This window comes from Malaclemys terrapin, chromosome 2, assembly GCF_027887155.1.
Source record: "Malaclemys terrapin pileata isolate rMalTer1 chromosome 2, rMalTer1.hap1, whole genome shotgun sequence".
Lineage (NCBI taxonomy): Eukaryota > Metazoa > Chordata > Testudines > Emydidae > Malaclemys > Malaclemys terrapin.
In genome coordinates, this window is record NC_071506.1 from 276,424,868 (window position 1) to 276,706,824 (window position 281,957).

The 281,957-nt window shown below is 43.9% G+C and overlaps 1 protein-coding gene and 2 long non-coding RNA genes across 4 annotated transcripts; 1 reads left to right on the top strand and 2 right to left on the bottom strand.

Annotated features, from left to right (window-relative positions):
• Positions 1 to 701: 701 nt before the first annotated feature.
• On the bottom strand, positions 702 to 49,667 carry LOC128830819 (uncharacterized). The gene is made up of 4 exons (XR_008443694.1): positions 49,431 to 49,667; positions 40,284 to 40,402; positions 39,770 to 39,865; positions 702 to 778 (listed from the first exon to the last, which is right to left on the bottom strand). It is a non-coding gene; the product is annotated as an uncharacterized LOC128830819 (long non-coding RNA).
• Positions 49,668 to 112,176: 62,509 nt separating this feature from the next.
• MINDY4 (MINDY lysine 48 deubiquitinase 4) lies at positions 112,177 to 211,813 on the top strand. Of its 2 annotated transcripts, none has more exons than XM_054016610.1 (18): positions 112,177 to 112,361; positions 115,330 to 115,449; positions 117,362 to 117,582; positions 125,114 to 125,372; positions 126,534 to 126,994; positions 146,724 to 146,782; positions 147,279 to 147,388; positions 149,424 to 149,540; positions 151,245 to 151,333; positions 160,034 to 160,135; positions 160,792 to 160,855; positions 162,135 to 162,200; positions 162,475 to 162,542; positions 177,516 to 177,579; positions 180,284 to 180,445; positions 198,155 to 198,335; positions 202,312 to 202,384; positions 209,752 to 211,813. In XM_054016610.1, exons 1-18 carry the CDS (start codon positions 112,284 to 112,286, stop codon positions 209,798 to 209,800), a joined length of 2,343 nt encoding a protein of 780 aa, XP_053872585.1. In that variant the 5' UTR covers positions 112,177 to 112,283; the 3' UTR covers positions 209,801 to 211,813. The 2 variants fall into 2 exon arrangements, with proteins under 2 accessions (XP_053872585.1, XP_053872587.1); XM_054016612.1 differs by having other exon boundaries at positions 115,342 to 115,449.
• Positions 211,814 to 231,261: 19,448 nt separating this feature from the next.
• Positions 231,262 to 267,186, bottom strand: LOC128830822 (uncharacterized). Its single transcript, XR_008443695.1, has 4 exons — positions 267,062 to 267,186; positions 247,822 to 247,939; positions 245,310 to 245,461; positions 231,262 to 231,525 (listed from the first exon to the last, which is right to left on the bottom strand). It is a non-coding gene; the product is annotated as an uncharacterized LOC128830822 (long non-coding RNA).
• Positions 267,187 to 281,957: the final 14,771 nt, after the last annotated feature.

The window sequence follows — 281,957 nt, forward strand, 5'->3', positions numbered from 1 at the left end:
CCTGCCTCTCGATTCTAACCAGTACTACCTCTGATCTCCGACCTCAGCCTGACTCTGACCCTGACCCTTGTTTATGGATCCTGGCCTTGTGATTCCTCCAACTCTGGCCCCGTCCTTGGTGAGCAGAACTCAGCCTGGCTGCAACCACTAGGCAAGACCACCTACGCCCTGGTCCCTTACAGTTCTGGACAGTTACTTTCATAAGAATGCCATGGAATCTTGCAGGGGCCAGTTGATCTTCACTTGTCACATTCTCTGTTCATGTTGTTATTGAAAAAAAGGAATGCAGTCCACATTTTAACTGAATACCAACTTTTGTCCCAAGATACAATGTTTACATCAAGTATTTTTGATACAAAAAATCTGTGCTGTGCTATCACATGCCAGTGATCTAAGTAAAACAAAAAGTAATAATCCTATTCAACCCAAGCTAGATACCAAATGAAGACACAATTTTCTGCTCCATTTACTGACACTTCACAGGTAATTGTTTGCAAATGGGTGAAAAAGAAGGGAAACAAACATTTATTCATGCTTTTTTTTTTTACATGGAAAAATGCAAATGCTCTTTTTCAGCAGCTTTCAGAAAGCACATACCACAAACACTCACTTATCTCGTGGACTGAATTTAGTACGATTCTAGGAAAAGGAAAACAATAGATTGCTTCAAAAACGTCAACAACCAGATTGACAGAAGCTCAGGAGAATAGGAGTCACATGAAGGTTCTTCTTTGAGCAACAAGGACATCAAGGGCTTGCTTTCCACGACATGACGACTCTGAAGGATCAGAAAACAAAGGAAACTTTGCTGAGTTCCTTGAATCTTTATCAGAGACAGATGCAAGTCTATGCTCAAAAATGTAGCATTGGTACAGTCCTTACTTATCTCATGAATATCAGAATGATCTGATTTGGGCTTTTGCTAAATGGATAGGAAAAAAACACCATTTTTTTGCTGTTTTAGTTCATGACACTGAAGACATTTCTAAGGAGCAGCTTGCTGTTAAAGCAAGACCTATTGTACTTACCACATGCAAAAACTTGATGCTGATTCCTTGGCAAACTTCACCTATGACAAAGTATGCAGCATGAGACTCAATTGGCAGTTTTGTGTGGGATTCTATGATGGTGCAAGTATCATGAGTGGGTGGGTAAAAAAAGGCACCTCATGTGGCGTACAAAAAAAAGGCACCTCACTGCCATGCCCACAAGCTAAGCCTCGTTCTTCTTTGAGTAATGGTCCCTATGTGTATTCCACACGTGGGTGTGCATGCACACCATGAGCCTCAATCCAGAAGTTTTCTCCATGCAGTGTCCATTGACCCACACATGTGCAATATGTCTCCTCATGCTCCCAACTGAAGGTATAAGGGGCAGTGCAGGTCGACATCACTCCAGTTCCCTCTTTCTGCCGCATGGCCTTAGTCAGAACCTCTATTCCTCCTTCGCTCTTATCCAGATAAGAGAGTTGCCTTTCTCTATTATACCCCCCCCACACACACACACACATTGATTCTTCAGCAGGAAACTGACACCCTGTGCTGCAAGGGTGTGATAGAGGGTGTCGTGCCACAATACCATGGGAGAGGATTCTATTCACCATATTTCTCATCCTGAAAAAAGGCAGCGGGCAGAGACCCATCCTGGACTGTGGTCATCTAAATACATTAATCAGGAAGCTGAAATTCCACATGCTCACACTGGCATCAATAATCTCCTCCCTCCAGGAGAGAGCATGGTTTCCATCTCTCAACATGAAAGACACATACTTCCATATAGACATACATCCATCACACAGGAAATTCCTTCATTTCAAGGTGGGACATCAGTTTTGCTTCCTTCCCTTCGGTGTAGTGACTGCACCACAGGGCTTTATGAAGGTATTTACATTCATGGCGGCTCAGATGAGACACCAGGGTCACACAGTTACTCCCTTATCTGGATGATCGGCTCCTAATGGGACAATTGCGACAACAAGTTGTCACCACGATCCAATCTCTTCAAAGACTCTTGGCCTCCCTAGGAATCTGCATGAACGAAGACAGGTCCATTTTGTCACCTACGCAGACGATAAATTTGATGGGGTGAGACTGGACTCGGTCATTGCATGGGTCTTCCTCCCGGCAGACTGCTTTGTCACAGTGAGCACCCTAATGGCCCCACAACTGCTGCAAAACTGGCACAACAGTCCATTGATGCCTCTTTCTCCTGGGGCACATGGCAGCCTGTACCTAGGAAAGTGAGTCAGGACAGAGCCACCGTCATTCACATATCACCCTACCGGCCCTGACCATTCTGGTTCACAGACCTCCTGAATCTCTCCACATGTCCACCAATCAGGCTCTGGTTATCCTCAGATCTTCTCACGCAGGATCAGGGCAGGCTTGAATATCCCAACCTGGACACCCTTCACCTCACAGCCTGGTGTTTGGTTGGGCATCTGACATAGACCATGCATATTCTGCACCAGTCCAGCAGATCCTCAACCAGAACAGAAAAGAATCCACCAGAACATGCTATCGGACATACCCCAGACACGGTGTCCATTCCGATCATCCTAGATTACCTCCCTGCCCTGAAAACATTGGGCTTTGTTCTTATCTCTATCTGTCTGCTCCTGGTGGCACTTAGTGCCTTCCTTCCCCCAGTAGATGGACGCTCCATCTCAACCAGTCCATCCACTTACCTGCTTTCTGCCCAATGCTGCATGCCTCCCCCACAGACAAGAGACTACACTCCCTCAACGTCAGGCAGGCCCTGGTGTTCTACCTACAAGAACTAAAACCTTTCAAAAGTCTACAAGACTCTTCGTAGCCATGATGGAGAGATCAAGGGGCCAAGCCATATCCTCACAGTGGATATCAGACTGCATACTGAATGCTACAAAATATCAAATCTCCCCCATCCTGGGGGTGTTACAGCTCACTCTACATGGGCACCAGCCACTTCCTCAGCTTTGTTAGCTGACATTCTGTGGCAAGACATCTGCAAAACCGCAACATGGCATTCTGTACTCATGTTTACTACACATTATGTCCTGCATCACATGGCAGCCCTGGACACAGTGTGGGATCAGCTGTATTTTACAAACAGCGCTATCATCAGCCTACTCATACCCACTGCCACACTGATCACTCCTCGCAAATCACCCACGTGTGGAATACACATAGGGACCATCGCTCGAAAAAGAGGAGGTTACGTACTGTAACTGAAGGTTCTTCAAAATGTGTGGTCCCTATCTGTATTCCACTACCCACCTCCTTCCCCTCTTCTTTGGACTTGACCACACTGTAGTAAGAGGAAGAACTGGAGTGGCATCAACCCACACTGCCCCTTATGCCGTCGGTCGGGGGCATGAGGAGACATACCACATATGTGCGGGCCAATAAACACTGCTTGGAGAAAACCTCCAGACTCAGGCACATGGCACGCATGCATACCCACATGTGGAATACAAATAGGAACCACACATCTTGAAGAACCTCCAGTTACAATTAGTAACCACCTCTTTTAGTTGACACTATGTCAGGTACATCCACAGAATTCAGAATTTCAGTATTTTTACCACTGTACAAGCTTTGTATAACTTCATGGCCAAAAGCAATGCCAAGCACTAGTTATTTGTTCAAACTCACAAATGGCTCCAGCAGAAAGCTATTCAGCTAGAGTAAATTACAATGGCCAGGTGGCTTTATTGGTACCAAGCAGCAAATAAAATAAAACGGTGCTATGAGGCAATTCTTATTGGACTAGAAGCATTCATTACAGATCATTTGGAAATTTTGGCCAGGGCAAATGGATTGAAAGCTAAGCCGTAGTCTGCTTTATTCTTACTGTAGGTGCTTATCTTGGAAAAAATACCCGACATGACTAATGCATTATCAGAGCAACTTCAAGAAAGTGGACTTCTTTTTGCTAAATGCTACACATGTGCTCAAAGGAATGTGAAAAGAACTAGAACAAGCAAGATCTGATATTGAGTGGAAAAAAATAATGGAAAATTCATAAGAGTTTGCTGTTGGTATTGGTAATGAATTGGATTTTGGGACATTTGAATCAGCTAAATGCCATGCACGAATTCAGAAGGTTTCAAAGTTTCTTGTTGACTATCTGTTGAACAGAACTTCTGGAAAAAGGAATATCAATGAGGTGAGTCTCAATTATAGATTTTGAAGGACATATTTAGCTATTCTTGACCATTTCATTTCTGAGTTTGACGTGCTTTTAATGGACAATCAACAGTTGTTGGAATCTATGGAGGCATTTGATGAGGATTCCTCGAACTACATGGATTTTAAGAAATTGGAAGATTTTTCGCAATTTTACGATTCACACATCAATGAAGTACTTTTGAGATTGCAAGTCTCTGCAGCAAAATCATTCGTGGCACCAGCTGAGAAGGAGAAAAAGAGTAGATATATTTTTTATCTCTACAGCAAACTATACTGCCAGTTGCATATTTAGAAGTGTTGAAACAGCTGCAGATTGTCTTCACATTGCCAGTCACTACAGCTTTAAAATGAGCATTTTTTCTCTATACTGAAAAGTCAAAACGTACATCTGATCAATGTGTGGAGATGAGAGGCTGAGCCATTTGATGCTTATGGATGTATGATAATCAATGGTAAAATCATTCACTCTTCACTCAGTGGATGGTTTTGCTGTACTGTGTGATCATCGCTATCCTCCATTTGATTGAACTATATATTGTATGTAAGCTAGCTATTTTCAATTACAATGTAGAAATAAATCAAAAATTGTCCATGAAGTTGGTTTTTATTGTCTATTTAAGTTCACCTCTGAAAAATTTGCCCACCCAGAAATATACAAGTTGGTGCCACTGCTTCCCAGGGCCTTTGCACCCAGATGATTCTATAAAAACATTGGTGCATAGTGAAGTTTCTCTTGGTTTAACAATTTTTAGATAATATTGATCAGAACAACATATGGAGCTACGGACAGAGAGAGCTCTGAAACAATTCTGCACTGCATGATTTTTGTAAATTTATACTGGCATAAATGTATTGAATTTTTTAAACAACCTTAAGGTTTTTTAGAACCTTTAAGATCCAGTAGCCAATATAACCCCTCCCCCACTCCCCCCCCCAAGGATGAGCCATATGCACAGGGACTGCCATATTTATAGGTACCATTTGTCAGGGAACCTGGGACATTCAGCACTTAAAGCACAAGATTTTTTTTACTCATTAAGCTATGCGTAAGCAGATGCCTTAATTAAGAAAGGTGACGTCTACATGCTGGAGTTAAAATGGGAGGATATATTTCCCTCCCTCCATATCTGATGAAAGCATACGAAGTTATTCAAACATCATAGAATCATAGAATCATAGAATATCAGGGTTGGAAGGGACCTCAAGAGGTCATCTAGTCCAACCCCCTGCTCAAAGCAGGACCAATTCCCAACTAAATCATCCCAGCCAGGGCTTTGTCAAGCCGGGCCTTAAAAACCTCCAAGGAAGGACATGTATTCTGAGTTTGATCTTCTAAATCACTACATTTACACGGCCCTGGGACCTTTTCCTGATATAAGTAAATCTAGAAGTAAAAGGGAATTGTAAAACTTTGACCCTATTTCTCAGCTTGTGGTAGCAGCACAATGTTCCTAAGATGAAACAAAAAGGCACCTGCAGTTGCTTGCTTTAAAAGGGTATAGACTCTTATGCAAAATATTGTAGACGGTACAACCATACAGAAGAAGGAGGCCCTAGTGATTTCAATACAATGTGGCTCCTTTGTAAAGGAGCTTGAATAAAACAGATGTTTCATGATACTGATACAGTTTCTTCCTGTATTCTTGCTTTCTGGGGTCCCTTTCTCTTATTCTATTTGCGTGTGTGTGTGTGTGAGAGAGAGAGAGAGAGATTGATTACATTTTTGATATAATTATGCTGTAATGCCTCTCCTACTTTCTGTGATTCACCGTTTTTAATTCTCTCATTTCTGAAATGAATAACATTTTTATGTCTTCAAAACAGTAAAATGTAAACATTAGCACCAATGAAATGCACCATGGAAATCAATTCATTCCCTCCCAAGACTGCTTCCACAAAGCCACTGATGCTAACCAATTATCAATTCATGTCATCCCTCAGCCCTACATTAAATAACTATGAAATGGTTAAAAAAGGAACCCCAGTAAGGTTTCTTCTATAGATTTCCCAGTAAGGCTAAAAGATAAGACTGAGCATCTTAGAGCACAGACTGTTCTGATATTTCCCATATACAATGCCAAGCAGACTGGCAGTGCTCAAACAATATGGTGCATCTTAAATGGAACACACTGAATTGGAACTCAAAGCTCCAAACTCAAGTTTCAGCAGCCAGGGGATTTGCAAATATGTTAACAAACAATCTAATCACCACAATAGCAACAAAGCTGGTTGCCATGGCAGTAAATGCTCACAGGTACTTGCATGCCTGAACAACCTTTGCAGCAAACAAAGGATGTTTATTAAAAGAGGAGCAATGTGTTTGGATGAACGTAGTTATGGAAAATACACTGTGGTGAAGTGAGGCCAGCTGATATAAATAAAACACCTTGGACAATGAAGTGCATCTTCATGGCTTTTGTGCTCTCTCTGTCTCTGCCTTGTATATTATACGGAAATAGTATTGATCAGCATAGATCTCAGCCCACATTAGGACAATTGTCCAAGTATGAGCATACAAATTGGAAAGGACAGAAAATAATTTTTAAAAGGGTTAACAACAACTGAAAGTGTTGCAGGAAGAATGAACACAATCAAAATTCTGAAAAGCAGGATGCACTCTCCAACCTGATCCCTGGCATATTTAAATTGTATCACTCGTTGTTATCTGCTCGAATGCTAGATAACTCAAGCACTCTTCAATTTCCAAATACTTTAGAAATGCTGGGGGCTAGATTATGGTCCCCTTGCTCAGGTTGTGTAGTACCTTACTCTGGGAATACTCCCAAAGATTTCAATCTGGTCCTAAGAAATTAGCCCTCACAAAAATTTAAAATACACTGTTCATAAGAACATGGCAGATTTAAGCAGGCAGTATGAAATTAGATTTCAAACTGAATGCTACCACCCATGACAACCATAAAATCCTATACAGCCTTCCTAAACCACAACATACAAAATAAATACAATCTTAGGCCTGGATATGCAAAGGGACTCAAGCACTACAAAGCCTAAGTAAATGCCTTGGAAAAATAATGGAATCCTCAGACCTGAAGTACAGGAAAAGAGCCTCTGTGCCCTGGGACAGACATAGACTGAACCCTCCCTCCCACTGCAGAATAGGACCACACCTCTCCATGATGGCCAGACACAGGAGGGTTAAGTGGGGACTAACAGGTCCACGTGGAGGAATTTGCAGCCAGAAATCCTGGGGCGCCACAGAAAGCAGTCCTTTGAATCAACATTTCTGGGTATTTCCAACTCCCCTGCCTTTTCCCCTCTGGGACACTGCACGATCCAAGGCCTAGGAAGGCTGCTAGTCGCTGTTTGCTATGTAATAATGCAATAAGATGGGACCTTACATCAGAGTTAGCTTGCTGGGAGTGCCACAACTACAGAGGTACCTATGTGCGAGTGTGATCCACAGGCCCAAAGAGGGGGCTGGAATTAGGCACCTACTCAGTAGCGCTGACCTGAGCAGAGATTGCTTGCTAGATTGGCATCAGTTTTCTAGGATGAGGGTGTTAAATGGCAATGCCTAACTCTACCTTATTACATTTTCACTGGACTGTTCTACTTCATCTCAGTCCAGCTAATTTAAATCAGTGCTGCAAACTACTGGCCAAAACAACTTCCATCATGCACTGAAATACTGGCCTCACTAGAAAGAGTTTTGGAAATGAAGATATTTTTGTGCCAAGTAACCGATTCAAACCAGAAGAATGAATAAGTCTGGTTTGTAAGCACTTTCTGGTATGTTTTATTTCCAGTATTACAAACGAGTTCTCTCTTTACACATGATATTATATTACAAGTGCTGTTGAATGGCTTGTTGCCAATTTGTCCAGTTAGTCAAGTGCTGTTTAGCTGACTTTCCACGAAGCATTTTTGCACAAACAGGACTGACAAATCATTTTCTCTCAAAGACAAATGGTCTAATCCTGCATTTCTTGGACATCCAAAACTCCCCGCCAATTTATGTAGGATCTGGGGTTATGAAAGGCATGAAGGATAGAGCCAAAAAGCTTGTTAATTCAAACACTATATATGTAGTTGATCTCATTCACTTACATGCTCGTTCAGCATGATCTATTTTGCATTTATAATCATGGAGGAAGTACAGTTGGCAGACTCAGTTTGAAGTACAAAGTCCTTAACACAACGTCTAATCCACTAATTATTGGGTTGCTTCAAACTGGGGCTTCATCCATCTGTCTTGTCCTTTACTGGAATTGTTTCTTTTAATTAAGACTTCAGTTTAATGAAGGGTTCAGCTTTCTCAAACAGAAGCAGTAAGATCATTTGGAAAGTATTATAGAGTATGTGACGTTGCACTCTATACGATTTTATGAAAGTATGCTGATGAGTGTGAATATAATGGAACTAAAATATGCTTCATGCAAAAGGTCTCTTGTAAGGTGTCATTACAAAGCTTATAATCTACTGAGTGTGGTCATCCTATTTGTATAAATGTATCACTCTTCTATCTGAAACTAAAATATGAAATATAACTCTGAGGGCCTATTGTGATTATGCAAAATGTGGGCCATTAATGGTGGTTTGGAATCTTGATGGCTCCCATTAACCAGGACAATTGACTGTAGATGGCTCTGTTTTAATTGTAAGTCTTCCTGTATACATGTGTGCTGGCAAGTGGGTAATGAAGTCTTACAGTGACATGTGACCATGTCACCTGCGCTGGAATCCATCTTTAACCTGGTGCTTTTCCACTGAGAAAGAGGGGTGGGATCCCAGAGATGGACAAAGATATATAAGTGGGTGGAACAAAACAAAGGGGGCTGCAGTTATGAGAAATCTCCTAGCTACCACCTGAGCTGGAACAAGGGCTGTACCAGGGGAAAGGATTGTGCCCAGACTAGGAAGGTGTCCAGTCTGTGAAAGAAACTTAATGAAACATCGCTGAGGGTGAGATTTTATCTGTATTCAGTTTTATTACTGTATTAGGTTTAGACTTGTGTGTTTTATTTTATTTTACTTGGTAATTCACTTGGTTTCATCTGTGACTACTTGGAACCACTTAAATCCTACTTTCTGTATTTAATAAAATCACTTTTTACTTATTAATTAACCCAGAGTATGTATTAATACGGGGGGGGGGGGAGCAAACAGCTGTGCATATCTCTCGATCAGTGTTATAGAGGGCGAACAATTTATGAGTTTAACCTGTATAAGCTTTATACAGGGTAAAACGGATTTATTTGGGGTTTGAACCCCAATGGGAGTTGGGCATCTGAGTGTTAAAGACAGGAACACTTCTTAAACTGCTTTCAATTAAGCCTACAGCTGTTAGGGGATGTGGTTCAGACCTGGGTCTGGGTTTGCAGCAGGCTAGCGGGTCTGGCTCAAACCAGGCAGGGCACTAAGTCCCAACCTGCCAGGGCAGGAAAGCAGGGGCAGGAGTAGTCTTGGCACATCAGTTGGCAGTTCCCAAGGGGGTTTCTGTGATCCACCCCATCACAGAGTATACCAATGAAAGCTCACTAAAAGTACCATTCCACCACTGAGTTTTGCAATTAAAGCAAGTCCCATGGATGTAGGCAGACATGCAATTTTTAATTGCAATGTGGCAATGTTTCATATGGCAATTAACAGGTGCTTTGTTCTTCATCAGGCTATTGATTAACAACCCGCTGGATATCTTGAAGTGTGCCTGCTCTGATAGGATCAATGTGTGTATGTAAAGGTATATAGGGGGAGGGATAGCTCAGTGGTTTGAGCATTGGCCTGCTAAACCCAGGGTTGTGAGTTCAATCCTTGAGGGGGCCACTTAGGGATCTGGGGTAAAATCAGTATTTGGTCCTGCTAGTGAAGGCAGGGGGCTGGACTCGACTCAATGACCTTTCAAGGTCCCTTCCAGTTCTAGGAGATAGGATATCTCCATTAATTTAAATGTGTACTGGGGGAGATTATGATGATATTGCATAGATGTGTCAAGGCAGGGTATATAGTTCAGATGCTTAGTTGTAACCTTGGTGAAAATAAGGCCCAGATACACAAATGGTCTTAGGTGTTCAAGTCCCAGATTTAGCACACGCCCCCCCCCCCCTTCCCCCCCCCCGTGATACACACCAAAAAACCCACAGTCAGCTACCATCTTACCATATCTAGTGAGTTTAGGTGCCTCAGTTTCTGCCACTGGGCATGCGTACAAGGCGAGGGGTGATCCACACCCAGAAGACAGGTGCCTACATAAGAATGGCCATACTGGGTCAGACCAAAGGTCCATCTGGCCCAGTATCCTGTCTTCTGACAGTGGCCAGTGCCAGGTGCCTCAGAGGGAATGAACAGAACAGGGAATCATCAAGTGATCCATTCCCAGCTTCCGGCCTAATTCATGTCTAAGCACCAGAGTGATCTGCAATCCTAGCACTCCCCCATGTATCCCATCTGCACAGCTCAATCTGGTAGGTGTGCTTAGAGCATACCCCACACCTGCCACCCACCAACCCCCTGCAGCACAGGAAGGGGGCAGGGGGCAGGGCACCGATAGGTACAGGGCTGCACAGCCCATGCCTAAAAGGAACATAGGGGTCTGTCACAGGGTCCACTCACCAGAAGGGGCACCTCCTCCTCGCCGCTCTGGAGATTAGCTCCTTCCAGGCCTAGGGCCCCCTTCTGCTGCCCGCTACATGCCCTACTTCCACTCTCTCTCTCAGTCTCTGCAACTCCGGGTGCTCCCTCTTCAGGACTTGGCCTTCTGGCCTGGTCACAATACATGTTTCCCCCTTCCAGGGTATCAAAGTCTCCTCACTAGCAATCTCAGGCAGTCTTCCCATTCACTGCCCCATGGTGCCATTCCCTCAGTGGCTGGCAGGGAACCCAGGCCCAGCTCAGGCACCCGCTAGTCAGCAGCCAAGGTCTGTTCCCTCCTGGACCTTACTGCCTTTTCCCTACCTTCTGGCTCTCCAGCCCCGCTTGGGGTTTGCCAGCCTCACAACTCTCTCTGCCCAGGGAGTAACTGTAGGCTACTTGCCCCTGTAGCCCCAGACACACCTCCCTTGCCTTGTCCCATGGAGTGACTGTACCCTACTTCTCTCTGCTTCAGCTTCCTGCCTTTATAATCTCAGCCCAGCTCCTTCCCCCTCAGCTAGGCTTCCTCATTAGTCAGTCAGGGGATTACTTAGCCACTGGATTCCCCTCAACTGTGGCCTGTCTGATAAATTGGCTCCCTTTTTAGCCTACATTAACCCTTTCAGGGAAAGTGTGGGGTGAACACCCCATCACAGGGCCACAGGAAAGTGTAGGTAAGTGTGAACAAGAAAGACCATAGTTGCTGGATCTAGGGGTGCTGCTGCACCCCCTGGTTTGAATTGGTTTCCATCATACACAGTGTTTATAGTTTGAGTCAATGGCTCTCAGCACCCCACTATACAATTTGTTCCAGCACCCGTGAAGGAGACAGGCCTTTTCAGGGTGACAGACTAGGTAGAGGTACATATAGGTGGCAGGGTAGTTGGTCAGGGACAAGGAATGGGTTAGTGGAGCAGTAGGCTAGCTAGTGGGGCTCCTAGAGGGGTCCAAATATCAGGTCAGGAAACAGCTGGGGTAGCCAGATAGGATGGGGAAGAGGAACTACTGGTAGGCAGAGCAGGGAGGGCATCCTGGGGAGGAAGAAAGGGGTGGGGGATTGCCAGAGGCAGAGAACTATAACCATACCCATAAGGAGACTCTGTTGGTGACAGAGCCTTTGGCATCCTAAAGATGTGGTGAAGGTGTCCCCACCCATCCGGTAGAACACTCAGTATAGATTGAGGAAGGTGTGTAAAATATTCCTCACTTGCTGCATTCCGCATAATCTCTGAGCAGCTACACACAGAAGAAAGGGAGGAAGGGGAGGAGTGAGAAGAAAAGGCAGTGGTGGAGAATGCTGAGGATGATTGACACAGGTGTCCCCCACCGGCATATGGTCCCATGCGAGTGTCTGTTGTCGCCAGAGGATAGCGCATCAGGGATTGACTTTGGCAAGTACTGTTCCAGAGTACTGGTTTTCAAACTGTAGGGCATGCCACCTTGAGGGGCATAATGTGGTTATCGGGTGAGGTGTGCGGGCCTGTCTGGTGACGCTTTTTTTCTTGTTTCTTCAAAATATCAGAAATAAAATTAGAATCTCCCTTCAGAAAGATCCCGTTGTAGCCATTCCATGTGGGGTTTTCCCCTCAAATCCAGAGAATACCAGTGCATTGTAACAAAGCTTCACTGACCAATGTGTTCATGTTACAATAGTGCCCACACACTGTATAAAAAACGTGAGTGTGACATTTCATTCCTATGTCCTTTCCATTTGGTAGAGACCAGATGCTTTGGTGTTTGATAACTGTGAATGAATGGTGCATTTTTTGAAGAGTAAAGTGGAGGATACTGATCATGGGGAAGGAGCAAGTAGAGAAGAGCAAAAGAACAACAGGAAATATGATCCTTCCTACTTGGACTTGAGATTCACATTTACTGGTTCTGACAGAAATCAGGTTCTAACTGGTGAAAACTGATTCTAACAGTGAAATCTTTGGTGAGCTTAAACACAAAAAGGAAGTTTACAAGAAGTGGAAACTTGGACAGATGACTAGGGAGGAGTATCAAAATATTGCTAGAGTATGCAGGGGTGTAACCAGGAAGGCCAAAACACAACTGGAGTTGCAGCTAGCAAGGGATGTGAAGGGTAACAAGAAGGGTTTCTACAGGTATGTTAGCAACAACAAAAAGGTCAGGGAAAGTGTGGGACCCTTACTGAATGTGGGATGCAACCTAGTGACAGATGATGTGAAAAAGTTGAAGTACTCAATGCTTTTTTTTTGCCTCGGTCTTCACAGACAAGATCAGCTCCCACACTGCTGTCCTGGGCAACACAGTATGGGAAGGAGGTGAGCAGCCCTCAGTGGTGAAAGAACAGGTTAAGGACTATTTAGAAAAGCTGGACATGCACAAGTCCATGAGTCCAGAACTAATGCATCTGAGGGTGCTGAGGGAGTTGGCTGATGTGACTGCAGAGCCTTTGGCCATTATCTTTGAAAACCCGTGACGATCGGGGGAGGTCCTGGATGATTGGAAAAAGGCAAATATAGTGCCCATCTTTAAAAAAGGGAAGAAGGAGAATCTGGGGAACTACAGACTGGTTAGCCTCACCTCAGTCCCTGGAAAAATTATGGAGCAGATCCTCAATGAAACCATTTTGAAGCACTTGAAGGAGAGGAAGGTGATCAGGAACAGTCAACATGGATTCACCAAGGGCAAGTCATGCCTGACCAACCTGATTGCCTTCTATGATGAGATAACTGACTCTGTGGATATGGGGAAAGCAGTGGATGTGATATATCTTGACTTTAGCAAAGCTTTTGATAGTCTCCCACAGCATTCTTGCCAGCAAGTTAAAGAAGTATGGCTTGGATGAATGTACTGTAAGGTGGATAGAAAACTGGCTAGATTGTCAGGCTCAATGGGTAGTGATCAACGGCTCCATGTCTAGCTGGCAGCGGGTATCAAGTGGAGTGCCCCAGGGGTCGGTCCTGGGCCGGTTTTGTTCAACATCTTCATTAATGATCTGGACAAAAATAATTGACTACCCTGATAGATACTAGCTTGTCAAACTTCACAATGTATCTTGTTACATTTACATGTTACCTGATCTTATTGGGTACGGCAAGCCTCAAAAAGAATGATGCTAGAAAGTATCTTTGTAAAGAATACTTTTGTTTCTCTTATTTGCATTAATCAACTATTACAACATTAAATTTCTATTTTTATGTTAACTGACAATTTTAATAGATAGATTAATAAAGTTCCCACTGGGTTCCTGTAGGAGATCTTGAAATTCAAATCCAAAAATTATTGCAAATTTCATACGCCTAACATGCACAAGATTACACAATTAAAGAGGAATATGTTTTTTTTTTAAATGAGTTCTCATGGAAAAGTACCAGACAGGACCACATTCACACCTGGTATAAGCCTGTGCAACTCCAAAAATTCAGTGGCAACCTGTGCATTGCTTTTAATTTGTCAAAATACAGAACTATGTAATTCATGTTCATCTCAAGTAAATATAATTAACTTCATGCTGTGATCTGCTATTAATTATGTAAGTAGGACCCAGAATCCATAAATTGGGAAATAAACTCTGCTAAATTAAATGCATCATTACTGTTGTCAGCCATGCAAAACATTACAATCACTTTGACATCAACACAGTGGAAAAGAAAGCTGGTGAAGGCTATTTGTGTTTAGATACATGAGTCATGTTTAACAGAGGAGAGTGAATGGTGAATGGCTAATTGGGGAAAGTTTACAGATGAAACAGCGACAGGTGGAACAAGGGATTAATTGACTAGCCTTGCACCACTTGGCACCTGGGTTTACGTATGTTTAAGCTCAGAAGCAAGAATACAGATGCGTTGCTTCAGACAGTTGGTGATGAGCTAGCATCATAGGTTCTATTGGAAGAAGAGACAAATAAGATGCTTATCCAAGTCCTTAATTCCACTAAGGGTACTTCATCTCTCCCCTCTGAACACAAGCCTAACTCTACGACATACCCATGGCCCCTTAGGTAAGGATCCTTCATTAGCTCGCTACCCTTTGACATAAGCCTTCAGTTCCCTTCCTCTGCTCCATAGCTCCCACAACTGTGGTCTACGTTAACATGAACGAGGTACCTTTTCCGGTGCACCAGCAGGGTCTACACGGTGCAGTTATACCAGCCCCCCCTATCGTGCTTGGCAATGACACCATGTCGACTACAGCTTCTTCCACCACTGGTGGCATGTAGGATTTGTGAGGCTACTAATTGGTGCAGTGAAAAGCCTGTTGTGTCCACATGTGTAGTTACACGTGTCAGTGAAAGGCTCTGGCAGGGGGGAGACAGTGGGAAAAAGATTCAACAGCTCCTCCCTGCCAGAGCCTTTCCCTGTGGAGCGGACAGGCTCCTGCATTGGGAAGCTGGTGGAGCCTTTCCCCCCTGTTGCAGTCGTTCCCCGCAGCAGGGAAAGGGTCCTCAGTGGGGAGTTGCTCAAACCTTTCCCCACTGCTTCCCCCCATCCAGAGCCTTTCCCCACTCAGCAGTCTTTTCCTGCAGGGAAATACTAAATGCTAAACACGGTAGTGTAGACAGGAATGCAAAGCTTGGGCAAGTAGGAAGTTTAGGTAATCACATACATACCCGCACCTTTCAGGCAGGTCTTTACTTGCCTAAGCCATGCCTCCCCAGATACACTGCTATTTATACTTCTGCTAGGGGGCTATGAATGAATGTATTCTACACACCGCTGAAAGAAGTGCGCACTGTAGATGTACCATACATTTCAAAGAAAATTGCTAGCAAGGCTAAGTTCTTTTTGTCATCCCTTTTTGCCATTCTATTTGTAGTTAATATATTAGTCCCAGTCATTTGTGTATTCTAAGTAAATCTAGACATACAATAATTCCCCCCCCCCAAAAAATCATTAAATATGGAATCATCTTCATCAAGAATAATGGTTTGGACATTATTAATGAAATTTGTTTTCAGATCCCAATTAGGCATGCTAAATTTGGCACGACTAGTAAACCTGGTAACAGTTTTTGCTGGACTTATAAATAATTCTAGATTTCAAAGCAGCTTTTATCGAGAGATGGAGCCGGACTTCCAAAAGCAGAAGATCTCAATATGAAATTACTAAGGGTATGTCTACACTGGCCACACTGTGAAATGGGCAGTGTAGTCACGCTTTATCGGCGCGGGAGAGCTCGCCCGGCGAGAAGAAAAGACCACCCTGAATGAGCGGTGGTAGCTTTATCGCTGGGAGCCCGGCTCCTGGCAATAAAACACTGTCTATACTGGTGCTTTTCAGCACTAAAACTTTTGTCGCTCAGGGATGTGTTTTTTCACCCTTCTGAATGACTAAAGTTTTAGTGCTGAAAGTGACATTGTAGACACAGCCGAAATTCAGCAGTAGGAGCTGCTTCCAGATCCAGCTGTTCAGTGTAGCACTGCTGCCAAGTATAGTTGCCGCATATGGCAGCTGTTGTCATATGTGGTAGTAATGCCAAATACTGAAGTACAGGTGTAGTTTCCTTAATGTTGTTAATTTTTTGACAGTTCATTATCCTTGACAATGGGGAAATATGCCAAATACACCACTACCCCGATATAACACGACCCGATATAACACGAATTCGGATATAATGTGGTAAAGCAGCGCTCCGGGGGGGAGGAGGGAGGCTGCGTGGTCCGGTGGATCAAAGCAAGTTCGATATAAAGTGGTTTCACCTATAACATAGTAAGATTTTTTGGCTCCTAAGGACAGCATTATATCGGGGTAGCGGTGTACAAGAGGTAGCATAGAGTTGAATGGGAAAAGATGAATTAAATGAGAGGATTCATGAAGCAAAGTCAAACTAATGAGGATTCAGCATGCTGTATTGCATGCAGAACAGACCTGTGACCCAAGCTAAATGACCTAAATATAACCCTTCTGCCGGGAGAAGTCAGCAGCAACAAGGACTGGGTTCAATATCCAGGGGTCCCTCTCAACAATAGAACACAGAACCAGCTCAAGTCCCCCAGGGAGGTGATCCATGCTGCAGCTGGCATTTCTTGCCCCCTTTGTGAAGACTTAGCCTGCCCAAGTCTTTTATACCCACCACCCTTGCTCTCTACTGTGACCTCTGCAAGTCGGTCTCTTGAGGTTCCACCCAGCTCTCAGTGGGGAAACCTCGCTGCTAATGCAGGCTGGGCCGTCTCTTCCACAGAAACACTGTCCAGCAGCAGGTCTAAGCCCTTTCAGCTGATTATCAGTGATTTCAGTTCTAGTGGTCATTTAACAAAAGACACTCAGTTGAATTGAATGAGCTCTATCTTTAAACAGGGGAGAGGGGCAGGTCAAATGGTGCCTATAACTGTGAGGCAGAGCAGCACACCTCCAGGCAGAAACATTGTCCCCACCCGCTCTCTCTTTCAATGGGATTTGGCATCTGAACCCTCTGCTTACTGAGTGAAGTTAAGTTTAGGGTGACCCACTCAGTCAAGACAGGCTAAATACAGTTCTGCTGCCCTTTACTTGTGCAATAAGGATAACAACATTTAATTACCCCTGCATTCAATACTAAAGTGCTTTGTAACCCAACGCCAGTCAAAATAGATCACTTTGGTAACACAGCTCTGTCGGCTGGATACCTAGGCAGAGTAGGTGTGGTCATGTAAATACAGTCTGTTCCTGAAGCCTTTCCCCCCCCAGCTCATTGGGAGAGCTCATTCAGACCTTACTTACATAAGAAAGCAATCTGTTAGTTCAAAGCACAAAAGACCTACGGTCCACACTACACCAGGGCCATCACAGCCAAGACTGGATGATTCAAAATTTGTAGTTGAGAAGGAAAGCAGCTGAACTAGTAATTTCTTCCCATATTCCATGTCATTCTTCTATTACGACAGTTGACCATATGGTTGATGTGTTGAAGACAAAAATGCCTGGAGAAATTACATCTGATATGCAGATACCCAAGTCTAAATGCACTAAACTCATCAAAAGTGTGATCGGTCCTTGTGTTGTTGATGAACTGTCTGAGGATACAGGAAATTCCAACTTTTCTTGTAGATGAATCTACTGATATTGCAGTTCCAAAGTGTGTGTGTGTGTGTACACATTCATTCCTTATAGAAGATCATCCCATCAAGTTTGGTTCCAGTCATCTCAATAATACCAGTGTCTCATCTCTATTCTTGACAGTCATTTGAAGCATATGAACATAAGCATTGAAAACTATACTTGAACTGGTGCAGTTGTTTGCTAATAATGTGTGGATCCAATCAGTCACTTCACCACACTGAAGGAAAAGTGTCCAAATCTGGTATTGTTCAAGTGTGTTTGTCACTCAATTCACCTCTGTGCTTGCAAAGCAACTGAAGAAATTCCCTCTTGTATTGACTTTTGGCGAGGAAAACATATTTTTGGTTTCAAAGTGAGCACAACTGGTCATGAAGCATTTCAACAAATATACACTGTTATCAGTGATGGCAAAATTCCTGCAGCATTTGTTCATCCTTCTCAGACAAGATGGCTATTTTGTTCTGAAGCCCCAGATAGCCAGAATCCTTGATTCTTAAACTGAGAACAAGATATATTTCCAGATGGCAAGTTCTCATAAGCATTGCTACATGGCTCAAACACTCAGTGACATGCATGGTGGCAAGAGGAACAGGTTGTGTCTTCTGTTTCTGAAGCCAGTCTTACACTGCTCTACAGCCAAAATGCTTCTGAAATAAATGGAGTCAAACTTTACTAATTCTGGGTCACTGAGAACGAAAATGATGCTTAAAATTGTTGATTGGCTCTAGTTTTCAAGATATGCTATTGGGTCAGTATATACGACCCTTGACTTGGGAATGGCGGAGGATAAGTGAGTTATAAAGGGAAGGGATCTCAATTTAAACCAGAAATGACTAAAATACATCTTTGACTGGATCTATGAATAAATCTATGACTGGGTTTGGACAGTACTTGCTTTTTAGGCAAAACAAGGAATGATGCAATCTGAAGCTGGTATTGCGTCATACATGATAGGAATTGCATCATGCAAAATGTCATGGATGATGCAATCATAACGAAGCTTACATCACTCTGCTGAACAAATTGCCCTATATCAGCTCTAGAAATCATACAGTGTCGTGCTCTCTTATTTGTCAGTGTTTGATTTTGCAAAGCGACACATTTCTGTTTAGCCAAAGTGAGCAGAGATGCCTCGTATTTGTGTGAACAGTGCAGGTAACTTCTGCTATGCTTGTGGTGAAGTGACTTTTGCACCACAAAAGCGCAGTATAACCACTATGGTTAAGAAAGCCTATAACCTTTATTTTGGCTGCAAAATTGGAGATCAGGACGAGAGGTGGGCCCCACACATATGCTGCAACACTTGTGCAACAAATCTTCGCCAGTGGTTGAACAGGAAAAGGAAATCAATGCCTTTTGCAGTGCCAATGATTTGGAGAGAGCCAACAGATCATACCAGCAATTGTTACTTCTTCATGGTGCCTCCAGTTGGGAAAGGTGTGTCAAAGAAGAAAAAGTATCAGAGGGTTAGCCGTGTTAGTCTGAATCTGTAAAAAGCAACAGAGGGTCCTGTGGCACCTTTAAGACTAACAGAAGTATTGGGTGCATAAGCTTTCGTGGGTAAGAACCTCACTTCTTCAGATGCAAGTCTTGCATCTGAAGAAGTGAGGTTCTTACCCACGAAAGCTTATGCTCCCAATACTTCTGTTAGTCTTAAAGGTGCCACAGGACCCTCTGTTGCTTTTTAAAGAAGAAAAAGTGGACTGTGCATTCTCCAAACATTCCATCAGCTATACGCCCAGTACCCCAGGGAGAAGGATTGCCGGTTCCTGATGCACCAGAATCATTCTCACTTGAGTCAGACGAGGAAGAGGATGAAACTTCTGGTCCTGAACCATCAATGTCACAGGACCCACATTTTCTCCCATCCTCCTCCTCTGAACCACACCTCATAACACAAGGTGAACTGAATGACCTTGTCAGGGATTTGGAACTACCCAAGAGTAAGGCAGAGCTGTTGGGCTCCGGACTACAGCAGTGGAATCTCCTGGCAGGTGATGTTAGGGTTTCCATGTTCCGTGACCGTCAAAAGGATCTTGTCCCATTCTTCTTCATGGAAGGGGATCTCGTAGCCTGCAACAACATCGATGGTGTGATGGCAGCCCTCAACATCGTTCACGATCCAGATGAGTAGAGACTGCTCATTGATTCATCGAAGATGAGTCTGAAAGCTGTTTTACTGCATAATGGCAATGTTTTGCCATCAATTCCAGTTGGTCATGCAGTCCATATGAAGGAAACCTATGACAACATGAAACAACTTTTGAGGTGCATAAACTATGACCAACATCAGTGGCAGCTTTGTGGTGATTTGAAGGTTGTTGCTCTCTTGCTTGGTCTGCAGACTGGATACACAAAGTACTGCTGTTTTCTCTGCGAATGGGATAGTCGTGCAAGAGATTCCCACTACATCAAGAAAGATTGGCCACTCCGACAGTCATTGGAGCCTGGGAGGAAAAGTGTTCAGCATCCACCTCTTGTTGAATCAAGGGAGATTTTGTTACCACCCTTACACATCAAGCTGGGTCTGATAAAGAACTTTGTCAAGGCCATTGACAAAACACAAGCAGCTTTCAAGTACCTCCGTGGAAAATTTCCAAGGTTAAGTGAAGCTAAGATAAAGGAAGGTGTCTTTGTTGGTCCTCAGATTCGTGAACTTCTTCGAGATGATGCATTTGACCATGCACTGCGTGGCAAGGAAAAGATGGCATGGAAAGCCTTCCAGTTAGTGGCAATAAATTTTCTCAGAAACAACAAGGCAAACAACTATAGGTTGTTGGTGGAAAATCTCCTCAAGGCATACAAAAGCCTTGGTTGCAACATGTCACTAAAAATACATTTTTTGCACTCTCATCTAGATTTTTTTCCACCGAACTGCGGAGCAGTGAGCGGCGAGCGATTTCACCAGGACATTGCAACAATGGAGAAATGCTATCAGGGCAAATGGAGCCCATCAATGCTTGCAGACTATTGCTGGACAGTGACAAGAGATGCTCCATTTAATGAATACAAGAGACAAGCCAAGAAGTGCTGAGTAGACACTGAATAGGACTAAACTATGTACATAATAGTTTTTTGCCTTTTGATTCATAATAAATTTTATTAATATAACCCTTTTGCTGATTTTTAAAGTGTTACATAAACAGGACAGGTGAAATATTATCATGTAAAGCAACCATAAACACATGAAAAGACCTAGGTTTACAATTTATGATTAAAACTCTACTATCTACGCAATATACAGAGACATAAAATGTAAAAACTTAAATATCTTAGAAACAGTAGCCAATCAGTTGTTTTAATTGTCATATTTGAATTCAGCACATCAAAATACATAATAAATAGCACATTTTATCTCTGAAGCAGACGACTTCTCAAAAATTGTAGACCAGTGTTATTGGAGGTCCAGTGCATGAAATTGCTTTTCCAGCAAACAGAAACAGATCGTTTCTCTTTACTGAAAGAGCACGAAGCATTTGCCTTTTCCAGGTTGAAGCAAACCCTTCACCTGTCACATGTCAGGCTGCGTGTCAATACAGATTTTGTTTTCATTTAGCTCCCTCTTGACAAGATTAACTTTAGTTCATAGGGAATTGCAAGCAGCCAGCCTCGGTTTTGATTCCAGGACTACTTTGAAAGAAAGGTTTCTCAATTTTCTGGAACTGGCTGTGGCAGAAGTAATGAAGAAACTTTCTTTAGCATTGACTGTACTTTACAAAATCAAACACCTTTCTCTGGCTCCTTGTTTGAACCAAATCTGTCAAGTGATTTTCCCAAGATTTGTCATTACAGCAATGCTTTGCCCAATGTGACCTGTCTAACCTGTAGAAGCAGTGGTGTGCAATTTAGCGTTAATAGATTGGACTGCAATAACTGGACCAATCCCAACTGATGTTGCCACTTTCTGGTGCAAAGTATCTGACGACAAGGATCTGCTTGGCAGACCTCCATGTAGTGAAATTTCACAGGATGCATGCCTGCCAATAAGTAATACTGTGGCTGAAAGAATCTTTTCTATCGCGAATTTAGTAAAATGCAAGATTCAAAATAAGAGTTTGGCCATTTACTAAATGCTATCTTATACGATCAGAGTTTCCCCTCAACAACCATAGACTATACTGCAAATCATTTACTCCAACAAGAGATGATTGTCCAGTTTGAAACAGACATGAATGATTTTAAGCAATAACAACAATAGCAATGGCTGTAGCACAAGTAATTTTACTCCAGCAGAGGACAAATTGGACAATTCTGAGAAGATATTATGTGTGCTTGAACAGGGGAATGCAATCCGCTGTTCGTTTTACTTCTTTTCTAAACAGCACTAGTTTTGTACTTTTTTTTTGCAGGGCGGTTGGTAGCTTTTGTATCTACTTTCAAATAAACTAAGTACTTGGTGGAAGTAGACATATTCTTTTGAAATGGCAAAAAATCAGGATTTTTCAACCAAACTGTTCGGCAATTTTTAGGATACGCTTCTCACGTGATTGGCAATAGTGGCCCTGAGGACTCACCTGCTGATAGAGGCAGGGCCAAGAATTGTTTCTGCTGTGAGAGCGGGTCCCCAAACCTGTACCATTTTGGATATAGGTGAGTGCTCTTCCAGCTTTATTTGCTACAGAAGCCCTACAATAGGGTAAAGTTTGGTCCACTGTGGTGTGTTTTATGAACCTATTTCTTACCCCGAGAGACTACAGAGCCTATGGAACTTACGTTTAGCTATCAGCTAACTGCTTTAAACTGGGATTCTGTCGCAGTTAAAGGGAGAATGGCGAAGCACTTAGTGAGGCGTACCAATGCTTTCACCACTTTGGATACAGGTGTACCAAGCCTGACCCCTGGGGTATTGAGACAGAGTCTGCAGGAAGTCCTCCAGCTTGTATGTAGACAGCCCAGAGCGGACACAGGGAGTGGCTGACTCTATGGCAGTCAGAGTGGGAGGAGTTTCCCCCTCCAGAGGCCTTGGCCCTGACTGAAGGGTTTTTGAATTGCTGGTTCCCCGGGGGCGGGGGTGGGGGCTAGGGTAACTGGGAAAAATAGGCCTCAGATTACCAGAGGCTCTTAGGTAGGTTGATTGCAGTTTGGTGGAGTCAGATGGCAGTTGTAACTGTGGGTGAGCAGCCCCTTTTCTTGTGTTTGGTACCAGACAGCTGTACACAATAAAATGTTCTGCACCGTGTAAGTGAAGGGTATGCTTGTGTTCATTTTAAACAAACTGTGATTTACAAGGTACTTATGCATAAAGAAGCATGCTGTGGCTCACCACCCTAGGAACATTCTAGAAAAGGCCAAGGGGAGGAGGGTGAGCTCAACATGCGGAGTGGAGAAGTATAAGCATGTGATGAACAAATCCATATATAGAAAGGTTACATACGATTGGTTAGAGGTTTGTGTTATGTAACTTGTTATGTACCTGCCATGGGCTATAAAATAGCAAGGGGAGGGGCTCCTTGCTGGAGGGACTGATTTTTGTACCAGGGGCTCTCCCTTTGTGCACACTGAATAAAGCCTTGTTGAATTGAATTGAATTGAATTGAATCAAGTCGAATCGAAGACCCTTGAGTCTGCCTGGCATCTGACTCATTTGGGAACCACAAAATCCCAACATAAGCCATCTCCTTGCGCCCAATTTCTCCAACTCTGGTTCCAGTCATCAAACCCAGAACTTCTCTTGGTCAGCATCCACCCTGGCACCCGAGATCCCTAACCTTACCACACAGGGAAGAGGGGAGAAACAGAGGTGAGTGCTGTTCAAACTTAAGTTACTAGGGAAGCCCTCCGTTAAGATAATGTTTGCTCCACCACAGTGTTTTAGGTAAGGAACACTAGTAGATTTACTGTCTAATAGCAGTTGTTTAAAAGTTATTCACAGTGTTCCAAACACAATTTACGAGCATCCCTCACCATCTAGTTACACAGAGTTTCTATGTACATAAGAACATAAGAAAGGCTGTACCGGGTCAGACCAAAGGTCCATCTAGCCCAGTATCCTGTCTACCGACAGTGGCCAATGCCAGGTGCCCCAGAGGGAGTGAACCTAATAGGCAATGATCAAGTGATCTCTCTCCTGCCATCCATCTCCATCCTCTGACAGACAAAGGCTAGGGACACCATGCCTTACCCGTCCTGGCTAATAGCCATTAATGGACTTAACCACCATGAATTTATCCAGTTCTCTTTTAAACTCTGTTATAGTCCTAGCCTTCACAACCTTCTCAGGTAAGGAGTTCCACAAGTTGACTGTGCGCTGTGTGAAGAAGAACTTCCTTTTATTTGTTTTAAACCTGCTGCCCATTAATTTCATTTGGTGGCTCCTAGTTCTTATAATATGGGAACAAGTAAATAACTTTTCCTTATGCACTTTCCCCACACCACTCATGATTTTATATACCTCTATCATATCCCCCCTTAGTCTCCTCTTTTTCAAGCTGAAAAATAAAAGATAAGGCACTTTTCTACCAGCATACATAATGCTGATTATGGTTAATGACTGTTCTATTGTCCATTTCTGTTTGTTTACATCTCAGAAATATTTCAGGGCTTGAGACAATTCTATTTTGCAATGTTAAGAGAAAGCCCTAGACACTGAACCCAGCCCCTATTGCTTCTGACACCACCTAGCAAAAAGGTTACAAGAGGAAAGAGTAAAACTCCCATGATGGACAATTATGCAATGTCAAGGAAGTCTTTTCCTAAACCCAACCAATACGTTGTTGGCTTATATTTATTTATCCAGCACAAAATATCAGAGAAAGGCTAATGTGATGATGTCTAGATTTGGATCCTGATTATGCTTAGGCTGGGGCTCGGGGTGAAGTCCACACCAAGGCTAAGGCCAAATTCCATATGTGTCATACTCATGATATTTCAGCTCCAAATGGCATAAAGCTCAAGAGATTGTGCTGGTGTTGCAAGACTCCCATTGTCTTATGAGATAGGGAATTGATTCTCACCATTGTGAGCTCTCTCTGACTCAGATCCAGAAAACAGGAATCTTTTGGATTGGGCTCTGACCGGGAATCAAAGCACCATCCAAGTTCTCCAACAGTCTTGGTGGTGAAGATTGATGCAAAGAACGCATTTAGCTTCCCAGCAGTGTCCTTATCTTAGGGTAGGTCTACACTTACCTCCGGGTCCGGCAGTAAGCAATTGATCTTCTGGGATCGATTTAGCGCGTCTTGTCTAGAAGCAATAAATCGATCCCGGAAGTACTCGCCGTCGACGCCGGTACTCCAGCTCGGCGAGAGGAGTACGCGGCATCGACAGGGGAGCCTGCCTGCCGCGTCGGGACCTGCAGTAAGTTCGAACTAAGGTACTTTGAATTCAGCTACGTTATTAACGTAGCTGAATTTGCGTACCTTAGTTCAAAGTGGGGGGTTAGTGTGGACCACTGCGGGTTGAGGAGACCACTGATTCTTTCCCAGGCTTCCTGTTTCTGCTGTAGTTAGAGAGTATTTTTGTTTGGATTTACACTTTTAGCTATTTTCTCTTCAAAATCCATTTTGGCCCTTTCTAATTTTCCTTCTTGTAGCCTGCTCGAGCTTTATTGGCTTCACTAGGTCAGATTTACCACATTTTGAAGGATTTCTGGTTTTTGGCTTAAATAGCCTCTAAGTGCTTCATCTGCTGCTATGTACCCACAACTTTCAGTTCCTCTTAACAAGGGGTTTTCTGTGGGAATACATCTCCAGTGATCTGTATAGTGCTTGCTCTCAAGAACTAACACTGGACCAGACCCTTAGCAAGTGTAAACTGGAGTAGCTCCAGGGATTTCAACACACCTCGTTTTAATTAGAGAAAGGCTGTTTTGTAAATTGAAGTCATCTGGATAACACTTGTATAGATCTTTATAGTTGAAATCCAGAATTTTATACACAGCAGTTCCAATGAGATGTTTTTCCTCTGTCTTTTCAGTTCAGCCTCCTAGGGAGAATCCTGTATGAAAAATGTGGTAACCCATGCGAGTCTTTATGGCTTTGAACATAATTGGCTTTAGCCTCATTAGCCTCCTGTCAATATCAGTGTGATCTAGGTATCTGAGTTTTTACCTTCAAATTAATTTGTGAATGAGGCTCACAAATACCTTTGATTGCCTGATAAATGTTTCCTCTCTCTTGAGACATAATGTATGAATCTGCTGTTAGTGAGTAACAGTTTCTATAGCAGTGAGATCCACACTAATCACGCTCATCAGCAATACACTAATGAGTCCATGAATTCAAGACAATATCAAGCTGGGAGGGGTTGCAAGTGCTTTGGAGGATAGGATTATAATTCAAAATGATCTGGACAAACTGGAAAAACGGTCTGAAGTAAATAGGATGAAATTCAATAAGGACAAATGCAAAGTACTCCGTTTAGGAAGGAACAATCAGTTGCACACATGCAAAATGGGAAATGACTGCCTAGGAAGGAGTACTGCGGAAAGGGATTTGGGGATCATAGTGGATCACAAGCTAAATATGAGTCAACAGTGTAGCACTGTTTCAAGAAAAGCTAACATCATTCTGGTATGTATTAGCAGGAGTGTTGTAAACAAGACATGGAAAGTAATTCTTCTGCTCTACTCTGCACTGATTAGGCCTCAACTGGAGTATTGTGTCCAGTTCTGGGCACCACATTTAAGGAAAGATGTGGATAAATTGGAGAAAGTCCAGAGAAGAGCAACAAAAGTGATTAAAGGTCTAGAAAACATGACCTATGAGGGAAGGTTGAAAAAATTGAGTTTGTTTAGTCTGGAAAAGAGAACACTAAGACAGGACATGATAACAGTTTTCAAGTACATAAAAGGTTGTTACAAGGAGGAGGGAGAATAATTGTTCTTCTTAACCTCTGAGGATAGGACAAGAAGACATGGGCTTAAATTGCAGCAAGGGTGGTTTAGGTTGGACATTAGGAAAAACTTCCTAACTGTCATGATGGTTAAGCACTGGAATAAATTGCCTACGTAGGTTGTGGAGTCTCCATCATTGGAGATTTTTAAGAGCACCTGTCAGGGATGGTCTAGATAATACTTAGTCCTGCCATGAGTGCAGGGGACTTGACTAGATGACCTCTTGAGGTCCCTTCCCGTCCTATGATTCTAAGTTATAAGGTCATGATATTTCTTGACTCATACTTCATGGGGATGAACTCACACATCTGGGTCTGCTTGAGACTGCAGTTTTATATTGAAATGAACAGCTGCAAGAGAATATGGAACTAAACTGGGCGATTTTAGATGAAGACTCATTCCAGATGCAGGTTTCAGAGTAGCAGCTGTGTTAGTCTGTATCCGCAAAAAAAACAGGAGTACGTGTGGCATCTTAGAGACTAACAAATTTATTTGAGCATAAGCTTTCATGGGCTACAGCCCACTTCATTGGATGCATGTAGTTACTTAAGTCATCACTGTCTTAGGCTACAATATCTCAGACACTACAGTGATGGGCATAATATAGGCAGGCAAATAGGCAGTTGGCTATTTAGCTCTATGGTAAAATTTTCCAAGATCCCATTTTCAAAAATATCTTAGGGCCAGATTTGTAAAGGTATTTAGGCAGCTAACGATGCGGATAGCCACCTAATGAGATTTACAGAAACGTCTAGTTGACTAACTCCCATTGATTTCATTGTGTTTCAATGGAGCTCTGCTGGTTTCCACCAGCTGAAGATCTGGCCTCTAGTCCACAGGTGTAACCCCTAGATATTGCAGACCCGGGGTTTCCCTAACAGAAGCCTCACTACAGATGTGCTGCTTCTAAATGGAAAGTGTGACCTTATCTTCCATGCAAGTGGAGGGAGCATTTCAGACTATATTTCCCTTGATTTATCTGTGCAAAGGGATTCTTTTTATAGCCCCGGCTGACCTTCTTCTCAGCAGTGACAATCTCAGTGCCATTACTCCTGTCCTACCGCTCGGAGGCAAGACCTTCCTGTTAGCTACTCTTAAAGCGGATGCCATTTGAGATACTGATTTGACTTAGGAATAAGGCTAAGATTTTGTCCCAGATATTTTTAACAAATTCATGGACAGGTCACGGGCAAAAAAGAAAAAATCACGGAAGCCGTGACCTGTGTGTGACTTTTACTAAAAATATCCATGACAAAATGGGGATCTGCAGGTCCGCACAGTGCTGAAGCGGGGCAGCTGCGCAGGGTCTCGGATCCCCCTGCAGCAGCTGGGGGCTGCCGGGTACACATGCCGCCTGAATTATTTTTGTATTATTTGTTATTTTATATATAACAACACCAGCAGCTACCTAGGTGGGCGTGTAGTTTGCCTGACCAGTGTAAACAAGGCCATAATCATTTCTTTTATTCCTCGGATTATAAAATGGTTATTCCTGGTCTATGCTGGGCAGTTCTAACATCATTCTGTTGAGATGGTTTTACCTCCAGTTGATCTGAAGCCTTTGGAGGGTGAAGAAAATCTGGAAGGACTGAGCAAGAACAAGAAGAACAGTTTTGGAAAGAAATAGATGAGACAATTTAAGAAAAGAAGAGTAGGATGCCGTAAAAAGAGGAGACAGGAAGAGGTGTATTATAGGAGGAAGAAAATTTGCCTCTTTTGTTTGCAGGCGGAAATCTTCAAATATCCCCGGCACTCCAAAATCATTCCTTCAGCAGAAAGCACTCGTGGGTCCAATTCTACGATCCTTACACTCAATTGCCAACCTCTGACATTAAACAATCGTCTGTCAGGCCCTCCAAAATCATAAGATTGCCTTAAAAATCATAAAGTGTATTTTCTTTTAAAATGAACAAACCAACGTTGGGGTTCTTTTTCATTGTCATCTGCTCTTGGACTCTTTAGGGGTCACATTTTCAAGCTTGTTTCAGCAACCAAGAGGGTGAGAAACTCCCTTTTTTGTTGTTTTTAAATGAAAGCTGAGATTCTCCCATCATGCCATGAAGTCAGGACTTGGGGCTTTAAAAAAAGCAACACGTTTTTAAATATATCATGAGAGTTTGCCACACTGCAATAGTACTTTACTCACCAAGTAGCTCCATTGAAATCTGTGGGCGTATCCACATAGTAAGGTAATAACATGAGTATGGGTAGCAGAATATGGTCCCTTATTAACAATAGCGTTATTAATATTCAGCGGTGATGGGTTTTGAGTGCTCAACTTGAGATACTTTATGGAGTCTGATTTTTAGCAGGGTGGGTGCGCCACCTTTCTGAAACTCAGATTCCCTTATGGTGTCTCAAGTTGGGCATCCAAACGCCCCAGTCACTTCTGAAAACCTTGGCCATCATTATTTGTACTGGGCTCTGTAAAAGACACATAGAAAAGCCTCTAAAAGCTTTCCAACGAATGTTAAATCGGATGCAATGAGTTGTGGGCACTAGGGAGGAGAGAACGGGTAAGACAGGGAGTACATGCAGCAGCAAGAGAAACTTTAATGATAAATTAACGGCACTGCCATATAATTGTATTCATTCGAGTGGTTGTTTTTAATTTTAACCCAAAACGACAGGATTTTAAATTAATCCCCTGAAGTGCTGGGAGGCTGCTGAGAATGCAGTAAATTTATACCCTCCAGATATGACCTTAATACTAAAGCTGTGAGAACACAGCCCGTGGGCACTTAAAGCAGACTTGGTTTAGAGTTTCCTTTCAAGCCAGGTTTGTCAAAGGAGTTATTAAGCTTTGTGAACTTTTCTAGCAAATCTGGGTACAGTTTCAAGCCAACCCGGACCATTTTGCAGTTTGGTGCTAAAAAACAGGCAGAGTTGTGACACCAAAAGCAGGTGAACCACGACTTGTTTTTGCTTTACCTTTTTTGGTTCATTGTGATTTGGAACTTTATTTTATTATTTGCCCCCAATGAGTTTAGAGCTAAATAGACCGGATGGACAAAAGAAGACTTGCTAATGCAATGGGGGAGGGATAGCTCAGTGGTTTGAGCATTGGCTTACTAAATCCAGGGTTGTGAGTTTAATCCTTTAGGGGGCCACTTAGGGTTCTGGGGCAAAATCAGTACTCAGTCCTGCTAGTGAAGGCAGTGGGCTGGACTTAATGACCTTTTGGGGTCCCTTTCCGTTCTATGAGATAGGTATATCTCCATATATATTATTATTAACTCTCCTTTAGAGACGGGGAAACTGATTCACTGAGAGATGAAGGGACATGCCTAAGGTGACACAGAAAATCGGTGGTAGAGGTGGGAATTGATCTGTTGAGCACCAGTATCTTAAATGCAAGACCATCTCTGTTTTCAACACAAACACCAGAGGACGGTCCCTGTGAAGCACAGATATGTGCCAAGATATTAGCCATATTCAGGTGCCACTTCTGTGATAGTTAAGGTAATTACTGACACTTTGTCTGTGCTTGTCAGTGGACACTGTAACTAAAAACAGATGATGCCATCAGAATATATGAGGCACTAGAGCACTTCAAGGAATACTGGTGTGGGATTTCTTTTAAATTGCTTTTGCACTGCAGTCTTGAACAGTGAGTCATGTGTAGCCTCCTGCCAGGTGGCGTAGGCAGCACTCTTTTCGCCCAGGGTGCTTGAGTGATGCTCATCGGTGTCTCCGCAGTCTCCGTCGCCGTTTGTCTCTGTCTCTGCCGCTGCGTGTTGCTGTGACTTGCTATCAGTGTCCCTGCTACTGCTTGTCACTGCCACTGCTCACAGCTGCCACCCCCACAGCCGCCTCTCGTGGCAATACTGTACTCTGAGATTCCACCACTTAGCCCAGTTCTCAGTGATTTCCCTGGGGAGTGGGGAACCTCTCTGCTGCTGCCTTTTCCATGGGCTAGTGAGTGCTGAGAAAGAACCAGGACGCTCTCAGGAATCTAGTCAGCCCCATCTTTGTACACTGGTGGAGGATCAAGTGGCTTGCAGGACTTTTTAAACAGATCCACATCACCAGCTACAACAATCTGTCTCCCCTTCTCCTGACTCTTTCTTAAATTCGGTATCACTGTCCCTTGCTTAGTGAGTAAGACTAACCCAAGGTGACCCCCTCCATCAGCTAACACTATGTACAGTCCGGCTGCCCTTTTCTCATACAGTCAGGATCCCAACCTTCCATTACCCCTGCATTCAACACGAAAGTAAAGTGTAACTCAAAACAGCCAAAATCGATCCCTTTGGCAATCAGGGGCATGGACAAGGGGGGATGGGCAAGAAGGGGCACAGCCCCCCCAATATACATCTAAAAATATGTATTTCTGCTCCAGCCCTGGGTGCTGACTGCCATTCCCTGCCCCAGTCCTGGCCACGCACTGCTCCAGACCCAGGCCTGGCTGCTGCTCCGGCCCCGGCCACTGACCCGGGCCGCTGCTCCAGCCCCAGTGGCTGGCTGCCAGCCGCTTTCTCAGCCCCGGGCCACTGCTCTAACCTACCCCTCCAAAAGCAGTCAAATTTAAATTCCTGCACATGCCCCTGTTGGCAATGCAAATCTGTCTGCTGATCCTCTAGGCAGAGAAGGAGTGTCTATATGCAAACACAATCTGCTCCAGAGGTCTTTGCCAGCAGTTCATCACTAGATGTCAGGGGAGAGCTCATTCAGACCCTGCTTACACATGTAACATTGGCAGCACTTGCTGAGAGGTTCGTAAACAGCTCTTACACTGAGAGGGCCGTGTTACTATTTTATTCAATTATCAGTCATTCATGTAAGTGGGCTGCGTCTTAGCAGAAGCAATGCAAGTGGCCACTGGAAGCTCCATTCTTCTCAGTGCCCCAGGTACCTGTGATGTACGTAAGTGCTCCATCTCTGGCAGCGAGACTATTACACATCATAACGCTGCAGGACTTGAGCTAATTTCTACACCCTCTAATAACAACAATACCCTTGTTGCCCTCCCAGCGAATCTATTAAGAAGTGCAGCCGGAGGCTGTATCCGCTTTTCTGCTGAGACCCGTCCACTCTTTATTTTGATTTTAATAATAAAAGCGATGTCTCTATGAAGGGCCCAGGCGCACTCGCTCTAAATGAATATTACAGCACAACTCCAGCAGCGTTAAACCAATCAGACAGGAACGCCACCAGACACCTATGCTGAAGTTCTTTTCTAGTCCTTCATGGTTCTGGTCAGCATGCTGTCAGCTACTCCAGAAAGAAACTTATCACACAAATTATCGCTTTTGCTGCGTGCCTACAAGGTCGCCAAATCTGGGGCTATTTCAGACCAAGTTGGGGAACAAGTTCCAGATTCCTGGAGCCATCACAGAGAACAAACACCCTGCCAGCTACCCCCTCTCTTTCATAATGATCCAGCTCCAGTGTCTCTGCGGCTCATAGCTGCGGTGGTACGGCATGAGGAGAGAGGCCCTTATGCTGCTCCCTTTGCATTGCTTCAGGATTCAGAGGTTCTGGGGGCTGAGTCCCGGGCCCATTCTGCAGGGGAAGGGTATCAGATTTCACTCCCACTCCAACCGAATAAGCTGGGTAGACCCTGGAAAGGAACAGCCTCCCCACAATAAGTTGCTCTGCAGTAGGGAGCAACGTGCCCAGAGGTCCTAAGTGTGCTGAGGAAGAATGGTCTTGTAGGTGAGACACTGGGCTGGGACTCTGCAGGTCTGGCTTCAATCCCCAGCCACTTAATCTCTCTGTGCGTCAACTCCCAAGCTGTAAAATGTGCGTAGTAACGCTTCCTTAGTCAGTTTTCGCTATTTGGACTGTAAATTCTTGGGTGCAGGGATTGCCTCTTAGTATGTGCGCACCCAGTGCCTTGATAATGGAGCCCTGAGCTGAGCTGAGTGCCTCTGGGCATGACCGTAATACCCACAGTAATTAGAATAGTGTTATCTCATATGGAATGTGTATGGAGAGGGATATGAAAAAAAACAGATAAGTAGAATTGGGGAGAATCATATTATATCCAAATAAGAACATAAGAACGGCCATACTGGGTTAGACCAAAAGTCCATCCAGCCCAGTATCCTTTTTACTGACAGTGGCCAATGCCAGGTGCCCCAGAGGGAGTGAACCTAACAGATAATGATCAAGTGATCTCTCTCCTGCCGTCCATCATCACCCTCTGACAGAGGCTAGGGACACCATTCCTTATCCATCCTGGCTAATAGCCATTAATGGACTTAACCTCCATGAATTTATCTAGTTCTCTTTTAAACCCTGTTATAGTCCTAGCCTTCACAACCTCCTCAGGCAAGGAGTTCCACAGGTTGACTGTGCACTGTGTGAAGAAGAACTTCCTTTTATTTGTTTTAAACCTGCTGCCCATTAATTTCATTTGGTGGCTCCTAGTTCTTATAATATGGGAACAAGTAAATAACTTTTCCTTATGCACTTTCTCCACACCACTCATGATTTTATAGACCTCTATCATATCCCCCCTTAGTCTCCTCTTTTCCAAGCTGAAGAGTCCTAGCCTCTTTAATCTCTCCTCATATGGGACCCGTTCCAAACCCTTAATCATTTTAGTTGCCCTTTGCTGAACCTTTTCTAGTGCCAGTATAAAGGTGAACTTCATCTACAGTGAGTTGCCTTTATTAAAGTAGTTTGAAAAATAAAAGATGTTCAAATATTCCCTGAAAGAAGTGAGCAAGAAAAGAGAAATGGGGGTAAGGGGAACTTAACTCACTCAAGTTTTCATTGGGAAAAATATGCCTATTTGGAAATTCTCCTGACTGAAAACTGCCAGTCATTAAGAACAAACATAGGAGTTTGTGTTGTTTAAATCTAGCAAGAAAAGTAAAAAGTTAATAATGTACAATAGCAGAAACCATTAATACAACCTACTTTGTGACAGCATTGAATGAAAAATGTTGTTTCATTCTGTGCAAGGCAACGTTATATTTATTTTTGAGTGGCTAAAGTGAAGTAGTATAAAATGAAAACTTCTAATGCACTCCTTTTTCTATGATTGTATATTGCATTTTCGATATAACTTTTTATATAGAAAATCCTATAAACTAGCTATGTTACATAAAACAATATTTAGCGTTATTGCTACAGAATTCACTGATGCAAGATGATATGGGCACCAAGACTTTAGAAAGATTGAAGGAAATGATCAGGTATACTAGATATGATTTTTTGAAGGGATATATAAGTTCTCCTGCATCAGGGCACAAGCTATCAACTGATGGGGTTTGGAACTCGGGAAGTAACATTCCCTAAAGCAGGGGTGGGCAAACTTTTTGGACTGAGGGCTGTGGTTTCTGAAATTGTATGGAGGGCCAGTCAGGAGAAGCTGTGCCTTCCCAAAAAGCCAGGATGTGGCACGGCTCCTGCCCCCATCCAACCCCCCCGCCGCTTCTCGCCCCCTGACAGACTCCCCCAGGATTCCAGCCCCATCCAACCCCCGCTCTCTGTCCCTTGACTGCCCCCGGACCCTCCACCCCAACTGCCCCCCGTCGCCCCATCCAACCCCTCTCCTTCCTGACTGTCCCCCCGGGACCCCTGCCCCATGCAACCACCCCTTCTCCCTGTCCTGTGACGGCCCCCGGAACCCCCACCTGACTACCCCCTGCTGCCCCCTCCCACCTCCCTTCTCCTTCCTGACTGCCCCCCGGGACCCCTGCCGCATCCACCCCCCCACCCCCGCACCCTGACCATCCCCGGAACCCCTGCCCCTGACTGCCCCCCGCTGCCCCATTCAACCCCCCCTCTCCTTCCTGATTGCTCCCCTGGGACTTCTTCCCCCATTCAACCCCCCTGTTCCCCGCCCTCTGACCGCCCCGACCCCTATCCACACTCCCGGCCCCTGACCACCCCCCGAACGCCCCTGTCCTCTATCTAACCCCCCCCTGCTCCCTGCCCCCTTACCGCACTGCCTGGAGCACCGGTGGCTGGCGGTGCGGCTGCACCAGGACAGGCAGCCGTGCTGCTCGGCTCGAGCCAGCCATGCACTGCGCAGGACAGAGCACTGGGTCAGGCCAGGCTCTGCAGCTGCGCTGCCCCAGGAGCTCGCAGCCCTGCTGCCCAGAGCATTGTGCCAGCAGCGCAGTGAGCTGAGGCTGCGGGGGCAGGGGACAGCAAGGGAGGGGCCGGGGGCTAGCCTCCCGGGCCAGGACCTCAGGGGCCGGGCAGGAGGGTCCCGCGGGCCGGAGTTTGCCCACCTTTGCCCTAAAGGCTGGTTATAAGGGTCTACTGTGGGATTTCTTGTACCTTCTTCTGAACTACTGGACATTGGTCACTAAGTCAGGATACTGGACTAGATGCAGGAACTGGTCTGTTCAGTTAACTACCCCAGCAGCCTTCCTGCCATCTGGAGCACACAACCCAACATCAGTCCCTTTCCTTTCTCACACAGCTCAACGTCGCTCTGGTAACCTGCTTTCCGAGGCTGCAGCCCTCCTTCCAGTCGCTCTCCAGGGACCCAAATCCTGAGATGTTCCAGGCACCTCAGCTCCTAGTCATTTTTCTTGTAACATGGGCCGTCTGTGCAACCAAATGTGATCGAATTGAAAATATGAGAATGGCCTTTGGAGAAAGAGCTGCATGAAGGCTAACTGCACTTTATATGAATAATACGAAGCAGCTGTCACATTGCTCTAGAGTGGGGCATATGCTGCATTAGTCCTCACCTAGCGGTACTTTTACAGAGGTGGAATGACACGTGCCTTCCCATTTTATCTCCACGCCTCCACTCCATTCACCCCCACTTGCTATTTGCATAATACCTCTGTTGCTGGTGAATTGAGCGGTCTGAGTGCCCAGGTTAATGGAACTGTTGTTTGAAGTAGGCAGGCATTCTCTGATGTCAAGGGAGCAATGAGAGGTACAAAGTGGCCTACAGTAACTGCTTATCCCACTGCTCACCTCTGAAAACACTGGGAATTACAGAAGTGACGACTGGGTGTTGTAGCACAGCAAACTGAGACAATGCAAGAGGGAGCTGCTTCCACTGGCATCTGATGAGCTGCCTGCCTCCTACTCGTTTGATCCTTTCAATGGAGTATAAAATACTCCAGCAGAAGACAATGCATTTCTATCTCTTTCTATTACATTGTCCACAACCACCTACAATGGCTTGGAAGCCAACATATCAAATTATATCTATTTAGCCAACAACTGAGCAATGTGGGCTGCAGGCAGATAAAAGACTATCAAGGTAATGGATCATAGCCTAATACATATGCAAGGCATGTATTGTTTGGGTATTCTCCTTTATATATATGTAATTGCTTCCCATGACCTCCAAAACCATCTATGTTCCAATGGAATCATGAAACGGTTGACTAGGAGCGGGGGGCAGGGGAGTACTTATGGAGTGTGGGAGAGAGGTTTCAGAGAAGTTGGACCTAGACTATGGGTGACCTTGTTAATTTCAGAACTAAATGCAAACTTCATCTTCTACTGAGTTTTCCTTTAGAAAACCTCTCCCATACATGCATGTACACCCCCACACTAATCAAGCTACAGGCTGGGTAGGAAGAAAATATGTTCAGACAAGCAGTGTGGCCCAGTGAACAGGCTCCAGGCCTTGGAGACCTGGGGTCCATTCCCAACTCTGCCACAGACCTGCTATGTCATTTCACCTCTCTGTAGGCCTCTGTTTCCCCTACCATTCTTTGTCTCACCTATCTACATTTTAAGCTCTTTAGAATAGGGGTGGCCTCTTCTTACATGTTTACATAATACCGATTACAATGGGGCTCTGATCTCACTTGGGACCACTAGACACTACCATAATTCAAACAGTACATATTCCTATTTTCAAATTCTTGGATGGCATTCAGGAACTGCAGTGATTGGGGCCATATATATCCAGATACAGGGAAAGTGTCCTTTTACTATGAATTAAATTCCCATCACACCTAGGTGTCATGTTTGATAGGCACAAAAATGCTTGATCTAAATATTGCAGTGAAGAACAAAGATTCTGAACTGCCATCTGGCAGCGGCTTCTCCTTCCCCTCACCAACAGAAGGGAGTATTTACTTTTGCGCTGATACGTCTTTCCTGTGTTGCTCTGATGTGCTGTATTTAAGAAAGCTGATTAATTGAGATTTAGAACAAACTCTCTCCAGACTAAAAGCTTGATGTCTTAACTGCTTGTTTGTATGCAAATAGGGTACATGTTGGCTCTTTGGCCTTTTTGAAAAATAAGATGTTTTAAACCATCGTACTACTTTTGTTTGCTTAAATATCAATTGTGACATATTTTAGTCACAGTCAACCAGTTTTTCAGTGTATCATGCTTATGAGTCCAGATTTTTGTTTTCTTTTTTTTTTTTTAATGTCCCATTTTTGCCTATAATTTGCAAACACATTGCAGGCAAAATTTAGATAATTTATATGTATGTCTACATTTACATTTGCAAGGAAAAAGCTAGAAGCTGGATCCACATGGATCCTACCAATTATTCCCTCTAAGCCGCCGAATTCCACTGCCTTAATAAAGAACACATCCAGTTGCAAATAGCATGCCAAAAAGGTGGCTCTGGAATACAGATCATGCTGATTTTTGTGCCCACTCCTCCAAATTCCACTCTCTAAATAAAGAACCCATCCAACTGTTACTTATGTGCCAAAGTATTCTGGAGTACTGCCTATCTTGGGGCTGCGACACACTAGACGCAGGACGTGTATCCTGCCAATTTTTGTGGCCAAATTCCCCAAACTGTTTACAGTTTAGTCAGCATTTTTTTCTAAAAAACAAACTGGTAACTCCAATATGAGAGTATCATTTAAATGAAGTCTTAGTGGAAATGATACATTAACATCTCAACAACCATGTGTCAGACCACAAATTAGATTTCACACACACACACACACACACACACACACACACACACACACACACACAATATCGTTCTCTGTGTCTTTTAATAAGTAATATTTAATATTTCTTATTGTACAGCACCTAGAGTGTGCTGGACAAATTACAGATCACAGGAAGGGCATGGTACATTCCCTGCAGAGTTACAGTCTCAGTATAGACATAACCTTCTGACTTCAGGTTGTAGTTCTGCTGGCTGGATGTAGAACTGGGGGTTAAGCCAGTGCCCAATAAAAGATGGCAGGTTCATTACAAAATAATTAAGATCTACTCTGAGGGCATGCTTATTTCTGGGAGGCTTTTAACACAGTGCCTGGTGGCATGTGTGCGATTGGTTTAATCTCCTGAACATGCACAGATCCATTCAGTACTGTCTTCAGGGGGAAATGAGTATAGATATGGCCCCATCCACTTCTGGGTATGAGGCAGACATTCAATCCCCCCAGGTTGTTGTGAAGCAGGAAGAGCAAGGTGTTCTGGGTTTGTTTTTTTAATAAAAAAGAAAAACTGGTCAGTGCTGGGGACTCGGGTTGGGGAGACGAGACAAGGAGGCACTGCCGCCCAGCACTACTACCCTGGCAACAGGCCTACAGAAATGTGTTGGCTTCCCTGGATCTACAGAATGGTTTTGTACTGCAAGCAAATTGTTCCTTCTACAGTAGAAGAGGCTTATGAGATTCTGTCATGTCCCAATCAGAAATTTAATACTGACCCCCTGCAAACACATTCCTATACTGATGTGTTCCTATGCCCTTTTAGAGGTTGGCCCTGTAAGGGGAATGAAGGATGTGATCACCAATATCTTTGGCCAAAATAAATGTCTAAACTCTGGACATTTCAAAACCACAGAATCAAAACTCAGTCAGGTACAGGAAGTTTTCATAGACATGGTTACAGGCTGATTGATTTGGAATCCAAAATGGCCCTTTAACACTATATAGAAGCGTGATGGGGTGTACTAGGCGTTTGCTGCCTCCTGCTGGAGGCCTCACTGCATTGATGCACCTGGTCCGAAGGTTCCAGGGTAGAAGGAAAGATCAGAAAGTTCAGACCTCCAGGAGTTGCCTAGAGAGGCTTCTCGTGATCAGTGGCAGGCAGAACTAATCAGAGTTGATCCTCCAGCACCTAGACAAACTAGCAGCAGACAGAGGCCAATCAAGGCCCAGTATGACAGATAAACAGGGCTAGCTGCATTTCTAGTAGGGACCAATTCTGCATGAAGCCAAGCCACAGAAAAAAGGTGTTCCCTACCCGAACCCATGTAACCTGGGCCAGCAGCTTAGAGCATAACCCTGATAATATTTGTCTTGGATCTCTGTTATGGACTTCAATGCCCAGGGACCTACTTTGAGTTCAGCATAAACTTGCTTTCCTATAAACCTGAGGTGAGCCTACTCCACAGGTGTCAGGCTCAGACAAGCCCTTGACAAGCAGATAAAAAAGGATTTCACCACAGCGTCAGAGAAACAGGTAGTAGAAACAGGCTGAGGGAACTGGGATTGTTTAGTCTCCAGAAGAGAAGAATGAGGGGGGATCTGATAGCAGCCTTCAACTACCTGAAGGGGGGTTCCAAAGAGGATGGAGCTCGGCTGTTCTCAGTGGTGGCAGATGATAGAACAAGGAGCAATGGTCTCAAGTTGCAGTGGGGGAGGTCTAGATTGGATATTAGGAAACACTAGGAGGGTGGTGAAGCACAGGAATGGGTTACCTAGGGAGGTGGTGGAGTCTCCTTCCTTGGAGGTTTTTAAGGCCCGGCTTGACAAAGCCCTGGCTGGGAGGATTTAGTTGGGAATTGGTCCTGCTTTGAGCAGGGGGTTGGACTAGATGACCTCTTGAGGTCTCTTCCAACCCTGATATTCTATGATTCTATGAATCTATGATTCTATGATTCTAGTATTTAGGACTCATGCATGCACAAACCACACCTTCAATACTTTGAAAATGATTGAGGAAACTGGAAAGCCTGCTAACATGTATCACGGCTTTGTAACAAACTAGTACCAAGTGCAAATCATAGACTTGTTAGCACAATCAAGAGACTTGGGTTCAGGTCAAAGTCATACTCATAGCTCTAGTGGGGGCCCACCAACACTGGCTCTCCACTTTCCGGGAACTATCAATAAAGCCTTCTATTTCGCTTCCATTGGATTCAGATCTAATTTCCCTAGACTGTGGTTGACAGCTCCATCTGAACATACAAGCTCTTCATTTAAATGTATGAATGCTCCATGATTAGATGACAGAGTCTTGTTCAAAAGTTGTGCAGGATGTCCTGCTAAACAATAGAAAGCCATCTACTAGGGCTACTTACCTTTCTAAATGGAGGTGTTTTTTCATCTGGTCATGCCATTTTGGTGTTTTGCTGTCCTGTTCCTTGATCCTGCACAGTCTAGAATACTTACTGTACCTGAAATGCCAAGCATTGACCATTAGTTCATTCAAGGTGCACCTAGTGGCTCTTTCTGCATTCCACCCTAATGCAGATAATTGGTCTGTTTTTTCTAACATGTCAATGAGGTTTCTCAAAGGCCAGGACAAATTGTATCATCAGGTGCACGACCCTGTCCCCCCATGGGACCTGAACTTATCATGGTTTATGGGTCCTCCATCTAAGCCTTTAGCTACATGCTCTCTACTACATCAATCAATGTAGGTAGCATTTTTGGTAGCCATCACCTCTGCAAGAATGGTAGGAAAGCTGCATGTGCTGATGTCTGGGCATCCCTATACAATCTTCTCTAAGGACACGGTTTACCTTTGCCCTCATCTGAGATTTGTCCCAAAAATGGTATCTACATTCCATGTCAACCAGCCAATTTACTTACCTTCATTCTTTCCAAAGCCACACTCGAACAGAGAAGGGGGACATTTGCACACCCTGGATGCCAGAAGGTTGCTGGCATTCCACCTCGATAGAGCTAAGCAGTTCCGTAGATCTTCTCAACTGTTTGTGGAGATAGCGAACAGAATGAAATGACAACCAATCTGTACTCAAAGAATTTCTTCTTTGATAGCCTTATGTATCCACATGTGCTATGATCTGGCTAATATCACCCCACCGAAAAGGATCACAGATCAATCAAGATTGCAAGTGGCCTCAACCGCTTTTCTGGCACATGTTCTGATTCTGGACATTTGTAAAGCAGCTACCTGGTCCTCAGCTATAGCTAACTTATCTAAAGGTAGGGTAATAACTGGTATGTTTTTATCTAAATTTCTCTCATTTTTCTCTCAATAAGGGAAGAGGTTCAGCACTGCTCTGAGTTCTGTCTTCAGCCAAGGACGGTTGAGAAGGAACTGAGGGGGTCAGGACGTGCGTGTGCCAAAGAGACTCCAATGATGCCACAAGACAGCAACTACTCATGCGCGTCTTGACCAGGCACTGCTACCGAAGATCTCTGATCAACAGCGCTGGGACGCACCATCACCTGGAGTGGAGCGCCTACAGGGACAGCACTCAAATAAGAACTGTTTATTTTCAGCCATGTATCGGAGGTAACATCCTTTTCAGTGATGCTGTGTTTTAGCTATTACCACAGCTGCAACACAAAGCCCGATCACTTCAGCAAAAGCTCCAACCTCAGCAAAGGATGTAATAGTTGTCTGTGGTTGGTAAAGCCGGTAGCTGGTTCAAACACCTGGTCAGTTTATAGGATAATTCCTAACCTTAACCAGTTGTTTGTGTAGTTACCAGGGCCCAGATTTTTAAAGCTATTAAGGTGCCTAACTCATTGAAATCACTCGGAGGTAGGTGCCTAAATACATTCAAAAATCTGGGTCCAGGTAACTTGTGAAGTGTCATTTATCATTAACCATCTAACTAGCATACCTACCCTACTCAGGATTTTTATGCTGAGCTGTAGATTAAAACTGTTCCTTTCAGAAGAAAACAACCAGTTACAAACATGTATTTTCTTTAAGAAACAATTATTTTTTCTTACAAAAGCATGGTAATGTTATAAAATTAATCGTGAATAGGTCTTAATTCTTTATATCAACATGCAATTACATACTAATACAATCAAGTTTAAGTGCTCCAATTCCATCAAACAAATAGGAAGTATTTACCCCTTTAGTTTCTCCATAGGTTTAATGCATCTGGTACACAAGATATATTTTAAATTGGTTCCAGGGCTTCAGTTTTCAAAATCAGTAAATTGTCCCATCACTAGATTTAACTGAATTAGTTATTTCTGAAAAGGTAACTGCATTTCTCGCGTATTGATGTTACTCGTCCAATTATAACATGAGATTTTTTTTTGGCCAAAATGTTTTTAAGTGCTATTTATAATTCAAAATCATAACCACACGATTATCCAAGGAACAGGAAAATAAAGCAATAAGACATGCTTTCAAGTCAATACAGAGAAAAACCACATAAAACAGCAGTCCATTAAACCATCACTGTTTGGAACTGAATTTAAGGAATCAGTTAAGAAGGAAAACTGAGTGGGAAGAAATAATTACCACTAATTGTCTCAGAAAGTGTTAAATGAATCATCTGTTAGAATAAAAGATAGTAGACATTTCCCACTTAATAGAGATGATAGGAACAAAAGAAATACATCATCTTAAAAGGAGTCTGCTTTTTACAATGGCCAAGCATAATTTAAACAGATGCAATGGTAAACTACATTACATTGGTTAAATTGTGTCCTTTGCTGTCCCTGTCAGGTCACTCATGGGTATTACATTTTTGCATCTGCTTCTGGAGATGAAAGATGATTATTTTTCAACATTTATATTGTAGTACATGGGAGGACAAATTACGGCCCGCGGCTGGATCTAGCCCGTCAGGGCTTTCAGTCCGGCCTGCGGGATTGCCAGCCCTGTGGCACAGAGGGGCTAAGGCAGACTCCCTGCCTGCCCTGGCCCTGCGCCGCTCCCGGAAGCAGCCGGCACCACGTCCCTGCAGCCCCTGGAGGAGGGGCGGGACAGAGGGCTCCCTGCACTGCCCTCGCCTGCAGGCAATGCCCCCCTCAGCTCCCATTGGCCAGGAACGGGGAACCCACAGGTGAGGGTAACGCATGGCAGAGCCACCTGCCCCACCTCATCCCCAGGAATCACTGGCGGACATGCTGGCCACTTCCGGGAGCGGTGTGGGGCCAGAACAAACAGATATAGAATCATAGATATCAGGGATGGAAAGGACCTCAGGAGGTCATCTAGTCCAACCCCCTGCTCAAAGCAGGACCAATCCCCAACTAAATCATCCCAGCCAGGGCTTCGTCAAGCCTGACCTTAAAAACCTCTAAGGACGGAGATTCCACCACCTCCCTAGGTAACCCATTCCAGTGCTTCACCACCCTCCTAGTGAAAAAAGTTTTCCCTAATATCCAGCCTAAACCTCCCGCACCGCAACTTGAGACTGTTACTCCTTGTTCTGACTCAAGCCTGAGGCCAGTTTATTGCACTACATACCAACGCGTTGGGGTAGCAGTCTGAAAACTACCACAACTAGCACAGCACGCAGGCTGCTTTTATTCCTTCAAACCGCAAGCATAGTACAAATAATACATCATTTGCGAGTAATCAGAGTTGGGGTCTGTCCCCTTTCTCGGTACCTTCCTCATTATTTTTCCGAGAATTGGGTGCCTATTGGGTGGGGAATCTCTTGGTGGTTTCCACCATGGGTAGTACTTGGCACCAGTTGGAATGCTTTTCTTGTCAAGGTACATATTATTTTCCTGGGGTTTTATGGTTAAGGGCAGAGGGGTTTATCACAGGACATCCAAAGAAGATATATGATTGGCTAGTTTGGCAGTTAGCTGGAACTACAGGAGAAGTTGGCCTTTACTAGAAGCGATTTCTTCATAAAAGCGGTTATTATATTTCATAAGCAAGTGGTTATTATGTTAAACAAGCGATTATTATGTTTCTGAGGCTTTCCGAATTGCTCCCTCCCCCTCCCTCCTCTGGTCATAACCCTTGACCGAATTTGGCAGGGAATTGTACAGCTTAGTCTTGTTCAGGCCCTGGCCTGTACTGCCTTTTGTAAGGGCAGTCAGTATATCGAGCCTCTGTCAGAGGGCCTGAATTTGGGCCTTCGGTGTTACTTTGGCTGTCATAAAGAAGGCCACCCAGTTCTTTTTCTCCACACCCCCTTTCAGGTAGTTGAAAGCAGCTATCAAATCCCCCCTCATTCTTCTCTTCTGCAGACTAAACAATCCAGTTCCCTCAGCCTCTCCTCATAAATCATGTGCTCCAGCTCCCTAATCATTTTTGTTGCCCTCTGCTGGACTCTTTCCAATTTTTCCACATCCTTCTTGTAGTGTGGGGCCCAAAATTGGACACAGTACTCCAGATGAGGCCTCACCAATAAAGGGAAATGTTCACGTCCCTCGATCTGCTGGCAATGCTCCTACTTATACAGCCCAAAATGCCGTTAGCCTTCTTGGCAACAAGGACACACTATTGACTCATCTATTAGCTTCTCATCCACCATAACCCCTAAGTCCTTTTCTGCAGAACTGCTGTCTAGCCACTCGGTCCCTAGTCTGTAGGAGTGCATGGGATTCTTCCATCCTAAGTGCAGGACTCTGCACTTGTCCTTGTTGAACCTCATCAGATTTCTTCTGGCCCAATCCTCTAATTTGTCTAGGTCCCTCTGTATCCTATCCCTATGCTCCAGTGTATGTACCACTCCTCCCAGTTTAGTGTCATCTGCAAACTTGTTGACGGTGCAGTCCATGCCATCCTCCAGATCATTAATGAAGATATTGAACAAAACCGGCCCCAGGACCGACCCTTGGGGCACTCCGCTTGATATCAGCTGCCAACTAGACACAGAGCCATTGAATACTACCCATTGAGCCCGACAATCTAGCCAGCTTTCTATCACATTAGAGTCCATTCATCCAGCCCGTACTTCTTTAACTTGCCAGCAAGAATACTGGGGGGGACCGTATCAAAAGCTTTGCTAAAGTCAAGGAATAACACGTCCATTGCTTTCCCCTCATCCACAGAGCCAGTTATCTCATCATACCCTGCCTTAGCCCTGCTGTGTGCTGCTGCCACTCCAGAGCCGCTCAAGGTAAGGGGCGCCAAGCCGGAGCCCGCACCCCGAACCCCTCCCGCACTCCACACCCCCTGCCTTGAGCCCCCAGCTGCACTCCATACCCCTCCTGCACCCACCCCCTGCCCTGAGCCCCCTAACCCCATGACTTGAACCCCCTCCTGCACCCCAACCCCCTGCCCTGAACCCCCTAACCCCTTGCCTTGAATCCCCTCCTGCACCTCAGCCCCCTACCCTGAGCCCCATGCCACACCACGCACCCCTCCTGCACTCCAATCCCCTACCCTGAGTCCCTTCCTGCGTCCCAACCCCTTACCCTGAGCCCCTTCCGGCACACCGCACCCCCACCCCACCCTCCCTCCCTCATCCCAGCCCCCTGCCCCAGCCCTGTATTCATGGCCCTACATACAATTTCCCCACTCAGATGTGGCTCTCAGGCCCACCCCTGTTGTAGTAGTATCAAAAAGCCACAGCCACATTAGCCCCCATTGTGCTGGTCATGGTAAAAATAAACAACAATCCCTGCCCCAAAGATCTGAAAACAACCACACACGTAATGTGGGTGTGTGCAGTAATTGTGTCAAAAGTAGGTAGGTCCTTGGCAAATAAAAAATACATTGCAAGCCTACACTGCCTTTCCACATCCTTCAGCCAGCGAATGTGTGAGAAAACATGGTGGGGGAGGGGAAATTCTTCAAAATGCAGACACTAATATCTTTGAACTTATTGAAGTAAAATGTCGCCTATTTGTGTGAAATATTTATATAATAGCATATTTTAGTGAAACTTTTTTTCCTAAAATTTCATCTCCTGCTTTTAATTCTCTTTTCTCTCTCTCTACGCAAAATCTTATCTACTTTCCCTTAAACTTGACTTTCTGCGAGTTACATGCATTCTGATCGTTGACAGGACTTTTACATTGCTTTACAATCCCAACTGATCCTCAACACATCTGTGAGGTAGTCAGTGACGTTAGCCACCCTCGGAGAGAGCGTGGCTGTCAGAATTACAATCCAGGAGTCCTTTGACTCAGTCCCCATGCTAAGGAACTTGAAGAACGCCTGGAACAGACAAATTGAAATAAGATGGAAAAATTTTTTTGCCGTGTAATAAGTTTTTCAAAAAGCAGGCTGCTTTCTGGAAGAGTAATATGGAAGTTAACAGTTCAAGATACCTTCTGCTCTGATAAACCTATGAAAATTAAAGATCTTCTTTCTGGAAGTGGGGAGAGGATTTTTTCTGATCAGCTGGAGTTTTTCCTCTTCTTGAAGAAGATACTGGCTGTTCACCAAGTCAGCCTAAGGACAACAGCTTCACTCAAGCAGAATCCTCCTAGAATTAGTCCTGCCCCTTGGCGCCTTAAAAATTGATCATCCGAGAAAGATTGTTTATTTCACTTTCACATAAATAATTCACAGAAGTTTGTGCTTTATTTCAGCTTTGTTTGCTCCTGTCCTTGACAAGATTTGCTCAATATTAAGGATCCGAGACTGCCAATGGAACACACATCTACAGTATGAAAGGCATAGGCAGGAAAATATGTTGAAACACACATCTTTTCTGTGCTCTCTGTTAGTTCTTCATTTGTTTCCACTGCAAAAATGAAAAAAAGAAACTTTGGTCTAAATGAAATCTTTAAGATCCTAAACAGGCTGATCCGATCTACATCAAAAACCATCTCTCCATTCATGACCAATCAAGACAGCAGTATTCCTCAGGGACAACACAACTAACAGAATCCGGCTTGACTCTCACAAGGGCTTGGACATAAGCTGTACTCCTCCTAGGGTGCTCAACTGCGGAATGGACTGATGGAGGAGATAAAACTTAGCACAATCCTAACTGTTTTCAGAGGCTGCTGAGACGAACCACTTTTGCCTTTCTCCAATCAACACGAAAGGAACTGCAACACAGTATGTACAAGCTGCCACTGTGGAAATTTGTTGGACACCTTTTGGACTACTCTAAGGACCTGATCTTGCTTCCACTAGTCAATGAAAGTGTTGCTGTTGATGTCAGCAGGAGCAGAAATCAAAAGGTGGGAATCCAGAAGTTCTCAACGGTGCCTACACTACGCCCATTGACTTCATCAGGAACAGAGTTCTTGGTAGTCCATCGATCCAATGATGACAAATCTGTGCAGATCATTAGATGTTGGTCTTATGGTGTGCCCTCTGATGGCTATACAAGCCAATTCTAGAGGTGCACATTTTGCTGCAGATGGTGCATGGAAAGTTCGCGATCAGTGGATTGTGCGCTGCTGATGCTCTGTGACGTCGTTCGTGTGCCTCTTGTAGACGCCGGCAGCGGTCTTCCTCAAAGGCGATGCAGGTATTTCTGACTGTTGCACGCCACTGTGTTCTATCGCTGGCGGCGTCCTCAAGGTCCCTAGGTTTGATACTGCTGTACTGCAGATTGGCTTTGATGGTGTCCTTGTAACGTTTCCGTGGACGACCTATATGCCGGATGCCCTGGGAGAGCTCACCATACAGAAGCTGGTGGGGGATTCTGTTGGCATCCATGCGGCTGACATGACCGGTCCAACATAGTTGTGACTTCATGATCATCATTTCGATGCTTGTCATCTGGGCTCTCTCGAGGACTTCAAGATTGGGCACTTTGTCTTGCCAGCGGATCTTCATGATGTTACGGAGGCAGCGCATGTGAAAGGCTTCGAACTGCTTGATGTGATGCCTATATAGTGTCCATGTTTCGCACCTGTACAAAAGAGATGAAAGAACAACAGCTCTGTACATAAGCAGTTTTGTTGACATCCGGATGTTATGGTGATTTAAAACTTTGACACGCAGACAGCCAAGTGCCTGGCTTGCTTTGGATATTCGTGCATTGATCTCATTATCCAGTGATCCATCACTGGATATGACACTACCCAGATATTTAAAGTTCTCCACTACTTTCAGCTAAGTGCCATCGATGGAGATACTCGGGACAGAAGCATTTGATCCAGGTGCAGGTTGATGGAGAACTTCTGTCTTTCCGAGGCTGATAGTTAGTCCGAAAAGTTGCGAGGCCTCAGCAAACTTGTTGACAATGTGCTGAAGATCATTTTCAGTGTGAGCCATGTGTGAGGCACAATCGTCAGCAAAGAGTGCCTCAAGAAGGAGTTTCTGCACTGTCTTAGTCTTTGCATTCAGGCGACGGAGGTCAAAAAGTGAACCATCATGCTGATATTTCAAGTATATATCTCGGTCCAGATCTTTCACTGCATGGTTAAGGACACATGTGTGGAAGCAGAGAAAGAACTGACAGGAAGGGGATGCAATGCATGACAGTTCGTTAGCAAGAGTTAGGCTAACTGTAACCCTAATAACGCGAGATTTGTAGAAGCGAGGAATGTGTGAGGCAAGTGGGAAAGAACTGTGTGAGAAGTTGCTGCGACCTTGTGTAGATAATATGGAATGTAGACTAAGAGTCTACATTAGTGAGCAAAACAAGATATCAGAATGACCTATGTATAAACAAAATGCAACTGTTGCTCATTATTGTCTGTAACAAAAGGTATAAATGCTTGCTGTAATTGTTTACCTGTTGAGAGACCTGTTTGCTCTCCCTCTGCACATGTGAGAGTTAATAAAGTGTCTGACTTGCTGTACCAAAACAAATAGTGAGAACTCAGTTTTTCTCCGACAATTTGGGGGCTCGTCCGGGATGGCAACGCCCGCAGAGGCACCGGCAGCTGCTACGGATCGTTCCCCTTTGAACCCCATGGCGCCACAATAGAGGTAGGAGACCTTTTGAAATCTCTATTGGGGTGTCGGAGGAGGACTGTCCGTGGGGCCGTCTGTCCCTGTTGGGCTCACGCCATCCGAACTTATTGACTGTGCAGCAAGGTCAGATGCTGAGCGGCGTAATAGGGGAATTGTTTGCCGCCCCCTGTATGCATATGCTAGGTGCATAGGGTTTGCACCTGTGTTGAGGGGTTGTTACCGCCTCAGGAGGGGTTTTTACCGCCTCAAGTGATGCATCGAGGTACTTGAATAGTACCTGGAGGTACTTGGGAATAGTACCTGGAATAAGGCCTTGGTGTGTGTGTGTGTGTGTGTGTGTGTGTGTGTGTGTGTGTACACCAGTGTGAATTGAGTGTTACCGGAAGACGCCCAGAGTACTCTGCGAAGTCTTTTGGCTCGTGACCAGAACTACTCTAACGCAAGCCCGGTAACTAGAGGATCTTTTAGGAGATCCGACCCATGTAGGTTGACTCGGCCTGGCATCGTCCGGCGAGGAGGCTACCTGGGTCTAGGAGTGTGTGAACCCATCTTCCCTCCCCCTTTTCCTCTCTGTGTGAGCCAGTGACAGTCTGATCATCTCACTGGATGTAACAGAGTAAGCGGCGCCGTCTCTCTGAGACTAGCCGACGCTCTTTGCTGAAGGGAGGTGTAGGAGGGTCGTGGCCATCCTTGTTAGTCTCTCCTGTGTGAATACCCTGTAGGGAGAGATCCTTAGTTTATGTGCCGCTAGCGCGGACAGGGCATCCTCCTCCCTGTGTGTGTGATTGGAAAATGGGTGGGGGACAGTCTAAGGATTCCCTCTCACCCACTAAGGGTACCCCAGCTTATTTCATGTACGTACATTATGGTACTAAAACCTGCAGGTATTTAGAGAATTGAAATCATTACACGCGTGAAAAATTCATCTAAACAATGCCCACTAGAAGGTACCTTCAATCTAGATAAGATCATACATCTCAGAGGAGCTTTTAATCACCAAAAAGCCTCTGACACACAATGGGAGCAATTTGTCTATTGAGGAAAGGAACGGGTTAATTTGAAATTCAGCTTGGTCCAGAGATAAAGAGAAAGTTAATCTGCGTTCAAGGTCAAGAATCAATGCAGACCAGGCTAAGTACAAAGAAAAACTGCTTTCGGCCCCAGCTGACTGTGAAAAAATATAGACATAGTCAAACCAAAGGCAATACAAGTTACAGTGCTGAGATTACATTTGCAAAGCTTAACTGTCCAGTGAGATCCAACAGTCTGCCTTTGCGACCCTGGAGCCGGCGTGGTTTGGGGACGCTGAAGAAGCCACAGGCAGCCGGCCTGGACTGGAATCACTGAAAAGACGCCCCAGGAGACCTCAGGGTGTAAAAGAACTGCCCTCCCAAGAGAGGAAGCAAGTTGGAGATTGCACAGCACCTTCTCTGAACGTTATACACAGACGTGGCCAGTCTGGACGTACATGTGTGAGTATGAAAGTGTGCCTACTCTCAGCCGCAGTAAGTCTGAGAACTGGAGAGGGATTTAGCATTCCTCTTTCCACCCCGGCTGACCGGGAAGGGTGTCAGGTGGATCTACCCCAGTCGTAGCAGGACTGGGCAATAGAGAAGTTGGAGAAAAGGGAAGAGTTGTTTACTTGATAACTAGAATTGAGCAATTAAGAGCATAGATCATTAACCAGGCAGCAACTCAAACTTACGCCCAGGGCATGTTGCAAGCCTTGAGACAGGACTTCCAGGCAGAAAAGGAAGCACTGGCTAAGCAAGTACCGGTCCTTCAGGGACTTGTCAGAATTTAACCATTTGTGTTTGCATATGCTGTAAGAGCAGTGTGTTTGCCACAAGAGAAAATTGAATAGTTAAATGCCAATGGGTCATGCGTTTTGCCCAAGTGGCAAGCCTCACGAGGGAGGACTCGGGTAGCCTTGTGAGTAAGAATGTTTAAGAGAAGAGACCAGGAAGGGTGGGGGCTAGTTGAGAAGCCCACCCTCCTATCTAAATTGGTAGTGAAAAAGCTGGTGCCCATGGAAGGGACGGTTCAGTGAGAAAAGCAGGATCGGGCCCAAGCGGGCAGGCAATAGATAGAGAGATTGGAGAACAGGTTGGAAACTTTGAGGGCATAGTGGAAGGAAAGGAGTAAGTAATTATAAGCATGGGGATTTCAAATTCCCAGGATAATAATTGAAATGGTAAAATGTGTGTAAGACAGAGTCTTTGTACCAAGGTGCAAGGCTCTCCTTTCTTCTGCTGAATAAAGCAACTCTTCCTTATCCCTGTCTGGCTGTTATTGGCTCTCAGCTAGGTGGACCTGATATTTTGGTGACAGTTACTGGCAACTCCGGTTAATGAATTTCTGTCTTATACATTTAGGTGTTAGGTGTGTGGACGGAACTGAGCCTCTCATTTGTAATTCCTCAGAGTGGAAGCCATCGCGTGCAATGAAGCTCTGAGGTTGAATTGGGATCCTTCTGTCCCGTCCCCTGTAGCGGTCAGTATTAGTAGAAATTCCTGTAATAGGATCCTATTAGGCCATAATTCCCTCTGTTCTGTGTAATTCTCTGTTAGAGTATCAGCAGGCAGATGGGTGGGTCTCTGGTAAAACCCTCTAAGGATAGCCCTTTGAATTATATGTTAAGTAAATGGCTTTTACCCAGTGTTCAGGAAAGAATAAAGATTTGAATTTGTTTTGGGGTAACAAAATAGCAGATAAAAGATCTGGTAAAAAGGAGAGAGAAGGACAGTGCCCCTGGCTCTGTGTGGTCGAGCTGTCACTTTACTAGGGGTGCATGGAGATTTTGTAAGCACAAAAGAAACAGTTATACCTTGTGTAGAAATTGATGTGGCTAGTGTTGTGGAAATTGAATTGTGGAGAGGATGTGCATTTTCCCCAGAACATGTGCAGTGTATATTGTAGCAGAGGTAAAAGAAATGCAAACCTACCAATATAGGTTGTGTTGTCTCTTTTCAGATCACTGGGTGTTTGAAAGCAGGAGTTAGAAGTAAAAGGCAATCAAAAGTCTGGGAAAGTTAATTGTGACCCTTTTTACATAAGAATCTTTAAGCTGTGGATAGCTTTGGATCTGGAAGCAAGCCAGAAAGCATCTGTATTAATGCAATTTTCTAACTAATAAGGTAGAAGCCACTGAAACCTGGGCTGCCTATGAAACAAATACAAGGAAATATGGGGTAATTCCTCTGTTTTGCCTAAAATCAACAAGAGTATGTGTGTATATAAAGGAAATATTTTAAGCAATGACTGAGTGCCCAGAAGGGGTAGACCTCTGTTCTTTTGTCTTTCAGATCATCAGAGAAAACGGATGCCAGCTGAACAGCATTCAATGTACCATGCATTTACTGGTACAATAGGAATTATTTTTGTGTTCTTTGTCCTGTCTTGTGGTGTTTGTCTTGTGGCCAGAATTGTTGGGTTTAATATTTTCATAAGACAGTCTAGTTCAAAATTAAATAGAAGGGTTAAATCAAAAAGCAGATACGTGTTTTTATTCAACTTGGAAAATGTGATATACTAAAGTCTAATACAGTTGCTTAAGTAAGAAAAAGAAACTTCATTGGCCAGATTTTTTAATTGAAAAAAATTGTTGTTAAAATTTGCATACCAACAGTCTTTGGAAGCAAGGACCTGGAAGGTTAACCCACTCCCCATATTGCCCATGGGATCTTTCTGGCTACCTCAGATTTCTAGCCAGAGGGCTGGGGAGGGAGGAAAGCTATTGGACACCTGAGGTTGTACCGAGTGGACTCCTCAAAAGTGGGTGTGCTTGTCCTGGTTTGTTGGTCCAAAGCTCTGTAATAAAGTTATTTTACTGGAAGGGTGTACATGGCATACATTGAATAATAAGACTAATGTACTGTATAATGGCAATGTGTATGTGTTCATTGTTGAGAAAAGGTGTATGAGTGAAGAGTGGAAGTTTCCTTTGTAGGTTAAAAGAAGCCAAGAAGGGGAGAAGGAAAAAGAACAGAACGAGTTAACTGAGGAAAAATAGCTAGCAAGCTCAGTCCAAAGATAAGATGCTGGCACCATCCAAGGACACTGCCCACAGCTAAGACTTGGCTGATAGCCAAGAAAAGGGGGGCCTGAATGTGCCCAAGCAACTATGAGATCTGCAAAACACTGCCAGGCATTAATGAAATGTGTTAGGTTTCTTTTCTCACAGATAAAAGAAGTGCTACCCAAAGACCCTAGCAGCCCTGCCATTCATTGAAACAAGGAGACTGAGTCTACGTAAAGTCCATCAACGAAAGACTGCTTTGGCTCCACACTGGAAAGGCCCTTTCCAAGTCCTGTTAACCACCACCACTATGAAGTGCCAAGGACTACCTGCCTGGACCCATGCTTCTCACTGTAAAAAGACCCCTCCACCTCGGGAGGACTCTCCGACTGATAAGCCTATTTCTCCTTCTAGCTCTGCTGTGTCTTCTGGACAGCAGGAAAAAGAAAGAAAGAAAAAAAAAAAGACAAGGTGAAGTGCTAGTAACCTCTCCCTTGTCCACTGACAGACCTACTGTGCCTCTGGATTTTTCTAGAAGAAGCAAAACCATTACAGGGTGATGTGCTAGTAACCTCTCCCCTGTATGATGCTAAACCACACTGTTTCAGGAAAAGAGAAGAAGGAACACTTACTTCATTGAAACCACAAAGTCCAGGGATTCCTGACTACAAGAGACATTAAGAACTGACCCTGGTGAAGAAACAAAGAATTATACACTGGCAGGAAGAAACTTGTGGGACCCATGCTTGGGAACGTGGTATTGATTGGATTTTGGGGTTTATTCTACAGGCTGCGCCCTGTGTTTTGGATAAGTCCTTCAGCATGTATTGCCCTCCCTAATTGGATTTTAAATGATAAGTACCAAAGGCACCTTGTTGCCATTGCCCCTGCCATCTCCTCCATTACACTATTACCCCTGTAACACATCCAAATACAGACAATGCCATATATTTGATAAAACCAATGACTAAGGCCTTCACACTTTAGTGATTTATTTAAATATTGTTTGAAAAAATATATTTTTAAGGTTCAGGATATCCCATATAAGCGAACAATTGAATGGATCAGTGGAGATAAAAGTATATGATATCACTACCAGTGAACCCCAAGAATTTATAATTGTTCACAGGGGGCTGCCATTAGATTAGCACAACAGAGGGCTTGGGTTATTTCCTCTAGAAAGAAGAGAGACTTGACCGGATCCCTTTGGGATGGGGCCAATAATGCAGCAGCAGTTTGGAATATTTTTAAGAACCAAGAACATGATGAGAAATTGGGGCAACTAGAGAAGGCCATTGGCCTTGTTTCTGGAGCACAACTAACCCAGGTACAGGCTGGAGTTGGTGTGTTACATGTTATTTCCGCCCTTAGTTCAATGACCCAGAAGTTGCTGACAGAGATGGTATTGAATATCACTGAGGCTGGGAAGGCATTGCAGTGGGATCTAGCATGCTCAGAAATTCAGGATTTCCTGAATGACCAGCTAATGGCCATTCGGAATGATCTAGAGCATCAGGCTTGGCCCACTGCCCTTACAGACACATCAGGAGTACCATCTGATCTGTGGCCATGGAGACACACTTGGAAACTTTCTGGGTGGAAGTGTGGACGTTCTCAGTGCTCCTTCCAAGCATATGGACCGGTTCAGGGGGTGTGGGCTCCCACATACCGAATCCTGCCGGGTCCATGGGGGAGGATGCATGTGGGATTGGGTAATTCACCGAGACATCTGGGAAATTAGACCTCCTGGTATGCCCAATCGATTTTTAGTCAGTGCTCCTGGGATTACATCTGACATTTGGATGGGGTTAGGGAGTCAATGGACATTTTGGCCGTTACAACCCCCACAGCTTCAGTGTATCCGTAAACTGAAGCCAGGAGAAGTTGTTACTCTTCATGACTACGTTTGCTAGGAGGGTAGGGGACAAGGAACTACCCTGACAGGACACTTATTTTTTTAAGCTAATGATAGCTGTGTGTATGTTAAAGCCACCATATTGCAAGACATACATTTTAATCTCATTACCACTGCAGGCAATCATATTATTTACTGGCCTGCAGATAGAATTTTGCAAGTAGTCCTTAGGTTCCAGATACCCTTTAATTGGACTAGTTTAGTACCTGATAGATTTCAAAATTTGCTTTCACTGTTACCAGAGGTTCAGAAAATCTCTGAAGTACAAGGGCAAATTCACATGCTTCAAAATATGTATCAAGTTAAAAAGTATGCCTTTCAGACAGCTTATAGAGTATCCACCTTATGTACTAAGTATGATGTATTGTGTTATATGACTAAGATTGTACAACAACCCCATCATATTATTGCTATGGGAATCTTATTGCTTGTGTTGTGCAGGAGTATGTTATTGTTGTTGTAAAGGACGTAATAATAGTAATACCTTTCATGTCCATGCTCATCATGCATTGTCATTACATCCAATCAAAACCCCTAAGGTTGAAGCATCTGATGTAGAATCTGAATTCCGAGATTTAATGCAAATAGAGATTTGAAAATGTTTGTTGTACTAGTAGTACAAAAGGGGGGGTTGTGGAAGCAGAGAAAGAACTGACAGGAAGGGGATGCAATGCATGACAGTTCGTTAGCAAGAGTTAGGCTAACTGTAACCCTAATAACGCGAGATTTGTAGAAGCGAGGAATGTGTGAGGCAAGTGGGAAAGAACTGTGTGAGAAGTTGCTGCGACCTTGTGTAGATAATATGGAATGTAGACTAAGAGTCTACATTAGTGAGCAAAACAAGATATCAGAATGACCTATGTATAAACAAAATGCAACTGTTGCTCATTATTGTCTGTAACAAAAGGTATAAATGCTTGCTGTAATTGTTTACCTGTTGAGAGACCTGTTTGCTCTCCCTCTGCACATGTGAGAGTTAATAAAGTGTCTGACTTGCTGTACCAAAACAAATAGTGAGAACTCAGTTTTTCTCCGACACATGCAAAGAACAGGTTAAATAGGACAGGAGCGAGAACACATCCTTGTTTCACGCCGTTGGTGATGTTAAAGGGGGCTGATGTGGCTCCATCAGACAATACTTTGCCTGTCATGCTGTCATGAAAAAGGCGTATAATCTGGACAAATTTTCTTGGGCAGCCAAGTTGTGTTAGAATGGTCCAAAGGGCTTCCCTGTTGACGGTATCAAACGCCTTTGTCAGATCTATGAAGACAGCATACAGGTGCATGTTCTGTTCAATGCACTTCTCTTGTATTTGTCTGACAGCAAACACCATGTCGACTGTGCTCCGGCCAGGTCGAAAACCACATTGACTTTCAGGTAGATTTGCCTCGGAAATACTGGCTATTAGGCGGTTCAAGATGATGCGGGCGATGATCTTCCCTCCAACAGAGAGGAGGGATATGCCTCTATAGTTTCCACATTCTGTTTTGCTGCCTTTGTTCTTGAAGAGAGAGACAATAGTAGCATCGTGAAGGTCCTGTGGTATGTTTTCATCCTCCCAGATGTTGATGATCACGCTGTGGAACGCTGCTAGTGCTGCTGGACCTGCTGCTTTATATCTCTGCTGGTATCCCATCTTTTCCAGGAGCTTTCCCTGAACTCATCTGGCTAACAGCTTTCTTAATCTCATCTATAGTGGGTGGAAAGTCAAGATTAGGAACAGAGTTAGGCCAATGCTAAACACTTAGGAAAATTCCACCCTAAGATGTTGAAAGCAAGTGTGGAAAAGAATGTGATTGTGTATTGAATGCCTGTTCTAAAATACTGTTCTAGCAATGTGGCAGAATTAAGGCTGAACAAGCAACTTCAACTTTCTTGAGCTTTAATTGTTCCTCTTTGGTGCCTTAACATTCCTTTAATGTCGTTCTTGTACAGAATTTTCAGTGTTGTTTTTAAATATGAAAACGGTGAAGGAAACAAACTGCAGCATGCCAAACTATTTACTAACCATCAGTAGACTGCATCACTGAGTGCACTTCTTGTGCAAGAGAGAGCTAAGATCCTGTGAAGCCCTGCCTCATTCACTGCTCAAAACTGCACACTCAGTGAGGCAAGGCAGAGCACATCAAATGACTGTTGTTATGATTATGTATTATTTGTATTACCATGGTGCTTAGAATCTCAAGTCATAGACCAGGACCCCAATGTGCATGGCTCTGTGCAAACACAAAACACAAGAACAAAAAGATGAGACCCCAGAGAGCTTACAATCTAAGTTTAAGACAAGAGACAACAGATGGATAAGGACAGATGGGAGAGTATAAGGAAACAATTAAACAATATTGGTCACTGGGATAGTCAGTGGCTTTAATACACCAGAAGCCTAAACATCATTGTACTTGTTGCCATGCGTTTATACTAGAAGTGTTCTTGTGGTGATTTTGAAAAGCTCTTTATTATTCACACAGTAGATTAGAACACATTACCGATGTTCGTAAAGAATTCACAGTTATAACAAGGACACCCTCATAGGTCATTTAATCAGGGAACAGGAACAATACTCCGACTTGGATGACAACAGCAAATACTCATAGCAACCATTTCATGAACAATCCTAAGGCTAAATTTGTTCACGTGTGCACGCACACACATACACACACACACGCACACACACTTCAGAACAACTGGGACTAGTTAACAAATTAACAAAAAAAAAACCACCACCTCATCATAGTTAATTCATAAATGTAAAAAAACAGACACATTCACACACTAAATTGCCTGTTGCGCATAGCTCATCAGCTGTGCTATGAAGCACTTGTTTAAATGTCAGCCTGATCTGAAAACTATATTTAAAGAGCATTTAGTTTAATATGAACTAATTGCTTTGTATAGCTCAAAGCAAAATTTAAAAGAAACCAAGCTATTTATCCTCAGACTGCTACATAGGAAATTATATTGCTTAATGCTTTCCACTGCGCACACAAAATAGATATTTACACCAGAGTCCATTGCTCCCATCTATCAAGTAAATAACATGCTCTTTAAAACTTTCGGAATTCATATTTACTTGCAAACCTCCCCCTCAACAACAGCTTTCCAGCTATCATTCAGAACTGTCAAAACTCTTACAACCATGCACTTCAAAAAGGAAATATTTTCCTTTTCAGTTTAAAGTGTCTAAAACTGACTGTACAAAAACAGTGAGCCTGATGCTTTTCATTTAGAATTGTTTGGAAGCATGAGCAGGCCCAGGGTTGGTTGCTTAGATTGACGATAGCTGGTAAATTACTGGCTCTCACTACAGTAAAACCTCAGAGTTACAAATACCAGAGTTACGAACTGACCGGTCAACCACACACCTCCTCTGGGACCGGAAGTATACAATCAGGCAGCAGCAGTGACCAAAAAAAATAAAAGCAACTGCAGAACAGTACTGTGTTAAACAAACTACTAAAAAAAGGGGAAAGTTAAAAAAAAAAGATTTGACAAGGTAAGGAAATTGTTTCTGTGCTTGTTTCATTTAAATTAAGATGGTTAAAAGCAGCATTTTTCTTCTGTGTTGTAAAGTTTCAAAAATGTATTAAGTCAACGTACATTTGTAAACTTTTGAAAGAACAACCATAATGTTTTGTTCAGAGTTACGAGCATTTCAGAGGTGTTCGTAAGTCTGAGGTTCTACTGTACTTTCTATATGTACACATCTATGGTTTCATTCTAGTAATGTTGTGCTGCTTCCCACCGCCACCACCATGTTCTGGGCTGCTTTTTATCAAGCCTCCAACTAGTACTGGAGTCAACTGTGGAAAGTTTGACCTGAAGCTATAAAACTAGCCCAAAAGAAAAGACGAGTTCAGAATCTGCTGTGACCTGTGCTGCCTGGAGTCCTAAATGCCTACAGTTTGCAATTTGATGTTTCCAGGATTATTTTCATCTAGACAACTATTTGGCTTTACGTACTTATATGGTACTTATATTATTTTCATCTAGACAACTTATTTGGCTTTAAGTACTTATATCGCGGCAGTATCTCAGCACTTGAAAAACTGAGAACTTTCTATGCAAGCACCACAAATTAAACATGTTTTTTTTAAATAAACCTCTTCCAAAGCTTGGATGCCACTGCCCTCTTCTCAGTATCTAATGAAATCTTTATTCATCTGTTCATCACACTTCTTACTCACTGCAACCATCTTCTCTATGATCCTTCCTGAATCCTAGCTTTCTACATCCCAGCAAGTGTAGACTTCTGCTGCCTCTTTCTCACATGTATTACACATCATAGCCTTATCATCCCCATCTTCAGACAACTCCATTAGCTCCCTATTGATTTCAGGGTTAAGCTCAAGATCATCTCTCTCTGGGCTTTCCCCTCCTGCCTACCTCAGTCTGTTTTTCATCTGTTTGGTAATGACTGCTAGCATTTTCCTTCCTCCTGGAGTTTTCTTAGGAGCTCGGATAGGTTTCTTGCAGTTCACTTGTGTACAAGCAACGCCATCACTTTATTAAATAGAAATCAGGGTGCTTTGGGCGGGTTTCTCGTGTACAAATTGATTTTTGAAGAGTATTAACATTCAGGCATGAGTACAAATCCGCTAGAATGCAACACTTTGCACACTTCAGAAGCTCTTTTATGATTAGGATTTGCCTGTCTTCTTTCTATCATGACTGCTTCACACGTCACTGGGGGTTTGTCCCCTTTTTTTCTTGCTGGTTCTAAGGCATGTAGTGCAAGGTGTGGATTTGTCCCCTCCCATGGCTTTCTCTCTCTGGTATGACATCATCCTCAGTCCAAGGCTCTAAATTAATTGACCACTAGCTCTTCTCTGTGGGTTTTCTCATGCTCTTCCAGGCATAGCCTAAAGCAGTGGTTCTCAAAGCCAGTCCGCCGCTTGTTCAGGGAAAGCCCCCGGCGGGCCGGGCCGGTTTGTTTACCTGCCGCGTCCGCAGATTTGGCTGATCGCGGCTCCCACTGGCTGCAGTTCGCCACTCCAGGCCAATGAGGGCTGCAGGAAGCGGCGCAGGCTGAGGGATGTGCTAGCCGCCCTTCCTGCAGCCCCCATTGGCCTGGAGCGGCGAACCGCAGCCAGTGGGAGCCGCGATCAGCCGAACCTGCAGACGCGGCAGGTAAACAAACTGGCCCGGCCAGCCAGGGGCTTTCCCTGAACAAGCGGCGGACCGGCTTTGAGAACCACTGGCCTAAAGCGATGTAAATTGAAATTACGATGAGAACCTTGGCTTGTTATGCTACTGGGGAGGAAACAGGGGAAATCTGTATGAAACAAAATGGGTTTCATTAAAACAAGGCTCCACTGGAATTTTTTTTTTCAGCATACAGTACCTCTAGTCTCTCCCTTTACATGCTTAAGTCTATAACTACAGGACAATTTTTAGACGTTACTGAGTACAGTAAACAGTTGAATGTGCTGAAGCAAGATGATACTAACAAACCAGTATCCCGAATTACTCGCAGATACTGACAGCCTCACATATTTTGCCTTTTCTGATAAAAGCAAAGATTTCCTTATTTTTTTCAGGAATGAAGAGACCTTTGAAAAGTGAGGCAACAGCACTGACTGGATGCTGAATATCTGTGGTATCAAATGGCTTATTAGGTCCAGCCACAAGACTTTTACCACCTAAAAATGAATTATTAATCTGAATTGGGTTTTTGATGGTAGTTGCAGTGCTTACTTTTCTATGAGAATTTGGGCTTCTGGATTTTTAAATCTGCCTTTACTTTGAAAAATGCTTCACAACTGGCCTTAAATAGAACACTTTCAAATGGAAAATCGTGGTTTATTTTTAAGGACAGCAGTTTCTCATCACTCCTTGGCACAATGTCTGACCTGGACAGGGGAAGGGGGTAATGTGCCATTACTGACACTACAGTTTCAGTATTTAGACCACTGTCCAACACCTCTATTATAATATTTGGCTGTTGTGCAAAGCTAAGGAATTTACAAGTTGTACATAAGTCATTTTACCCATTTTAAGAGAACATTTTCCAGGTTTTACAAGCTTATTTGTTTCTTTTTACTGATTTTAATCTAAATTATGGACCACCTGATTACAGGAAAACACTAATTATGTTGTGACAGGAGGTTGCTGAGCGGGGGAAGGGGTGGCTTGACCGACATGCACATGAGAAAGGGGTACCACGGTTGTCTGGGCCACGCTGGGGCTATGAGAATGATGTTGGCTCTGTCTGTTCTTATCTTCTGAATTACTCTGTTCAATAGAGGCATTGGTGGGAACGCATACATGAGAGTTTCGGTCCATGAGAGCATAAAGGCGTCTCCCCGTGAGTGTTTCCCCAGGCCTGCTCTGGAGCAGAATGTCGGGCATTTCTTCAAGTGATTGCTCATGTGTATTCCACAATAGGAATGCATGCTCGCCACGTGCACTGGTGCCAGAAGTTTTCCCCCTAGCAGTACCTGTAGGGGAGCGCCCCTAGCGACTCCTGGAGTGGTGCCTCCATGGCGCGGTATAAGGGGCGCTGCGCTCTCTCCCCACCCTCAGTTCCTTCTTGCCACCAGTGGAGGTGCGTCAGAACTGCTCTGCTCCAGCTTTGCTGTAGCTCGTCCCCAGAACTGCTTGTTCGTTCAGTGTTGGTACCTGTAGTTAGTTAGTTGTTTAGTTTAGCTAGAGCGCCTGGGCCGGGGCATGCCCTGTGCCCTGGGTTTTAAGTTGTGCGACACTGGTAGGCGACTGATGCCAGTGAGTGATCCGCATGCAGTCTGTTTACGCTGTTTGGGGGAAACCCATCTCAGCGATCGCTGCAAGATTTGCAAGTCATTTAAGCCTCAGACCAAGAGAGAAAGGGACATCAGGCTCCTGGCTATTCTGATGAGGTCGGCGCTGACCCCGGCTCCGGTGCGCCACTCCGAGTAGGCCTCGGGCACCGTGGCATCGGTGTGCGGTGACCCTTCGGTGCCATGGACTAGTCAGCACCGCTCCCTGTCCACGGGGCACGCCAAGGCTAGGAATAGGCCTTCTTTGCCGCGGCACCGGAGTAAACCTCGGACAGAGACTAGACCCATGTTGGGCAGTCCTCGATCCCCACCGGCCTCTAGGCCTCCGACTCAAGTCGAGCAGAGTAGCCCAGCCCATTTGGAGCAGGCCTTCCTGGATGTCCGGATGCCCTCCACACCAGAGGCCCTGCAGGCGGCCCGGGATGTTATGTCCATGCAGGTACCAGGAGCACCACTGATGTCGGCCCCGCGCTCCACAGGCAAGCCGCTGTTGGGAACTCCACAATCGCCCCTGGCTCAGTATTGGTCTCGATTGAGGGAATGTTCCTGACGCCATTCACCGCCCAGCGACCATTCAGGGCAAAGTCCACGTGGATCACCCTCAATGATTGTATTTCAAAATCAAAATCTTAGAGAGCTAAACTCCACCGAAGAAGTTTTTTTGTTATTTTCCTTGATGATATAAAGCCACTTCAGTGCAGCATGGTCAGTTTGCAGGTGGAAACGCCGTCCTCAAACATATGGGAGTAGCTTTTCCAGAGCGTACACAATGGCGTAACATTTCTTTTCGGTGATTAGCAGTATATGGCTCAATAGTATTCATCACCATGCAATCTTGACAGATCTGTATGCCCCATTTAGGGCTTATGTCCCGCCTTCCCACCCTGTTTCCGTTGGTGCCAAAGTTTGGCGCTGTCGGCCATTTTGAAAAAATTGTGTGTGTGTGTGTGTGTATTTGACTAGGGCGTGTGTTGTGTGTGTTTGTGCTTGGGTACATGGAGAGAAAAAGGTTGAAAGAAGAGTGCAAGAGAGTTTAAAGATGAAAAAAGAAATTTGAGTAAGGTTTAGAGAAAAAAAGGAAAGAAAGGTTCTTTGGGGAGGTTGAGTCAGGAGAGAGGATGGTAAAGACAGGTTATTCAGAAATAGAAAGAGAGGAAAAAATAAAGCAGTAAGAGAGTCTGTGTTACTGAACACATGCAGAGTGAAACATCCTACCCCAGCGACTGTTGATAGTGAAATGATAGCTGTTCTGGGTGACGAGCCTAGGGAGCTAGCCTCACCTTTTGGTGAACCAATCAGAGGTTGTTTTACAGCTAGGTGACAGAATGCACTGTTAAAACCAATCCTGTAGTCCCAAGATTTTAATCAAGAACCTTTTAGAAATGAACTATTGCGTGGTGGGTTATTTGAAAAACTCTAACCAATAAGCATTTGGCCCTGTGTATAAAAACACGTATTTTTGCAAGTGGGGCTTTAAAACTGGGAGCCTAGACACAAAGACATGTCAATGTACAAGACGCCTACAGAAGCCAAGAAGCCGGAATTGCCCCTGGGTGCACCAGTACACGTTTAGAAGAGAAGGCCTCTTTACTCTTATTTTGCTAACGAGGCAGGACCGTTGCAGAACCCCGTGTTTCATCCTGAAATTGAACCGAAGAAAGAGGAAGACTTTATGGAGCCACAGCCAGTTGTAAAAGAGAAAAAGGATAAAGTGCGAAAAAAATTGTTGTAGGATTTGGAGAAAGCTGACTCAAAGGCAGAGGTAAGACCCTTTTTATAACAAATTAATGAAAAATTACAAATGTTTTATAAATACCGATGGTTAAATATTTTTGTTTTTTATAGATAGGAATGGAAGAAGAGCCTGTATACGAGGACATGGCAACTGAGGGACCGTCGGAGGATAGCGATGTTGAGAACCACCCAATAGACCCCGAGTCATGGAAAGACAGCGACGTTGTTACGATAAAAGCATGTGAAAGCTTTACCAGTTGTGAAAAAATTATTACATTTATGAAGCAGCTGCATATGAAAGCAAGGTTATTAGACCCCCCCGATTTTGAACAACCCTGCACATCCAAATCCCTTATTACACAGAGCCAGCCGGCCTTAAAAAGGGCCAAAAAATCTACCTCTGAGACAGCTGCAGTTGGAAGCAAGGGTATCAGACCCCCCGCTTTTGAACCATCCTGCACCTTTAGAGCTAAGAAATCTACCTCTACAGCTTCTAGGGACATTGGTAAGCGAGGTAAAGGGGTCAAAGCCCCTAGTTTTCAACAACCCTATGCCTTCCCAGCCCAAAAGGAAACAGCTTTAAAAAAGGTAAAGGCAAACAATTCTGGAGCAGCAACTGTGCCTAGGGGTGAATTTGAGCAGGGTGTCAGCCCCCCTGATTCTGGGCCCCACAGAACCCTTGCTATAAATAACAATCTCCCCATAGGGCTTGCTGCATCAGTTGTTGTTTGTAATGAGCTGTTTAGTGTTTGTACATCTCTTAAGCATTTAATAGATAAAAAGTTTTCAAAGCTAATTCTTGAGGTGTTTCAAAAGCAAAATTTTCCAGAAGAAAGGGTGGTTTTAGACCAAAAAATAACAGATACCTGGGGGACTAAAGATAATGAGTTCATAAATTCCGACGTGACATATAGTTTTTGAGTTTAATTTAAGTTCCACAGTGAACCACATTAAATTGTGTTTGGTACAGTATTTCACGGCTCAGATAGATTCGGGCACCATGTAGTGGTACTACATATTATGCACCTAAGTACAGCTCATGAAATAAACCACAGCATGTAAATACTTTTATTTTCAAGACTCTGACTTTTCTCTAGTTGTTGCTTTTTTCTGTCTTCTCATCCCCCAGTATTAACCCTGATGTCTACCAAGAAAACTGTGAAGGTATTTTTGCACTGGTTTTCATCCAGTTAATTTTGGGACAAACACTGATAAATTCCCAGCAAATTTTAACCAAATAAAAACTGAAACTGAAGAGCCCTAGTTATACAACATACAGTAACATCTTGCAGCAGGTCCGTTGATAACAGATGCAAACTAAACCAGGAGCTAGTGGCAGAAGACTTGTAATAAGCAAATCCCGAGGAGATGAAGGGTATACATAATGTATGTAATGTCCCCTTCTTTATATCGAGGTTATGGAGTAATTGGATTGAATACAAAACAACCTGGGCATTCAGCATTAAAGAGGGAATTAGTACATTTGTCATTTGCACAAAAGCCACAAGTGGAGAGAAATGGGAATATTGTTGTAGAGTGACACATTAAAAGTCATGCCATTTCTCTGGTAATGATGCTAGTATATTTTCCATGATATAGAAACCGTATTACAGCTGTAAATTATTTCTGCTTCAATAGGTGAGGGGGAGAATGGGAAGAGGAAAAGGAAAATATTTCATAATCACACAGGAGCTTCCCTTACTGAATCTGCAATAGAAGCTTTAAACACATACAATATATAGCCTGTTACCAACTATCAAGGTTGGAACTTGGTGAAAGCACGTTTATTTCTCATCTAAAATATGAAAGCAGCAAGGTATGTTTTAATGCTACCCAATGAATCAGTCACATTTGTTAGAAGACGAGAATCATGATTTACCACAGTTACATCCTGTTTATTGCTAAATTGAATTTACACTCAATTGGGAGGAAGTCAGATTTCTAGCTATATGTTGGCTGCACTAATTAACCTGCTTGGAAATCTCAGACCAACATAATTGAAACACTATAGGCATTTTTGTATTAACCGTGTTCTTAGCAAGAGCAGTACTTGCGTTGAGTCTGATCCATCCCCACCAATACCGTACCCTAACAGCTCTCACCTAACAGTAAGTTTTGTTGAATCAAGAAAAAAGTTGCTATAAAAGCAGTTATAATCCGCTGGTTGTGGAGGGAGGAGAGAAGGTGAAATTATTAATACTTGTTTGTAAAACACTTTCTTTTTCAAGTGATGGTCCCTATTGTAGACTGCTGAGGGTTACGCATGCACACCAGGCGCCCGGAGTCAGAGAATTTTGAACATAGTGTCCATTGGTCCGTGCATACGCCCTGACTTGCCTCATGCTTCTGAGTTGATAACAGGTGGGGTGGAAGAATGGCGTCGCCAGTTCCTTTTCACCACTGCATGGACTGGTTTGGAACTTTCAGTGAACTTGTCTCTGATGAACTTCAAAAAAGATCAAAGTTGTAGTTAGTTTTACCACTTTTTATCTGTAGTTTTACTAGTTTACATTTTTCCTAGCTTTAGTAGTGTTAATGTTAGTGTAGAATAGCGTCAGGGCTTTATCGCCTATCTCCCCATCCAAAAGGTTCTGGACTATGCCCAGGACTCCAGGCTTCAAACTCTGTGCCTCCTGCCTATGATCTTTCTCGGTCAGCGATGACCCTCGACACTACCTGTACTCCGTGAGAGAAGCTCAAACCACAACTAGGTGCAGTATTTGCCAATCCTTTCCCAGCCGAACCCGAGAAGGCAGAGCTCTTTGTCTCCGCAAGTATCTCTTGGAGATTGCCATAAGACTGCACTCAGACCCATGCCAGGGATCATCTTTCCCCCCCAAGAGATACATACATTGGCCTGATTCAGCGAGGAGTGCATCTCCCACTACAACGTCGGATGCCGGTGCCAATGGGACTACCCCAACTGAACCGATGGCAGGACCTAGTCGGGAGGTTTGAAAGCACCCCACAGACATGGGGTTAAGTCTTCCGCTAAGTCCAAGAAAATGGACATTCCCTCCTCTAGCTTGGCCAAAGGGAACAGAGCAAATTCAAAGTCCAACAGACACAAGAAGACGACCCAGAAACAATGGGATCCAATGGTCTTGGGTGTTGAAGTGCCAGTACCGCCATCACCAGCACCCCACAAGGCACAAGACCTGCCTATACCAGGGAAGTCCTCAGTGCCGGTACCAATAACTGGGGGGGGGGAGAGTGCACCTCACACCAGGAAGATCTGGATCTGTGGCAGACCCCAAGAGGTCTTCAGCTGACAGGATCCAGAGTCCCCTCCTCCGTCAGGCCCCTCCACATCCAGGGAGATCATATCCCCTCCCTGGGATGTGCCTAGGATACGGGGTCTCTCGCTCTCCTCGCAGATTTAAAAATTTTATTAAGATGATGTTAAAAAAAATAGTGAACAGAGTTTGAGCATAGAGGTTTCTGGTTATCAGGGAATAACATACAGATTATTGAGGGTGCAAAGTTTGGTTTAAGATAAGGTGGCATGAGGAATACATAATCTGCAATATCCCCGATTGGGGGTAAAAGGTTGATGGGTCAAAGTACAGACATTGAGATATGAGGGTATGAAGTTCATAAAGTGGCTATGTTCGGGTGTGGATTATAATGAGTGGATATGATGATGAGGATGGATTGACCCTCATTTGGTGAGATTTAATGTTCAGGGAGTTTATGGTTCCAGTTCATATAATCCAACGGAGAAAGTCACTTGGTTCCTTTCTCGTAGTGGGAGAACGATGTCACTCTGGCTCACGCCTCCTGGTACTGTTGGTGGCCGTTGATGTGCTCGATGTAGATGTCCCTGGACCATCGGATGGCATCTGAGACCATGAGGCGCCGCATGAGACGTGCGTAGCGTCAACGGATCCCACAGGTCCGGAGCACACGCTCGTCGCAGGGGTCCCAGGTGCCCAGGGCTCCGACAATCAGGGCGTCCATCTGCATCTCATAGCCCTTCGCTCTCAGGGTGTCATCCAGGGGGGCGTACTTTTCCAGCTTCCGAGCTCGGGCTTCGCGAAATGCTGGGGTCCTGTTCTCAAAGGAGACCGTGACGTCGACGAGGATGATCTTTTTCTGGGCCTCGTCGGTGACGACCACGTCAGGTCGTAGCTGGCTGTCATTACCGGCGATGGTGCAGTTCACGGAGTTCTCCCCCAGGCGTGGCGCGGTGGCTTTCACCAGGCGGTTCTGGATGGCACTGTAGTGCAGCTGCCAGGCTCTGGAGTGGGGTTTGCAGCTGCACAGGTCGTGGGGCAGGGTCTCGTTGGGGTAGCCGCGCTTCCTGCAACGCTTGTCTTGGTTCCCGTGGCGGACGGCTCCGTTGAGCGGGACGCAGTTGAGCCGGGCACGGTGGATGAACTGCCAGTCGGCGAAACGGGTGAAGTGGTTGCTGGCGTCCCACTTGCTGGTCAACTGAAAGGCTTTACCCTGGTCCGGTTTACGCTTCAGGGTTTCCACGTACAGCGAGCGGATGGCGGCCTTCAGAGTCCTCTCCAGCAAGCCCCTGGGCACGGTCATGGACTTTTTCCAGGAGTGGGGAACGCGATGGAACTGCTTGCATTTGTTGAAGATGGCAGCGAGCACCAAGCAGCTGGGGTCTCGCTTCTTCAGCAGGGGGTAGCGGATGCCATCTTTTCCAGGGGCGGTGTTTTTGGTCCTCGACAGCTTCGCCTGCACCTCCTGTGGAAAAATCTCACTCCAAGTCCTCCGTGAGGTCGATCTGGGGTAGTGGGGAAAGGCACTCTGGGCGTCGCAAGTTGGTCTGGGCCTCGTGATCAAACACATCCTTGAAGTAGGAGTAGAGCCTCTCGGGCTGGATGGCACAATAAGAGGAGGTCCCATCGAGGATCTCCCTCATGGCTTTCGTCCGGTTCATCCTGTATAGTTTCTGAATACGGGATGCAGCCGCCAGATCGTAGCGGCGGCCGACGTCCCCTCTCCTGCCTTCTCTAGCAGTGTTGTTACGGCTCGGCGCAGGGAATCTGCGAGTGGCCCGTGCGGCTTCCTGGGGTTCCCTCCTTCTGGTTGTAATTTCCACAGACAGGGCGGCATGAGGTTACCTGTGGGGGAGCTCTGCAGTGTCTCGTGTCCGTGTTGTGCCGGATGGTTTTTATGAGGTCGCTGAGGCGTCTGGTGAGGTTGTTGACCTGAGAGATGGCGGTGGTCCCCCTCACAGCAGGGTCCAGCGTGGGGATTCTGGAGATGGGACTGGTCCTTTTGGTGGCATCATCAGTCCTCGAGGCGGGGGTTACGCTTCCCTCAGTTGGTGGTTGGTCCCCCCTTATCTGCTGTGACTCTGGGGATGCTCGCTGGGGTGCTGAAGCCAGATCATCAGTGGGGGTCAGGGTTGGAAACTGGAGGATGTCAGTGGGATTCACTTTCGCAGTCGTGGGGGGTCCCCTGCACGTGGCTTGATGAAACTTACATTTCTTTTGGGTCTCGAAGGGGAGATCGCAGCGGCTACACCGGAAAGCAATCCGTTTGTTGTAGGTCTTACGAACGTATTTGCTGAGGGCCGCGAGGGTCTGGACTCCATGGACGGGGAGACAGAAGGGGCAGAGGAGGAGACCTGTAGGGAGTGGGTACTGGAGGTAGATGCGGTCTTCTTCCCCTGCCTCACCCTCCATGGGGCGGATCTCTGTTGCGCCTGCAGACTCGCCAGGTGATTCCTCTGGGTCTGGTAGAGAAGCTTGGGGAGGCGAAGTTGCTCTTGGGGGGGTGCTGGACTCACTGGCCACGTTGTCTCTTTGCCCGGAAGGACAGCGTGCGGTAATTGCATCATTTCACTCCTCACCAGATTACTTCAGATAGTTCCAGGAGCTTCTAAAGAGAGTTGTGACAGAACTTCAGATCCCATTGGAGGAGATTCAAGACTCACAGCATAAGCTCTGGGATATCCCACACATCTCGACACTGGCAAGAAGAGCACTCCCAATTAACGATGCCATATTGGAGCCTGCAAGAGTTGTATGGCATATCCCTGTCACATGTCCCACCACTCCCAAAGGATAGGACAAACAATACTATGTCCCTACCAAGGGAAGAGAATTCCTTTTCTCCCACCCTACTCTGAACTTGTTGGTGGTTCAGGCTGCTGCAGAAAGGACCAAGCAGCAACACCCTGGGTCCCTCCTGGGGACAAGGAAGGGAAGCGTCTTAATGTTCTGTGGAGGAAAGTCTTCTCTTCCTCCAGATTACAATTCAAGATAGTCAATTATCAAGCACTATTGGCTAAGTACGACTTCCTGAATTACACTAAGTTTGAGGAATTCACTGATGTCCTATCACAACAAGATCGTGCCCGCTTCCAGTTTTGAACAATGGCAAAATAAACTGTTTCAAAAATGTCATTTTGAATCCACATTCAAAACGTTCCATTCAACACCCAAATGAGCTTTCGGAGAGGTTCGTTTCATTGAGAGAAAACAAAAAAATCAGTTTTGATTCTAAACGAAATGATTCTCTCTTTTAGGTTTGGCCTATGAATCACAAAATCAATTATTCGCTCATCACCGCTGCAATCACATCACTCAGCTGAGTTGGAGCTAGATCAGGTGTCCTATACAGAGGTCTTCTCTTCAGCAGCAAACTGTGTAACCCGTTACAGGATGATGGGAGGAACCCGCGCAGATCAGAGCCAGATGGTGAAGACAGAGGTTTTAGAAGCAGCAGCAGTGATTAGGAGTAATACAATCTATACAGGAGGCACAGGTGGAATTATTAGTCTCAAGGAATGGTAGAGGAGAGCTCACTTTGGAAATACCAGGGGAGCAGCAGTCTGGGATACATATTTAAAATGCCCAAGCTAAAGGTGTGCAGTCTTTGCAGATTGCATTTGGTCCTGTTGGTAATGCTCCTTCAATGAGGAGTCAGACAGAGTTCTTTTTTGGGGACACCAGTAGGGCAGTAAGTGGCAAATGGAGTCCGTTTGTAAGTGTCTAGAGCGGTGTTTGGTCATCCTCATGTATGGAGTTCATGAAGGGGAATAGAGAAAAATTAAATGTTAAGGCAATTGTTAACAAGAAATTTGCATTAGGTGGAAGGGAGGTGGAAAGGTAGCAGGAGGCAGAAGAGAAGGTTTGGGAAGAAAGCAGTAGGAATAGTCTTTTTTCCATTATTAAGGGGGAAAGAATTTCGGGAAGGGTATGGAGTATGGAACCCCAGAGAACTTTTCATACATCCTCTGCAAAACAGCCACTGCAGAGGACCCCCTGAATTCCATGTACTAGGACAGCTTTGAGAAACTGAGGGATTGAAATTCTGCACGATGCATATGGTGAACCTCACAGCCACATGCTTTCGATCTCTTTTCCTTATCCCACATCCAGTCACTCCTACCTAATTCACATCCCCACATGTTCCTAAGAGAGTTCCCTGTGACATATCATAGAATATCAGGGTTGGAAGGGACTTCAGGAGGTCATCTAGTCCAATCCCCTGCTCAAAGCAGGACCAGTCCCCAACTAAATCATCCCAGCCAGGGCTTTGTCAAGCCTCACTTTAAAAACATCTAACTTATCACAACTTATCACTTATGTAATCCTCTAACTTATCACAACTTATGGAAGAATACTAAGAGCACACCAACATTTATATCAAGGCATATGGCACGCAAATAACCAACATTAGGAACATTAAAATTTCCAACATACAGTGCACACATCTTAAGCTTCCCTTTCGCACTTCATCCTAGTAATTAAAAGTGAATGGCTGAGTTCCTGTGGAACTGAAGTTTATAACGCTGCTGAAATTTAATTGTTCATTGTATGATTATGCTAGGACTCCTATAAAAGATGAGAAGCAAGCATTTAACTATGTTCATGTGTGAACTAGTTACAATGCTGTCAATGAACATGTACAAAAAGTGCCATATTGCAACAATACTGTTACATGATGAGAACTGCACTTACTAACTATTCATAATCAAAATAAAAACCATACTTATTTTAGCAAAGATTGCAATGTTCCTTTAGCTCCAACTTTCCCCAGTAGTCTCTGTTAAGAATTGTCTCTACAGTCTAGTAGTCCTTGAACATTTTGTTCAAGATTCCCAACAGTTGCTGATTCTTAATGAGTTTCAAAAAAATTGCTAAATACCGCTTCCTCTGAAAAAATAACCTCTTCCTGAATCGCAGGAGACAATGATTCTTTTATTGCATTATGTAGTATCTTTGTGTCAATATTTCTATTTGTGGCAGATTAGCTTTAATGTGTCATGATTACTATTGATGTACAGTAGAATTAATTTAAGAATTAAAAAGAATTGTACAAGCCCTCTACTTTTAAAGCAGAATGAGCCAGCTTCAACTTGACACTTCCAGCCGAATCAAGATACCAAAGCAAGGTATATTGCTGGTTAGGCCAGCACAATTAGCAAATGTTAAAAGGGGCAGTGTTTATTTGGGTGCAAAGATAGACAAAGACAGTTACTGTGTGAACACAGCACCTTTATAAACACCTGAATTTGGAGAAGTACCTGGTACATCCACATCACCAAGGCAGTGGCTGCATCACAGCATTTCCTGTACATCAGCCCAGTCAGGTGCATTAAATGCACAAAGGAAATTTTATTAAAGTGAATGTTTAAAATGAAATATACACGAGTTAAGAGGCAAGGTACTGTACATCTGGGGTCAGGCTTGGGTTATGGGGGGTTACAGGTATCGTTTGCAAGGATGTAAAGATACAAACATATCGCATAACCGGCATAGACCCAGATTGGGGTGCAAGAATTTTTAAAGTGTCAGTGGATAAGTGGGCTCGGGTACGCCACCCATGGAATGAATAAGGAGTCCAAGTCAGTATTGGTGTAGCAGATAAGTACATGGGTGGGGTACCCTTGGTCTGTCAGGGAAGGAAGTGGGTTATTTCCCTGGTCGTCAGTCTCGGTTATTCAGTGTGGTATTGACTGTGTCCTGTGATGTGTTCCGTATAAATGTCTCTGGACCACCAGATGGTGTCAGACACCATGAGCTGTCTCATGAGCCGGGCGTAGCGTCGACCAACTCCGCACGCTTTTAGAACCGGCTCGTTGTGGGGGTCCCAGAAGCCCAGGGCTCCCACGATCAGGGCGTGTCTCTGGACCTCGTAGCCCTGGGCTCTCAGGGTCTCAGCCAGCGGGGTGTACTTTGACGTCTTCCGTGCTCGGGCCTCGTGGAGGGCTGGTGACTGGTTTTCAAAAGGCACCGTGATGTCTACGATGAGGACCTTCTTTTCTGCGTCCGTCATGACGATGTCGGGTTGCAGTCTGCTGTCTGTCCCGGGGATGGCGGCGTCGAGGGTGATCTTCCCCAGGGACGGCAGGATGGCTTTCACCAGCTGGTTTTGGATGGTGTTGTGGCGGTGCCGCCAGGCTTCGGAGTGCTGTTTGCATCCACACAGGACGTGGGGCAGGGTTTCGTTTGCATAGCCGCACTTCCTGCAGCGCTTGTCCCAGTTGCCATGGCGGACTGCTCCGTTGAGGGGAACGCAGTTGAGTCGTGCCCTATAGACGAACCGCCAGTCGGCGAACCTGGTGAAGCTGCCCCCGGGGAGGAAGTGGTTGCTGGCGTCCCACTTGCTGGACACCTCGAACACCTTGCCCTGGTCCGGCTTCCGCTTAAAGTTGTCGGCGTAGTGGCAGCGGATGGTGTCCTTCAGGGTCCTTTCCAGCATAGCTCTGGCAGTTGGGGTGATGATGGTGTGGTCTGGGGTCTTTAAGCGTGGCACCAGTATTCCCAGCTCCCGGCGCTCCTCGCACCACTTCCAGCAGCAGCTGATCCTCTTACCCAGGCGTCTCGAGGCGTTGCGGGCGCGGGACCAGAGAGAGGACAGGTCTCCCCCCTCTCTTCCAAACTCAGCCTCCAGGGAGCCGCTGAGGTAGGTGACGATGTCCTGCTCGGAGGGGGCCCTTGCGATGCGTTTCTTGACCACGGCCCGTACAGCTTCCTGCGCAATGCTCCTCACCGTCGGGTCTGGGCACGTCAGGAGGCGGAAGGCGTGGGTCATCACCGCCACATCGCACAGGTCACCCATCCGAGGTTCGTTGGCGCTCCCTGCCTGTGGGAAATGTAGATGATGTCCGTGCTGGCCCTCTGGGGGAACATAGAGCCACTTTTTCACCAGCTGCCTGATGGTGCTGTCAGCCTTGTTCAGGGGCACCTTGGCTACGGCCGATCCCCTGAGGACAAAGGAGATGCGGGGGATCAGGAAGGTATTGAGGGCGTTGATCTTTTGCCAGGGGGTGAGCAGGGAGGAGTCGATTTGGGCCGCGTGTCGCAGGATCTCCGCGATGGTGTCTTCGGGGGTCTCCTGTGGGTGTGCCGAGGTGTTGGTATATCTGTCCCTCTTCGAGGGAGGCCAGGAGCTCGCCCTGGACCAGGAATCATGATGGCCGGACCAGTGCCATGTCGCTACCCAGCTAGGGCAACTGTTTGAGCTCCATAAAGAGACAGCTTCCTCCATCTTTTGAAGAAGAGTGAGACATGCACAGAATTCACCCAAACCATGTGACACCTTTCCTGGGAAAATTTTCCTTGCAATGCTGTAAAGAATGACCCCTTGGTAGAAGTTTCTCCTGTGGATGGGAAGTCACCAAGGTATTCAGGTGTGTTACTGGACTGAACCTGGAAACCACAGCCACCCCTAAGTACCATTCATTACCATAAAGGAGTCCAAGGGAGACAACTGATTTCATATAAATAAATTTAATCAATATACTAGGCAAATACAACTTAGATGGGGCTACTATACGGTGGGTGCATGACTGGCTGGATAACCGTACTGAGAAAGTAGTTATTAATACACCTCTACCCCGATATAACAATGTCCTCGGGAGCCAAAAAAATCTTACTGCGTTATAGGTGAAACCGCGTTATATCGAACTTACTTTGATCCGCCAGAGTGCGCAGCCCCGCACCCCAGAGCGCTGCTTTTCCACGTTATATCGGAATTCCTATTATATCGGGTCGCGTTATATTGGGGTAGAGGTGTAGTTCCCAATCCTGCTAGAAAGGCATAACAAGTGGGGTTCCACAGGGGTCTGTTTTGGGACCAGCTCTGTTCAATATCTTCATTAACGACTTAGATATTGGCATAGAAAGTACGCTTATTAAGTTTGCAGATGATACCAAACTGGGATGGATTGCAACTGCTTTGGAGGATAGGGTCATAATTCAAAATGATCTGGACAAATTGGAGAAATGGTCTGAGTTAAACAGGATGAAGTTTAACAAAGACAAATGCAAAGTGCTCCACTTGGGAAGGAAAAATCAGTTTCACACATACGGAATGGGAAGAGACTGTCTAGGAAGGAGTACGGCAGAAAGGGATCTAGGGGTTACAGTGGACCACAAGCTAAATATGAGTCAACAGTGTGATGCTGTTGCAAAAAAAAAATCAAACATGATTCTGGGATGTATTAACAGGTGTGTTGTGAGCAAGACACGAGAAGTCATTCTTCCGCTCTACTCTGCACTGGTTAGGCCTCAACTGGAATATTGTGTCTAGTTCTGGGCACCGCATTTCAAGAAAGATGTGGCGAAATTGGAGAGGGTCCAGAGAAGAGCATCAAGAATGATTAAAGGTCTTGAGAACATGACCCATGAAGGAAGGCTGAAAGAATTGGGTTTGTTTAGTTGGGAAAAGAGAAAACTGAGAGGGGACATGATAGCAGTTTTCAGGTATCATAAGGAGGAGGGAGAAAACTTGTTCACCTTAGCCTCCAAGGATAGAACAAGAAGCAATGGGCTTAAACTGCAGCAAGGGAGCTCTAGGTTGGACATTAGGAAAAAGTTCCTAACTGTCAGGGTGGTTAAACACTGGAATAAATTGCCTAGGGAGGTTGTGGAATCTCCATCTCTGGAGATATTTAAGAGTAGGTTAGATAAATGTCTATTAGGGATGGTCTAGACAGTATTTGGTCCTGCCATGCGGGCAGGGGACTGGACTCGATGACCTCTCGAGGTCCCTTCCAGTCCTAGAATCTATGAATAAAGGTCAGACCTGTCAATCAGAATTTTGAGGTAATGGTCAAGACTGAGCATGTGCAAGTGAGGTAACTAGCTAAGACTAGGAAGCTGTATAAAGACTGAGCTACAATGTAGGATAAAAGGCCAGCTGCCAGCAATATTTTCGAAGTCTAGAAGCAGCAGCTAAGAAGAGGGCTGTGCAGAAAGAGCTGGGAAGAGAAAGAGCAAGAGAAGCCAAAGACAAACTGCTGCAGAGAGATAAAAGAAAGCTAGAGCTTGATATAAGAGGCTTTTTAGCTGCTCTGATCCTGTATAAGCAAGGAAACACCCGGGACAGAGACATGCACACAGCTGTAAACAGCCAGGGAGAAAACATTGTGAAAATTCACCTCTCCCTATTAACATAGCAAAGGTGGTGACAGAATCATAATGCTTTAACTTGCTAGTTTTAGAATTAAGGCAGTAGATAAGATAGTTTAGAGTTAAAAATCCAAAATGGTGGCTGCAATGATTCTCTATGAGAGTCATCAAAAATGGAGGACTCAGATCAAATTGACCAATAGCAGATATGAAGTAGGGATGAAATAAAGTTCAGCAGGTATGACTCAGCTCACTCCTAAATACATTAAAAGAGGGGTTAGGAGGAGGTTCGGCTTCAGTGACAGGCAAAGCTGATTGGCTGAGCATTTGCCATCCTAAGAGGAGGATCCATGCTAATTACTGGAATTGGAGAAGCAACCAATCAGAGAAGGCCAGAAATTGAATATAAGGCTGACAGCAGGTTTGTGTGTGGGTGTGAGGGAGTGGAGAAGGGGTGTGTGTGTATATATATATATATATATATATATATATATATGCAGAGAAGAGCGGAGATAGAAATGCAGCAGCAGCAAAAGGACATCAGAGAGCAGCAGACAGATCAGAAAGACCTAGATGGTTCAGAGGGATTTGAGAAGACAGAAAGTAAGTATGATTTCTGTTTAATATATTAAGGGAGTGCATGAGTATGCTTGTAAATAAAGCTGGATGCCTGCGTCTGAGTGGATTTCACCCCAGCCATTCTGTGATTGTTTGGCCAGTGCTCACAGAATGTCGGTGTTAAATAGTAAATGATTCACTGATGTGTAATGTTATAGTGTTCTCTTAATACATATGTATGGAAGTTTTACATGTTACATTGTAAGAGGTTTAGTATGGCATTGTATTACAGCTTTAAACATATGTATGAAGGGTCTCTACATACCTTAAGTATTACATTGTAATTGCAATATAGTCTGTGTATTCTGTGCATTTTATTCTGTTTGCACTGCTTGAGTGTATAATGCAATTGTGTTTCCTTGTCTTATGTACTATTGTGTATCCTTTTTGCTTTGAGTGCATTGTAACTGATTATTTCTTCTAAATAAAATGATACTTTGAAGAATTACTGCTTGAATGTCAATCCTTTGAGAGGAGTGCTATATCCATGTCCTCCCACGGGTTTGCAGAACTGGTCTGCTCTGGGGAGTCCTCTGTGGGTCAGAGACAAGCCCCCTGGTAAATCCCAGCAATTCCTCTAGGACGAGCCACTTCTTATTACCCATTTGGGCAGAACAAATTGAATTATGGTCATAGGCAAGACCACACTGGGGTGCCTTGGGTCCAAATGTTGGGGTAACAGAGCGGAGCAGAACTGCCTGACCAGGAGCTGAACAACAGGGAATTCAAGAAGAGTTCCTCAGAAGGCCAAAAAGCAATTCCACAATTGAGATAGAGCAGGAGTTCCTAATCTTTTCCCACTGAGGCCTACCTGTGCATTAGGCACTGCAGCCCACTATTAACATATGTCTGTCAGTGAGAGGGGCATTGCGGAGTGTGCACGGCCCCTTGCCTCAGGAGGAACCAGGGCAGCGAGAGCACAAAGGAGCCAGGCAGGTGCCAGAGACAGCCCCCCAGAGACCTTCCCACCCAGCACCCTGGCACACCTCACTGGCACCCCCGGCCGGACAACAAGGGAAGGGGTTGGCGGCCACCAGTACTGGGCAGAGGCAGGTGCTCAGGCTGAGCCTGGCTCTTACCTATGACAGTCCCAATCACGGCATTGTTCATGTGGAAACAAAGCAGCACCGCCAAGCCCCAGCCCCTTGGGGGGCAATACTCCAGGGGCCTGACAGACCGGGATCACTGGGTACAGTGGCTCAGAGCAGGAATGGCCGCAAACCTTCCAGCCTCCTCCAAATGTCCTTGAAGCTACCACTCAGCCAGCCCCTTCTCCTCACTCTGCCCAGTAGCTCCCCTTTCCTTTGCTTGGGGCATTAGGCTCCTCTGGCCTTGGGTGGGGGCCATCACTGCTCACTATTCCACCAACATATACAGTTTTGGGGGGCAACATCCCCCCCCCCGCTCTGCCCATGGCAGACCACCTGGTATGGTGTCACAGCTGAACTTTGGGGTGTGGCCCAGTTTGGGAACACCTGAGCTAGAGGACAGCTTTGGGTAAAAACCCATCCTGGTTAGAAGTGAAGCAGCAATTGGAAATAAAAAAGGCAATCAAGCAGAAGTAGAAAAAAAATCAAAACAAAGTAGACATTATGAAGTACAAAAAACTAATAAGGGAAGCTAAAGACATCTGGCCAAAAACCCTTGGCCTGCAGGGCTAAGGACAATAGGAGTTTTGCTCTCTGCCACAGAGGACTGGAGACTCCTTTTTTGTTTCTCACAACCAGAGAGACCTGACTGCCGGCAGCAGCCAGCAGGCCTTCTCTCTACCAGAGACTCTGCAGCCTAAAGCGAGAACTGTCGGCTTCCCAGCTAAGGACATCAGACCTTCACATCAGCCTCCAGCTCTACCACAATTGACAAGACCTGCGAGGAGATTCGGGGTGGGGTGGGGGGATTTCTTTTTATTTTGTTTGTGGGTACCTTGTATTCACAGTTGTAGGACTGCTTGGGTCCTCTTATTTGGTATCCTTGATTCCTCTGCCCGTTCCTTTCCCTGTTTAATTTATGTCTCTCCTTTACAGAAAAGTTGCTTCTCTTTATCTGTGATCCTCAATTCCCTATTATAAATTGTAATATCCTAGAGGCAGAAGGGGTTAGTTCATGCACCTGGTCACTAGGTGTAGGCATCAAGTGCTAAGAACCCAGGGCCCACTGGTCCTAAGTGGAGGAGGGTCACCAAACCCCTGAAGAGGGAGAACTAAGGGGTTCTATCACCCTTGGTAATTAGAAGTGCCCCGGGAAGGGGTTCCATAAATCAAATAAAATATACAGTATCTACACACAAATCTGAGTCTTTGCTCAGCCATTGGGATGGCAGCTTTAGGAAACTGCCCTCAGGAGAAGGAATGAAATGGGTCACATGTGCAGGAAGCACTTCAAGGGCTGCACATTAGGGCTTGCACACTAACCAGCCACATATTGACCCATCTCTCCTCCCTTCTCTGCTAAATGCAGACGTAGTGTTCTCCCTTCCCTCCCCTTCATATGGTCTTTGGAGGTGAGGGAGAAACACTGCCACCTCCTCTTCCTGGGGCTAGCTGTAGCTCTGACATGGAGGAAAACTTTTTACACAGAATCTTGTGGGGGGAAAATAGCTAAGCAGTTAACTGGTGACTTAATTATTAGAAATGAACTTAAGTAACCTTAACTAAATCCTCAGATTTTCGGGTAGGCATTTGACTGCCAACTCGCTCCTTTACAAAAATGGTGAGTTTCTCAGCTTGCCCAAGCAGCATTGTTCCCTACAGTGTATTTGCTAGTACTTTGATACAGAAGCCAAACAATTTATACTGGACACAGTTCACCAGTGTCCTAGAGCCCCTTTTTGAACGAGGGAACGGTTTAACAGATCTCAATTTCTGCATAGTGTAAAGTGGAATATAATTCAGCACATGTATATCCACTGTTGAAACTACTTATGAAAAATACAACCAATGAAAGAAGTTCAAGCTAAGTGCATCCTAAGTAGCGCAAAAATATCCCCTAAATCAAGCGTTCAGTTGCTCTCACCTTGAAAAAAATAAACAGCTGTTTCAAAGAACATTTGCAAATGATTTAATGGCAGAGTTGTGCTCTGAAAGGATTCCTGATGAAGGCTCACATTAAAGGTTAATAATAACGTTTAAGAGGCAGCATTTCAAATACTGCTATGTGAAGACATTTGGCCCAGGAAATAAAAGTGAAAAGGAAACAACAGCAAGCAATTATTCCTCTGAATCAGACACAAAAAATAATAGCCAAGTCTATAGATCTAATGCCGTATCAGACTATTAGAACCAAACGAACATTAGGTAATATAAAAAGAGGGAAAACAATTAGCTGTTGTATACCTAAGAGTATATTGCAAAATTCTTTTATTAAAAACCACCTCATGTAAGGCCATTTGTGTAAAGAAAGGGGAATATGGCTGAACGAAGTGTTGAGGAAAATTGTATGTATTCTTTTTCTGGTAGTGCACACTATGAACTAAGTTTTGTAGAAACAAAAAGAAAGGCATGGTCTCCTCCCCCACCCTCTCCTCCCAAAGAGTCTACTTCTAAAGAGAGCAACTTTTTGCGTGAATATAAAACGACTGAGCAGCTGAAGCAGAACTAGTGTACAGAATAGATAAAATAAGGCACACTACTGTAATAACTGGGTAGAAAAAAATTGCGGAAGTACTAATTTATATAGTGCCATTTAGGTGTTTATGTTACTTTACAAAAAAAAATCCTGCCTTACTCATCATGCTGATATGCCAATTGTAACGGCCACAAAAGTAAGAGTGTATGTTGCTTTGGTTCATTAAGGAACCATATATTTAGAAGGTTTTGTGAATAGTTGTATGCCATTCCATCTCACAGGGCAAATGAGCACAGTACAAGGAGATGGCTGCTATTACTCATTCCCTGAGAAGTGGCAGGTGAGATTGGTTGAACCTGAGACTGAATGACACAATGTCATTTTTATTCTACATATGGAATAGAAAGGGGAAACCTTAGCATTATCTATCAACACTGATTGATAAGGATATAATCTGCACTACTGTATGTCTGTCAAATTTCAGGTAGACCAGCACAGCCTGGAGTAGGGTGACCAGACATCCCGATATTATCGGGACAGTCCCGATTTTAGGGGACTTGTCCCATGTTCCGACCTTACATCAGTCGGGACGCCCTTTGTCCCGATATCGGGGGCCATCCGGACTGCAGCCATGGCACCTCCGCTCACTGCTTCCTGGGGCAGATCCTGGTGCCCGCCCGCCGGCAGGAGTGCTGCATGCTGCAGGGGCAGGCCTTGGGAGTGGGCAGCGAGCCCTCCGCCCCCACCCAACTCATGACCCTAGGAGCCAGAGGGACCAGCCTGTCGGATGCTTCCCGGGACAGGAGCCGCCCCAGGTAAGCACCACCGGGACTCCCCACCTCGCCCCCCGGCAGATCCCTCTGGCTCTTAGGGTGGGGGGCTCTGCATGCTGCTGGTGCCTGCCAGCCCTGCTCCGCGGCTCCGTCAGCTCCCATTGGCGCTTTCCCCAGCCAATGGGAGCCACAGAGCTCGCACTTGTGGTGGGCGCAGCATGTGGAGAGTCTGGAGACTCCCCTCACTGCTCTCACCCTAGGAGCTAGCGAGGGGGAGGGATAGCTCAGTGGTTTGAGCATTGGCCTGCTAAACCCAGGGTTGAGAGTTCAATCCTTGAGGGGGCCACTTAGGGATCTGGGGCAACAATCAGTACTTGATTCTGCTAGTGAAGGCAGGGGGCTGGACTCGATGACCTTTCGGGGTCCCTTCCAGTTCTATGAGATATACCTACCTCCCCACAGGGCTGGTGAGTGTGACCAGGGCAGGGTGTGTGTGTGGGATGCTGGGCTGTGAGGGTGTGGAGGTGCTGGGCAGTGGGAGAGGTTTGTGTGTGTCAGGGCACCGGGCAGTGCAGGTCTGTGTGGGGCATTGTATAGTTGTGGTGGTGGGGCTGTGGGGAAGGGCACTGGGAGGGAGGGGAAATCTGTGTGTATTGGGAAGCTAGCAAGTGGGGGGGTTCTGTGTGGGGTGCTGGGCGGCTGTGGGCAGGGTGTGTATGCACAGCACTGTGCATTTGTGGTGGAAAGGTTGTAGGGGGGCTCTGGGCATAGTGGAGCTGGGCAAGGGAGCTGTGTGGCGCAGCACGGGCCCACCCCCCAACAGGAAGGGGCACGCTGGTAGCACAGGGCCAGGCGGACCAGTGTGCCTCTGGTTCCGGACAGGGCTGTGCACCTGTTTCTGTCTCTCCCTCCCCGCTCACCCAATGTGTCCTGATATTTCTCTCTTGCGATCTGGTCACCCTAACCTGGAGACAGGTGTGGCCAGCAGACCTCAACCACCAGGAACCATCATCTATCAGTTCTTTCCAAGCTGTTGGTAACATTTTACACTCCATTAGGAAGACCAGCTACTGTAAAGAATAGCCTGCTGTTGTCTGCCATCTGTAGGGCTCATCTGAAATAACATTCCTCTGAAATCTAAAAATAAAGGGGGTGGGCAAGCACCATGCAAATACTGAACGGAGTCCTGACTCAGAATGGAGCACTCTTTCCCCTCGACTTTGTAAAACAGTTTGCTTGCCATTAAGCTGGAAAAAGCCACACTGGAATACTTGCTAGCCAGTGCTGTTTGGAAGCACTTGGTTACACAAAACTGCCTGACGGGCGGATGTATAAGGGGCCCACTCCAGAGAAGAAAGTGTTAAGCAGTCAGGCTGTTCATGTCCCAGAACAGCTGGTTTTCTAACCAAGTGCAGTATTATCAATCCTGTAAATAGCAGCAGCTTTACACAGACCAGGAAGTGGGCAACTTCATCTATCCCCATTGGCAGAGGGCAGAGAGAAAGAGAAATGCTATAATGCAGATGTCTTGTACCCTGACTTGAGTGCTACATAAAAATAAGTTTGCTTTATACTGCCACTTTGAGTGCCTCCTGAACCACAAGCAGCACTACTTACAGAACCTGGTAATTCCAGTGGAAGGACCAATCCCAAATCTGCTTAGTCTGTGAAATCTGACAGGAACACAGAACAAATGTGTATGATTACACACAGAACACTGACTTAAATGTTTTCTCCATACTCCAGTTTCTCTCCAGTGGTCTATTTTAAAGAGATGTTTGAATTTAGCATGACAGTTACTTTATATGTTTTATAATAATTTTATTTTAGCCCTCCACCTCACATCCATAAACAGTCAAATCTAATTAACTAAATCCTGCCAAGAATAATGTCTCCTCAAAAACCTTTTTATTGCTGCACATGAAAATCCTGTATAATGCACTGGAGGATAAAAAACCTGATTGGAAATGCAACCTAGCATGACCATACTATCAAACACCATGTCGTCAAGCGTCACCCGTGTGGTGTTCTGCTCTAGCCAATGTTGATAACTGTCGGCTGCGTGCGTGTGTTCCCTCTGCGTGCTGCCCCGGCTCTGCGCAGATCACTGGCACAGCAGACCCCGAGAGAAACCCCAATGACCACAGACTCCGATAAGGTACGAAGGCACCCGGCCAGGTTCATTGCCAAACGAAACACAGTCTCTAGCGCCCCGAATCAGATGTCTACAGTTCTGCTAGTACATACAGAGCCGGTGAGTTATATACACTCGTGGTGCCCAGGCTCCAGCGATATTCAGGGCCCGGGGACCCGGCTCCATCAATGTTTGGGGCTGGGTCTCTCCCCTGGCCCCGCCTGCCACCCCCACACGCCTCCCCCAGCAGCCCTCAATTGCTGCCCCCGCTCACCTCCCCCGGACCCAGAGCCTGCAGCTCACTCCGACTCTGCACTGCCAGCTCCCAGAATCAACTGCTGCCGCAGGGTCCTAGTGCCCGCCATCCGCTAATGGCAGGGCAGGGTGCCCTTACCCTGCCCTTCTGCCCTAGCCCTGAGCCTCTCCAACGCCCCAAACCCCTCATCCCAGCCCTCATCCCCCCGCACCCTAATCCGCTGCCCCAGCCCTGAGCCCCCCCTGCATCATGAACCCCTCATCCTCATCCCCACATCCCTCACCTCTGCACCCCCTCCTATCCCCAAACTTCCTCCCAGAGCGTGCACCCCCTCCCCATACACCCTATCCTGCCCCCAAACTCCCGCCCAGAGCCTGCATCCCCTCCCTCTGCACCCCCTCCCACCCCCAAACTCCCTCCCAGAGCCTGCACCCCTCACCCCCTCCTACGCCCCCACCCCCATCCCAGAGCCTGCACTGAAACTCCATCCCAGAGCCTGGAACCTGCACCTCTCCTGCACCCTAATCTTCAGCCCAGGGCCTGCACCCCAGACCTCCTCCCCTCACTCAAACTCCCTCCCAGAGCCTTAGGCAGGTGGGGGGCGGAGTTTGGGGGGGCGGGTTCTGGGCACCACCAAAATTTCTACAAACCTGCCACCCATGAGTACATATGTGCTTCCTGACAATGGACTGGCTCAGTCAGTGGCGGGATTTACCAGTGTCTCCTAGGCCAGACAAAGACAACCCCTCAGGGGTGCATTCTTATACACAGGTACAAACAAGTTACACCTCACTCCTGGCATATTGAGGTACAACCCCTCTACGTAGTAAGGTGCCGCCTATCACCTTGTACACGTTAATTGAATCAAAACAACCCCATCCATCATATTACTCTTTTGCCCCTGTCTTTAGGATGGGTTGGCATGTTCCTGTTATCTCTGTGGAATGTGCTAGTATCGGAGTGTTCTGGTACCATCCTGGCATATGTTTATATCTCGTGTCCAGTATCTTTTAGGTATGTGTGGTTTTGCAACATCAGCCCTCTCCTTGCAGACTTTGAGCAAGGCCTGTCTCTTGCTCACAGCTTAACTTTGCTTGATGTTAACAAAGTCTTGAACATTACTTTAGTTCAGGCCTTAGGCCTCATACCGGGCCTCTGATACAAGGGTTTATGTTTCAGGGCTTCATCTAACTACACACCATACATGCCATTAGAAATAAACCAAAAATTAGCACGCACAGTCATAGTTATATTATTTAACTCTTAGATTACTGACTGGTGAAGAGGTGCAAAAAAATGTTAACTAGATGGTCAATGGGATTTGTTTGCATCTTTTTCACTCTTTAGCTATCCATGCATATTCTAACAAATGAGTTTACTGTTGGAAACATTTAATACAACAGTTGAGCCAATACTGAAAAGTATTTTCAGAAAGCTATTTTCTTATTCATATTAGCACATAGTTCTTGGGATCAAATTGTATGTTCATATGAAAAGGGCTTTGAAGCATACTGTATAAGCAGTCAAAATACCTCAAATACTGAATCTTTTACAAGTGAGTTAGACCAAAGATTGGCAAATTATTCATTAGTCAGAACTAACTATGATAATCAATTGGGGACTACTTGTGACTGTTGCCGGCACAGGGGTCCGAGGACAGCAACAGTGAGGTTCGTTGCCCGGAGTGCTTCGCGCCAATAAACATACCGGGGTGGAGAAACAATCAAAGTTTATTTGAGATCTCAAAGTGGTGCAAGGAGACAGGCAAGTCTCAAATCGAGCACACCAGCAAAAACAGTTTCTCTCTTCTTTATACATTTTACAACTAAGCCCCCCTCTCTCCCCCTCTCTCGCACCCCCCCTACTCCCCCTCTCTACCAAAGGCATGTTTATACATTCCAATTCCTGTCCTTGGTTGTTAAGGTCGATCAGAGTTAAACATGGAAGAACAGAGTTTAAACATGGAAGAACTCTGGCTCAGGCAGGCATAGTAACCCCAACATGACCATGAAGAAAAGAAGCTACAGTACATGTTATTTATCCATTTCTGACGTGTATGTTCTTCCTCTGAACTGCACTGAAGAACCAAAAGGAAACATGGCTTATTTTCAGTGCCTCATTCCTTCCCCGACTCCCATTCCCATAACCTTATCACCGACCCTCCTGACAGAATGGTCGCCTCCCTTTCTGCTAACCTTTATAGAGCCCCAAGCTGTCCTGTTCCCCTTCTTCCACTCACTTTCTTGTTCTCCCTCTTCACATCCCCATTCTGCACTCCCAGCCAACCCACTCTTTCCTATGATTGGGATGAGAGATGAAACAGGGCAGACACATAAAGAGGACAAAACAGCAATGAAGGAGACTGGGGTACAGACATTGAACAAATCCCATCCAAATTCCCATTGCAAATAATTCTCCATATATACTACCTGCTGCTCTCCTCTAAAACTTTAGAAACGCCTATTTCCAGAGCTGAGAGCTAGCCTCCTAAGCACCAAGTGTACTGTTTTATGAAGTAAAACTTATGAATAAAAGGCAGATCTTGCACTTCATTTCCTGCTTCCAAAATTCTTCATGAGTCTCTGGCTTTTCCGTTAGTATTTAATGGAAGATTTTCATTTCCACAACAAAGACCACAACATTATCAAGACGTATGGATCATTGAAAAAAAATCAGCATTTGAACATTAAAAGAATTAAGTAAAATGCAATTATATTCTCTACTGCACACAGTACAAAAGAATAAAAATGACAATTTAGGAGGTCAGTGCACTGTAGAACATAAAAGAAAAGTAATGGAAAGCTTACATAACTTGCTTTAGTTACTTCTCATTGATACAAGATTCTATTGTATTTCTATTATTCCTTCCATCAGAAGTGCCCAGCTAGTTTGAGTTGGACTATAATTGAAAGCCAAATATCTTTTCATTGTATAGTAAGGGTGTTAACTTTTAAAGAAAAGTATTAATGTTCAAATGCCCTAATAATAAGTCTTTCAGACCTTACACTCACCAGACTAGGGATTCTTACACTTTGGAGGGTCAACAATGGGCTTCAGGGAGGATGCAACCACACTCCTTTTCTTATCCCTCCATTAAAAACTGTGTCCGATCTGTACTGTTATGAAGGACTTCAAAAAGCGTGAACCAAGTTTAAACCAACATGGTGATGGTTGCCCAAATTTGCAGGCAGCCTGAAGCAATGACTCTAAAAGAGGTGAACTGGCCCATTCTCAATCAAACCCATGTGGAATCTGCAGACATTCACACTTTTCCAGTACAGCCCAGGATTTAGCATTTCCCTCCCTCCCCCCTCCCCCACAGAATTTGCTGTTTTGCTGAAGTTGCCTCATACTCTCCAGAATTTCCTATGAGCGGAAGTTAACTGAATCTGTATTACACCATGTTCTCACCATGTGATACAAAGCCAGGTCTGTCTCTTACTCTTACTGTCTTACTCTTTCTTCCTCTCTATGGATCAGTTGTTTGCAGCTTGACTTTCTTCTGTGGTAGACACAGCCTAAAACACACTAGAATGCTTGTTAGCTACCAACCAGTAGCTGGCAGAGGATTTGGGGGCATGCATACAACCATTAAAAAGGAGGGTATACAGAGCCATTTGGAGACCAAGCATCCATTGTTACAAACAAAACCCATGAAACTAAAGTTCATAGGCTTAGAAAAACCCAAAGACTGCTTTGTTAAATGACAATACTGTAGACATGTAACCCCTCCATGCACCATACTTTACATCACTGCAAACAGCATGCCAAGCCTAATAATGGGGGAATATTGAACGCTGGTTGAAACATTTCCAAGGGAACAGTTTTGCCACTATAAAATGCTGTTTGTCATCTAAATCAAAATGTTTCTCAATGTGTTGATTTCAAGATTTTTTGTTTACATTGACAAAAGAGTTTGTAAGGATGGCAATTTGAAATAGAACCTAAGTATTTTTTCAACTCTCACTTTGTATCGACTAGATGTGGATAAATTATGTACTGATTAGTCAGTCTTGTCACATTGCCCTGCGTTTTTATTGGATGGGACCACAATGTTTCAGATTGGTTCAGTTTACCCATGTGATATCACAGCTGCTATTAGTGGCAGGGCTATCTTTGGAATTGAGGAGTAGGTTTGATAACCAACATCTCTGATGAAAGGGAGCAGTTAGATTGCCAGCTACTGTGGCTCTGACCTTTCAGACCCAGGTACTGCTATGAAGTAGCACATTGATTCTTCTTCGAGTGATTGCTCATGTGTATTCCACTGTAGGTGTGCGTGCTCGCCACGTGCACTGGTGCCGGAAGTTTTTCCCTTAGCAGTATCCGTAGTGGGGGAGCACCACTGCGACTTCTGGAGTGGCGCCGATATATCGCACTATAAAGGGGGCTGTGTGCTCCCCCCACCCTCAGTTCCTTCTTGCCGCCAGTGAAGGTAGTCGGAACTTTCTCCAGCCTTGGCTGCAGCGTTTATAGCCTTAGTGGTATCCAGTTTTCACTGAACTTTCCTTGCTGAACTTTTCTTCCGTTAGTGCCTGGCTCGGGGCATGCCCCGTGGCCCAGGTTTTAAGTCGTGCGACTCTTTTCGCAACTCTGTGCCCAGAAGCGATCCACCCACTCAGTGTCTTCTCTGTCTGGGCAAGGCTCACGTTAGTAAGCGTTGTAGGATTTGCCACTCCTTCAAGCCTCAGACTAAGCGGGAGCGTGAGATCCAACTCCACGCTTTGCTAATGGAGTCGGCATTGGCCCCGGCACCGGCGCGTCGACCCAGCACCGCGTCTTCGGTGCGCAGCGAGGCACCGTCACCGACTCGGCACCGCTCTCCCAGTAAGAAGCAAGGGAAGACTCAGCAGCGACGAGAGAAGGAGAGGGGTGAGGCCAGACCCGAGTTGGGCAGCCCATGATCCCAGTCGGGACAGAGACCTCCGACTCGTGCTGAGTGGAGTAGTCCGGTCCTGTCCGCGCGATTCTCGCCTGAAGTGCGCATGCCTTCGACGCCAGAGGCAGCTCAGGCCGCGCCTGATATCCTAGCCCTTCCGGTGCCGGGAGCGCCACCTCAGTCGGGCCCCCGGACCCGTGGAAAGCCGCCTTTGCACGCCCATCAGCCCTCCCTGGAGGTATCAGAGGTCGAGGTACTTTTCAGGGTCAAGGTGCCGAGCAGAGGCCCGTGCAGAGGTGAAAGTAAGCCGGTACGGAGGACCGGTAAGAAAAAGAGACAGGCTGAGGGAGGGAGAAGCCTTCCCCCTGTATAAGAAAGGTTTAAACTCAGCTGTTCCCTGCGCCCCCGGGGTTAGGAGCCGTTTCTGGCATGCTTGTTCATTTCACTCACAGTTGCTGGGGGGAGGAGAGGGGAACGGTGTGTGTGACCATGGCAGGGGCAATTATTTTCTGTCCCCGGGAAGAGGGAATCTCCTGTACACAAAAAATTCAATCAAAATGAGGAACCATTTCCAAGTTCAAATCTATCCCATTCCCTCCCCAGCAGAGGATCATGGTTTTGATGTCCAAACTGCTTGCAGATCCTCTTTGAAATGTTACTGTTTAAAAAAAAAAACACAAAAAACATGGAGGGAAGATGATCAGGGTTTATTTTGGGCAAAGCAATTTTGCTAAAGCAACTAAAGATTCACAGGGAAAGCAAATAGCCCCCATAGACAAAACCACAAAGGGATTGGAGGGGAAAACTGGATATTCAGGGAAATTATTGTGCCTCCTTTGAAAGAAATAGTAGTTTTCATTCCACCCCCTTTATATATTGATTTAAACACCTGAAATGTCCTTAGGACATAGGGCACAATCTCAGATCTCTTTTTGTTTTGTCCTGCCTGCAGAGTGCAGGGGCTGCAATTGACAAAACTTTCTCTAAATATCTTGTATATTTCATGAAGGCTATTCCAGTTGTTCTTCATTCACCCCGCCTTCCCCTACTACTAGCCACCCATTGGTGTGCCCCCTGCACTCTTCTATGTGTCTGGGAGATTAAAAAATCCTTGATATCTGACTTGCTAGGAAATAGGGAGGATCTAGGGAAAGCGGGGCACTGCTGGGCATGGTGCAACGCAGTCCCTTGCCCCCCTGGCTCCCTCCCTCCCTGGCTATGTTTTTTGCCTTGGTTACTTACTCCTTGGCAGACCCAGCCCAATGGCATCTGCTGGCTCTCTGCAGGCAGCAGCAGCCCACAGGGGCAGGTTGCTGGGGTCACTGTGGGTCGGCGGCAGGGTGCAGCTGCATTGTTTGTGACACATTCATACACATACATACTGTATGTATTACTATCCTGTAGGGAGGGCGCTGGTGCCCTTTTGAGGGGTGGGGGGACAGGGGAGACAGTATTTCTGCTGCTCACACTCAGGAACGTCTGTAAGAGGCAAGGTCTGGCTGGGCACTGCCAGCGCATCTGTGGGCACCCAGCTTTTGGGTTGCTGCTTCATGGTGTCCCCAGGAAAACTTCCAGCCTCAGCAACTGCTGTTCTCTCTTCCAGGCTGTGGGAGGGAGTCGCCCGGGAGACAGGGGAGGAGACGGAGGTCTGGGGGGCATGCGGCAGCAACAACACAAGCAATAGGGGGTGGCAGGTGGGGGCTGCAGCTCCAAGGGGAACCACGACCCACAGCAAAGCCGCCCCAGCCCCTGGCTCAGTCCTCGCATGTGGAAGGTGTGAGTGGGCCAGCCCAGCGGGGGCAAGAAAGGGGCATCCATGGGAAGGACTGGATGGAGCAAAGCATCCTTACAGCAACTCCCACATTGGGCCATACAGCTGCTCTCGCTGCTCTCCCTGTTGTTGTGCCATGCCTCGAGATGGGGGAAAGCACGGCCTAGCGTCGGCAGCCTGGCTGGAGGAGGAGGGAAGACATGGAGAAAAATGTGACCGTGAGTTTTCACTTTTTCAGGCTTATTCCAATATTAAAGTTTTATTACAGACAGTATTTTTAGTAGTAGTAGCAGCTTTATTTTCTATATCTATGTCATGCAATGGGAGGGAACCATGAAGTACGTAGGAGACGTGGGTTGCTTGCTTGCGATTGGACCATATGGGTAAGAAATGTAAATTACTTTCACCCCTGCTCAAACCCCAGGGCTCCCAGCTGCCCCTGCAACTGGTAGCTCCGGGGGTGATTTAAAGGGCCTGGGGCTCCTAGCTTCAGCCGGATCCCCGAGCCCCTTAAATCCTGATTTAAAAGCCCTGGGATTTAAAGGCCCCACCTCTTCCGGTAGAGACCACGCCTCTTCCAGTTGAGGCCCCACCCCCTCCGCAGGACTCTGGAGTACCGGTAAGTCCTTTAAGTTACTTTCACCCCTGGGCTCGCGTCATACGTCAACTCCACGTGCCGGCTCTTCTGCGAGCGAGTCCTGCTCCTCCGGTCCCGAGCGCCATAGAGGAGGGGACAAGAGACGACGCCATTCCTCCTCGAGTCAGTCCAAGAGGAACAGGTCATGACGCCGTCGGCACTGGCGCTCCTATTCTAGCGCCCGCCGTCACAGAGGTCATCCTCTGAGTCCATCCCGAGAGTCCCCAGCACCGAGGCGCCGTGGCCACAGGTGCCGAAGGAAGTCCAGAGACAGCTCCTCAGACATCTACCTGTCTACGTTGTCCAGGTCGAAGTCTCAGGGCAGGAGCCGTCAAGACAGAGACCGCTCCAGTCGTTCCTACGGCCCCGTGCACTCCTCCAGGACTTCGGCATCGGCGTGCAGCTGTCTCTCCCCGGGCTGCACCGCATCGCAGGAGCAGCCAGCTCTGCCTGCGCCCCAGGCATCCCAGTTCCAGGCCGTACCCTGGCAAGGACAGTGGTGCCAGTGGGCACCGTGGCCTCAGGCACCCTCACAGCCGGGACTGCACTCCGTGGCGGGAGCCTCTCAGGGCTGCCCCACGTCGCCTCCCCGGGACCGGGAGGGGGCCGCGGGTGCCAAACAACTGGCACCAACCCCGGGACACGACCTGAATGTCGAGCCTACGATGCAGCAGGGATTGGGGGCTCGACCCAGAATTCCAGTGGGCAGCAGGGACTGCGGGAACTGTGGGATAGCTACCCACAGTGCACCGCTTCCAATGTCGACGCTTGCCCCGTTAGTGTGGACTCACAAAGTCGAATTACTGTCCTTAGTGTGGATACACACGTTCAACTTTGTACTATCAGTTCCACAAATTCGCTTTAAGTAAAATCGAACTACTCTCATAGTGTAGACATATCCTCAGGTGATAAGATCCCCTGGGGATGGAGCTGGGTGCTATTTTGTCAAGTTATGTGGGGAGTGTCTATCCTGACATTCCTGATGGTACTGGTGCTTTACCGGCGACTCCGCAGTAGGCTGAGTACATTAAAATTGGTATATTTGACCTGGTGGGTTAGGGAACCCTAGGGTCAAGAGGAGGGACTGAAGGGTTAAAATCCATGTGCATTTTATATAACAATCTGGTATATGGATTGTGCCAGCTCTTTTGCAGACCCAAAGTCCAGAGTATGATCAAGAGACCAGAGGCCTAGCAAATAGTGATTAGCTAAGAGAAAAGCAGAATAAACAAGATAACATTGCCTTTGCTAGGATATGCTTGGTCAGTAGAAATGCCAGATGTTGAAGCAATAACTGATTATGTTTCAAATTGAACAAAGGATCCCTGTTCCTATTGTGTTAGTCTCTTCTGTAGGCAAACGTTCTTCCCACAGATCCAACCTTGAGTTTATGAAAAGTTTGCACGTCAGTATAAAATACGGCATCCTTCCACCTCCCTTCCCAGGGCAATGCTTGACCTCTACACGATGTGGATTTATGTCCTTCAACGACCCTATGATTAACCCTTACACGCAGATAAGATTTATTAAAAAGGCCACGGGGCAATGTAATTGGATGCTGGATGATCAAAGTTTTAAGGGTTGTTCTAACAGTATACAAGATTGGGATGGTTCAAAATGTATTTATGCCAGTATTAAATATAATGATAGCGTGACTCTAGGTCCATTCAATATATCCATCACAATGGGTATTACCCCCATTAATATATCTTCTATAAATATAAAGGTCCTCCTCCCTAGTCATCAAATGTATTATATTGAACTAAAATGTCTTGCTTGTTGTAATAAGGCTCCCGAGGAGGTTGTAAAAATCAAAATTTTGCAAAATGGAATTACATCCCAAAAATTTTGGAGCAATATGTCTCATTTTGTTAAAATTAAATGTTTTTGTAAATGATACTAGGAACTGAGAATTGAAAGGTCCTTTTGGGTTAAAAAGGACATTTAGAATTTTTGTAGCCCATGCCATACATTAGTTTTGTGGGACTGTGACAGGGTTGGGACTCACCACCGCAGCGTCTCCTACTGGTCGTCTCGGGGAATCGGGTCGATCCAGTATAGCGCCTCCTTCTGGTGGTGTCCCATCTGTCATCCTGCCAGGGGTTGGCGTGTGGACCCGCTGTGCTCTCAACACACAGAGTCCTCTTTCTGGAACACTGCCCTCCAACAGTGTCCTTCTGTCTATTCGCGCCCCCTTCCAGGGGGGGGGTGTGTGTGTGTGTGATCAACAGTCCCACACCTTTAAATCCGATCCCTACAGTCCAGGATCTGGCGTGGTTCCGGCTGGCTGCTCCCTGCGGCCTATGGCTGAGTGTATGGCCAAAGGGAACAAAAAGAGGAGAAAGGGGGGGGGTCAGGCCCACCCACTACTCTGAGTCCCGGTCCAGAGACCCTCTAGCGACAGCCTTGCTGTCCTCCTTCTCCTTCCTCCTCTGGACCGCTTCCCCAACGGCCCTTCTCCCCGCTAGGCCTTTTCCTTCCCAGCCTGCCGCCTGGCAGGCTACGGAGTAGGACCTTCTCCTGCTCTCTAAGGCTGGTCTGCACTGTGCTGTCCATGGTGCTGGCCTCCCAGTTCTGGAGACAGACCTTCCCCTCTGAAGGCCTGAGACAGACTGACTGCTCTTGCCCTGAGCAGTCTTTTATATGGCTGAGCTGGGCCCTGATTGGCTGGCCCCAATCTGTTCTCTGATTGGCTCCCAGTAAGCCCTTCTCTGAGTGGCTGTGTGTCTACGCAGGCACCCGGGCCTGCCGCAGCCCGCCCTCTCCGGGCGTGGGGCAGCCGCCCCACCACAGGGACCATTCATAGTAAAAAGAGATGTATCTCGCAGTTTGATGATAAACCCTCACTTCGTATTGAAAAAATTGGTTCTAAAAGTTCAAGTTTCTGTAATCCCTATGCATGCAGAATGTGCCCGGTATGTAACCCCTTTATTAATGGGATGGATGCCATGGGTACAAGGTAACATCTTGCAACAACCATCTCCCCACAGAGGTAAGAGAGATCTAGCTGCTAAAATCCTAGGAAGGGTAGGAACTGGACTAGGACTGCTAAATATGGTAGATTAACAGTTCCTGACATCACATATAGGTGAAGTGGGACACGATATCTCATTAGCCAACCCCCTCTCAGCAGCATTGAATGATTTGGATGAATTAGGTTTTAATACTGTTAACACATTACCAACATGGTTAGAAGTGCAGGAAATGGATCGCCTTCAGATTATAGGAGCACTGGAGATACTGCTGTCTAATCTAACAGAAGCACTTGCATGTATGCAAGTGCAGCAGCTGCGTCTCGATATTGCAAAGGCTATAATCAGGGATGGTTATAATGGTATAGTGCCACAGGAAACTAAGCACACTGTTAGGATATAGATATTCAAGCCTGTCTGCAAAAGCCTATACTTTAAGAGTTTAGGTGTATTCTTGTCACTTGGCTAGTTGTAGAGGTATAGAGGAGAGAATCAAAATCACTCTCTGTATGTGTAAGGGACAGTCTGAGGCCTGGTTCTTAGGCTAAGGCCTTCGGCTAAGCAGCAGAGGCAGCCATAAACTGGGAAATGTATGGTCACATGCTCACATTCCAAACTAGTCACATTGAAACAAGGTGCTATTGGGCTGTTAGGAATACAATCCTGTCGTGATATTCCTATCACCTCCAGAGAAAGGGAAGAGCCTAGAAGATGTAAAAGGAAACTTAGTTTGATAGCATCCTGTCTGGCAAGAACTCACTTATCAATAGCTGGGATGTGAAATCCTCATTTCTGTATTGTTCTATCACTGTAGTCTTCACTTCCCCATTGTTTTTCTGTATAATCTCTGTCTGGTTCTGTGATTGTTTCTGTCTGCTGTATAATTAATTTTGTTGGGTGTAAACCAATTAAGGTGGTGGGATATAATTGGTTAAATAACCATGTTACAATATGTCAGGATTGGTTAGTTACAATTCAGTAAAATGATTGGTTAAGGTATAGCTAAGCAGAACTCAAGTTTTACTATATAGTCTGCAGTCAATCAGGAAGTAAGGGGGGGATGGGAACAGGGACTGGGGGTGGGGGAACTGGAATCATGTTTTGCTAACTGGGGGGGAAATGGGAACAGGGAATGGGAACAGGGAGACAGGCAAGGCTCAGTGGTGTCTGAGCTGGGGAGGGGGACACTGAGGAAGGAAACTGGAATCATGCTTGCTGGAAGTTCACCCCAATAAACATCAAATTCTTTGCGCCTTCGGACTTCGGGTATTGTTGCTCTCTGTTCATGCGAGAAGGACCAGGGAAGTGAGAGGGTGAAGGACTAAGCCCCCTAACACACACTATCTGGTCTAATGCAACCAAATTCGAGAAGGAAAAACAGCAATGGTGGAGAATGGTGAATTTCACCTATGACCATGCTAATGAGACTATCGTGGCATACACACTTACTTTAAGGGATGCCATAGAGGAAATAATTCACCCCCTGATTCCTTTGGGAATGTTTGTAAACAATTCCCTAATGATGCCTATGGAAAATACCAAATGGGTGCATGTAAGAGGAGAGCAATATTATTCTTTAAATTTACAAGCTTGTGTGGAGCAAGATAAATTGGGTTTTACCTGTACCACTGGGGTATGGGAGGAGACTCATATTTGTTTAGACCCGCATGAAGGGAAATGTAACTATCGGCTTCACCATCCCATGTATTTTTAAAATTCAGCTATAGTGGTTATTGACAGTCATTATTTGTGTATAAGAACTTTATGTAAAATTTTGTTAATTAATGGTTTTTATCATATTGAACATGATGCAGGAGATAATATATGTTTATGTGCAGTTTTTCTGTGAGAGGCTGTGATATAAACATTATTCTTCGAGTGATTGCTCATGTGTATTCCACAGTAGGTGTGAGTGCTCGCCACGTGCACCGGTGCTGGAAGTTTTTCCCTTAGCAGTACCCGTAGGGGGAGCACCGCTGCGACCCTTGGAGTGGTGCCTCTATATCGCGCTATAAGGGGAGCTGTGCACTCTCCCCACCCCCTGCCCCCACCCTCCCAAACTCAGGACGACACCGGGTTTGGTAGGGCGGTACTCCGTCCTGGTAACCCTTAAACTCCTACCCATCTCCATCAAATATAGCTTAGAGTCACCTACTGTGGAATACACATGAGCAATAATTCAAAGAAGAAAGGACAGTCATCTGTTCCGTAAAGGTCTTCAAGATGTTTTGCTCAGGTGTATTCCACATCCCGCCCTCCTTCCCCTCTGTCGGAGTTTTCTGGCAAGAAGGAACCGAGGCTGGGGGGAGTGCGCAGCTCCCCTTATAGCGTGATATAGAGACACCACTCCAGGAGTCGCAGCGGGGCTCCCCCTATGGGTACTGCTAAGATAAAAACTTCTGGCACTGGTGCACATGGCGAGCACACACACCTACCGTGGATTACACCTGAGCAACACATCTCGAAGAACGCCAGTTACAGAACAAGTAACTGTCCTTTATCAGATGTGGAAGTGCAGAGCATAATAGCATCTTACACTATATATGACCATCTTCCACCTATTCATACAGGAGCAGACCTCCAAGCATTGAAAAATTTAATGAACCATAGGGATATGGTTTACCACCTAAAACAGCTTCAACAGCAAGGAGCCCACACTTTACTCACTGTATATCATTCTGTGGATCAAATCAGAAAGGTGTTAAAAAGAATCGGTGATGAAACCAAATCATCCTACTGGTGGGAAGATATTTTTACAGCTAGATCAGGTGAATTTAAAAAGGCTTGGGAAATCATGCTCCATCCAATTGTAGTAAAACTGATTATACAGGTGGTTATAGTTGTATATCTAGTAATTATATCTGTGTATGTGTGCAAAAAGAAATCTAACGCTAAAGATTCTGCAGTGATGCCTTTTGTAATGTGTCAACCTGCATAACTTCATTATGGGTTCAAGGTTCAATGGTATTAATGTAACAATAATGCCAGATGTTTGTTGAAATGTTCACATCTGTCAAGGAGGGGATATGTAAGGTAAGTTTGGTACATGGTCGTATTCTGTTACAAATGTTGCTGCAATTCAAAATGGAGTTTAGAAATTCAAGATGGCATATATGATAGGAAGGGTTTGAACTCCATCTTGGTACCCTTTCTTCATGGCATTTTCCCGCCAGAATTCTGTTTTCCTCACGGAACCTGAGGGACAGAGAACTGGCTGGAACTGGTTGGGAGCAGTTGTATCTATCCCTTAATAAATCTTCTTTCTGTTTAAGGTTATATTCTCTCTATCCTTTATTTCAATACAACACAGGCGGGAGGCACACAGATTTCTAATTCTCCCAGCTGATAGATGCTGGTAGGAATCAAACCTGTTATATATGTCACATCCTTATTATTCTACACAGAGATTTTGGGGTAACAATGTCTACCCTATCTAGATGACTGGCTCCTCCGGGGCCACTCCCATCAACAGGTGGAATCGCAGGTGAATATAGTCTGAGACACATTAGACCAACTAGGTCTCATACTCAATTCAAATCAGTGCTCACTCCAACTCAAAGGATAGAGTTCATTGGAGCCGTTCTAGATGCGACTCAAGCGAGAGCATTCCTGCCAGAGACACGTCACCTGGCCCTCTCGCAAATAATCAGCAACTTTTCCAGCTTCCCTACCACCACAGCAAAGCAGTGTCTCAGGCTGCTAGGTCATATGGCAGCCTGTACATACAGGGTTCAACACGCCAGGCTGCAATTCAGAGCGTGGCTCACGTCTGTGTATCGCCCAGGCTGCAACAGTCTGGACACAGTGCTGACCATCCCTCGCCACACCCTCAATTCGCTACGGTGGTGACTGGATCCTCATGTGGTAGGCGCCGGGGTTCCTTTTCACCCACCCTGACCTTAATCACAGACGTGTCCACGTTGGGCTGGAGAGCACACCTCGGAAGCCTAACAACTCAGGGCTTATCGCAAGTAGAAGAACTGGCTCTACATATCAACATCAAAGAACTCAGGGTGATCCGCCTCACCTGCCAAGCTTTCCTGACTCGCTTGCAGAGCCATTGCAAAGTGGTGTTGATGGACAACACCATGGTCATGTTTTATATAAACAAACAAGGCGGAGCCCACTCATCTCCTCTCTGTCAGGAAGCCCTCCTACTGTGGGAATTTTGCCTAGCCCACTCCATTCTCCTCCAGGCTTCATACCTGCCGGGTGTTCAGAACGTGCTGGCGGACAAACTGAGCAAACGTTTCCTCTCACACAAGTGGTCGATTCGCCCGGGCATTATCCACTCCATCTTTTGCAGTTGGAGGTTTCCCCAAATCAACCTGTTTGCCACACAGGCCAACAGGAAGTGCCCAACCTTTTGCTGCTTCAGGAGCCACAGTCCAGGCTCAGTCACAGATGCATTCATGATCCCATGGACCGGGCAGCTGCTATATGCCTTCCCGCCATTTCCACTGATCCACAAAGTGCTCCTCAAAATCCGCAGGGAAAAGGCGGACATCATTTTGGTGGCCCCAGCCTGGCCTCGCCAGTACTGGTACCCCACTCTCATGGACTTATCGGTCCAGCCACCGATACAGCTACCTCTCATTCCCAACCTCATTACACAGGACCATGGTCGCCTCTTTCATCCACCTCATGGCCTGGAGAATCCATGGCTGAATCAGGCAGAACTTGCCTGCTCGGATCCAGTTTTGGCAGGTACTTCTGGAAAGCCACAGACCATCTACTAGGGCCACATACAGGGTGAAATGGAAGAGATTCTCCAGCTGGTGCACCCAACAGCAGGTGCTCCTGTTCCAGGCCCCCATCCCTTGTATCCTGGACTATCTCATATATCTAAAGGACCAGCGTCTGGCGTTTGGTTCTCTCAAGGTCCACCTTGCGGCCATCTCAGCTTTTCACCCAGGCGATTCTGGGTGTTCGGTGTTTGCTAATCCCATTGTGGGCCGTTTCCTGAAAGGCCTGGAGAAGATACATCCTCCAATAAAGCATCCCATCCCGGCTTGGGACCTTAACTAGTCCTCTCCCGCCTCACGGGTCCTCCCTTTGAACCCATAGCTTCCTGTTCACTCCTTTACCTCTCTTGGAAAGTAGCTTTTCTGGTGGCTATCACCTCGGCACGACGCGTGTCTGAGCTGCGGGCCCTCACCTCTGAGCCCCCGTACACGATTTTTCACAAAGACAAGGTACAACTTAGACCTCATCCAGCTTTCCTTCCCAAGGTGATGTCCCATTTCCATATTAGCCAGGACATCTTCCTGTCTGTCTTTTACCCAAAGCCACATAACACCCCTCAACAACAAAAGCTGCACTCGCTGGATATCAGGAGAGCGCTCGCTTTCTACATCGAGCGCACAAAGCCGTTCTGAAAGATAACTCAGTTGTTCATTGCTATAGCAGAATGAACGAAGGGATTACCAGGCTCTTCTCAGCAGATCTCCTGGATCACAGCTTGTATCCTCACCTGTTATGACTTGGCGAAGGTTCCTCCACCTACTATCACAGCTTACTCCACAAGGGCACAGGCCTCGTCGGCAGCCTTTCTAGCCCAACTACCTCTCCAGGAAATCTGCAGGGCTGCAACGTGGTCTTCTGTGCATACTTTCACGTCGCACTACGCCATCGTCCACCAATCTAGGAACGATGCGGCCTTCAGTAGAGCGGTACTTTGGTCAGCAATCCCCACATCCTAGGTAAGGCTTAGGAGTCACCTAACTGGAATTGATATGAGCAAGCACTCGAAGAAGAAAAAACGATTATTCACCTTTTGTAATTTGTTCTTCAAGATGTGTTGCTTGTATCTATTCCATTCCCCCCCACCTTTCCCTCTGTCGGAGTAGCCAGCAAGAAGGAACTGAAGGGGGGTCAGTTGGCCCCAACCCAATGGCCTCCTCCCCTTAGGGAGTCCCCTGGGAAGGTAGATCAGCATTGTATGTGGCTAACACTGTTGCAAGCATCGCAAAGCATTCTGGGAAGGGTTAAAAGTGTGAGTGAGGAGTGACAGTTTCCTTTGTAGGTCACAAGAGGCCGAGAAGGGGGGAAGAAGAAGAAAAGAGCAGAGAACGAGTTAACTCAACCCTAGAGCTAGCTCAGTGTGAAAATAAGATGCTGGCCCCCACCCAAGGACACTGCTCACAGCCGAGACTTGGCTGACAGCCGAGAAAGACGGGGGCTTGAATGTGCCCGAGCGGCCATGAGAAATTAAAATCCAGCTGCACAGACCTGCAAAACAGCAAGGCCAGCATGAAGGAAAACAAAGTCTAGGGGCTGCAGAGATGGAAAACACAGATGAGACAGCAAAAGGGGCATCTGGGCCTCGTGGCCCTGAAACCAGTGTGTTTTGGGGAAAGTTGAAGAGACCACAGAAAGCCAATTTGGACTGGCACAAAGAGCACCAGGAGCAGAGTTCCCTGAGTGAAAACCCCCCAAGGAGCCCAGGACTTAAAACCCTCCTGAAAGCTGAAGCAATTCGGAGAGCACAGCGAATTCTTGGATGGCCTGGGCCCAGGACAGCACTCCTGTCCACCCTTCCCCCCCTTCTTCTGATGTTACACCCAGACTTGGCCAGTCTGGGTCGTGCATGTGTGAGTATGAAAGTGGGTTAGGGCTTGGGGCATTAATGCGTTCTTTCTTCCCCTGAGTGACGTGGAAGCACTGCCAGCACTCTCTGCTGTTATTTTATTATTTTATCAATAAAGCTTTAAAATTTAGTCACTTGGTGTGCCTAGTCATCTCTTCCCCAAAAAGATCCTGTGGCCCCAGCCTGATCAACCGTTGCCTCAGGCACATTGGTAACAAAAATCTGTCAAAGTCAGGCCAGCAGGGTCGTATATAGAGCACCATATCAGCACCACTCCAGGGAAAAAGTTTCCGACAGCCATGCACGCGGCACACACACACAAACCTACGGGAATAGATATGAGCAACACATCTCGAAGAACAACAGTTACAAAAGGTGAGTAACCATTTTGTCAATGGTCATGGTCAAGTTGTTGTTTGGACTCCATTTTGTGGGTCCTTTTGGTTGGGTGCTTGACGCCTTTTCTCCTAATGGCTGGAAGAAAAGTGTGGGAAAAGGTTACGTGCCCAAGTCTATTTAAAAGCTAGCACATTCAGCACCAGGGGCTCTCCACCACAGAGGCAGCCCATGCCTAATTCTTCTGCACACGCGTTGAGAGGCAAGATTCTTCACAAGATACCCCGCGATGGTCTTCAGGTAGGTATCCTGATCCAGCTTCAGTCTGTGTCATCCCATCTAAGGCAGTTACAGGTCCGGAATCCAGCAACCACAACAGTAGTCCGCAGTCACGACCAGCTGTCTGCCTTTCCGTCCGAGTTGCCAGTGGAAGTCATCTCCTGCAAGTAAAGGAGTTCCCATAGCTTGCTAAGGGTAGAAGGGAGCCAGGCTTTATGCCCTTTTGGGTCAAACCTCTGAGCTATTATTATATTGCCTTTGTTAATTTGTTTAATTTTAATAAATCTTAGTAAATCCATCTTTACACTGGGTTGTTTTTACTTACCTCATGGGTTTTAAAAAGTGATAGAGATATTTATCTGGGTCCGAACCTTAGTCTTATTTATCTGTTATAGAGTTTAGAGGTAACATCAGACCAATCATGGATTAGAAGTGTGAACCAATCTTTAGACTTTCAGTAATAATCTGATCACTAGGCTACTACTGAAACTTTTTGGAGAACAGAATATCAAAAAGGCCAAGTCACATTCACAATTAAAAGCATGTCTGGCAACATATGTTATTCCCTGCTACAGTCTGTTCAGATAATGCAGCACAGATAAGTTTAAAAAGTTTAGTAAAAAAAGAGTGGATGTGTCATCCTGTAAACTCATCTTTAGGATACCTGCACAGGAGAATGGAGAAACAGAATTTGCAGTGAAAGATCTGAAAGGTGGTAGGAAAAAGTTAAAAGTAAAAGGCTTTTACAATAGACTGATGCTGCCATCTGTTGTTTTTATAAACTACTGCAATTAAATAAATGTTCAAGGGCTTTTTTTGGTAGTACAAATTCAAATCAATATATTCTTGAAACAAAAGTAGTGTTTAATTAGACTAATTTTCAAACTTTGAGAGTGAGATTGTCACCACGCCCATGTTTGATTTTGAATATGCAGGTCTTTCAAGAGAGCGAGGCTTGCAAGGCAGTGCCACTCCAGACCAAAGACTAGCTTGCAGTGAAGATTTGTAAACAGGGTTTCAGGAGTGCTTCATTATTGGTTCCCTCTTTGGATCCTTTCTGCTGTAACTTAGTAGGTATTACTAGTTTTCTGTTCAGCCCGAGGAAAGTCCCTTTAATGTGCATTACTTGTCATATAGTGTATTCACACCAGTGAAGCAAACCCACTTAGACCTCAACTCTCCACCATGTCAACCTTTAAATAAATTGACTTATTTGTTTTTCCACTTCCCCTAACTTCTCTCTAGTTTTATCTATTCTCAGAGTTGGAATTACTTGGGACAGGGACTGTCCTTGAATGTGTGGGAAGTACATCTTGGGTGTTATAAAAATGCCATCCATCTGAGATGTCTTTCCCAGAGCAGGCACAGGTGTACCAAATGAGGACATGGCACAGAAGAAAGATGCATGCATGACAGGCAATCCTCAAGATCAGGTAAATAAAAAAAACCTCAAGAAACTTCTCAAGCAAAACTTTGATTGAAAAGGTAAAAAAGCAGAAATGTTTGTTATAAGCATGCATGTGTTATTCATTTGGATGTCTGTATTGCTTATGCATATTGATAAAACGTTAATAGTGTAGCATCAGAAACATTACTCACTTGGTGCAGGTAGATCAGATACTTCACCGAGTAATATGGGACTATGGTGTTCCAACAGTCTTTTTTCTGAATTGGATCTTTCATATTGCATCTGAAGCTGCCTGCAGGGACCAGATTCATTCCTCCTACCCCCTTGTAAGAGAGAGGAAGTAAGTTACTGAACAGAAGCTGTGACTTCCACTAGAGGTACAGGGGGAGAAAATGAATGTTCCCACTTGCCAAGGTTATTTGCATATGCTGCTCTTTGGTTCTCCCATGGGGTAAAACTGATGGACTTTCTACTTGATGACAGGTATAAAATAGCACATTATGTCAACAGTCCCATAAAGTGGTCACATCTGTACAATCTGGAGTCACCCTGTGTATATGAATGGTGATAAATTTGCTGTGTAACTGAAGGTATATGGAAGAAAGAAAAAGTATGAGAACATACGGGGGTTAACCAATGGACAGAGGCCCACCCTAATCTCAAAGGCATTGGGCCCAGTTTGGGTAGCCTGCTCCAAGATGGTTAGGAGGACTGAATACCTTTTGAAATACTATTTTGGGAGAACAGAGATACTCTTTGCAGCACCGTTTAACAGGAGGCAGCACGGAACCCCAGCCAACCAGATGGGAGCAGCAGCAGCCCTCAAAATGAGAGCTGACTTGAGAACTGAGCTTAGCAGCAGGCCAGATCAAGTCCCCAGATCGGGAAGGCCGTGTGTCGACTGAACTTGCAGGTGAAACATAGATATGGTTTAAGCTGAGAGCCAGACATTTAGGGAGTTGGCCAGCAATCAGCTGGCCATTTATAGTTTGGTTTTGTGTGCCTCCAATATAATTTGGGAGATTAGTGCCATTAAAGGTGGCCATAAGGGTTAAGATTTAATTTCCTAGAGCCAGAAATGGGAGTGCAGATGTAGGTGGGGACTTCAAGATTTTTTTTAATGGAACCTCTAGGGAACATTTGAACATGCCTCCCCTTACTACTGGCAGAAGGGTTACACATCACTGAATGGCCATCTAGAGTTATGGTATTCCCGGCCTTTTCAAGATGCAGTGTCAATCCTAAGAGATGAAGCATCTATGGAAATATCTGGGTAATAACTGAAGTCACAGGCAATGTTACTCCTCTCCAAACAGGTAATCAATCTCTCAACTACCTCACTGAATTGCAATAAAAATAAGTCATGGACATTAAGTCTTCACATATAAACATTGCCAAAACATACCATTCGTGACTAAGGGACCAGCTCATTCTGCACATACATGTACAATACCATATGTATAGCACACAAGATTTTGTGAACCCTGTATCTTGATAATCCCAGCTCAGGCCATCTACCGTGGCATGGGTAAGATCGCCATCCCCAAAGGTTTCATCTCCTCCAGGCCCACAGGAACCTAATCAATTCACTTTAAACCACATGATCTCCTCACCCAGAAACAAGACCTCTGACAAGGCTGTAACTAGGACAGGGCGAGCAGGGCAGGCACACAGGGCACAAAGCTGGGGGCAGCATCAGTTGAACAGAGGGTGTTCAGCCCACCTGCAGGATTTGACCCAGAAGCATCAGCCAGAGTGCTCCACCCCCCAGTACTGAAAAAATTCCATGAACTCCATCTTAGCTCCCTAGCTTCCATTTTAAAATAAGTGTCATTTCACCACTGAAAAATTGCAGGCGGTATACTAATTGGAAGTTGTGGAGCAGATGATTGCTACAAGTAGAATGAAGTACGCCCACGAAGTATCTCTGGACTTAGCATGCCCACTAGAAAGTTAAAATGGAAACAACTAAAGATGGCTATAGGCCTAAAGGTTGCTTACGGTCCCATAGCCGAAGATACGGGTCACTAAAGGCTACAGAGTAGAAGCTAAAGGTTACTGGAGGTTGTTAAAACTGCTGGGCACACGCAGTGCAAAAATAGGCGAAAGATAAAACGTGAGACTAAAGGGTGAGATCTGGAGCATGCTCAGTAAAGGTCTCGCTGCTGATAGAACAGTATATCAGGCAGTCAAATGAGATAGTTGAGAAAGAGATTGGAAAGCTGACAGAGCAGACAGAAGAGCTGCTGGAAGGATCGAGGAGTGAGAGACGACCCTTAGGTGTTCTGAGGAGAGAGTGACGGTTTAGAACCCTGAGGAGAACACTGCTGAAGAGAGCACCCACCGCAGCAGCCGCATCACCAGCAGCTGTAGCAGCCACAGCTCCATAACACCAGCTGCACCCAGACATCTACAGCAGCAAGACAAATAACCAACAGAGGAAGTAAGCTTGCTATTAAATTTCAGTATATAGTGTAACATAGTTTAGTAATAGTAGTTTTATGTATAAGTGTGTGTGTGTGAATGAAAATGTATTCATTAAGGTTCATATAGGAAAATTGCAAAATACAAAGTAAGCACTTCTGTCTGAGACCCATTACTGATTGGCCACCTATTGTGGATCGTATCCATGTAGTGTCATTTGAACTGTACATCACTGCAGTTCAGATGCTCAAACTTACAATAAGGAATTGTGTCTGATATTTACTTTTAGATTGTAGTGTAGTACAGATTATTTAGTTATATTAATAAAAAAGATACTTTGTTGTGGAAAAGAATCCTGCCTGTGGCAATCATTTTATCAGAAGTTTATATCCGTGTCCTTTAGTGTGTTTATTTAACTGTCCTGGAAACCCATACCTTGGGAGGGGTAGATTAAGGGGGCAATGAGGTTATTCTAGGGGTGCTGCAATCCATTTTTTTGGGATAATACCCCTCCCCGTAGGATTGGGCCCAGTGACTTTGGCTGGAGCAGTCTCTCTCCACAGTGCTAGGACCGCGGCAACAGGCAGGCAGGGCACTAAGTGCTGCCAACTGCGGAAGCGTGAGTCAGACATGCCCCCTACCAACCCAGCCCACTCCCCTCCCATCCTCTGCGGTCCTGGCGGCCCATCAACGTGGGGGCAAGGGGGCGTCACTCAGTTTTTACAACCTCAGGTTATGGAGCTGGCGGGAGTGAGTCCACCTTGCCAGCAGCAGTCAACTGCCCCAGCACCTGCAGTGGGGGCTGAGCTCAGACAGTGTGACCGCGAGCCCAGCAACCATGGGGCTGGGACAGGGCAGCCAAAGGGAGGTGGTTCTGCTCTGCACGCAGGGAACATGGGGAGACTGGCCTGGCTGCCAAGGCAGGTTTCCAGGTGGCGAGCGCAGTGTGACCGGGCTGCTGAGAGGCAGGTGCCCAAGGGGGATGAGTACTGCAGGGAGTGCCTCAGGGAGCATCTCATGGCAGCAAGGCTCCCCAGGCAGGAGTCCAACTTCAGGAAGTGTCCACTGAGCAACTTTGGGCAGAGGCAAGAGTGCGTCAGGGGCACAGCTTTGAGCTGTACTGCCTGCCCTGCCTGGGGAGCACCCAGCCCAGTGTTGGGGGGGAGTCTGGATACTGGGGGGACCATCCCAGGGGGGTAGGGTGATGGGGACCATTCCCTGGGTAGAGGGTTGGATGCATGTGAGGGTGCCCCACATCAGGCAGGGCTCCCCATCTTTGCAGGCAGGCTCCGCAGCCACGCTCTCCGGGTGCTCAGTCCAGCCGCGCTGTCAGTAGCTGCACAGAAGTCAAGGTGGCAATACACCATGCCATGCCACCCTTACAGTAAATTAATTCATATTAACAATTAATGTTTTGACTTATTTTGCTAATTTAAAATGACCTTGGTAGACATTTTCCAGTGTTGAAATGAAAGGTGCTGTACTGATTTGAATAAAACCTCATTTTTTAAAATAGATGTACAGGTAGTATATATATTGTGTGGATGCGGTGTTACACTAATCAAATAATACCAACAGGATCTTATAAGAGGGAAATTCCCTGATATGGTCCAATATAATCCCACTTTTGACACTAAGATTTGTATTCGCCAGTGTCACCTTCTATGTAACCTATTTAAGAGAAGGTACTGTGAGGCAATTTGAGTCTGCGGTTCCAATTTAGCATACATTCTTTTTATTCTGCAACACATGCCACACATAGCAATTAAACAAACAAGATTTAAACCCAAAACCAAGAGCAAGGGGTGTAGCATTACTGATAATACCACTGCAGTAGTGGGAGACCATCCTGAGAAAAGCAACAGAGGGTCCTGTGGCACCTTTAAGACTAACCGATGTATTGAAGCATAAGCTTTCGTGGGTGAATGCATGCATCCAACGAAGTGGGCATTCGCCCACGAAAGCTTACGCTCCAATACATCGGTTAGTCTTAAAGGTGCCACAGGACTCTCTGTTGCTTTTTACAGATCCAGACTAACACGGCTACCCCTCTGATACTCGACATCCTGAGAAAATGTCAGACCAATGGTAGGCTATTATGTTTTTTTGCAGTGGCAATTCTTAACATGTCCCTGTTTGCATGTATAATATGAATGGTTTGGTTTCCCACATTGCCTTTTTGTTTGTTCTAGGAACTTAACAATCATCTGTTAAAAGGTAAAAAGGTAACTTTTTGCCATTTAATGCCAAGATTGATAGAGAACTCAGCTAACTTAGTGCTTACAGTCAACTGAGACTTTTTTGGTTGTGGCAAATAGTATATGTGATTATTGGTAAACACAGTACTTACATTACATTTTCTCCCAAAACACTGCTTCCCAAGAATTAACACATACACATATAGCCCATTATACAGTACTTTTGATTTTATTATTCAATTTATTTCACATACAGGATCCTAGGGAGGTATCTTTACTACAAGGCTCTGGGGCAACAGGTTTGGTGAGGCATACCCACTTTTGAGGAGTCCATTCGGTACAACCTCTAGTGTCCAATAGTTTTCCTCCCTCCCCAGCCCAATGGCTTGAGGTCTGGGCAGCCAGAATGATTCCATGTGCAATATGGGGAGTGGGCTAACTTTCCATATCTTTGCTTTCAGAGCCTGTTGGTGTGGGATTTTAACAACAATTTTTCAATTAAAAGGTTTGGCCTTACTATGCAAGAAACAAATTGCCTCCATTTATGTTTATATGTATTAAACAAAGCTCTTTTTTGTTATTTTAGCAAGTGTATTAAAACCTTAGCGTTTCCTGATATTACCCAAAACATTTTGTGTTCCAAGGTGGACAAAGCAAGTATTTGCATTCCAGTACATTCCATAGCTATAGCAGTATGATTTTTTTATTTGTTTCTGTATCAGGTTGTTCTGTAGCTGGTATTAGCTTTTTCTGATTTTCTGAAAGACAAAAATAACATTTTTCTACCCCTTTTGGGGTGGCATTGATTATTGCTTAAAATATTCCTCTTTCTTTTACAAATACCCTTGCTGATTGCCAGCAAAACAGAGCCCCATATTTTCCTGTGTTTTTGTTTTATAAGCAGGCCAGGTTTTAATGGCTTCTATCTTTTAAGGGTTATGGGGAAATTATTCCACTGTTCACTCATTAAATTCATGAGGTGGTGTATTTCAGTTTTTTTCTTATATAGCCGAGTCCTTGTCAGATGCGCATCCGATGCTCCTGAAGGGTGGTTGCAGAACCAGACTCAAAGTCCCTGAGTTTTTGGTTCTGTTCTTATAGGATTTTGTTCTTATACAAGTCTATGAGAATCGCTTGATTATGTGATGTTTGTTTGAAGTGATTATCAATCAGCAAGTGGCACATCCCTGACGGCTGAGTGTTATCTTGTTCTTTGGAGTCTTCAGCCCTCCATCCGGGGGGACACTTGGGTGGATTCCGGCCTGCCCTGCGGAGTCATCCAGTTATCTCCGTGCTAGGCATTCTTCGGCCAATCGAGACTGAAGTTGTAATTTTTAGGCTGGCACTTCCCTGACCATTCATCCATTATCTAAATTAAGCATCCATCTACTGTGACAGACTCAGGACAGAAGGATATACGAGGGTAGTGGAAGGCAGGTATATCAGCCTCAGAATGAGCAGGTCCCTGTTCCCTGGATAGCCAAACAAGGGCTACTCCAGGCCAGTCAAGACACCTGACGCCAATTTAACCAGTTAAGGTTGTTAGGCTAATACTGGCACCTGACCTCAATTAACTGACAAAGGGTCAGTTAAAGCCGTTAGGCTAATGGAGACAGCTGGAACCAATTAAGGTCCCACTTATACTGCTTTAAAAGCTCTCCTTTCCAGGTCTCTTGAGAGGAGCCCAGGTGGAAGGAGCTGGAGGAGAGGAAGCATTACTGAACCCTGAGGTAAGGGTGAAGCTTGGAAAAGGGGACCACGGGGAAGTGGCCCAGGGTATCAAAGCAGCGTCAGTGGAGGAGGGAAGCCGCTAACAGCTGCTATCATTAGGGTCCCTGGGCTGGAACCCGGAGTAGAGGGCGGGCCCGGGTTCCTTCCTCCCTTCCCCTCCGCATGATCTACAGACATCCCTTTGAAAGGGGAAACAGACTTTGGTCCAGGCAGGAGACCAAACGGTGCCTACGGAGCTCTAAGGAGCAACGGAGACTGTGGGTATTCCACCTTCCCACCTCCCATACCGGCCTGTGATGAAAGTAGCTCAATATGCTGTAACCTTTGCCGCCATACTGGGAAAGGGAGGTCATATTGAGGGCCTCAGCGAGCTTCTGAGGCCACTGTATCCGCCAGGAAGCACGGGACCCACCAATACAGGCTCGGAGCTTTGTCACACCACATACATTCTTTATTTTAACATACATTTATCACTTATTACTTTACCATTTCTTAACTTCTAAACAACTCTCAGGATGTTGCAAATCTACTTAAACTTTAACATACAGAGCAAACAAGTTAAAAGCTATGAAGAGTGGGAAGCTGTGTTCTTTTTTGAAGAACAATTACAGTTGTTTTTGCAAAGCCTTATTACTCTTTGAGAACAGACTTTTTGGCTTAGGATGTGTTAACACAATTAGCAGTTTGGCCTTGCATGTTTCTCAGAGAGAGGGAGACACACAGAAATGAGAAAGTAAGAGGCCTATTTTGTTACCAATACCTTGGAGTTTAAACTGTGGGGAATTCAATCTTACCCCTTGTTTCTCTTGGCCTCAGACTTGTTATACACATATACTTTATGGTTCTAATACAGAAATTCCCTGATATGGTCCAACAGCGGCCCATATAACACAGCAAGCTGCATATGTTGCCCACAATAGTAAATAGGTTGAGAACTATTGCCTCAGCCTCTCATAACTAGTGGCAGCCCCTCTGGCTCAGACCCCAACACCACATTGCATCTCTCTGGAGGAAGGCAGCCAGAGAAACACTGATCCAGTGTGGGGGGTAGAAAAGCTGGAGATAATGATGTTCTGCCAGTGAGAAGTTGGCAGCTAAAAATCGTAACAAGACATCATGCCCGATGGATCTACCCCACTCATCCCATGCAGAATATAGGGCCGCTTCTAAATTCTGTGAGGGCTAGCCATTGACCCACTCTTTTAAACAGCCCCAAGCTATTTGTGTTTCAGCTCTGCATCAGGTCCACTTAGAGAAGCAAAAAGAGCTACAACCTCCTGATTATAATAATAGAAATAGAGCCTTTTCTTCCACTGAGCTCCAGGAAAGAAACATCAAGAAAGCTAACAAAGGAGAAGTCTACCACTCTCTCAATCAGGAGATGGGGAAGATGGGGGATGGGGGACAAGGGAGAAGGATAGCTCAGTGGTTTGAGCATTGGCCTGCTAAACCCAGGGTTGTGAGTTCAATCCTTGAGGAGGCCATTTAGGGATCTGGGGCACACAAAAAAACAAAAAATACCCACAAAATGATCAGGGACAGTACTTGGTCCTCCTAGTGAAGGCAGGGGACTGGACTTGATGACTTTTCAAGGTCCCTTCCAGTTCTATGAGGTAGGTATATTGCAATGGCTACTAGACAGACTCCTGGAGGACAAGATCTACTCCCATCTTCTCCTCTGGTTTCTGCAGGCTCCTCCTCCCCAACATATCAGCTTTGCAAATGCCCATGTTATAGGACCTACTTCAAAGGCAGTATGGAGTCAGGTAGTGATAGACAATTACATCAGTAAGCAGGCGGGTGGCTCACTATGCTCTCCTATATGCAGAAGCACTAATCTCTGGGACTGCTGTATCTGTCATGATGTTTAGCCTGTGACCCTATACTTGATTTGGCAGGGAAAAACAAACAATGTACTTGCAGATCACCTCAGCAGAAATAGCACTCAGATGCATAAATGCTCCCTAAAGGACAAGCTGGTTCAGACCAACTTCTGCAGCTGGGGTCCACCAGTTGTGGATCTGTTCACAATGTGGTCCAACAAGAAGTGTTGCCTCTTCTGTTCCAGAGTGGGCAGTGTCAATATCTCTATCAGACCCTTTCTTCCTAACTGGGGAAGAGTTTTGATATATGCTTTTCCATTGGTCCATAAGGTAGTAAGAAAGATACACCAGAACAGGGTAAGGATGATTCTTCTTTGAATGCTTACTCATCCACTCCACGTTAGGTGTGTGTGTGCCACATGCACCTTTGCCAGAGATTTTTCCCTCAGTGGTATCTGCTGGGCTGGCAATAGCGCCCTCTAGACCCGCACACTCATGCACCAGTATAAGGGATACCGCCGGCCACGCGCCTCTCAGTTTCTTCTTACTGCCTGTGACGGTTGCTGGAAAAGGTTGGAATTGGAAAAGGTTCAGAAAAGGGCTACAAAAATGGAATGGCTACCATATGAGGAGTGATTAATAAGACTGGCACTTTTCAGCTTGGAAAAGAGACAATTAAGGGGGGATATGATAGAAGTCTATAAAATCATGACTGGTGTGGGGAAAGTAAATAAGGAAGTGCTATTTACTCCTTCTCATAACACAAGATCTAGGGGTCACCAAATGAAATTAATAGGCATCAGCTTGAAAACAAACAAAAGGAAGTACAGTATTTTTTTTCACACAACGCAGAGTCAACTTGTGGAACTCCTGGCCAGAGGATGATGTGAAGGCCAAGATTATAACAGGGTTCAAACCAGAACTAGATAAGTACATGGAGGATAGGTCCACCAATGGCTATTAGCCAAGATTGACAGGGATGGTGTCCCTAGCCTGTTTGCCAGAAGCTGGGAATGGGCGACACTTAATGATTACCTGTTCTGTTCATTCCCTCTGGGGCACCTGGTGTTGGACACTGTCGGAAGACAGGATAACTGGGCTAGATGGACCTTTGGTCTGACCCAGTATGGCCATTCTTATGTTCTTAGGACCCCTCTTGCTTCGGCAAATCTTCCCTGTGGTTTTTGGACTCTAATTCTTTGTTGTTGTTCTAAACATAGTTATTAGTGTATGTAGCTATCGTAGTTAGAGCAGTATACAGTCATTGTCTGTATGAAATTTTAGTTTGTACCAACTTCACTAGTGTTTTTTTATGTAGCTTGTTGTAAAACTAGGCAAATATCTAGAAGAGTTGATGTACCCCTTGGAAGGCCTCTGCGTACCTCTGGTTGAGAACCACTGATCTAGAGTATCCATTTGTTTAGGGAAGGGGCCCTCTGTACATAGTCAATTATAGTGTGCAGCACACCAAGTGAAGGCACATCAACAGAAAAGTGAAATGGAAGTTAATTTTTGGCTTGCATAAAACAGCAAAATGTGGCATGCCAACCTTGAGTTCACTGTGATACTCTGAAATCCATCTTAATGCATGTTTTATTATGCATTTCTCTACAATGAACTATGAAAAATTGTTGTATTTGACTCCCTTCAATTCACCTCAGAATTTGTAATAGAAAATGTATAACAGCCTACATACAGTGTTCGTGTTTTACTAAGATCTTACAAGGGTATTTCCACCGCTGAACGCTCCCACCTCTCCAGAAGCTGCCAAGGTAGAAAAATTCAGCTTCCGTGTTACCTTACTAGTTTCTGGTGTTTGAAAAGTGAATCATTTGCCGCTACAATATGATTGCAAACAATCTCTCTACTCTGTATTTCGCACTGGTGGGACTGCAGCCACACTACTGTGAGTAGTTCTGGTGCCCATAATTCAAGAAGGATGTTGAGAAATTGGAGAGGGTTCAGAGAAGAGGCGTGAGGATGATCAAAGGATTAGAAAATATGCCATATAAGAGACTCAGATATCCATCTATTTAGTTTAAAAAGAGAAGCTAAGGGGGTAATTTGATTACAGTCTTAGTATCTACATGGGGAACAAATATTTGATAATGGGCTCTTCAGTCAAGCAGTTATTCCAATGGCTGGAAATGAAGCTAGATACATTCAGCCTGCAAGTAAGGCATAGATTTTTCCCAGTAATGGTAATTAACCCCTGGAACAATTGACCAAGGACCATGGGGGATTACCCATCACTGACAATTATTAAATCAAGATTGATTTTTCCCCCTAAAATATATACTCTAAGAATTATTTTGGGGAAGTCCTATGGCCTATTTTATATAAAAGGTCAGACTACATGAACACAGTCATGCCTCCTGGCCTTGGTATCTATGGAATTGTTCCTTTCGGATGCCTCCAAGAACTTTAATAGCTTCATGTTGTCATATGTAGTAAGCTTACCTCTAAACTCTAATGCCAATGTTGACATTTAAATGTGGACCTAGAAAAGTGCTCACTAAAATGAATAGGCAAATTTTCATTAAATATGTTAGTAAATAATTTAGAAAATCTTGGGTAAATTAAGATTTGAGTATTATGATCCAACGTTGAGAATGGTTTTCTTGGAATCTCATGTTTACAATATATTTAACTTTAATAGAAGTATTATGCACACTGGTTGCATACTGAGTGTTAACATGAGCTCTTTTCAGCTGCATGAAATATCTACTTTCTCACAGAGGGGAGGAGTTCTCTGGCCATCTCTGATGACACACCATCTCCATGGCAACAAATCCATGACAACGCAACAGAGGAGGGTACTGCAGGCTGCAATTTGAGCTGTCTGCTTCAGGAATGCAGTGGTTAATGGCTGTACGGAAGAGCTAGGAAGTCAGCAAATTTTAATGACCAATTTTGATCAAGTAAAGAACACCCCTGTATGTTTTGGAATAAAATGGATAACTCTTTTGTGGAAGAAGTGGCTGCATCTTTGGTTAGAGAATTTCTCAGCAGAAAGGTAATTTTGTCTCATTTTGCTCCAGTCAATGCATGTGAGAGACCCTAGCAAAACAACACATGAACAGCCCCCCCAGTCATCTGAAAGAGATTAAGGGATGCTAGGGGAGAGGATAGAATTTTTCCAGTTTTTGGGTGGTTGTATCTAAACTGTAACAAGCTACTAGAATAAAAACAGTAGACTACATTTCCCATAAGGCATTTCTTTAATAGTAACACTTCTGAATACAGAAGTTGGGTTTTATCTAGCTAAAGAAACATGACTGTGCATATAAAAATCTGTTTTGTTGAAAATGCCCCCATCAACACTTAAAAAAGGTTATGGAATATTTCTGGGGGCTACTGGGAAGTGTCCATTCTGATGCTGTCCAAATATTAGGTGTCCCAAACCTAACAGAGATCAAGCAGTCAGAATGTATGTAGGGAGCAGGGGAATACAGAGAAACAGCACAATCATGAATTACGCATAGAGAACTGATTTTATGAATGTAAAAAAAATCCCATTCTAAATTTATTTAGTTTTCAAACATTCATGCAGCTCCCTCTGGAAAGTTTGAGATATTAAAGGGAAAACTGAAATCCTAATAAGGACTTATTGAAAAACTCGTTTTTCTGGAAGCCCGCTACTCCATGTAAGGCATTATGGAGCACTCTAAATAATGTTCTTGGTGCTCATACCAAACTTAGGATCAGAAATCAAAAATCCTATTTTCAGAATCATAGACTGATAGGACTGGAAGGGACCTCGAGAGGTCATCTAGTCCAGTCCCCTGCACTCATGGCAGGACTATTATCTAGACCATCCCTGACAGGTGTTTGTCTAACCTGCTTTTAAAAATCTCCAATGATGGAGATTCCACAATCTCCCTAGGCAATTTATTCCAGTGCTTAACCACTCTGACAGTTAGGAAGTTTTTCCTAATGTCCAATTTAAACCTCCGTTGCGGCAATTTAAGCCCATTGCTTATTGTCCTATCCTCAGTGGTTAAGAAGAACGTTTTTTTTCTCCCTCCTCCTTGTAACAACCTTTTATGTACTTGAAAACTGTTATCATATCTCCTCTCAGACTTTTCTGAGTTAAGGGCCTAGTTGGTAGGGATTATAGAAAGCATCACCTTCATACATCTCTGTACTATCCACTCTTCACCTCATAATATTCTCCATCTGCACTGATGCCTATTAGAGCTATAATTTTGGTATATGGGTTGAGATAGTTAGGATTCCAGGATCCAGATGCTGTTCCCATCCATGGGAATTAGTTTAAAACAAGTTTTAATTCTCTATTTGCCTTATACTATCAACTCTTTGTTTCAAAGCACAATGGAAGTTATCTGCCAGGATGACATTTTACCAAGATGTTCAGGTAAAAATACTGCATTGGTTTTTAAAGTAGACGTGTACATAGAACACTTAGCGAGCCACTATTAAAATTATCAGTTTAAACTGAGCAGCGGGATGGTGGCAGAATGAAGCAAGCCTTGTATTTGCCCAAGGTCCTTCACATCGAAAACCTAGAACCTGTGCCAGATTCATCTCCCGGAATTTATTCTTCCATTAAGCAAGGGACACATTACAATTGAAAAGAGGCTGCCTTTATTTCATTTCTGCCGTAGTGCTTTTTGTGTGTTTATGTGACTTTCTATGGAGCTACTTCATAGCTCAGAAGCATGGTGTCTGCAGCAGAGAATCATTCACTAGCAGTTTCGCCACGCATCTTTGGGACTGAAGCCAGCCACCTTAACTCCTTAAAGCAGTCTCTCAGCATAACTATCAAGTAGGAATCTCATGTCTCAAGAGAGCAATGTAATTTGTTTTGCTGGATTTTAGCTTCAACCTTCCCATTGTTTACACTAAAATTGGGATTCTTCTCCAAAGCTAGCATTTCAGTGCAATTTTGTATGGAGTCTTTCTAAAGTAGAGATTTTATAAGATATTCAGGTGTAGATCTAATATTTGAATCTTGTCCTGGGCCTGCTGTTAATCATTTTTGTGTAACCTTTCAACTCAACCTGATTCATAAGTTCACTAAGTTTAGAAAGAGACTTCATATAACTAAAAGTGGTGCTTTGCTTCTCTTAACTGGAGAAAAACACAAGAGTTCTGTAGAAGTGTACATTTTGAAGTTTTGGATTTTTTTTTGCCTGCTTTAAAGTAGTTAGCCATGTTTTGAAATACACTGTTAAGGTCTCTTCAGATCAATTCCAACATTTTATGTTTGACAAAAGATAATACATTACAAAGCATGTTCAAGTTATTATTTACTAATGGTCAAATACTTCCTGAAAATACTCAACAGCTTGTGCAACAGAGGAGGAATATGAGGACTTCTAGACAGCCATTATCAGATGTCATGCATGCCTGATTGACCTTTGAACATACAATACAGCTTGTTTTCTACACATATAATGAGACCTGATCAGTATTTAGACTATAAAAACACAAGCTACTGTTTCAGATACATTTTATGAATTCTCAGCATCCTATTAAAGATTATTATCTGCTGCCTAAATATTCTGGGAATTTATATTCACAACAGGCCCAGTTTTCACTAGTACTATCGGCAGCCCCATCAGATATTAATGAGATTCTGAAGTTCAGCACCTATGAAAAAGTCAAGCCACTGGTATACATATTTCATAATCAAGCTTTATTGATTTTTTTATATATTGTGAGCATATAGATTTTATTCCTGATGTAAAAGCACTGTAGCCATGCTTTAAGCGTCATCTTGTATAATGTAACCATTGTGTTTGCAGGCTTCCCTTGATTAATTATAAAAAGTTTAGATAATATAGCAATAGTTAAATTATCCAAGATAATAATAGGAAGTTTAAGCACTAGTGGTGTATGTACTGTAGCATTTATAGCAAGCTTCAAATTAGGTATGACCTTCTGAATAAAGATGTTGTAAACTTTAAAGTTGTACTGTTTCCTGCAGTATTTCTAAAATTGACATTTCTTCCCTTGAGGGTTTAAAAAAGACAAGTGCCATTATGGACAGAGAATTTCCACGTACTGCACTTAGCATCAACAATAGAAATGAACTACGAAATGTTTTGCATCTACAATCTTTGTACAAACAAAACAAGGTAAGGGAATTTTCAGTTTTGTACTTAAGTGACCAGAAGTCAGCATCACCAAGAGTTGTATATTACATGTTAAAAGCAATCTTAAAAACCTGGTCAGACAAGAATCATCATTATGGGGTTACTTTAAAGTGCAAAGAGCTGTTAGCTGGACTTACTACATGTGTCATTTCCCATTACTGGTTGTAAAGAATAGACCTGATCTACATTTTGACTTTAAGGAGGGGCTGAGGTAACAAGGTTGTGTAAGTTGCATAGCACAAGTTTAAGGGCTGGAGATGGAACACTCTTATTATAACTTCAGTCTACATAAATGTTATTTAAAGAGTAGGGAGCAGTTAATTGTCCATCAGAGATTAGTCACTTTTAGCGTATCCATTTTCCAGATGAAGTTCTTTGTACACCAGAATCTAACCTACAGATAGAATGGATAGTGAGCATCATCTTGAGTCAGAATTGAACAAGAATGCGACATTGCCTGGTATTACAGGCACTGTTATCAGATCATGCTTTCAAAACATTTTGTAAAATTAAGCCCTTACCACTTATGAGTATTGTAGACCAGACATTTTTTTTGGCAGGGGAGGGTAAGAGTAGGTGTGCTAGCACTGCGGCCCTACCTACATTTCAGTTCAAGTAATTTTACCTACCCAAGTTTCTCCTCCATTTTTACAGGTATATCATGTTCAGCTACTTCACTTGTCCCAAAATATTGTGGTTCTGTATGTGGTAGCCTTGCTCAACTACAGATGTTGCTGGAAACAGTAAATGGTACCCATGTAAACTGGTTTAGGATACTTTTGAACAATATATACCAGGGCTAGGCAACCTATGGCATTCGTGCCAAAGGCGGCACGTGAGCTGATTTTCATTCCTGGGTCCTGGCCACCGGTCCGGGGGGGCTCTGCATTTGAATTTAATTTTAAATGAAGCTTCTTAAACATTTTAAAAACCTTATTTACTTTACATACAACAATAGTTTAGTTATATATTATAGACTTATAGAAAGAGACCTTCTAAAAATGTTAAAATGTATTACCGGCACGTGAAACCTTAAATTAGAGTGAATAAATGAAGACTCAGCACACCGCTTCTGAAAGGTTGCTGACTCCTGATATATACTATGTAAAATGAGTAGCAATTACCCTGATATAACCATAGTTACTTTAGGTTTGTTTTTGCTTTTAATGCTCAGCTTTGTACGGTTAAACAGTGTGGTTTTTTACTGGTTTTGAAGGACTTATGTTTTGTTCAATACCTTTTCCTTGTTACATTTACACAGAAGTGGTTGACACCCAATATTTCTGACTTTTTTTTAAACCAACATTTGAGAAATATAGTTCAACATGCATGATTGTATTAACTTATATCTAATTGGATAGCTAATGCTAGCTGCAGAACTTAAGATTTTTTTGCAAGAAAAACAGAACAGAAATCAGAAGTTTGAGTTATTATTGCATGTATAATATTCTAGTTCGTTCAATCCATTATGGTCAGTTTCTCAAGAAGTAGTTTCCTACTGGAATAAACATACCACTTTAGTCACTTATTTGGATATTGTATTAAGAAATATTTTTAAATATGAAGCCAAGACAAAAGGACTGGGGAAAGAATGTTTTGTTTCACTGTCTGCCTATTCTGTTTTAAGCTTCTGACTCTTAAGAATCTTTAAGGTGTAAAATAAACTGGATCTCTGAGTACTCCACATTCCTTAATATTTTCCTGAATCATACCATTTATGAACTAACATGACTTTATATCTGCAAAACCCCTCAGTTCATCTTAAAAAAACATGAGTCAGTTTAAACTGCTGCACAGTAAAACTAAAATGTTTCTCAATCTTCTGTTTTAACTAAAGTTAACTGGAGACTTTCAATAGTTGTAAAGCAATGTATTCCCTCCTCCCCCTCTCTAGGCAAAGGAGAATCCACTGAAAACAATTCTTGAAGTTATCACCAACTATTTTCTTGAACATTTTGGGACCACCAGATGCATCACAAGTCCTGCAGCTTCAGTTCTACAAGCTAAGAGCTCCCAGTCTAGGTGTATAGAGACATCATCAGTTAATGACTACTCAGATGAAGACATGCATGGCAGAACAACAGTGTCTGATGCAAGTAAAACTGAGGTTTACAGGTATAGTCCCATTTTACTTTACATGTGTATGCAGTCTAATCCCTACATTCAGAATTGCAAGTATGAAGAGGTTTCAGTTTTTACATTCAGTTTTGTCATCTTTTCCTAGTTGCCTTTAGCTTGGCACACTATTAAAAGGGTACTATGATGAATGTAGGTAAATATATTCTAAATTGAGATGATCCTTTTAATTATGTGCTCCTTGAGATTTGTCTTAGGGTGCCCTCTGCTATCATATTTGGTGTTTGACAATCTATCCTACATCTTCATTCTGCTGTACAAGGGGCCCTGAGCTATTATACCAGATGTTTGAGAAAGTTCAGATATGAATGCATGCCTTTAAGTCAGTGGTGAGCAACCTGCAGCCAGCCCATCAAGGTAATCTGATTGCGGGCCACAAGACATTTTGCTGATGTTGACAGTCTGCAGGCATGTCCCCCCCGCAGCTCCCAGCCACAATGAGATTACCCTGATGGGCCACAGGTTGCCCATCACTGCTTTAAGTAGTGATAAATATCTAGGCAACAAATTCTCTTATATGTAACTAGAAATAGAATACATAGGATCAGAATCATAAAAAAGGCATGATTGTATTCATTTCATCCCTACGAACTTAACAACCTCAAGTATTTTGAACCCCTTTCTACCCAAGTGTATATCCTGCAGGGTGGAACTTGTACAAATCCTTTCTATGACTTACTTTTGAATATTAATGTCCCCTTTTTGTTAAGATGTTTATGTTTAGTTTATGCTAGATACTATGCTTCAACTGAATACTTTTAGAAGCAGGTTCTTCTATTGGCTAGATCAGGGGTCAGCAACCTTTCAGAAGCAGTGTGCCGAGTCTTCATGTATTCACTCTAATTTTGCACGCCAGAAATAATTTTTAACATTTTTAGAAGGTCTCTTTCTAGAAGTCTATAATATAGAACTAAACTGTTGTTGTCTGTAAAGCAAATAAGGTTTATAAAATGTTTAAGAAGCTACATTTTAAATTAAATTAAAATGCAGAGCCCCCCCCCCCCCCCCCCCAACCAGTGGCCAGGACCTGGGCAGCATGAATGCCACTGAAAATCAGCTCACGTGCTGCCTTTGGCACGCCTGCCCTAGGTTGCCTACCCCTGGGCTAGATCAATTGAAGTCCCAGAGCCTCCTGCAATTTAAAACATGCCTGATCCCTCCCTCCAATGGTTTTCAAGCAATCCGTAGCTGCTCTTTGTCCCTTTAGCGGGGTCAATGAGCAGGCAGACTGAATAACCTGGATTTTTAAGTGTGTTTAAAAACAACAACCACCCACCCAGCTGTCCTTGGGGCAGTGATGAAGCCTAACCCCAGTGAAGGACGAGCCCTACAGACAGGGCAGGTGTGTAGCAGTGTGTGTGTGTGACAGAGACTTGGAAACCAAACGCTTTTATAATCTTCCACCAAATCTCCCCCCCCCCCCCCCCCCCGTGAGACGGTTTGAAACAAGGCTAAGCGGTCTCGCCCCGTCCCCCCGCCGGGGAGCTGCCCCCTGAGGGGGTTGCCAGGTCCCGCAGGGAGCCCGAGCCCTGAGGGCGCTTCTGCTTTAACAAGCGGCCCCTCCCGGGCAGCCCCGGTCCCTAGTATCTGCCCCTGGGAGGGGGGGGGGGGGGGCGCTGAGCGTCAGGCCACAGTGACTCAGCCCATCCCCCACACAGCTCCTGCGCCACAGCGACCAGCCCCTGTCCCAGCTCGCGCCCTCCGCTCTACTTATACCCCTCCGTCGCGCATGCGCAATGAAACGTGCGGCCGTTCTTTCCCGCCCCCACCCCCGCGCGCAGGAGGCGGGAATGATTGACCAGCGAGCTCTCCGCTCCCGACGCAGGGCGGCCCCGATCGCGAAGGTTTACTCTCTTTCTTGTGTCTCGCTGGGACTCTATGATCCTCACCCTCTAAAGCCAGACCGCTCTAGTCTCCGGGCTTGCGCAGTGGTTCCCTGGCGGAGGCCGAGGGGGAGGGGCAGGGAGGAGTGCCCAGCTGTTTTTAAAGAGACACACACACGTTCATCTCTCCCCTCCCCAGTGGCATATGTTGGGGTTTCAGGGTGCAGCCAAGGGAGGGGTGACCCCACTGACATGCCTGGTCTCACCTCCCTTCTCTGTTGCTCCAAAGGTAGCTTGAGAAAGGTGAGTTGCCAACTCTCACAGTAAGTGGTGCTTTTTTTAAAGCCCCAGCTCCAGGAGTCAAGTGATTACCTGAGACGCTTAATTTTCTTTAAAGAAAGAGTACATTTCTAGCCACTGTGGGTGCAGAGATAAGCTTGATGACATGACCCCAGTGTATTCTGAAAGCTCAGAAACCAGAAAGCAAAGATAAAATAACACAAAATGTATTCACTTAAAAAAATAATGATGATTTTTTTCCTGCCAGGCTTGTGGGTTTTTTGGATCGCCTGACTCATGATTCTTGCACACTTGGGGTTGGCGATGCTGAGCATGGATGGATGTGGGGATGGAAGAAAGTAACTGAGTGGATGTGCAATGGAGGCATACGTTGTGGGTTTGTTCTCAGCTGGTATACATCAGTGTGGCTCTATTGACTGGAATGGAGCTGTGCCGATTTACACCCACTGAGAGTCTGCCCATTTGTATGTTGATCTCATTCCTACCTTCGAGTGGCCTTGGAAGGGATGTGAGGAAAGGTGGGGATTTCTCCTTCCCATCTTTAATACCCTGGGGGCTGCAGATCTCTATCAGGGGGGACAGTGGACACGTTTTGGCCCATGCTCTGGCAACACAAAGGGGCTGCAAAGCTGCCGTAATAAGGAATGGCATGCGGAACTGCCCATCTGGCAATGCTAAGTCCTTCCAGAATGTCAGGGCGGGAAGGAGTGTGGCTGGAGTATGCTACCTCCAGTGACCCCCATAACCAAGTCAGCCCCCAGCAGCCAGAGGAGAAATGGGCAATTAGAGTGTAAAAAGCCGGTGTCTGAGATGAGTCCACATTTCAGCCTTCCTGATAATTAAAAAAAAAAAAAAAAAAAGAAGTGAAACAGCACAGAATGAGAATTAGATTTTCTGTGCCAAGAGCTGGTTCTTTGAGTCATGATCTAATAACCATCTCTTATAAATAAGTTTACCTCTTCACGTCCTTTAGAGAGGCTTTGACAAACTCTAAAAACAGCCCCAGTATTTACACACTGGGCCAGATTTTTAGAGGTAGTTAGGCACCTAAAGTTGCAGATAGATGCCTAATGGGATTTTCAAAAGCATGTAGGTGCCCATGGGGCTTAGGTGCCTTGGCACGTTTGATAATCCCACTAGGTACTTATCTGCATTATTAGGTGCCTAAATACCTTTTAAATCTGGCCCACTGTGCCCTTTGCCAGCCAAGAATTGCATGGCCCTGAGTCACAAGTCATGGTCCCCGGCACCTCTAGAACTTCCGTGTATCCTTTCTGTATACCGTGCCCTTCCCTCTTGTACAATATTTTGGTTGCTTCTAAAAAGTAGCTGTTTAACTATTTAATTAAAAGGAATATTTTATAACACAATATTTTTTAACTTCATGGAACTTGCTGGTGAAGGATCATAATGATGAAAATATTTAATTAGAAAAAAAGGTTAAAAGGTTAGAAATTGAAATGAACATGTTAATCACTTAATGTTTTAGCCTCTGCAGTTACATTAGCTGGGATACAAATTATATTGGTATATTTGGCCCCCGACCTGGAGGGATGGGGCTCATGCATCAGGGCATAAACTGCTCACCACCTATAGTCAGGAAGTACAATTCCCCCCATGATATACCAGTTACTATATACTATACTATAGATAAAAAGCAACAAAGAGTCCTGTGGCACCTTATAGTCTAACAGATGTATTGGAGCATAGGCTTTCGTGGATGAATACCCACTTCGTCACCCACGAAAACTTATGCTCCAATACATCTGTTAGTCTATAAGGTGTCACAGGACTCTTTGGGTACATCTACACTACAGCGGGGAGTCGATTTAAGATACGCAAATTCAGCTACGTGAATAGCGTAGCTGAATTCGACGTATTGCAGCCGACTTACCCCATTGTGAGGACGGCGGCAAAATCGACTTCTGCCACTTTTTGTCGGCGGCGCTTACTACCACCTCCGCTGGTGGAGTTAGAGCGCCGATTCGGGGATCGATTGTCGCGTCCCGACGGAACGCGATAAATCGATCCCCGAGAGGTCGATTTCTACCCGCCGATTCAGGCGGGTAGTATAGACCAGACCTCAGTTGCTTTTTACAGATCCAGACTAACACGGCTACCCCTCTGATATACACCTCTACCTCGATATAACGCGGTCCTTGGGAGCCAAAAAATCTTACCGCGTTATAGGTGAAACCGCGTTATATCGAACTTGCTTTGATCCGCTGGAGTGCGCAGCCCTGCCCCCCCAGAGCACTGCTTTACCGCGTTATATCCAAATTCATGTTATATCGGGTCGCGTTATATCGAGGTAGAGGTGTACTATAGATACTATATATACTAATACAATAGATCAGAGGTTCTCAAACTGTGGGTCAGGACCCCAAAGTGGGTCACGACCCTGTTTTAATGGGGTTGCCAGGGCTGCCGTTAGTCTTGCTGGGGTCTGGGGTTAAAGCTGCAGCCCAAGGGCTTCAAGCCCTGGGTGGTAGGACTCAGGCTTCGGCTTTGGCCCAGGGTGGCAGGGCTCAGGTTACAGGCCCCCCTGCCCAGGGCTGAAGCACTGGGGCTTTGGCTCCCAACCTGGAGCGATGGGGCTCAGGCAGGCTCAGGCTTCGGTCCCTCCTCCTGGGGTCATGTAGTAATTTTTGTTGTCAGAAGGGCGTCGCAGTGCAATGAAGTTTGAGAACCCCTGATATAGATGCTTTATGGGGTTTTATACCTTCCTGTGAGTCATCTGGAACTGGCTAAAGTCAGAGGGTGAAATCCTGGCCCCAGTGAAGTCAAAAGGAGTTTTGCCCGAATTTCACCCATCGACCAGATACTAGACTAGGACCTAATCCTGCAAAGATTTATGTACGTGGGTGACTCTACAATTTGAGTGCAATCCCCATTGACTTCCATGTGGCTACTCATACATAAAGATAAGCACCTGCATAAGTCATTGCAGGATGGGAGCCATATGGTATTCTTGCACATCCTATATTTAAATAAGGAGTCAGAGAACTTTTGGCAATGTAACATTGCAAGACACAAAAATCTAAGCCTCACAGAAACACATTACAAAACGTAAATCATAAGAATGAAATACTTTAAAAACATCCTTCACTTTAATCCAAAATCAGTGAGTCTCATTCCAAATGAGAGACTCTTGGCAAGCTTCGAAGGAATGGCAATGATTAAGCTGCTGGTTTGCCGCGAACCCTGCCTACCATGCTGACCAATTTTGCCTCATTGTTTCCTGGTATTCCCCCATCTGGCTGTATCCGTCTTGTTTTATACTTAGATTGCAAGCTCTTTGGGGCAGGGACTGTTTTTCTTGGGTGTTTATACAGCGTATAGCACACTGGGGTCTTGGTCCATGACGAGAGACTCCTAGACGTGACGATATTACAAATAGGGCTGTCAAGCAATTAAAAAAATTAATCACGATTAATCACATGATTAATCACACTGTTAAACAATAATAGAATACAATTTATTTAAATATTTTTGGATGTTTTTCTACATCTTCAAATATATTGATTTCAATTACAACACAGAATACAAAGTGTACAGTGCTCACTTTATATTTATTTTATTACAAATATTTGCACTGTAAAAAACAAAAGAAATAGTATTTTTCAATTGCACTGTAGTCCCATCTCTTTATCATGAAAGTTAAACTTACGAACGTAGAATTATGTACAAAAAAACCCTGCATTCAAAAACAAAACAATGTAAAACTTTAGAGCCTACAAGTCCACTTAGTCCTACTTCTTGTTCAGCCAGTCACTCAAATAAGTTTGTTTACATTTGCAGGAGATAATGCTGCCCTCTTCTTGTTTACAGTGTCACCTGAAAGTGAGAACAGGCATTCATATGGCACTCTTGTAATTGGCACTAAAGATTCATATATCCCTTAATGCTTCTACCACCATTCCAGAGGAAATGCATCCATCCTGATGATGGGTTCTGCTTGATAACGATCCAAAGCAGTGCGGACCGATGCATGCTTATTTTCATCAGCTGAGTTAGATATCAATTTCAGAAGGTTGATTTTCCTTTTTGGTGGTTTGGGTGCTGTAGTTTCCGCATCAGAGTGTTGCTCTTTTAAGACTTTGGACAGCATGCTTCACACCTTGTCCCTCTCAGATTTTGGACGGCACTTCCGATTCTTAAACCTTGGTTTGAGTGCTGTAGCTATCTTTAGAAATCTCTCATTGGTACCTTCTTTGCGTTTTGTCAAATCTGCAGTGAAAGTATTCTTAAAATGAACAACATGTGCTGGGTCATCATCCAAGACTGCTATAACATGAAATATATGGCAGAATGTGGGAAAACAGCAGGAGACACACAATTCTCCCACAAGGTGTTCAGTCATTAATAAAGTAATTAATGCATTATTTTTTTAACAAGCATCATCAGCATGGAAGCATGTCCTCTGGAATGGTGGCTGAAGCAAGAAGGGGCATATGAATGTTTAGCATATCTGGCATGTGAATACCTTGCAATGCCGGCACAAAAGTGCCATGCGAATGCCTGTTCTCACTTTCAGGTGACACTGTAAATAAGAAGTAGGCAGCATTATCTCCTGTAAATCTAAATAAACATGTTTGTCTTAGCGATTGTCTGAACAAGAAGTAGGACTGAGTGGGCTTGTAGGCTCTAAAGTTTTACCTTGTTTTGTTTTTGAGTGCAGTTATGTAACAAAAAAATCTACATTTATAAGTTGCACTTTCACGATAAAGAGATCGCACTACAGTACTTATATGAGATGAATTGAAAAATACTATTTCTTTTGTTTATCATTTTTAAAGTGCAAATATTTGTAATCAAAAATAATAATACAAAGTGAGTACTGTACACTTTGGATTCTGTGTTGTAATTGAAATCAATATATTTAAAAATGTAGAAAAACATCCACAAATATTTAATACATTTCAATTGGTATTCTACTGTTTAACAGTGTGATTAAAACTGCGATTAATTGTGATTAATTTTTTTAATCGCGATTAATTTTTTTGAATTAATTCCGTAAATTAGCTGTGATTAATTGACAGCCCTAATTACAAATAAGAAATGATAATAAATTAATTCTCATTGAAGACAGCTAATGGTTTAAACGCTATTTAGGATTTTATACATACTTTCTCCATTAGGAGATGGTATGTTGCACATTAAGATATCATAAGATTAAAATAATAATTTATTTAATTTATAATTCATTCCAGAAAAAGTGCAGGATTAAAAACTGAAGAGCTGTATGCAGACATTTTAAGTGATGAGCTATCAGTCATATATAATTGCTAGATAATTCACAAGTAACTCAACCACATTATTATTGTAATTTTTTATTGATAGTATTTGTGTATAATTTCATTTTAAATATGTTTCTTCCCTGGTAGATATGACATTGATGTTCCACTAGATAAAGTCATTCCATCGAAGAGACATCAACATAAAAGTGAGAAATCCAAGACTGTGGTAGTACCCAATAGTGGCTCATCCTCTGAAGGAGATAAAAAGTCAAAAAATAGCAGAGATGATTTGAAAATAACAGAAACTTCTGAGGAGATGAAGACCACAATGAGAGAGAAGCAAAGGTCCAGGTCTGGTCTCATTGTCAGAGGAATGATGGCTGGACCCACTGCAAGTTCACAAGAGGTGCTTTCCTGTACTTCTAGAGAGATTAAATAGAGGGTTAGAGTTATAGATTTCTACATTATATTTTCTAGTAAAGACATCTGAATATAACATGCAGATTATTTTTGTATATTAAATCGCTATATTTAGAGTTTGTAGTAGAGCAGTAATTTAAGGAAGAGATTGTAGTTAGTAATTTAAGAAAATCTTTTAGATGATTTAGAACCATCAGCGATCATCACATTGTGTAATAACTAATCTATGCAACTCTCTGATCTTTGATTACACTATGTATAGTTATTGTTTATTTTCCATTCTCATTACTTTTTATTTCTTTAAGACTGGAATTTTCAAAGGTACATAAGGGAGTTAGGCACTCAAATCCCAATGCATTTCTTTAGAAACCCCAGCCTAAATCAACAACAGTTCTGGGTTCCAGCAATTAAACTTCAACTAACATTCTCATGTGTTTTGTACTGTACTCTTTCAGTGAGTATTCTTAAAAACACCAAGATTCATGTTTTTGGTTTTTCTCCCTATTCTGTTTTTTTGTGTGTCAACGGGAGTTTTGCCTGAGTAAAGAGTGCAAAGTTGGACCCATGATCATTAGCAATGGAAAAATCTCTCATGATCAGTTTGAATAATTTCTGAGATGCACATAAAAGTTTGTGTGTGTATCTGAACTTGTCTAAACCACTTGGGTCTAGAAATAGGACTGGATACTTTCCTGTACTTCCTGATTTCATCTGAACTGGGTAAAACCTCAACAACAAGGTTTCGTGAGCTATTTCATTTCTGATCCTGGATGAAAAGAAGGAGTGCCTGAAAATGCACAATTAAGAGACCAAAAAAGTTGATCCTTATTATTAATAATAATATTTATGTATTTATTTATTTATTTATTTTTATGTTGTAGCACTAAGGAGCCCTATTCATGGGCCAGGTGGATCCCACCCCAAGTGACTTACCATATAGTTCTGGCTTGATACTGTCCAAATTTTGGATGAAGATGCAAGTCAGTTCTTACTATTATTATCCAAACAGGCTCTCCCACATCCCTAATAACAGAATAAACTGCATATCCCAGTAGTTAGACTAATAGAGCCTTCTGCTTTCTTGTGTGTTTGTTTAAAAAGGCTGAACATTTAATCTGGTATGTTCTTTATTGACAATTTATCCTAGGATTCAGTAAAAAGGAAGCTTCTAAAACGATCCTCTGGCATAAATAGCACAATGCAATTCAAAGAGGAAGATCATCAGAAAAATTCTTCAGTGGTGCCAACTAGTGATTTTCAAGAAATTAAAGGAACTTCCACAGAGTCCATGAGTTACCTTTCATCACATAATGCCAGTGGTCTGAAAGAAGATATGGAATTTTCATCAAAGATTTCATCAAACTCATACACAACTTCAATCAGTGAGAAGCTAAGACATACATCCAAAGACACAGCTGATCCACTTGCCAAACTCTTATCAGAAAGAGAGAGAACCAAAGCTGAAGAAAGGAAATCAATGGCAAGCTTTGATATAGACACCAGTGAAAAAACACTCAGATTAAGTGTTCTTCACAGACATTCAGAAGCTGGAAGAGAAAAGAGAGACAGATCTCCCAAAAACAATGAGAATCGGTTATCAGGCCGCAGGTAAGATTGTTGGGTATCTTTCAAGAATATCTGTAAAACTACTGTACTGAAGAGTTCAGGAAGTGTTGTAGTTAACTAATATTGATTTGTGCAGGAAGCCTAGATATGATTTCTATTTAGCTCAGAGGCACAAAAGGAGGTGCTCAACAAAGAGCCCTCTTATGCATTAAGAACTAGCACTGATGAGCTTCAGATTGTGTGAAGAAGGTGAAAAAGGAAGTATAATTTATCTCTTCACTTAACCTAAGAACCGGGGCTCACTCAATAAAATTAATAGGCAGCAGATTTAAAACAAACAAAAGGAAGTATTTCTTCACATAACATGCAGTCAACCTGTGGAACTCATTGCCATGGGATGTTGTGAAGACCATAAGTAACTGGGTTCAAAAAAGAATTAGATAAGTTCATGGAGGACAGCTCGATCAATGGCTATTAGCCTCTGTTTGCCCGATGCTGGACTGGACAACAGGGGACGGGTCACTTGATAATTGCCCTGTTCTGTTCATTCCCTTTGAAGCATCTGGCACTGGCCACCATCAGAAGACAGAATACTGGGTTAGATGGACCATTGCTCTGACTCAGTATGGCTGTTCTTGTGTTTTTATGAACTGAGTCCTGTTGCATCTGAGAAGTATGAGAATATGGCCCCCGGGTGCTCATGTAAAATGAGGGAATATAGAAGGTGATCCTCAAGTCTGTAAGAGGAAGAGAGAACTTCCTTAACCCCATGATCCCAAAAACATATTGATGACTTTCCCTCTCCTTCCACCCTTATATGTCACTATCTTCACATGGATTATAAACTCTTCAGTGCAGGATCTGAGGTATTTTATATATAGGAGCTTTGTACAGCTCCTAGCACATTGGGAACCTGATGCTGATCCATGTTCCAGGGCACTAATGTGAAATAAATGCACATTGTCTGAATGGGGCTGTGATCTTGATTAGGCCTTGAAATATATCTATATCTGAACAGCAGAAGAAGAAAATGCTGGAGACAGTGTTGTTTTCTTCCCTTTCAAGTGATGCTAGGACAGGTTTTATTTAAGAGTTATCTTGCCTGAAGTTAGAATGAAGTTGTCGGTACTTGGCTAAAAATTTCTAATTTCTAATGGGCTTCATTGGCCCATTGCTTATAGCAGTCTATAATTAGTTGCATAAATAAGTGGCCTGAATTGCAAAGGTATTTCAGTCAATAGAAATTGAGTGTGGTCAACACCTCTTAAAATTAGGAGACTTGGGTAGGTGTCTTATTGTGGGTATAGAAGAGTAGCATTAGGCACCTGGTTTGAAAATCTTAGACTGAATGTAATACTACTGGTTATTATAAGAGTAGATTGATTTAAAAACAAAACACTGAGGATGACCTGATCGCTATTCCAAACTGCAAACTTAAATTCTTTCTTTTGGTTTATTGGGTTTCTATACTTAAATTCTGCGTCCTAATGAGCACAGGACACTGTTGACATCCATGGTAGTATGTTAGGTCCCTCCATCTTTCTTTTCCGGGGACTGGAGGAAGCAGTGAGCAAGGGACTCATTGAAGCTGCATGGAGACCAGCGTGGCACTTTCCTCTTCTTAGGAGCCAAAAAACATTTGCAGAGGCCTCTGGCTTTCCTCCCCTTTCCTCTTCCTTCACCTGCATGACACAGTTATTTGTTCATGTTAGCAGATTTCATCTAAGTGATGTGGATTGCTGAACAACCTGTCAGAACACCGACTTCAAGGTCCCAGCATCCCAAGAGATTTACAGTAGATGGTTTAAAAAAAAAAAAAAGCCTTTATGTCACGAATAAGAAAAAATAAGTGTTCTACACTAACAGAAAGAATTGCTTTAGGGAATACAGGGTGATAAGAGTGAGTATGTTCCCAATATTGATGAAATAATAGGAGTATAGCAGATTATGTATCACTGCCTTGCTCTGTAGCAAAGGGCTGGCTAAAACCGAGTAGGAGGTTTTGTTCAAACAACAAAGCAGTTGTAATACCTCCACGCAGCTGCTGCTGGGCCTTGTGGCATCTACCATGCTAAATCAGCACCTGTGGGACAGAGATGAAAAGCAGTAGCTGTGCTGGAAGGAACTGACACCCCATGCACAATCCTGCACAATGTATGTATGTCCCTGTGAGTTAAAACAGCTTTGATTCCTCTGATGGAATGAGCGGGTTTCAGAAAGAACAGTAGAGGGAGCTGTTTCATAAACAGTCTGTTTAATCATTGCATTGGTATTAGTATCGTAAAAGACCTTGCTGACATAGGGCTCACAGGCTCTTGCATGGTGCTGAGAATTCTGGCCAAACCACAAAGTGCATAAGTACTTTGAGCACATGAAGCACATGACTTCTCTTTGAAGTCAGGGGGACTGATCCTGTGCTTAAAATTAACCATATGCTTATGGGGGGGGCGGGCTCGGCAGGGCGGCGCTTTTTTTTTGCTGCTTGGGGCAGCAAAAAAGTTAGAGCCGGCCCTGACAGTGCCAAGCATGACTGGGTCCTGGTCCCGAAGTAGGGCTCCTAGGTGCTAGAATAATTTAATGAATAAATAATAATAACTTTGCAGGATCTAGCTCAGAAAGTGTAACAGTCACTATTTATTTGGAGCCAAAGTCCACTCTCTGTAACTCGCATTTCAGTGTTAATGATGACAGAATTTGACCCTTCTCGATTAATATTTGAAATGTAGTTTAGGACTGATTGCAGCTGGTTCACCCGCAGGGTTTTGTAATCTTTTCCTTTTTTCCCTTAGCAAAGTGAAGACATTCCAGTCTTATTTTTCATTCCTGTTTTCTTTCCCTTTTTCTGGCTTGCCATGTTCAAAGGTTCTGATTGTTATTCACCACCCCAGGCACCTTTTGTCTATAGATGCACTCGGCAAAAAAAGAAGGCAAAACCACAGCACTGCATCAAAGGACTATCTGAATATCAATGAATAACGGCTGCTGACAGAGCAGAGAAAAATAACTGTTTATAAAAATCTACAGGAGAAATATGGATTCCTCAATATTTGGACTCCCACACTTAAGTAAAAGGGAAGGATGAACACCGTGCTGTGTTTGCTGTTTTGTGAGTCATTATATCATTGATTAGTCTTAGACAAGGCAAGAATTGGGGGGCACAGGAGGGTATCTGTTAACTAACTAAAGTTTAATAATGATAATGATAATACTGATCTCTTACACTTTTTATCAGGAGATTTCAAAGCAATTACAAAGGAGATCAATATCATTTTCCCTTTTCAGATGGAGAAACTGATGCACAAAGAGGTGATGTTACTTTCCCAAGGTCACCAAGCAGGCCTGTGGCAGAGCTGGGAATCAGAGGCAGATTTGGGGTTTGTGGGGCCCTGGGCCAGAGCAAATGATGGCCCCTCCCCACCCCTTTCACCTACAGTTCCTCCTGCCCCCACCTGGTACTCCTGCTGGGGAAATGAGGTCAGGGCGGGAGAGTTTGCCCCACCCCGCCTCCCCTCCCGGCACTCATGCCGGGGAGCTTGGTCAGGGCACAGGGGCTTCCCCTGCCCACCCGGCGCTCCTGCTGGGGAGCGGGGTCGGGGCATGGGGGTGCCCATTTTTCCAGAGGCCTCCAAATTGGCCGAGGCCCCTGGGCACAGGCCCAATTGGCTCAGTGGCTAAATCCTCCACTGCTGGGAATAGAACCCAGGTATCCTAAATCCCAATCTAGTGCTCAATTGACTAGTTTAGACTAATATATTTATATTTTGTACAATATTAAAAATATAAACTCAAAACTAGTCCTCTATATTCAACGGTCTGTACTGAGGCCAACATTGCATTAGCTTTGTTGGGAGTTTGTCCTGAATAAGAACTGCAGGATTATAATCTTATTTTTACAGGCACATTTTAGCCAGGTAGACAAACCAAGAAGACATTTGGATTTCTCTTACAACCAAAATGAAATGCTCAGCCATTTTGGATTTACATACAAGAGGAATGATGAACTGACTATGAATGGAATCCTTCCAGAAATGATCAGCTGTAGTAATACAATTATTCTCCAAATATACTTAAAAAAGCAAACTTAGTTGCTATTGTTTCTTAAGTAGTTTTTCATAAAATAGCTGACTGAATTTATGAAAATCAATTCGAAACAAAGAATATGGATGTAGGTTGTGGTATTTATTGGTTTATTTAAAGGACACCATTAGGGATCTCTGGATTAATATCTGATTTATTTACCTTAACAGATGTTCTCCATTTTCTAGGTCTGACAAAGATTCCAAACATCCACCATTAATAAGTCAATATTTAACTACATTTACTACACTGCCACTGGTAATTGTGGTAAAATGTTGACTTCTTAATGGAGACCTCTCTATTTTTCAATACACTTCTGACTTACCATGCATCCCCTTGTAGATATATTGTGTCTACTGCCATGTAATAACTTTTAAAACATCCCTTTAGTCACAGAAGTTAGAGATGGAAAAAATATCTAGCTTACATAGTGCCTATCACTGTGGTGTCTTCATGCTTCTACACAAAATTAAGGAGTGCAAATGAGAAGAACAAAGCTGTTATTTTCTCTGTGTTCTTCAAGAGTTAGATCTTGTCAGGGTCATATGGTCTCTTCCACGCCACTGCAAATTTGTTCCAAAAATAGTGTTACATGCTTTCAAGTGCTTTATACAATTTGTGCATTCACTCGTGGTAATTTCGTGCACAAAATGCATGCCTTTACTTTGAAATTCTATCCCTCACTTTTTAATATAACCCTACAAAAGAGGAGAAATCATAGGTAAATGGCAGCAAATCTGCATGAATCCTGAGTTATAAATAATTGACAACAAATCTAATTCCCTAACTCATCCTCTTCTAGCTATGTATTAAACCATATAGGATATATGTCTCTAGCCTCTATTTGCCAGAAGCTGGAAATGGGTGACACAGGATGGAGTCTGGCATTGGCCACTATCGGAAGACAGGCTATGACTGTTCTTATGTTTATGAGAATCACTGTTTTGGTTCCCATAAGGCCTAGACACAATAATTTGCAATAAGCATAGAGTTTCAACATGAACTTCAGATTTATGTTCTTGAGTAGTTAGGTCATACTTGTAATATTAGTTTTGAGATAGTTTGAGTCTTTTAAGTCCAGTTGGGCAGTGTATGTTTCTTTCCCCTCAAAAAACTGTATATATAATAATAGGAAAAATAATCACGTGCAGAATGTTTACTTTTCTGGTATCATTCAGCTAAACAACAATTAAGTGTGTCAATTTGTCGGGCTTATTCATGGGGTTTTATTTTATCACATAAGACTTGATCATTTAAGAAGTATGCTCCTTAAAAAGTATGGAGTTCTCAGTATTCTTGAACCTTTTTTCGTAAGTTCACATCACATCATCATATTTATCACAAGGACTATAAAATATACCTATTACTTAGATATAAACCCTTACATATATATATATACACATGCACACACATTGTGAAGTGTTATTCATTTCTTTAGAATGTAAGCGTCTATATCTAAGTAATAGGTATATTTTATAGTCCTTGTGAGGGTCTATATCTAAGTTATATGTATATTTTATAGTCCTTGTAATATATAGAGATATATCTATGCACACACACACACACACATACACACACACACACACACACAGTATATACTCTTTTACACTGTGAAAAAAGGCTGTAAATATGACACCTTGACATGACTTCATATCAACATTGCTCAATTTAACAAGTCAAAAATGATTTTTTAAACTTCCAACGCCAGTCAATGTAAAATCTCAAAATCAAGCTGTTTTTTTTTTCTTACCCTTTCTATGTTCATCACCAGTAATGCTCATCATTCTTCAGCTATCCCTTTCTATCCGCATTATCCTTTCATTTGAATTTATGGTACTTGAAAACATTGTTAGTGATGTGCAATGCAGCTCAGTCTTCTTTAACTGTTTTGGCTCTAGCAGGAATAATTTTTTTTTTTTAAATAAGTGCATAGCATAAAGAGATGCACAAGGATCAAATATGTTAAGTGTGACAGTGACTTTTCTAACCATAACCACACTATAAGTTCAACAAATACACCTCTACCCCAATATAACGCGACCCGATGTAACATGAATTCAGAAATAATGTGGTAAAGCAGCACTCCGGGGCAGGGCAGGGCTGCGCACTCCGGCGGATCAAAGCAAGTTTAATATAACGCGGGTTTCGCCTATAACGCAGTAAGACTAACGAGAACAGCATTATATCGGGGTAGAGGTGTAGTCTGAAAGAGCATATTCAAATATGAGGATATAAACTATCAAAGACCTCGCCAAAACTTCTAAGCTCCTACCTGAGCAGAGTCTTGAATGGGAATACAGTGCAAAAAGATAACAAAAAATGACTTTCACCTCTGATATATTGTCATTGATGCTGAAACCCCTAAGGGTAAGAATGCTATTATCAGTGAACTGAGCACACAGATTAAGGAATTAAGATCAATCATAGAACAGAATATATGATCACTGTGGATGGGAAAAATTAAATAGGTAAGATGAATGTCTAACATGGATGAAATTAATTCTATTGCTTGTCTATACCTCATATAGAATTGAGGGCATTTCATGGCACCTTTTGCCCACTTACAGAGTCATCCTGCTGCTGCCAATGCAGCCTTAGGATGGTAGTAGCCTTCTAGTCTGATGTGTCCCCAATCTTCTCATTGCAAGAGTGAGGGATATGAATTGGCAGGTGGATCCTTGTATTTGCTGATCCAGCAGCTTTGCATATGCCCCTAAATTTCTTTCTATATTAATGCAGATGGAATCCATGGAACTTCATGGCATCTCTGAGGGTAGGCCCCCTGTGTAACTGCAACAGTTCTGATGTTTTCAGGACCTCTGTCTACCCATAGCTAGGTGAGAAGATCTGGCCCATCAAAAGGTATCCTATTATGGGAGTTTTGACATCTGTGTTCTGCCTGCCATGGCATATGGAACTGAAAAAAATTAATTCCCCAGGAAAACAGAGTAGAGGCTAAAATCTCAACAGCAAAGGAAGCATGAGAATACCTATGGAATTACCTGGAGAACCAGGAGACCAAACAAAGAGATCAGGCTCAGTTCAAGAATATCTTGCCTGTACTGTAGAAGCTAAAAAGGGAAGGGAAGACAGCACCACAAAAAGAGACAGAACTGTTTTACACTAGAATAGTTTCCTTCTTCCATAACCAAACAAAAGGATATGGGTTGCCTGTGATAACAGAGGACTGAAGTCGGTGACTCAGTAGGTCCCTTCTGCTCCTGTGTTCCTATAATATCTCAGAATATTGTCCAAAGGAAGGGATCAGGAATGAGGCACTTAAGTTTTTACTCATACTTTCACTGTGAACACAAGTCATCCCTACCTCTTCTGTACCTCTAATTACTCCTTCTATACTGTCCTCTTTACTGCGTGCAGTCTTGGCTAGAAATGGAATGTGAGCTAGTGATTTCCTTTCGAGACTCTGCCAATGTAGCTAGGTAATTTGAAGAGTAGGGGCTGTTTTATGAGCATGTGGCTTGGCGTCAGCCATCTTCTTCCAACCAAAACCTTAGCATCTCTGTGATGTGCTCCATCTCCACTAGCTGTGGACTAACAGCCAGATGAGTCCTCTGCCAGAATTTCTTTTCCTATATGGCAATGCATAGCCTTTTAACCAAAATTCCCCAGATGGGAACTTTTTTAATTGTTCCAAAAATATCACAGCAAAGACTCATTATTCTGTCATGAATTCTTTCCAAGCTGTGCCTGCATCCAAACACAAACAGACTAAATGTAGGGAATTGCCATAGATACTAATGCCTTCATTGGAACATTAGTCATATTTCATAGAATCATTGAAATTAGAGATGGAAAAGACCTTTTTAGGTCACTTTGTTCTACAGTATATTATTCAGTACTATATATATATTTGCTACAGCACATTTTCCAGGGTTTTGTCCAGTTCAGTCTTTAAATGGCTCAAGAGACAGAACTCTCACCACTTCCCTTGGGAATCTATTCCAAAGTCTAATAGATCTTAGTTTTAGGATTTTCCCCCTTATATTCTGCCTAAATTTTCTTTTGCTTAATTCTATCCCATTATTTGTAGTTATAGCTGCTTTTACCACCCTGGTCATTCCTCTCCCTGCTTTTCGTTTACCCCTTTTAAGTACCCTGTAGGCAGTTATCTTATTCCGTTAGTCATCATTTGACTAAAGTTTATATATAATGATTTTAATATTTGCTCATAATTCTGTCCCTCCAACCTCTGAATTTTTGTCTTTTGCTGCTCTTAATTTCCTTCCTATTTCTTTCTAGTACTCAGAGCTCCCATAATGGTACAATATCCTAGGCATGTCTCACCAGTGCCACATGGAGATTAAAAATCTTTCTGTTGATGTTCTACTTCTTAGTATGTGGTGAAAAATCACATTGGTGTGTCTTGCCATTACATTGCATTGCAAGCTCATATCTTATTAGTTTCAGTTTTGGACAGTGATGTAAACATAATCTTTCCTGAGTGTCTTCTTCTGAACCACTTTTATGAGCCAGTGCTAGATGTAGGATACTGGCTTAGATGACTCTGTTGTAGTGCAGTAGTTCTGCATTCCTATGCCTTGGTGAGTACAGGCACTTTCTCTATGCTTTGCAATACGGCATTTCTACATGTGACTATCAGCTGTGAGTCTGAATCACTTTGTTTTGTCTTCTGAATCATCACTCACTTTCTCACTCTTACCTTAACTGAGGTCAATGAAGGTGGACATTTGTATTATGCTACTGACAGTTCTTACTTAGAGATGATGAAAAAGCCTTGGCTATGAGAGGATTTTCCCTATTTATACATTTCAGTAAAAAGGATAGAAAAAAACCCAACAACCTGAAGATACATTTTGGGGAATAGAAGTAGAGCTGGGTAGGAAACGGCTTTGCTGTCCCACAAATATATTCAAGAGTTTGAAATATTTTCCCATCTATAATCTAGACAAAATGTCAAAATCTCTAAATCATTCATGAACCAGAAAATAATTTTTTTCATTTCAGGTCAATGAAAACATTTCATTTCTATCATTCTGAAATTTTTGGTTCAGTTTTGATGGGGTTTTTTAAATCCTTTTTTAGTCAAATTAGCTTACATTTTGAAACTTTGGATTGGGAAACTGGAATTTTTCATTTTGAAAATGTCGCAATTAAATATTTTGACAAATCTGAAACATTTTTTCTCAACATTTTTTTTGAGTCAGGAGAGTTGTTGACTCTGACCCCGTTTCGCTAACAGTTTCAATAGCAACAAATCAGCTTTAAAAAAAATTGTCCAAAAATTGTTGACCAGCTCTAGATAGAAGACTTCTAGAAGCAAACAAATATACCTCTTGCCCCCTAAGAAACTCAGGGTATGTCTACACCCAGCCGCTAATTCGGTGGCTGGCAATCGAAGTTCTGGGTTTGACTTATCGCGTCCTTGTCTGGACGTGATAAGTCGAACCAGGAAGTGCTCGCCGTCGACTGCGGTATTCCAGCTAGACGAGAGGAGTACCGCGGAGTCGACGGGGGAGCCTGCCTGCCACGTGTGGACTGAGGTAAGTTCGAACTAAGGTACTTCGAACTTCAGCTATGTTATTCACGTAGCTGAAGTTGCGTACCTTAGTTCGATTTGGGGGTTTAGTGTAGACCAAGCCTCAGTAGAAAAAGCAAGATGACCAATTTTAAAACACAAATGTTATTTCTTAGTATTTCTCCAGTTATCTGAAACCAGCAATATATATATATATTAACAAAAACAGTGATTTGGCCCTTTAAATAATCAGTGTTCTTGCTTTAAACGACTGAGTTTTAAAACTGGAGTAAAACAGCTTAATTACCTATTGGAGGACTCAAGCCTACGCTTGTCAATTCTCTATGCTTAATTAGTTTTAGAACTGCCTTAGAGCTCAGGATTTTTTTTTTCTCCTGGTAAACCATTGCATGCTTCCCACCCACAAGCCATCTGTGCTGGCATACATTAAAATATAAGCACAGAAGATGGATATTCATTTCTGAAGGACTAACCGACCGCACATGCGCGCGCGCACACACACACACGCGCACACACACAGAGTTTGTCCCTTGCACTAAATGAGAAATGAACCTGGAGGAAGTCTGTTATGTTGGAGCTGGAACAGTTGTATCCTTGGTTTGAGTGGGCAATTAAGGGCTTGGCTCCAGTGGAGAGCATTCCAGTGAAGGTGTACCGTACATTCCACTAGACTAACTCATTAAGAATCTTGACGTTGCTAACTTCCTTCTGTTTATTTTCAGCTTTGCTGGAAATGGCCAATCCTTTTGGCTCTTGGGAAAAGAGGGAATCCTTCCATTTCTCGGGATTCCTCCCAGTTTAAAGCTGGTGTCAAAATAATTGTGTTGATCTAACATCGTAAATATTGATTTCAGTGGAAGTGTACATCTGGATACAGTCAATATTGCACTTGAATTTTAACTGCATTCTCTCCTTGTCTAAAAGGAAAATAATACACAAAGCACTTTATTTCAGAACTTCAATGAAATAAGAAATTCTTGTTCTAAAATGTGTTCATATGGTATACTCTGGGTCTGATCCACTTTTCTCTCGGGTTTACAACGGTGTAACTCCGATATCTTCAGGAAGGTTACTCCTAATTTACACTGGTGTTGGTGAAATCAGAATCAATCCATTTACCCAAAATCTTTGTAATACTCTCCCTAATCTGAGTGACAGTAATATCAAAAAGAAAGAATAGGAGTACTTGTGGCACCTTAGAGACTAACAAATTTATTAGAGCATAAGCTTTCGTGGGCTACAGCCCACTTCTTCGGATGCTTATGCTCTAATAAATTTGTTAGTCTCTAAGGTGCCACAAGTACTCCTGTTCTTTTTGCGGATACAGACTAACACGGCTGCTACTCTGAAACCTGTCATCAAAAAGAAAATCCTTCTTGGTTTTTCAGATAAATGAATGTCTTCTTATTTTTCACAGTTCATTTTTGATAAGCAGGAGAGAGAATTTTCAAATCCAGAACAGAGCTATTCCACTTGGAGTAACAGATGTGGATGGCTTTCAGACAATACTTGGCATATCACACTGAAATGACTTTTCAGCAGCCTGGGAAAAATGTAATAGCTGACTGCAAAGGAAAAGTGCTTATCAGCATTGTAACTTGTTTTTTAGTCTTCATAAACTTTTATCAGAATAGTAAAGTGGAGAATCTGAGCCAAAGAAGTTCCTCCAGATAGAATAAAATAAACATCTGCCGACATCCACTTTCAGCATAGAGCCAGACCCTGTCACCCTTCACCAGGCAAAACTCCCATTGACCTCAATGAGAATTTTGTCAGGTGGAAGACTACAGGATTTGGCCCAAGGGATGGAAAAATCAGTGCTGATGTGATGTTATGAAGACGTGATTAATTACTTCTGAGGCAGCGTAAGGGTGAGCAGGGCAAGGAGGAAGGTGTTGGATTCTGCTTTATTCCTAACATTACTGAACTCTTGTGGAGTTTTCCCATTTTAGTTTTGCATCCATGATGTTATCGTTATGCTGACATTACTAACAATATTTATAAAACAAGTTAAAGGTCACAAAGACCTGCAGCTGGATTCAACTGTTTATTATCTATTTAAAATAATTTTTCCACCCAACTTTTCTGCCCATATATTTTCCAATTTGTGCTTCAAGAGGAGCCTTTTGTGAAGGGGGGCATTAGAACTTGGGTTGCCGCATGAGGATGTTTCTTGAAATTATATGTAATTAGTAACAGCAAGGAAGAGACAAAAAATATTCCGGGATGGAGAAAGTCATGATTTCACAAAGATTTGTGATATTGAAAAATCCTAGTAGATTCAGAGCTTGATTCATCACTTTGTTAACTCCATTTAATGCTGGTAGCGTCATGGAAATCAGCGGAGATGCATCAGAGTACAACTGGTATAAAAGCCAGGTGAATCAGGCCCTCAGAGTTAAAATGGCTGCTCCTTCTTTAACATATGTTGTCTTTAAGTGGGGGGGGAATCATACTGGCTTCAGTAAAGGATAAGGTTTCATCTTTAACTTTTGATTTCCTAAATTTCATTGATCAATGTTCCGGATTTAATGGTACCTTTTTAAAATTTAATTTAATGTCTTTGTTAAAAACAATAAAAATCTTTCCAGGAAGGTTATATAATGCATATCGTTTATCCAAGAGTTATGAATGGCTCCAATCCTTTCTGTCTGGCAACTATGTGGATAAGTAGTTTTTATAAGTATAATAAATATTTTTAAATGCGCTGTTTACCCAGTGGGCTGTGATGCTCTCTTGTTAAATATGTAACTTAATTTATCAGCTCAGACTGTTTTATCTAAAATAATTAAACCTGCTAATTAGGCAAGCATTAGTGCCGTTATCCTACAAGCTGCTGGGCAATGACTGATGGAGCTCAAACTATGCTCTGAGAGGGTGTGGCCTGATTTGGATGACTGTGTAATGGGGTCTAATCCAGATCCCACGGAAATCCAATTGGCTTCACTGAGCGTTGGATCAGGCCTTAGATCAGCGTGTGGTAGATTTGTTTGATGTTTCAAAAATGTGTTTAATTGTTCCCATAATAGGCAGGAGAGGATGAGCTTTACAATGGTAGCGTTTGTAGAAAAGGTCAGTTTAGTCTGGGTTCGATGTTCAACATTAAAGCATTGCAATTAACGTAATTACCTGTAATTCCTTTCCATCCTCTCTGAATTCCCAACCCAGCTTGTCTGTGTCGCCTCATGCTATACCCTTTGCCATGAGAGTAGGCGTGTGGCTTGATCTTCAGCTGACGTCAATGCTGCTGTGTGATTCTGCAGACAGGAAGCACTGTAAGAATAGGGCAGTCAGCACCTCCCCCACAGAGACTAAACACATCACCTCTACAGTATACTCAGCCGTGAGCCTGGGAATAGGTCTCCGCTTGACTCTCTTAACTGGCAGCACAGTGAACTGCTGTCAAACAAGATCAGGTCAATTTAGGAGTTATGGATTTAAAAAGGGTAAATAAATGAGGGGAGAAAACCTTCAGCTATCTCAAATTGCATAGCACCGTTCATAACGGAAAGTCTGGGCGGGTAAGAAAAGCTAAAAGAAAGATTAGTAATCTATTGTGGCCTTTTGCTTGGTGCCAGTGGATTCGTGGCACCAGATGTGTCAACGCAACATCTGTGCATGCTGCCATCTGCCCTTTCAATATTTTCCCAAAACTTCATAAGAAGAGGCATTGTGTAATTACTGGAAATGGTGAATTGCTTCTTCATTATATTTTATTTTTGGAAAGTCCATCAAACTGGAAGAGGACAGCCGCATGGCCTAAAGTGTAGTCAGTCAACAAGACAACTTGCTTAATCAGAGCACTGGAAACATATGTAGTATCTCTAGAGCATACTGTATGTAAAGCAGGAAGGTGGTACACATTAATTTATGCACTTAGGGCTTTACACGTTTCCTTTTCAGTATGTCTGCTTGGGAACATCTGGTGTAACACATTAGGAAGGCGAATTAGCGCAAGAAATAGCTCAAAGAGTGTGTTCTCCCAAAACTTTATACCCCTTCTGATTACTTTAACAGGAGGTAAAGGCTATCTCTACAGTACCTGTTCTCACCAATCAGCTATCATCTTTGTTTGGTTTTGATCATAACAAATGGAGATAAGAGAGCTTCTCCGGTGTTCACTGTAAGCTCTCTTCATGTTCCTATTTCAGGTTTGACATTACTTTTCAGGAAGAGAATTCATTTGGCTAGAAACTGTTAAGTTAGATTGTCTGGGATTGTTGAAAGTCCTAAGCTTTCTCACAGGAAATGTCAGGCCAGACACTTTCCACGTCCTTAAAAACAAATGAAGGTCAAAAACTGAAGAAGTGGCTACTTTTTATTAGACAAGCAAAAGAGAAAGCTCTTAAACCACCCACACTGAGAGAACTCATGTGACTGTTAAATGTTGAGAACCCAATTTTATGTGGGTCCTGAATTATTTAGGGTTGCCATTGCCACATGTACAATGGACAGTGTCTTGGATGTGCCTTTATTTAATGTAAATCAGTCTCTCTCCCTTAGCTCTTCTATTGGTTGCTACCGTCATCGTTTGAGTGTCTTAGCGTATGTCTGCACTGCAGCTGAAAGCAAGCTTCCCAGCCTAGGTTGACAGGCTTGTGCTAGCAGGGCTCATTCAGCTTGCTAGAAGTAGCAGTGTGAGCATTTCAGCTCAGGCTACTTACTATATATGGTGTTGGGATGTTTCCCAGTAGGGAAGTTTTAATTTGGAATTCTTAATTAAGAGTAAAATCTATAACTGAACTGCACCTTCTTCATGTTAGCTCCTTCTCCATATCCAGTGATAATTGCAGTTATTTATTGTACTAGTGTTACAAATTGTAGTTATCTGCATTAAAACATGTTATTCCAGCGAGCCCAGCATACCGTGCAATCCATATTGCTCAATAGAACTGACCTGTCATCATTATTTACCACTTCTCCAATTTTTGTGTCATCTGCAAACTTTGCCAACAGTTATTTAATTTTCTTCTAGATCATTGATAACGATATTGCGTTACATTGGACCAAGAACAGATCCCTGTGGGATACCACTAAAAATGCCCCATTTGATGATGACTCCCCATTTACAATTACTTTTTGAGATCTATCAGTTAGCCAGTTTTAATCAATTTAACGTGTGCTATGTTGATTTTGTATAGTGCTAATTTTGAATCAGAATTTCATGCTATACTCAGTCAGGTGACTTACAGAAGTATATTATGTTAATAGAGTTACTGTTGTCTACAAAACTTGCAATTTCATAAAAAAACTATATTGAGTTTATCTGACCAGACTTGTTTTCCATAAAACCATATTGACTGGCATTAATTACTCTGCCACCCTTTAACTCTTTACTGATTGCATCCTGTATAAGTCTTTCCATGATTTTGCCCAGAATCGATGTCACTCTAGTCAGCCTATATGTACATGGGTCATCCCATTTACCTTTTAAAAATATTGGCACAAAATACTTTAGTTTTTTTCCCAGTCCTCTGAAACATCTTGTAGCCTAATGTAATAATATAATATTGATTATATAATTATATTGATTACTTAAGAATTCCAAATTATCCCTTTGAGGGGTGACAAGTTCTTGTCCCAAGATCAGACCCAGTTTTATAAAATGACTATGTAGTTGGGAACCCCAATGTGCACAGTTGCAACACTCACACTATAGGAACTCTTCTATATTTTCAAATATTGTATTAATAGTTTTAGCAAAGTCACAAACACTCTAACTCAATAAGGTAGATAGAGAGACTATAGAATGTACCTCTGCACATCCATATACTCACACCATGCCTTGCAGGACAACCTGAAATGTTAGCCATTATCCTCCTCCTCATCATCACCTTCCTCCTCATCACGAGTGGTCATCATTCTGGTCCCTTCCAAGGGCCACCTCTCTCTCTCTCTCTCTCCTACCCCAGCATGCTGGGATGCGACTTGTATGATATGTTGCACCGACACCACTATATCTAATGCATATTCAGTAACAGGTTTTCCCCTTTTCCTTATTTGTATTTTCTCATCCTACTAATGCTGAGGTTAGTCATTCTTCTAGAGGTTAGTATGTTGATACACTTACTACCACAGGGATCGGCAACCTTTGGCACGCGGCTCATCAGGGAAAGCCTCCATTGGCCTGGAGAGGCAAACCGCGGCCAGTGGGAGCTGCGATCGTCCGAACCTGCGGACGCTGCAGGTAAACAAACCGTCCCGGCCCACCAGCGGCTTTCCCTGATGGGCCAGCCAAAGGTTGCTGATCCCTGTCAGCTCATGATCATACCCATCACCCCTTGCTTAAGCAGATGTTGGGTTATTACTTCTATGTTCCTTGTGGTGGCACTTACTGGAACATTCCACCTCCTACTATTGAGCAAGCTCTCCCTAGTTCCTAAAATCTAAAGGTAATAGTTGATCTATGCCACGGGTTATGGCCTATTTAACCACACTTATGCTAACTTATGTTTCATCTAATGTCTTACAAGATACAGGATACTGTAGGTTTCTTGTATTACAGATGAATATAATGAAAACAGCTAAATATAATGAAGGCAGGCACTGAATATAGTAAAGGCAAGCTAGTCCTATGGGCTCCAGTATCACAAGAATGGAATAAGGGCTGTATATGTCTATTGTACTGTGTGTATAGCAACAGAACAGTATACAACTCTAGGATTGTTTCAGAACCTGTAGGAATATTTCTGAATCTCTACATTATTTCAGAGGCAAGATGTAAGTACCATGCAAGAGCTGCAGAATACATTAAATTGACAAGGAAACCAGGGTTTTCCAACACAGTTAGTTACTCTGAAATAGCTGGTGACCATTGCTTATTTTATAAGCACGTTTGTTTGTTTGACCTCCAGCGTAGGTTAGTATAAATAGGAAACCATAGAGGACACATGCATTATTGTGCAGAGGGAAGAACTTTCTCTGAGTTTGGTTGTCCTATGTAAACAACATTTTCTATGCATGGAGTTGAAAGAGGAATGTTCAAATATTTGGAGAAAATACAGTATGGTATATTTATAATAAAACATATTTTCTTCCTGCCCCATTTTTCTGACATGACGGATGACTTCCTCCTTGCAAAGTGCTTTAATTGTATGATTTTATATGCACAATAAATGTTCCTGGAATGGTAGCCATCTGTTGAAGTGGAAATAACAGTAAAAGTTCTGACGAAGTTTCAAGTAATTTAAGAAGGGAGCTCACAAATAATCTCCACCTGCAAAAATACCCTTCTGTGCAGGAAACCATCCTATGTGGATCTCTGCTTTTGGTGCTTTCCACAGTGATATACGCCTTGGAAGTTCTCTGAGATCATCCATTTAGACTTTCTTTCAGTTCTTTCAGTGGTGGGTCTATGTATTTTTTTCATTTGCAATTGCTTTCAGGTTGAGGATTTTTTGGGAGAAGAGGGAGTTTTAACCTGTTTCCAGTCCTTTCTGTTTCAAAAGGCAGTCAGATACTAAGGTGATTGGGCACGTTATCAGAGCTCAGAGGGAAGGGTGGTCTTGTAGTTAAGATCATGGATGGAGATCTGGGTTTAGTTTCTAGTTCTGCCACACACACCTTGTGTGGCCTTGGGCAAGTCACTTAACTCTTCTGTGTTTTAGTTTTCCATCTTTAAAAATAGGGATAATAATACTTTCATACCTTTAGAGTACTTTAAAGAGGATACATTTATTAATGTTTGTGAGGAGCACAGATACTATGGTTGTGGATCCCATACAAACTATATATAAAGAGAGACAGAGATTTAAATGCTGATGTAAGGCTGCATGATAGGCTCCTTCTAAAGGGAGAAAAAACATGACTAGTAAACCGTGTCCTTCTGTTTCAGACTGCCATTGGCAGCATTTGGCAGTCATCATCTCCGACAATCCTAATCTGTAATCTCTGTAATATATCCTGTCACCTTTGTGGCTCAATTCATGATCAAATCTTCGACCTGGGCCATGGTGAAGTGCAGTATAATGTAACTGGGGGTGAGTGGCTTTTTTTGGTGACACAGACACACACTCTTTTAAATGTAAACAATGCTAATGTAGATAAGAACAATGACTTTCACAAAATGGCACTTTTTGTAACTTTCCTTTATATCCAAACCCTATGTGTATTGCGATCTCAGCTTTCAGTTACTGTATGTGTAAGACTAGACCCAAAGGGGTTGACCTTGAAAGGAAGAACATTCTTGCTAGGAAGCCAGGTGGAATAGTTTGCAATCTCAGAAACAAAAATAAAAAAGCATGTTACTGTTGTAAGCATGGTTGAGTAACTTCAGTATTCCGTTGAAACACATTCTATGTGCAAACATCAATTTTCTTGGGACCCTCCACCTGACCAGGAAGTATGAAAATATTAGCAAGTAGCCCATAAAAAAAAATGAATTGAAAAGAATGATGGAAACCAATATTAGTAAGATCTGTTAGAATGTACTGTAATTTACTTGACAATGGTTAGTCCGCTGGTGTGCCATTGCCCATCATACTGACCAACATGTTTCATTGTTTTCTTGTGCTCCCCTGTCCTTCTGTATCCATCTGGGGTCTCTTGTCTTATCCTTTGATTGTAATCTCATTGGGGGCAGGGCCTGTGGTTTTGATCTGTTTCTATGGAGCACCCAGCACACTGGGGTTCTGCTCCATGATTATCACTCCTAATGCATAATACAATTAGTAGTAGTATTTATTTTAAAATACACTGTAGTAAAAGGTACTGCTATTTTCCACTGTACTCAGAATCTTTTAGTATGTTGCTATGCATATTTGCTCTCAACCCACCTACTTAGATCTCAGGACTGAGCCCATCAGGAGTGCTGCCAGCTTTTTTGCCGCCCTAGGCGGCAGAAGTCCCGCCTCTGAAGTGCTGCCCCCGACAGAGGCGGCGGAAGGTCCCACCCCCGAAATACCAACGACGACCGGGGCGGCCGAAGATCTGGCTGCCGCGGTCACCGCCCCCCAAATGTTAACGCCCTAGGCGACCACCTAGGTCACCTAATGGGTTGCGCCGGCCCTGGAGCCCATGAACATTAATTCTTTTACTTTGACTTACTAGTAATATGGGTGATTCATTTCCCACTGTAGAGTGTCTATTTGTTGTGACTCGGTGCATGCCGCCAGATTTAGTTGACTCAATCCCTTAATGCTTTTATGGAGAAAAACAGCATGGTAGTTCCTACTTTTATGTTCTAGAAAGGCTTGTAAGGGAAATAGGTGCCAAAAAGTTTTTAGACTGGAAAAGTCCTGAGTGTGGTGTGTGTGTTTGTGTGTTCTGCTTTCATTCCTCTCCTTTTACACAGTGAAAAAGGGAAATTAAGTTAATGGAAACTGTGATATGGCAGCAACTGTTGCTATAATAATAGCGTGTATACAAAGAGTGTTTCTGAGGAAATTATTCCATACAGGTTTTGAAAGGACTGTCATTTGCAACAAAGTTTTCCAAACAAAAGATGGATGAAAAATGATTCAATGGTATTATTTTGAAAAAAAAAAATCCTCTTTAACAGTGGCAGTAGGAAACTTTTCCTTGGACTGTATTCACTTTGGTTTGAATTCAATGGGAGCAACAGGCCTGTGCTACCTCTGAAAATCCGACTGATATTTAGGAGTCTAACTTCATAGCCAAGTTTGAAAAAAATTAGCTTTTATCATCATTTCCTTATTTCTATAAACGTTTAACTTGTTGAGACACAATTTACAAATAAGGCCAGTGTGTGAGCCAGCACAGTTTATATCCCACTTCAATTTTATTTTAAGGATTTAAGTTGGATTTAAGGGGTCCATAGGCCTCATGCAGGACTGAATTTCACGCCATGGGTCCCAGTCCTGCAAGCTGAGTTGTGGGCACCCAAACATTGTACTCATGCAAATCGCCACAGATGTCAGTTCAGACTCCATGAGGGTGTAGAGTCCTGCCCATGCAAATGAGCTTGCAGGATCTGAGCCATAGTGGAGTTACATTTATTGATACAAATTGATTGCATTATGTTGCAATGTGCAGACTGCTCTTCTGGCTTTAGTGATTGTCTATATCCCATATAGAATGCCATATACTTCTGTGAAAAATTTGATTTTGCCCTAATAAGATTTGATTGTTTATACGTTGTTTAACCTAATCTTCTGTATTGCTGTTTCATTAAATGCGAACCTTTGGTAATTTGTTCTTTAATTCATTTTAATTTAGAAAGACTCCATCATCCATATCCAATAAAAGTGACCAGATGAAAGATGTCCTAGAAGTAGGTATGTCATGTCGTGCTTTGCTTTGGTCTATCTCTCATATTTTTCACAGAAAATAAAATTTACCAGCAATGTGCATAATGGTCTGTTTTTGATCAAGTCTTAGTTGATTCAGGGTACATACAGTTGTGTTTTAATTTCGTAGATAAGATTGTGTGCTCACTTCCATCCCATTTTAACTTTTAGATGCCAGGCCAAGAAAATGCAACTAGCACTTAGGAAATTTAAACAAACAAATGAACCATTTTAATTTAATTGTCCTTTGAACAAATTTAATACAAAATTATTGGGGCATAAGAAACAGTGGCTTTCATGATCTAATTTGTATCATCCCTTTTCAGAGTGGAACCGTACTCATAACTTTTTAAAGATCAGAGGTGTTAAAGTTGCATAGGTCATTATGATAAACCACTAGCAGTGGGTTACCTGGAGATATTGGAGGGCAGAATTTGGTTTACCAGACAACATTCTGCATATTACAAGGTTTCTTCTCTTTCAGTTGATTTCGATGATGAAGCAACGATTGGGGAAGTTAGTAGGATCCCAGAACTTTCAACGCTGTATACACTTGAAATAGTATCAAAGGCAATTGATATTTCCCTAGCAAAAGTAAGACAAATGTATGATGATAAACACAAAATGATGCATTAAAACCTGTTATTTTTATTGAGTAAGCCAAAGCTACAATAGATTTGTTTTTTATATTTAGTGCATCTGAGATTCATAATCCAGTAAATCCTAATAATCATTAAAATTGCATTTTTACATTCCTTTGTTAATGGTTCTAGTCAATTCTACATCTTTGACCTTTTCTAATTTTTAATCAGTTATTTCAAAAGTAGTATTTTAAGGGGGGGTTAGAATAAGGAAGGAGGACTACTGGGATCTCTTATTGATATTCCACTGACTTCTGTGTCACCTTGGGCAACTCACACTCCTCCATCCTTCATTTTATGCATTTGTAAAATAGTAATAATTGTATTTACCTTCCTCGTACTTATATTGTAAGGCTTCATCCATCAGTTATGTAGAGTGCTTCAAGATCCTTGGATAAAGTGCACTATACAGGTGCAATGTATTGTTATTATTTCATAGAATATGTTTGGAGCTGAGAAACCTCACAAACAAGTACAAAATAAGAATTTATTTTCCCCATTTCACTCGGGGCCTAATGCAATGTCACTGAAGTCAGTAGAAAGACTCCTAATTGACTGACTTCAGTTCAAGATGAATCAGGCCCTTGGTGTGTTGGTATTGTATGTTTATGAGTGGGAAGGTGTAGACTTGGGGATCAGCAGGTAGTGCTCGATCTATCGGGGATCGATTTATCATGTCTAGTGTAGACGCGATAAATCAATCCCTGATTGCTCTGCCGTCGACTCCTGTACTCCACCACGGTAAGAGGCAGAAGCGGAGTCGACGGGGGACTTGCGGCAGTCGACCCCACGCCGTGTGGATGCGAGGTAAGTCGATCTAAGATACGTCAACTTCAGCTACGCTATTCTCATAGCTGAAGTTGCGTATCTTAGGTCGATCCGCCACCCCCCCCAGTGTAGACCAGGCCTTGTTCATTAGCACACCTGGGTTCTCACTAGATGTGGACAAACTGGGTTTGGATAAAATAAGAGTTATTCTGTACCTTCATCTCTCTCTCTGTCTCACGGAAACAAATTTGCATGTTTACCTATCCTCCAAACCAAACCTTTCATGAGGTTTGGAGTAATTTTGATTTACTTTATTCCCTAGTGCTCCCTCCATTTTCTCATGCATCTTTATCTCTTTTATTTCGGGCAGAAGTATCTAAAAACCATGTGAAGTGCTATTCTTATAGTACTTCCCACTCAACCAGAGCTAAAAAGCACTACAAATCTCATGAGAATGATTCCCAACCTGATTTCTATACCAAAGTAGTCTGAATAAGTATCCAAACACTGAAGGAGTCCGATTCTTACTTACATCCAATTTACACAAGCATAACTCCATTGACTTCAATGAAGCTACTCTTGATTGGGGTCAACAGTCCGAATTTGGTTGGTGCTAATATCCAAATTTCACAGTTTGTTACATGTCCCAAGACAAGTGTTATTCAAAACTTTGAACAACATGGGTCTCATACCACTGTTTGGTAGGTGAAACAGATTGTCTGTTCTACATAATGTGCCAGCTAAGGTACTTCTTTCACAGCTTATATTTTATCCCATTGGATGATATCTTTTACTGAGGTGTGGGAAATTGAAAACTCTTCAAGAGAAGACGATAGCAATAATCTTTTTTTTTTTTTAACCAGTAGTACATATTATTCCTCTTGTAGTTATGTTTGAGGCTGTCTTCTGTGAACATTTCAAGAAGCACCATTTATCCAATGATCTACAGAAAAAAGCTCATAATGCGGAGCAACACATAGCATTATGTGCTGAAAGAAAATAAGTGCTGAAGGAACATTGCAGGAAAAGGAAAAAATGACTCCTTTTCAGGACTTGCCCTGCTATTTACAGTATTTATAAAACCGAAATTAAAAGGGTGGTTATATAGAGTTAGTAATTATCCTGCCACATGCCTCCTTTCTTATTCTAAATTATGGAAAGAAAATATGCCTATTGGGTTTGTTTTTAAAATGAGAGCTTTTTTCCTTTTTTTTTTATAGGAAATAAAAAATCTTTTGTTTGGCTCAAGCCTTTGTTGCTTCAGTGAAGAATGGAAAATACAGAACTTTACATTTAACAGTATACCACAGCTAAAATACGGCATCGTTCAAAAACAGGTACAGTGAATGACTTCCTTCAAAGCTCAATGATCTTTACCTTTAACCTAAAGTTTCCAGAAGTTGGGTGTTACCTTAAGAAAAGAAACCATCCTTCTTTAAAAGATATTCCTTTTTCTTTTTCATCACTGGTTAATCAATGGAATTTTACTTCAGAAATCTTCAAAATAGCTAAATCTTTTAAGGAGAGTTGGGCTAGATGGAAAACTGCAGAAGAAAACTCAGGGTGCTCCAGGATGTATGGTGAATCAGTAGGTAACATTTATTCCTTTTAGTCAATTTTGAACCAATGCTTTAGGAAACATTCTGCTACAAGAGGTGCCATCATCTTGAGGTCTAGAATATCTTTGGTCATTAAAGATGTCTGTCTTCCATTAAAGGTCCTATGGAGACCAAAAGAAGGGGATGAAACCCTGGAATTCTGGTTACATTTGTAAATTTCAAATGTATACTGTATTTTTCTCTTCACTTCCTAACTTGACTTCACTTAACTGTTTGTATACTGCTGCTTTACAGTGTTAGTTTCTGTGTTTCACTCTAGTTGTTAAACCATAGTAGTTCGGAGTGATATTAAACAGTTGCTGTGTTTCATGTAAACTTTTAATATCGAGAGCTTTCCTTGACAGACTGAAATAAACCCTGCTGTTTTCCACAGGTCAGTATTCCAAAGATTCACTCATTAGTTAGTTAAATGATTTATTGAGAGAGTGAAGAAAAAGTTAAGTTTCTCTGCTGAATATTTGTTCTGGATGAAATGCATTTATTATCTACTATTTATATTGTGGTAGCACCTAGAGGCTTTATTCAGGGACTGGGGCCTCATTGTGCAAGGCGTTGCACATACCTATAATAAGCAACAAAATGAAGTTCCTAACTAGATAAAAATTGCATAACTGGATGCGGTTTAAAATGTGTGCTTGTGATGGGCCATGCCTCTCTAGGACTTTGACAGAAGAGTGGATTGAAGCCTCTTACATACTTTAAACAATATTGTGGTTTTTCATAATGCTCTAAGATGGCAGATCACATTAATGCACAAGAATATAAAGGGTTGGCTCATATATTATTTAAGTATGAACCTGGACTTGAAAACAGTAATATATGCAGAGAGAGGAGCTTTTCATCTTCCCGTGACAGTGTCTGAATCAAGCCCATTTAGCACACAACTTCCATCTCTCCCTGTTATTCTCTGTGGGTGAAATTCTTCCCTATGCAGAGGGCCCACACCAGACATATGTACCACTGAAACCCTATTTTGAGAGTTTGTATGGGATTTAATTCATGAATAGGCTGTGGGGGCAGGGGGTGGGGGGCTCTGCCTAGGGGTTAATTTCAACCAGTAGGAATACAGACCTTCCTCATTTTATTTTCATCTTCAGGCAAGGTGCATATTCAAGGGGCATTAGGAGCAATATTTTTGCTTGACGGTGGAGGAGATAAAACTCCTATCCTTGACTTCATAGATGTCTGTACAGTATGTTCTAGGCACTTTCAAACAGAACACAGAGGAAACAGACCCTCAATTAGTAATGCTGACTTTTCAGTTGCTTCAAAAAGCAGCACAGTGCTGCAAATTCAGTAAGCAAAACACATAGATCAAAGGATGGCTTTAAACTTGAATGAAAACACATGGGTTGTGAAAAGTTCTCACCAGCATCAAACAGTGCTAGTTGTTTTGTTCATCCAGTGTATTATTCGTTTTAGGGCGGCCCATGTGGAGTATTGGCCGCAGTTCAAGCCTGTGTCCTGCAACAACTTCTCTTTGGAGACAGTAACAGAAATAGCCATGTGCGGTGAGTCAACAGCTGACACCAGAAATATTTTCCATTCTAAATTAAACTAAAACTTTATCTTAGTGTGGCCAGAAAAAAGCCTTTCTGAGCTTGGCCCTGTTGCCTTTGCATTTGTATCCAGAAGAGAGAAAGTGTCAACTGATTTACTTGTTCTTCTTGAGGCTAATAGAAGTTGCCTTTTAACAGTGGATTTAAAGGCTAGCTTTTCATTAACATACTAGTTTCTTGTGACTAACCAAGAAACTTTTAAAAAAAAGAAACCCTGAATTATGGCCAACATCAGTTACTGAACCTGCGGAGTCCCATGGTGAAGCAATGATTTAAAAGAGAATGCAGTCATGTATTGTAAGACCATGCTATGCATGGGATCTTTCATGGCAATATAAAATCCCAATGAATTTGCAAAAAGTTAGTTATACCAGCTCTTTTCCTTGCTAATTTTACACAGCTAAAGTCCCTAATGGGATTTAAAAACTGTATGTCTTTTAATAACTTTACAGAAAAGTTACAGGATATTCATAGCATCAAGGGAAAATTACTTGCTACGTTCCAATAAACTCAGTGCACACAGCATTTGTGTCGGTGCTAAAGAGACAAATCTTATTCACTGTGGGATTTTATCATAGTGGGATTTTCAAAAGGACATGGACACCTAATTCCCATTCATTTCAATGGGATTTCTGCACCTAGACTCTTTTGGAAAAGCTTTAGTGCTTGTCTGAATCTTTAGGTGCCTAAATACCGTTAAAATCTGTCTCTCAGCCTCTTTCTTGTGGACAGAAATTCTGGCCCCATTAGGACTTCAGTCTGGCCATGTAAATGGGACTTAAAGTGCGTGTAAGTGTAATTTACTTCCACTTTAAAATTTCCTTTCCTTGCCAGAATTGTGTAAAGGGACAAAGGACTTTTTACATGAGAAGGAGAATCTCCACCAATATGCAGATTCTTGTGCAAATTATGTGATATCTGTTAAAATTTTCAGCAGTGATTCCTGATGATGCAATATACAATTTTGAGTTTTTCAAGGGCAAAAATTATGATTTGACATAAAATGGAGAGAATTAGCAGTTAAATTGTTCTGTGAACAATTTTGGATCTCCACTCCTAAGTACGTCTCAGGGGGTATGTCCTCAAAGTGAAACAGTGATTGTATATGCCTCTAATTGCTGGAGATCTGGGTTCAAATTATATGTTAGTATACAATTGAAAATCTATTTTTGGATCTCATTTTATTCCTCATCTCTCCTAAAGACACCATTAGTGCACAGATTGGTATAAATCAGCACCGCTAGCCAACTAATCTCAACAAAGGCCCAAATTGAAAATATCAGAGGCCAAATTATGCCCATTGTCATTCTGGTATAAATCTGCAAATCAATTATTAGTTCCTCACCGTCACTCCCACAGCTGTGAAGAAAAAAAAGTTGAGATTTGGGAGCTACCGCATTGTATTTTATACCCTCCCGAAAACAGGCTGAGCCTTATATGTTGGATGGGACTCAAATTCTCTCTCTCTCTCTCTTTCTCAACTAAACAAAAAAAAATTTGAACATGTAAAAATTACATTGGTACATCCCCAAATGTCAAATGACGTTTGTGATCCCTATCCTATTATATTTAGATTCTTTTACTGCACTCACCTCCACAGCATCAGCTCAAAAAAGAGCCCCACAGGAATCAGCACTTAGCAGATAATGGTTCAGACCCATCATTCTTGAGTAGATAGGGCCAACACACCTCTGCTGCCAGTAACAACAGTACTATCTGGAACTTGAGAGGTCATCACCCTTTAGAATATTGCCAGACTCAGAAGCCCCACCCTTGCTAATCGATCTGTTGTAGACATTTGCACTATACATGGCATTATAATATTTAAGCACCAGATTCAAAGCTGGCGGGGTGCTTGAAAGAAATGTCCAGCAGAGGTGGGCCTGGTACTAACCTTTTAAAACATTCGTTTTAATCTCAATCTTTGTTTAACTTCACTTTTCTCAGTAATCTCTTTGTGACACTAGTGCGAAATTAGTGCTCTAATTATTTGATATCAGTTAAGGAATTTTCATTGTTTTGTCATTAGAAAATATTACACCTTAATGGAAAATATTATTTTGATTTGTCTTTAGATAAAGGTCTGGATATTCTGTTTGATATATATATATATATTTCAATTTATCTTTTTCTGATAAAGAACAACTTCACTATCTGACGGCTATCTCAAATCCCTTATCTAGGTTACTTAGGCAACATATACTGTGAATATATACATACGTACACACACACACAAACACACACACACACACACACACACACAGAGTATACACTGCACCCTATTTTAAACTCAGTTGAATAGATTTTGAAATGTAAGCCTCATTTTCTTGAGGGATATTGTCAAGCTCTTCGGCACAGCTTCCCTGGTCATCCTTTCATTAAATGATTTCGTAACGCAGAGTGCGCCACGCAAATGTGGATTTTGAAATAGGCTATTTGGTAGACAGATTCAACTTTCATTAGGAAAAAGGGAATTCTAACTAGAGATGATAAGGCAGAGACAGCTATTGCTGGGGTAGCAAATTCTTCTATCTATACATGTATTGTCAGAGGTGGACCATATTTCTAATATTTATGAGGTTCCGATTAATGTGTCTTTAAGGATATGTGTATGCTGGAGTTGGCGGAATGATTACAGCACATCTAGCTATACCCAACCTCACTTTGATTTATCAAGTGCAGCTAAAGATAACAGTGGTGATGAGACAGCATGGACTGCAGTACAGACTAGGAACACAAATACCCAGAGTACCAGGTAGGCCCGTGCTGAGTCCCGTGTCACTGCACTTTTTTAGCCATGTGACCTAGATTAAATTTAGCGTGAGTATGCCTGCACGAATTGCACTCACACCTCTGATTACAGTTAGACATACCCTGAGTGTCATAGAAAAAACGAATGTAAAACATTAACATCAAATAAAGAACCAACTCTCCCAACCTATCCAAAATAAAGTAACCCTGCTTTCAAAGGCAGGGATCCCTGGCACAAGAATCAACCCCATAATCACGAGGAAGCCACCTTACCAGGTGAACAGGACTGATTCCTCATTGACCGAAAGAATGGGGATGGAAAGACATGAGACATAGTAAACCAAGAGAACAGGGGAGGGGTCCCAAAACCCTCAGGGATGAGTCTCTTGCAGGGCGTGTGATCTGAATCATCCAAGGCAGCCAGTGAATTATTCTGGCAGACCACTTCTGGGAGAGAGTTCCAAACAAACAGGGTGTGACATCATGTTAGTTCCACAATTTTTGTTGTTTTGTTTCTTTCTTTTTTCTCAATTCTTCCAGAAGAGCATATTTCTCCGTAGCTCCACCAGCTAGCCTCTCGTTCAGAACAGACTTTTTTAAATACACAGTGATCCACCGTGTTTTACATTGTGATGCCATGCTCCAGTTTGGACAAGGAGACAAGAAATTTCCTGAATTTTAGAAGGGACTGTCTCTGGTTCATCATATTACAGAATATGAGGGAAATATGATAGAAATCATTTCTCTATCAATGCAGTGAGAACAGAAATTAGCTACAATGGAGGGGGAAATTATTAAAACATTGCAAATCGATGACATCTGACATATCAATCAACTAAGAAATCAACTCAGGGGTGGCTCAAGCACTGGCTAAAGGAGCATTAAGAAATATGTAACAGTGTATTCTCTTCCAGATACAATGACGGTATATTTTTGAAGACAGTTTCTAACCTTTGTCCATATTCATAGAATCATAGAATATCAAGGTTGGAAGGGACCTCAGGAGGTCATCTAGTCCAACCCCCTGCTCAAAGCAAGACCAATTCCTAACTAAATCATCCCAGCCAGGGCTTTGTCACGCCCGATCTTAAAAACCTCTAAGGAAGGAGATTCCACCACCTCCCTAGGGAACCCATTCCACTGCTTCACCACCCCCCTAGTGAAATACTGTTTCCTATTATCCAACCTAAACCTCCCCCACTGCAACTTGAGACCATTGTTCCTTGTTCTGTCATCCGGTACCACTGAGAACAGCCTAGATACATCCTCTTTGGAACCCCCTTTTAGGTAGTTGAAAGAAGCTATCAAATCCCCCCTCATTCTTCTCTTCTGCAGACTAAACAATCCCAGTTCCCTCAGCCTCTCCTCATAAGTCATGTGCTCCTACCCCCTAATCAGTTTTGTTGCCCTCCGCTGGACTCTTTCCAATTTTTTCATATCCTTCTTGTAGTGTGGGGCCCAAAACTGGACACAGTACTCCAGATGAGGCCTCACCAATGCCGAATAGAAGGGAATGATCACGTCCCTCGATCTGCTGGCAATGCCCCTACTTATACAGCCCAAAATGCCGTTAGCCTTCTTGGCGACAAGGGCACACTGTTGACTCATAGCACACTGTTGATTCATAAAGACATATGTAAATGTATTGTAGATGTCTGACACCACCATGAGGCTTAAATTCAGTTTTAGAGTTTGTTGCTTAGGAATCTACTTCGGAGTCAGTAAAGGATTATTTTCTGACCGTGAGGACCAGGAACCTAATTTCATCGTGGAGGTTAATGGGAAATCTTCCTCCTTTTTCTGGGGCTAAATGTGGCCTAGAACATTTAAGAGGCTCAGGCTCCCATGTTTAATGGAGAAACAGAGTCTGATATTTGGTAGTTTACAAAAAGGAGAGCAAGAAAGATTCAGTGGTCAGAATGCTGTCCTTGTTCTTAAGAGACCAGGGTTGACTTCCCAGCTCCTCAGACTCCTTTAGGCAAGTCACAGACAGATTTTCAATAGTTTTTAAGTGCCTAGTGGGATTTTCAAAAGTGCCTAAGCAGGTTAGATGCCTAAGTCCATCAATGAAATCAATGGGAGTTAGGTGCCAAAGCTCCTTAGGCACTTTTGAAAATCCTACTAGCTATCTACCCGCATCTTTAGGCACCTACTTACTTTTGAATATCTGGTCCTTCGTTTCACTGTCTCAGAATTCCCCATTTGTAAAATGGTAATAATAGCACTTCCCTAACTTATAGGATGATTGTGAGGGGCTCAGATATTACAGTGATGGCAGCCATATAAGTACCTAAGTTAGATTTTTTGCTCTAACGTGACTTCTTCCAGCCCTGTTTATCTGGAGATTGTTCTCCTCTCCTCGTGTTTCTCATCCTCATTTGAAAGGATTTTATTTTCCCCTATTTTGTGTATGAGAAGGACTGTTGAAGTATGCAGAAATTCCCAAGAGAATTCTGGTTAACAGGCAAACTCTTTATGGGCAGAAACAAAAAAGGCCTTCAGGCATGTAAAACCTGAATAGCGAGATGGGTTGTTTTATTCATGAGAGAGGCATATTTTTCTTCAGATGTGTCTGCCTAGGGTGGAAGCTGATTCTTGATCAGAAAAGGACAAGAGTCTTCATGGTTGAACTGTTTAAATTAACATCTTTCTGTACTGTATCTGCCTTTTCAAGGTGTTGACTGCTTCACTTCAAGCATTGGGCTTCAGATTTCTTCCAGCTACATGAATAAAATAATGGATTTTCTTATTGCTCCTTTACCTACTCCATCCACAGAATATAATTCTGGCACTGCCCACAAATACCTGAACAACTCAGAATACAAGAACAGATGTGAAAAGGCTATGGGCACATTTTTTTTTTAACCTGAGTTCTCTCATCTGTTAGTTCAAATGCCCCACATCCGTCAGAGAGGGAAGAGTTTTCTCACTAAACATTATATTCCAGACAGACATACAACTTAGAAATGTGTTATTTAATTTTTGTTGGTTGATGTTTAGTGTTTTGAATTATTAGATCTTTTAATTCAAGTGCTGCACATGTTTGTTTTACCTCATCTCTCAGGCTGGCAGTGCTCTAAGACTAATATTGTCTAAAACTCAAAGAGGTCACCCTTAAAACCAGTGGAGAATGACTCCAAACTTCCCATGGGGAGGGGTGTATAATTTAGTTGTTAGAGCAAGGGGCTAGGAGTCAGCACCCCTAGGTTCTATTCTCAGGTCTGCCAGTTTCTCACTATACAACTTTTGGTCCTATAATCACTTAATCTCTCTGTGCCTCAGTTTAATTAGAATAATAGAATCATAGAAGATTAGGGTTGGAAGAGACCTCAGGAGGTCATCTAGTCCAACCCCCTGCTCAAAGCAGGACCAACGCCAACTAAATCATCCCGCCAGGGCTTTGTCAAGCCAGGCCTTAAAAACCTCTAAGGACGGAGATTCCACCACCTCCCTAGGTAACCCATTCCAGTGCTTCACCACCCTCCTAGTGAAATAGTGTTTCCTACTATCCAACCTAAACCTCCCCCACTGCAACTTGAGACCATTGTTCCTTGTTCTGTTATTGGCCACCACTGAGAACAGCTGAGTTCCATCCTCTTTGGAATCCCCCTTCAGGTAGTTGAAGGCTGCTATCAAATCTCCCCTCACTCTTCTTTTCTGCAGACTAAATAAGCCAAGTTCCCTCAGCCTCTCCTCATAAGTCATATGCCCCAGCCCCCTAATCTTTTTCATTGCCCTTTGCTGGACTCTTTCCAATTTGTCCACATCCTTTCTGTAGTGGGGGACCCAAAACTGGACACACTACTCCAGGTATAACCTCACAGTGTCGAATAGAGGGGAATAATCACTTCCCTCGATCTGCTGGCAATGCTCCTACTAATGCAGCCCAATATGCCGTTAGTCTTCTTGGCAACAAGGGCACACTGCTGACTCATATCCAGCTTCTCGTCCATTGTAATCCCCAGGTCCTTTTCTGTAGAACTGCCAGTTAGCCGGTTGGTCCCCAGCCTGTAGCAGTGCATGGGATTCTTCTGTCCTAAGTGCAGAACTCTGCACTTGTCCTTGTTGAACCTCATCAGATTTCTTTTGGCCCAATCCTCCAATTTGTCTAGGTCACTCTGGACTCTATCCCTACCCTCCAGCATATCTACCTCTCCCATCAGCTTAGTGTGATCTGCAAAATTGCTGAGGGTACAATCCATCCCATATCCAGATAATTAATGAAGATGTTGAACCAAACCGGCCCCAGGATAGACCCCTGGGACACTCCGTTTGATACTGGCTGCCAACTAGACATCAAGCCATTGATCACTAACTGTTGAGCCCGACAATCTAGCCAGCTTTCTATCCACCTTATAGTCCATTTATCTAATCCATACTTCTTTAATTTGCTGGCAAGAATACTGTGGGAGACCATATCAAAAGCTTTGCTAAACTCAAGGTATATCACATCCACTGCTTTTTTGACTCATAAAGCATATTCAGCATATGAAACAATCATATCATAAATGTAGAGATGGAAAAGATATATTAAGTCACCTGGTCAAATTCCCTGCCAGTGCACGATTATTCCCCAAGGGGCAGTTACTTGTATTTTGACAAATATAATTTTAAATGTGCCTACTGATGGAGTTTGTACTGCTTCCCCTAGAAGTTTAATCCATAGCCTATTACTGTAGATCTCACTGTCTAAAAGTATTTCCCACTATCCAGACTAAATTGGCTCTTTCGTGATTTTTACCGCTTTACTCCTAGTTATAACCTTTTATATTATGCTAAATAATTCTCTGCTTCATTGCTTGACACCCTTTATCGTGATCCCTCCACCCAGTCATTGCTTCACCAGGCTCCACATGCCAATTTATGTAAATTTTTCCTCGTAAGTTAGGGTTACGATACGTCCGGATTTTCCCGGACATGTCTGGCTTTTTGGTCCTCAAATCCCCGTCTGGGAGGAAATTCCAAAAAGTCGGACATGTCCGGGAAAATAGGGAGGGGTCGTGGGGCTTGGGTCCGGGCTGGAGCCGCTGGGGCCGGAGCTGCTGGGGCCGGCAGCGCTCGGCCGCCGGCCTGCGCCACTCAGACAGGGCCGGGGCCGGGCCAGAGCCGCTCGGCCGGAACCGGGGCCAGAGGTGAGCTGGGCCGGAGCCGCCGGGACCAGGGCTGGGGGTGCTCGGCTATCGGCCGGTGCCGCTCCCGGGGCCAGGGCCAGAGCCTCTTGGCCGGGGCTGGTGCTCTGGGGCCCGAGCCGAGCTGAAGTCGCTAGGGCTGGAGCTGGGGCTGGAGCCGCCGGGGCGGGCCAGAGCTGCTCGGCCGGGGGGGCCGGACTGGGTCGCGCCTCCTCGCGCCCCCCGCCCCAGCTTACCTGCTGCCTGCCTGTTTCAAGCAGGGGAGGGGGAGGAGCAGGGGGTACAGTGTTCAGGGAAGGGGGCGGAGTTGGGGCGGGGACTTTGGGGAAGGAGCGGAGTTGGGGTGGGGCCGGGGCCCCATGGAGTGTCCTCCTTTTGTTTTATTAAAATATGGTAACCCTATTGTAAATGAATCATGAAAAAACAGAGGCCATCCTTTAAAGTCAAACCCCCAGAATTAAAGATGTTCGTGTGTATCATGCATAGTGTACAAGGCATGTTCTACCAACAGTGCAAAGAGAATGTCCTATGTGAGGCAACTATACTCATTGATTTTAGTCATTTAGTCTCGGATTCTCAAAGGTATTTAAGTGCTTAACTCCCATTGACTTCAATGGGATTTAGGTGCCTAAATACATTTGAGGATCTGGGCCTTTGTACATACCAAACCTGCTGTGAACCTGGGCACACTGAAAGAGATGTTCACCTTTACAGGGCTGCCTCACTAATAGTGTCAATTTTTGCTTGTTTCTGATATGTCCAAAACCAACAGGTGTCTGCAGCCTTCAGATGCTCATAGGACCAAATGCCTCACTCTGGCTATTGCAGATATTTTATGGCGTGCAGGGGGCAATGAAAAAGCTGTGGTTGCACTGTAAGTGGGAGAAACGTTTTTAATGATCATGTAAGATTCTCTTGTGTTTATAAAATGATTGTTTCTGTTTATACACCTAAGTAGCTATCACTATGCGTGAAGGACAGTATCTATCCGTATAGTCAAAGGGTTTATTGCTAATGGGCACATGCTCGCTGCAGTTACCTGTCCTAATAGTCAGAGAAATCTCAGGGTGAATTCCTGGCCCCATTGAATTCAATGGGACAGTTTTTGATGAAAATTCCTTCCTATTAATCTGGAAGTAGAACTTTCCCAAAGCAGCCCACTGACTATTGTGATTATATTTTTAATTTTTTTCAAACTACAATGGGTATCTCAGAAGAGACTTTGAATGTCTGTTCTACTTTGTTATAGTATTATTATTCTTATATTTTGTTGCAGTGAAAAATTTCAGTAACTTCTTCAATCTATACCTTTCTTCTTTCTAGATACAGAAACATGAACTGATCAATTGCAAACAAATCTAAAGGCTATCAGAGCTCAGATAAAGTAATATTAAAAGCCAAAGGTCTTTTGTTTAACATCACTTTTTTTTTGGTTTCGTCTTTCAATTCATTACAGCCCATGGATTTCTCTTTGTTGTGTTGTTGGTTCTTCTAAAGTGAACTGCTGTTTGATTTAATTCTCCTCTTTAGGTCTTCAGGAAGGCAGCAGTTCACTCCAGCAGGAAAATACAAAGCAGATGGAATCTTCGAAACAGTAAGGTTTTATATGTAATCTTCCTGTAATATATTTTGTAACTTCACTTATATAAGTGCAATGGGCCTGATTCTCCCCTGTCTCTAATTTACTCTAATTTACTCCAGTGTCAGAAGAGAATCAAAGAGGAAGTGACATAATTGGCTCCCAAACTGCTGCACCCTTTAATGGGAATTGGGCTTTCTGACATCCTCCTTCTTCCTTTCCTTTCATTCCTTCTTCTCTCCCAGGCCCCACATAATAGCAATTTCCCCTCTAGTTACTGGAAATGGATCCTTCCATAGCTCCTCACAACACTGTTAGAGAAAGAAACCCTGATTTTCCCTTCTTGTCCTTCCTACAATATTCCTTACCCTTTGTTTTTTTTGAATAATAAATAATAATTAATTGTAAACTAAATACTTTCCACTTATACATTTTTTCCATCTGAAGATCTCAAATTGCTTTAATAATCCAATGAAGCAATAATGAATTAAGCCTTACAAATAATACCTCAGTGAATTAGGGAAATATTTTTATCCCGCAAAACTGAGACAGAATGGGAAGAAGGGCTTTCCCACAATCACACCGGAAGCCCATGGCAAAGCCAGAATTATAACCATCTCTCCTGACTCTGAGTCCCATGTTTTGGCCTCAAGACTATTACTCCCCTCAAAATCAAGGAGTGTAAATCAGTGATAAAGAACAGACACTGTTGAAATAATAGAATTGTAGGACTGGAAGGGACCTTGAGAGGTCATCTAGTCCAGTCCCCTGCACTCATGGCAGGACTAAGTGTTATCTAGACCATCCCTGACAGGTATTTGTCTAACCTGCTCTTAAAAATCTCCAATGATTTGGTATTCCTAAGCTGGTTCCAAGAATTGCCCTTCCTCCCACAGATCATTCTTAAATTAATAATGAGCTTCCATGCAATAAATTTCACATATCAGGAACTAACATTTTAAAAGAGCTCTCAGAAGATAGGAATTTTATAGCTAAAATAGGATTTAAAATATATTATTTTGGTAAGTGTTGTTGTAGTCATGTTGGTCCCAGAATATGAGCGAGACAAGGTAGGTAAGATAATACCTCACCAATGTTGTCGCTCTCATTTTAGTAACTTTGCTGAAAAAAGTGAGAGTTGTGAACATCATGGGTTTCAATGGATCCGATCCAATTTACACCAGCTGAGGATCTGGCCAAACATTCAGATTTTGGTTACTTAAATAATTCAGGCTTGATTTATACCAGCTTATTGTTGTCTATTTTAATTGCATTATTTTACATTTTGTTCCAGCTAATACTACATAGTGTCACAAAATATGAAGATCTGACCATTTTTCTTCAGCAGAATATTCATCAGGTATGGTGCATGGAGAGGAAATTAAACTTGTCATTGTTCAGCTGTTATTTTTTCAGTATTTAACGTTTCGTAGAAAACTGTATAAACAACGTTTTGGGTATGACGCTGATGCGTCCCATGTTTGAAAAAGATGAAGGACCAAATTCAGACCATAACGTAAATGGGAATGAATCTTATTGACCTCAGTTGGAGGTGCATCTCCTTATGCGAGGGCTGAAAAGCATAATCAATAAACAAACACATGTAAATAAAGTGGAACTTTTTTTTCTTCCAGTTTGAAACTGGTCCATTTGGGTGCATTCTTCTTACCCTGTCGGTTATCTTTACAAGATCTATCGACCTGTGAGTATTTTTATATTCCTCTTTCATAAACTTCAGAGTTGCCTTAGCCATGTGAAAGGTGTAACACAGGCAGGGAGTGGTCACCCTTCAAAACTTTCTAGTTTCCACAGACAGTCCCTTGGCCCACTCAATAATATGAGTTCAGCATTTACAGCATTCTAGGTGTTCTCTTACAAGTATAGGGAATACTGCTGATATTGACTGATTCCAATGTTTGGCTTTATCAAAAGCTCAATAAATCAGTAAAAGGCTTTCTGTTAGTTTTAGATCAGGCTCCTAATCTATAACTGGTGAGTTTTTAAGGGCGTCCACTGTGGAAAGTGTTTTAGTAGAAAGATGCTGAACCCAGTCCTTTGGACCACATGGAGCCTGGTTTGTGTGACATCTGTAGTGAGGTACACAATACATCCAGCCAGCAGGTGACGTGCATTGTGCCAATTGGGTTAGTCTTCTCTAGTGTCTCTCTGCCACATAACAAATACAACCAAAACAACAGACCGTTTTTGTTCCTGGCTCTCCAATTCTAGCAGATTTTCTGTTAGCCTGAGCACTTTTACTTCATTTCAGTTTTGGATGGTGATTCTGTTTTATATGGTCAGATGTCACTCAGGAAGCAATGATCGCTAAGTGAGTCAGTTGTTTAGTGTAATATACATGCTGGCTCTAATTTAGAAGCATTCTTTAAGATAGCCTGTTTTACATTCCATTGAGGGTCACCAGCATGTGAGACAATGGGTGAGATGTTGATTTACACTTAATAGAGTTCACTGCCATCTGTGTCAGGGCTAATCAGTGAACTCTATACCACAATGTCAAAGCACACCCTGCAAAAGCCTTTAAGAATCATATCCAAGCAAAAGAGAAGTGTCGATACATCCATTGTATATCCATCTCTCAACAATAACTCTCATGAAGAAACCATTTGTGTTTACAGAAGATTATGCATTAGGATTATCAAAGCGCTTTGCTGCAGTTAGGATTTTCTTCCTCTCACCCCTATATTGTGTTGAAAAGAAATCACAATTTGGAACTGAGTTTTATATATATATTCAGTTGCTAATCCACTGAGTTTTCTTCCAGGATTCACAGATTTTTTTAAATTGACTTCATATTAACATTGCACTATATTTCCATTATGCAGAGCTGGCACCCAAGCAGTTCATAGAATATCAGGGTTAGAAGGGACCTCAGGAGGTCATCTAGTCCACCCTCTGCTTAAAGCAGGACTAATCCCCAAATTTTTTTTTGTCCCTGATCCCTAAATGGCCTCCTCAAGGATTGAGCCCCCAGCCCTGGGTTTAGTAGGCTAATGCTCAAACCACTGAGCTATCCCTCCCCCCATTAGTTTAATACAATATCTGTATTTTATAATATAAGTAGCTGAGGAACTGAGGCCCAAAGAGATGTGGTGGCTTTTCTTAGGCCACACAAGCATGAGATTTTAAAAGATATTTGGGTGCCAAGTAGGTTTTTCATAAGCACCTAGATGCCTAACTCCCATTGATTTCAGTCCATGAACCAGCCATTAACTAGTACCTATTTCTAAATGATACAAGCAGTGATATATCTCCTGTTATTTTTGAAATCCTAACAGAAGGATTATGCCATGTCGACTTATCTGTAATTGATTTCAGTGGGAGTTAGGTGCCTAGACACTTTTGAAAAATCCCACTTGGCACTGATCTGCATTTTCAAGTGTCTAAATGCCTTTATAAATCTGTTCTACAGTTGCAGTGCTGGTACAACTCCAGCTCTCTTAAATGCCAGATCAAGCACTGTCCCACTGGACCACCTTCAGAAACGGTGCTGCTTTCCTGGCCTTGAGTGAGGTATTGAAAGTAAATAGTACCAAAACCTCTCTTTTGTTTATAAGAAACAGAAATTTAACACTAACGACAGTGAAATGTGGACTCAAACCTCTGCACAGCCTTTAAATAGCAAACTAAACCTTCTTATGTATATTTCAATTACAGATGAGTGGAGATGTCATAATCATAGGTTAGGATTTGAAAAATAACAGGAGATATGACCTCACTATTCATATCTTTCAGAAATATGTGCCATTTAGTGGCTGGTGCATAGATGTAGTGAGTGGTTGTTATTTACATAACTGACATAGTTCTGGGTGAGAATTCAAAGGCCAGGGAGAACTGTTATACTCAGAGCTGTCCCTAGGGGGGTGTGGGTCCTGGGACAAATCAGCCTATATGGGCCCCCCCTTGAAGCAGGGGGTGCACTGGGTCTCCCATGGGGGCACTGGATGGGGCACGGGGCACACTGATGGGAGCAATCGGGCTCCAGCTGCTCCACGGGGCGTAGGCCGAGGAAGTTTACCTGGTGCAAAGCGGATCCACTGGTGGTCGGGGGTGCCCTTCCGCTGGGTAACAGTGCTGCCTCCTGCCCAGCCTTGGCTGGGATCCCCACACACTCCTTGGCCTCAGCATTCGAATAATGGCGGTACCAGGGTGGGCGCACGGGGCCGGGGAGCTGCGTGCGCAGCAACCTCCTGCCAGCACTGCCCCGGGGCCCGGCAGGGGCCCAAGAGCCCAGGGAGGAGACAGGGACCGCGTGATCTGTGCGCAGGTGCCACAGGGGAGCCCAGCTGTCTGGGGGGCAGGCAGGGCGAGACAAACCACACTGCCTCCTGCTCGCTGGCTGCCTCTGTCTGCTCTGCTCACTGCTCAAGGCAGACAGCTGGTGTCCTCACCCCATCTGGCACTGAGATGTTGAAGTGCGGGGCCCACCAAAGCACGTTGGCCGGAGCGGTTGCCCTGATTTGCCTTACCCAAGGGATGGCTCTGGTTATACTTAAGGGGGTCTTGTCCAGCAGTAGAGCTGATCAGGAATTTTCTGTTAAAATATTTTTTTCCACAGAAAATGAAATTACCACAAAATTAAAACTTTCCATGCAAAAATTTCAATTTTGCCAACATTTTTCAATTTTACATTGAGAAAATCAAAACAAAATATGTCAGCCCAAATCAAAATATTTTGGTTCCTCTAACTGAATCAAATGTTTCATTTCAGGTCAGTTTGATATCAAATTGTGTCTGAGTGGTCATGATGCCCCATAGAAGTTGTAGCTTGGGTGCCTCATTCCACACTTCTCTATAGGCTACAGTCCTTGGCTGGACTACTGATCTCCGAGAGTGGACTACAGTCTCTCCTCTGGTTGAACCGATGCAGGAGCCCAGCCCTTGGTAAAGAATGAGGGCACGAGGCATTCAAACTACAACTCCCACGAGGCTCTGCTCAGCTCAGAGTTACATAGGTGAGTGTCAAACCAGATGAAATAAAATGTTTGAATTCAGTTCATAAATTCACTCAGAAATAAAAATTTTGGAACTTTCTGTTCCAACAAAAATTTGAAAGTTTTGACTTTTCACCACAATTCAGGGTGAAAACAAATTATGGAATTTCCCACAGGATAGAAATTCCAATTTTTGACCAGCTCTATTCAGCAGTCATTGTAAGTCAGTAAGATCATGGGTATTTTTTTAATAGATCTACACAAGTAAGAAAGGTGAAGGGTTGTGCTTTCATGCTGCTCTCTATATTTTGCTTGTGATTTTATCATACCACATGCTCACATAACCCTCAGCTGTGGAACTGATAACAAATGGAAAGAGGCAAGAGAGAATTCCTAAGTGAGTTCCTCATGATTTGTTGTTGCCTCTGGTTTGGGAAGCAATGCTAGTTGCTAACGATTGTAACTGCATTTTGCCTGCTAGTGGTGAAAAAAATCAGAAATAATTGCAGTCTTACATTAGATGCTGTTGCATCTCTTCAAACTTCCTCCTCAAACATCTTACTCATGCATGCAATGTTAGGCATAGTCTGTTGCTCTATTAGGACCTTGCTGGCACTGATCCATCCATCCAGAGGCCTACTTTAAAGTCCTGCATCCCACCAGAATGGTCCTGCGGTGGGCCCCCATTGTAGCAACATAAAATCTTCTTGGCCTCTCTCCCTCCTCTGTTATACATGAGACCATCAGTTCTACAACCAATTGCCAAACTGAGGCCCGATTGACCGTTCGAATACGTTACCTCAGATACCTGTATGCAAGCACAGTGCATTGCCACCTTGAAACTATCTTATCATCCCCTCAAGACTAAATACAATATTGGCTGCATCACACACACTGTTAGTGTGTTTACTCACAAACTTCAGGAACTTATTTGGCCAGAGTGGACCCTGGGCATTTCACTGCTTAATAGTAGCTCATTGCAACTAGATTTGTGCACACAGGAGTGCTTATTTGAACCTTTTAACTTTTACCTCTTAAGTGTTTCTTGTGAATGAAAAAAACAGTCGTTTGATCTCTGAAAAACCACCAAGAAGTTAGGGGTCAAGAGGAGGCTGTGTAGATCATTAAAGGTGACTTATTATAAACCCAACAAAATGTGAGTCAACCTGTATCTCCTTATTGTGATCCCCAATCTCTAGTAACTGCGTCTTTGTAGTCTTTTCTCTTCCACAAATGTGGCCAGCTCCTTCTTGAATCGACTTATGTAGTTCTTCTTCAAGTGTTCATACATGTCCATTCTGCTGTATGTCTGTGTTCGCCTCGTGCACAGTTATTCGAGAACTTTTTCCCTCAGTGGTACCTATCAGGTCAGCTCAAGCTCCCTCTATTGCCTTATGCCGCTGTGCACTGGTATAAGAGGATGGAGCTGCCCACTGACCCCTCTCAGTTCCTTCTTACTACCAGCGATGGTTGTTGGAGTGATCTTAGACTACTTATCACAAGTGCTTCCCTCACTCCTTTGTGTTAGGATTTAGTTAGTTAAGATAAGTTAGTTTTAGCTAGTTTTTTTACTGATAGGTTTAGTCTTAGGTCTTTTGGACTACATTTTTCATTCTTTAGTACAGGGCTGGGTGCCAGAACGATGCCACGCTCACCAGGGTATACGTCCTACCACACTTGTGCTAAATCCATGCTGGCCAGTGACCCATGCCTGGTATTTGGGAAAATCAAATATCAGTGACAGATGTCACATCGTCAAGGGGTTTGAATCCCACTCAAAGGACAGAGTGGCCAGGCTCAAGGAGGCAGCACTTCAGGCACCATTGGACTCATTTCACACAGAGAGAGCACCAAGTGCGAAGCACACCAGAGATGTCTGTGGTTCCTTGGTCCCTCTTGTTGGTACCAAAGGAAAGGCTTAGACCTTCCTCAGGCATGGTACCATACTTGATTGTGTCGGTGCCTAAGCCTAGTAAAGGCAGAGACTCTAGTCTAGGAAACATGGTGGGAAAAGTCTTTTGCTTGAGCAATTTTCAGCTAAAACGAAGGGATCGCTGGCGCTGAGGCAATGTATTCACTGATGTGTGATAAATGATTAAATATAAAATAATCACAAAAGTGACATTCGTGCTACTCCACTTGTTAACTCTCTCAATTCAGCAGATGTCTGAGGGCTTGTCTACACTACCGTGCGGGGTTGATCTATGAAACGCAACTTTGGCTACGTGAATAGCGTAGCTGAAGTCGATGTACTTAGATCTACTTACTGCGGTGTCTTCACTGCGGTAAGTCCATAGCTGATACTCTCCCATCGATTCCACTTGCACTCCTCGTTCTGGTGGAGTACCGGAGTCGATGGGAGAGCGCTCAGTGGTCAATTTATCGCATCTATACCAGACATGATAAATCGACCTCCACTTGATCGATCGCTGCCTGCTGATCCGGCGGGTAGTGTAGACAAGCCCTGAGCTGCAGATGGAATAATGTGTCCTCCACCCTTGACCTGTTCCCTTTTACTGACACCATTTCCCATCCCTGAGCCAAACTCTAATCTATAGTTCCTTAAAGCATACTTGCTCTCCTTTTATAAACTGCTACCCTGTTTCCCCGAAAATAAGACATCCTCCGAAAATAAGGCCTACTTACAGTTTTGCCTCTCGTTGTAATATAAGGCATCCCCCCGATAATAAGACCTCCCCGATAATAAGGCATCCACCGATAATAAGGCATTTTTCATTTCTGAAAAATAAGACATCCCCTGAAAATAAGACCTAGCACATCTTTGGGAGCAAAAATTAATATAAGACACTGTCTTATTTTCGGGGAAACAGGGTAGTGCTGTGCAGGAGGATAGAGAAAGCTTTCCTGAACTAACAATATGTCCAATGTTATAACCGGTCTCAGGGTCAAGTAGCATGTCCAGTAACATGGGAGACTGAGCATGTCCTTGATGTAAATTGTTCATTGGCCATTTTAACAGAAAAACTGGTTTCCAATAAGCAATTCCCCCACATCCTCAGAAAAACGTTGTCCCGGGACAAGAGGGAAACTGTGTGAGAGAGGGAAATCATGTTGAGAGAGTTCAGTGTTGAACATAAGAACAGCCATACTGGGTCAGACCAAAGGTCCATCAAGCCCAGTATCCTGTCCTCTGACAGTGGCCAATGGCAGGTGCCCCAAAGGGAACAAACAGACAGGTTATCATCAAGTGATCCATGCTTTGTCACCCAATCCCAGCTTTTGGCAAACAGAGGCTAGGGGCACCATTCCTGCCCATCCTGGCTAATACCCATTGATGGACCTATCTTCCATGAATCTATTTAGCTCCCTTTTGAACCCCGTTATAGTATTGGCCTTCACAACACCCTCTGGCAAGGAGTTCCAGAGGTTGACAGTGCATTGTGTGAAAAAATACTTTCTTGTGTTTGTTTTAAACCTGCTACCTATTAATTTCATTTTGGTGGCCCCTTGTTCTTGTATTATGAGAAGGAGTAAATAACACTTCCTTATTTACTTTTTCTATACCACTCATGATTTTATAGACCTCTATCATATCCCCCCTTATTTGCCTCTTTTCCAAGCTGAAAAGTCCCAATCTTATTAATCTCTCCTCATATGGAAGCCGTTCTATACCCCTAATCATTTTTGTTGCCCTTTTCTGAACCTTTTCCAATTCAAATATATCTTTTTTGAGATGGAGCGACCACATCTGCATGCAGTATTCAAGCTGTGGGTGTACCATGGATTTATATAGGGGCAATATGATATTTTCTGTCTTATCATCTATCCCTTTCTTGATCATTCCCAACATTCTGCTAGCTTTTTTGACTGATGCTGCACATTGAGTTGATGATTTCAGAGAACTATCCACAATGGCTCCAAGATCTCTTTCTTGAGTGGTAACAGCTAAGTTAGACTCCATCACTGTATATGTATAGTTAGGATTATGTTTTCCAATGTGCATTACTTTGCATTTATCAACATTAAATTTCATCTGCCATTTTGTTGCCCAGTCACCCAGTTTTGTGAAATCCTTTTGTAGCTCTTCGCAGTCTGCCTGGGACTTAACTATCTTGAGTAGTTTTATATCATTTGCAAATTTTGCCACCTCACTGTTTACCTCCTTTTCCAGATCGTTTATGAATATGTTAAATAGGACTGGGTCCAGTACAGATCCCTGGGGGACACCACTATTTACCTCTCTCCATTCTGAAAACTGACAATTTATTCTTACCCTTTGTTTCCTATCTTTTAACCAGTTACCGATCCATGAGCGAACCTTCCCTCTTATCCCATGACTGCTTATTTTGCTTAAGAGCCTTTGGTGAGGGACCTTGTCAAAGGCTTTCTGAAAATCTAAATACATTATATCCACTGGATCTCCTTTGTCCGCATGCTTGTTGACCCCTTCAAAGAATTCTAGTAGATTAGTGAGGCATGATTTCCCTTTACAAAAAACATGTTGACTATTTCCCAACAAATTATGTTCATCTATGTGTTTGACAATTTTGTTCTTTACAATAGTTGAGATTTTTGTTATATAAAAACTTGTGCCATCATGTAATCTACTGTCCATTTTCTGGCGGCCGTAACAGAGAGAGCAGGAGGGGGAAATAGCTGTCATTTACCTCCAGTGCAAAAATAAGCAACCTGGACCTATTTGAAATGCCCACGTTCCACAGTCTAAGCTCTATTTTGTGGTTTTAAACCAATGAGAAAGCATGGAGCTAGGGGCAATCAAGAGGTGCCACATAGATTTGTGACTCAATAGACATTAGTAAAAGTTTAAACTAGAATTCAGCTTCAGTAACAGGGGCAGTCTGAAGGATCAAGTCTGAAGTAGCAACTAGAGAAAATGTCGTGATATTCCATTCAAGAAAATAACTGGGAAGGTCATGATTTTCCACTAGAGAAAATAAAGGGAGGGTCACATTTTGGCTGCTCCTACTCTGGTGCAGGTAAAGATTGTTCCCCACCCACACCCCACAATGCTGCTTCGTCCATCACAATAGTGTGAACCTGAGCTAAAGTCTGTGAAGGGTCCCACACTGATGAGCATCGGAGCTAGATAGAGGGATTTGATTGTCTAAAAATACATATTTACATGGCATAAATCAGCTTCAAAATGACGCATTGTTCTGTGGGGTCATCGTCCATGTGCTTCTATGAAGAATTTTTCTCCTTTAAAAAGTACTGTAAAGAGAGAGCACAGCAAAAAGATAGAAACTAACACACCAACTGCTCTAGTTCTGCTAAGGTTGGGAGAAAATGTATAGCAAACACAACTTAAAATCAAGTGCTGAGGCTGCCTTTAACTGTCGTGTCTAGAGGATGACAGTCTCCGAGCAGTTTCTCTTTGGCTATGGAAAGCAGATGCTTTGCATTTCCATGGCACCTTTCATCCCTCGGGGTCTTGAAACTATTTGCAAAATCCATATGCAGAGCCTCACTGAAATGCAGCCACCTCTCCAGAATTCTAGTTACTGCTTCCCTGTAACTAGGGTGACCAGATGTCCCGATTTTATAGGGACAGTCCCGATTTTTGGGTCTTTTTCTTATATAGGCCCTTATTACCCCCACTCCCTGTCCCGATTTTTCACACTTGCTATCTGGTCACCCTACCTGTAACTGTAAATGGAATTCCCGTCACGTCCCAGTCAAATCCCAAAAATTCAAACCCAACTTTTTTCAATTTCAAAAGCAACAAGTTCCATTAAAAAAAAAAAAACAGAGAAACAACAACTAACTCAGAATACGCTGAAAATGAAACCTTGGGCTTTTAGGAAACAGAACAGAGTGGAAAACGCTCTCAAATTTGCCAGAGTTTCAGCTGATTTTCCCTCCCTTAAAGCTTTGATCAGTTATATTTGCTAAGCTTAAGTATCAACATCAATGTGGACAAATAGGTCGGTCTTGGTTTAGTATCTTTGTTTACTGTGTCAGGCTTTGATACAGAAGCGCTTGACATGGTAAATACAGAAAACTATTAATATACTTTGGAAAAATGAAGGCCTGAGTTGAACCTGCCTGGATCTGAATCAGTACCTACATGGAGTAAGTTGTATTAAATCAGAATACATTATATACTGTATAAAAACCTGACTGTCTTGTAATGGAACTACTCACATGCTTGAAGTTAAACACGTATTTGCTGAGCCGGGGACCAAACAAGAAAAAACAGTGAGTTAAGAACAACATTGTGTCCTTGCTTTTATTGAGTCGCATCACAACCTTCACAGTTTTTAAACATAGGTTTTTTCTGCCCTTTTTAAAACATCTGTCACCTTTGTAAAAGGACTTTCATACTGTGCAAATTTGAAACAAAATAGACCATTAATACAAAAAGCCATTCATCCGTCCTGTAATTCCTCATAGCTCCTTTATAATTATTTGAGATCTTTACATTCAAAGAGGAGTTTTTCTCCTTCTTAGCTCAAATTCTATTTCTGTAGTGGACTCCTAATTGTGTGTTTGTTAATGTAACAGTGTTGCCATGAAAATGGGTGTGATGTCATCAGTTTACTACTACAGCTTTACCACAGGATTAAGGAACCAGCACTAACTTAAACACACAAGTTTTTTTTTATAGCTAACAAACAGAAGGAAAATCTAAGATAAATAATGAACAGTTTTATGCTTGTTTTGCTATGTCAGCGTTTTCCCCAGTAGTAAATGTATGCCTGGTTTTTGGATTTAGTGTGCAATTCTCAGCTGTTTTCCATTAAAGACAGGGCATGGATTTTCCTTTGAGCTTGCAGGTTCTTGCAATCAATAGATTGAGAACATAAACCGTAATGGAACATTGTTTTTTTAACATGAGTGTAACGCATCTGATGTCCATCTGATTAAGTATTTCAAACCGTAGTATCCAGGATTCAAGTATTTTTGTTTCTTTAAATTTTTTGAACTTGTATGTGTGCATTCTTAAAAACTGGATAGAACCGGGATACATCTCACTAGAAATCCCATTCCCACTACAGTTTCAGTTAAATATGTTTTTTTTTTCTTTACTTTTCCTAAACTCTTGTGTGATTTGTTTGTATTTTCTATATCAGGAGTGGCTGCAATGTACTGGTGGGTTTAATAGGAGGGATGGATAGAAGTAGATGAATAGACACAATTAAGTTTTGGGGCAGATGGTAAGCTGATGTAAATTGTATTAGCTCCATTGATTTCAAAGAAGCATTGTCAATGGAGCAATGAGAATTTATATCAGCTGAGGCTCTTACCCATAGAGTTTGTAATAGCTCTTTGAGATTCATGGCACGGTAATGCTTATAATTCCAACAGGACTCAAGGTTAATATATAATAATACAGTTGAGCCCAGGCAAAATGAGATTAATTATATGTAATGATATCATTCTGTAATGTGTATTTTAACCAGTCCTGCCTCTAACAACAGCCTTCTGAGACAGTGTTGGAAAGTATCAGAAAAGTGCATACAGGCCACTGGATTTTTTTATAACTATAGAAGGGCTCCACTGAGGTATTTTTGTCATGAAGGGATTTCTCCAACTGATACAAAGCAAAAGAATTACACTGGGAACTTACTATCACAAAAAAATGTTTTAAAAGAATAATATGTGATGATAGAGATGACTACAAATAATTGGGCATAAGGAGTGGAGTTTTAACATCAGCATTTGGGTTCCAAATGAGAAAATGTGTTTCCGTAAATACAGTGCAAGCTGAAAATAGAAAATACATCTAGTAATGATAGTTCATCTGTAAGTCCTTTGAGAACAATCTGGAAGCCCAAAGCTATCATTATGGCTTTATGCAAATAGGTCGCCATTCAGGGCAGCACTTAAGAATGAACTTAACTTTAAGCACGTGCTTAAGCGCTTTCCTGAATCAGAACCTTGGTGTCTAACTGGACCATTTTCTTTACAGACTATTGCTTATGATCCAAACCCCATATCTAAGTTGATTTTGTGTTTTCAGCCTCCAATCAAAATATTTTCTCCCACTCTACAGTAGTACTTCCACGCTATCGTAACAGAGGAAAATACTGATAATGTCACACCATGAAGATGCACAAAAGCCCTATAGGGTAATGAAAGGAGGCAATCCCCCCTTTTTAATGGCCTTGTACTTGAGCAGCATCTTTTCATTGACTTGAGACCCTCCTGACCTAGGGAATAGAGCCAGGAGACTTGGATTTTATACCCAGCTGAACCACTGATGCACTGTGTACCATTGGACAAAATTCTTAGTCCCTCAGCTTCCCCATCTTTAATTTAAGGATAATGATACTCACCACTGTAGAGTGCTTTAAGACGTAGGGCTTGTCTACACTGGCCTGCTACATTGGCGCTGCTGTGATTGATTCAGTGGCATCGATTTAGCAGGTCTGGTGAAGACGCAATAAGTCGATGGGAGAGCGCTCTCCCATTGACTTCAGTACTCCACCTCCCCGAGAAGTGGAAGCTAAATTGGCGGGAGAGCATCTTCCATCAACATAGCATGGTGTAGACACCGTGTTAGGTCAAGATAAGCTACGTCGCTCAGGGTGGTGATTTTTTCACACCCCCGAGTGACGTAACTTACATCGATTTAGGCGGCAGTGTGGACCAGGACTTACAGATGGAAAATGCTATTGAAGTGGTATCATTAATAACAATAATTTATTTATTAAGGTTCTTTAGACAATTTATTACCAGGACATCAAAATTCATGGCCCTTTCACAAGCTGCATGTCTTCAACGTACTGCATTGCAAGCTGACAAAAATATACAATGCAATGTCATTACCTGTATTTATTTGCTGTCTATAAAGTGCCTAAAGTGTGCTAGGCCCGTCAAATACTACACCTCTTATTGTACTGTAAATAAACACTCTGGCTCGCATGCTAACTTCTTGGGACTGGGGAATTGTAGTGACAGTATGATTAATAATCGTTGTAAATCTTATAGCTATATGTTTGGTGGTTGTTTCCTCCCTAGCAGAAATGATTTGAAATGCAGATGTTTCTTCTTGAAAATCTGAGATACACCTCTAAAGTCCCATATTGTTTGCACCTACAGAAGCAATTAGAACTTCCTTCCATTGTCCTGCTTGTATGTCCCATCGCCCCTAACTGACGTATATTGTATAGTCCGCTCATTTCGAACAAGGCTGTGTCATTTTCAAGATGCAACTGTTTCTCAAACTAATGAGTGGCCAAAGTCCAAAGATTATTATCGTTCCATCCATGCCTTGAAAGGTTGTAATCTCTTTATACAAGATGTTGTGAGAGGCTACCGGTGTGGTGCTTCTGCTTTCTCCTGTTGATATCACTCGGCTGCGTGCGTGTGTTCCCTCTGTGTGCTGCCCCAGCTCTGCGCAGATAGCTGACACAGCAGACCCGACGAGAACCCCCAATAACCACAGAGTCTAGTAAGGTCCAAAGGCACCTCGGCCAGGTTTATTGCGATCTCGGACACAATTGCAGTTCCCCGTAATTACTTAGTCTACCGGGCATACTACTAATAGATGCCTCTTGGCAAGGACCTGGGTCAGTGGCGGGACTTTCCACTGCCCCCGTGGCCGGACAAAGACACTACCTCAGGGACACATTCTTATACACAGGTACAAACAAGTTACACATCACTCCTGACGTATTGAGGTGCAACCCCTCTACGTAGCAAGGTACAACCCCTCTATGCAGTAAGGTGCCACCTCGCACCTTGTACCTGTTGGTTCGATCAAAACAATTCTATCCATCATTTTACCCTTTTGCCCCTGTCATTGGGATGGGTCGGTCTGTTCCCTGTTATCTGTGGAATGTTCCGGTATAGTTTATCTTGGTACCATGTTTATACTGTAACTATGCTAAAAGAATATGTATTTCTGCAACATCAGCCCTTTCTTTGCCAACTTCTGTGAGCAGGGCCTGCCTCTTGCTCACAGCTTAACTTTGCTTCATATTAGCAAAGTCTTGACCATTACTTTAGTTCAGGCCTCAGGGCCTTCATTAGGCCTTTACTTACTACATTGCCTTCACTTACTACACAAGACTTTTCCACACCACATACACAGTGTCCATGGATTCTTCTTAGCCCTTTTGATTCAGTACTAGTAACATTAGCTAGTATGGCACTTAGACATCACTGGAACTGGCTCTTGGATTGCCCTTCTCATTTATACACATGAAGTAGTGCACAGGTGAACCTCAACAGGTTCAGTTCAGATATAGTGATTCTAAGGACCTCTTCAGTCCGGAAAGCAGGCTGGAAATCTTAGAAGATTTACAGTACATCCTGCTTTTGGCACTACAAGTAATATAACAAGAGACATATCTCTGCAATATTTGGGACATAACCAGGAACTGCAGAGATGCCCCAACTTTTTTATTCTTGGAACCAAATTTTTGAACTGAAAATATGTGTTAAGTTCAAGTTTTGGATGAAATGTCAGGTTTAATCCTATTTTAACCATGCCAAGTCAACCATAATATCTATTCCATTATCACAGATATATTATACTGCTATATACTTTTTTAAAACTGAAATTTAAGGGGTCCAAAGACAGGCAACAAAAATTGCTAGATGCATGGAAAGGAGAGAGTGAAAAGATTAGGATTGTTCAGTTTAGAGAGGAGACAAAGAAGAGGGAACATGCAACAGGAGACAAAGAAGAGGGAACATGCAACAGGTATATAAAACAATGAAATATATAGAGAAAGTCAGATAATCCCTTTACCTTTTTACTAATACAAGAATAAGGGGAACCAATGTAATTGAAATCAGCACATTTAAAACTGAGAGAAGAAATACCTTTTAAGGCAGCACATAATCAGTGGAATTTATTGCCATAAAATTGTCATAGGGTCCAGTTGTTTGATTGGGTTCAGAAAAGGATCAGACATTTATATGTATAATAAGAATATTCACAATTACATTAGATAGAATAAAAAATATAAGGCATATAAACCCTCATGTCTCAGGGCATAAACCAACCACTAACTGATGGGATTTAGGAAAAAAACTTCCTCTTTGGGGAGGGTATTCCATAATTGTCTACTAGGATGTTTCTTGAATCTAGTATTGTATTGAATCTAGAGTATTGGAGTAGCTGGACCAGTGGCACGAAGCACTATGATGATTCTGATGTTTCTAAGAATCAAGGATCTCAGAATGGGGTTTTAAATTTGCACATTGTTCTTCCATGTTGTGTATGGTGGATTCTACTGTGTACAGTGCATATACAGAATTGTCTGCAGTTAATGGACAAATCCCATTGATAGCAATGAGAAATTTCCCTAGAGATCAAAGGCAGACTAACCTGGTGGATGCACCTTTGTTAGTAATATCTATATTTCATATCTGAAACATTACATAAAATACAAAATCAAGTATGTTCCTAAAACAATCATCCTTGGAAGTAATTAATATATATGAAGAATACTTGCATATCTTCTTCTAACACTCTTTTTTTGCTCAATATTCATTTAAGCAAAACACTCAATAGCTGTGCGTTTTGTAGCTTCAACTATTGTTGAAAACAGCGTCCCTTTCTCTTTACTGCTACAGTTTGCCACTTAATTGCTAATTTCTTGTAAATCGACTTATATCTGCTATGTCTTCAGCAGGCTTTAGGTAACTACATAAACAAGCATATTTTTTCATAGAGAAATGTACCCCCCAAAAATCCAAAAATTGAGCCATGTTTGCAACTTTCCAAACCTTAGAAATGTTAAATCCTGTGAAATTATGATTAAATCTTCCCAAACCTTTTTCAGGGTGCGCAATGATTTTGATGTGCTCACAAACCGACTGATTGGCACCCACGGATACTGCACACAAGTAAGTAGGGGAGGTGGGTGAGTGTTAAAAGACAGCACATGCAGAAAGCCAACATAATATGAACTATACTCCATGAAGAAACACTGTTGATTTCACGTTCCTCGTGTGTTTTTCCCTCTGTCAAGTGTCTTCCTCCTTTTTTCTTTTATAAGACTTTTGTTTTCTCTTCTTTGTTCTGAGAGTCTCTTGCTTTCTGAATCTTCTCTTTAGCTGCCTGAAACAACATTTTTTATTATTTGCTATTTTTCTAATTTTGCTTTGTTTTTCTAATTTTTTATTTTTGCAAGCTCAGTTGGGACCTAATCAAAAGCCTGATATAGTCAGTGGGCTTTTGATTGATATCTGAGTTGGGTTTCTGGTGCATCTTTCTTCCATCCCCATTGAATGCTCACTTGGGGGTGGGGGGGGGGGAACCTAACAAATACCACTGAGTTGCCATGTAAGCATCAATGATGCAGGAAGCAGTGTTTGTTGCTCAGAAGTTAGTGTTCTTCCTTCCGAGTTAGTATCGAACTAATGCTGCCGGGCTGGTGGAGTTCCTGTCTTCCAATGAGAAATAAAATTGAGGTCCTGAAAATTGTAATAATTAAATTGGCATGTCCTCATAAAAGAAGTAGTTGTAATCTTATGGCCATGGTCAAACTTAAACTCAAAACAGTCTGTCTACAGTACCTAAATTCGCCCTGCAGGAAAAAGGCATCATTCACTTCCTTTCCCAAACCTGTTGTGCAGTGTTGCTGTGTGCTGTTAAACATCTACAGTGCTTCTTGTAAGAGGGGGCTGCACTTCCCTGGTGGACTAAGAGCTCCCTTTATGTAGTTTGTACATCAGTGCAAGTCTATAAAGTTCCTGGGCTCCTTCGGGATAAAAGCTGGCTATAAATATGTAAATGTATTATTGCTATCATAAATCCAGTCTAAACTGGCAATAGCTTAATTCTTTCTGCCTTCGAGCTATGGCAACTTGAATCTGTTTTCCTCAAAATTCTCTTCATATTTTGTTTTTTCTCTGTGGACCCTCACAATGTTGTGCGTTAATGCTCAGCCAATACCTTTCTGTGGCATAATCTGCTTCTGTATGTTGCCATGTGCCATTAGTGTCAGCGTGTTTTGTGGAGGTCTTATCCAAAGTGAGATGTGTGTGGTGTCCCATTCAGTTCCATAGGCTTTATACACCCCCCCCGACTCCATGGACTGGCCAACAGTAATATTAGAGGGAACAGAATGAGCACACTGGCAGATGTAGTGGGTAGGCTGTAATGGGTGGCACAGGTGACATCTGACTAAGCCCACCACTGATTATTGTAAGTAAGTGGCAGAGAAGGGTGTTTTGGAGTTGTACTGGGTGAATTTAATACATTGTTAAAGCATGGAAGGATGTTTTGTTCAGGCAACATTTGTTCTCATCTCTTTCATTAGAAAATGAACACATCCACATAACACTCGTTTCTTGGCCTTTCTTTATGAAAAAAATGTTAGGCATCTACCCTGACTGAATTTGAATTTCAGTGTGAATTGATTAACTTTTCTCCAGGGATAGCCACCCAATGGCTTTATGAATATTGGCTGTTTCAATTCACAGGGCATGGGAGGAACATGTTCTTTGGTTTAGATACACATAGCATTTCGCCCTTTGAGATGTGCTTTGGGATTCAGGTTCCAAGAAGCCCAAACCATCAAAGCACAGCTCAGGTCAAACCCCTAATGGCTCAAGTCCTTGCCACAGTCACAGTTTTCTGAGGCCCTTACTGTATTTTAAAGCTGTCCTTCCAGAGTGGATCCACCTCCTTGCAGTGTTCTCCAACATGATCTTCAATGGGAATACCATTGCAGTGAGAGGCCTGGGTTTCACACTGGCTTTAAAAGGCAGCAGTGATAAAAGCCATATAGATAGATACTGCATCTCCCTGCCTCCATGAAGGTAAATCCATCTCTGAGTGAGTCCAGGTTCTCAAACGTTAGTAAACCTTTTGGCAAATCAGATCGGATAGAAAAAATATGCCCATACACATGCAGAAATATCAGGAAGATACTATAAAATACTTGTTTACTCAACTCCTAGTTGACCATATCTTGATAATGTCTTCTGGTATTGCAATGTTTCTCAACCAGTGGGTTGCAGCCCCTCGAGGGGCTGGGTAATGAAAGTCAATTGGGTGTGGGGGGTGTCATAAGTCAGTGAAAATTTTATTACAATCTAAAGCAAAGAAAATCACGCTCCTCCACTCCCTGCACCCGCTCACCCTTCAAGCTCAAGTATGTCAGCCTCTCAAAAAACATGTGCACATTGATTACATAGGTTTAGCATTAATGCTGATACATTTTTTACTCTTACTTTTACAGTACATGTCAGGGCTAGTAAAATGATTGACTTAAAATAAGGGGGTGCCAACCAAGAAAGGTTGAGAATAGTATTGGATGTAAGGTTGTATTGGATGTAAACTGGCTTCCCTGCCCTAATCTCACTGGCCTTTGAAATCCAGTTGATGTTTCTTCATTGCGCTTTGGAGTCGGAATCCTGAAGCACATCCTTTGAAAAGTCCACTGCTTAGCTGACGCCTTTATTCCAGACAAGGTTAACTCCCCACTTAAATAAAAGTTGTGGTGCAGCCTTAACTATGCTGACCTACCATAATGTGTCGTGTTGATTCTTAGTGCGCTGGCGAGACGTATAGTTGATGACTTTTTTTTTATATTGTAAACAGGAACTTGTGAACTTGCTGCTGACTGGTAAGGCTGTGTCCAACGTGTTCAATGATGTAATAGAGCTGGACTCTGGAAATGGAAATATCACAGTTTTGAAAGGAATCACTAACCGCAGTGATATCGGCTTGCTGTCTCTTTTTGAGCACTATGATGTTTGCCAGGTATGTACCATTTGCTTTTGAGTTTAGTTAAAAAAGGAAGCAATTTACAAATCTGACCCTTGACGTGGACTGAACACTTGCGGGCAAACATTATATTTCACTTACTGTGTGATTGCACATTTGGGAGCCGTCCTGGATGAATCCGCTAGGTGATGCCACCATACAATTCTGCTACTACCACTAATAATAACAGGGACATAGGACTGGAAGGGACCTCCTGGTTCACTGAGTCCAGTTCCTTGCTATTACAAGCAGCCCCATCATATAATCACATATATGAACTTATCAAGCTTAGGTTGTTTGTCCCCACTTCTCCTGCTGGGAGGCTGTGGCAGAACCCAACTCCATTAATGGTTAGAAACCTTCTTCTAACCTTCAGCCCAAATATATTCATGACCAGTCGATGCTGCTTTGTTCTTGTGCCAACTCTGTTGTTGATCTTAAATAGCTCTTTCCCTCCCTTGTGTTTACCTCCCTAATGTATTTGTAGAGAGGAATCAAATCCCGGCTCAGTCTTCATTTTGCTAGACTAATAAAAGACAATGATAATACCCGGCAACATAAAGGGACATGTTTCAACATTTAATTTTTGAAAATAATATTTTAGTTACATTTAGAATGAAAATGCAAAATTAGATGGAAATTTCAAAAAAGACAGTAAGAGTAATTAACTGTTGGAACAATTTATGTACAGGTGTAGTGGATTATCCATCACTTGAAGTCATTAAATCGTGACTGTGTGTCTTTTTAAAAGATATGTTCTCTCACAGCCAGAAGTTATTGGGCTTGACTCTGGAATAGTGTTTGAAATTCTCTGGCCTGTGTTATACAGGGGATCAGACTTGATGATCACAATGTTCCCTCTGGCCTTTTCAATTTAGGAATCTATGAAAAGACACCCATCAAGCAATAAGCTAATAATTTGTTTTAACTGATCAAATGCAAATAAATGTATCTGAAAACAAATCCTGACTTCAAATATTTCCCATATGGCTGAAGTTAGTGGGATTTTCTTAACACTGATAAATTCTAGTGTTTCATAGTTGTAATGGAAAAAGAGTACTACAGTATTCAGGACTAAAACAATATAGTCAAGAAAATATCCCAACATGATATTAATGTCCAAATTTGATGAATACTCATCAAAACAAAGCAAGGAAAACATTTGCTGCATCTGGTTCATGCTTCTAGTCCTTCCTTAGTATTATTATAAGGAATGTATCACTTCCTTGGCTTGAACCTCAAAAAGATTAGCACCTCTTACAGATGTTTTCCATGCTCCAGAGTGAAAGATATGTTATATGTTTTGTAGCACAACATTAAGTGAGGTTAGTATAGATTATAACTCACCTACTTCTCCACTCCCCCCAAAAATTCTATGTTACCAAATCCCAAAACATCTGAAAACCAAACACCTTCAACTTATTCTCCAGATACTACACTTACGGAATGTGGCGCCTTCTATTAATATGCAGTTGCTTGGGAATTAGAAGCATGATCAGCAATATATTTTCCAAGTCAATTATTCTTACTCAGTTGCAGAAACCCCAGTAGACATAATTTCATTTTTTTTCGTCTACACTAGTTCAGGCATCTGATGCAAACTTTATTACGTTTTATTCAGAACATCTGTCACTGCTGTACATTTGAGTTCTTAGAGTACACTGCAATACATGCCGGAGGGAATGTAACAAAAATCGGATTCCAGTGGACTTATGTCACCAGCCCTGGAACTCATTGTCCTGGTTTCAGAATTAAGGGCCAAATTCTACTCTCAGTTACACCAATGTGAATCTAGAGTAGCACCAGGAAAGTCAGTGAGGTTACATTGTATTTACTTTGGCGTAACTGAGAACAGAATTGGGCTCTAAGACTTTAGAATTGACTGTTTCCTTCTTAGCAGCATTTCAGTAAATAGGTTCTGCATGAAATTACAGTGTGGCAATGAGAATGGTAACTGGAACCAGAAATGGAAAAGAACAGTAATTTTTTCAACAGTTAGAGGCTCATGTATGTGACTTATAGTGAATCACAGAATGAGAACTTAGGGATGGAAAAGTACTTTGAGGTCATATCCAGTCAATCTCCCAAGTGTAGGATTGTACCCATTTTCTAGTGTTTTGTGAAGTCTATCTTAAAAAGTCTAAAGCAATAGACTTACCATCAGGGGCTCGTTCACCTGCACATCTACCAATGTGATATATGCCATCATGTGCCAGCAATGCCCCTCTGCCATGTACATTGGCCAAACCGGACAGTCTCTCCGCAAAAGAATTAATGGATACAAATCTGACATCAAGAATCATAATACTCAAAAACCAGTGGGAGAACACTTTAATCTGTCTGGCCATTCAATGACAGACCTGCGGGTGGCTATCTCACAACAGAAAAACTTCAAAAACAGACTCCAATGAGAGACTGCTGAGCTGGAATTGATATGCAAACTAGATACAATCAACTCAGGATTGAATAAGGATTGGGAATGGCTGAGCCATTACAAACATTGAATCTATCTCCCCTTGTAAGTATTCTCACACTTCTTATCAAACTGTACTGGGCTAGCTTGATTCTCACTTCAAAAAAAATTTTTTTTTCCTCTTACTTAATTGGCCTCTCAGAGTTGGTAAGACAACTCCCACCTGTTCATGCTCTCTGTATGTGTGTATATATATCTCCTCAATATATGTTTCACTCTATATGCATCCGAAGAAGTGGGCTGTCCACGAAAGCTTATGCTCTAATAAATTTGTTAGTCTCTAAGGTGCCACAAGTACTACTGTTCTTAAAGCAATAGAGCTACTCTTTAGTTGAATACCGTGCACACCATTAAAAACTCAATGTTTTCCTCGCTGCAGTGATCCAGACACTATCATGTCTTTAACCCTCACTGCCTTTCCCCATAGCTACTTGATCATCTTAGCTCCTCATTTTCCCACTCTTTCCTAACGAGTTAAGTGAGTGATCTGAGAGGAGGGCTCAGAACCAAGAACTAATCTTGGCTCTGCCAATGGTTCCTGCAGTGGTGGAAAGGGGCATGTTACTAAACTTTTCTACCTACATTTCTTGATTTAGAAAACTGGGACAGTGACAGTTACCTGTTAACTCAACTTATTCATTAAAATGCCACTGATGGGAAATATTAGCTTCAACCCCTTTGACGCAACCAGCACACTCTGTGCACTAACAAGATCTGCTTTATATTAACTCACAAATTTACTGCACATTCTCTGTCTTTTGGTACGTCGTCTGTTTATCCGCCCTGTGCAACACTCTTCCCATAACCTTTTGCAGCTAGGAAATTTGTCTGTTTTGCAAGGCACCTCTCACACTTAGATGTATTAGAAGCAACTCATCTAAGGGGAAACGATATCTAACCATCTTAGCTAAGAAATAATTGATGAAAACATGCAAAATGGGAACTGGTGGGCAAGCTTTATAATCCATCAGTTTGGCTTTTTATTGTTCGGTAATGAGCAAGCAGTAGAGATTCTGCTTCATGTATGGATTCTGCAAAGGCACTGTAATATCTCTATAAATTACTGGTGAGCTCCATTTTGGAGAAAAATGTGTGTTCCATCTTAAGGTATCCATCATTTAAAAATAATTGTTCTTGACTCCTTGTTTATTCAAATCCCTTTCTAGCTTAGAAATGAAATGTGTTTCCTTACAGAAAACTTTTTGTCTTCTATCTCATCCACGGATTTGTTTTCCTAGCGTTGGTCATTACTGTTGGGATATTAGCATTGATCTGATTCTAACTTGTTTAAGAAAAGAAAAAAACCAAGATTGCGGCATTTCTTTAATTAAGCCTTAGATTTTAGAGATTTTCACAGATTTTGCAAGCATATATAGCAGAACGAGATTGGTCAAATATAGCCCAAATTTCTGTAACATTGGACTGTCTCTGATACCACTGCGAGTAAATCTTGGCTTCTTGAAAATGAAATGTTAAGCTTTTGCACACGGAATGCTCTACCAACCCCTGTTCTCAAAGCCATCACTCTTATTTTTACATGTATTATTTATGTTGCAGTACACCTAACGACCCCAGTGAGGGTGGGGGCCCATTGAATTAAACACTGTGCACCCATTTAATGAAAAGAACCAAAGAGCTTACAATCACCATCCCTTGGACCTACCACTCGCAAATTATGATTGGTGAAGTCTGTAACTGATGTGGAAATTCATTATTATTACCTGTCTGTCTTGGATGACACGCTTCACTCGGCACCATGATGTCTGCATGCCTTTTCGAGCACGAGTTGCACAAGGCTCTTGACCCACAGCCATCACTTCATTTGCTATAGATCTCTTTAATCTGATCTGTGTAAGGCACCACTGATATAATAATTGCTCATAATTGTATGTTGTGGCCTTATTCAAAACCCACTGCAGTCAATGGGTCTTGTCACTTATTTCAGTGAGGTTTGGATTGGACCCCTATCTGTTTCCATTCCTCTCCATTATTTTTCCCCTTTTCATCTGTTTCCTATTTCATCATGCAAGACAGTTTTTCTTCTTTATCAAAACTGTCCAATGCCATATTGTTCTGTGTTTGTCCAGCGCTTAGCACAGTGGGGTCTGGGTCCATGACTAGGGCTCTTAGATGCTACCACAATACAAATAATAATATTAATAAATCACATACTGCTTCTGTTATACTCATGACTCTATTTCTAGTTTATCTCAAAGATCTTTGTTTAAAACTTTTTTGTTTCTGGCAGGGCTAGTCTTCTATTTATCAATATTCCCAAACATTCAGAATTGAATTTTGTTTTCTTTAATCTGCTTGAAATCTGCTACCGTTTAATGGCCACAACTGATCTGCCCTCCATGCCATCCTAGAACTGGAAAAAATATATAATTGCAAATTCAGTAGCATTGGCGAGTTTTTAAAAGGGGCATTAATGAGTTAGCAAACTATTGCCTTGATCCCAGACAGTGATCTGTGAGGCTGGGCCTTTGCACCCACATAGAATCCTACTGACTTCAACAGTGGTGCTGGGTGAATTTTTAATAATATATTTGCTGAAAAAATGCAGTTTTGTTGACCCAAAACTATTTGCAAATTCGTGTTGAGTTCACTGAATAGTTTCAACTGAACTGAAAAAAATCAAACTATTTTGGAAATGTCAAAATAAAACTTTTTTTTCCTACACAGAGTTGTGTTGACTTTTCGATTCACTGGAAATTTTGAGAAAAAAAACCCCCACGTTTTTTGGTTTGCCCAAAACAAAACTATTTTTTTTTTAATTTTTCAAAATGGCCAGGGAACTGATATTTATTTATTTATTTATTTATTTTTGCCAAGCTCTACTCAATCTTGCAAGATGGGACTTTGCAGGAGAGGAGTTTGTAAGTGAAACAGTCATACCCGAGCAAACAGACATAAGGCAGGAAATGGCAGGGTTGATATGCTGAATAAATGCAATTCAGATGTAAAGAGTGTAAAACACAGCAAGCATAACAATTAAAACCTGTGCTAAATAAAATGGAACTAAAAAAGGATCAGCCATGGCCATTCACACACCTGTTTTTTTCTGATGTTGCATTCTCTTCCCCTCTGAATTAGAAACATTACAAGGAATGATGAGCAGGGCTGGCTCTAGGATTTTTGCCACCCCAAGCAGAAACAATTTTGGCCGCCCCCCTTCCCCGTTTTTTTCTTACCCCACCCCCGGCCCCGCCTCAGCTCCACCCCTTCCCCAAATCCCCAGCCCTGCCTCCTCCCCCCAGGCTCTCAAGCCTAGGAGGGAGAGAGGGAGGGGTAGAAGTGGCGCATGCGCCGCGGCCACTCGGAGTCTCGCCCTCCCTCCCAGGCTCTCAACCTGGGAGGGAGGGGGAGCAGCGGCGCACGAATCAGCTGTTTCACGCGCCGCGGCCGCTCAGGATCTCCCCCTCCCTCCCAGGTTTGAGAGCCTGGGAGGGAGGGCGAGCAGCAGAGCGCAAAACAGCTGATTCGTGCGCTGTGGCGCGCGAGCGGCAGCAGCGGAGGTGAGCTAGAGCGGCCGGGGCACATTTTTAGGGGCGGCATTCTGGTGCCGGCCATGCCGCTCCTAAAAATGTGCCGCCCCAAGCACCAGCTTGTTTTGCTGGTGCCTAGAGCCAGCCCTGATGATGAGAACATTGATTGGTTTCTGCTCAAGCTTTGTGGCTTACTAAAGCCCGAAAAACAGGGGGGAAAAAGCCTCTGCCTCATATTATTGCTTCTGAAGCAAACTTGGCAAGTATGCAGTTGTCCTGTGCTATAAGAAGATAAGAGATGAATGGTGAAATATGTGCAGATCAGGAACTTTCACAGTGGCAGATACATTGGAAATGATTCTGCCACAGTAAGTGTTGGGGAGGAGAGTTCAATTTGCCATTGTGCAAGTATGAAATTAAGTCAGATGTGTAAAAAGACCACCCATAGAGTTGGAAATGAGTCTTTCTTTGCAGGTGCTCCCTTCTGAAAGGTTGACATTTTCCAAAGATGAAAATTGCCTCAGTGAAATTTATGAGAGTACTTAAGGGATTTGTAAGGGAGGGGCAAAGTGATAGGGAAGTCTCTGTAGGATTGTAAACATGAAGCATAAAAGATACCTTACTCCCTATATTCCCCCCCATACCTTTTTGCCTGCAATAGATGAATAAGCATCTGTCAAAAGTGATGAAATATTTTAAAACTGATGCATTATAGTATTCATTTGTGATACGAATATAGGCTCCTTGAGAGAGGACTCTCTTTGTCTCCTGTAAAGTACAAAGCATATGGCTGGCCCATTACAAAAATGACAATTGTTAAACACTAATAGGTCCAAGAGCCAGATCTCTCTGCAAGCTCTTAGGGTTGGTTGACACTACCGTGGTAAGTTGACCTAAGTTATACTACTTCAGTAATGTAACTGAAGTTGACACAGCTTAGGTTGACTTACTGCAGTGTCTTCACTGTGCTGTGTCATGGGAGATGCTCTCCCACCGACTTCTTACTCTTCGCAGGGAGCTGGAGTACCGGATTTGACAGGAGAGTGCTCTGCCATTGATTTAGCAGACCCGCTAAATTGACACCGCTGCATCAATCACAGCAGTGCCGATCTACCGGTAAATGTAGACCTGAGTAAATAGGCCTTGTCTAAAGATTTTCAGCAGCCCAAGAGGAGAGAAGGGAATCTTTGGGTTTTTATTTACACACTCTGAATTCTGCATGTGCATCAGTGTGATTTCAGCAGACAAAGATGAATGAGTCTCCTGAGTGTGAGACATCGGGAAAATATGCAAGCTCTTCTTGCGAGTGGGTGAGGCTGGGGCAAACAACTGGCTTCTTTGGCCAGCAAGAGGCATGGGCACAGAATTCATCTCCTCTTGCAGAAAACTTGGGGTATTTGACTGCCATTATCTTCTTGAAGGTGACTATATCAGAAATAGTATCCAGGGTGGGATTTTCAAAAGCCCTCAATGTTGCCTAAATTTGAAGTTTGACCATTGACTTCAACAGAAGCAAGTTAGACCAGCAAATGAGCACTTGTGAACATTCCTCCATTAGTCTATATTCCCCTTCTCACTGTGTTATTGGTCTCTGGTCTCAAATCTTGGGGAGAGCTGATAGTATTTGTTTCACTGAAACCCTTGATTATCAGTCCAACTAACAACACTATTTTACGATCTAGTTAAGACCAACTCTTCCTCTAGTGTAATTGGTGTAGCTCTGTTGTTTACAATAGCTGAGGATTTGGCATGCAATGTTTTAAACACTAGTGGAACACATATTATGTTAATGCAGTATGTGCTTTTAGTTCTTTGTGCAATATACATATCTGAGGCTGCAGCGTGGGGCACGGGTCACTTGCTGGAAGATTCTCTGCATCTTGAAGTCTTTAAACCACGATTTGAGGACTTCAATGGCTCAGACACAGGTTTGATACAGGAGTGGGTGGGTGAGATTCTGTGGCCTGTGTTGTGCAGGAGGTCAGACTAGATGATCATAATGGTCCCTTCTGACCTTAAAGTCTATGATTCTATGATTCTGCAGGGCTTACTCACATGAGCAGCCCTATTGACTTCAGTGGGGCTGTTCGAATGAATAGAACTAGAGTGGAACCTTGGTTGGAAAACTTTTTCTATTTCCTTAATCTCACATCAGCACATATTGTTCGAAGCCTTTTGGGCGTTATTTTAGCAGTCATTTATGGGATGACAGCATTGTTACAAGGAAGTCACTGACTATTCACATTTGTCTTTGATTTACATGAATACTAATATAAGCATCTTTGTAAAGTGAAATCTTTTCATCAATTTCCCTCTCATTTGAAATCTTTTGAAATCTTGGATCTATGTACTTCTCTTATTGTTATCCCTTTTATGATGATCTATTTTTTTAGCTTTTAACTTTGCAAGATTTCTTCTGTACTTTTGAGCCAAGAATTTACAACCCCTCCCTCTCCAAACTATTGAATAAAAGGATGTGTTATGTAGACATTAACAAAGTAATGAGTCAGGGAACAGTTACTTACTGATCTAGAGAATTGTTACCTAACATCCCAAGGAACTCTGCTTCAGGAAGATGCTTGATTTTGTGTTTATATAACATTTCAGATGCAAAATATATATCTTATTAACAAAAGTGCATAATTCACAATGCTGAGAATGTTTAGATTTTTGTAATAGAATGGCCTATACAGCATATGCTTTATTTTTTCTGATTAGCTCACATTGGTGTCTATAGGCAATGTTCCTGAGAATTGGAAGCAGCATTACATGTGCAATATATACCATAATGTCCACAGTAGCAACTATACCTGCTAGAACCCTCTCCTGACATCTTTATTCAGTCCCAGGAACTCAGGAATAAAGGACTTATCAGATCAGATCTAGAGCAGCGTCCACCTAGTCCAAAATCCTTTCTCTGCCAGTGGCCAACACCAGAAGCTTTAGGGAAAGTTGCAAGAAGCCACAGAGTGGACAATTATTATGGAACATCAGCCCAAAGAGAAGGTTTCTTTTTAGTTAGTGGATGAGGATTTAGAGCCTTTTTATATATTTGTATTCACCCTAATGTAATTGTGGATATTCTCGTTATCCATATAAATGTCCAAACTTCTTTTGAAAGTTACTGACCCTCAGAACAAGTAGTTCTGTGTTGGAGGATGACAATTGACCTTACGTCTCTTTGTAGAGTCATTGTCCAATACCTTGTACCAATGACAGCAGTTTTGCAGAGAATAGAAGTGGCATAAAAAGTGTGGCTAAACGGAAGGCTTCAATTTCTGTGGTTATCAGTGCAGCAGTCATCAAGATAAAATTCACAATATTAAAAAAGGAGAAATAATATGAAGGAAAGAAGAATACTGGATCTATGAAAATCAGACATACCATTCTAATGTTAAGCAGTTCTAAAGTTAATGTTCTTCTTCGAGTGCTTGCTCATATCCATTCCATTAGGTGTGTGCGCGCCGCGTGCACGATCGTCGGAAGATTTTCTACCCTAGCAACACCGGCGGGTCGGCTGTGGAGCCCCCTAGAGTGGCGCCTTCATGGCGCTGAATATATACCCCAGCCGACCCGGCGCCCCCTCAGTTCCTTCTTACCGCCCCTGACGGTCGTTGGAACTGTGGAGCGCTGCTTAGCTGTTCTCCACTCTCCCTAGCTTAGTTTGTTGTATCACAGTTATAGTTATAGTTATAGTGTTTATAGTTAAATAGTTAAATAGTTTAAAAGTTGTTCTAGTTGTTCTAAGTAGTTCAGGGGATTAAGGGGGTCATCTCCCCCTTTCTCCCCCGGCCGCGGGGCCGGGCTCATGCCCAACGCTCCCGGCTTCAAGCAGTGCGCCTCCTGCGCTAAGCCTATGCCCACGAGCGACCCGCACGACTCCTGTCTGAAGTGCCTGGGAGAGTCCCATCAAACAGATAAGTGCAAGATCTGTAAGGCCTTCAGACCAAGGACCAAGAAGGAGCGGGACTTTCGGCTCCGGCAACTCCTGATGGAGGCGGCACTTAGTCCGGACGCTCCATCTACAAGTCAGGCCCCGGCACCTAGCACCTCGGTGCGCAGTGCCCCGGCGGCACCGGCTATGACGACCACGCGAGTGGCGTCAGACAAGCCTCCCCGGCACCGGACCTCGTCGGCACCGCAAGCAGTGCCTCGGCGCCGGTCATTATCCCCGGGGCATAAAAAAGCCCATAAGATGGGGACATCCGTGCCGAAGACGCCGGCTCCCCCAGTGCCGGGGGTAGAGCCGCGTCCGCCGGTGGAGCACCGGAAACAGGTGCCTCCAGCACCGTCGACTCCGGCGCCGAGGCCGTTGAGTCCGGTGCAGATAGCGTCTCCACCGAGACCGGCGGTGATACAGTGCCTCCCGTCGACTCCAGAGACCTTCGCGGCGGCGAGAGACTTAATAGCTCTCACGGAGCCGGCACCGCCTCAACCACCGGCACCGACTGCACCGTTGACTCGCCCGGTCCAGTCGAGGGGGAAACCTGCCTTGATGCGCCCTCCATCGCAAGGGCTGGAACCTCGGCACCGATCCAGGTCCCGAAGCAGGTCCCCACGCCGCTCGCAGTCCCGGCACCGAATATCGCCTCGGCACCGGTCGTACTCGCGGCCAAGATCTTCTTCGCGGCACCGCTCTACGTCTCGGCACCGCTATGATCGTCGGCACCGATCAACGTCGAGACGTAGTTCTCGGCACTGCTACGGTCGACGCTCGACGTCGAGAGGCCGCTCCCGGCACCGGGCATACTCCAGGTCCTCGTCGAGGTCCAGATCCGACTCCCGGCACCGACGAGGTCATCGGCACCGGTCGCGGTCCCGGCACCGATCGCCGGCACCGCGTAGAGAGAGATCATCTCCGGACCGGCACCGTGCGGCACCGCAGCCAATGGGAATCGTCTCGACGCTCTCGGCACCGCCGTGGCCATCGAGATCGGTGTCCCACTCCTCGGAGGACCTCTCGAGATCGGCATACCCCCCTCAGGGGCAAGCCGAGGAACAGGACTTGGGACATTGGCAGGACACGACAGGGGACCATTCTCATGGCCCATCTCACTGGTCGTTTTGGACCCCGTGGGCGTACCATCAGGCGCAAGGGGCTCCAATTGCTTCGACCTCTCGCTCCGGTCACTCCATCAGAGGGGCCCCGGAGTCCACCATTTCTCGGCCTCCGCCAGGGGGCATGGAGGCTTCTGGGTCCGCACCACCTGACGCCCTGGACCCAGGCACAGGTGATGCTCCAGCCCAGGAACAGGGAGACCAGGACCAGCCCTTGGATCCTGTTCCACCGGAGGCATCTTCCTCTTCTTCTCCGGATGAGGCAGTGGCGGGCACATCGTGCACAGGCCCACCTCCAATAGATCTTCGGGCTCACCAGGATCTTCTGCGCAGGATGGCCCGTAATATGGACCTGCAGGCGGAGGAGATAGTGGAGGTGCACGACCCGATCGTGAATATCCTTGGAGCGGATGCCCCATCGAGGGTGGCGTTACCCCTGATCCGCACGATTCAAACGAATGCGGATACGATATGGCAAACTCCTGCCTCTATCCCACCCACAGCGAGAGGGGTGGAAAGGAAATACTTTGTCCCGTCTAAGGACTACGGGTACTTGTATACCCACCCCCAACCGTGTTCACTGGTGGTGGAATCAGTGAACGCACGAGAGCGCCACGGCCAGCAGGCTGCAGTGCCTAAATCAAAAGAGGCTAAGCGGCTCGATTTGTTTGGCCGTAAGGTTTACTCAGCCGGAGGGCTGCAACTTAGAGCGGCGAACCAACAGGCGCTACTGAGCCGCTACAATTTTAACTCCTGGAACTCTATGGGGAAGTTTAAGGAGTTGATTCCCCAGGAGTCCAGGGAAGAGTTTGGAGCCATGGTAGAGGAGGGCAAGAAGGTGGCTCGGACCTCCTTGCAGGCCTCCTTGGACATAGCAGACTCAGCTGCGAGGACCCTGGCTTCGGGTATCGCTATGCGCAGGATCTCCTGGCTTCAGGTTTCGGGTTTGCCTCCGGAGCTGCAGCAAACCCTACAGGATCTGCCCTTTGAGGGACATGGATTGTTCTCGGACAAGACGGACTCTCGCCTGCAGAGCCTCAAGGACTCGAGAACAATCATGCGCTCCCTGGGGATGCATGTTGTGGGCCCTCAGCGCAGACCATTTAGGCCGCAGCCTCAGCGCTTCTACCCCCCCCCCGCCTCGTCAGAGACAGGACTCGACCCGGAGGCGAGGGCGAGGTGGTAGAAGAAGGTGGACCGGCCCTCAACCCGGCCAAAACCAAGGGCCACCTAGACCACCTTCAGGCCCCAGGCAGAACTTTTGAAGGTGCGGTCGAGGACGGCGCCCCAGTCATCCCCCAGGATCCAGCCCCCTCCTTCCGGGATCGCCTCTCCCACTTCCACCGTGCTTGGTCCCTTATAACTTCGGACCGCTGGGTCCTCCGCACGGTGGAGAAGGGATACGCTATCCAGTTTTCTTCTATCCCCCCTCCCACCCCCCTTCCCCGTCCCTCTTCAGGGACCCTTCTCACGAGCAACTTCTTATACAGGAGGTTTCTATGCTCCTGGCCATGGGGGCCATAGAGGAGGTTCCGATAGAGTTAAGGGGCAGGGGATTTTATTCCCGTTACTTCCTGATCCCCAAGTCCAAAGGAGGTCTGCGGCCCATCTTGGACTTGCGCGGACTCAACAAATTCGTAGTAAAGTTGAAGTTCCGCATGATCTCTTTGGGGGCCATTATCCCTTCCCTCGATCCTGGAGACTGGTTCGCCGCCCTCGACATGAAAGACGCATACTTTCACATCTCAATTTACCCACCTCACAGACGCTTCCTGCGATTCGTGGTAAACACGGTGCACTACCAATTTGCAGTCCTTCCTTTCGGCCTATCCTCGGCCCCAAGAGTGTTCACGAAATGTATGGCTGTCGTGGCAGCGTACCTTCGTCGGCAGGAGATACAGGTGTTCCCGTACCTAGACGACTGGCTGGTACGCGGTTGCACCAAAGAGCAAGTTCAAGCTCACGTCCACAGAATAGTGCACACATTCAACGAGTTGGGCATCCTACTCAACAAGGACAAATCCACTCTAGAACCTACCCAGAGAATAGATTTCATCGGCGCAGTTCTAGACTCCAGACGTGCACAAGCCATCCTGCCAGACAACCGCTTTGGCACCATCACGAGCCTCATTCAAGGGCTACAGGCCTTCCCAACTACCACGGTGAGGTCGTGCCTTACCCTGCTGGGTCACATGGCTTCCTGCACGTACGTAACCAGGCATGCCAGACTTCGGCTTCGCCCACTCCAGACCTGGGTGTCATCAATATACCGTCCACATCGGGACAGCCTGAACATGGTGGTCACGGTCCCGAACTCGGTCCTGACCTCCCTCACCTGGTGGCTAGATCACAATGTGGTCTGCGAAGGGATGCCATTTCACGCCCCACAACCCTCTCTGCATCTGGTCACAGACGCTTCATCTCTGGGTTGGGGCGCCCATCTCAACGAACACCATACCCAGGGCCTGTGGACTGCACCCCAGTTAGCCCTGTACATCAATGTTCGGGAGCTGATGGCGGTGCGCCTGGCGTGCCAGGCATTTCTCAATCAACTACGTGGCCGTTGTGTGTTAGTTCTCATCGACAACACCACGGCCATGTTTTACATCAACAAGCAAGGAGGAGCACGTTCGTCAGTTCTATGCCAAGAGGCCATTCGCCTGTGGGACTTCTGCATCGCCCACTCAATCCATCTCACGGCATCGTTCCTCCCTGGAGTCCAGAACACTCTAGCGGACCGACTCAGCAGGTCCTTCCAGACGCACGAGTGGTCTATCCGTCCGGACATCATACATTCCATCTTCCGGAGGTGGGGGTTTCCCCAGATAGACCTGTTTGCATCTCGAGACAACAGGAAGTGCCACGTGTTCTGCTCCCTACAAGGTCGAGCTCCGGGCTCCCTCTCGGATGCGTTTCTCCTTCCCTGGAAAGACCACCTGTTTTATGCCTTCCCTCCGTTTCCTCTGGTCCACAAGGTACTGCTCAAATTGCGCAGAGACCAGGCACAGGTAATTCTGATCGCTCCAGCGTGGCCGAGACAACATTGGTACACCACACTGTTGGAACTCTCGGTTCAAACACCGATCCCGCTTCCATTATGTCCGGATCTCATTTCTCAGGACCACGGTCGGCTGCGTCACCCCGACCTGCAATCACTCCACCTCACAGCGTGGCTGCTCCATGGTTCACCCAGGCAGAGCGGCAATGCTCGCACTCTGTCCAACAGATTCTGCTGAGCAGTAGGAAGCCCTCAACACGGACTACGTACCTGGCCAAGTGGAAACGGTTCTCATGTTGGTGCGAACAACGAGCCACGCCCCCGTTGCAGGCACCTATTCCTCTCATATTGGAATATCTCCTCTCCCTAAAACAGCAAGGGTTGGCGATATCTTCAATTAGAGTTCCCCTGGCTGCTATATCAGCCTTTCACCCAGGGGAATTCACGTCCTCGGTATTCTCTAACCCGATGGTCGTTAGATTCCTCAAGGGCTTAGACCGGACGTACCCACAACAGCGTCAGCCCGTCCCGACGTGGGACCTTAATCTGGTTCTCTCCAGACTGACATGTCCTCCATTTGAACCACTAGCCACCTGTTCACTTTTGTATCTATCCTGGAAGACAGCCTTCCTCGTAGCCATTACCTCAGCAAGGCGCGTTTCTGAACTCAGGGCGCTTACATCCGAGCCCCCTTATACAGTTTTCCATAAGGATAAAGTGCAGCTTCGTCCACATCCTGCCTTTCTCCCTAAGGTGGTTTCTCCATTTCATATCAACCAGGACATATTTCTCCCGGTCTTTTATCCCAAACCGCATGCCACTCGCCAGGATCAACGTTTGCATTCCCTGGACGTACGAAGGGCCCTGGCCTTCTATATTGACCGCACAAAGCACTTTAGAAAGACGACGCAACTCTTCGTTGCAGTGGCCGACCGAATGAAAGGCTCACCGGTCTCCTCACAACGCCTATCCTCCTGGATTACGTCTTGCATCCGGACTTGCTATGACCTGGCAGGCGTCTCAGCACCGCACCTCACCGCTCACTCCACGAGGGCCCAAGCCTCCTCGACTGCTTTCCTGGCACATGTTCCGATACAGGACATTTGTAGAGCGGCGGTTTGGTCATCAGTCCACACGTTTACAGCTCACTATGCACTAGTGCAGCAGTCCAGAGACGATGCTGCATTCGGGTCAGCGGTTTTGCACACAGCAATGTCTCACTCCGACCCCACCACCTAAGTTGGGCTTGGGAGTCACCTAATGGAATGGATATGAGCAAGCACTCGAAGAAGAAAAGACGGTTACTCACCGTTGTAACTGTTGTTCTTCGAGATGTGTTGCTCATATCCATTCCAAACCCGCCCCCCGTCCCCACTGTCGGAGTAGCCAGCAAGAAGGAACTGAGGGGGTGCCGGGTCGGCTGGGGTATATATTCAGCGCCATGAAGGCGCCACTCTAGGGGGCTCCACAGCCGACCCGCCGGTGTTGCTAGGGTAGAAAATCTTCCGACGATCGTGCACGCGGCGCGCACACACCTAATGGAATGGATATGAGCAAGCACTCGAAGAACAACAGTTACAACGGTGAGTAACCGTCTTTTTGTACAGCACCTAACACAATAGAGTTGGGGTCTCTAGGCACCACCTCAATGGAAATAATTATAATCATAATAAAAGCTATCCTGTTAACATAGAAGCTTTATTTTTGTCTTTAGTTTCCCTAAACAATTTCTGGAAGATAAAAGAGTCAGCAGTTCCATGGGGAAAACAAAGCTGCTTTGTGTTCAGATGCCACATTTCAATTACAGGAATATAGCAAATCACTAAATATCTTTTATAGCTGAAAACTTAAATCCCAACAGGAAGAAAAAAGACAGGTGTTCCTGGTGCATTAAACAATCCAGCTACTATATTTATCCATTTACCTGTTAGTAGAGGGGCTGAAATCCTGAACGTGCTCCCTGCTGTAATATGTACTGCATGATAGACTGGTCCCAGTAAGTGAACACATCTGCTCCTGCTCCCTGTGAACCAATACCTCTGGACATTGCATTGATTTCAGGAGGGTGTCATCGTAAAAGGGCAACACAGGACTTGGGGAGGGAAGGGGATGGTATTGAAGTGGGTTTTAGTCCACGAAAGCTTATGCCCAAATAAATTTGTTAGGCTCTACGGTGCCACGAGTACTCCTCGTTGTTTTTATCATGGAACAGATTAAGGCAGGAAAAGAAAATCTAGAATAAATCTCTTATTGACATCAGTGGATATAGGAGCATGGCCTAAATAATTTACATATCAGTATGTTGTCAACACCAGAAATATATATATATTTGTGCAATATACATACCTATATTATATAGACATATATAAAATATACATATATAAAAAACATGCACCCCAAGAAGAGTTTTTACCACAAAAAGGAAGAAGTGTCAGAGACTCTATGAAGTCCAGTAGGGACTTTGCTATTGCTATCGATTTTACGTGGAAGGTGGTCAGATTCTACAGTGGTGGGCAGCAGGATAAAACCCTATGATAGATAGATAGATGATAAGTTAGGTGATTATTCAAAAAACATCAATAATACTGTATTTACTTATATTTCAAACTGTTGGAAGATTTAAAAATAATGGCCATTCAAGTAAGTTACACTTTATATTCTTTTTCCATTGAAGAATGCTTAGGGCTATATTTAGTCTGTGGGTGGACCTTCCATATGAGGTCAGCAGGAGTTGCAAATGTGACTTGAGAGCATGATAAGGTCCTTGCAATTGAAGGTTAAAAAAAAAGAACTGAGGTTTATCAAAGGTGGCCAATACTAATGCGTTGATTTTACTCCATCTGAGATTCTGAGAATCTTTCCATTTTAGTAATAATGGAAAAGGTTGTTCAACGTCAAAAGATTGTATTGTTTTATTCTACTCATTCAAAACCAAACCCAACCCAACCCCCTGAATTTGAGATGCCAATGAAAAATGTGTCGATATGAGGGGATTGTATTCGATTGTAAACACTTCAGAGCAGGGATTTTGTCTTCAAATATGTCTGTACAGCACCTAGGAATAACTAAATCATCATCATCGTATTACTCTACTCTTTTCAGTGTGGTTTAGTAGCTACTGCAGGTAACTGGGTTCTCCTTGCTTCTGAATTCCAGGGATGGAATCCTGGGCCCATTGAAGCCAATGGGAATTCTCCCACTGACTTCAGTCAGGCCAGGATTTCACCCTCTGTGAAAAAGAGGTGTTCTTAACTGCGGTTAGCTAACTCAGGTTACAATAGCAGTGAAGATACAGTAAATTGGCTTTTAACTTAGGTTAGTAACTTGAGTTTAACCTCAGGTTCCCCTATAGGCTTTAACTCAAGCTGCTAAGCTAAGCTAAAGGCCAAGTTGCAATGTCTTCACTGCTAATTTAACCCCTGTTAATTAACCCAAGCTAAGAACACACCTTTGTTGCAGTGAAAAACATATCTGTGTGTAACCTTGGGTGAGTTACTGGGCCTAATTGTGCCTCGGTTTACCTAATTGTAAAAAATAGGGGAAATAACCTGTACCAGCTTTAGTGGTGTACTATGAGCCTTAATTAATTAATGTTTGTTGAAAGTGATAAAGTGGTGAAAATTATTGTTATTTCTATTATTGTACACCATCAACTGTTTTGTTTTTCATGCTCTCTCTCTTTCCTCCAGGTTGGCTGCTATTTGAAGACCCCGAGGTACCCAATTTGGGTCGTGTGCAGTGAAAGCCATTTCAGTGTGCTTTTTTGCTTGAGAAAGGACTTACTAGGTGACTGGAAAACGGAACGGAGATTTGACCTCTATTACTATGATGGCCTGGCCAACCAGGAAGAGGAAATCCGGTTAACAGTTGGTATGTATAGGAGAACCTTTGCATTTCCTCTGCAGTGACAGTAGCAGCATCACACCTGAAAGAAGAGTCCTGATAAGATGACTCAAATCTAGCCAGCTGTTGATGGTATCAGACGATTAGAGGTTTGGTGCCCATTGCCTAGGTTTCCATCATTAGTTACAATAAATAGCGGTTCGCATCATGATCATTTTGAGGATAAGGGCCCTTAAAGGTTTAAAAGTGAGCATGCACTAGTACCCAGAATCTCCTACACCCTTAAAGAAAGCTGATTTCTAAGGGCTAGATTGTGATCTGGTCTATCCAGACTCACAGGGCCATAAACCAGTTGTGCGTTTGGATAGGCTCCACATCTCTGCAGGCGCAGGGGACAAAGTAGGTACTGCAGGCTCAGTGTTACCCCCTCCCCTTGCAGGATGGGTGGGAAATGGCAGAGAGGGTGGGGAATGGTTACAGCCTTAGCTGGAACCTTAATGCTCCTTCAGGGACAGCTGAGTTGGTGCAGGGAATATAGTAATCTGCTGCTAATAAGGGCCAGTTCCTTCCTTGGACTGCTTGTAAGGCAGCACACCTACACACTGCCCTTTAGTCATGGCTAGTTGTATGTGGGCAATCTGGCCACTCATTAAACAGAGCTGCTGTGCCCAACCTTGAGAGTTGCAGTGTGGAGTTGTGGGTGCTCAGAAGCACCTTTCAAGATTTGGTCTTTGGTAAGTGAAATTGTAGCAGCACCATAGTTTGGATCTTCTTACTCAAATTCACCTAGCGTCCGCCCTACTGGGATGATTATGAAGGTTGTAAGTTATCTCAGTGATGAGCTGCCAAAATACCAGTTCCCTACCGGTTCTTCGGTGGCAAGTCCTTCACTCGCTCCGGGTGTTCGGCGGCACGGTGGCGGAGGCGGCGGGTCCTTCAGTGCTGCTGAAGACCCGGAGCGAGTGAAGGACCCGCTGCCGAAGTGCCGCCGGTGAGTACAAGCCCGTTCCGGTAGGAAACCGCCCAGTGAGTACAGGCCCCACGTGCCTCCCAAAACAGCCTACCCCCCATCCGACATACCCCACCCACGTCCTGCCCCCGACTGTCCCCCTCAGAACCCGCAATCCATCAACCCCCCCCCCCCGCTCCTTGTCCCCTGACCACCCCCTCCAGAGACCCCCCCACCCTAACTGCCCCCCAGGACCCCACCCCCTACCCAACTCGCCCCGCTCCCTGTCCCCTGACTGCCCCGACCCCATCCACCAGCACCCCAACAGACCCCCGGGACTCCCTCGCCTACCCAACCCCCCCCCCCGGTCTCTGTCCCCTGACTGCCCCCCCAGAACCTCCACCCCCTCCAACCGCTCCCTGCCCCTTATACAACCCCTCCTGCCAGCCCCGGCCCAGCCCCCTTAGCATGCTGCTCAGGGCAGTGTGTACGGATGCCGCGCGGCCCGCTGGAGCTCGCAGCCCCACCCTCTTACCATGCTGCTCAAAGCAGCAGGAGCTGCAGAGCTGCCCAGGAGCGGTCCAGAGCGCTGGCGCCGGCGGCACGGCACGCTAGGGCTCTGCAAGAAGGGGGAAGGTGGGGGAGGGGCTGGGGGATCCTCCCCAGCCGGGAGCTCAGGTGGGCCGGACAGGACGGTCCCGCGGGCTGGATGTGGCCCGTGGGCCGGAGTTTGCCCACCCCTTTAATAACCGGTTCTAAACCGGCTTCTAAATTTAACAACCGGTTTGCGCGACCGGTGTGAACCGGCTCCAGCTCACCACTGGGTCATCCCCATAAATAAACAAACTTCCAGGTACCCATATGTGATCTATTTCAGAAGTGAGAAGACTTACTAACATATATCGTATAAAGGGCCACTAGGAGAGAACATTTATTATAAATACCTCCTGCTACCCTTACACACAGCTACTACATTTATTTTTTCATATGCCCCCAATTTTTGTGAAACGTATGCCTCTCGGGCTGACCTTTTCCGTGATTTTTTCCAATGTTTTTGTAAGTTTGAGAAAAAACATTTCAGTTTTTGAGTTATTGAAAAGCAACAACACACCCTTTTGGTTCAAGCCAGTCTTATTAGTTGTCCATGGTCAAAGAGAACCCTTACTTATTAATTATTTCTAACGGTGGTGAGTTTGTTTGTGGCAAGGACGTCATTTGTCAGCATAATAGTAGAGACCTAGGTTCTATTTACTCCTCTGCTACTAACATCTGTGTACTTGGGCAAGTCACTTCACTTCACTGTTGTTCTTAGTTTATCCATCAGTAGAACAGGAATAATAATACTTGCTCACACTTTGAGATCTGTGGATGAGAAATTGCTAATTATTATTTTGTGTATTGTTTCTTTGTACCTTTCAACCAACTCTTATGACTCCAATTTATTTCTCCTCTGGAATTAGGCTTGGATTCAGAAATATGTTTTAAGTTTAAGGCATCACACCCCCAAATGGTTTGCACTACTAAATCTTTTCTTATCTTTGGAATTTTGCAGTACAGCATTAACTCCAAATAGTTTCACCATTCCAGCTAGAAAATCTCTCCAAGAGCCCTCTGAGCCTGTTGTGTGTCTTTGGAGATAGCCATCCTGCTCTGTACAAACTTTGTTTGATCTTGAGAAATATTGGAGTTCTTTAACATCTCCTAAAAAGTGGAACTGAGTCTTCTGAGGCCGTATGTGCTGTGCTTTCTTTGACCAGATGTGCAAAAGTAGTGTTCCTTGAAATGATACCCTTTGCCCAGGGCTGTAGTTTGTAACCAAGGAGGCAGAATCAAAGCCTGGTAAAGCCTTTTGTAAAAATAGAGAAAGAGTCAAGAAGTGGCAAGCAGAATTAACTTCATTCGGAGTGGACCAGAATACAATCTATGTAGGACTTTACTGATGCACAGTCTCATGCTCGCCCTTTGCATAGGGGCAGATTTTATCTATAGTGCTCACTCATATGGACCCATTTGCCACAAGTTAGAGAGAATACCTGTTATCTCTTGCCAAAAAACAGAGCAAATCCCTGGTCGCAGAACTTCATTCTGCCTTTACAGGGCAAAAAGGGCCTTCTTCCCCAATAGGCAGCAAATAGGCTGATTTATTTGGCGGGAACGATGTACTCCATGAGAACTTTACATGACTCTCTTGTTTCACCCATGTGCCTTTGTCAGTCATTCAGGGACTCTCCATGGGTTCAGGGATATTTATTATATATTTTACACAGAACTTTCAGAAAAGAACGACTTTTTTTGGACTTCTGGAGAGATGTCGCTGATCTTTATAATGATTACAGATGATGACCATCTATGTATCTTATCCCATTCAAACATCCTTTGAACTCAGAACTCTTTAAAATGGGGTTCTCAGGAGCATACAGTCATTTCCTAATTGCTGGGGAAAATATAACTGTGGCTGGAGTTATTAGAAGGTGGCATTTTCTCCAGACGCACATTCACCACCCATAATTCCAAGGCAGCTGCCGTAAGTTACTGTAAATAGTTTGATTGACTTAATTGAAAAGTAATTGATTGAGGCTATTGGGTATTGCATGTATATTGATTGCTGTACTTCCCGTTAAAAAGAGTTTTGTCCCGCATTTAAGAAGAGAGGTCATGTGTGTGCCACTATAGGCTTTGTGGAAAAATGATTGGTAAAACATAAGTGGTTCTGAATGGCAGGGTACCATTTTTAAATAATAGAAGTACCACTTATGAGGTTTTCAGACTATCATACTTTTCTTTAAACTACACCTTTGCTCATAGTACATTACCAGACTCATCCTGAATGGAATCGGCTCTATATGATAATATTTGATCTGCCATCCCATGCTAATACTAACTGTTTGCAGGATTTGGAAAGACGATTTAGCATGTAGATTGGAAGCTCTTTGGGGCAGGGACGATCTTCTTGTTCTGTGTTTGTACAGTGCCTAGCACAGTGGGGCTCTGATCCATGATGTTGACTCCCAGGCATGATGATGGTGATGATAAATATCTGAAATGTCTCTGCAGATACAGTTCAGCCTTACACGGAAGATAAAGAAAATGACCTTATTCCTCCACTTGAGCACTGTATTAGGACAAAGTAAGTAACCCGCATCTAAAATTTTATGGCACTGAGTTTCAGTTCTCTAAATTTTTTCTCAAAATGAGGTTTTGACTTGCAATAAAAGAAATATGAACGGCTGAGTCATACAGAGTTGTTGGTTAACATAAAGAAAGGACCTGAATGAGCAAGAGCTGGGTAACAAAATATATCAAAAATAGGGTTCTATTCCTGTATGATGTTATGATGACCACATTAATGGGCTGGGATATTCAATTTAGTGCTTAAAGAAACCTTCTGTAAATCACTAAGAGCTGGCCGTATTGCAGTAATTCTCCTTGACTTCCATAGGACCAGAATTGGGCCCCCAAAAGCAATTTGTTACAAGAGCACAAAATGCATGAACATAAGAACGGCCATATTGGGTCAGACCAAAGGTCCATCTAGCCCAGTATCCTGTCTTCTGACAGTGGCCAATGCCAGGTGCCCCAGAGGGAATGAACAGAAGAGGTAATCATCAAGTGATCCATCCCCTGTCGCCCATTCCCAGCTTCTGGCAAAAGGAGTAAAAAGGAGAAGAAAAGCCCTTTTTTCTGTCCTTTTAAATGTCCAAATTCAAAGCACAGGGAAGCACGAGCAACTGTAATATGAATGGGATTTAGACATGAATGGGGAAAAAAAACAGTAACAGGGCAGACAATGCTGTGAGCTTAACAGAGCAAACAGTACTGTAAGATAAACATACATGCTTTAAATAAAACATGAGCATGGGGGCAGAATAGGGTATTTGTATGGTTACTCATAAATATAGTGGATATGCTGCTATAATAGCATTAACTCAGACAGCTGATGGTATAGAAGTCATCCTGGTGATGGCCATTATAGATAAGGTTGCAGATCAGTTTCTATTATAATTTTCTGTTTTCACATGCTCACAACTTTCTGAAACATTTAACCTTTTAACCAAAATATTCCCTGCTTGGGGTCAGCCTGATGGTGCTTTTATTTATTGATTTATTTTTTTATATTGAAGGTTTGAGTAAAATCCTTTTTATCTTTGGTGATGGTGAAAAAAATCTCAAATGTTTCCATAGTAAAAAAAGTTGTGAGCACTCTTTCTTTTATTGCGATAACTACAAAAAACAAAAACAAAACAAAAAAACCCACTGCTATTTGAAACTGCAGTCAGTCCTGGCTTTTTAACAGGCATCTATGAGGAGTACGTGATTTCTTAAGATTGCAAAAGCCCCTGTTTTTACACAATGTTCTGATTGTTTGAAGAAATGGGACTGAGCATGCACAATAGAAATTGTTTTTGTTTTGTTAGGTAAACTCTTAGGCCAACTGCTGCCCTCAAATATGCACAACTCCCACTGCAATGGGAATTTCATGCACATGTCAGAGGACAGATTTTGGTACTTAAAAATAAGTGTGGTAGTCATGGTTGTGCAGCTATTTAAGGGCTTAATCCAGTTCACACATTGAAGTGGATGAGAAGATTCCCAATTGTGTCAATGGAGGGGGAGGGGGATTATGTGTGTAACTAGCTAAACAAAAAAATGTATCCTCTCCACTGGCAGAGCTTGGCAAATCCCGTAACTGGGTATCTCTGAAGCAAGAAACATACACGCATCATTGGTGAAGACTGTAGCACTTGTTAAATCAGCAACACAAACAGCTCCACATTTTTTAATTTCCTATTGTCATCACCCCTCCCCTTTACAGTTTTCTTTTAAAAAACAAACTGGGACATTAACTGTCAAACACCATTGCAATGCAAAGCTGATATTACACAGTCAACATCACAAAAAGTTAGAAAAGGCAGAACATAACATTACAACAAATACATTAGCACAGCTACATTGCATGTATGGGATGCATCTATTCTCATGACCTGGCTAAACACACAGCCTAACAAATGACAGTTTAGGATGTGAAACCTATATCCAAAGAATACGCAGGATGGGCAACGCAGACAAAGTTAAATTTGTTGATATAATCACTTAGTTTCCTGACTTTTGGGGATTGCCACATTGCAACACAATTCTACACAGCGTTTTTTTAAACTTTTCCCTACATTAATTTTTAGAGGGTGGAATTAAAAATAAATCCCACTATCAACAAAAAGAACGAGGAGTACTTGTGGCACCTTAGACTAACAAATTTATTTGGGCATAAGCTTTCATGGGCTAAAACCCACTTAGTCTCTAAGGTGTCACAAGTACTGCTTGTTCTTTTTGCTAATACAGACTAACACGGCTACCACTCTGAAACCTGTCCACTATCAACCTATCTGGTTTGTGTCAGTTCTAAGCACTAAAGGCTGTCTCATTGATCTGTCTGTCTGTCTGTCTAGTGCTCTTATTGATAAGTTGCTAATCATTGTACTGTAGCCTGTCAGCAGGCAGCCAATCAACGAGTAGCAAGTCTAGAGGGTGGTCATGTTATACTCCTTCCCCCAGCCCCCATTCGATTACTGTGTTCCTTAGAATCACCAGTAGGCACAGAGGGAAAATGAAAAACAAGGATTGTGTGTTCTTATGTGTAACAGAAAATCCATATGCTAAGTATGTTCTGGAAACAAAGGTTATTATAAAGCAGGCACTGAAGTATACATGCAGAGAGAAAGAGAGAGAAGGAAAAACTACTTTATATGGTACAGGCAGAGCAGAGGAAATACTTCAAAAAAACCCTTGTATTAAACAAAAACAATCCCTAGTCCCTACTTGATCCCTGTTGCCATCAGACTCTCACTATGGAGGCAAGAATAGCTGCAAGATTTGGGGGAAGTTTGTCGTTTGCCCCTCTAGATTCTCAGAACCAAGTTGTTTTGCAGAGGACTCCAATCCTAGATTGGGATTTTCAAGAGAACTCAATTTTTCCCTTTCTTTCCCGCTGTTCTATTCTGTTCTATACAGGTTCTTACATCATGCCCATCACCATAGTAACTGAGAACCTTCCAGTAGTGCAGGAAGCAGTTTCACCTAACATCTGTCATGTGTGGTTTGTTCTCTCATCCTCTTCCTAGGGGGAGAAATGGGTGTGCAGTGCAGGGTTTTTGTTTGTTATTTTGAGGGGCATTTTGAGGGGGAAGGTGTTTTAATTTTATTTAACGTCCACGTTGCTCTGAGAAGACAAGGTCGGAGAAGTGCAGTTTGCCTTTGGAGCAGGAGGCAACACAGTCTGAACACTGTCTCCTCATGTCGCTTCCAACTGCAAACTCCCAACCAATGAGTCAGAGCTGTTGTCCTTTGAAGTGACACACTCCACTGGGACAATAGGGATGTACCAAATACCATATGCAGGGCAGCACTGCAGGTACATTTCACCCCAAGTTACTCACACATTATGCAACAGCCAAATAATTAGCACAGCACCAGCTTTATGAACTTTATTCTAGACTAAATGCTCTGCAAGGAATTAATTCAGGTTCCTTTGGAGTCAATGGCAACACTCCCATTAACCTCAATGGGCTTTGGAGGAGGCCTCAAGTGAATGGCATGAGTAAGAGTTTCTTGTTATTGTTAATCTGATAAAGTAGAATTGAATCAGAAGCAAAGACGCCAGGGTAGAGCTGAGGTAGGGTAGCGTGGAGGGAAAGCTCAAACTGTCACTCTCCATGCCCTGCCTATTCTGCCAATAAGGAAAGAACGTGCCCAGCACCTGACAGTTCAGCATTTCATGTGAGTTCATGAAAAGAAAAATACTGACATTCCAGCATCTTCAACTCAAGCTTTTATGGGAGGTGAACAACAAAGGGATTTTTTTTTTCAGCCTACCAATAGCTCAAGGGAAGTGGTTTGTAAATCAGTAAGGAAAATCAGTGGTGTTGTGGGAGTTGTCCTGACTTTTGCAACAGAATAGTTTTTCTACTTTTGTTTTTGCTGAAGACTTAATTACAAAGACAAACATCGTCAGTGTAACATGACTAACATGTGTCTCAATGTGCAGCAGGAAGAGTGGTGTCCACCATAACTATGGTATTTCAATACTTTAGTTGATAGCACATTCACCAGAGTGCTTTTTCTACCATGTGGTTTTGCATTTGCCAATCCAGACAATCGTATCATATCATCCCACCAGCTCCTGATGATGGAAGATGATGTGGCAGGCAGAGCGTGCATGGAATGGTGATGTGTCTGAGCTGTATCAGAGGGGTAGCCGTGTTGAGACACCTTCTGTTAGTCTCAAAGGTGCCACAGGACCCTCTGTCTGAGCTGTGTAGCATTGCCAAAGAGGCTAGGAGAGGATGGGGATTATATTTCTTAGCCACATATTATTTCTTTTTTGGTCACTTCAGGAAGGATGTTGATAAATTGGAGAGGACTCAGAGAAAAGCCACAAGAATGATTAAAGAATTAGAAAACCTGCTTTATAGTGATAGACTCAAAGAGTTCAATCTATTTAGCTTAATAAAGAGAAAGTTAAAGGGTGACTTGATTACAGTCTAGAAGTATCTACATGGGGAACAACTATTTAGTAATGGGCTCTTCCATCTAGCAGAGAGAAGTATAACACTATCCAATGGCTGGAAGCTCTAACTAGACAAATTCAGACTGGAAATAAGGCATAATTTTTTAACAGTTAGGGTAATTAACTATTAACAACTATCAGAGGGGTAGCCGTGTTAGTCTGAATCTGTAAAAAGCAACAGAGGGTCCTGTGGCACCTTTAAGAATCTACTATGACCCTTGGTAAATTGTTACTAGTTGTTAACAGAGGGTCCTGTGGCACCTTTAAGACTAACAGAAGTATTGGGAGCATAAGCTTTCGTGGGTAAGAACCTCACTTCTTCAGATGCAAGTAATGGAAATTTCCAGAGGCATGTATAAATCAGTATGGAGATAACGAGGTTAGTTCAATCAGGGAGGGTGAGGTGTACCCAGAAACCTCCTGCTACAAGACAGGCCCAAAAAAGGAACCAACAGAACTCCACTGGCCATCACCTACAGTCCTCAGCTTAAACCTCTCCAACGCATCATCAGTGATCTACAACCCATCCTGGACAATGATCCCTCACTTTCACAGACCTTGGGAGGCAGGCCAGTCCTCGCCCACAGACAACCTGACAACCTTAAGCATATTCTCACCAGCAACCACACACCGCACCATAACAACTCTAATTCAGGAACCAACCCATGCAACAAACCTCGATGCCAACTCTGCCCACATATCTACACCAGCAACACCATCACAGGACCTAACTAAATCAGCTACAATATCACCGGCTCACTCACCTGCATGTCCACCAATGTTATATATGCCATCATGTGCCAGCAATGCCCCTCTGCTATGAACATTGGCCAAACTGGACAGTCACTACGCAAGAGGATAAATGGACACAAGTCAGATATCAGGAATGGCAATATACAAGAACCCGTAGGAGAACACTTTAACCTCCCTGGCCACACAATAGCAGATGTAAAGGTAGCCATCTTACAGCAAAAAAACTTCAGGACCAGACTCCAAAGAGAAACTGCTGAGCTCCAGTTCATTTGCAAATTTGACACCATCAGCTCAGGATTAAACAAAGACTGTGAATGGCTATCCAACTACAGAAGCCAGTTTCTCCTCCCTTGGTGTTCACACCTCAACTGCTAGCAGAGCACCTCACCCTCCCTGATTGAACTAACCTCGTTATCTCCATACTGATTTATACCTGCCTCTGGAAATTTCCATTACTTGCATCTGAAGAAGTGAGGTTCTTACCCACGAAAGCTTATGCTCCCAATACTTCTGTTAGTCTTAAAGGTGCCACAGGACCCTCTATTAACAACTAGTAACAATTTACCAAGGGTCATAGTAGATTCTTCATCACTGACTATTTTTAAATCAAGATTGGATGTTTTTCTAAAAGCTCTCCTCAAGGAATTATTTTGGGGAAGTTCTATGGCCTGTGTTATACAGTTCAGACTAGATGATCACAATGGTCCCTTCTGGCCTTGGAATCTATGAATCTCTTTCTGAACTTTTTGCAGTGATTCCAATGTAATTTCAATTCAAAAGTCCACAAGACTTTAAAGCCAGATCAAAGTAACTGGTGTTTGGAATGTATTAGACTGGAGGTGACTCATAGACTTTAAGGTCAGAAGGGACCATTATGATCATCTAGTCTGACCTCCTGCACAATGCAGGCCACAGAATCTCACCCACCCACTCCTGTTACAAACCCCTAACCTATGTCTTAGTTCTTGAAGTCCTCAAATCATTGTTTAAAGACCTCATTTTCAGAGGCTTCCAAACAGGCACTTGCAAATATTACATGTACAAGTGGCTGTTTGTGTGTGTAGCTCAAGTAATGCTTCATCTAAATACCCAATTGTACTCTCCATGGGCCTGATCTTCAACCCGATGAGGTCATCAGTAAGACTCCCATTGACTTCAATGGGCTTTGGATCAAGCCCGGTGTCTTTCTCTAAGTTTGACAATGCCTAGCACACTTTGGGTTCTACTGAAAATTACTGAATAAATATGTTGATGTATACAGATGTAGAGGCCCATTTGAAAATGCTCTCCTAAATATATATCTTAGCATTATTTCCAGGGCAGGGCAGTGGCAGATAAGAGAAGATATAGAATTTTCCAGTAGACGTGTGTCTATCGAGCATTTGAAAGAAAGAAATGCTAGCAGCAGCAGCAAAATGTACTTTCCTGGGCTTAGGGTCACAAATACAAATCACCTATTCAGAGGCTCATCTATTTAGGAATGTGCAAATTACCTAGTGACATTTGAGAGTTTAGAGCAGTGGCAGTTGCTTAGGGTTAACCCTTATAGAGATCACTAAGAGACCACAAGAAAGATGTCAAATCTTTTGGGGGCAGAGAAGTTAAGGCAGAAGACAGTATATAATAGGAACAACTATTTGATTTTAAGTGTGTGCCTCTGATTACAGTGGAAGGGGAAGATAAGGAGTTTTCAAGTATGTCCCCCCCTTTGTCTCTCATCTGATGCTTGGCCTTAACAAAGTTTAAATAAGATCAGTAATATTATCCCCAGAAAACACATTAGGAAGCCTGGAATTTAGGCAGTAAACTGGGATTTGAAAAGGAATCTAAGTGGGGAGCTGCTCCATTCCCATTGAAATCTAATGGGAGTTGGGCACCTAAAAGCCTTTGAAAGTCTCACCCTTGAATATTAAGGGCAGAAACCTAATAAGAGACCTCTTAGTCTCCAGGCCAATTCAGTTTTGGGGGCCCCTCTGCAGAGAGTGCCAGCCAGCATACGAATGGGTTCCAGTTGAAGCCGTAGTTCCAGAGGGGTGGATTCCTGTTGAATACACAAAGGTAGTGGTTGACATTCATGGGTCCACCCCAATTAAACACACCCTACACTATTTTTTTTGGAGGGGCACCACTCTAACTGGCACCATAACCCATTAGAATAAAACTCTCTCTTTCGTCCTTAGGTGGAAAGGAGCCGTTATCGACTGGAATGGCACAGAACCCATCTTGTGACTGAACTGAAATAAAAGGAAACTGCTAGAACAGCACGTTCTTATCCTCACCAGTAAGGAAGCAGGGCGAAACTCCTGGCCGCTTTTGCAATGTATGGTGACGCTGAGTGACACGCTGCATGCAGGCGAGAAGAATTTCACCTTGCGCTTCAGCTATTTCATCCATTGCGTAAACATCATTTACGTAAATTCTCTGTCACTTCCTTTTATGCACAATGCGTGAAAGTAGACAGAACCTCTACTGCCAAAATAAACTTTCAGACAAAGCAGTAAAGCTGTCAACTTCTACTTGAGTTCCATTGCTGGGTTCATTCTGCATCTTGCAAGTTTCTCCAAAGATCAGACAAAAGAAGCCGCACCCAGATTTCTTTGACATTGGCTTTTCCTTCCTCCCCGTCACAGCCCCCACCCAAGGAAACCAAGGTACAAACGTGAAGCACCTCTAGAGAAAGAAGTTATCTTCTTTCACTAGTTTTTGTAGTTCACACTTTCCAATGAACTGGTTATTAACACTGTAGGCACTTGCAGTATGGCCTGGACTACACACAGGTTTTGTACTAGTGTAACTAGGTGGGGATATAATATTTACTGATATCATTATACCGGTACAAGCCCTAGTGTGAAGCTTATAGCAGTAGAATTTATTCCTCTGCCTGTGGACTATGTCTATATTATGAACATCTGCAGCCATTGTTGTGTCAGTCTGAGGTATTAAGAGAGAGATCCCTGACCAACATAGCTGTGCCAGGAGAAGCTCCTAGAGTAAATACAGCAATACTCGCAAAACTTTGCTTTTACTGATATAGCTTGTTTCACGCATGGGGGTGGTTTTACTAAATCAGGACAAAATGCATCTATGCTAGCACAGCTGCATCTGCACTAGGGATATCTCTAAACTACTGAGACAATGGGCTTGTCTTCACTATGGAGCTAAATCAGCGCTACTGCAATCGATGCAGCAACATCGATTTAGTGGGTCTAATGAAGACATGCTCAATCGATGGGAGAGCGCTCTCCCATCGATTTCTGTACTCCACCTCAATGAGAGGCGGAAGCAATGTTGGCGGGAGAGCGTCTCCCATTGACATAGTATAATGTGGGCCCCGTGATAAGTAGATCTAAACTACGTGTACTTGAGTTACGCTACTAACGTCACTCAAATGGCATAGCTTAGATCGACCGTCAGCATTAGTGTAGACCTGCCCTAAATTGGTATAGCTATGTTGGCGTACCTATGCCACCATAGCCATGTAGTGCAGACACAGCCTATTCTGACAGAAGAAGTTTTTCTTTTGGTGTGGGAACACCACCTCCCTGAGCAAAGTTAGCTATGTTGGTGGAAGCCCTCTTTCATCAACATAACTGTGTCTACACCGGGGATTATATCAGCATAGCTAGGTCCATCAGGGTGTGTTTTTTCAACCCCCTGACAGACTGATGTCGATATAACTTTTCATTGTAGCCCAGGCCTCAGATCACTTGGCTAGTACAGTATACTGGCATTCCTGTACAGGTAAATGGTTCTAGTGTAGACGTAGCTGGAATAAGCTATGCCACTATAAGCACTTTTATACTGGTATAACTGCATCCACACTAGGGGCGTTGTACCACATGAACTATTCTGACATAGTTAAAGCCATACCACTTTTGTGTGTAGATAAGGTCTAAGATGTTTTGCCCCTTCGCAACTGTAAAAAAACAGAGGCACCATAATGTTCTACATTTAAGATGCACATATCTGTGACAGGTAATGTTCCTAACAGTTAAATAAAAGGCATGTGTGAAAACATATTCTTTCAATTAATCCAGAGGCTACCAAACCCAGAGCTAGGGGTTCATGAATGAACTGTGTGAGGGTTATGTTGCAAATAAAATGTGCAGAACTGGGCCAGATCAATCAATGGAACAAAAACAACAATATTATTTACTAATGGAAAGGTAACAGAGAAGTGGTGTATCTATAATTTAGTGCTATGCCTTTGGGAGCAACTATCATAAAATATGTTTTAATGAAGGATTTTTAATATCTGTTTTTTATGTTCAAAATGGTACCCTAGGAATATCCATTTTTTTCAGTTATCTACTTTGTCGTCATTTAATATTTAGTTTCTACTTTTCTATCAATAATAGTAAAATTTTTCAGACTGAATTTTCAGATTAAAACTTAATTTTACATTCGCATGTATTCAGACAAGTTATAGCAGAGCATTCAACTACACAGAAACATATACACACCTAGGGAAATTATCACTAGCTATAGATTGATGAGCCTGTCTTAATGTGAGCCAGGACACCAAACCTGAACAGAAACTATTTTTAGTATAAATAGTCTTTGGATATGTATCCTCCTCCTCCGTTGCTTCCAGTTCCCAGCAGGCCTTCTACCTTCACATATCCAGGTCTCTGCTGGTTTGGTAAGGTTAGCTAGGCCAGATACTGTACTTAAACCTTGTGAGCATCAAAACCTTCCATTAAAGGAGCTGGCAGATCTGGTTTCTATTCCTGGCTCTGCTACAGATATATGGCCTTTGCCAAGTCCCTTAACCTGTCTGTGCTTAGGTTTCCTCATCTACAAAATGGGGATAATAACACCTACCTCATAGGTGTGTTGCGAGGCTTGATCAATTACTGTTTGTAAGGTGCTTTTTGAATGCTGAACAGAAGGTACTATAAGAGAGCAAAGGAAGTTGGTGATGAATTCCTGGGGTCAGATATAATGAGAGAAAATATCTTTGTGGGCCTTCTAGTCTGGAAAAACCCAGGTGCATGTGAGATGTCAATAGAACACCTAGCTGGACCCTTGTAGAAAGCGTGCCAATCCCAAGAACATCTTCCAAATGGAATATCAACAAAGGTAGAGGGTCTGTTGGGGTTTAGGGAGCTGTTTAGTGTCAGGAAGATATAGGGAATCTCCAGGATGCAAGAGACAGGAAGTTGGGACTTAAGACAAAGGAAGTATAGAACCAGGGAAAGAGGGAATGTTTTGGTTAGGCCTGGGAGGGTAGAGGAGTGGAGGTAAAGGAAAAGGGGAGTTTAGGTAAGCATGTGAACATCTGAGTCTTTCTCCAAACCAGACTGTAGAGACTTTTGAGTCTCTTCTGTGACTGGCAAGTATTTTCGCTGAAAGTTAAGTATCAGAGGGGTAGCCGTGTTAGTCTGGATCTGTAAAAAGCGACATAGAGTCCTGTGGCACCTTATAGACTAACAGATATATCGGAGCATAAGCTTTTGTGGGTAAATACCCACTTCGTCAGATGCATGTGCTGGAAATTTCCCACTTCATCAGACGCATGTGGTGGAAATTTCCACCACATGCGTCTGACGAAGTGGGTGTTCCCCCACGAAAGCTTATGCTCCGATACATCTGTTAGTCTATAAGGTGCCACAGGACTCTTTGTCACTGAAAGTTGTTTTTCATCACAGCAGAATCCTATGGATCCAACTCCCTCTGATCCAAGAAGACCTGTTACCTGTAATTGTTATGTCCTCCCACACATACCATTTGCTTTCAAAAGTGCCCTGTGTATCTGAAATCTTTTTATCTGATTAAAATCCAAGTCCCATTTCATCCGGATAGACGATACAGTCAAATCCTGTATATCAGAAAGCCAGAAATAAATGTGTTCACTACAATTCCACAAAACCACTGTATGTATATATTGATTAACTTCCACTCCTACAGCATAGTTCTCCATGACTTGGCTGGGGCCCTGAGGATCTGCATATTGCTAATATACTTCCACCCCCCTCAGGGCTCACAATACAGCCACCATCCTGGCTAAAGGGCACTGAAGGGTTCGATCTTCCGAGCTCAGAGATAGCTCTCCAGGTGAGAGGAATCACTGATGAAAGATGTTTGGTAATCCTTCTCTCAAAGGTGATGAGGGCTTAATCTTGGTCCTGAGACCACGATACTGGGACCCTTACTCAGATCTAATTCTTCTGCATGACATTACAGAGCATCAACATTATCCCAGTTCACACTACCCACAGGCCTGATGATCAATCCACTTGAGCGATTCTGTTTCATTTAAAATACAAGTGAACACTGACGGTTGCAAATGTATAGATCTCTTTTTGGATCAGACAAGCATAAAGGGCCCCCCAGACTTTGTTTTCTCTAGGGGCTCAGTGGCAATATAGAAACACAGTTCTAGGCAGAATCACATCTTGTTCCGGCAAATTGACTGTTTTTTAAACTACATTTTCCTTTTCATTGTTTCTACTTTTGGTTTTCATTGTCCTGCAAATGGGGCTTCCTGAAACTAACAAAGCAGCAACTCTTTGCAAAACTGCATTTAAAACCTGTAATATTCATAAATTGCAGTATATCTTCATTTCATGCTCATTTCTTCGATAGTGTTATAAATGTACCCTCTTCTGAAAACAGACCTCTTAGTAGACAACAGAAGTGACCTATTGCATATTCAGAAGAGGATTTGATCAGAAATTGAGTAAATTGTTGTATCTAATCTGTCACCTGCATGGGAAATATACCTTTCAAACCAATAGTACTATTAGCATCTTTGATCCCTCACCCTTTTTGAATAATTAATTTGTTCGTGGAAATTAAACCAAGAGATTTGAAAATGAACATTTCATGGGACTAGCTGACCCATGAAAGTTGTTACCACCTCATAGCTCTTTGGAGTCCTCTGTGAAATTATCTTGGCCTTTATCTTGTTCTCAGTAGAAAGGTGTCCACACTACAAAAGATACCACTTGTTAACAGCTTCAGCCTGGATACTAAATGTTTTTCTCACCCCTAGGCAGGTCTTTCTACACTAGAAAAATGACTTCAACTTCCATCAATGGTGCAGCTATTGCATTACAGCTAGTAGCAACGTAAGTGCTTGTGTTGCTAGGATTCTGGCTTTGTGTTACATTCATGTCATGAAAACCTGGTAAAATAGCTTGAGCCCTGTCTATGCTAGTGGCTTAGTACAAGTGCAGCGACACCTTTGTTTTCTATTGCTGTGATGTGCGCATTGATTTTTCCAGTGTAGATCCACCCCTAAGGTGCTAGGAATATCTAGGAACAGGTATCTGGCCATACCTATGGAGAAGTTTGTCCTAACGCTATTTGTGCTGTCCCCATCCTGTGCAAAAAATGGCAACTTGTTGTCAAGCCAGCATCTTCCAGGAACATGACATTCAAATTAATTATTTTTTAAAATGACATACTAGGCTCAGTGGAATTGAGCTGACATGAAGTGGTTGCTGAAGAATGCAGTGGGTAGCTAGATACCTTGGTAAAATCATACAGCCTTAGGCCAAGATTTTCAAAAGCGACAAGAGTGCTTCAACTTTTGATTGACCAAACTGAGACACTTTAAGGAGGCCTGATTTTCAGGAGGCAGGTACGCAGTCATTAAGGAGGACCCTGTAAAATATGTCAGGTTGGGAACCCCGAAATTGGGCATCCAAAATCCCTAGTCCCTTTAGAAAATCTTGGCCTTAATTTCTGAACTAATAAAATGTATAATTTTCAAAAATGCCTAAGCAATTAAGGTGCTTAAATCTCACTTGACTTTCAGTAGGACGTAGGCATCAAAGTCACCATTATGTCTGGTGTCTATTATTTTTGTTTTATGTTAGTAAGGGCTGAGAACGAAAGAGGTTAATCCACAGCAAGAGAATAATGAGGGGTAGCCATGTCTGGTTCACTTTGCTATGTAAACTGTGGAAGCTAGTCACAGCAGGCTCCCATTAAAGTGACTTCCTATATATTGGTACTTTTTATTTATTTGTTTTCATTGGCTGGAAGATGATAAACCCAACTGTGCGCTCTGAATTGAGGAAGTTGTTTTCTCTCTAGCAAGCTTATTTATAACTGGGAGGTGGGAAAAGAAGGTTTCTCTTCAGACATTTTCTTTTGTCATTTCAACCAGCATGGAATGGGATCGGAGCCATTGTAGAAAACAACTTATTTTAATGATGTTCTAAGTTAACAAAAAGCTGCCAAATTAATTATATGAACATGGAAACAAGAGCTGTATTAAAAAGAGAACTGTAAGAGATGGCATGTAATGTTCTTTAGTGATACTTATTCCAAGATTTCAAAGTTAATTTCCCAACCTCATTTTACTTGACACAATGATCTTTAATTATAACACTACATTATAACAAATATGTTTTGCTTAACCCTAATGCTTCATGAAAGTTGGGAATTAAGGATATGCAGTGTATTGGTTATTAAAGGTGGAATTCAGCACTATTACGAAGACCTGCAGACTGTCCGTACACCACCTAAGCTTTCAAATTAGAGTACCACTGGGCCCTAAGCATTACCCAGGTTTTAGCCGGAGGTGGACATCACCTTACATGCAGTTCCATTGCATTGTAGCTCATGAACACACCACATTGTTATCCGGTTCATTGATGTAGCAGAGCCTAGTTACGTGTAGGCCACGATTTTCAAGAGCATCCAATGATTTTCAATGCTTCAGGTGCCCACTTGAGACACCTCAAAGGGATTTGAATTTCAGAAAGTGCTGAACACCCACCTATGAAAATCAAGGGCCTTTAAGGTGTCTCAAGTTGAGCATCCAAAAATGGAGGCACCCATGTTCATTAGTTGTTTCTGAAAACCTCATCTGCAATGGATGTTATATATATAGCAACCTGCTCAAGTGGCTTCCTGCTGCAGTAGCTTTGCTCTCACCTGTGGAAACTCTGTGAATGGTACAGTTTTGGATAGAGACATATAACTGGTGAAATCAATAGGGATTTTGATGGGTGGTAGAATCCTCCTTGTATATATGCCATTCCCACCTCTGCCTTCCATATCCTTATTCACCTTCCATTTATTAGCCCAAGAAACCTCCCACTCAGTTCAGGAGCTAGTCAAGGGGGATTATGAAAAGAAGTCAGGAGGCTTTTGACAGCTCGGAGATTTGCCAATGTGGTGGGACTGGGTTGGTGATGAGGTTAGATAGCTCAGGTCAAAAAGTAGGAGGGGGAGGCATGGCTCAGTGGTTTAAACATTGGCCTGCTTAAACCTAGTGTTGTGAGTTCAATCCTTAAGGGGGGCACTTAAGGGTCTGGAGCAAAATCAGTACTTGGTCCTGCTAGTGAAGGCAGGGAAGGGGCTGGACTCAGTGACCTTTCAGGGTCCCTTCAGTTCTATGGTGTATATCACCATATATTTAAAAAAAAATCAACAGTGGGATGTTGAGGGAGGCTGATGCAGAGGGAGTAGATTTTGTTGTATAACCACTTTAAAACTGAGTAAAAATCCCAAAGGCCACTAATATAGCAAAGATGCAGTTCTCTTTTACGTGTGCGTTCTGTTTATTTCCTAATCATTATCTTGAATCCATTTGTCATGGAAGTCCAAATCATCAGCAAAAATATGCCAGGAATTCAGCACATTGGTATCTAGCAAATATTTATTAGTTAACGAAATACTAGAAAGAATGTACAGCAGAAAATTTTCCACTCCAGTCTTTCCTTTGTGCAGTACACAAAGAGAATAAGGTTAAAAAGTTATATTCGGCAAACAGATTTTCCACTAAGATGTATTTAGTTTGGTAAGTGTTGTGACTAACAGCCAAGCTCTTCAGACGCTGGATTTTGTCCCATTGATATGACATACTGCAGTGAATAAGGAACATTTTAGGTTATTGTTAGGGAGGAGTGTGGTCCCAGCTCTCCACATGTGCAGATGTATGGGGCATGATCTGTCCAAGAGTGGCTAGGTTTTTCGCAAGGTTACTTTCAAAGAGAAGTTGTAAACCCAAATGAGGAAATTAGAGTAAATGAGCAGTGATTGAACTGTGTTATTGACATGATCCATCTGGGTTTTGACAGGGGGAACCATGTTCAAATGCTATACTATAAAAAACGTATCATCATAGGTGGGAGCAAAAAGATGCAATGGCAAAGGAGTTTTAAGAACCCTGGCTTAAAAACAAAAATCCACCTTAAATACCAGGCAGTGAAACTAGAACAAATTGTTTCATCCTGGAGATGCAGCACATTGTGAAACATGGACTCGATGATAAACACTCTCCTTTTTTTGAATCTGTGACAACCGGCCTTTCACCTGCCTTTGCTTCTCTCTTTGTTCTATTAACTAAATTAAATGAGGAGGTTACTACAGTTAGAGCCAAATTCATTCCCACTATAATTCCATTGAGACCTGCCTGTTTCCACTATGTGGAAATATATAGCTCAGAAGATTAAGACCTTACACAATTTTGTTTTTCCTGGCTAATAAAAGGATTATCTGTCTGTTTGTCTCTCTGTCTGTCATCTTTATCCTAGATGTCTCTATTCCTATGTTCTATTAATTGGCTATATTCCTTTGTGGTTGTTGTTTTTTTAAATTATATGCATTTGAGCTATACAATTAAAGCCAATAGCAACACAAGAAATCTCCGTGTTCTAAATCACTTGTGTTCTAAATGTCAAGACTAATGTTAACCCTTTAGTTGCTGGTTTATTATGTTGTGCAAAGCATCTTCAGGGTTACACTGAGTTAGCAAGTGTATTTCTTCCATGGACTCTGAGAAACAAATTTGCTGCAGGTGCCTGATACAAGAAGAAAGTTTTACATGGGAAGGGAGGAAACAGATGACTGTTGTTTAAAGGAAAAATACCATTCTTTGCTTTAAAACAAAAACAAAATCAAGTCCAGTCCATCCAAAACCAGTCACGAGGAGGGTATATGTTATCTACAACTGTTCCAGAAAGACCGTCCTACAGAACAACCATTACAGGTTATTGTAAATCTCCTGGGAACAGCAGTTAAAAACATCAACGGTTAATTATTAGAATTTCCTATATTCAGCCTTCCTTGGCATGACATGAAGTGAATGAAAGCAATAAAAGCAAGGAAGTCCATTGTGCTTTGTCCTGCCTAACTCCTGTTCGGACAGGCGTAGGTTGTGAGCACAAATGTACCCAGCCGTGAATTGTTCTTTTTTTATTATTTATTTTAATTTGTGGCCTTGGGTTGCATTAAATGAGCATGCAAGAAAGGCCAAGGTAAAACATGAGGCCAGATCCTCAGCTGGTGTCAATCAGCGTGACTCCACCTACTGACTTACACCAACTGAGGATATGGCACACATCCTTAACAATCCCCATAGGGTTGGGATTATCTAAGTGATTATACTCCACTGCCTTGAGCCCTAGAAATTCATGGGAATGGAAGTGTATTTATTTTCTAAGAGCAAGTAAAAATAACATACGTGCAGGAAGCCATTCTCTTTAGGGTCTGATTTTGCAAGCAAATGTTCAGTCTTGGAAAGGCATGCTATGGGCTTTTTTAAACCTTCATTATGCAAGTGTCATGACCCCAGGTTTTCTATGACCCAGTCTCAGTTACTGGCTATCACCATCCAGCTTTTCACTCGGAAATCTTATCTCAGGTCACCCGTCCTCTGCTCCCATGTTATGAGGAGCCTGTGCCCAGCAGTGGGGGTCCCTGATAGGTATGGTAAGCATTCTTCAAAAGCCACCACAGAAATCCCCATTCACCACAGCTCTACTCCAGATGGAATTAATGAACTTGTAATTTGTTATTTACAATGAAAACCTATGAATGAATTCTGGTACTGATCCTCTAGAATTGGCCACTTCCTTTTTCAAGTCTCAGAAGGTCTTATTTCATACCCAGTTCAGATTTTCTTTTCACAAGCCACAGGGTCTGATGCTCTCCTATCATGTCTCACCACCACCCGCTCAGCAACCTGGACCCTAATGGACCAGTCTTTGGAGTCTGACGAAACCTTTATTGGCAACTTCATCCAGTCTGAACCCAACTGCCTCGAGCTGGCAAGTGTCTACACCCTCTCCTCCAACAGTCCTCTTCCCATTGATGATTTTCAATCAAACATTCTGGGAGGCTCCTAGAAACCCAATGCATCCTCACGGAATCCTTAGATTTCAAACCATTACTTCCAGCCACATATTTCACCTCCCACATACTTCATAATTAAAATAATAGATATGTAACACATACCCTAACATTCTCCACAGCAAGGTATTGCATAGAGGGAGTTGTGTGAGCTGCAGGAGAATTTGCGCTCTGTCTTGGTCTCTGATTGGGGTCAGTCCTCGATAGGCAGAATTGTTCCCTGAGACTTGTTCAGTGGTGCTATCTGAGATTCCTGAAAGATGGGATTGCCCTGTATGCAATCCCTGGAAAAATCATGGAGCAGGTCCTCAAGGAATCAATTATGAAACATTTAGAGGAGAGGAAAGTGATCAGGAACAGTCAGCATGGATTCACAAAGGGGAAGTCGTGCCTGACTAACCTAATTGCCTTCTATGATGAGATAACTGGCTCTGTGGATGAGGGGAAAGCAGTGTATGTGTTATTCCTTGACTTTAGCAAAGCTTTTGATACGGTCTCCCACAGTATTCTTGCCGCCAAGTTAAAGAAGTATGGGCTGGATGAATGGACTGTAAGGTGGATAGAAAGCTGGCTAGATCGTCGGGCTCAACAGGTAGTGATCAATGGCTCCATGTCTAGTTGGCAGCCGGTTTCAAGCGGAGTGCCCCAAGGGTCGGTCCTGGGGCCGGTTTTGTTTAATATCTTTATTAATGATCTGGAGGATGGTGTGGACTGCACTCTCAGCAAGTTTGCAGATGACACTAAACTAGGAGGCGTGGTAGATACACTAGAGGGTAGGGATCGGATACAGAGGGACCTAGACAAATTAGAGGATTGGGCCGAAAAAAACCTGATGAGGTTCAACAAGGACAAGTGCAGAGTCCTGCACTTAGGACGGAAGAATCCCATGCACTGCTACAGACTAGGGACCGAATGGCTAGGTAGCAGTTCTGCAGAAAAGGACCTAGGGGTCACAGTGGACGAGAAGCTGGATATGAGTCAACAGTGTGCTCTTGTTGCCAAGAAGGCTAACGGCATTTTGGGCTGTATAAGTAGGGGCATTGCCAGTAGATCGAGGAACGTGATCGTTCCCCTTTATTCAACATTGGTGAGGCCTCCTCTGGAATACTGTGTCCAGTTTTGGGCCCCACATTACAAGAAGAATGTGGAAAAATTGGAAAGAGTCCAACGGAGGGCAACAAAAATGATTAGGGGTCTGGAGCACATGACTTATGAGGAGAGGCTGAGGGAACTGGATTGTTTAGTCTGCAGAAGAGAAGAATGAGGGGGGATTTGATAGCAGCCTTCAACTACCTGAAGGGGGGTTCCAAAGAGGATGGTGCTCGGCTGTTCTCAGTGGTGGCAGATGACTGAACAAGGAGCAATGATCTCAAGTTGCAGTGGGGGAGGTCCAGGTTGGATATTAGGAAAAACTATTTCACTAGGAGGGTGGTGAAACACTGGAATGTGTTACCTAGGGAGGTGGTGGAGTCTCCTTCCTTGGAGGTTTTTAAGGCCCGGCTTGACAAAGCCCTGGCTGGGATGATTTAGTTGGGAATTGGTCCTGCTTTGAGCAGGAGGTTGAACTAGATGACCTCTTGAGGTCCCTTCCAACCCTGATATTCTATGATTCTATGATTCTATGCTGTTTGTGGACACCTCTGTTCCAGGACAGGTGAATAGGTGTAACTCAAGTAAGTTACACTTAGAATATACCCAGGTTCTGCATCACTGATTTCTCTTCCATTGGAAAACCAACCTGCAAGGCCCTGGACTCAGCGGAGGGGCATTATTATTAATACTAAAAATTGTTAATTGCCCTACCAATTTGCTCTTCCCCTCATCAAACAATGGCGTAGAGAAGACATTTCATTGATGGGGCTAGTAAGCCTTACTGCCTAAGAGAGTCTTTCGGAGGGATTTGAGTAAAGAGAGGGCTGGCATACTGGGACTAGGAATGTGTTCCATGCATAGGTGCAGCATCCAAGAAGACTTAGAGACAGGAATGAGCTAGAAGGAAATTGGGCAAAGAAGTTTGGCTTCACCAGTGGAGGGAAGAGGCCATGGGGAGAACACAATAAGAAATTAGATATGACACATAGGTTGGGCAGAAATCTGCAGGGCCTGGATGTTTATACTTGACATCAACTGGGTGAGGGGAACCCAGTGAAACAATTTTCAGAGGGGAAGTGATGTGCTCAGATGGACAGGGTAGTAGAATCATGTTAGCTGCTGCCTTTTGGATGGATGGAAGGGGAGGCCAGAAAGAAGGAGGAGATCAACAGGGCCTGGACAAACTAACATTTTTAGCTGTTGAAACAGAAAGAAAGATGTGGTGACGACGCAGGAAAGGAAACAGAACGCCAGGTCTGTGGTAGCTGAAAAGCCCCTCTCCCTCCAGGAACTTTTCCTGGGGCTTTTATTCTTTACACTTCCCTGCTGACAACGCTTCTCATTGGTACAAATCTTGCGCATAGAAAAGCCAGGCAGTATACGTGCACATAAGATAACGAACCCATCTCTTGAGCGCGTGAACACCAGCTGCGAGGAAACAATCAAATCAGCCAAATAAGTTTCCCAAACACAAACGCTGGATTGAAGGTCACTCCTGCCTTGTAGCCATGGGAGCAGTTTGCTGCGCCTGTGGGCTAGCGATTCGGGAGCTATGCGTCCCTACAGAAAGAGCTGGGTTTAAGCCAGGGAGGGACTTCGTTAGCCGCTATACCCAACAGCTGCTGTTGGCTTGGTCCTGTCTGTGCTCTCAATCTCTAGAACCGGGCCTTGCTCATGCATAAGCATCATGATGGACAACCAGCTAAACATGAGCTCCCAGTGCAACACTGGGGCCAAAAGGGCTTAAGTGATCCTGGAATGCATAAACAGGGGAATCCAGAGTAGGAGTATAAGGTAAAACCCAATGCTTCTGTATTTTTACCTCTGTATTTGGCACTGGTGTGATCACTGCTGGAATCCTGTGTGAAGTTCTGGTGCCCAGTATTCAAGAAGGGTGTTGAAAAACTGGAGAGAGTTCAGAGAAGAGCCATGAGAATGACTAAAAGATTAGAAAATATGCCTTATAGTGATAGACTAGAGGCACTCAGTCTATTCAGCTTAACGAAGAGAAGGCTAAGGGATGACTTGATCACAGTGTATAAATTCTTACATGGGGAACAAATACTAGGTAATAGTTTCTTCAGTCTAGTGAACAAAGGTATATCACGAGGCAATGGCTGGAAGTTGAAGCTAGACAAATTTAGACAGCAAATAAGGTGTAAATTTTTAAGTCAGTGTAATTAGCCACTAGAACAATTAACCTAAGGTGGTGGGTCTATTCTCCAACACTGGCAATTTTTAAAAGAAGATTGGATTTTTTCTGAAAGATCTGCTCTAGTTCAAAAGGAATTATTTTGGAGAACTTCTCTGGCCCATGTCATAGAGGCTGGACTAGATGATCACAATGGTTCCTCCTGGCCTGGGAATCTATAAACACACAGCTGTTGTTGAAAGCTACTGGCCTATATGGAAGTCATGTGAATACTCCTGGATTCAGGATTTTATTCCTCTTACCCTTCAGCCCGGACTCCAGATTCTTACATGTGCCAAACGGGGATGTGCAGTCTCTAATCCCACTGGAATTGGATATTCAGCACCTTCACGAGGTCAGCCCTTAAGTTCCTGCTTCCTAAAGAATATGGATAAAGTTCTCTTCTCATCCTTTCTGTACAGACAAATTCCCTGGATCAGAACTGCCACTTTCTGCTATGTACCTTCTAAATTGCTACAGCATTTTTCTTCAATAAGGTGGTCAACGTGGCACCACATTCCTCAGATGTTTTTTTGTTCATCTCTATTTTAAACATCTAGTCCAAAATTAAGGTAAAATTAAAGGGTCCACATTAGGCCTTTATTACTGATTATTAGCTAGTGTTTGTATTTCAGTAGGTAAAGGCCCTGTCAGAGATCAGGGTTTTACTGTGCTACACACGTGTAATAATAAAAATAATTGCTCCTGCCCTGAAGAGCTTACAAACTAGATAGATGATTGAAGAGAATAGACTTTACGCCATGGCTGAATATAGCCCTGTGATCAAACAGCTAAGCAAAACAATTGTCCTTATTGTAATTATATGTCTGCTTTAGTCTGGTATTTTTCAAGGTTGGGAATGGTTTCTGCTTAGATGTTTCCTCCTGCGGTTTATCAGCCTATGACCTTTATTCCTCACTCACTCAGGTTTGCACTTTGCAGTTTGGTGCTAAGGATTTTAAAATTAAAGGGTGTTGTGGAGCAACAAGCTACTAACCATGATTTCCAAGGAAGGATCTTAAACCAAAGGCCATATGTACGCTGAATGCAACATTCTGCACACAGAATATAGGTGGATAGACAAAACCAGGATGGAGAAAGCAACAGAGTCACGGACCAAGATTTAAAAAAATGCTGAGTGATTTTGAGTGCCCAGCTTAAGAGACAAACTGAACAAACACTGAGGCACGCGAAATCATTAAAATTCCCCAATTTTTGAAATTCTTGGTCATATTGTTTGATGCTAGTCATGGTGTTAATGCACCAGGGGAGGGTGCTTGGCCTAAATTATATACATCTTGCTTGTATTTTCTCTCTTTTAACTTTGTGTCTGTCACATCTGAACATGTCCTGTTACCTGCTTTCCAGAGAAACAAAGGGTATGACAACACTGCAGTCAGAGATGTCATTGCAGCTTGTGTAGACATACTCCAACTAGTTTTAATTTAGCTAGTTCAGGCTAGCCACTTTAGTACAAGTCTGTCAGGGAGTCTGGGTCATTACTCAGATTGCTAGCCCATGTGGCAACCAGGGCCGCCACGGCTTCACTACTGTTGGTAACTGAACTAGCTAGAGTAAAGCCTAGCTCAGGTACGTTCTTGTTCTTGACAGAATAAGGAGCAATGGTCTCAAGTTGCAGTGGGGGAGGTCCAGGTTGGATATTAGGAAACACTATTTCACTAGGAGGGTGGTGAAGCACTGGAATGGGTTACCTAGGGAGGTGGTGGAATCTCCATCCTTAGAGGTTTTTAAGGCCCGGTGTGACAAAGCCCTGGCTGGGATGATTTAGTTGGGGATTGGCCCTGCTTTGAGCAGGGGGTGGGACTAGATGACCTCCTGAGGTCCCTTCTAACCCTGATATTCTATGATTCTATGATACGTCTACATGTGCTGCAGTCACAGCTCTGATTACAGTGTACACATACCCCAACTGTCTAGTGCTCTGAGTACAGGAGAAGGGACCAGGATCTCCTGAGTTCTAATTGTGGCTCTGACACTAACTCCATCTGCGACCTTCAGCAAATCACTTAACTTCTCTGTGCCTTAATTTATCTCTAAGCACCAGAGTAAACAGCATCAAAGATACTCTTATGCTGTCCAAGGAATGAAGCGACTAATGATATATTTTTTAACTAGTTTCTCTTTGGGTGATTGCAGAAGCATATTATATTTATTGCAGCACCTGCTCATCATCCGACTGTGCCCGCTTTCAAAGGTGCCTGCCTTTCCGGTGGTAACTTCTCAGTGCAAATTCATGAATGGGGAGCGAAATTAGGGGAAGAGACACGTTCTGCATTTCACACATGTTACAACAGCTGATTGGCTTAGCTCATTTGTCAGACTAAAGCCTTATGCGGGGCATGTTCAACTATTTATATAAGACAAGAGCATCTTGCTAAGTACTGCTAAGTCCCTGGACCATCCCTTGGTCCTCACCTGGACTATCTCTCCTTGGTCTCCATGTCTCTACCTCTCCCCATCCTGGGATGCACAATGCCCTAACAGGGCAGGAAGTGTCTTGCTTTTTACCACAGTCAGGCAGCTGGGAGTGTCTTGCTTGTCACTATGCTACAGTCTCAGTATTTCAGGAACCCACAGTGAGACCTGGAATACACACATTCTCTTTGTTAGATACATGCTGAGATGGCTCCTACAGACTCCAAGCAAGCAGACCCTGACTCTGCCTGCATCATGTGAGCGACCCCTCACAAGGGGAGGCCCTCCGACTAATTTTGCAAAGAAGGTACCACAATGCACTACAGGGAGGAACGCAAACCATGGCCTCACCCTTTCCTCCACACCAGCCTGCAGAGTGCTTGAAGTACAGTGCTGCTTTTGTAGCCCCTGTACACAGTGTGGGGACGGATCATGCTCGGGGTGGACTGGCTCCACACTGTCCCAAATACAAGCTAGCACAAGCTGGCACCGTTTGGCCCTATACAATTTCCTTCTTGTGTCTCTAATCCAAAGGACGGCTCTTGCCAACCCTTCCCCATGTGAACGGTTCTGACTATTTTCTTTTCTTACTCAGACATCCCGAGGTCCTTAGCTGTTGGCTAATGTTTTCCTCAGCGTTGGACAAATAGGTGGAAACACAACGGCTTCTCAAGGGGAAGCCCTGAGTGCAGCCACTGTGACAACCCTGCAGCTTTAATGGAGGGTCAGCCAATGATACCTGTGCACAGATAATAAACCTACCCAGGAAAATAATGGCAAAATTCAAACCTTGCTTTGCAGACCTTTTCTGGTTGCTGTTCTGTGTGCGCAAAGCATTGGTAACAGCTTGTTCCAGCATCGGGACAAGTGTCAATTAGGCAGGAGAAGCACATTATGATCTCAGACCTCAATAAGTTGCCTTCCAGCTGAGATTTTTGAGCACTTCCAGTGCAGTGTGTAGGAAACGGCCTCTGGTGACATTCTTCTGCTTTCAATGGCAGTGCTGGAATGTGCCAAGAGAACTACGACCATAATAAATAAAACCCAGCCTCATTCCAGTTCCCCTCTTTGTAAACAAGGCATGTGGAATTTGAATGCTCCTAAAATTCCCCGCCCCCCAAATTATTAAATCACTTCTTTATCCACCCTGTGTGTGCTGCCCCTGTGTTAGGAATGTGTCTCTCTAAAGGGTAAACTCCCTCATAATGTATTATTAACTCATTATTGATATTCACGGAATAGGTTTCTGCTGCTTTTGAACCCACTTTGAAAAGAAACATGCAAGGGAATCTGAAATTAAAACTTCCCACCTGAGTGCCATAAATAATTACCCACCAGCAATTACAATAATACAATAAACTCACAGAATAAAACCCCTTTAAACTTTAACCCATCCCCCTCCCTAAAAGCCCACGAGAGATGGTGACTTTTTTGAAGATGTCTGGAAGGTTAGCTAATTTTACGATGGAGCTTAATAAATTTATAAATGGGACTATATAATGGATTGGCAACCAGGGGTCTGGATTTGACCCATGAGGTCTTTTCCAGTCCTACGATGTGTCCCCATTGTAACAATTCTGGGGGTCTGGCGCATCAAAGGAGGTAGCAAGTTTCAAAGTTCCATCACGGAGAATGGTCTCCCAGCAGCCTCGACTTATTCATAGTAAGGAGGCTCTAGTTCGGGTGCCTGTGCTGATCTCAACTGCAGTGCTATTGCACAAAGAGAAAGAGACAGTTTCACAGTAATGTCTCAAATGTCCTCAACATTATGAAAATGGGTATGATTTTCAAACACACCCAGTACTGCCCTAATTCTGTTCACACCGAAACCAATGGTAACATTTCCCTTGATTTGAATGGGAGCAGCCAACACTGAGCATTTTTGAGAATCCTACTCGCAGTTTGTTTATTTTTAAATTTGAAAGTCAACAATCTATTTATTCTTCATTTAGTCTGAAAAAGAGACAATTTTAAAAGTAAGGACAGCAGTACCGATGATAACTGGGAAGCAAAATGAAATTCAGGGAGAATAGAATGTGAACACAAATCACATCATCACCACTGAATTATTTTATTTCTTCTTTTGTGCCAAAAAATAGTTTAAAAAAGACTCAGAATCATCAAAATCAAACAAGTTATACATTTTTTTCTGTCTAATCTACAACCACAAAAAGTTGCCAGGAAAACCAGACTTCTGAGAGTTTGTGTAGATTTTGCAAGATTGGGAAAGATATGCATTTTTATGATCAGAGCACCATACTTGAATTCCATGTGTCCGTACTGTAAATAACATGCCTTGTAAAAATTATCTAAGCGAGTACCAGTATTTGCACTATAGACTGATATCAGCTCAGTTACGGTAAGTTTCCATTATTGTTGATATGGCTTGAGTGAAATCCTGGTAAAACGAGAGTTTTATCATTGACTTCAATAGGGCCAGAATTTCACCTGGAGAATTTACTGTTGGATATTTAGAATCACTGATAAAACTCTGCATTTAAGAACTTCCCCATTATAGGGCATTTGGGCACCACACAGAATAAGCATGTAGAGATCAGTAAGGATGGACAATCAGAGCCAAATACAGAGGGATGGAGGGATGCAAGCTACATTTTGAGATGTATGAATCTAAGAGTATAATTCAGCTTAAGCAGGGCAAAGTGAATCAAGGGAATCTAGTGCTGATAGGATTGTAAGAAGGTGTAAATTACAGCACCTTAGACCCCTTTAGGCTTACCACCAAATTTGTCCCATGTTCTCTGCTCCAAAGAGTTTACAATCTGAGGCCCCAACCTCACAATCAGACCTATGGAGTGGATTCGTATTGTATCAAACCCACAGGAGTGGAGTTGATATCTATCATCACAGCTATCACATCTAGATCCTTAGATATATATTTTAAAACCACATTGTATGACATATTACCATAAGCGTTTAGATTCTTAGCCAAAATATAAGAAAATTGATTCTATTCAGTTCATTTCTTTCATAATCAGTCCCATTTACTGAAGAATAATTGAAGTTCATTTGATTGATAACTTTTAAAACTTTTGGATTTGTGAATAAACTGGGAATTGAGTTCCTGTTGTTTTTATTGGAGACAGGGAAATCCTGGGCAGATGCAAGCAATTGTCAAGAAGTCTGGTTCCCTTTGTGAAAGTGATTAGTTATGTCCTAACTAGAGAGTACAAAACAAGAGAATTATTTACCAAATGGTCATGGTAAAAAGAAGCGAAGAAATGGAGAAATCTGGAACCAAAACAATCAACCCACTGATTGAAAGGAAAATAGGGGAGTGACAAAAAGGTCATTACCAAAGCTGAGCAGTTGAAAAATTAGAACAGGCTAGAACAAGTGGGACCTTTTCCTACACAAGAAGACCCGAGAGAGTCATTATTAGATAGCTGCTCATTGTTAGAATTCCCAGGGGAGCAATTCATAGACTACCTTGGGTGCTTTTCTTTTTGAGAAACCAGGTGGACTGAATAATTCTCTAATTTTGAAGCCTACGAACAAGAAGAGTCATAATTTTGCATCTGCTTTTAATATATCATTAAATAACCTACTTCCTGCACCCTATTCTGTAATAATACTGTGTTAGGATGAACTGTGAGAAGCACAGAACATAAACCAGGCACAAAGAATTCCTGGTCATATTCATTTTTGCCTGAGAGTTTTGGAGGCAAAAGAAAGCACATTAGAACCTGACAGCTTTCCAGGAAAATTAATAACAACTCTGAAGGCTGTTCAGCATTTTACAGCTGTCAAGGTAATTAGGGAGATTGGATCTGGTTTCATAATGATACAACTCCCCCGCTGTATATGTTGCCTTCATCACTAGCAACATTAATGTTTGCAAAAGGCATGAAGGGTAAAATTTAGCACTCAGGAAAATGGGTGCAAATCCACTGACATCAACATGGGTTACACCCATCACCCGTCAGTGATGAATTTTGCCTATGTTCATTTAGTCAGAAATCCTTGTTTTTAATTCACTAGTGAAGTGGGTTCTCTCTCTCTCCAGCCTGGGCCATACAGAGGATAAGAGCCTGCTACTGCTAGCAATTAATGGAAGTAGGGTGGGATTCACAAAGGTATTTAGGCACCTAAGTCCCCTTTTTAGGAACCTCTGCGATTGACAAAACCCCCGCTTGGCTACTGCCTAACCCTATAGGTGCCTACATTCACTCGGTGCCCACATTTCTTCAGGAAAGTTTCCCTAAATGCCTATGCTTCTACCTCTGTGCACGTGCTCGGCTGCCTCACTCTGGATATCTGGACGCCCATTTCCCGCCTAAGCCTTGAGTGATTCGCTAAGGCAGTTCACACAAAATAGGTGGGGATGTGTGTAGCAGGAGACCTGCTTTATAACCTTTACCCCAGTGGTTAGAGCACTCACCCATGCTGTAGGAAACCACAGGTTCGAGTTCCCCTCAACCTCATGAGGAAAGCAGGGATTGCCACCTCCTCAGGTATGTGCTATAGCCACTGGACTATAGAGTCATTCTCACTTTCTCCCTGGCCCAGTAAATATTTAACTATTCAATTATTGAATTCAACTGCAATAGGAGCGATTGAGGGAGACCCACATCAGAATATGCCAGAGCCCACTGGGTAGGGCACTGATGACCTGGTTTTTAGAGGTACTGAGTGACTATAATGAGTTTCCTGAATATGGATTTCGGCACCTCACGTTAAACACACAAGTATGAAAATGTTGGCTTAAATTTCCTCAACATTTTTAAATGTAAAAAGTAGGTCAAATCATAAACTTGTGGCTAAAGAAAACCGTGTGAGAGTCTGTAGAACAGCAAACCCAGGACGTATGTTGGCATCCTGTCAGGGGACCACAGATCTTGAAACCTGATCTAGAGCAGTGGTTCTCAACCAATTGTCCAGGGGCCTCTGGTGAGGCACAAGCTGGTTTCAGGAGGTCCACCAAGCACGGCTGGCATTAGACTTGCTGGGGCCCAGGGCAGAAAGCCAAAGCCCCACTGTCTGGGGCAGAAACCGAGGGCTCCAATGCCCACCACCCGGGGCTAAAGCCAAAGCCTGAGCAACTTAGCTTCACGGGGCCCCCTGTGGCATGGGCCCTGGGCAGTTGCCCTGTTTGCTACCCCCTCACGCTGGCCCTGGCTTTTATATGCAGTGAGAACCCCTGATCTAGAAAACATTTAGGGGCTAGACACTTCTGTTCTCCCACCCATTAACCTACTAACAGCTGCCAGCATAGAAACTGACCTCTGACAGAAGACTCAAATCCTGGGATCCGATTGGTGGAACACTAGGGATCCTGACTGATTCCCAGCTCTTATTTAAACCAAACATGGGAACAGGAAGTTATCCATGCAACTCGATACCCACTGCTTAGGACTGCTTCCCTTGCAATACCTGTTCCTGATCTCCTGGTAATCTCACTCCCGGTTTGCCCTTTGACCTGTTTTGGACTCTGACCTCCTGGTATCCTGACCCTGTGTCACCCAGCCTCAGTGGGTCACAGCTGAGAATACCAGATTCAGGACAAGCTGCTGAGAAATAAGGCAGAATCACCCCAGAACTGGTGGATATTCTATCGTCAGATACACCAAGTCAGAAACAAAAGTAAACTTCCGTTTCACCACACTGGTTAACAAGAAGTCCAAACTGCAGTCTCCTTAGGCATTCCAGCACTCATTTCACCACCCAGACATTGGACTTTATGATGAGCGGTTATTTAAAACCAATTTCATCAAACAAAGGGTCCTTCTAATCCCAAGCGATCAGCCACATAGCCAGGTCTATAACTCAGATCTTACCCAATAATCACACTGTTGCCAGTCCTTTAGTATCTAATATCTAAAGATTTATTTATAAGAGAAAAGAAGAGGCGCGAGTTAAAATGGATAAGGAAGTCATATACATACACTCATTGCAACGTTCTTGGATCAGGTTTGTAGCAGTGATGTAGCAGACTGCTGGCTTGTAAAGTCTCTGGTAACTTCTGGTAACTAATCTCTTCTGGAAGAAACAACTTGATTGGTGAGTCTCACATTCTCAGAGGTTCAGTCCAGATAATTATGCAAAAATCCATGTACCTATCTGAACTCCTTCATCTGAAAACCAGGCTGGAACACTCATGAGAAGAAATTCTAGCTTGAGCTTTCTGGTCCATATTCACCAGAGGGATGGGCATATTATGTGAAACCAAGAGAGAAAAGGGTCATATTCATGGTGCTGGCTGAATTGGAAATATCATGAAGAAAACACTTTTGACTAAATTCTGGAAGATTCACTTCCACTCCTAGCCAAATCTAGGATGTACCAAGGCAGTAAATATGAAAAAGAACACAAATAAAAAAAGGTAACCATTTTTTTTCTGGCCCTCAGAAAAGTTAAAGGTGACGTTTACGTTTTATCAAAAGTAGCTTGTTCGCCTCTGCTTGCTATATTTGCAGATACCCTCCCCCCGCACTCCCAATCTGAATGCATGTCTTGCAAATATAAAGCACCCTATAGTTTCATATCTGATTTAAAAGAGAATCAAATGTGTCCCAGTCTAATAAAGACCAGGAATGTCTGGACTCCAGAAATAGGTTATGTTTCTTCTTTAGAGAGAAATCAGTTGACACACAAACAGTATAATTTATGATACTGCTTATAAATGTATGATTTATATAGACTCTTGAATGGGCTGGAGAGGGACTCCAGTGATGGTTTTGTCTGTGGGGTTTATTAAGTTTTCACTATATTCATATTGTGGTGGGGTTGGTATTATCAGTGGATAATTGCTGGAATCTGTTTATATATAAATGTATTATTAAGAGGTTTTCAAGATGCTAGGAGTTTATGATGGCCACTCCTTTATGTAGTATAGTAAACATTAGGGGGAAAAATATGTGGAAAAGGTAAAAGGCAGTTTATAAGACAGATATAGATGTCACACACCAGAACTCTTGCACACAGTTCTGTATTCAAGCATTCAGACAGACTGTTTCTATGACAAAAGACTCTCCCAAGTGCTCTGTAACTAAGTGCGTTTTAACTCCTGCCAAGGCACATTAAATACTTTGTTATGAACAAATGCCGGAGTCTGTCACTTAAGATCACAACTCTCAGCCAGCTGACTCAGGTGCCAGTCAAAACCTGACCACATTTGGGGACTCGGGTATCTGGGTTTGTCCTGCAGATTACTGGGTTTGTCTATAAAAGGCACTTTAAGTTAAAGGGGTTCAAGTTGTTTCATTAGTGGTCACTGATGTGGCAGGAGCCTTGCAGAGGTGTAGGAAAGGGATCTTTATTAAGGTCAGTGTTACATAATGAGCTCTACACTTTGAGGAAAACCACATTGGCCTCTGCTTGCATTCCTGAGCCCCCTTGTGTCATACCCAACTAGGGCCCTCCTGAAACTTGAACCTCTTTCTCCAGTTCCACTCACCATACACATGTGAGAGGGTTGTTAATGGCCCTTTTTTGAATAAAAATGTATTTTAATTAATATATTCTGGGCTGCATCCTGCTTCCAATTATGTTGGGAGCAAAAGTCCCTTTAACTTCAATGGCAGCAGGATTAAGGTTTTTTAGGTTCTTCTCAGTAAAGTGTATACCGAGACCTCGTGAACTCATGTTAAACAAAATAACTTTCTGTGACCACCTGTTTGTCCTTCTTGTACCTCGAAGATGCATCTCATCCCATTCAGAATAGCTGCACAATTATTATTCCTGGAGATTGTGTGTGGCACAGACATGATTAACTCTGATGAGCAGTTACATTTTTTAAAAAATCAGGAAATAGGAATTCAGTTATGAAAATCTCTCCTTTGTCCATGGGGCACCAACATTTCTTTCCCTGAGCTGTGAGCCAGCAGGGTTTGACTGATGCTGCTGTCACAATCGTATGTTTCACACACGCTCATGCAATGCACTGCAGCCAATCAAAACACTGCATATAATTTCACTTCTAATATTGTACCAGGAGAGTCAGGGCCACTAAAGGCATTTTCCTTTTCAAGCATTGGACTAACTTATTGTATTCATTTTCTCTGCTGGAGGAAAATAACTGAGCTATTAACTTGACCACTATGGGAGTGTATGAAGCTGAAATGTTTCAGTAGGGACAAAACATAAAGGCAGTAAGGAAGGGTGTCATAACTATAAAGGGAAGGGCAACAGCCCTCCTGTGTACAATACTATAAAATCCCTCCTGGCCAGAAACTCCAAAATCCTTTTACCTGTAAAGGATTAAGAAGCTCAGGTAACCTGGCTGGCATCTGACCCAAAGGACCAATAAGGGGACAAGATACTTTTAAATCTTGGTGGGGGGAAGGCTTTTGTTGGTGCTTTTTGTTTTGGTGGGAGTTCGCTCTTAGGACTAAGAGGGACCAGACAGCAATCCAGGCTCTCCAAATCTTTCTGAACAAGTCTCTCATATTTCAAACTTGTAAGTACAGTCAGGCAAGGCGTGTTAGTTTTATCTTTGTTTTCTCAACTTGTAAATGTATCTTTTGCTAGGGTGTTTACCTCTGTTTGCTGTAACTTTGAACCTAAGGCTAGAGGGGGGTCCTCTGGGCTCTTTAAGTTTGATTACCCTGTAAAGTTATTTTCCATCCTGATTTTACAGAGATGATTTTTACCTTTTTCTTTAATTAAAAGCCTTCTTTTTAAGAACCTGATTGATTTTCCCTGTTTTTTAGATCCAAAGGGGTTGGATCTTGATCCACCAGGAGTTGGTGGGAGAGAGGAGGGGGGATGGTTAATTTCTCCTTGTTTTAAGATCCAAGGGGTTTGGATCTGTATTCACCAGGGAATTGGTGAAGAGTCTCTCAAGGCTATCCAGGGAAGGTAATTAGCATATTGGGAGTGGTGGCAGCGGACAAGATCTAAGCTGGTAGTTAAGCTTAGAAGTTTTCATGGAGGCCCCCACATCTGTACCCTAAAGTTCAGAGTGGGGAAGGAGCCCTGACATGGTGGCAGAGTGGTGGGATCATTTTAAACCAAAAGCCAGTAAGATTTTTTTTCTCCTTTCTAGCTGCTTGGAAAGCAAAGCTGAAGGTAGATGCATATCTTATCTATCCTTGCCTGAATGCAGAGGTGTTAAGTTTTTTTAACAAGGGTCTTTGTTAAGAGAAGGGTTCAAGCAGTGAGCAAACAGCTGGCAAAAGGAATTTACAAGCTGAATTGTTTTTTTTTTTCTTTCTACCTCTCGGGGATAGCTAGTTAGAAAGTCTCTGTTACCTAAGCAGCCCTGAGCTGAGTGCATCCCAGTTTCAGTGAACTGCAGAGTTCCCAGATACCCAGCCAAAGCACAAGAAAACAGGAAAATGACTACCAGTGAAGCAGCTAACAAACTAGAACTGGCCAGACTAGAAGCAGAAGAAAATGAAAAGAAACATCAGAGACTGCTCCAATTAAAAAAACTCGAGAAAGAAGCTGCTGAGAGAGCTATGGAGCAAAGAGAAAAAGAGATGGAGGAGAGAGAAAGAGAAAGGAAGCATGAACTGGAATTAGCAAGGGCTAGGCAGAATAATCCAGCCAACCCTAGCAACCCCTCTCCAGGTACCGCTTCCCATCCCAGAAAATTCCCCACCTACAAGGCAGGCGATGATACTGAGGCCTTCTTAGAAAATTTTGAAAGGGCGTGCTTTGGGTACAGCATCACTACAGACCAGTACATGGTAGAGCTGAGGCCGCAGCTCAGTGGATCCTTAGCAGAGGTGGCGGCTGAAATGCCTAAGGAACACATGAACAGTTATGAACTTTTTAAAAACAAGGCCAGAATCAGAATGGGGCTAACACCCGAGCATGCCTGTCGGCGGTTCAGAGCCCTACGGTGGAAACCAGATGTGTCATTTACCCGACATGCCTACCACATTGGGAAAAATTGGGATGCCTGGATATCAGGAGCAAATATTAAATCTACAAAAGAGTTGCCCTTCCTAACGCAAATGGAGCAGTTTTTAGAGGGTGTTCCTGAGGAAATAGAAAGGTACATCCTAGATGGGAAGCCCAAAACTGTAACTGAGGCGGGGGAGATTGGAGCCAAATGGGTGGAGGTGGCAGAAAAGAAAAAAACTAGTAGCAGTTGGAGCGAATATCAGAAGGGGCAAGCCGAAACAAAACCTTACCACCGGGGACAACCCAAGGCCCCACCTACATCCCAAGGGAAACCCCAGACATCTTCTCACCCCACCACACCAGTCTCCAACAACCAACATCGCCCCGGTGATACCTTAGCAGGGCGATGTTTTAAATGTAATGAACTGGGACATATAAAGGCCCACTGCCCCAAGAAACCCAACCGATTACAGTTCATTACCCCACAATCACACCAAAGATCCCCAGGCCCAGATGCCTCTCTCATACCTTCGGAGCGAAGGGAAACCTTGAGAGTGGGCGGAAAGAAGGTTATCGCGTGGAGGGACACTGGGGCACAAGTGTCAACTATCCACCAATCCCTAGTGGACCCCAAACTCATCAACCTGGAGGCTCTGGTGACAATTCAACCCTTCAGGTCACACTCTGTAACCCTGCCTACAGCCAAGTTGCATGTCCAGTACAAGGGCTGGTCAGGAATGTGGACTTTTGCAGTCTATGACAATTATCCCATCCCCATGCTGCTGGGGGAAGACTTGGCCAACCATGTGAAGCTAGCCAAGAGGGTGGGAATGGTCACCCGCAGCCAGGAGCTAAGCAAGCTTTCACACCCATCCCTGTTCCTGAGCCGTCCACCAGGGCCCCGTCTGTGTTACCAGAGACCCAGACAGAGGTGGTGGAACCGGATCCCCTGCCAACGACTGCAACAGCCGTAGTGGATCCAATCCCAGATACCCAGCCAAAGCCAGTCCCAGAACCGGAACTGGCAACACAACCAGCGCCAGAACCATTGCCAGCACTGAGTACAGCGTTTGCAAACCTGTCTACAACTCCAACACCAGAGGGCACCAGCGAGCCTGAACTGGCAGAAACAGCAGATAACCCTACCCAAGAGGCTCAGCCAGAGCCTGAAATACCACATAGTACACCAGCGGTTCACAGTCAACGGAAACAGCCCCAGCACCTGCATCGCTTCCAGAGGGACCAAGCCCAACTCCACAGTCCAAGGAGGAACTGATGTCTCCAGCATCAAGGGAACAGTTCCAGGCCAAGCAGGAAGCAGACGACAGCCTTCAGAAAGCTTGGGGAGCGGCACGGAGCACCCCACCGCCTCTCAGCTCTTCTAACTAATCCCCATTTGTTGTAGAACAAGGACTTTTTTACAAGGAGACTCTTTCTGGTGGACACCAGGAAGACTGGCATCCTCAAAGACAGTTGGTAGTTCCCACTAAGTATCGGGTAAAGCTCTTGAGCTTAGCCCATGATCATCCCAGTGGCTATTCTGGGATGAACAGAACCAAAGACCGGTTGGGGAAGATTAAGTGATTAACCAAGGTCACACAGGGAGTCTGTGGCAAAGACAAGGACTGAATCCAGATCACCAGAGTCTGAGCCTAAAGGCAAGTTCACCAGAGTCTGAGCCTAAAGCCAAGGACAACCTTCCTTCATCCTGGGGTTCAGCCCAGTCCTGTGTCTCTGGGTGTGGAGCTCTGCCCCCATAAGCGTTCTCTCAGTGGGAGATGTAGGCGCTCAGCACCTAGGAAGATCAATGTCAGGAGGCAGGATCTGCAGCAGAGCCAGTCTCCAGGCAACCTAACAAGCGCCTGTAGTAGGTTGCCTGACTGGCTACGGCCTCTGATTAGTCATCAGAGTCAGCAGACTGGCTCTTAAACCCAGTGGCAGCAACAGTGCAGCAGCTGCTCAAAACATTCCTTCGTGGCTGCCTTGCCTCACTCCAGGTAAATTGTCTGTGACCCTCAGCTCTGATTTCTGGCTTTGGCGTCCAGCCTCTGACACCAGCTCTGACCCTGGGTGCTGACTCCTGCTCTAACCATTGGGCATGACCACCCCATCTTACTCACTGACAATCAGACCATTTGAGTAGGTGTCAAAGCGCATACATTTATTCAACCACACGTGAGGATTTTGGCCTGAAAGTTCATCTCTGAGTAGTGATGATGTTAAAATGACTTAGCCTCAAGTGCTGCACTGAAGTTGTTGAAATTATGGACTGATGAAAACATGATGTTTGGTACCAAAGTTAAAATATGTAAAACCAATGTACTAACAGTATTACTCTGTGGTCTGGAAGCAGCTGCACTCAACAAAACAGACATACGATCATAGGGTGAGAAGGGGCACAAAGGGTCGTTTAGTCTAATCCCCCGCCAAGATGCAGCATTTGTTGAGTCTACATCATCCAAAACAGATGGCTATCCAGCCTCTTTTTGAAAACCTCCAGTGAAGGAGATTCCACGACTTCCCTAAGCAGTCTGCTCCATTGTGCTACTGTTCTTACAGTGAGGAATTTTTTTCCTGAAATTTAATCTAAATCAGCTATGCTGTAGTTTGAACCCATTGTCTCTTGTCCTGCCCTCTGTGGCAAGAAAGGACTATTTTTCTCCATTCTTTTTAATGACAGCCTTTAAAATATTTGATGACTGTTATCATGTCTCCCCCTTAATCTCCTCTCTTCCAAACTAATCAGAAGGTTGGAGCCAGTAGAGGTGAATGTTCTTTGAAGGACAGTGGGTGCAAAGTGGAATGATTTTTAAGACAAATATAGACGACAGAAGGAGCAGGATGTGAGATCAAGGTGTGGGATTGGCCGCAGTTGAAGAGATTGCAATGGTGGGGACACTGCAGAAGACAAATGGATGATAGAATGCCAAAGAAAATAATGCAAACACAACCAAGGTTAGTCCAACCTAGAGGCCAACCACTGACTGGATGGCAGGACATTGTACGTAGGGACATGACTAGGCTGGGCTTAACGGAGGAACAAGGTATGGACAGGAATGAATGGCAACACTATATTGTTGACCATGTCTGCAAAGATGCTCCAGGATGAAAGAAGAAGAAGGATGTAAAAAAATGAGATCTTTTTATTCAACAAGTAGTTATTTTTGTTGTTTCAAAGTTGTATCTCCTGACTTTAGTGATACAATGTGTGTGCGCTGCTTTGCACTGCTCTTAGCTCTGCAGGAGGCAACACTGCTATGGAATAGCAAACTGGATTCTATTCCTTCTGGGTGCACCATCAACACAACTATTTACTAAGTTGCAATTAATGTCACCTGTGCAAACCCACTGATGATTACAGGGTTGCAGAGAGGACATAACTGGAAAACAATGGCGTTGCACACATGTAATGATGGTCTAACTTGGCTTGCGTAACCTGTAATACTAGTGATGATGCTCGAGATGGATGGGAAGACATCCACTTGACTGTCCAGGTCCAGGCTGATTTTGTGTAACCCACGGGACAGTCTGTGTTACATGTCCCCCGATGGGCCCAATCTATAGAGGGTATATGTCTGTTAGAGTCCCGGCTAAGGACACTCGGTTCTTTTGCTCAAGCTGTAGCAGCTCGTGCTCATAGCTCAGGGGGCCCCTGGTTGAATTCTCAGTGTGTTGGCCAAGAGGGTGGCCATCACATTTAAAGGGCTGGCAATGAGATGAAAACAGAGCCTATTTGACCTGGGTATCATTGAGAGTGAAACAATGAGGGACCCTCCTATGCCGTTTATATGCATTATCTCTTTATAACAGAACCCCACGCTTTAACCTTTCTGTGTCACAGTTTCCCCCTCTGTAAAAAGGGGATAATAACATGAACATAAGAATGGCCATACTGGGTCAGACCAAAGGTCCATCTAGCCCAGTATCCTGTCTTCTGATGGTGGCCAATGCCAGGTGCCCCAGAGGGAATGAACAGAACAGGTAATCATTAAGTGATCCATCCCCTGTCGCCCATTCCCAGCTTCTGGCAAACAGAGACTAGGGAGATCATCCCTGCCCATCCTGGCTAATAGCCATTGATGGACCTATCCTCCATGAATTTATCTAGTTCTTTTTTGAACCCTGTTATAGTCTTGGCCTTCACAACTTCCTCTGGCAAAGAGTTCCACAGGTTGACTGTGTGTTGTGTGAAGAAATACCCTTCCTTTTGTTGGGTTTTAAACCTGCTGCCTATTAATGTCATTTGGTGACCCCTAGTTCTTGTGTTTTGAGAAAGAGTAAATAACACTTCCTTATTTAGTTTCTCCACACCAGTCATGATTTTATAGCCCTCTATCATATCCCCCCTTAGTTGTCTCTTTTCCAAGCTGAAAAATCCCAGTTTTATTAATCCTCTCCTCATCCTCTCCATTCCATACCCCTAATAATTTTTGTTGCCCTTTTCTGTACCTTTTCCAATTCCAATATATATTTTTGAGATTGGGCGACCACATCTGCACGCAGTATTCAAGATGTGGATGTACTATGGATTTCTATAAAGACAATATGATATTTTCTGACTTATTATCTATCCCTTTCTTAATGATTCCCAACATTCTGTTTGCTTTTTGACTGTCGCTGCACATTGAGTGGATGATTTCAGAGAACTATCCACAGTGACTCCAAGACCTTTTTCTTGAGTGGTAACAGCTAATTTTATCTTAGGTGCTCAGGTAATGGGGGCCAGATAAGTACTTATCATTTTATATGTATAGTTGGGATTATGTTTTCCAATGTTCATTACTTTGCATTTATCAACATTGAATTTCATCTGCCATTTTGTTATCCAGTCACCCAGTTTTGTGAGATTCCTTTGTAACTCTTCACAGTCTGCTTTGGACGTAACTATCTTGAGTAGTTTTGTATCAGCTGCGATTTTGGCACCTCACTGTTTACCCCTTTCCCCAGATCATTTATGAATATGTTGAACAGTACAGAATATGAATATGTTGTTCCCAGTAGACCCCTAGGGGAACACCACTATTTACCGCTCTCTGTTCTGAGAACTGACCATTTATTCCTATCCCTGTTTCCTATCTTTTAACCAGTTACTCATCCATGAAAGAACCTTCCCTCTGATCCCACTGACTGACTTCTTGGGGTGCTGTGAGGGTAAGACAGCCAATGATTATCAAGTGTTTTGAAAGTAAAAGGGACTACAGACCACATTCACATAACTAACCTATTGACACCAATGGGACTATTCACCTGAGTAACGGCTCATCAGATTCTCTCTCTCTCGTAGATACTTCTCTGCCCCCCATTACCTGGGCACCTCACAATCCTTAACGTATTTACCCTTGTAGCACCCCTGTGGGTTGGGGCAGTGCTGTTATCCCCATTTTACAGATGGGAAGCTTAGGCACAGAGGGGGTAAGTCACTCGTTCAAGGTCCCACAGGAAGTCTGCAGTAGAGCAGGAACACGAACCCAAGCTCTCTAAGTCCAAGTGTTGGTCCTGCTTTGAGCAGGAGATTGGACTAGATGACCTCCTGAGGTCTCTTACAACCCTAATCTTCTATGATTCTATGATTCTAAGTCCTAGTCTAATACCCTAACTGTTGGGCCATCCTTCCTCCACTGAGTAGGGGCTTCACAACCTGGTCCTATATAAGTGTTGCTTATTTACTGCATTGCCTTGGCTTTTACTCTTTCCACCATGACCACTTTGTGGCTTTTCTTAAAAACTGCCATGGCCAAATATTCGCCCTGACTCTCTATCGCCCCAGCACCGCTGTAGCACTCTGCACCCAATGGAACGCTCATGACTATATTTATCCACCTTTCATGTTGATTTTAAATTGCTTTTAGCGTGTGATGTTTCCTTATCTCAAACAAGAGAAAGGAAAAAAGGAAGGAGTCTATTTCTGCCATCTCTTTCCTTCTGCAACAAATTTCCCCCACCCGAGCTTTCTAAAGCTTTTGTGTATTTAAAATTAGCCCTGTGAGGTGTTCTTGGGAAAGTTACGCTCCACACGACGAAACAGTCACAGGGGAGCGGGTTGTTTCTATAAACACAAGGCTGTGTTGAGTGAGTCTCCTGGCTGGTGTTCTCCTACTGTGTGAGGGCGAATGGCGTAGGAAGCTTCTAAAGAAAAATGCCACCACCACCAGGGACTCTGTGCTGGACGTTTCAGAGAGACTTGTTTCCCATCCCATCCGGGCCTACAACTAGCTGTATACTAGGCAGTAATTAATGAGTATCTTACATTTGACTCTGATCTCACTGCCATTGTTTGACCAAAGGCAGGATTCAAACCAAGACTCAGGGCCAAAAAAAAAAAAAAATGTTCTACATAGTTGTTTTTAATAGTCAGGCTCTTCAGCCGTTTTTTTTTTTTTTTAATTTGCTCAGGGCTGCTATTTAGCAACACCCACTGGCAAAGGCAGAGCTGTGACTTGACTTCACAATCCTCTCCAGCATATGATTTGGTGGGTGGCAGCTCTGCTTTACTAGAATATACTGAGTTGCTACTCTGAGTGCTTCATTATTGCTCAGTAGGCCATATACACAGCATGGCATGTACCTGATAGAATGGCAGGGTTCGAATGGAATGCCGATACTTGAAAGAGTGCTGCCTTCTCCGCTTGCTGTAGCAAAGAAGTTGCAGTGAAATGCAGCAGAAATGCAACTGAATATGGGTCTTTATGTTTGGAAGAGAAAACACAGAGCAATTTAGTTGAACCACTGTCTATTCCTTTTTAAAAAGTCTATGGAAGAAAAATAAATTAGCAGGAATGATAATGTGCCTCTTTATATTTTATAGAAACATACGTCGAACGTATACATGGAAAGGTTTAGGCTTAGGTATTTTGTTTCAGTGGTGACCAATGGCTCAGGAAATTTGTAACAGTCGCTTGTGCCTTTAACCTCTTAGAACCCCAAGTCACTATCACCTGACTGCTGTCTGGTGGCCTGTGTGAAATATATTTGTGGCCTTAATCCTGTTCCCAGTGGACAGCACTCCATATCACACGTCCCATTGGTTGGAATTAAATCAAATTTTAATGCCTGAGTATAGGATTTTAGGAGGCATGAAGTGGTCTCTAGGTCTTATGCTGGCTGTACAATGTGACTATCACTCACATTTTCAGACTTAACAGATCCTGCCTTTGTTGCTGCTCTCCCACACAAATTCAGAGATTCCAAGGTCAGAAGTGACCCTTGTGTTCATCTAGTCTGATCACCTGTACAACACAGGCCATAGAACGTCCCAAAATAATTCCTCTTTCAACAACAGCAGATTTTTTTTTTTTTAAATAATCCAGTCATGATTTAAAAATTGCGAGTGATGGAGAATCTACCACCACCTTTGGTAAATTGTTCTGATGGTTATTAACCCTCAGTGTGAAAAATGTGTACCTTATTTCCAGTCTCAATTTGTCTAGGCTCAGCTTTCAGCCAAGTTGCCAAGGCTCACGTTGTTTACCAATGTAAATATATTGCACTTGCCCTGAACCTAGAAAACGACTTAATCACAAAGTAAAGCTTTAATCAGAGCCTTTAAATACACATCCCCACCACACACACACACACACACACACAAGCGCTCTTGCCAGTGCTTAAAGTGGTCTGAAAAAGGTGGGGGGGGAGGGGAGGAGAAGAGGTCAAGCATAATCTACGAGCAGCAGCTTTGGTAAAACGGTGCTTAAAGAGTGCCCCTCAGTGACTGGCTTGATTATTTTTTGTCAGGTCTGTGACCCGTTGTGACTCCCACCCCAGCCAACTTTAAGCACTGCCTATTGGTCTTATAGCGAGTCAGACTGGTGCTGCCCTGTAACAAAGAAAACTAGGCTTGTAAGGACAAGGGGCTGCTAAAGGCCAGACACTCTGGGGGTTGTGGTCCTCAGGAGGACTGATTGCTCTGTTCTCTTGTACTTAGCTGTACTCTCTGGACCTGGGCCATAAAAGGTAACAACAGCACTAGGATTCAATGCTCAGGAAACTTGCTCTCTGAGGAGTTGAGAAAATATCCCTTAAAAATTCCTGAACAGCCTTAACATTTGCCATGTAGAACACCAAAGTCATCAAGCTAATGACTGCAAACTGGCTCTATTATGGGAATCTTTCTGAGGGAAAGCAAGTGCTAAGATATTACTGGCTCACTTTCCCTCAGTTGTGTGAAGGACAAGGTAGAGTGGTTTTAAGGTTCAATTAACACTTTTTTGGGGGGGGGGGGAAATATAGATCAAAGTTTTGTTCTTATTTCTTTTCTTTATCCTCCCACACTCTCAGCTGCATAGATCATCCACCAGTTCTGTTCTTATTTACCCCCACTGTAAACCCAGAGTAACTCTGCTGTAGTCAATGGAGTTATGGATTTACACAACTGGGTCTGAGAACTCAATCTGACCCATTGATCATACAAGTAAATATAGAAGTGGCCACTCACAACACAACCACAACGGATTATTAGATTGTCCTCACTGCAGTAACGTCTCAGCTGATATGCTTCAAAACAATCTCATTTATGATGATAAGGCCACTTGATTATTTCATTCACCGTTCTGGTTTCTCTTTAGTCACAATTGACTCCTCCTAACCTCTTCATTGTTGCTTCATTTCAGTGAAGATTTTATGAAATTAAATGTCCTCATTTTTCAGCCAACTGTGGAGTGGCATGGAAATTTTCAAATTTTGATTTTACAAAAGTTGAAATTTCATTTTTTTCCCATTTAAAATATTGGGGGAAAATAGGAAAAACATTTAAAAAAAACCCCATGAGATTTTCATCCCCGTTTTATTTATTTGCGGAGCTCTCATCCTGTTTCCTTCTGGTGACTGTGCAAGCGATGCAGCCCTACAATTATTACTGTTTGGGTCTGATCTTTGGATTTGAACCACTGGAGATCTGAGAAGCTTGAGGGGGAGGTTTGCCTGATAAGAAGTTATAAAATCTATGGCTAGGGTGTATGTGCCATTTCCTTCTTCCAGATGAAATGTCAACCCTACGTTTGTGTGTTTATGTACATATGTGTGTGTATCATGACATCCATAATCCTGCCTCAGTGTGGGGATGCACTGATGACCCATTGAGGTCTCTTCCAGCCCTATGGTTCTATGACACAAAATATAGGTTGTAATATGTCTGCAGGTAAAGGGAATTCTCCTTTAGCTTAAGTAAAAGGGCTCTGCATTTTTGGAGCAGAAGGTTGTTTCCATTAAGATCCATAAAGTTCCCATGTCCTGATTTTATAGGGACAGTCCCGATTTTTGGGTCTTTTTCTTATATAGGCTTCTATTACCCCCCACCCCCTGTCCCTATTTTTCACACTTGCCGTCTGGTCACCCTATGTGCCAGTGAAATGCCCAAGGAAAGTATGTAAAATGGGGAATAGGGTGCAGTTATCGATGCACATTGACAAACTCTGGTACCCATGTGCATTGGGTATTGCGCATGGAAAATATGGGGCTGAATGCACATGGTATAAATTGCAATCCATGTAAATTGCTGCATTCTTATTGACTAAAAGTATCCGAGAGGACAAGAGGGAACATTGTTACAATTAATGTTCTACTCTGCACCTGCATTCACTTAATTAACCTGGAAACAAAGTCCATACTGGAAGCTGCCGGAAAAGTATGATGGTTTCTGAAAGCTGGTTAGACTTCTCTTTTGATTTATAGCACTCCTTAGAAAAATATTTTGTTGAATACAATTTCACAACTTTGTTAAGGCAACCCAAATGGGTGTGTTGTGATTCTTCAATCTCCCCTAGCCTCCTAGCCCTGTGGCAGGAAAAACACAAAGAATAGGACATTTGGTCACCCTACTGGCACAAGTCAGGCAAGAACAAAAGGAGCATAAGCACATTAGAAAAGTCGGTTCACACTGTAAAACGATTAACTCTTTAGTTACTTGGGCAACACTGTGCAAAACAAATATCTAATTGATAAGGAGGGGGATCATGGGCAATGCTTTTAGAGTAAGCCAATTTCTTCTTCCTTTAAGAGAGCTGCACAAACCAACTCTGAAATTACAGTCAATATTTATTGCTGTCTTTTTGCAGTGTTACTACAACAATTCACTGTATTCTCAAATATAAAAAAAAAACATAATGAAACAAAATCACTTACCTCATCAGTGAAAGATGTTTGATACATCTGCTTTTTGATTTACAAAAAGCATTTTTAGGGGCTTAAATTTGATCACCTTACTGTTAAGTAAGTTTCCCCCAGATCCAGCTGTACATGTCCGGAAACTACAATGATGAGCAGGGTGCAAAATCCTAAAAGACAATGATGTAAACAGGAGTATTAACCCCAAGTGTTTATTAATCATGAGTCAGGACCCAGAAAATCATGAGACTGGCTTACAGACAGATTAAATATAATAAATTTTAGGTTCTTTTAATTTGCCTTTCATTTTTAACCTTTAGGTTTTCAAGCTTTGCTCTGTAAACACAAGGACTAGAAGCTTATCTTGTTTAAAAAGGGAAACTGAGATGGTCAAATAATCACATGACTCCAGGAGCTGGAGCTTTAAGAAAAACACAAGAGATGGTGAGACACGGCAAAACTGGGTAGGTAGTTAAATTAGATAGATAGACAAACAGATATATACAGTTTAAAGCCCAAAAGGACCATTTTGATCAGCTAGTCTGACCACCTGCATAACTCAGAACAGAACCTCATCCAGAAATTCCTGCATCAAGTGCAAGAACCTGGGAATGAGCTAACACACTGGGTTCTCAATCAGGCATTGTGACCCCTGGAGTGGTCACAAACAGCTGTTAGGGGTCAGTCACTCTGCCCTTCACATATTACTAAATGGGAGGAGAGTCCTAATTAGATGGAAGGGAGGTCCTAGGCTGGTCCCATTATGGAAAAGGTTGAAAGCCGCTGAACAAGGGCATAGAAATAGAAATCAGTTCAAGAGGGAAACATGAAGAATGTATGGAAAACAAATGCCGGGGGTTTCCCCCCAACCTAGCAGATGACGAGGGCAGCCTCCTGTGGCAGAGGGCTGACTCACCACTCTGTGCACTCGGGAAGCATCCCCACCTGGGGTAAGTTGATGAGGTAATAGTTTAAATACTGAGCCCTGGTCTACACTGGGGGGGGGGCGGGATCGATCTAAGTTATGCAACTTCAGCTATGTGAATAACGTAGCTGAAGTCGGCGTACTTAGACCTACTCACCATGGTGTCTTCACTGCGGTGAGTCGACTGCTGCCGCTCCTCCGTCGACTCTGCCTGCACCTTTCGCGGTGGTGGAGTACAAGAGTCGACGGGAGAGCGCTCGGGGGTTGATTTATCGCGTCTAGACTAGATACGATAAATCGATCCCTGCTGGATCGATCGCTGCCCGCCGATCCGGCGGGTAGTGTAGACATACCCCAAGTGATTACTTGGTGGGGTGACTCAGCTTATCACTTGGAAACAGTTAAAGGAGAGGCAGGAAGATAGACCCAATTGGGAGGGGAAAAGCTGAAAGGAAGGGCTAGAGAAGCCCAAGAGCTCAGAGAACTCTCTCCCATCTGCCCAGAGTCTTGTTAGTAGGCAAAGACTTACAGAAAAGCCTTATGCTGATGGGAACAAACATTGATAAAGCACATTGTAAATCAAGCGCAGGCTGTTGACCTTATTGGGATGTGCATGAGAGTTGTTTGCAGTGAGAATCCAGGCTGAGGGACCCCTGGCCTAGATATCTCCCCTTCAACTATTTGACCCTGTCCCGGACACTCATCTCCCATCCTTCTAACTACACCCTGAGATCCTAAATCATGGTAAAAATGTCAACCTGGCCTGAGAAAGGGGAACACTTTGTTCCCAGCCAGCATGCTGTCTAATACTATTCTGTACCTATGCTTTGTGTCATCAGCACAGGGGCTTTGATTTCGGCAAGCTTGGAACGAATCATTCTTATGCAAGCCTTCAAGGGGAGGGGGGGATATGAAAGGCATATATGACAGGTGGTATACATTATGTCACAAAGTAAGGCGTTTCCAAGCAGCTGGGGAGACTCATAGATAGCGAGATATCTCAGGAACATCCCTTATTGTTTAAACACAAGGATACAAGATGAACTCCTGGTTGCACTCAGCATTGTCGGGGCACTATGGAAAACTTTTTATTATGGGAGTGCTGGAAGCTGTTGAACAAAACTGTAAACCCTGTAGGATGGAAGCCATGCATTCAGTTGTGATTATATTAATCACTAATCGCGTTAGTAAAAAGAAGTCAGCATCAACATAAGTAAAAAATGCTTTAACCACAGTACTTGCTACAGTGTTTACAACAGGGGTTCTCAAACTGGGGGTTGGGACCCCTCAGGGGGTCACAAATGTATTATATGGTGGGTCACAAGCTGTCCACCTCAAACCCCGCTTTGCATCCAGCATTATTAATAGTGTTAAATATATTAAAAAGTGTTTTTAATTTATAAAGAGGGTTGCACTCAGAGGCTTGCTGCGTGAAAGGGGTCACCAGTACAAAAGTTTGAGAACCATTGGTTTACAACATGCTACCCATAAAATGTTTAGAGCAAACAAATCAAAAAGCAGTTTATCATTGCTTATATCTTGCCATTTAGAAACATCTTCTTTATTTGTCAAAAAAGCCAGGTTGGACAGGTATATTTGACTTACAGTAGTTGTTATCTTCAAGGACAGTCAGAAGGCTCTGAAGCTTACTTGTGCTCTGATGTCAGGACCACATTGGGGGGAGAGGTACAGTTTGCCCCCCACTCCCGTTTGTAGAGAGGAGCTGGAATCACAAAGTTTAGATCCCTTCATATGTGAGGTCTTGGTTCAGGATTCTCTTCTTTGTCAAAGCGAATGTAGTGCTTGTGAAAGGGGCCAAAATGAGAGCACAGGTGAATAAAATAAATAAAATAATTTAATGGAGATATCCCATCTCCTAGAACAAGAAGGGACCTTGAAAAGTCATCAAGTCCAGCCCCCTGCCTCCACTAGCATGACCAAGTACTGATTTTGCCCCAGATTCTTAAGTGGCCCCCTCAAGGATTGAACTCACAACCCTGGGTTTAGGAGTCCAATGCTCAAACCATTGAGCTATCCCTGCCCTGTAAGCCTTTACTCCACCCTCAGTATAGCCAATGGCAGTGCAAACATTCTCTACTGCACATCACAGTTTGTAGCACAACCCTTTCCTGGACCGAACGGTTTTGTTGGCAGAATTACCAAATTGGCGAACAAGAGAAGCAGGATGGCTAGAATATATGCAGCTGTTAATAAGGCATTTGATGATGATAAAAGTTGGCTGAAGTTCACCTTTCATCCACAGATGGAAATACTGAGCACTACTAAAAATAATAATATTTTGCACTTTATTTCAATCCATGCAAGATTATCCAAGCATTGTACAGACATGAATGAATGAATCTTTGCTACATTCAGGGGTGGCCAACCTGTGGCTCCGGAGCCGCATGCAGCTCTTCAGAAGTTAATATGCGGCTTCTTGTATAGGCACCGACTCCGGGGCTGGAGCTACAGGTGCCAACTTTCCAATGTGCTGGGGGGTGCTCACTGCTCAACCCCTGGCTCTGCCACAGGCCCTGCCCCCACTTCACCCCTTCCCGCCCCCTCCCCTGAGCCTGCAGTGCCCTCGCTCCTCCCCCACCCACCCAGAGCCTCCTGCACGCCACGAAACAGCTGATTGGGAGGTGCGGGGTGGGATGGGAAGGTGCTGATTGGCGGGGCTGCCGGTGGGTGGGAGGCGCTGGGAGTGGGGTGGGGGAGCTGATGAGCGGCTGCTGACCTATTACTGTGGCTCTTTGGCAATGTACATTGGTAAATTCTGGCTCCTTCTCAGGCTCAGGTTGGCCACCCCTGCTTTAAGTAGTATTTTCCCTGTTGCGCTGGGAAGTTGATGCATGGAGCAGTAAGAACCTGATTTGCAGAGGGTGTGAGTATACACAATTCTCCCAAACCAAAAATAGTTTAAAAATGAGTATGTAAAGTCAATGGCAACTGTGGGTTGCTGAAACCTCTGAAAACCAGATCCTACCTTACGTCGTTTAAGGTCACAAGTGGAAAGTGTGGCACAGCCAGGAATAGAAACCAGAAAGATTTGGGTGTCATGGTGGATAATCAGCTGAACATGAACTCCCAGTGTGACTCTGTGGCCAAATGTGATTTTGGGATGCATAAACAGGGAATCTCGAGTAGGAGTAACGAGGTTATTTTACCTCTGTATTTGGCACTGGTGCAACTCCTGCTTGAATGTCAAGTTTTGGCATCCCCAGTTAAAGAAGAATATTGAAAAACTGGAGCAGGTTGAGAGAAGAGCCACGGGAATGATTAAAGGATTGGAAAACATGCCTTATAGTGACAGACTCAAGGAGCTTAATCTATTTATTTTAACCAAGAGAAGATTAAGGGATGACTTGATTGGGGTCTTTAAGAACCTACTGTCACAGAGTCACCGGGTCAATGCTCTGGAACTACTCCATACGAAGTCAGTCAGGACTCTGGAGGAACATGCCTCCTCTCTCTGATCATACTCTCGCCAGGGCAAGAAGCTTACACAGCTTCGACCTTCCTGGGTCTGACCTTGGAGCATTCAGCATCCCCTTCTACACCGTGCACTTCCCACAGCTAGTCCACCCGGGTGGAGCTCCTGGGGAAGCCAGAGGGCCCTGCACCCCATCTCTGCAGTCAGACATGACTCTTAGCCAGCCGGTAAAACAGAAGGTTTATTAGTCGTCAGGAACACAGCACAGGACCGAACTTGTTAGCACAGAAATCAGTCCATCTTGGGGGGCAGGGAGCCCAGAGCCAGGGCTCTGGTCCTTCCCCTCAGCCCCAAGCAAGACAAGACTGACTCACTTCCAGCTGCCTGGCCCCTGCCCTGCCCGTAGCTCCTCCTCTGGCCTTGTCTCCCTTCCTGGGCCAAGAGTCACCTGGTCGCATCCCCCTCCTGGGTTTCAGGTTACAAAGGGGTGGCTATAGCATCAGTGCAGGCCGGCAGTATCCGCAAAAGTCACACCTCCTTATCCCCACCACCTAGACATTGGTGCAATACACAGGGAAACTGAGACACACACAGCATTCATGCAAAACAGTAAGACTCACATAGGCTCACATACAACATAAGAAGAGAAAATCCCCACTTTGTCACATCTACATAGGGAAATAATATTTAATAATGGGGTCTTCAAACTAGCAGAGAAAGATATAACGTGATCCAATGACTTGAAGCTGAAACTAGCCAAATTCAGACTGGAAATAAGACACACTTTTAACAATGAGAGTACTAGACCATTGGAACAATTTACCCAGGGCTGTGGTGGATTCTCCATCACTGACAATTTTTAAAATCAGGATGGGATGTTTTTCTAGCAGGTCTGCTCTAGTAATTATTTTGCAGAAAAAGTTCAAACCAGAAGATCATAGTGGTCATAGAATACCAGGGTTGGAAGGGACCTCAGGAGGTCATCTAGTCCAACCCCCAGACAGATTTTTGCCTGAGATGCTTGAATTGTCCCCTCAAGGATTGAACTCACAAGCCTGGGTTTAGCAGGTCAATGCTCAAACTACTGAGCTATCCCTCCCCATGCCCCTGTCTGGCCTTGGAATCTATTAATATATGAATCTCCATATCTCTGCATAACTGTTCATTTTGTTATTTATGTCTTCCCTTCAGGGCCGGCTCCAGGCACCAGGCAACCAAGCACATGCTTGGGGTGGCACCTGATAAGGGGCGGCCAATCTTGGGGTGGCGGGGGGGCGGTGCGGCATTCTGCGGGGGGAGGTGCTCCGGCGGCGCGGTGCTTGGCAGGGGGGCAGCGCGGGGCGCGGCGCTTGGGGGGGGTTCCGGCGGCGCGGCCCTCGGCAGGGGGGCGGCGCAGGGCGCGGCGCTCGGGGCGGGGGGTTCCAGTGGCGCGGCGCTTGGCGGGGGGGGGATTGGTGGGGCGGCGCTTTTTTTTGCTGCTTGGGGCAGCAAAAAAGTTAGAGCCGGCCCTGCTTCCCTTCCCCGCCTCATTTGTCTGTTTTGTCCTCTGATTGCATCCTCTCTGACATACGAACTGTAATGTCCTTTGTGACCCATGTGTACAGCCCCTGGCACAATGCATCCCTGATCCTTGACGGGGGTTGTAGGCTTACTACTAATAATAATGATAACCTCTTGACTCCAATTCCTGAGCATAAGCCACATTCCTTTTCTGAAAAAAAAAGTCTATGTTTAAGGATCATTCTCCTCTAGAAATTAGATTGCGTCTAACAATTACTACCTACATTTTCAAACCTGAAGTTAGGCTCCTAAATCCACATCCAACAGCCGGAGTACCAGAAGTGCTGTCAGTGGGAGCTGTTGGTTCTCGGCACCTCTGAAAATCAGACTACTGTTAGTTAAATGCCTGAAAATGGTGGTAGCAGCTGGGTCCTACTCCCATGGAAGTGAATGGCAAAATATTATTGATTTCAGTGGTGTAGCATCAAGCCTTTAGGGAGATTGGGCAAATGTTGAGAACTGTCCGAGTAGATTAAGAGGAATGAATGGACTAGATGGTATCCATTACTAGCTGTGGTAGCTGTTGGCAGCTATTACTATTCTAGCCACCATGAGAATTCCCTGACTCGGAAAGTGCAGTCCTAAGCACCGGGACTCAATGTTTGGTGCCTCAAATGTTTTTTGTAAACTCTCCTTCTGTGGTTGTGGTGCCGTTATGGAAGAATCTTAATGATGGCCTACCCTGGTGTCTAGAATATCTTTACTAGTTCGGCTCTTTTGTTGTCTGCCAGTTTGTTTTGTATGAAAAATGCAATGAAAAGGAAATAGAATGAGAAATGATGAATATGGAACGTGAGCTTAGAGCAAATGTTATTCACGTTAGAGCAATGAATCCCCACTTTTTTGTGTGTTTCGGGCACTGCTTTTTTCCCTTGTGTCTCTTGTTTTGGATCATTCGGGAAGACCGGGTCGGAGTAAGTTGGTTAAAAGGAAATTGCAAAAATGATGTGGAATGAAAAGGGATTTGTTTTCTTTAGCATGCCTTGGTCTGTGTATCTGAGAGGCTTCTGGGTGTGGTTTGATCTTGTGGCTGCATCTGTGTGAGCTGAACACATGCCTATCTCTCTCTCTCTCACACACACACACACATGACAGTGCAGCAAAAGATCGTCTGTCTTCCCTGAACTCTGACTTATTGATTTTTAATTTCTTACATTACTCGGAACTTGGTGGAAACGTTCCCGAAAGGCTTCATAAACATAGCACCTGGGTCGACACTGCCCAGCCTTGTAGCAGCAGCACCATTTGGGTTCATTACCTAGAATTTCCCAGGTCCACATGCGTCCAGGCTACAGTGGAGACACACAGGGGACTGTGGCATACATCAGCACAACTCGGCTTTATGGCCCATGCCTAGCCTTGGCAGAAGTGGGTGTGACTCCCATTGAAGTCAGTTCACCCGCTTGCCCCAGAGCTGAATTGGGATCTATGCTGCTTGAGACAGTTCAAAGATTTCTAACTCTGAAATGCTGTAAAAAAAACAACCCCATCTTCCACTGCTGTACGAACCCACACTTCGGTCAAAGTCATTTAGCACAACTTTAAGTGAGATTTCCTCATCCCTAAATTAAGCACTTTATCATCACCAAAAGAGATGCCTGGAGTAACTAGCTCCTTCCGGTAAATGTATGAAGCCAGACTGTACAGGCTATGGAAGGAGCTGTGGCTGACATGGTCTCAACCATGAAGCAGGGTCTCTGGCTGTTGTACAGAGGGGGAGGAAGAATTAGAGAAGGGAAAAACATCGATGTCCAGTGCAGCTGGTGCTATCGTGATGGGTTTCTGGGGTCCCCATTGTCTTGCCCTATTTGCACTCCTGCACCTGAGCAAAATAACTTCTCTCTCTTTAATGGGCCATCAGATGTTTCTACCGCAGAGGTTCAGCTCTCTCCATTTCTACTCCTTCAATGACAATTCCAAACCCTGCTGGCCTGGAGCCCCATCCAGCCCTTATTGAACCCAACAGAAGTCTTTTCATTGGCTTTAACAGGAGCTGGACTGGCCTCCAGAGGCAAGTAAGTGACAATGTTGAATGAAAACTAGGTCCTTCCCCATTAACAGCTTGGAGCTAAGCACTGGGAAGGCATTTATGTCATATAAAAAATTGGCACTGATGTCAGTACCCCAAATCTTTGTCTCACAGCTCATTAACAGCTAGAACAAATTTTGGAGAGGTTTGTCTGAACTTTCCCGCAGGATTTCCAGATCTGAAACACACGTTCTGTGGAAATTGCTGCTATTTTATGATATGTTAATGACTAATTTCAAGGTAGACATACCCTCAGTCACAGATTGTTAGCAAACCTCCCTTTCAACATGCTTGAGGAGTTCAAAAGCTTCTGGGAGAGAGGTCTCAAACCATTTTCAGTTGTAACTGGGGGTCACAGTTTGGAGAAGTTCAGAACCATTGATGTCCTGTACAAGGTAGCCCAGCCTAGATAAGTAATACCACTGAATAAAAATAATAACAATATCAAAATGTGTACCAGGCTCTCTCTTAAAATAGAAAATTAGGGGCTTTCAAAAAACAGACTTTCTTTTATGAGCAGCTTGCAAAATATCATACCCTCCATCCAATATATTTGCATACATAATTTAGACCATGATCTCTGAATACTTTCTCTGCTGTGCCACATATATGTTACTTAGTAAGCTGAGAAGGTCGATTCTGCTTTCTTTATAGGAGCTTGTCCTACATAGCCAATAAAAAATTGCCAATTTTGCAAGCATTTGCAGTATGTGTGAGTTTCTTTTTAGATGAGTAAGCATTTCCACAGCCAAAATTCTCCGTTCTTTGTTGAGCCACTTGGTTTCTTTTCAGAGACGGGAGCTGAACCAGTCCAAGGCAGCAGTGAGTCTTCCAACTGTCAGTTAAATAACAGACCAGAGTCATTCTCTTTTTTCCCTTTGGATTCGAAGCATTCACACCTAGTGCAGCAAGTCTGTTTTCACTCTGCTTCCTCAGTGAGTGCATCTTCCCCCTTTCTCTGCTCAATTTCCCTTTCTCATTTTGTAGGACTTTTATGTATCTCTTCTATGCTTTTCTGTTTCCATGCATCATCATCATCATCACCAATTGTTCTACAGCACAAAAAAAGTGTGATAAGTGCTTCACAGGACACATAAGAAAACACAGTCCCTGCACCTTAGTGCTTGCTGTCTAAGGTCCTGCAGTTTGTCACCTAGGGATGACCTGCTGCACTCAGATGGAGTTGCACTGAGTCTGCTTACAGGCAATTCATTGTGGGATTGGGCCCTAAATATTAGACCTGGTGCAGCCAAGGATGATAAAAAACAGTAGGAATGGGAAGGGGCATGGAAGTATGTTATTCTCTAGCAATCTAGTAATGCAATAATAATGTTAGAGCAGTTATTATGAGGATCATGAATAACTACATGTTCAGGAGGGACAGCCTGGGTATAGAATAAAATAATAATAACACTACTTAGCTATTTTAAAACATGTTTCATCAGTCAATGTCAAATTCCTTGACAAAGGAGGTCAGTATCATTATCCCCTTTTTTTGCAGATGGGGAAACTGAGGCACAGAGAGGGGCCATGACTTGCCCGAGGTCAGCAACAAAGCTGGGACTAGAACTCTGTGTCTCCTGGATTGCAGTCCAGTGCCAATAGGCAACACTGCTCTCCCTCTTAATTGATATCTCACTTAATCAATTCCTTACCATGGTCGGGGCCTCGGGCACTGGTGCATCTCAGTCCCTCCTGTTTTCTGCATGTGACAAGGGAATTCTTTGGTCTAACTGTGGTTATTGGGCTTGCTGAGGAGATGGCCAGGCTCGTGAAACACAGGAAGTCTGATTAGATGATCGGATGGTCCCTTCTGCCTTTAGACTCGATGGCCTAAATCTGCAGCTACTTTCTTCAGGACACTCAAAAATACTGGGTTGCTGTTTTGTTGTTGTTGTTGTTACACTGTTCACAACTGCAGACACCTTCATTGTTCACCTCTATTTAGATCATTTACACATATTGTACTGGAAAATTCTGTATTATCGCATTCTATTACATCGGGGGCCTGAGTCCAATCTCTCACCAGTTTTACAGTGGTGTAAGACCCCTGACTGCAACACTGATTTGCATTTAGAATTAGCCCCATAAGATTTAGTAGTACATTTTCATTCAGTCAATGGCAGGAGAAAAATGCAGCTAGGAGCTAGGAGTTCAGAGAATTTATTTCTGGCTGATTATTTTATTCTAATTATAGTATGTGGTAAGAATAAAAAAAAAGAATAGGAATTTTGAGTTCGCAAAGATTTTATTATTATGAATAGCTTGAATTCCACTTTGGCAAATGACACTGTCAAATCATGAAACCATTATGCAAGATTTCTCATTTCCCTTCAGAATGGACCCAGGGACCTTTCAGAACAAAGCACTTGATGATCTAGAGCTGACAGAAGCTGATGCCAACGCACTTGGCTTTCTGTGTTTAGGAATTAGGTGGATCTAGAGTTCAGGAAGCAGCATTGCTGTGATGTTAGTGTGCGGACTGATGACTCAGCAGAAAAGGAATTCATGTCTAAATATGGCATATGGGAGAGTACATGTCCACTGTTTTAAAATCCAGGCTTCTAAAGTAAGAGCACCAGAAAGATGTAGACAAACTAGAAGAAATTCAGAGAGGAAGATCAAAGACCTAAGGGCTACGGTTTAGGATGAAAGTTCAGTTATATAAAACATGTCTGAATAACAGCTAAGAAAGGGACATGACAACCAACTTCAAGTAATGAAAAGTGTATATATCACCAAGGGAAAGGGATTCTATATGCTTATATAAGGGGTCGGGGGAGAGGAGGGTAAGACTAGGAACATGGAATGAATCTGAGGGGAAAAACAAACTTTCATTTAAAAATCAGTAACGATTCTATATAACAGTTAGATCTATCAGAATGTGGAATAGTCTTTCATGGGAAGTAGTGGAAGCTCCATCATTTGAGACATTAAAACTAGGCTGGACAAAATACCAGAAAATGTATTGTAGGAAACAATCCTGCAATGTTTAAATGACACAAGTAAAGCAGGTGCATATATGAGCTACAACCAACATATTTGCTTCTTTGATGCTTTTGTCCAAAATTCTTGATTATCACTACAAAAGTTTTTTCTCTTAATTAATTAGCCTTTTAGAGTTGGTAGGACAACTCCCACCTTTTCATGTTCTCTGTATGTGTATATATATCTCCTTACTATATGTTCCATTCTATGCATCTGATGAAGTGGGCTGTAGCCCATGAAAGCTTATGCTCAAATAAATTTGTTCGTCTCTAAGGTGCCACAAGTACTCCTGTTCTTTTTTCAGATTTATGCACTTCTACAGACAGACCTTTCCCAGTCTGACTACATTAAGTCTCATAAATAATCAGGATCCTGAATAACATTAGGCTGTTGAACAAAAACCAAAATACGTGAATTACATTTCCTCTGGATACTCTCCAAACCTTCCACTCTTTTGACGAAAATAAAAGTTCCTTGCGCAAGCGTGAGAGGCAAACACTTAGCATTTTCCAATTCACTTTGAGGAACATCTTGGTTTTTTAGTCATGATTTGCAACTGCTTCCCGTCACAGGACATAATAGGATTCAGAGGTCACTTTGGGACATGGGGATCTAGGAACAGATCTTCCCATCCCCAGAGGGGAAAAAAAAACCCATGCAGAAGCCAGGCAGAAAAATCCAGAGGTTTGAATTTATAGCATATTCTGTACATTGTTCTGTGGCAGGTGAGTTAATTCCCAGCAGAATGGCAAAGACTTTTTCCCTCCCAACCTGCTGATGGTCCAAGATCTGTGTGGATTTCCTATAATTCTCAAGCCAGCCACTGAAGCTTAGTTTTTCCTAACTGGTCTTCCCCAATGGGAAACCATGATCCTGCTAAGTTTCCACTAGTGATGGCCATAGATTCTACCTTCCAGAGGACATTAACACAGGCATGTCAAACATTTTTATGCTGAAATATCCCTAGATTACTGAAGGGGGGAAGGGTCTATGCTACAGGAAACAATGATCTTACCACCTATGATCCCCCAAGTTGCCCATCAAAACAGGGGACCCCAATTTTGTGGTTTACCTGCAAATAAGTTTCTATGGGGAGAAAGGGAGTATTCTGGTGGTCTTCCGCTCTCCTGACATGACCCTCATCTCACTACAGATCTGTTCTAATGAATTTATCTCCCCGCTGCCAGCAGAACTGGAGGTGAGCCTAATTTTGCTCCTGGAGTTCTCAGAACAGGAAAAAACTCATTCCAAAGTCATCTCAGGGCCTGTGAGAATATCCCCCGTTGGAGTAGTCTGAGAATCCAATTAATGAGCTAAGCTTTGTAGGGTTGGTGGGGCTCCCTTGGAAATACACCCGGGTGGGATGTTTTCATGGATGTGGACGGGGGACTGACTAACACAGCAGCCCATGGTGCATCTTCATTTTTTGGTGCTCTCTGCAGAGGCATAAAGATTTCAAAGACTCAGAGAGCAGAGGAAGAAAACCCCCATATGAAGGAAAACAGTGAAATACTCTTGGCCACTGCTAGCAACAAAACAGCCTCTCAAGGGCAAAAGGAAATAAGTTAAGAAGGGAGCTTAAGGAAGCAGTGAAATCTCACACACAATCACAAGGACTATGCTTAGTCCTTTCCCCCAAATAGCCGCTGTGTACTCTCTCTCTTTCTGGGAAACATATCCCATATAATGAAATCCTATCAGATCGACATTAATGAGCCTCAATGGGCTTATTTTCCCTATGCTGTTTGCCAGCACAGAACCTTTGAAATGTGTAGCCGAGTAAAAATAATATAGGGGATATTAGTCCCCCATAGACAGTAACTGAGCATGAATCTCAGCCTTGTGCAGCTAGCGCCCTCCCCGTTATCAGCCATGAAGGATAACTGTGCAAATCCTACCAGCATTAAGGGGTTGACTTTAAACTCTGCAGGTTCTTTCAGGGTGGAATTTACCCCCTCAGTGTTCAGAGGGCCAGCACAAGCCTACACATCACTGAAATCCCATCTGAGACCCCAAATAGGACTTAAATGATGCATAAGCTTTGGGCTAAGCCTCTGTACTCCCTCAGCCATTAATGGAGGAGTAAGTGGGCGTGTTTCATAGAACAAGACGTAATGTGTCACTGACATGATGCTGCCAATTCCACTGCCGTAAAAGTTGCTACCTTCATATTCCCTGCAGCTGGAATCACTGCACACTTTGGTTAGCTGGGCAAGGTCACCCCAAAGTCTGTTACTTTCCATTATGATATGTTTTTAAAAAAAAATCCTTCCCATGTCCAGCAGGCAGAGATACCTGGTTTACAGGAATCCCAAACATTGGTAGTTGCCTTATGTCACTGTATAGACGGGAGCTTTATCTACTGTGCAACACACACAGCCCTGATTTAGCATGAGAGGGACAGAAAGGTACCAAACCAGAACTAAAGAACATGGTTTTTCTTGTATTGGCCAGTGTAAACTGGAAAAATACATGCTATAGTGTAAGACGTCCACACCTACTATTGAGGGGACAGACGTGTGGCAAAAATGTGGACACTGTTCAAGAACATTTTATCCTAGTGCAGATAATACCCACCTACTCCTGTCAAAGATATTGAGAACGTAGGAATAGGCTGCATAAATGCTGGCTGTGCAACTTAGACCAAACTGCGCCTTTAGCTGCCCAGGCTGACCAAGAACATTATTATTAATCAGTTGTCACTTTATGTTCATCTGTCTTTGTTTCATAGATTTTAAGGCCACAGCAGACCACTATGATCAACTAGGCTGACCGCCTGCACTGCACAGACCATAGAATCCCAATCAGTGATTCCTGCCTCAAGCCATATCACTTGCGGTTAAGCTAAAATATAGCTCTTAGACAGTCACATAGTCTTGATTTAGAGACACCATGTGCTGAACAATTAATTTACCACATCCCTTTGCAACCTATTCCAGTGGTTCTACCTTGAACCACTTCCCCCTTTTCAGCATGGGTCTGTCAGTTCATGTAGAGGGCTCAGCAAGTATCCCTTAGGAGGATGAAAACACCCAGTGAAAGTAAACACAGAGATCCAGTAAATGTTTGCCTCTCAGATCCCAAGCCAAACCTGGCTGCTGACCAGCGATTAAGCAGGTGGCAAGCTCTGATAGTTCTCTTTCCCTTTTGCTTCCTTTCAAACTTCCTTTCTCGTACCAACTCCTCCCTCATTCCTCTCATTGCCCCCTCTCCCTGTTCCTATCCCAACATCAGCAACCACAAAACACACAACTAGCTCAGCTGTGCCAATCATCACCACGTACATTTGCTTGTGTGTCATGTTCCCGCCCTTGTCCCTTTGTCTCCTTTTGTGTCTTTCAGATGGTGAAGCTCCCTGAAGCAGGTCATCAAAGGTAGCTAGGTGCCCCTCTGCCATGAATCCAGTGCCTAAATACTGGGCCCGTATCCTTATCTGCGTTTGTGTAATGCATAGCACAATGGGGCCTTAACCCTGCCCGGGAAGTATGCTAATAAAAATGTTATATAATCATTATACTAATAAACACCTATCCCTGTGGTTCGCAGCTTGAGATGCACTCTACTGCCCACTGAGGAATCTGAGAAGCAGGCTGAGCCAATGTTTGCATCCGCTTCTTTGAGGTATCTGGTGGAGTTTGTTCAAGTCCGCTAAATCCTATTATCTGGATCGTCTTTCTGAATACAGTCAGTCATCCAGCAGCACTTCATCTTCTCTTCGCACTGACAATCCAGGCATTATTGTGAGGCACATTAATTACGGGGACAGACTCCATTATGTTGGGTGTTTGCAGAGCACGGCTTAACCTCGGGTGGTGAGCTGCATCTCAGACAACAAGCCTACCTAAAGTAGGGCTCATGCTTACAGGAACAAACCCTGAAGCCCCTACTTAGTGCCTGTAAGCCCACCTCTGCCAGCTCCTTCTTTCTCTTCACAGAGTGAGGGGGCTGTGTGGGCTCATCTCTCACAGCCATGGGATGAGGAGGTGCATAATTTTCCTTTGCCCCCTGTCCCCATGCTGCTCTGCCACCCCCGCCCCTGGAGACCTTTGCTCCCCTCCACACAGGGCAGCAGCGGGCAGCCAGCGAGATTTCCCTCCCTCCTCACTAGCTGTGGAAGTAGGGTGTGGGATCAGTGGCTGCCCGCTGTTCATTATGGGCCTGATCCATCTCCCCTGGAAGCCAATGGCAGTCTCTTCATTTACGCCAACGGGAGCCAGAGCAAGCCCTAGTTACACATCCTTCTCGCTTTGCTCTCTCGCCTCTTATACATGGCGATAATCTTGTCAGCGGTGAGGCTGATGGGAGGAAAGGGAAGGGCCAGTCCCGAGGCTGACTTTTATCCTAAAGCCATCAGTGAGCTGCGTCATTGTTCGGATTTTATATGCCATTTGAACAGGAAACTCCTTCTGGTGCCCTCTCATTTAGATCACCCACAAAATGTCGTCCACTGTCCTTTAACTTACGTGCCACATAGTGTGTCAGTGCTGGGCCTTGATTCCACCACGTCCTGGCTCCCTCTCATCCCACCAGCTGCTTCTTTAACTCAATCTACATGTCGCTAGATATTGATATTTTAAGGCAATTTGCATTGCTGTCCGTTGATTTAAGTCCAGTTTTGCTCGGCCTAGGCTTGTGTTTCTGAATGGGTTTGCCTTTTTTAAGATACTTGTTTCCAAGCCCTCCTGTCGGCGTAGGCAGCATCTTCACTGAAGCGCTAGAGCAGTGCACCTGCACCGACGCACCATTTAAATGTAGGCCTGACTTTATACTAAAAGCCCTGGAGTTAGGTCAATGGGAATCTCTTCACTAGTGTCAGTCTGGGTTACATCCTGGCCCACTTGCATCATATCTCCTCAGTGAGATGAGGGGGAGATGGAAAAATGGAAGGGACTGTGAAGAGAACCCTTTCTTACTGGGGAGGTTAAGATAGAACTGTGAAGATAAGAACGGCCACACTGGGTAAGACCAATGGTTCATCTAGCCCAGTATTCTGTCTTCTGACAGTGGCCGGTGCCACCTGCGTCAGAGGGAATGAACAGAACAGGGCAATTATACAGTAATCCATCCCCTATTGTCCAGTCCCCACTTCTGGCAGTTGGAGGTTTAGGGACACCTGTAGCATGGGATTGCGTCCCTGACCATGTTGGCTAACAGGCATTGATTGATCTATCCTCCATAAATTTGTGTAGTTCTTTTTTGATCCCGTTTATACTTTTGGCCTTCACCACATCCCCTGGCAATGAGTACCGCAGGTTGACTGGGCATTGTATGAAGAAATACTTCCTTATGTTTGCTTTTAAACCTGCTGCCTATTAAATGCACTGGGTGACCCCTAGTACTAGTGTGATGTGACGGGGTAAATAACACTTCCCTATTCACTTTCTCCACACCAGTCATGATTATATAGACCCCTGTCATATCCCCCTTTACTCATCTCCCTTTTAAGCTAAGTCCCAGTCTTTTTAATCTCTCCTCCTATGGAAGCTGTTCCGTACCCCTAGCCATTCTTATTACCCTTTTCTGCACCTTTTCCAATTCTATTCTATCTTTTTTTGAGATCAGACACCAGAACTGCACTCGGTATTGAACGTGTTGGCGTACCATGGATTTATACAGTGGCATATTAGCTTTCTTGATTGCCACTGAACACTGAGTGGATATTTTCAGGGAACTATCCATGATGACTCCAAGATCTCTTTCTTGAGAAGTAACAGCTGATTTAGACCCCACTGTTTTGTATGCATAGTTGGGATTATTTTTCCATGGTGCATTACTTTGAACTTCAACATTCAATTTCATCCGCCATTTTGTCGCCCGGTTTAATGAGAGAGCAGGCTGCAAAATGGACAAATGAGATCATATGGGAAAGATGGAAACTTTTATTTTTTTCCCCTGGCTCTCAGCTCTATTTCCCGGAGGGAAAGTCAGGATCTAGTACAAATAAGTGATTCTGGTATTTAAAGCCGTGCATCTGAGGCCCAGGTGAATCCTTTCACTTGGCAAGGTCTTGTTATGGATCCTTTGGTTCTCCATGCTGCTGTTTCTGTGGGGATGAAGCGCTATGATAACTTGTGGTCCAACAAACAGCCCTGGGGGCATGCAAGTGGGGTCACCACTGCTCGAGCCTGGAGAGAGTAACTGATCTCCTCCCAAAAGGATATTGTTTTATGGTATCTCAAGCTGCAATGACTTCTAGAGAGTTTGTGTTGATCAGTGTCATCTAGTGAGGGGGAGCTGGTTACAGCGTTTATCCCACTTTTAATGAATTGGCTCCTCTGCTCGTGGCTTTCCTGGTGTCATCACATTCTCATTAAGAGACGTAGAAAAACAATATGAAAGTGCACCTCTCACTCCTGGAATGTGCTATTGGCTTCTAATGAATAGGACTCTGAGGACATGAAGGGGATTGAGAAAGAGACAGAGGAGGAGCTGTCAGAGGCAAAAGAAGAAGACTGGCCCTGAGGGATGAGTGGGGAAAGGGGAGGATGAGGGATCTGGGGAACTGTAAGAATGGGCACAAAGGGCCCGGTCCTGGAAGGTGCCGGATGCTCCCATGGAAGTTGAAAGACATTGAGGTTGCTCAGCATCTTGCAGGTTTGTGTTCAAAGTGAATGAAAGTATCCAAAATGGCCCGGGAACGACAGTGTACATTGTGCCTCCGCTAACACAGAGCACAAGCACCGTGGGGAGGGTTTGCCAGGGCCACAAATTGCCGTGACTGGGATCGTTGCCGCTCACAAAAGTGCTGCACAAGCAAGAGCAACAGCGAAGGGAAGCAACCGGGCAGACCAGGGTTATGCCCCCTGCATTGACAGCGTGACGAGGCAGCAGAACACCAGGAGATCTGCGGAACCTGGGACAGCATGACCGTGCACAGGCTGCAGTGGGTGCTGGAAGTGGTGCCAAGGAGCACATGGCATGTGTGGTGCTGTGCGATGGCTATGCCGTGGCCGTCTCTTTAACCTCTGCCTGTAGAAAGAGATCACTGAACTAGGGACTCAACGGGGCTGGGCTCAGTTCCCAGCTCTGCTACATACTCACCGTGTGATACTTGGCAAGATACTTTCCAGTTTGCAAAATCAGATCAAAATCTCCCACCCTTTTGTCCATTGAGATTGCAAGCTCCTTCGGGCAAGCTCTGTCTCTGACCATGCCTTTGTATAGCTTCTAGCACAGGGGTGGGCAAACTATGGCATCCATTTAATCTGGCCCTCAGCTCCAGACGGGGAGTGGGATCAGCGGTTTGCCCTGCTCTGGCGCTCCAGCCGGGGTCAGCGGTTTGCCCCACTTTGTGCGGATCCCAGAAACCAGTTGGCATGACCCTCCACCGGCTCCTATATAGTACGTGGAGGCGTATCCAGGCGGTTCGGTGTGCTGCCCTGTCCACAGGCACAGAGCCGTCTGGCTGCGCCTGGGAGCTGGAGGGGGGACATGCTTCCGGGAACTGCTTGTGGTAAGCGCTGCCTGGAGCCTGCACCTCTGAGCCTCCCCCGTCCCTCGGTCCCCAATCCCCTGCCACAGCCCTGATCCCCCTCCTGTCCTCTGAACCCCTTGATCCCAGCCATGAGCCCTCTCTTGTATCCCAAACTCCTCATCCCCTGCCCCACCCCAGAGCTTGCACCCCCACCAGAGTCCTCACCCCTCCTGTGCCCCAACAGCCTGCCCCATCCCTATCCCCCTCCCGCCCTCTGAACCCATTGGTCCTAGCCTGGAGCCCCCCCTGCACCCCAAACTCCTAATCCCCAGCTCCACCCCAGAGCCCTCACCCCCCGAACCCCAACCCAGGGCCCCCTCCCGCAGCCTGAACTCCTCGTTTTTCACTTTGTTTTGTGGGTGGAGCTTGGGATAGTAGCACCACCTTTTTAGTTCCACTCTGACCTCTGCCCCAAAGTAACGTTAACCACACTACAGGTCTCTTGTCCTTATTGTTACCCCACACTCTTTGTTTACCCAAGCCGGCCTTTCCCTTGAAAACCACCGCATTTCCCTGCCATTTGTCCTTACGGAATGTGCTACTGAGGCTCTGCGGCTAGGGTGACCAGACAGCAAGTGTGAAAAAATCAGGACAGGGGGGTGAGGGGGTAATAGGAGCCTATATAAGAAAAAGAACCAAAAATCAGGACTGTCCCTATAAAATCGGGACATCTGGCCACCCTGTCTGTGGCGTGAATCCCTTGCACAAAGCCCCTGTACTGTTGTATCACCTGGAGACACACAGCTGCATTGCAAGATGCTTGTCTTACTCGAATCTAATCAAATCTAATACATTCATCGCCGGGGCATCTGAGCCCTCAGTGCACGGCTGCACACAGGCACCATTTGAGGAAATCAGAGGGTGTCGGACTTTTGGCAAAGGGCCACGCTCCTTTTTGGGGTGGCTCTGCACGCTGCAAGACCAGGGAGTGAGCCGGTGTGAAGCTGAGCTTGCATCACGGGCAATCATCACAGGCTGAAGGATTTTGGTGTCTCTTGCCTGTCTTTGTCCACATACAAGCAGCTTTGGCTGCATTCATCCTCGCTTGTGCAACGGATGGAACAATCACGTTCACACAGTGCAACAGAAATGTGCGTGTGTGTGCATATATGTGCATGCAGGTCTTGGTTAATCCTGTGGCTAAGCACAGTGTGTGCTATTGACATGCCGTTGCCAGAAAACCAGGCAATAGCACATACCCACAAGACAGTAACCAACACCCAATCACAACAACGCTGGCTCACTTTGTTACCACTTCCTCTCTCCCCTTCCCCCGTCCCCAGTTCCCCCAGTGCCGGGGGAAATATGACAAGATCTTACCAATCTTTCAAATCACAGATGTGTACAAAACCCTAGTTTTAGAGTCGTTGAAATGTGCCATTACTCTACCTAAAGATACAGGGGCAAATCTGTAGCTGGTGTAAACTGGCACAACTCCACTATCCTGAGAGGAGCTATGCTGATTAACGCCCGCTGAAGAATGGCCCTTGGTGTATTAATGTAGATGAGGTAAATGGGTCCAAAGAATCAAAGGTGTTAACATAACCCCGTCACTGTCCAGCATTAAACAGATTTAAACAAGGATCGGGGTTTGATACACAGACACTTCTGCCTGCCTAGTACCATGGCAAATACACCTTTAAAATCCCTTTATAACCTTGTAGGAACGATACAGCAAAGAAGGGAAAACAATTAAAGCATTTGAAATGTAAAGCATAAGATAAGGTTTTCATTTTAACAACTTCCCTTTAGCTGGAGAGAGTTTTTAGAAGGAAAATCATCCTGGTTTGACAGTCATTTACATAGTGCCAAACAGGGCCGGCTCCAGGCACCAGCTTAACAAGCAGGTGCTTGGGGCGGCCAAGGGAGGGGGGCAGCACCTGTGGCAATTCGGAGGCGGCAGGTCCCTCACTCCTTCTAGGAGCGAAGGACCTGCCGCTGAACTGCCGATCGCGGCTTTTTTTTTTTTTTTTTTTTGCTTGGGGCGGCAGAAATGCTGGAGCCGGCCCTGGTGCCAAAGACAGTAATACCTGTCCTTTTTGGGGAAAAGAAAAGAAGTTACTTAAGATGTGCTGGAGCTGTCCTTGCTGCTCTTGTTAAAGTCTGACCCCGTTTCCTAGAAGACAAATACACACACAAAAGGGGAAAGAAAAGACTAGCAAAGATAGAAAATGCAACTTGCACTTTGCAGCCTCATTGCCGGAGAACCACAGCACTTATCAGCCACTCTGAGATCTGGCAAACTTGTACCAGCATTGGGTTGTTTAGGGCATTGCTTTTAGCTGCCTCTCTCTCCCCAGTCTGATCAGGACATCTTTGCATGATTAGAATGATGAAGGCCTGGGGTCACAGGAGATGGTGGGGTGGGCAGCCATGATGGTGAACCTCGTTCCAGTGATCAATTTTTCTCCCCGAAGTCTCTTACTTTAAGGACCCCAAAAGGGAGTGATAGGTGAAAAAGCCCATCCTTTCATTATTTTCTCCATCAATTAGGCCTAGTTTCTGAAACACCAGTGTTGGTTCACTGATTTCTGGTTCCACACTTTTCTGTTGTTTACCAAGCATGATCTTCACACAGTCCTTGAGTTATATCAGGAGGCCTTTTTGTATGGACTAATTCAATCTTTCTGTTTCATTTTTGCATCTTTTCCCCATCAACATTTGCTATTGTGGGTTATTGTGACCAGGGGTGGCTCCAGGCACCAGCGCACTAAGCGCATGCCTGAGGCGGCAAGCCACGGGGGGCGGCGTGTCGGTCGCCGTGAGGGCGGCAGTCAGGCTGCCTTCGGCAGCATGCCTGCGGGAGGTCCGCCGGTCCCGTGGTTTCGGCGGTAATTCGGCGGTGGGTACGCCGAAGGCGCGGGACCAGTGGACCTCCCGCAGGCATGCCACTGAATCCATGTTACCAGCGGACCTCCCGCAGGCATGCCGTCAAAAGCCGCCTGACTGCCGTGCTTGGGGCGGCAAAATACATAGAGCCACCTCAATTGTGACATCTTATGAACTTTCCCATGCTTTGTACAGTTGAACTCACAATTAGGGAACATTTGTAGGCCTAGTTATTACAACAGTCCACAATGCATAACAATCATTGCACGGGGGTCACTTGTTTTCTTTTACCATTTAACTGGTAGCTTGTTTTAACTGCTTCATTGCGGCTGCATGGATTAGGTTGGTGGGTCAAAATGCACCAGCAATACTACTCCATGTACCTGACATGTCAAATTGAGATTGAAAGAATGCTGCCACATTCTAGTACCACACAGGAGTTGCAGTGGAAAATGGAAACCAAAGGCTTAATTTTGTGGCATCAATTATATGTTGATATTGGTATGAATTCCAGCATCGGCCAATAACTTACATTTTAGAAGGAACTCACTGGTATGAGGAAGACGCTCCAGCCAGCTGAGATCTAGCTGGCAACGTTGGACAGTGCCAGAGTTCTGCACTGAGGCTGCTTCAACGAGATGATCCAAATCAGGGCTGTGTGAAATCTGGGTGACAAAACCTGTGGAAATCAGCATAGTTCTAATAACCTCAATGGAGATATTGAGGAGGATTTATAACTGGTGAGGATCGGCCCTTCATCTGTTCATGGGTGACATGGGTAAGAAAAACATTTAAAACTCTCCTAAAGAAAATAACAATGGCTTATTCACCTTCCAGGTTTTTTAAAATGAATGAACTAGGGTTTCATTAGCATGGTCACTGGTTTGTCATGCCCGGCATTCCTGGCAGCGTTGTGTCATCTTACATAACACAATGAGCGGGAGAAATTGGTCAGCTTCCCTACAATGCACTACACACAGGAAATTCTCAAGGATAACTGTTGCAAAATGTAATTGCTTTTAGAAAAAAAAGCAGTTGACCTTTCGAATGCTGGCATTTCCCAGCTTGCTGGAGAAATGGAATGCTGTGGAAGACATATCTATAAAAAATAATACACATACCTGCAGGGACTGTCTTTTTGTGCTGTGTTTGTACAGCACCTAGCACAATGGCATCCTGGTCCATGATTGGGACTCTTAGGTGCTACCATAATACAAATAATAAATAATAACAACTCCTCTGGAGGGGCCCACGGGGAGGAGAATCAGGCTGTTTCCTAACTCTTCTCATGGATGAGGCTAGTCGGTTCTTGTTCCCACTCGCTATCTCTCGCCAAAATTGCTTACCAGTGAAGCCTGCCAACATGTGTTGTGTGAATCCTGGCAGTGGATATACTGATGGATATTGGTCAGGACATTGGCATTCCTGTCAGTTCCCTGTAGTCTACAAGCAGGCAGCAGGTCATGTGCCCCACTTTCCCCATTGCAAGAGGTTTCCCCCCTGGGCTCTTCTACTCCCTGAATTTTCCTGAGTGGAGGCAAGAATCTGCCCCCAGACAAAGGATGGATATCCAGGTGCAGTATGGGCAGCTATAGCCTTTCTCTGCTGCAATCTACTCCATTCCCTCAGGTGAAGAGGTGTCTGTCAGGAGAGCTGGCTGAGTGCTGAAGATCTCCTGGCTGACACCAGCCCCTTCCTGGGTTTGAGGGTCCAAGAAACATGTCACATGTGCCTTAAGGGAGGATGCAAGTCAGTGTTGATGCCTAGCATGTACTGATTTACAAGGCACTTGTGCTACTATATCAGTTTGAAGACAATAACTCCTGCTATTGTCATGTCACATGAGAGGAGAAAAATGAAGGGATCATATAGTACTTCCGGATCTATTAAATCCTGGCAGTGCAGCTCCTATCTGCTCTTACATCCGGATTCTGGTGGCTGTGTCAGGCTAGTCATGAGAAGACATTTTGGAGTAAGAAATTCTCCAGTGTTATTGTGTCCTACTGCATTTTATATTTCATGGGATGGACACTGTGGCCATATTCTCAGAACTGCAGAGATACAACCTGAAAAGCAAACCAGAACCAAAGTCTCTGCTGCTTTTCCCCAGTGAATTTGGCTTTATGTCTGTGGTAAGATGAGGACCATAAACCCTTGGTATCAGAGGCCTGGTATGGGGCCTGAGGCCTGAACTGAAGTAATGGTCAAGACATTGCTAACATAAAGCAAAGTTAGGCTGTGAACCAGAGGCAGGCCCTGCTCACAGAAGTTGGCAAGAGGAAGGTTGCTAAAAGCACATATACACATGTAAGCCCTAATAGATGAACGTATGCCAGGATGGCACCAGAACAGCCTGGTACGAACACATCCCACACAGATAACAAGGAACAGGCAGACCCAGTCTAAAGACAGTATAAAAGGACAATATGATTGATAGACAATATGATGGATAGATAATATGAAAGGACAATATGATGAATAGACAATATGAAATGACAATACGATGGATAGACAGTATGATGGATAGACTTGTTTGTTCGAACCAACCTGTACCAGGAGAAAGGCAACACCCTAATGCACAGAGGGGCTGTATCTCAATGCATTCAATGAGGCATAACCTGTTTGTACCTGTGTATAAGAATGCATCCCTGAGTTGATGTCTTTGTCTGGCCTAGGGGGCAGTGGCAAATCCCGCCACTGGCTGAGCTGGTCCATTGTCAGGGAGCACATATGTACTAGCAGAACTGTAGACATCTGATCCGGAGACTAGAGACTGTCTTTCGTTTGACAATAAACCTAGCCGGGTGCCTTCATGCCTTATTAGAGTCTGTGGTCACTGGACGGTTCACTCGAGATCTGCTGTGCCAGCGATCTGCGCAGAGCTGGGACAGCACACAGGGAGAACACACATGCACGCAACCGACTGTTATCAACATTGAACAGAGCAGAGCACCACACAGGTGACGTCTGAGGACAATGTCCATCAGATGCCTCATGAGAAGCAATCTATTATACAATAATTCTGGGCACTTATTGGCCCAAATTCTTCACTGGTGGTAAAAGGGCTCAGCTCTGTCAAATGCAGGGATGTTTCACCCCCTTGCGCTCACAAAGAAGTTGGCCCTTCGTCAGGTCTGTCTTTTATTATTCAGAAACTGTTGAGTGTGGAAATGACTGTCCAGAGGCCAGTTCTCTATCCAGGTGTTCACACCACAAAAAACACTACTACTGGTGCACATTGGCAAACTCTAGGCTGCCTTTGTCTGCTACTGTTTTCCCGTTATGACTGTCAGCTCACTGAGGCAGGGACCATGTCTTCTATACCTTCATATGTAGGACCAACCAGTGCCAAATGCTAAAAAATAATAATTATTATAAGTAGAGCTCTTAGAACCACCTACGGTTAAGGTTGCCCAATGCTCTCCTGCATAATACTGCATTCTCAGTCTTTGCCAACTTAACCATTGGGGCTGAAATGCTCCATGCTGGGTGTCTGCCTTGCGCTGAATTTTTTTTTTTTTTTGGAAACTTTCAGCAAAAATGGTTCTGCCATTTCCAAAAACAAGACTAGGGGAAAATACTTCTGTGACGGGTTGGATCACAGAAACCCCCTTGGGAGCTGCCACCAGATGTGCAAAGACTACCCCTGCTTCTGCTTTCCCTGCCAGCTCAGGACTCCAGCACCCTGTCTTGCTGAGCCAGACACTCCCGTCTGACTCCAGACACAGACCCAGGGTCTGAATCACTTGTCCCAAAGCTGCAAGTTTACCTGAAAACAGCTCGCAGTAGCGTGCTTGTCTTTAGCACTCAGATGCCCAACTCCCAATGGGGTCTAAACCCAGATAAATCCGTTTTACCCTGCATAAAGTTTATGCAGGGCAAACTCATAAATTGTTCGCCCTCTATAACACTGATAGAGAGATATGCACAGTTGTTTGCTCCCCCAGGTATTAATACATACTCTGAGTGAATTACTAAATAGAAAGTGATTTTATTAAATACAGACAGTAGGATTTAAGTGGTTCAAAGTAGTAACAGACAGAACAAAGTAAGTCACCAAGCAAAATAAAATAAAATGCGCAGATCTATGCCTAATCAAACTGAATACAGATAATTTCCTCACCAGTTCCAGAGTGCTCCCTTTTACAGGCTAAGCTCCTTTTAGCCTGGGTCCAGCAATCACTCACACCCCCTGTAGTTACTGTCCTTTGTTTCAGTCTCCTTCAAGTATCCTGGGGGGGGTGGAGAGGCTCCTTCTTTAGCCAGCTGAAGACAAAATGGAGGGGTCTCCCACAGGTTTAAGTAGACTCTCTCTTGTGGGTGGAGACCTCCCTCCTATGCAAAGCCCAGCTCCAAGATGGAGTTTTGGAGTCACCTGGGCAAGTCACATGCCCCTGCGTGACTCAGACTTTGCAGGCCAACGCCATTGTCCACATGGCATCTTGCATGTCTCCAGGAAGACTTCTCATGTGGATTGGAGCATTCCAAGATGCATTGTTCCCTAAGTGTCTCCTGATCAGGTACTTAACCTGGCAAATTCCTTCCTAAAGAAGCTGACCAAATGCCTCACAAAGCTTACTTAGAAATCAGGCAAGCATACAGCCCATATTCTTAACCTCGAGTAGAAAATGATATATATGTACAAATAGGATGAATAGATATAGTAGACCATAACCCTTATGGAGATATGTTACATGGCACAGGCAGCACAAAACATATTCCAGTTATGTCATACATACATTTATAAGCACCCCCTTCCCATAAAGCCTTATGGGGTACACTGTCACACCCTCCCCCTGAACTTACTGCCAGAGACTTGGACACTGTCCATGGCGGAGGCAGTACCTGTAAAATTTCTGTTTGTTTCTGGTCACACTTCCTTTCAGTACCTTGAAACCATATGATGTCACTCCTGGGGGTTCTAGCCCGTTTTGGGGTCCCTGGTCCCCAGATGCTTGCAAACAGGTAGGGATGTAGTATTGCTAACAGAATCCAGGCAGCAATACTCATTAACGTGGAGGTATCTTGGCATTTAGCCCCCAATGCCATGAGGCGGTGTGCCTCAGTTTCCCCTTCTACACAGCAGCATAGGCCTGTTATGCTTTTGCTGCTTTTTACAGGTATGGGCTGTAAAGTAACATGCTGGTGGGGCTGTCCTGTCACCATCCCCAGCATGTATAACAGCTTATTCCACGAATCAAATATGTTCCACATCTTTAAAGGGTTTACCACTAGTGTGAATTCTTTTGTTTTAACCCATAGGTGAATTAGCAAAAGACACAAGGTTAACAGCAAATCTACAGTGGACAGGCTTCGTTCACTTAATTGGACTTGTTTAGCATCTATTGCATTTTCCCAGTTCTCTGTGCCCTCTGGTAGGCCTTCTGATGCAGATTCCTCTGCCTCTTTGGGGGAGACTTCTAGTTCGGGCATGTGCTTGGGTCTTTGGCCAGGAAAGGGTGTACTACAACCATACTTGTCCTCGGCCCCTCCCTCTAGAGTTTCTCTGGGCTGGGCCCCACTCCCTCGTGAAGTTCCTCCCATGAAGAGATTTCCCCCCCCCTGTCTTGGAGAGAGAGTTTTATCTCTTGCAAGTGTAGCAAGAACAGCAGCTTTCCCTGGGGTGCTCTGGACCCCTTTGGGCACCCCACTTTCTGTTTCCAATGGGTCAGCTGGATAGACCCCCTCATCCTGGAGACCTGACCCCCAGGTTTCCCTTAAAACCTGATCCACAGGAGAGGGAGTTGGCATTTCGAATGCAGACTTTTCACCCTCCTCCTGGGAAAGCCCCTCCCCACAAAAGGTGGGTGGACTCTCTGGCCCCCCCTGACCTTCCATTTGGGCTTCCCTCTTTGGGCTCCCCGCTGGGTCCGACACTCTTGTGTCCCCTGAAAGGGAAGGTGATCCTGCCCCAGCTGTGGACTCACAGCTACCAGCTACAACAGTAGGGTTACCATATTTCAGCGAGCAAAAAAGAGGACGGGAGAAGCCCCGCCCTAGCCCCGCCCCTGCCCCTCCCACTTCCCGCCCCCCCGACCTCCCAACCCTCCCTCCGTTCCTTGTCCCCTGACTACCCCCTCCTGGGACCCCTGCCCCTAACTGCCCCCCAGGACTATCTAAGCCTCCCTGCCTCTTGTCCCCTGACTGCCCCAACCTTTATCCACACCCCCACCCCCAGACAGACCCCTGGGACTCCCACGCCCCATCCAACCACTCCCCAACCCCTGACAGCCCCCCCCAGAACTCCCAACCCATCTAAACCCCTCTGCTCCCTGTCCCGACTGCTCCGATCCCTCTCCCCACTCCTGCCCCCTGACAGCTCCCCCCCAGAACTCCCAACCCATCTAAACCCCTCTGCTCCCTGTCCCGACTGCTCCGATCCCTCTCCCCACTCCTGCCCCCTGACAGCTCCCCCCCAGAACTCCCAGCCCCCTACCCCCCAGCTCCTTGTCCCCTGACTGCCCCCTCCTGGGACCCCTGCTCCTAACTTCCCTCCAGAACCCCACCCCCTACCTAAGACTCCCTGTTCCTTGTCCCCTAACTGCCTCCTCCTAAGACCCCCCCCCAACTGCCCACCAGGACCCTACCCCCTACCTGTACCCTGACTGCCCAAAACTTTCTCCACTCCCCCCAAAAAGCCCCCCCCCCGTTTCTTGACTGCCCCCTCCAGAACCTCCCTGCCCCTTCTCCTGCCCCCCTTACCCTGCTGCTCAGAACAGGGTGTTGGGCTCTGTGCGAGCCGGACACGTGGCTAAGCTCCCCAGCACAACAAAACCCGGTCCCTGGCCCTGCACAACAAAACCCGGTCCCTGGCCCGGACCGGGTTGCAGGGGAGAGCTGCCCTTGTATCAGCACAAAGTGCTCTCGCTCCCGTTTTGCTACGCTGCATGGCAGTAACCGCTCCCAGTTGCAAAAGGGGAGGGCTGCACTTTGTGCTGAGACACTTGCTCAGAATGCAGGGCGGAGCTCCTCTCCAGCTGCTCCGGAGTCCAGCCCGGGACTTTCCTGCAGCCCTCCCAGCCGCTCCGGGGGAGGGGGGAAATCCCGGACATTGTGAGTGCTTTACAAATTCCCCCCGGACGCTATTTTTAGCACAAAAAGGAGGACATGTCCGGGTAAATCCGGACGAATGGTAACCCTATACAACAGACCTCTCACTGGCCCGCAAAATCCCTCCCCTTCCACTCGGGTTGGGCTGGCACTCAGCTATAGAGTCCTTGGGGCCTGTTCCCACCACAGTGGTCCCCAGGACCCCAACTTCCACCTTTGGGACACACACCTCTGTGCACCCCAGGGCAGGCCCGGCCCCCTGCTGACCTGCAACTTCCTGGCAGTCAGCAGCTGTGGTGGCCTCCTTGCTACAAGGTGGTACATCCCCCTCCCCCGGGGAGATGATTAGGGGACAGGAGCTGGCTTCATCCAGCTCCTCCCTCTGGAACTTCCCTTGAGCCCCAGAGCTACAGGAACCCAGCTCCTCCCTCTGGAACTTCCCTTGAGCCCCAGAGCTACAGGAACTGGCTACAATCAGCCCTGCCCCCGAATCTGCATCCTTTACTGCTGCAGAGGAATCTAAGAGACACCCTCCTATTCCCCCAGCAGTCTGTGTGACTTGGCCCCCCCCTCTGGGGCTTTTGGCACAAGATTCCTTCTCACTGCTAACCAACCCTGGGACAGATTCTGCCACACTAAAGAAATCATTCCCCAGTAGAAACGGTGCAAAATTGTGTGCCACCGTTGCAACAGTCAGTTCAGCCTGCAAATCCCGAGTTTGCATGTGTACTTTAGCTAAAGGTGCAAGGACTTTGTAACCCCCGATCAGCTCTAATTCTGCCATTTTACCTGGCAACAAATCCTTTTCTTGGATCAGGTCCCTCCTGACCACAGAAATCTCAGCACCCGTGTCCCTTAATCCAAGAAGCATTTGACCATTCAATTTAACAGCATGCATATGCTCACTGCTTGGTTGTGTGGAAGCAAGCTTTACAAATCCTGTGTGGAAAGAGGCCACAGCCTGGCTCTGAGAAGCCGCAGCTTCACTCAGTAAGGGACACTTATTCCTCAGGTGCTCAGTGGACTTACAATGATAGCACCTCTTGGGCTCCTCTGCTTGCACAGGAAATTTGGGTCGAGTACCAGGGGAATGGGGAGGTGACTGCCCAGCCTCTTTTTTCCCAGACCCAGGGGTAAAACGGTGATTCTGCTTTCCCCCAACCTTATACCCTTCTGCCAGTGGTTTGTGTTTGATTGCAGCTTGGGCTTGTTCATAAGAGTCAGCATACTCAGCTAATTCACCCACTGCATTTACCTTTTTGTCCCACAAATACTGTTTTACCTCATCACTGCACATATTCAGGAAATGTTCCTGAGTAACTAGATCACACATCCCTTCAAAGCTGGTAATGCCTCTTCCCCGCACCCATTTATCTACCAAATCTCTCATTTCATTGGCATAAGCCACATTACTTAATCCAGATCCCCTCTTAAGGCTCCTGAATTTAACCCTGTAGGTTTCAGGTGTAACCTGAAACTGTTTCAAAACCAGTTCTTTAAATTTACCATAGTTTGAAGCATCATCAATAGGCATCTTATTGAATATGTCCAGAGCTCTGCCAGTCAATTTTGCTATCAATGTGGTCATCTTCTGATCTTCAGGGATGGCATGGAGGGTGCACAGTCTCTCAAAGGTGATGAAATATTCGGCGATATCGCTGGACTCATCATACTGTGGACATAGCCGCTCCCATTTGTGGATTTTTGGGGAAGTGGAGCCAGCAGGGGGAGGGTTTCGTCTCTTTGACTCCATAACAGCCAGTTCATGCTTCCGGGCCTCCCTCTGGGCCTTCATAGCCCTCTCGTGGGCAGCTGCCTCTGCCTCCGCTCTCGCTGCCGCCCTCGCTGCCTCTCTCGCTGCCTCTGCCTCCATGGCACTAATTTCTAATTGTCTTAGTTCCAGCCGTCTCTTATGTTCTCTTTCTCTCTCTTTTGCTTCCAACCTGGCCAGCTTTAGTTTAATAGCAGCGTCACTGGTACTCATTGTCCTGCTTTCTCGTGCTGGGCTACAACCACTCTGCCGTTCACTGGAACTGAGATCACTAGTACTCATTGTTCTGCTTTCTTGTGCTGGGCCACAACCCCTCTGCAGTTCACTGAAACTGAGATGCACTCAGCTCAGGGGATTCTTAGTTAACAGAGAGCTTCCTTTTCTGTCCCTACTTCCCTTGCCCGAAATAAGCAAACAGAAAATAACAAACCAGTAACCACTTTGTCTGTTCTCCAGCCACCACACGTAAAACTCACTTAAAATCACTACCAGTATCTCAAAGCAATCAACTGTGCACAGATCCTGCTCGACTACGCCACTGTGACGGGTTGGATCACAGAAACCCCCTTGGGAGCTGCCACCAGATGTGCAAAGACTACCCCTGCTTCTGCTTTCCCTGCCAGCTCAGGACTCCAGCACCCTGTCTTGCTGAGCCAGACACTCCCGTCTGACTCCAGACACAGACCCAGGGTCTGAATCACTTGTCCCAAAGCTGCAAGTTTACCTGAAAACAGCTCGCAGTAGTGTGCTTGTCTTTAGCACTCAGATGCCCAACTCCCAATGGGGTCTAAACCCAGATAAATCCGTTTTACCCTGCATAAAGTTTATGCAGGGCAAACTCATAAATTGTTCGCCCTCTATAACTCTGATAGAGAGATATGCACAGTTGTTTGCTCCCCCAGGTATTAATACATACTCTGAGTGAATTACTAAATAGAAAGTGATTTTATTAAATACAGACAGTAGGATTTAAGTGGTTCAAAGTAGTAACAGACAGAACAAAGTAAGTCACCAAGCAAAATAAAATAAAATGCGCAGATCTATGCCTAATCAAACTGAATACAGATAATTTCCTCACCAGTTCCAGAGTGCTCCCTTTTACAGGCTAAGCTCCTTTTAGCCTGGGTCCAGCAATCACTCACACCCCCTGTAGTTACTGTCCTTTGTTTCAGTCTCCTTCAAGTATCCTGGGGGGGGTGGAGAGGCTCCTTCTTTAGCCAGCTGAAGACAAAATGGAGGGGTCTCCCACAGGTTTAAGTAGACTCTCTCTTGTGGGTGGAGACCTCCCTCCTATGCAAAGCCCAGCTCCAAGATGGAGTTTTGGAGTCACCTGGGCAAGTCACATGCCCCTGCGTGACTCAGACTTTGCAGGCCAACGCCATTGTCCACATGGCATCTTGCATGTCTCCAGGAAGACTTCTCATGTGGATTGGAGCATTCCAAGATGCATTGTTCCCTAAGTGTCTCCTGATCAGGTACTTAACCTGGCAAATTCCTTCCTAAAGAAGCTGACCAAATGCCTCACAAAGCTTACTTAGAAATCAGGCAAGCATACAGCCCATATTCTTAACCTCGAGTAGAAAATGATATATATGTACAAATAGGATGAATAGATATAGTAGACCATAACCCTTATGGAGATATGTTACATGGCACAGGCAGCACAAAACATATTCCAGTTATGTCATACATACATTTATAAGCACCCCCTTCCCATAAAGCCTTATGGGGTACACTGTCACAACTTCATGTTGCCCATCTTTAAAAAAAAGCCTTACAGCTGTTTTATAGAGACTCTCTAGCGCCTCCAGGCTTTGGAGCAGTGACTTGACATTTGGATCACCCTAATTCACTGATAAGCCTTTTGGCATTCCTGTGAAAAACCACCCAAATTTGGCCAAGCTACAAGCCTTTGAAAAATCACAGTTTGCATATGTTCAGTAGACACTCATTGGTGTTTGGCCGCTAAATACTTAGAAGAGTCAGTGTGTACCAGATCTGCTCCATCCTGGGGCTTCAGGAGCAGAGCAGGTTCCTGCAATTGGCAGTCCTGGGCCCTTGTGGCACCAGAAGTGGAATCAGGGCGACTGTCTCTCCTGAGCTCTAAATACCCTTTTTGCTGGCACCCAAGTAGCATGAAGAAGGAGGAATAGGAAAAGTTAGGCTTTCTGTGTGTAACAATATAGTACTATATGGAGGGAGGGATAGCTCAGTGGTTTGCACTTTGGCCTGCTAAGTCAAAGGTTTTGAGCTCAATCCTTGAGGGGGCTATTTAGGGATCTGGGGCAAAAATCTGTCTGGGGATTGGTCCTGCTTTGAGGAGAGGGTTGGACTAGATGACCTCCTGAGGTCCCTTCCAACCCTGATATTCTATGATTCAGTAAAGGTCCACAGAACTTGCTGGGCATGTATAAATGGACTTAGTTACTGCTACCTTAACAAGTAGGAGAGGGATTAGGGTGACCAGATGTCCTGATTCTATAGGGACAGACCTGATATTTGGGGCTTTGCCTTATATAGGTGCCCCCCAACCTTTGTCCTGATTTTTCACACTTGCTATCTGGTCACCCTATGAGGGATACCTGCTCACTAGAAAGCAAGCTGAAGCCAACAAAAGGCCAGCAACCTGATTTCAGTCCCAGTGGTGTAAATCTGGATTAACACTGTAATCGGTGGATTTACTCCAGCTAAACACTGGTGTAACTGCGAGCAGAATCTGGACCAAAGCACAGCTTGGATTTATAATAAAAAGCATATAGTGAACTCCCATACTGAAGGCCCAACTCTGCTGCCGCTGCCTTTGGACAGTCGGGAGGAGTTGTCAGTGGCTCCAACACTGTGTGTAGTAAAATCACCAGAGCAATTGCCAATTACCCACTATAGCCGCACTGCCTATCAGTTCTGGCTTGGGGGCAAACCACTGCCTCAGTTTCCCCCCATGAGCTCCCCAATAATTTAAACATAGACTTTAATTTGTCAAGAAACACCCTTTCTTGGGTGGCGGATGAAACTTCCCCTGGGGGAGCCTCGTTCCCTGTCCCACCTCTTCCGCCCATGGCCCTGCCCACACTCCACTCCTGCTCTGCCTCAGGCCCCGCCCCACTCTGCCCCAGGCCCCACCCTCTCCTCTGCTCAGCCCCCTCCCCGCTCAGCACCCCCCGCTGCTGCTCACTGAATCCCTCCTCTTCTCCACCCACATCCCCCATAGGGGTGGGGGGTTGAGGAGGGACACAACAAGTGGTGGGTGGCGAGGGTGTGTCATAGGGGTAGGGGGAGGAGGAGAGAAGGGCCACAGCAGGGGGGGTTCACGGGGAAAAGGGTGGAGGAGAGAAGGGACGTGGCGAGCGGCAGGGACCTCTGGAGATGAGGGGGGTGGAGTGGAGGAGAGGAGGGAATCACCAGGCAGTGGCGGATGGTGGGGGTATCGGGAAAGGGGCGGAGCAGGGAGGGGAAGAGACGGAGTGCAGGTGGGGCCACCACAGCCCAGCTGGGTCGTCAGCAGCTGCACCAGGGGAGGCTTAGCATGTGGGGTCTAGGTTTATTAACAAAGTTCACAAGGAAACTTGAGAACTCCCAGCCACAACCCTGGCCGTAGGGCTCCTTAGTCTTGTCGCTTGAGGCTTTCCACTAGCAGGTTTGCTCTCTATCAAGCAGCAACTCCCACGGCTTCCTATCTGGTATCTTCCCTCTCTCTCTCTGACTCTCTATAGGATCCTCTTATCTGGAGGCCTGATGAAGCCACATGAGCTGTGGTGATATTGCTCACTTTCTCCATGTCCATTTCCATCTGGGGAGGTGAGCTAAACGTGTCAGGTGGGGTGGACCCACCTCCCATTGAAGGGCCAGCCACATCACGACATGCCTGAAAATGTTTGGCTGGTAAAGTCACGGGATCATTCTACTCCTTCTAAAGAATAACTGTAGCTTGCTGAATGAAGTGTGCCTTTTTACTTTGATCACCTGGGCCTCCAGGACAGTGTGCATCCCCACCCCCACCTTTGACTTTACACTCCCCTCACATAAGTGGAAAATTCCCAGAGATGCAATGTTCACTTTGTGGACAGACGAAAACGCATTTTAAATGAGAGCCCAGTATCATGTTTCTCATTCAAATGGTAGGGATATCTGAGCAATTAAGCATATCAGGGATGATAGAACAGACTCTTGCATGAAGCAAATGAACTCATTTGTTTTCTGAGGGTTTGTCCGCTTGGAGCAGTAATGTGGACTATGTATTGTGATTTCTAAACCATATTAACATGGTGCACATTAATTGGTCTGTGTAGACCCTGCTGGTGTGCACAGAAGGTTCCCTAGTGTGCTTTAACACCCTACTACATTAATTATTTAGCAGGAGAGGTGGGGTTGCTCGCTAGGATCTGGGTATATCAGAACAAATCAATTCCCTGCCATTGCAGGGGCCTCGGGCACTGGTACACCGCAGTGCTTTCTGTTCTCTACTTGTGGCACACAATATTTTAGTCTTCTGAGGGCTGTAATACTTTGATCTAATTCAGGTTGTTGGGTTCACCGCAGGGGTGGTGGGTGAGATTTAGTGGCCTGTTGTATACAGGAAGTCAGGCTGATGTGCTGATCCCTTCTGGCCTTAAACGCTCTGACTTTTATACAGGTGGGATTTGAGGCAGATAAGATAGGATTGTAGCTTTGAATGGTATATCATAATATTCCAGAGGTATCATCTGAAAATAAAGATTTCTTCCCCTGCCTGTATCTCATAAATTCCTTCTCTGACTGCTACCAGCTTATGTACTCTAACTCTGTATTATTTATTTGTTTGTTTGTTTGTTTGTTTTGTTTGTTTGCACTGCGATAGCATGTAGGAACTCCAGTTATGGGCCAGAACCCCACAGTGCTAGGCATCGTACAAACCCAGAACAAAAACAGGCTCAAAGAGCTTACAATCTAAGTAAAAGACAAGAGACAGGTGGATGCAAGTGGACAGAGGGGGAGCTCGAGGAAACAAGGAGGCAATAAATCTAAATGCCTTATCTAACGTTAAATTGGTTTGGGAGGCAGTTTGTGAGAAAGATGCTGCACATGAGAAAGTCCATTGTTTAAACTGTAGCTAATACTGAATTTATTTTCTGTGCTGTATTGCCCTTGCTGCACGTGGGTGGCTTAATTTGGTGTCTGTTTTGTTTGTGGGTCATATTAACCCTTGCTGCAATCAGAAAGATAACACCAAGGATTAATTTCTAATTTTTTCTTTTTTTTTCTTTTTTTTTTTTTGTTTCATTGGTGCAGGTCTGGTGTATAGGCGTGTTATATAATACTAAGAAATAAAGCCTGTCATAAAGAAAACCAAGCACGTCTGCTGAACAGAAGGTACGAGACCACAGTACAATAGATTGCAAACAGTTTAGCATCTGGATTTTGATTTTTTTTAAAAGTCAGCATTTTACATTAAATAAGATTTAAAAGCTCTTTATACAAAACCTCCTTGACTGTATAACATTATCTGTGTGCGTATCTGTCAGTGGTGGGTTTATTTTTCTTTTTTCATATACATAGTACGTGCTGTGCCAGTTTAAAAATCTCAAATGGCGCGTAGGTATGATTTAGAAATTTACAGCAATACATATTTATAGCAAGTTTTTTTTCTTCTTTTTTAAGAAGAAGGAAAAAATTAGGCTGGTTTTAAATCTTTTTTCCCATGCCCTGAATCAGGATCAACTCACATAAAAACTTTGAAGCCAGTATCTGAAAAACGAAGAGACTTTGACTTAGAGAACAGTGAATTGCCAGACTTTAAAGTGCACATAGATCTGATAACGCAGGGAGTTAAACCAATGGAATTACACGGGTCTTAAAGCGGTAACAGCCGAGGCTCTTAGACCTTTTGCACTTAAAGATGTTTTGGCATCACTGGAAGATGAATTTCCTATGCAAAATAAAGCACATCGTTTTCGTCTCCCTCTCTGGCCAGGACTGTTTATCTGCAGCAGCAGAAGCCAGTCTCCCTGGTGACAGCAAGGACAGCTGTCCTTTGGAAGAGAAGGGTTAAAGAAAAGTGTGTCTACTACTTTCTCTGCAGGACTTGGGCAAGCAGATCCCAGAGTGGCTTATTTACTGCTAATAGGGGTGTCAACTGGGGAAGATTTGAGAGACCCTAACTGTCCTTACAAGGACATAATATGGGTGTATAGAATATAGGCTATTTGTTATATATATATGTATATACTTATATATATTACAAGCACATAAGCAACAAGTGCAACACACACACACACATTGTGCCAGATTCTGATCTCAATTACACCAATAAAAAACAGAATAACTCCATTGTCTGCAATTGAATCATTTCTGATCATAGTTACACATTTTTAAAGCCTCCAAATTACTTCAGTCGAGTTATTTTAGATTGACACTGGGATAGCAAAATTGACACTGCCTGCCTGGTTTAAAATACGATACAATGGGATCTTTACAGTCTCTGGAGTGCACTTTTAGCTGTCGGTTTCATTTACCCACTTTCAGTTGTCACAGCCAGCCTCTGCTGAAACTGAGACCGATTAAAACACAAGCCTGCACAGATACCTTGTTTTTTGGCTGAGTCCAAAGAGGGAGAAATCCTGTAAAACCTTGC

Coding starts and splice junctions, on each gene's coding strand:
- MINDY4 (XM_054016610.1), top strand. CDS start 112,284: ATGTTTTGGAATAAAATGGATAACTCTTTTGTGGAAGAAGTGGCTGCA. Junction 115,450..117,361: donor CTTTGTACAAACAAAACAAG/GTAAGGGAATTT, acceptor CCCCCTCTCTAG/GCAAAGGAGAATCCACTGAA. Junction 126,995..146,723: donor AATCGGTTATCAGGCCGCAG/GTAAGATTGTTG, acceptor ATTTTAATTTAG/AAAGACTCCATCATCCATAT.